Source organism: Ambystoma mexicanum, chromosome 2q, assembly GCF_040938575.1.
Source record: "Ambystoma mexicanum isolate Mex_15411 chromosome 2q, UKY_AmexF1_1, whole genome shotgun sequence".
NCBI classification, from domain to species: domain Eukaryota; kingdom Metazoa; phylum Chordata; class Amphibia; order Caudata; family Ambystomatidae; genus Ambystoma; species Ambystoma mexicanum.
Window position 1 is genome coordinate 1466960914 of NC_090924.1, and position 288358 is coordinate 1467249271.

A 288358-nucleotide genomic window follows, 5' to 3' on the forward strand; every position below is an offset into this window, starting at 1 on the left:
GTGAGGAGGGCGACCGGCGAGCTCCGTACATTAAACTTCTTACGTATTCTATTGGTGTGGCCTCCCTTCTTCAAGTGGTGACGAGGGGGCACACTGAGCTTGCCGCGGAGCCTGGCGACGGTTCCCTTTACGCGGAACGCGCCGTTCGTAGCACGGAGAGCAGGTCCGGAGGCCGGAAAAAGCCTGTGGAGAGGTGGGGGCTTGAAGAGGGACTATCTCCGCGGCGCCTCGGAGCGTGGCGCTGCAGGGGGACGTTCTCCCCACTTTCACTCGAGCGGCCACACAGGAAAAGGCTGTTTCTCCTGGTGGGTGCCGCCCACTCCCCCTCTCATTGGATAAGAAGGTGAGGAGCAGGGAGAGTGGGGGCTGGGGGCACAGCCAGGGAGGAGGTACAGCAGAGAGGAACTCAGAGCCTATAAGAGCCATCAGAAGAGGGGAGTGTGTCTAGGACATTAAAGCTGTAGCAGCTGTGAGCTCCTAGTGGACATTCAAGTCATTGCAGTGTTCACAGGAAGAGTTCCTCCCTGAGGACAGTAAAGTAACTGCATAGACTTTACACAAGACTGTGTGTTAAAAGAATACTGAAATACAGTGAACCTGTGCCCTTCATCCTAATAGTTGCTTATGAGAGTTTAAGCATATAAGACTGACAAATAGTAGGAGATAAGGAGAACAACAGTGAATAGGATTGAAGATAAGAGCACGGTAACGCAAGTGGTAATAATTGGTGTGAATAAGCCACTATTCACAAGAAAATGGCTGCAGCTAGTATGTCACCCCCGCCACCGTTCCTGTCAGAACCTGGTGCTCCACCTATAAGGTGGGATAGGTGGAAGAAGTTGTTTGACACGTACCTGATTGCAATTGGAGGGGATAAGTTTGCAGCAGCGAGAAAAGAGGTGATTCTGCTGCACAATCTGGGAACCGAAGGCAGAAGTGTCTATGATGGATTACCTGATCTTCCACAGCAAGGCCAGGGAGAGGTGGACCAATATTCCATGGCAGAAAAGAAGTTGGAAGTTCATTTCGAAGCCAAGAAAAATATAACATTTGAGAGACACAAGTTCTTCCAAAGAGTACAAGATCCACAAGAGCCGGTGGAGAACTTCATTGCAGCATTGAGGTCTCTTAGTCATACGTGTGAATTTGGGCTGCTCACTGACTCTCTTATAAGGGATCAATTAGTTAGTTGCACAAATAACATAAAGATACAAGAGAGGGTACTATCTAAAGATGCATCGGTGGAGTCGGCCATAGAGTGACGACGAGGGGGCACACAGAGCTTGCCGCGGAGCCTGGCGACGGTTCCCTTTACGCGGAACGCGCTGTTCGTAGCACGGAGAGCAGGTCCGGAGGCTGGAAGAAGCCTGTAGAGAGGTGGGGGCTTGAAGCGGGACTATCTCTGCGGCGCCTCGGAGCGTGGCGCTGCAGGGGGACGTTCTCCCCACTTTCACTCGAGCGGCCACACAGGAAAAGGCTGTTTCTCCTGGTGGGTGCCGCCCACTCCCCCTCTCATTGGATAAGAAGGTGAGGAGCAGGGAGAGGGGGGGCTGGGGGCACAGCCAGGAAGGAGGTACAGCAGAGAGGAACTCAGAGCCTATAAGAGCCATCAGAAGAGGGGAGTGTGTCTAGGACATTAAAGCTGTAGCAGCGGTGAGCTCCTAGTGGACATTCAAGTCATTGCAGTGTTCACAGGAAGAGTGCCTCCCTGAGGACAGTAAAGTAACAGCATAGACTTTACACAAGACTGTGTGTTAAAAGAATACTGAAATACAGTGAACCTGTGCCCTTCATCCTAATAGTTGCTTATGAGAGTTTAAGCATATAAGACTGACAAATAGTAGGAGATAAGGAGAACAACAGTGAATAGGATTGAAGATAAGAGCATGGTAACGCAAGTGGTAATAATTGGTGTGAATAAGCCACTATTTACAAGAAAATGGCTGCAGCTAGTATGTCACCCCCGCCACCGTTCCTGTCAGAACCTGGTGCTCCACCTATAAGGTGGGATAGGTGGAAGAAGTTGTTTGACACGTACCTGATTGCAATTGGAGGGGATAAGTTTGCAGCAGCGAGAAAAGAGGCGATCCTGCTGCACAATCTGGGAACCGAAGGCAGAAGTGTCTATGATGGATTACCTGATCTTCCACAGCAAGGCCAGGGAGAGGTGGACCAATATTCCATGGCAGAAAAGAAGTTGGAAGTTCATTTCGAAGCCAAGAAAAATATAACATTTGAGAGACACAAGTTCTTCCAAAAAGTACAAGATCCACAAGAGCCGGTGGAGAACTTCATTGCAGCATTGAGGTCTCTTAGTCATACGTGTGAATTTGGGCTGCTCACTGACTCTCTTATAAGGGATCAATTAGTTTGTTGCACAAATAACATAAAGATACAAGAGAGGTTACTATCTAAAGACGCATCGCTGGAGTCGGCCATAGACATGGCAAGGAGTATGGAACAGACCCATAAATATATGACCACTATGAAGGGAGACAAGTCGGAAGGAGAAGTGGCTGCTGTGAAGGGGTTTCGCAAGGGAGTCTCCAACAAGGAAATTAAGTGCTACAAGTGCGGTAGTAACAGTCACATTTCCACAAGCATGTTTTGTCCAGCCAGAACTATCTCGTGTCTAAAATGCAAAAAGAAAGGGCATTTCGCGAGAGTTTGACAGTGGTTACCCAATCCCCTCACTCCATTACCATATGCAGATATATTACCTATAGTAAAGTTACCTTTTCCTAACCAATAGAATTGCATGTCAACTTTTGAGTGTTACACGTCAATGATGACACATTTTTAGTATACATGCTACAATTTTTATGAAGTTCGTTGGAGTTGAAGCGAGAAGGAAGATTGCATCTTTGCTGATATCCATAACTCCCTATTTTTGTACTTGTCATTAAACGGACTCCCTTTGCCAAACCGTTTGAGTTGTCCTTATTGATTGGTGTTGAAGTATAAAATCTGCACCCCCATCCATCTCATGGGTGCTGCTATCTTCTCTTAAAGTGCTTCTGAGCAAACCATGACTCTATGGGCTGGCCGGGGATCTCAGAGTACACTTGGTAACAGAGATTGATGGTTTTCGATTATTGATTAGAATAAGACACCCATTGACCGTCGACATAAAGTAACTCTAGGTCCTCGGCAATATCATGAGTCCTTTGCCAATCGGCTGAGTAGACTGTGAAGCTCCCGGTAGACAGTGGTAGATTAAAGATAAAAAATCTGCAGAACGAGGTCTGAAGGGACCCGTGTTACCCACCTAACCCGTTCCCACTCCTACGGGCAGCTGAGCGGGAGAAAAGCCGTAGAAGGCGATGACAAAGGCGGTGATCCCGAGGGTCCAGAGAGGAAACATGCGAACGGTGAGTGAAAAAGACTAATGCTTTGGCAAAGGTGCATGCCTTAGAAACAAGTAAAGGAAAAGGTAACGGAGGGAAGCGGGCAAAAACAAAATATAGTTAGAAGTAGAGAAGAATGTATATATATAGGGGAAAGGGAATAATGACTCACTCAAGAAAAAATTAAGTAGATAGTAGGAAGATACCGGGGAGGACACCCGAGAAGAGAGAGGATCCACCTTATTCGTATGCTAATATAGCGGCTAGAAGAAACTTGTATCCAGAGTCCCAAATAAAGGGGAACGAATAGACTACCACAGCGCTGCAAAAGGGATAAGTTTAAACTCCATGTCGGGGTAATTTTAGAGGCACAGTCCCAAGGGACAAGGAGAGACATGATGATGAAAGAAGGGACCAGACACAGACAAGTGCATCTCTCGACAAGGAGAGAGAAGGTAAAAGATGGAAATGTAGCGAAGATGGAACTGATGAGATAGCATTCGGAAAAAACGATTGCATGTGAGGGCAGATTTTATTGAAACTCGATGGCAAAGGCATTGATGATGCAAAACAAAAGGAGAGGTTAGATGATATACAGAGAAAGGAGAAAGAGAAAGAACTGAGAGACGAAAGAATAAGGAAAAAAGATAGACAAAGACGAGAACAGTTATATCGTGAACAGCAAGAAAGACAGATCGATCACAAACAGAGAGCAGCCAATGATCAAGACAGAAAGAAGCAGCAAAGGTTAGAGGAAGAGCAAAAAATACAAGAGAAAAGAATAAAGAGACGAAGGGATGAGGAAATCCGAAGGGCAGATGAACGTAGAGACACAAAGAAAAAGGAAGAAGATAGGGTCAGAGAAGAGGCGAGGAAGCGCAGAGAATTCAATGATGATGTAGAATGTAAGCGAAGACAGAGAGCCCGCGATTGTGTATATCTGGAGAGAGAGATTAAAAAACCTGAGCCAGTAGTAGATTGGGAAGACATCGAAGAATTCTTTCCTGAGTATGATTCAGTACCAGGCATGTCTAGGCGAATATTGAAGATGACTTCGACACCAGAAGCACCGGAGAAATGATTGATAGAAAATATGACGAAATGGAGTTAGAACAAATACCCCAAGGGAGGGAGAAGACGAGCGCCTAGAGAGCACTCAGCTTCACGATATGAGGAAGTCTTCCGAAGTAGTGGGAATAGAGAACTATCGCTGAATAGACTAGAAATAAATAGGAACAAAGAAGACGCAAGAAGTTGCACGAGTTCCACAGAAAGGGAGGAGCGCGAGGAAAAGGAGGAAGAGAGAAGGTGCGAAAGACGATTCCCAAGGGGAAAAGGGATAAGATGGTCAGACACTAGTGAGTCTGCGCCAAGGGCATCAGAGTTAGCCACACAGTCAGATCGACATGAAGAAGTATCTCACGGTCCGAGGGGGGTGTCTCCAACACCCTATGTGAGCAGCCTTAGGACATTGCCAGGCAGGCGGCGATGCGGGAATATTAACCCTGCAATAGACAGGAGAACAATGAGAGTAGAGAGAGGGGGCTATGCATCACAATTTCCGTTTCTTGAGAAAGGGGGAGCAAGAATATATCCCATGGCCACACACGGATCGAGAACATTTGAAAAACAAGCTTCCAATGTTGACATCAGGAGCTAGAAAATGGATACACGAGTTAGAAAAAATGACAGGAAGGAACACGTTAGTTATTGGGGATACCAAGGGTCTCTTAATCGCCATACTTGGTGAGAGGGCAAACGATGTGTGGACACGGGCAGGTTAACCTGGTGTGACCACAATTAATACCGCACATGATGGAGCTCCATTTAACAATTACAGAGCTGCAGTTTGGAAAGCACTACAAGTGCTATACCCAGACACTTCCGATATGGAAGTTATAATGACACAAAAAATGAAGGAGTCAGAGGATCCATTGATTTACATACAGAAATTTCAAGACGCGTGGGTACTCGAGACTCATGAATCTTGGGGGAAATCTATACCTGTGTTCTACCATATATTGTGCCAAGAGCTGCCAGAGCCGGTACAGAAACAGCTCATGAAATTGGTATGAATCAAGGCTAAACCATTGTCAGAAATACAGCTTACCATCGCACACCATTGCAGGCTACTACAAGAAAAGAATTGCAAAAAGGCAGCTGCACAGAAGGGTGTAGAAGCAAAATTAGTACAGAAGAAATTATCAAAATATGCTCTCAAGGGACCAATGATAACTAGCACAGACAGGTCGAGCATGCAGCAGGTCAATACTCCACAACAGAGTAATCAGGGCAATAATGGGTTTTACCACAGAGGGAGAGGATTCAGAGGAAGAGGATGGCAGACGAATCAAGGAGGTTTTGAAAATATGCAAAATGGCAATCAAGATATGTAAAATGGGCAAGTGATCCGACGACTGCCAGTATGTTGGTTGTGTGGGATGATGGGGCATTTAGCGCGCACATGCAGAAATCAAGGCATGATGCAAAACGGCCAAGGAATGGGAGCAGGCATGGCAAATCCACAAGCTTTCGCACAACAGGGAGTTGCACAGAATCACATGGTGCAACAACAGGCGCCAGGAGCGCAACAAGGTTTGCAACCTCACACTCAGGGACAGCGGATGCCTCACTACAGTAGCCCTATCAGCCTCTCCACCTCTGCAGGGACAGAGGATGCCTCAAAACAGAGAGCCCAATTGATCCCTCCACCTCTGCAGGGACAGAGGATGGCTCATTACAGAGAGCCCAATCAGCCCCTCCACCTCTGCAGGGACAGAGGATGCCTCATTACAGAGAGCTCAATCAGCCCTTCCACCTCTGCAGGGACAGAGGATGCCTCATTACAGAGAGCCCAATCAGCCCTTCCACCTCTGCAGGGACAGATGATGTCTCATTACAGACAGCCCAATTGGTCCCTCCACCTCTGCAGGGACAGATGATGCCTCACTACAGGAGCCCTATCATCCCCTCCACCTCTGCAGGGACAGAGGATGCCTCATTACAGAGAGCCCAATCAGACCCTCCACCTCTGCAGGGACAGATGATGCCTCATTACAGAAGCCCAATCACTCCCTCCACCTCTGCAGGGACTGAGGATGCCTCATTACAGAGAGCCCAATAGGCCCCTAAACCTCTGCAGGGACAGAAGATGCCTCATTACAGGAGCCCAATCACTCCCTCCACATCTGCAGGGACAGAGGATGCCTCATTGCAAAGAGCCCAATCAGCCCCTCCACCTCTGCAGGGACAGAGGATGCCTCATTACAGAGACCCAATAGGCCCTCCACCTCTGTAGGGACAGGGGATGCCTCATTACAGGAGCCCAATCACTCCCTCCACCTCTGCAGGGACAGAGGATGCCTCATTACAGAGAGCCCAATAGGCCCCTAAACCTCTGCAGGGACAGAAGATGCCTCACTACAGGAGCCCTATCAGCCCCTTCACCTCTGCAGGGACAGAGGATGTCTCATTGCAGAGAGCCCAATCAGTCCCTCCACCTCTGCAGGGACAGAAGATGCCTCATTACAGAGAGCCCAATCACTCCCTCCACCTCCGCAGGGACAGAGGATGCCTCATTACAGAGAGCCCAATAGGCCCCTAAACCTCTGCAGGGACAGAAGATGCCTCGTTACAGGAGCCCAATCACTCCCTCCACCTCTGCAGGGATAGAGGATGCCTCATTACAGAGAGCCCAATCAGCCCCTCCACCTCTGCAGGGACAGATGATGCCTCATTACAGAGAGCCCAATTGGTCCCTCCACCTCTGCAGGGACAGAGGATGCCTCATTACAGGAGCCCAATCAGCCCCTCCACCTCTGCAGGGACAGAGGATGCCTCATTGTAGAGAGCCCAATCGGTCCCTCCACCTCTGTAGGGACAGAGGATGCCTCATTACAGGAGCCCTATCAGCCCCTCCACCTCTGCAGGGACAGAGGATGCCTCATTACAGAGAGCCCTATCAGCCCCTCCACCTCTGCAGGGACAGAGGATGCCTCATTACAGGAGCCCTATCAGCCCCTCCACCTCTGCAGGGACAGAGGATGCCTCATTACAGGAGCCCAATCAGCCCCTCCACCTCTGCAGGGACAGTGGATGCCTCATTACAGGAGCCCAATCAGCTTCTCCACCTCTGCAGGGACAGAGGATACCTCATTACAGAGACCCTATCAGCCCCTCCACCTCTGCAGGGACAGAGGATGCCTCATTGCAGAGAGCCCAATCTGCCCCTTTACCTCTGCAGGGACAGAGGATGCCTCATTGCAGAGAGCCCAATCTGCCCCTTTACCTCTGCAGGGACAGAGGATGCCTCATTACAGGAGCCCAATCAGCCCCTCCGCCTCTGCATGGACAGAGGATGTCTCATTGCAGAGAGCCCAATCAGCCCCTCCACCTCTGCAGGGACAGAGGATGCCTCATTACAGAGAGCCCAATCAGCCCCTCAGGATGCCTCATTACAGGAGCCCAATCAGCCCCTCCACCTCTGCAGGGACAGAGGATGCCTCATTGCAGAGAGCCCTATCAGCCCCTCCACCTCTGCAGGGACAGAGGATGCCTCATTACAGGAGCCCTATCAGCCACTTTACCTCTGCAGGGACAGAGGATGCCTCATTGCAGAGATCCCAATCTGCCCCTTTACCTCTGCAGAGACAGAGGACACCTCATTACAGAGAGCCCAATCAGCCCCTCCACCTCTGCAGGGACAGGGGATGCCTCATTACAGAGAGCCCAATCGGCCCCTTTACCTCTGCAGAGACAGAGGACACCTCATTACAGAGAGCCCAATCAGCCCCTCCACCTCTGCAGGGACAGAGGATGCCTCATTGCAGAGAGCCCAATCAGCCCTTCCACCTCTGCAGGGAGGTTGAATGGCATGGGTGCCAAAACACAAACCTGTTTTAATCCTGCCACGGTTGCGATCCTGGCTGCACAAGTGCCTGTGCTGCCCAGCCTCACCTGTACACTTGTTCCCTCACGAAGCTGTTGTATAATTACCAGCAGAGACTTGGGTATAGCCCAAGCCTCCATCTTGCCTCACAATTGCTCTCTGCTTATCTTGTGAAGCGCAGACTTGAAGTCCACTTAGATCATGTAGTGTGGAGGTTTCCAAGTCTTCTAGCTTCGGAAGTTAGTAGTCCCACTGTGAGGATGTTGTCTGAAGTCGAGCAACCCGCCCTGAATCCTATTTGAAATGGAGAAAGTTCTTGTTTTAGTTGTTCCCATCTTTCCAGATCTCTCAATATCAAGGATGTGTAGATCTTCCCATTTACATCAAGCATTGACAATAGACGATAGTTCCTTGGGTTTTAGCGATCGAACCTGTGTTGCTCCGTGTCGTCTTGCTTCCAAGACGAGCACGCTGCCGCTGAGCTATCCTCCCGAGACAAATGGTGGGGATGGGGTGGTGCCTTCCTTACATACCTGGGCAGTATCTCAATCTATATCTCTGTGTTCTCAGTAATCACCATGTTGGCCAGACCGTCCAGGCCAGGTGCACAGGTGTTTTTATTTTACACAACATTAAGGGTATGCCATCTCTGTCAAAAGTAAGATGAAAACTTATATCCGTCTGTGTAAGTGATTTTCCTGTTGCGCTCACCTTCCACCAGATGTTCTGCCAACATATTTAACCCATGAATCTTCGGAAATTGGGTTTACTATATCATGTGTTTGGGGTCGCCTCATGTCATTATGGAGTCTCCACAATTGTTTGGAATCTCCTTTTTAATGAGGGTCAGCATTCTTTATCGATAGCCGCCATCTTCTTACCCACTTCCAATAGTTGTTTTTCTCCCCTTTTAATGAACCTGCGCCTATCAGCTATGTTTATAGTGGTGCGTGTTGTTTCCTTTATTGTGCGCCTTAGTCTGCTTTTTTGGTTTCGTGTAGTTTGGTCATAAATGCCAGCATGCAGTTTATCAATGAATGGAGCACTTTGCCGACCACCAAAGGGAGATCCATCCAATCATGTCTGCCCCTGGAATGGGAGGGTTACTGTACACTCTATGTTCCCATTCCTGCCATTGCTACCCTCTCTCATGGCCTTCAGATTTTCAGGAGACCATCTAATACAATTCCCCCCATGTTTGCCTCTGCGTCTCCTATCTGGGTTTTGGGCTTCGCCGCTCTGTCCACACTTTGCATCAGTTCGACCAATGAGTGATCGCTATACTCGTCATCGGAGTCCTGTGCAGCATCACTTAGTCTAGAAAAATAATAACCTCACATGCCGAAGCCCTACTTTTTCCAGAATCTCATCCACTTGACAGCTGCCTGGTTTAGGGAGCTCAGTCTCATCATGTCTGTGGGTTGTGCTGTCTCAGTCCTTTGCTTATCGATGCAGTGGGCATTAAAATTGCCGCCAGTTATGACAACCCTGTCTCCTTTCATCTGGTGGCAAGAGGCACTTCTTGAGGACAGTTGCTCTTGCACTATTGCCTATCGTTGGATCATACACATTTGCCAGTATTATGTCTCAATAGCGAGTATTTCCCTTTCTACCCCCTGCACTATTTATTACAGCCCGTGTCATGAACTCAGATGACGCCCCTCTTATCAAGCCTCCCATTGGCCTCCCTTTGCCCCTCTGATGGCCGGCGGTTGTGTCCCCCGCCTTACCAATCCAAAGGCGGAAGTCATGGGTGTTCACGGGCCCTCCTGCCCCGTTCCCAGGAGGAGTTCTGTTAGATATCCCCAATCCATCGCGAAACGTGTGCTTGCCAGCTTACTCTACAGTAGTTGGTTTAGGTTTCTCGGTTTGGAGCTATTGCTACTTTGTGTGGCCTTTCTCTCAGTACTCCCCAGCCGGGCTTGCTCTGATGGGTGATTAGGGGTGCACGTAGGCGCATTGGGTGCGATGCCATAGTCCATACACAGGAAGCGCTGCCGATGTGCCAAGATTATGTAGACTATGGGGCTGGTGAAACAATGCCCCGCAGAAGGCATCACTTCCTCATCTCCGGCAAGGGCCACATAGCCATTATCGCCAGAAGTTGTAATTCTCCATTGCGCGATTGTAATATAATGTTGCGGGTCAGCCATTTTCCCTCCCCTCCAGAGAAGAGGCTTTTCCAGCTCCCCTCTGGCTTCTTATTCAGGATTTATTGGGCCCAACTGCATGTGGAGAACCGGATCTTATCCCTCCAGTATTCTCATAATTTCCCAACACAGTGGAGTGTTCTGTGTCCACGGTTTCATTTTCCTCACAGGACTGCTCTCTTATTTCCATCTCTGCATTTTTTGCTTGTCTGTCCTCGTTTACTCTCCTGTTTTTGCTCACATCCTGAGGAACTGTGACAAGCCAGCTGGTGAGGGTGCCAGCTGGTCAGGGTGTCAGCTGGTCAGGATGCCAGCTGCTCAGGGTGTCGGCTGGTCAGGGTGCCAGCTGGTCAGGGTGCCAGCTGCTCAGGATGTCTGCTGGTCAGGGTGCCAGCGGGTCAGAGTGTCAGCTAGTCAGGGTGCCAGCTGGTCAGGATGCCAGCTGCTCAGGGTGCCAGCGGGTCAGGGTGTCAGCTGGTCAGGGTGCCAGCTGCTCAGGGTGTCTGCTGGTCAGGGTGCCAGCTGGTTATGGTATCAGCTGATCAGGATGCCAGCTGGTCAGGGTGCCAGCTTGTCAGGGTGCCAGCTGGTTAGGGTGTCAGCGGATCAGGATGTCAGCTGGTCAGGGTGCCAGCTGGACAGGATGCCAGCTGGTCAGGGTGCCAGCTGGTCAGGATGCCAGCTGCTCAGGGTGCCAGCGGGTCAGGGGGCCAGCTGGTCATGGTGCCAGTTGGTCAGGGTGTCAGCTGATCAGGATGCCAGCTAGTCATGGTGCCAGCTGGTCAGGGTGTCAGCTGGTCAGGATGCCAGCGGGTCAGGGTCTCAGCTGGTCAGGGTGCCAGCTGCTCAGGGTGTCTGCTGGTCAGGGTGCCAGCTGCTCAGGGTGTCAAGCTGGTCAGGGTGCCAGCTGCTCAGGGTGTCAGCTGGTCAGGATGCCAGCTGCTCAGGGTGCCAGCTAGTCAGGGTGCCAGCTGGTTAGGATGCCAGCTGGTCAGGGTACCAGCTGGTTAGGGTGTCAGCTGATCAGGATGCCAGCTGATCAGGGTGCCAGCTGGTTAGGGTGTCAGCTGGTCAGGGTGCCAGCGGGTCAGGGTCTCAGCTGGTCAGGGTGCCAGCTGCTCAGGGTGTCTGCTGGTCAGGGTGCCAGCTGCTCAGGGTGTCAGCTGGTCAGGGTGCCAGCTGCTCAGGGTGTCAGCTGGTCAGGATGCCAGCTGGTCAGGGTGCCAGCTGGTCAGGGTGTCAGCTGATCGGGATGCCAGCTGGTCAGGGTGCCAGCTAGTCAGGGTGCCAGCTGGTTAGGATGCCAGCTGGTCAGGGTGCCAGCTGGTCAGGGTGCCAGCTGGTTAGGGTGTCAGCTGATCAGGATGCCAGCTGGTCAGGGTGCCAGCTGGTTAGGGTGTCAGCTGGTCAGGGTGCCAGCTGGTCAGGGTGCCAGCTGCTTAGGGTGTCAGCTGGTCAGGCTGCCAGCTGGTTAGGGTGTCAGCTGATCAAGGTGCCAGCTGGTCAGGATGCCAGCTCTTTTTTATGCTCTTTTTAGTTTCCTCTGCATTTTTTTTCTCTTTTCTCTTCTTCTGAGGTTAGTAGTCCCAATGAGCTCCCTCCTTTATAGAGGCTGGTCCTGTTATTTCAAGTGGGGTCGAGGCGACTGGACAAGGGTGTCTGTGCATTGGGCAGTTTCTGATGTTCCAATCTTTTTAGTCGACGCCTTTCTTTGTGTGACAACGAAAAGGTCTCAAATTCATCCTCCTTATGCTTAACACCTGAGTGTGAAATTCCTTTGTCTTTCCCTCTTCAGGGCCGCTGCCTCGATAACATTTCTGGCACGTAGGGGTTAATAGGCTTTAGTTTTTCTAGCAGCAGTTTCTGCATCCCCGACCCTATCATCCCCCGGCCTGGGAAAGCAGGATAGCTCAGGGGCAACGTGTTTGTCTTGGAAGCAAGACAAGGCAGCGCAACACAGGTTTGAATCCCGCGCTTAGAAACCACTGGTTGGTATGAAGCGTGTTATAGAAGCACAATTATAATGAAAGATCCTTCCGCCAAGCGAGCTGCCACACGGTCTTCACCCATATTGTTATATTCCCAACCGATTGTTTTATAATGATGAGTGGATTACTGTGAAATGATCCAAAATAAAAGACCTTCAGCAAAATGATCAACTTTTATTTTTTATATTGAGGGGGTCCCCCCACAACCCCTCTCTTCCCCTACCTTAATCTATACCCTTACCCCACCCCCCATCTATTTTTCACTAAAAATGTACAAAAATCCCTAAGAAATTCGACCAAAGAAATTCGGTCATTTTGCAGTCGTTCTTTTCTAATCCAATCCTTTCTGCAGATACCATGATGAGGTAGTCATCGACCACTGCCCCCTCTATCGCACTGTTGTCTCTGCAATAGTAAGGCCTTGGAGGGGTCAGTCTCGGCCCCTTGTGCATTGATGTTCATCAGGGCAGTCCCGTCACCCCCCCGTCTCAAGTACTACAGCGGGGCTATCACTTTTGGGATGCCATTGATCTCCTTCTTCCTGGTGGCCCATTGAGGGCACTTGCCTTCCCGCTCCTGCTTTGGTGGCGTAATGGCGAATGATTAGGCGCAGATCTCAGTCATTAACCACACTGGAGTAAGCAGGATTTGCTTGGCCTTTTCCCATCGCCAATGTGTCCCGGCCATTGTCATCCTGCATTTTGCCCGGCGTCTGCGCGGCCTACTAGGCAGCCATTTTACTTTCCTGATTTGTCCTAGCAGACTTCCTTAACAGCAATCCAGGGTCCATTTTCATAATCAGGAGTGGTTTTCTCTGGCCAGTGCTACACGGTCCCCGCGTTTGATATGGATCGGGGCCACCATACAGTTGCAGGCACAATAACGTTCACTTCTGCGGGCCACCAGATAATGAGTACATATCAGTCCCACATGCTGTTTTGAAGTTTAGGTATCAATGGAAAGCCGGCAATATAACCCTCCTAGCGTTAGGTTTCACTAGCTTGGGAACTCGGTATGTGAAATTCAGTGTAACGTTCTTACCAGTTCCAGAATCTCACAGCTGGTAACGCCGAGTGCGGCCCCGCCAAACAGCCAATCCACACTCAAAGGGTGCACTCAGCTTGGTGCACACCCGCTGGTGCACACGTGGCTCCCTCTTTATCCTTTGGGTCCGGTTAGTGAGACGGGGCCATACAGGCCAGCAGATATGGTCCGTGCTGGGATGGTCTCCTAGCATCCCCTGTGGAGTTGAGCCAGAGTCCAGTAAGACCTTGCTCTGCTGAATGTAGACCATGCTGGGGCTTGTATTGACCTTACAGTGTTCAGCCAGTGTCCTTCTGGCACATGTTCATCCAGTTCACAAGGCCAGCCAGATTGAGTCTTGTCTAGCAGGGACGCCTTAATCCCTAGGATGGTCCTGCTTGACTTTAACAGTTTAACTTGAACTTACCAGCAACATTCAGTAAATATTGCAGACGCTCAGCTGGTCTTGAAAAGCGTGAGCAGCCTGCCATCCACCTCTAGGAGCTGTGTGCTTGTTCCTTTCCAAATATCAAGTCCATGGACTCCTCCATTATCTACTGAGCTAGTGGTTCTGTAGTAATAGTGAACAGAGTGGTGGACACGGGCCATCCTTGTTTGGTAATCTTTCTCACCTCTAGTCTTCCTGATGGGCAGCCATTGGTGTACACCCATGTGTTGGTGTCTTCGTTCATCTTTTGCACTGGTTCACAGACTTCTCACCCAGATTGTAGTGTTACAGAGTTCTGAATATGCACTTGCAGTCAACATTGCTGAATGTTTCTTCAGCATCTAAACTAACCATAACACTGTGCTTAAGGCTTTTTTCTGGTGTGATGCATGACATTAGGTATCTATCAGATGCTTCTCTTGCCATTTCTACCATTCACAAATCCTTCTTGGTTGGGGTGGATTAACTTCTGCACACATTTTCCAAGCCTATCCACCCAAATTCCTCTCAGAACCTTTGTGTCCTAGCTTATCAAGGTGAGGGGTCTGTAGTTACTGCAGCTGAGAGCATCTCTACATGATTTTGGAAACACAGTCATGTGTTCTGCCATTGTGGCAGAGTAGACACATGTGTCTTGGTGGTGGGTTAGATATCTGTGCCATGGTGGTGAGATAGACCCACTTGTGTATATTGTGGCAGGGTAAACAGCTTGGTACTTGCGGCAGGATAGGCACCTGTGTCATTGTGGTGGGGTACACAGCTGTGAATATATTAGAGGGATAAATACAGCGGTTTCATTGTGGCGGTGCAGATGCCTGTGTCATTGTGGTGATGCAAACATCTATGTCTTTGTGGTGGGACAGACACCTGTGTGTGTTGTAGTGAATTAGACACCTATGTATGTTGTGGCAGTGTATACACCTGTGCCATTGTGGTGGGGAAGGGAGATGTGTGTCCCTTGTGGCGGATTAGACACCTGTGTTTATTTAATCATTATGGCGATACGCCAGCAGAGGCCATGAATGTCCAACCATTTACTGTGGAAGTAGAAGGTGAAACCATCCAGTCTTGGAGCTTTCCCCGGTTTCAGATTTGTGGCGGCACTATTTCCCTCCCCTGGCCGGATCACATGATTTAAGCATGCATTGCCTTCTCCCGGAGAGGGTTTATGTATATTGTGTGTGGGTGGATTATTGGGGGCGAATGGTGTGCCTGCAGCACAGCTTGGGATCCATCATGCACACACCTTCAGTTCTAAAGGTGTGTGCATGATGGATGGTGTTACTGCTTAATTATGGAAAAGGCCAAGTTGACAGAGTGTCATTAGATGGCGATAATTGTACATATTGGTGCAGCCAACACAGTGGCATTAGTGCGTTCTGTGTAAAGTCAACATGAGTGTATTCTTACATGGGACTTCTGTCATATAGTGGTGCAGCTACTATGGGCATGTTTTCTTAACAGCGGTATCTATTGCCAAATCCAACATAACTGTGTCCATAGGCGATAAATTCACTGAGGAAAGAACATTCTCCCGTCCTTCCAACCGCTGTCGAAACACACACCCTGAAGATCAAGATTGCCATTATCATGCAAGGCAACAGGCAGAATCTTGGACTGGGCGGTGTAAAGAAGGCGTGGTATCAAACAGTGAAGACAGACACAAGGGATCTCAGTTCAAGGGTGTTTATAAAACTTCAATGGATTGGTTGAAGGCCTATCTAACCTAAATCTAAGGATGGGAGCAAGCCACAACCATCAAATAATAATAGCATAGTCCTAGTTAAGTCTATGTCAAAATAAAAGGGCCTAAACCAATAAACCTATTGCCAATTCTTACTTCTAAATACAAAAGAGTGTGGGACAACAATGTATGCAAAAAGGAAACTGTTCAAGAAATAATATGTCAGGACAGTTGAGCAGTTGGCCTCCCTTCCCCATGATTTTAGCACGGGACAAGGCGGCACATTCGAGCTTCGCACACACTATGGCTTCTCTGCCACGAGGATACAGTTCAAAGCATAGATATCTGCACCTTCTGCCAAAGTCTCTTTTCCAATAACAGTCTCTTACTGAAATGGGCCTGTCGTAACAAACAAATATCAAAGTTCCATTCTTATTAGGATCTTCACATGCACAAGTTCCCGTTTCCAGTATTTATCATTGGTCTCCCTCCTTCAAGCTTGGACCCCCTTTTTACCACAATGTTTACACTTGGTCTCCCTCGTTCGGGCTCGGACCATGGTTCTCCCTTGTTCGGGCTCGGTTCCTCTTGATATCAAAATAAAAGACTTCAGAATGTGTGATGAGTTTTGCTTAAACCGTCTCAGGACCACTTTGATTCACTTCACACAATGTTCTTATCAAGCTTCTACTTGGTTTCACTTGGCGGGATACCTAACATAGACCTTTGATTAGGCACACTCACGGTGCCGGACCACTCTGTGAACGGTATTGTATCTTTCCTTCTCAAGTCCAAACATTCATCAGCAGTTTAGCTTTACTCACGTCTTTCACCACACGCTTCTTTCATCACACGCGTCTAACACTATTTGTTCCAGCGCTAGTTATACAATGTTACTGCTTGCAACCTGGACTTCAACACAGACCGGGACAAGGTTCATATGCTCTCAAAATCGGGTAGCTGTTTGTGAAAGGGGAATAGGTGCCTCTTCCCTTTCTTCACAGTTTCTTGGAGCATGTCTAAGACATCTCTTGCTTCTCTACTCTAAAGTAGTTCAAAATGAGAGATACCAGTGGATGCCTGAGGGGTCTTTCTTACTGCAAATAGGGCCCAAGGGACAGTGCTAACCCAGTCCTTTCCATTCTGCTCTACCATTTTTTTCAAAATCATCTTAATGGTTTTATTAAATCTCTTGACCAATCCGTCCGTTTGGGGCTGGTGAACTGAGGTTCTTAAGGTGGAGATGTGTAGTAATTCCTTGACTTCACTCATCAATTTGCTCATTCAACTGGATCCCTGATCCATTAGAATTTCCTTGGGGAAACCAACCCTAGAAAAGACTGGTACAAGATGTTTTAAGATCTGTTGGGTTGTATTGTTCTGCTTGGGGAACGCCTCTGCGTATCCGGTAGCATAATCAACGATTACGAGGACATATTTATTACTCAGTCTAGAGGTGGCCAGTGGCCCAATGATATCATCCCAATTCGGGAGAAAGGGACTTCTATGATTGGTAAGGGATTTAGAAGGGCAGGTAAGGGAATATGTGCGCTGGTTTTCTGGCACATTTCACATGTCTGCATGAAGTAGTTTATGTCCGCATGGATACCAGGCCAGTAGGATTTCCCACTGATGTGAGCTTGGGTCTTGGATTGTCCTAAATGTTGCCCTGTCAAATGAGAATGTGCAATCTCTAACACAATGGGTTTTGTGGAATACTAATTAAACTTTACTTGGGTCTTCTCTGGAGGTTTCCTTTCTATACAGTAATCTCTGTTTCATGAAGAAAAAAGGGATACTGTTTTCTTGTCCTCATGAATCACTTGTATGAAAGCCTCTGTGAGAGCTGGATCATTTCGCTGGGCGAAGGCTAAATCGTGAAGGATGGTAGCTTCTTCGTCCCTCCAAAGCCTAAGCTACCTCTTTCCGTTTCTTCTGGTTAACTCTCTCCCTTAAAACAGGGAAATGGAGCCTTCTCAAGAATTCCCTGTGCAATTTTGCCCCCACAATGTATTTCAAATGGAGTTTCGCCATGATCTGTAGGAGAACCTTTACATATCCCCGGAAGTCAGGATCTATGATGCCTTCTAGGGCATACAGATCAAACTTCGAGGCTAGGCCAGATTTTGGGGCCAGTCTTATATAAAAACCCTCAGGGGGTATTAGGAATAAGTCAGTGGGAACCATCCCTCTTTTCTCTGGAGGTATAGTAGTGCCTCTGCTTCTACAAATGTAAAAGCCTATGGATTCTTTCGTGGTGGTAGAGGGATCTGAGGCTCTCTGCCTATGTTTCTGGAATTGTAGGGTCCCCCAATGTGTCTCAATTATGTCACATCCCACTTCTGACACCACATGTAAAGAAGGCAAGGTATTAAACAGTGAAGACATAATCAAGTGATCTCAGTTCAATGGTGTTTATTGAGCTTCAATGGGTTGGTTGAACGCCTATCTAACCTAAATCTAAGGATGGGAGCAAGCTAAGACCATCAAATAATAATAACGCAGTCCTAGCCAAGTCTCTGTCAAAATAAAAGGGCCTAAACCAATAAACCTATTGGCAATCTTTACTTCTAAATACAAAAGAGTGTGGTACAATAATGTATTCAAAAAGGAAAATGTTCAAGAAATAACATGTCAGGACGGTTGAGCAGTTGGCTTCCCCTCCCCATGTTTTCAGAACGTGGCAAGGTGGCATGTTTGAGCTTCGCGCACACTCTGGCTTCTCTGCCACGAGAGTACCGTTAAAAGCATAGATATCATGGCCTTCTGCCAAAGTCACTTTTCCAATAACAGTCTCTTACTGCAGAGGGCCTGTCATAACAAACAAATATCAAGTTCCACTCCTATCAGGATCTTCCCATGCACATGTTCTCGTTTCCAGTGGTTATCATGGGTCTCCCTCCTTCAGGCTTGGACCCCTTTTTTACCACAATGTTTACACTTGGTCTCCCACGTTCAGGCTTGGACCATGGATCTCCCTCATTCGTGCTCGTATCCTCGTGATATCAAAATCAAAGACTTTCGAATGTGTGATGGGTTTTGCTTAAAGTTTAATATTTAGCAAAACGAGAAGAGACGGCTGAAACGAAACTCAGCAGAGGCAACTCGTGCCATGAGAGCCATGGTCATACCAATAGAAGTTACGAACAGTAGCTACATTTAATTGAAACTAAGAACAGAATGTCCTGCCTCTGAAAGGTCGAGATAAGAAAGTTAAGGCAGGTGGCGGGTGAAACGAAAATCAAATACACTAACTGATGGGAAAGAGGCAAATGCACAGTGTCTGAATCACGTGACCAGTTGAAAGAAGAGAGTTCACACCTACGCATGGCCCCAGGCCAGATGAAGATATCGGAACCTTTCCCAGACAGAAGATGAAGTCTCGAGGCCAACCACAGTAAAATAATTGACACATGGCTACTAAAGTTATGATTGATTGTAGCAAGGACTGGAGGACGGCCGGGTAACTGAGGGGCACCTCGCACCTGGCCGACCATTCTGCATGCTGCTAAGCAAAGTAGAAAAGTATGGATGGGGTTGGTGCCAACCCAATCACAATGGACCAAATAATCTATGGTCCTATAGTTAGTAGAACCAATGGGACGTCATACTTTTAAAGACATCTGGAGTAGTCATTTTTGAAGGAAGGGCTTAGATGCCCACCTGACAGTATTTACCCAATCCCCTCACGCCATTACCATATACAGATATAGTAACCATAGTAAAGTTACCTTTTCCTAACCAATAGAATTGCATGTTAACTTTTGAGTGTTACACGTCAATGATGAAGAGTTTTGAGTATAAATGTTGCAACTTGTATGACGTTTGTTGGAGTAGAAGCGAGAAGGAAGATCGCACCATTGCTGATATTCATAACTCCCTGTTTTCTGTACTTGTCATTAAACGGACTCCCTTTGCCAAACCGTTTGAGTTGTCCTTATTGATTGGTGTTGGAGTAATAAATCTGCACCCCCATCCATCTCACGGGTGCTGCTATCTTCTCTTAAAGTGCTTCTGAGCAAACTCCGACTCTATGGGCCGGTCGGGGCTCTCTATGGGCCGGTCAGGGCTCTCAGAGTACACTTGGTAGCAGAGATTGATGGTTATCGATTATCGATTAGAATAAGACACCCATTTTCCATCAACATAAAGTAACTCTAGGTCCTCAGCAATATCAAAAGTCCTTTGCCATTCGGCTGAGTAGACTGTGAAGCTCCCCGTAGACAGTGGAAGTGTAAAACACAAAATCTGCAGAAAGAGGTCTGAAGGGACCCATGTTCCCCATGTAACCCCTTCCCAATGCTATGGGCAGCTGAACGGGAGAAAAGCCAAAGAAGGCGGTGAGAAAGGCGGTGATCCCAAGGGTCCTGAGAGGAAACATGCGAACGGTGAGTGAAAAATGTCTAATGCTTTGGCAAAAGTGCATGCCTTAGAAACAAGTAAGGGAAAAGGTAACAGAGTGAGGCAGGAAAAAAAAATATAATTAGAAGTAGAGAAGAATGTATATATATATAAGGGGGAAGCGAATAATGACCCAAGAATAATTAAGTAGATAGAGGGAAGATACCGGGAAGGGCACCCGAGAAGAGAGAGGTTACCGGGGAGAACACCTGAGAAGAGAGAGGATTCGCCTTATTCCTACGCTTAATATAGCGGCTAGAAGAAACGTGTATCCAGAGTCCCAAATAAAGGGGAACAAATAGACTACAACGGCGATTAAAGGCGCTGTGAAAGGGATACGTTTAAACTCCATGTCGGGGTAATATTAGAGGCAGAGATACATGTGAGCAGCTGGAGTTCGTCTAGTCTGTTAACATCTGTCTTATGTGTTGATTGTTGTGACGTCATAGGACAAAATATTTTCCTTCAAGGAACTAGCATAAAAACTGTGCGATTGGATATTTGGCAGGTTGTAGAAGATAACCTGATGTATTTGGAGTAAAATAAAAGATATAAAATTTTGTGAAAAAATCAGGATTGGAACTTGCGGTGACTGGTGCTTGCTCATATTGTTGAAATTGTTTAAATCACGTGAAGCTTTGATAAAGTGTTATATAAAAGGAAAGAGAACACATGTAAGCTTGGAGGACATAACTCCATTAGTACACCTGTGCAAACAGGTGCCGAAACATGCACCTAAGCTGAAAAAATACAGTGCAGGTTGGGTTAAGGGAACCGCCCACAAGATGTTTATGCATTGGCCACAGGGTGGGTCCTTATCTAAAGCTGTTTTGCAACACATGATGACATACTTGCACGCCACATACACGGGCAAAAAGTTGGACAAACGCCTAGCTATTCTAGAGCTTTGGAAAATGTATGAACAGGGAAAGGAAGAGGAGCCGCCAATAGATTGCATACTTAATGTATGCACAGAGGGGGGTGAGATGCCTACCGCGCGTCACACCCTATCTGAAACGAAGATTGAAGATAGTAAAGACGAGGGGTTATACCCACTGAGAGCTCTTAAAGCAGCCATGGGGTATAGTAACCCAGCGTTTGAGTCACCTACGCAAAGTAGTGATGAAAATCAAAGTAAAGATAAAGATAAGGATATCACCTCCACAGTCCCAAGGGACAAGGAGAGACGCGATGATGAGAGAGGGGACCAGACACAGACAAGTGCATCTCTCGACAAGGAGAGAGAAGGCAAAAGATGGAAAGGAAGTGAACATAGAACTGATGAGATAGCATTCGCAAAGAACGAATGGATGGGAGGGCAGATTTTATTGAAACTCGGTGGCAAAGGCATTGATGATGCGAAACAAAAGGAGAGGTTAGACAATGTACAGAGAAGGGAGAAGGAGAAAGAAAAAGGATTGAGAGACGAAAGAATAAGGAAAAAAGATAGACCGAGACGAGAGCAGTTATTTCGTGAAGAGCTAGAAATACAGCACGATCGCAAACAGAAAGCAGCCAATGATCAAGACAGACAGAAGCAGCAAAGGTTAGAGGAAGAGCAAAGAATACGAGAGAAAAGAATAAAGAGACGAAGGGATGAGGAAATTCAAAGGGCAAATGAACGTAGAGACGCAAAGAAAGAGGAAGAAGAAAGGGTCGGAGAAGAGGCGAGGAAGCACAGAGAATTCGATGATGATGTCGAACGTAAGCAAAGACAGAGAGAACGCATTCTTGAATATCTGGAGAGAGAGGTTAAAAAACCTGAGCCAGTATTAGATTGGGAAGATATCAAAGAATTCTTTCCTGAGTATAATTCAGTACCAGGCGTGTCTAGGGCGAATATTGAAGATGACTTCGACACCAGAAGCATCAGAGAAACAATCGATAGAATATATGATGAAATGGGGTTAGAACAAATACCCCAAGGGGAGGGGGAAGATGAGCGCCTAGAGAGCACTCAGCTTTACGGCACTGAGGATGTCTTCCGAAGTAGTGGGAATAGAGAACTATCCCTGGATAGAGATAAGTAGAAACAAAGAAGATGCAAGAAGTTGCACGAGTTGGGGACAGACAATGGCCCTCATTCCGAGGTTGGTGCTAGTCATGGCGCTATTAGCGCCATGACTAGCACTAATACCGGTACCGCCACCGACGTGGTGGTATGGGGATTTACCGATCCATTCCGCCCTTTGCGGGACCGGTAAGTCCCCATTTGAAATGCCATTCCCCATTCCCATTTGAGCCCCCATAGGGCTCAATGGAAAGGGGAAAGGCGACAATAATGGTACCGCAAATTGCGGTACCGTCATTGACCCCGGTATCCCTTTGCGGGTCCCGTCCTTAACGCCTGTTAAAGCCCGCAAAGGCACTTCGGGATAAGGCGCAAAGGGATTACCGGCACCGGTGTCATTACCGGTGCCCGGTATCACTTTGCGCCCGGGTCGTAATGACCCCCAATGTCTGACACAGAAAGGGAGGAGCGCGAGGAAAAGGAGGAGGAGAGAGGGTGCGAAAGACGATTCACAAGGGAAAAAGGGATAAGATGGTCAGACACTAGTAAATCTGCACCCAGGGCATCAGAGTCAGCCACAGAGTCAGACCGACATGAAGAAGTATCTCACTGTCAGAGGGAGGTGTCTCCACCACCCTATGTGAGCAAGCTTAGGACATTGCCAGGCAGCAATGCAGGGAACATTGCCCCTGCAATAGACAGGAGTACAATGAGGGAAGAGAGAGAGGGCTACGCATCCCAATTTCCGTTGCTCGAGAAAGGAGGGTCGAGACCACAGTATATTCCATGGCCACACATGGATCGAGAAAATTTGAAAAACAAGCTTCCAATGTTGACATTGGGAGCCGGAAAATGGATACACAAGTTAGAAATAATGACAGGAGGGAACACATTAGCTATTAGGGATATCAAGGGTCTCTTAATCGCCATACTTGGTGGTAGGAAAATTAACAAGGGGGGTCCTGGGAGTCCCTCTGCCAGACATTAGTCCTGGTTGCGAGAGACTTACCCAGAGTCTTTAGCTCACTATCTTTCACAGAGAAGAAATATCAACCAGACCGAAACACGTGTCTGGGGTTGCTGTTGGTACTCTTGTTCAGAGGAGAATTGCCTAGCATTTCGGTGCTGGACTGCCCCAGGGCAGGACAAAGACTGATATGTTTGGGATATTTCTTCTCTGTGAAAGATAGTGAGCTAAAGACTCTGGGTAAGTCTCTTGTAACCAGGACTCATGTCTGGCAGAGAGTCTCCCAGGACCCCCCTTGTTATCTGCATATTTCAAGTAATTTTGGATTTCACCCTAAATTACCAGGGGAATCCAGACGTGGACCCCTTGCTCACTATTCTTAGAGAGGCACAGCTACACCCTACTGATGAGGTTCAACCAGACCGAAACACGTGTCTGGGGTTGCTGTTGGTACTCTTGTTCAGAGGAGAATTGCCTAGCATTTCGGTGCTGGACTGCCCCAGGGCAGGACAAAGACTGATATGTTTGGGATATTTCTTCTCTGTGAAAGATAGTGAGCTAAAGACTCTGGGTAAGGCTCTTGTAACCAGGACTCATGTCTGGCAGAGAGTCTCCCAGGACCCCCCTTGTTATCTGCATATTTCAAGTAATTTTGGATTTCACCCTAAATTACCAGGGGAATCCAGACGTGGACCCCTTGCTCACTATTCTTAGAGAGGCACAGCTACACCCTACTGATGAGGTTCAACCAGACCGAAACACGTGTCTGGGGTTGCTGTTGGTACTCTTGTTCAGAGGAGAATTGCCTAGCATTTCGGTGCTGGACTGCCCCAGGGCAGGACAAAGACTGATATGTTTGGGATATTTCTTCTCTGTGAAAGATAGTGAGCTAAAGACTCTGGGTAAGGCTCTTGTAACCAGGACTCATGTCTGGCAGAGAGTCTCTCAGGACCCCCCTTGTTATCTGCATATTTCAAGTAATTTTGGATTTCACCCTAAATTACCAGGGGAATCCAGACGTGGACCCCTTGCTCACTATTCTTAGAGAGGCACAGCTACACCCTACTGATGAGGTTCAACCAGACCGAAACACGTGTCTGGGGTTGCTGTTGGTACTCTTGTTCAGAGGAGAATTGCCTAGCATTTCGGTGCTGGACTGCCCCAGGGCAGGACAAAGACTGATATGTTTGGGATATTTCTTCTCTGTGAAAGATAGTGAGCTAAAGACTCTGGGTAAGGCTCTTGTAACCAGGACTCATGTCTGGCAGAGAGTCTCCCAGGACCCCCCTTGTTATCTGCATACTTGGTGATAGAGCAGACGATATGTGGACATGGGCAGGTTACCCTGGTGTGACCACAGTTAATACCGCGCATGTCGGTTCTCCATTTAACAATTGCAGAGCCACGGTATGGAAAGCATTATAATCACTATATCCAGATACTTCCGACATGGGAGCTATCATGTCACGTAAAATGAAGGAGTTGGAAGATCTGATTTACATAAAGAATTTTCAAGACGCGTGGGTACTCGAGACTCATGAATCTTGGGGGAAATCTATACCTGTATTCTAAATATATTGTGCCGATGGCTGCCAGAGCCAGTACAAAAACAGCTCAAGAAACTGGTAGGCTAAACTGTGCTCAGAAATACAGCTGACCATCGCACACTATTGCAGACTACTGCAGGAAAAGAATTGCAAAAAGGAAGCTGCACGAAAGGGTGAAGAGGCAATACTTGGGCAGAAGAAATTGTCAAAATATGCTCTTGAGGGAACCATGATAACTAGCACAGCTGAATCGAGCATGCAGCAGGTCAAAAATCAACAGCAGAATAATCAGGGCAATGCAGGGTTCTACCATAGGGGATGAGGATTTAGAGGAAGGGGATGGCAGAATAATCAAGGAGGGTTTCAAAATATGTGTTAGGGAGAATTCTCACTTATGGCTAATTTTACTTACCTATAGAATGCCCCAACAGCTTTGCTGGATTTGAAGGGTTTATTTCTTTTTACCACTCTTAGGCATCTTTGCTATGTGTGTTCTAGGCTTTTTTTGTGTTTAATGCCTATGGGATCTTTTCTCCCACCCATAGGAACCATCTTTATGCACATGTGTTACACAGCACCCTCCGTGCAGTGACACAGGGGTATCGTAGCGACCCCCAAATATAGACTCCATACCCTGGGGCTGACTACTGTCTCCCAGGGCATGTAAAGTTCCCATTGACTTTACTAGTCAATCTCTATGAACTAAACCAGTACACCCCATCTTAAAATGGAAGTACTAGAAGGGGTTAATAGTTTTTCCCCTATGTTCATTTTCGAGAGGGTACCTTAAGGTCCCTCTATACAAAGTTTCTGGCTGGTGGCAGTGGTTACTACCTTTTATATTCGACCGCAAATATTTTCCAATGGGATTTTCCCATTGTTCGAGGCTAATACTTTTACTGACAGACTCTAACATAGCACCAGTTTATTTTATTATTAACTTTACTCCGGTAGGTTTTATTTGACAGAACTTTGATATAACTTCTTTCTCGAGTCTTACTCCATATTCCTAACCCTGGTCGGGGATCCTTTGTTTGCTCTTTTGGCGGGCTTCTGCCAAGAAGCCCTCCTTTCGGCACCTCTGAGTCTGGGGTGGGTCTGTTGTTTGGGAGGGGGAGTACAAGCCCTGGACAGAGTTGCCACAGCAACTCAGGTCGCACTCTAACCTGATAGGCTGGAGGGTCTCCCGCCAAGAAGACCACTCCACTCTGTGAGTGACAGCTAGGCTGTATGAATGGGTCTCTTTCTGCATAAAAGCAGGGTCCTGAGGACTGGAAGAGCAAGACGTTGCCACTGGAACTACGGAACCGAAGGGGAGAGAAGCCACAGACATCTTCAGCATCTACACCACTGGTGAAGCCCTGCCGGATTGTCTCACCACTTTTCTTCCACACGATGAGAGGAGATCTTCAGCGAAAGAGCTTCCTTCCCTTGAGCAGGTGGGGCCAACCAGTTCACCTATCGCTTCCTCGGACCTGCCTTGGTCGAATCGACAGTGCCCAGCACTTGAAGACCGGATAACCAGGCAGCTATCGACCCAGACCGCGATTAAAAGGAGCGTACCTTTTAAACTTCGTTTGGCAGCACCGCGGCTGGCTTCATCCCTGGGAAGCGCAGCGACTTGAACCTTCCTCCACGACGAGAGCCTCTCTTCCTCTGTTAGATCCCTCGACCTGTAGGAACTACCAGGAACAACCGCAACTGCAGGAGCCACTTCTTCACGTTTAAGGTACATTGTTCCGCCAGGCCACCCTTTTTCCGTGGCAGCCCTAAAGGTGTTTTAAATCCTTTAACTACTTGTGGGGTCAGCCGTCCTCTCTCTTAACATTGTCTTTCACCTTGCATCTACCTCTTCAATATTTTTCTACTAAAGACTTGACTGCAGCTACAAGAACATTTTTGCTCCTAAGCTCTTGGTCCTGTACCACTGACTCTGGCTCCGGCCTATTGACTCTGGCTAATTTGTTAGATCTGCTCGCACTAGATTGGTTTTCAATGAGAAATGTGTTGATGCACCTAAATCTTCTAAACCCCTCTTCCTTCCTACTGTTTTAACTTGTGGAGTGCCATTTTGCTCAGTTTTCATTCACTTATCTTTTGGCTAAAGTGTTACTGTGCATTACTTGTTTACAAATCTTGAGGGAAGTGTTGCTAGGGGGTGTCTGAAGATATTTTGGTTTAACTTGTGCTTCCCCTCCGTTTCGTTGAATTGCTAGTGTGCCATTTGTAGTTGGTTTTCACTGTGCCGTTTTGCTCAGTTTTCACTCTACCGCAAACTTGTCTGCAATTGAATAGGGAGTTGTATTTACTTTTCCTTGACTGAATCTTAACTTACTTTACTGATTGTGATTATGTGTTGACTTAGAAGTGTCTAAAATAAATATATATTCTCTGTTTAATACAAAGCTTTGGTCAGTGTTTCCTTGCTCCATAGTACTGTACTACCTATTGTGTAAACCCTGAATACTGCTCATCTCCCTCTTGAGATAAGTCTGACTGCTCAGCCACAGCTACCAACTAAATCTTTGTGGTGGGGACTGATACCAAAGGGGATTTATTGCTCTCACCTGTAATCCTAATCTGGTGTAGTGCTCCCTAAGGGAACTGCACTGGATTCTGCCTAACATTATGCAAAATGACAATCAAGAGATGTCAAACGGGCCACTGATCAGACCACCGCCAGTATGTTGGTTGTGTGGAATGACGGGGCATTTAGCGCGCACATGCATAAACCAAGGCATGATGCAAAACAGCTAAGGAATGGGACCAGGCATGGTGAATCCACTTGCAGTTTTACAACAGAGAGTTGCACAGAATCACACGGTGCAACAGCAAACGCCAGGAGCACCACAAATCCCTCAACCCCAAAGTGTAGTAAGTTTTCTACAAGGGCAGCCCCAAGAGTCACCGATGCAATTGTCACAAATGATGAGCACAGGGCAGACCGTGAGCCCTGGAATGGGAAGTAACACTGGGAATAGGGGAAATCCATCAGCACAAGGTAATCCAAAACTATGGGGGTCATTCCGAGTTGGGCGGTAAGGGATACCGGGCACCGTTAAGGAGACCGGTGCCGATAATCCCTTACCACCCAATTCCGAGGTCCCTTAGCAGGAACCGTAAGGAACGTATGGTCTGACCACACGTCCCTTACGGGTCCCGCTAAGGGACCAGGGCGCTAATAATGGGCTTGCTAGTCGCAAGCCCGTTATTAGCACCCTCCCCATTCCCATTGAGCCCTATGGGGGCTCAAATGGGAATGGGGAATGGTTTATTCATTGGGGATTTACTGGTCACTCCAGGGTCAGAATGGACTGGTAAGTCCCCATTGAAAAAGACCGGACTCGGACACGGTATGGGAGGCAGCCATGGTGCTGTTAGCACCATGGCTACCACCCATCTCGTAATGACCCCCTATATATGGACTAGGAAAGCTCACTGGGAGCCCTGATGTGTTCTATCCTATCAGTGACACCAGACCCTCACCGGGAACCTAGGGTGGATGTTGTTATAGGCGATAAAGAATATTCCTTCTTAGTTGACACGGGCGCAACACGTTCGTGCATATGTGAAGGCAAGTTTTCCTTGTCTGGAGATGCCATAAATACTCAGAGTTTAACAGGAGCTACAAGTCGTGTTCTCTTCACAAATGCACTTCCAGTCTCTATAGGAGAATGTGAAATGAATGTGCCTTTATTATATTCACGGCAGAACCCAGTAAACATTTTGGGTCAAGATCTAATGACAAAGTTAAATATGACAATCTCATTCACAGAGGAGAGCATAATATGTTCAACTCCAGGAATGCACTATTCAAATGTATGCGAAATGATTAGAGCATACTCAGGACACACAGCCATGAGGGCTACACCATTAGAGCCCGAAATATTTGCATATGGAATACGTGTGCTAATGGCAGGGCTGCCAGGCCTTGCAGACAAGATCATGAGGACCCCAGATGAATTTCTATTCAGGGAAAGAATACCTATGCACGAGGAAAAGAGACAAGTATTTACCTTGATGATACACACAGCTGCAGTACAAGGGAAAATGGCTTTGATTGCTGGTTATAACGATGAAGGCCGGCAATGGTGTGCAGTAATCACCATTGAAGAAGGATACCGATTGACTGACTTCAATGATGATGATCTGTTTGAAGAGCAAGCAGATATGGGATAAACAATAGTGGAGGTGAGTCTCACCTTTTGGGTGAAAATGATCAAAAGAGAAGTGCCTCAGAGAATGATGTTAGCACGGAATTGTCCTTAATATGTTGATGACAACATGGACCAAGTGCCTGTCTCAGCATGGACTACAGGCCCCTATGACATAGGCTTACTGAAAGGAGTTGGAGAGGTGAGAAACAAACTGAAGCCAGGAGCAATTCTTCCAAAAGCACGACAGTACCCCATGTCCAAGTAGGCAGATGAAGGCATTATTAAGACAATATTGGCTATGATGAGACAGGGCATCTTAGTGATGTCAGAATCGTCATGCAATACTGCGGTTTATCCAATCAAGAAATCAAAGGGAGGGTCTTGGAGGCTAATCCAGGATTTACGCCCAATAAATGATATTGTTGAGGCCGAGTTCCCTTTAGTCCTGAACCCGGCTACAATTTTATGTAATTTACCTGTTGAGGCAAAATATTTCACGGTGATTGATTTGAAAAATGCATTTTTCTCAATCCCGTTGCACCGTGACTCACAAGATCTGACGTCATTCACATTCAGACAGAGGCGCCTGAAAAGCACGAGGCTACCCCAGGGGTACTGTGAGTCTCCTTCTATTTTTAACAGAGTCCTGCAGATGGACCTAAGCAATATTGCATTAGAAAGTGTGGTCCTGCAATATGTGGATGACATCTTAATTTGCAGCACGACAGAGGAGCAATGCAGACACGATTCTGTTCAGCTATTGACTATACTGGCTGAGAAAGGATATAAGGTTGACAAGGAAAAATTACAATATTGTCAACAAGAAGTGCTGTACATAGGCCAGCTGATCTCGCATAAAGGAAAAAGAATTACCCCAGAAAGAGCTGAAGCCATACTAAACACGGCCAAGCCATACACGGTAAAGCAGATGCAGAGTTTCCTAGGCCTTTGCAATTATGTCAGAGCATGGGTCTTCGACTACAGCTCTTACACCAAGCCTTTGCTTCAGGCCTTAAAGAAGGCCCAGGTGATGAAAGAAAAGATTGAATGGTCTGAGACCATGGAGAAAGGATTTGCTGAACTCAAAAGAGCAATTTGCACAGCACCAGTTTTAGGAATCTCCAATTATGCAGAGGAATTTTTCTTGTTCTCACACACGAATGGCAGCGTTATGACGGCAGTGATCACTCAGAGAACCACATTGGGGTACAAGCCCCTGGCATACTATAGTGGAAATGTTGACCCTGTGATGAGAGGCCATTTCCTGTGCGAACAAAGTTTGACTGCTTCAGCGTTCACCATTGAAAATGCTACTACCATTGTAATGGGATGCTCCATGATGTTGTACGTCGAGCACTCACTATTTGCTATCCTAGAAAAACCAAAGGACACGCTAACATCTCAGAGAGCTTCTGCTTATGAAGTGATCATATCGAATGCATCGATTAAAATAGTCCGATGCAAGATAGTGAACCCAGCTATGTTCATAGCTGAGCCAGTCACTGAAGGAGATCCAATCCATGACTGCCCAAACTATGAAGAATTCTATGATGAAATCCCCAGAGTAAAAGAATATGCTTTGGCAGAAGGAGAAAGTGTTTTTATTGACAATTCCACTAGAATCGATCAAAACGATGGGCAAAGATATACAGGCGTCGCTGTAATAAAAAACACTGCAAATGGAGAATTTTGAGTACTCCTTAGTGCATGAATACAATCTCATTACTCAGCACAGGCTGCAGAATTATTGGCTTTGATACTCGCCATCGAGAATCACGCAGACCAGGAAGTAACTGTGTACAGTGACTCCGCCTATGTGACGTCAACAGTGCACGCAGGCCTAGCACGCTGGAAAAGGAGGGGCTCCCTCCGAGCATACAGCATGCCAGTGCAGCACGCAGCCTTATTGGATAGGCTGATCAAGGCACTGCAGCTCCCAGTGGGCATAGCTGCTGTGAAATGTGCCACCCACACGAAAGGGACAGATTTTATCTCACATGGAAATCAAGCAGCAGGCACGGAAGCCAAACAAATGGCATACAAGGGTGAAATGATCATGGAAGTGGAAGTAACCCACACAAATGAGAGAATGATGGTTGCACTGATTGCACCTGAATGTTATAGTAATTTGGGGTAAACAGAGTTGATGGAACTCCAAGGGGAGGCACCACAGGAAGAGAAAAATATTTGGAAACGGCGAGGGTGTTCTTTAAACCCCTCTTACAGTTTGTAATGACAAGACAGCACTGGTAAATCAGTAATGCCTATAGCCCTGTTAAAATTGGCACTGGAGCAGCTACATTATCCGGCACACATGACAAAAGAGAATCTAGCAGCAACGCTCGCAGAAGACTGGTTCATACCGAACTTAACTGAGGACGTTGCATTTTCATAGTGAATTGTATAATCTGTCAGCAATTCACAGCTGGGCACACATTAAAAGTAATGAGAGGAGTCATCTCAAGGCCAAATGGGCCTTTTCAGCACTTTCATGTCGATTACATAGACATGATTCAAGTATGTAACGGGTACAGATTCCTAATTGTTGTGGTGTGTCCATTCTCTAGATGGATAGAAGCAGGTCCATGTACACACCCAGACTCTACCTGTGCGGATACATTTTTAGTGAGAGAAGTATTCCCCAGGTGGGGGGTATGTGAAGTCATGAGATCAGATAATGGGGCTCACTTTGTAAATGAGATTTTTGAACAGATTAGATTGCTGCTTGGTATAAAGCACAAGTGCTCGTCGGCATATCACCCGCAAGGTAACGGGAGTGTGAGAAGCTCAACGGGCTTATTAAAGGAAAGGATAGCCAAGTTGAAGCTTACTCTAAGGAAAGGATCATTGCACTGCCTTCCTTGGGCACTGTATGCAATCAGAAACCAACCTGGTTCTGACCATCCTCTCACGCTGCACGAAATAGCCACGGGAAGAAGAATGCGCACTCCTCTGACACCTCGAGACAGAGCTAGATGTGATGCCCAGTCAACAGGAGCAATCTTAGTGTCTGAAATGCAAAATTACCTGAATTACATGACATCATGCCTTACTGTAATTTCAGACCAGCTGCAGCGACGACGAAAAGGGTGCAGGGCAGCACAGAACACAGAAGGAGATACTACTACAGGCACAGCTCAAGGACTTTGTGTACCATCTGTTTTCCCTGGAGATACCGTCTGGTAAAGAACCATACGCGAAAAAGGTGGGATGAGCCAAGATTTAACGGTCCCTTTACAGTGGAAGACTGCACTCCTTCCGTAGTGAAACTACAAGGCAGAAGAGCTTGGATTCTTCTGGGCGATATCAAACCCTACATTGGAGAAGGCCCCCTGCCTGCACCCCAGCGCGAGGAGACTAGGAGCGACGGGGAAGAACCACATCACGTGCAGACGAGATCCATGACGAGGAAAAAGGACGCATGAGCAACAGCAAAGTAAAGACAAAGGAACTTTTGTGAGATAGTTGTGGTTTCCCTTTGGACATTACTCTGAGCAAAAAAGAGGATAAGGACAGATAAACTGGAAACTCTGTTCATCCTAGTTGCAGGGTGAAGAAGAAGATTGCATTTATAAACCACAACATAGTCTGTTGACTCTGAACTTTGAACTGAGACACACTAAAACCGTGACTAGAAAATAATATGGCAAATTTTGATCGAGGACATATAAATTGGAAGAAAATACAGAATCCAGGCTCTTTCCACACAGAGACCTTGTTCGGAATGACTTATGGTGTCCCACAGTTGCGACACCAAAGATGTGGTGACATACTTCGATCTAGTACTAAGATTGTACCCGTCATTGGTGGGGAGGCTCACCAGTGTCACTGACTTTCTTCAAGATCCTGAAAACAAAAAGACAATAAGAAGATTGCTTACTATAATTGTGGAACAATTCCACCTACTTCCTGAGTACAGTGAGGAAAAACCAAATGTCCCAAGCAAAGAGGGAAGTAAATGAGCTTGTCAACATATTGTTCTTTCGCCTAATTGAAGACTGTCCAAATATTGTCGGGAGAACGACAGACGTACTCACGTTTCTTCGAGATCCAGCAAATACAGAATGTCTGAGCAAACTCCTAAATAACATTGTGATCTTAGTTGCACTGAACGCAAATGGAACGTGCAGACATTGTTCATAGTGAAGTGAAACCATACAATCCTGAACCTCAGCAAGACAGGACAAATGTCCCTGTCACCAGAAGACAGCAGGTTGGCCAGCAATGTTTTCTTTCATTAGTCACTCATTTTCCAGACTTAGTGGGGAGACCTGGAGATGTTGACGTCCTCACAATCATCAGAGACCCAGCTAATGCTACACAGATGGGCATGCTCTTGCATGGAATAGTGATGCAAGTGGAACTCTCCAACCATCAGCAGAACTATTTGAGAAGATTTTAAACTTTCCGCCAGGACAGATCGAAGGAATAAGGCCAAAAAAAAAGAAAAAAAAAAAGAGAAGAAACTTTTTCTTCTGTTGATTTTGTTATACTGACCAGGACAAAGCATGTCTTCTGGAATGAAACAGATTGAAGCCGTAGACTGGGAGCTTATATATTTTGAACATGCACAGTAAAAAGACTTGCTGAATTTTTGCTTGATTTTGACACTTCCCATAGTTTAGTAAAGGAACTGTAGCCCGAGATAATAGACAATTCACCGTTCACAAGAGGGGGTACAATTGTGGAACACCTGCAACTCTTAACACAGAATCTGAAAGACAATATTGTTCAAAGGAGTATAGTAAAAGTTAACATTTGGCAAATGATCAAGATGGGAATCCAGAGCAGCAACCTCGTCCTCCTGCAGGAGGAAAGACGTCCATATTTTTCTGGAAGTAAATGCTGCCGCCTGACTTATAGAGGCATAATGTATCTGTGTATTATATTCATCATTGTCTTACTGTCATTAACGATTAGAACCACATTTTTTATTGTGTAAAATGTGACAATATCGTGACATGATAGTTGTACATTAGTCAAACATTGTGGTGTTGGGGTGACGTGAAAACATTGTGACAGTTTAAGAATCATAGCATTATAAACAGTTTGAATTACATTGGGAATTAGATTCCAGTTTGGAAGAACATGGAGGAAGAAACGGAAAAGAGTTAGCAAAAGATTGGGTTGATGTGCAAATAGTAATGGGGGAGGGACATGGTGTACCTCTTACCATGTGTGAATTTCTGTGAGCCCTCATTGGGATCCTGGTTCAGTTGTTGAAGGCTGTCCTTGTGGTAGTCTTGGCTCCTGTTGGACCCTAGAGAGGGGTTTAATGGAGAGTGATGGATTGGTAGGTGAGTTGCATCCAGTGGGGGTAAGGCTGGGCAGCGAGCATGGTTGAGGGAGCCCATGTTGGTTAAACTGCCAATTGGTGCTTGTGCCATGGGGGCGAGGTCACTTAAGGGTTGGTAATTCCAAGCCTATTTGGAGCATGGCTGTTAATTCGGACAATTTGATTATCTCAAAAGAAACCGTTTTGGTCTCAGTTGCCAAGAATAATGAGGTGAGAGAGAAGGAGGTTAATGGCTGGGAGCTATATAGCTGGTGCAGAGCCCATGTGTGGCGGGGCAGTGTCTCCCCCATGCCGGGGGAAGTGGGCGCTTACCTGGAGTCCGAGGTTGAGCGTCCTGGGTGCTCTGTCGCAGACAGAGGAGGACCCTTGCAGATAGTACCACTGGAAAACTCAAAATTGTGCTTCAGGAAAAAGGCACAAGAAAGATGGGAGAAAATCAGAATTGTGGACGAATCTTTGATCCCCCAGGCATGGAGCACAGAACTGCAGTAATTATGGATCACTATTGGGTATGTGGATTCAAAGCATACATCAGACTGCCGAGAAACTGGGGAGGCACAATAGTGAATGTCCATGTTCCAGCTTTGGTGATCCAGAAAGGCGACTTCAATATTGACAGTTTCCCGAAGGCAGATGCTCACCTGAGGAAAAAGAGATCTGTGGAACTGATGACTCGATTGAAGAGGGAAAATTACTTCTATGCCAAATCTGAAGAAGCCTTTCATGCAATCCCATATGAATACAAACTGTTTAGCCTCACCTCATCAGTGTTCGTGAGAATTCTCATGCCAAGATTCCAAGTTGGAGCAAATACTAAATTGTTACAGATAACCAGATGGGAGTTACTGCAGACCATCAACATGACAATAAAAGGATTCAATGCTATCAAGGAAGAGTTATGAGCCATCGACTGATGACTCTCCAGAACAGTTATGTGCTTGACATGATCACAGCCATGGATGGAGGAGTTTGTGCAAAAATCGGAAAATCATGTTGCACATTTATACCTTCTCACGATGAGGAAAATTGAACTCTAACAGAAGCCATAGCTATGCTGACAAAACTGCAGAACCAGATGATAGACGAGACAGACGAAGTTGATGATGACAGTTGGTTTGGATCACTATTCTCATGGGTTCCACAATGGATGGCAGATGCATTCAAATTCCTGGGAGCCCTGCTAGTGATGATATTGCTAGGATTTTGTGTTATTAAGATAATAATGTCCCAGTGCCATAAAACTGCGAAGGAAGCCATAGGGATGAAGATCATGACTGACGTCAAGTCAGGATGAGAGCCCAAAGACCTGACTGACGAGGAGATAAGGGATTTTGTGAAATCTAGCATTCATGCACCTGAGGGAACAAAGTTTCTCTATCCCAGGAAGCACAGAAATTATGAGGGAGGATGGGATTACCGCAGCCCAAATGGACAGTGTCAACTAATGACATGGAACAATGACGAACACGTAAGGACAGCAGGAAGTCTAAAAGAAGTCATAAAAATATGGACTCCAAAAAGACTTTTCTTCAGACCATCATGTATAGACCCTGAAGATGAAGAAGGAAGGAACACAGGTGATGAAATCAAAGTGAATACAGAGGAACAAAAGAAGACGGATCCAAAGAAGGAGGTGTAAGTGGTAGATGAATCGCCCAGAAGGGGGAGTGTAGAGGAGGTCCCAAATACAGGCTGCACTCCAACTGTCCATTTTGAAGTACCAGGAACGTTCACACCAAAATATGTGACATATAATGAACAAATAAACCAGCAGAGAGCTGTAGTAGGGCTCTGCCCAGTGCCTACTAGAAGAAGAGCACCTATTGAAGTACCATACACAGAAAACCACACATGGGGCCTCATTACGAGTACAGCGGTAACCGCATCAGTAAAACCGCCTGGTTACCGCCGGACTCGTATTACCATTCCGCCTCTGTGACTCCCGGAATTACCAGGGCATTACAGCCCCGGAGTCCTGGGAGTCACGGAGGCAGAATGGTGTTAATCCCCATTCCCATTGAGTCCTATAGGACTCAATGGGAATGGGGAAGTGGAAACACTGGCACCATCTTGTGATGGTGCTGGTGTTTCCACGTCCTCCTGCAGGTGGGAGGTGTTCAACCCGCCAGGTCAGGCAGGACTCGGTATCGGGCGGTCCGGAATTAACAGTGGCGGCGGGTTTACCGCCACTGTTAATTCCGGACCGCCTGACCCGTAATGAGGCCCATCGTTACTAATGTTATGATTGATTGTAGCAAGGACTGGAGGACGGCCGGGTCACTAAAAGGCACCTTGCACCTGGCCGACCATTCTGCGTGCTGCTAAGCAAAGTGGAAAAGTATGCATGGGGTTGGTGCCAACCTAATCACAATGGACCAAATAATCTAAGGTCCTATAGTTAGTAGAACCAATAGGACATTGTACTTTTAATGATGTCTGCAGTAGTCATTTTTGAATGAAGGGATTAGATTCCCACCTGACAGTGTTTACCCAATCCCCTCACTCCGTTACCTAACCAATAGAATTGCATGGTAACTTTTGAGTGTTACACATCAATGATGAAGAATTTTTAGTATAAATGTTACCATTTTTATGAAGTTCATTGGAGTTGAAGCGAGAAGGAAGATCGCATCTTTGCTGATATCCATAACTCTATGTTTTTGGTACTTGTCATTAAACGGACTACCTTTGCCAAACTGTTTGAGTTGTCCTTATTTATTGGTGTTGAAGTATAAAATCTGCACCCTCATCCATCTCATGGGTGCTGCTATCTTGTCTTAAAGTGCTTCTGAGCAAACGCTTACTCTATGGGCCGGCCGGGGTTCTCAGAGTACAGGACGTAATGGATAAAAGTAAAAACGAAAAACCTCAGAAATTCGCCAATTATGGTAAGCTAAGCAACCATACCTCGTGCCACCACCGTGCACTGCTAAGACTAACACCCAGGACATCAAAGATGACATCACACATGTCATTGATGATATGTTACTGCAAAGGCAAAAGGACAAATTGTTGTCTGGCGATCATCCCACACAATATTTATAAGTAATCTGTTGTTGATAATTATTGTCCAAACACTGGTAGACTGAACCCATGACACGCACAGAACGGGAGTATATAACTATGTAAAATTGATAACAGAAAAACATATTTCAGTAAGCACTTTACAATTCAATATGCAAATGCATTCATATTTTGGCTATGAATTAAAGTTTCTTGTAACATGTACAACGTCTACTCTTTGCGGCATATTCAACATTCATGCGTCACAGCGTTGATCATATGTCATATGGCAAACAGTACAATTTCCATACTTCAATAGCTTTCAATTAAATTGTTGCATACATTGCATTTTGCGAATCCATTTTTCCAATGTTGTGCAGGACGAACTGCTTCACAACAGTTTTCTGAAATAGAAACTTTACTTTCTGATGTCTGCTTTCAATACAGTGAATCTTATCATTAATTTGCGGATTGTCGACACAATTACTCCCACAAATTCTTAGTCCACTATTTTTAAGGACACAGCTAGCCCGAGTCAGTTTCGTTTCTGGAAACACATGCCACATCAATTAACACTATTCGCGCTGTTCATAATTTTGTCCGCAAATGGAGGAAGCCAGGCGCAATGTCAACATGGCTGTTCGCGCATTCCTGCGCAATGTTGGTATGTCTTCCTTCTACAATGAAAACATTACATTTCATAGCACCAACATTTTCCGCAGAAATTGCGTCCATCTTACTGATGCTGGCAATCACCTTTTTTTTGCGCACTATCCAGAATGCTTTGCAGCCGTTCTTGCAAGCATAGCAAGCATGTGTGCAGTAGGTGTTGGCCACTTCAAAACTTCCTAGAACAAAAAGAAATCTCAAAAAGGCTCTTTTCAGAGCCACCACTTTGTCCCAGAAAAGAATGCAATGGCATACATGCTGCCACCCCTGCATGCTCCGGATGTCTGGGGACTGACGGGCTGTCCACGGACATCGCGGACTGCGCGGGGGCCTGCTCCATTTAATTGGCACTTCTATTTTTAAACATGACACACAAGAGAGGGAAGGGTAGGGAGGGTATTGAAGGGGCACCAACCACAGGGATAAGAAAGGTCAGATGGAGAGAGGAAGATGTTAGGTGTGCCTCATGGTGGTACGGGTAACGTTATAGTTACTTTACACTAATAACAACCTATCCATATTATGGTTACTAGTAAAACCGAAAACCCCCAGAAATTCACCAGTTATGGTAAGCTAAGCAACCATAAAGTGCGCCACAACTGTGCACTGCTAAGACTAACCCATGACATCAAAGATGACATCACAAATGTCATTGATGGCATCACTGATGACATCACATGTCTGGCTCCCTCTTTTTTGTTCACTGACATATTTAGGCCAGGTGGTTTTCTTCACTGACAGTCAGGAACTAAAAATTCAAAAGGTACTATATTTGTTCTTACACTATTTTCCTTAGGGTTCAGTCACATCATATGATACATATACGTAGGGGAAGAAGCAAGCCTAAAACACAACAATCATTTCTGTGCATGAAGATAATCAGTTATGTTATGAACACTTTCTGGTAATACTACTGCTTATTTGCTTACTTTCCTTTCCCTGTATATGCTCATATTTCTATGCATTGTGGTCTCTTTATGTTTTGTGTGTAGTACTATAATTATGTAGTAAGTGAGACATTAATGGCTACTTATTACATGTTTCACAATACGCAAAACTCTGACATGAAAGCATTCATCATTTTACTGTCTAACATGGGAAGATTATGAATATTGCACCGCTATGGTGCATGCTGCAGCCAATGCCTATGTTTGTACATGACTAGGTTCCTTTACTGGAAAGAGCTCTGTAATACAATGGTGTTCATAGCAATGCAGTACTTAATGAACTATGTATCTCATGGTATTTCTCCCAATGACCTCTGATAGTTTTCCACCAACATTATAATGACAATCCCTTGTAGAAGCAATTCATGAACAATGAAAATGCACATGTGATATCATCATGTCACCAATGACATTTGTGATGTCATCTTTGATGTCATGGGTGTTAGTGTTAGCATTTCATGGCAAATTTCTGTGGTTTTTCGGTTTTACTTGTAACCATCATATGAATAGGAGAAGCCCGAACGCGGAGAAAAGGGCGGAGCATCTAATCTGCTGTGTTTGCTGTGCTACCGAGTTTACTGGGCTGCTCTGTACCGGAGTCCCGGAGTTTTGGGAACTCATTTCTGCGCAGAACAAATACATTTCATTTCACTCTTATTGCCTTCAGTGTCCTGCTCCTTCAAATCTTTACTGGTGGATGGACATGCCCACCAGGAAGTGACCCATAAATTCTCAGCGGCCAACCCTTGCAGCAAGAAGCCTGAATGCAGAGAAAAGGGCAGAGTATCTAATCTGCTGTTTTTACTGTTTATGCTGGAAGTGCAGGGGGTGGAGGTCGGAGCTGTACCTTGCTTCACCTGTCACTATACTGATGTCCTGCATATTTCTAACTGCTGGTCTGGTCCCGGTGTGGGCACTGCTGAACTAGAGGTAAGGGGATCTGTATTGACTTTTGTTATCCTTAGTGTGGGGAATTGTGTGACACTGCGGGAGTGCTTCTCCTTTGATCACGTCCCCCTGCACAGCTCTCGCAGCAGTGCTGTACCAGTGTTTCTGTGAGGCAAGCACCTGTGACACTCTTCACAATATTGATAACAGTGGACTTTTCTCTGGTATTGGCACCCATCTAAACTTCCTTTGGATCTCTTCAGGAATACCCCGCTGGCCACTGCCGATTTATATCTTTGAGCCAGTGGGTCTGTCTTCTAGTTGGGCATTTGGGTGCCGGTGTACTGAGGTACTATCTGGAGGCTGGTTTGTTCCCTCTACATTAGTAACCTCATCATGAAGCTTAGAAGTAAGCTAAAAAAACATAAAAACAATAAAAAGTCCTCATACTTGGAAAAAGCCAGTGGGGCAACTGAAAACAGCGCGCCTACCTCATTGGCTAAGGAAAAGAAAATCACTGATTTCTTTGGAGATCAAACTGCTGTGGTGCAAATACATACTGAACCCTTAGTTACTGTCACTACCCTGAGAAATGAGGCCGGTATTCCGGCTGAGTTTGACAATAATAATTTGTTACTCAATCTTTGTTACAGCTTGGAGGGGCAAATCCTTCACCTTGAAAGGTCGGGGAGGCCGGGCCTGGAAATACCTCAGGAGGCTGTAACTGCACCTGGTATATGTACTGCTAATATATCATCTAGTACTCTAACCAACGTGAATAAGGACAGACTCTCAGGCTTCCCTTGCCTTACTGGCCCGGTGGATGGATCTTATGTGGAAACTAGTACCTCACAAGACAATGTTTCACTGATGCCTAATCATGACTGTGGCAAATGTAATATTGAGTCTAAACATAAAGACCTTGATGCTCAAAACTCTGCAAGTAGCTTTGCTCTAAAAATTCTATTAAGGCTCTGATATACTATCTCTGCACAAACCAGAAACAATGCTGATCAACTAAAAGAAGAGTCTAAGGCCAACACTGTTACTAAGGTGGGGGTGACTAATACAATACCTGAAGATGTATTAAATACTGTACCTATTGTTGATATATGTAATGCTAACCTAGAATCTACTTTGGTTGATATTCTGGAAGGTAGTGAGTGTGAGAGTGTGGAGGGCTGTCATCTAAGAGAGAGAAACGTAGGCGGCTCAGAGACTCACAGAAACCTATAAAGGAAGGGGGGTTAGTGGTAGCTAAGGAAAAGGTGGCTAATGTAGAAAAGAAAAATGGCACTAAAAGAGCAAGAAAGAGGGCTGCTAGGAATGTGAAAAAGCGTGCCCTTAAAAGGGGAACGCTGACATGATGGGTAATTGATTCTGACAAAATTTAAGAAAGTGTCATGAACCATCTACCGCGCAAGTGGCCAAGGGCCTTTCCAATGGGTTCAGTGACAGTTCCACTGATGCTGCTGATACCTCATCGATGAGCATCAACAACAGTATGGCTGAATCTGCGGATATATCACTGCTCAGAATAAAACCTAAGGTTAAGTTTTCTAAGGTGGTGCAGGGTACTCCTGTGACTTCTGGGAAAATTGTGAAGAAGCCTAAAAGGCAGATGAATCCCTACATAGAAAGCAGTTTACTATCTCCTGTAGTAATAAGAGAAATGCCATTGCTATCTATAGAAGTAAGCTGCCTGAAGTCCTAAACATGCAACTTCACTTAAGAATACTGAAAAGTGGGGACTTCAAATTTGTTGAGCAATGTAAGGGCAATTTTAGTCGAATTCATTGTTACTCAGAAGCGGTGGCAAGTCTTGTGAGAGAACATAAAGATGTTCTGAAGCGCAATGGCTACCTGCTAGACCCTAATTTAGATGAGGGTGAAGGCCCTGGTACTTAAATGCCGGGTTTGTTAAAAATGCCCAGCAGGTAAAGGGTGCCATGTTGGTAATGATGTAAATAAATCCCATTGGGAATGGTTGTGCTCCTTTTTACCACCTGTATCTAATAGTGGATGATTGGATTCACCTATTATATCATGGAATACCAGAAACTATTCTCATCTTTTCTCTGAAAGTCGCTTTTTTCAACTGCTGAACGATGCCCTATTTGTTTTTCTGTCAGAGACGTGGCTGATGAAGAGTGCTGTCTTTGATGGTTTTACGGCATATCATAATGTGGCAAAAAAGGGGATACGGGAAGACCTTTTGGGGGCCTTACCGTCTGGTATCCAACAAAATAAAATCTCAGGAATGTACACTGTCTCCAACTAATTCCAATGTTCTGATGGTGGAGGCTGTCCTGAATAACACCTGCAAAATGTTGCTGGTTAATGTTTATGATCCCCCAGGTAATGATCATACCTTCATTATACAACAGACCATATATGAATAACTGGTTGCTAACTATATGGTGGAGAAATAATTGAATGTTGTATTTGGAGGGGATCTTAATACTAATCTGCTGTCTGATGATATAGGAGTACTACAAAAGCAGTATGCTGGAAAACCTTTATCTCTGTTATCGAATTATCTGTAGTGAATGGAAGTATGTATGATAAATCTCCCAACATTATAACTTGGGCTAACAATGCTTATACTACTACTGTTGACTTTATCAGTCTGAGTGATAATCAGTTCGGGCAGCTGAAACTATGCACAATACTTTTAGCGATCATCGTCTCTTACAATGTATGAACTTTCTGGATATCACATCTCCCGTTCAGGATGCTGTTGGTGAAGGGTATTAGGATTGGATGGTCTGATACCAACCTGGCTAAGGCAAGGAAATGGTGTGATGATATTGTAGTTGAACAAATTCTGCATACCTCAGCAGATAATATAGTTGATTGGATATCGAAACATCTTTCTGATCTTATGCCAATCGATGGGATGGTATGTCCCCTAAAGAATGATGCCACTAATAGCAGATTGTTTGATAAAAACATAAGGGATATGAAAAGGAAGATGCGCAAGAAAATGCGACACTGTGCTCTTTCTGGCCAGAGTCCAGAACTGGTGCAGAAGGATAGAATATTGATTCGGAATAAGTATCGCAATGCGAATACAAATATGAGCACATCCAGAGAAAGTACAGTAATAAAAAACAGCAGAACAATAAGAAAGTGTTGATAACCTCACTGATTGTCTTCATACACAGAAAACATTGGTATCTTTCAAGTATGTATTCCACTTATGTATATGTTTCATATGCTGTGAGTGAACCGCAAATGAATTACTGTAAGAACATATTTAAAGTATAAGTCTACAAATACAGTACTTTTTGATTTCTTTATTCCTAAATATTACTGGCTAAGATATGTCAGTAAAGGAAAAAAGAGGGAACCAGACATGTGATGTCATCAGTGATGTCATCAATGACATTTGTGATGTCCTCTTTGATGTCCTGGGTGTTAGTCTTAACAATGCACGTTGGTGGCGTGAGTTATGGTTGCTTACCTTACCATAACTAGCGAATTTCAGGGGGTTTTCGGCTTTACTTTGAACCATAACGTCCCTTTAACAAAGTGTTTTTACTGAATTTCATAGGTTTTTAGTAGCGCAACTTAACCATAACGTCCCTTTAACAAAGTTTTTTTACTCAATTTCATAGGTTTTTCTTAGTGCAACTTAACCATAATGTCTACGAACATCTGACTTCATTGCAGACCTTCCGGAGAGTCCCACATGACCATATGCTAGCGTGCAGCATGATAACATGTCCAAGAACCCGTAATGCACTTCACAATAAGATCTGTGGTTCGCGGACAGTTTGGAACTCCATTTTCTACTGATCTAGGAACTTTCAACTTCAAAATTTCCCTTGCACAGCTCCAACACCTATTCCTACTCATCCATTAACAATCTAGTTCACAGTACATACTTTTAACAAAACTGCTATTTATCTTAAAATGGCATCAGCTAAGGCCATCCCAAGAGACACCACCGCTGCTGTAATCTAGGAGCATGACAAACACTGCCCCCTACCTTAGAAATAACACACGCGCAACATTTTCCCCTGTCCACCTGCCCCTCCATATTAGTGTTTGGTGCCTCTTCCCTCATTTCCCTGCCCACCTTTCGTTCTAAACTCTCCTGCCAAAAAAAATCCATCCAAAAACAAAATAAATGTTCCTTTAGGAACCACCTTTTACAGTTAAAAAATAGAACTAAAAAAAACCACATAGACTCCATCTACTTTATATTTCTCAGTAAAGTACATAGACTCAATAAGATTTTCCAACATTTGCATTTGCATTTTGTGTTATGCTAATGGGAATATGGGGGCGTTCATCCTCCGTTCCAGGGACTGGAACCGTGGATACCGGCCCAACAGCCCAAGTTATCAGCCCAAGCGAAGCGAGGGTGGATAACTAAGTCTCTGGACCATTATCCCCCCATTCCAGCCCCTGAAATGGGGGATGAAGGCCATTAGCAGTCTAGGTTCCCAAAGCGGGAACCCGGGGTACTAAAAAAGAGGATTTTTCGTCCTACATTGGGACGCCTGTGGCGTCCTGGTTTAGGAAGGAAAATCCTTTCCAAGAGGGCCACAATGGAAAGGGAAGGCAGGGGTTCCAAACAGGGCCCCTCTCTGCTTTCCATGGCAGCCTTCAGAAGGCAAAAAGAGAACCCTATGACCATATTACCACGAGCACATTTTTCTTCCCTTTCAAATCTATTCTAATTTTGAATAACTTTACCACAAAGCCAGTCTCAGGTGCACATGCCTAGTTTACTCCTATGTTTTGTCCCTTATGTTCATGGCCAGTACCCAGATTGTCCGGATCATGACCTTATCCCATGACCTGGACAATCTGGCCACTGCCCATGGCCACAGGCTACCCCTCAGTCACTAAAGGTATACCGCTATTTTTCTTAACTACATTGTCAAATAATAAAACACTGGCACATTTGCAAAACCATGCTTGTAGATCCTTGCTAATGCGCCTTACGCAAGTTTGCTGGAAATTCACCCACGTTTTATTTTTTCAAAAGTGTCAAATGAATGCACATACAATCGTCATATAACCTACCCCTACTTCACAAAATCCATTCAGACTTTACAAAAACATTTATATCTAGATCTATAATCTTTTTACAAACCTTTGTGTAGATTTCTCAAAAGGCACCACATTTATAAGCCTTTACATTATTTTAGCACACCCCCTCTAATATTGCCCCCTCCGCAAAAAATCCCACCAAACTTTGTAAACTCATTCGAAATCAGGTCAGAAATATCCCATCCCATCCGCATCACCCCTACTTCCCCAGAGATTATTTGATAACTTTGACAAGTGCAATGCTCAGAAAATATTATTGTCCCGAGGGTTTCGGGCATGTATTTTTATACATACGTTGATCTGTCGCACAAACATTTCCAATGCACCTTACCTTAGTTTTCCTCTTTTATAAACATGCGAAATCTGGCAGCAGGGCGCGGCCATCTTGTGCTAATCTTATCCATTGCTGCATCGGCCTAAGGTAAACTGCACTGATGTCACTAAATCATATTCCCCGCCCCTGAGCCTCACATCACCAAACCTAGTGATATTCTCCACCTTTCTCAGTGACGTTCCTCATCAGTGTAGCCAAACGCGCCCATAATCACCTACGTGACGTGACGTGACGCAGAACCCGAAAATCAATACACATCGACTCACAACACAGCATGTCACAATTCGGAATATTAAACCGTACTTTAAAAGAAAACAACAACACTGTACAATTTGTAAAGTACTTTTATTTCAAAATAAACGCTCCGAGAACATCCGGCTATTGCCATATTCAATCAAATTGCAAATTTGTTCCTTTGCTCGTGATCCAAATTGTTTATTGTGGGTCTTGCGTTGTTCTTTTTGCGTACACAAGCTGTTTTTTTCGGTAAAAGAAGCGCTTGGGTCACACAGTGAATTCCAGGGCTTCTGCATCAACTTGGGGCTAGACCACCGTAAAGGATGTTATGTTGCTCCTCATCGCTAGTACAGCGTAAGGGCATATGGGCCCTTGGCGATTGTCCCAAAAAAGAGTCACTGTGACCCAGTTGTTCACAACTATCTGCAGCTGCCGGTAAAAAAAGCCGTCAGTTGGCATCTGGAATCTATGACAATCACAGAATGGAAGGACGTACCTGTTCCGAAAACATAACAAAAAATGTGTCTCACTAGCCGATCTTTATTACAATTTATCTATTGACTTATTAATTCGGCATACAGTTTAAACTAACGATTAGCACAGACATGAAACAATCTCAACAGAGAGAAAACAACGTTGAAAGTGGTACACAATTTGACATGGTCATACATGACATTTTAATGAAATATTAGCATTGAACCTGGGAGAATCGAGTGGTGGTCTACATGCACCTCGATGCTGGACTCCCCATTTGACATTAGAAAGACCAATATACACAAAGGTTGTACTTGTGTTTCATTGCAATATGCCACACAGAACAAACAAATAGAATGTAACCCAGAAATAATGAATACATTGATGGTCGTTCGAGTATAAAATCGTCAAAAATCAAACTTACATTATATTCACCATTTCCATTCTCTTGGCATAACTCACACCGTAACGCACACTCCGTTTGCACCAACGATTCTTCATAAACTGAATTTACATGTTCCTTAGCCCACTTTTGCAATGCATAACCTTATCATAACTTGCATTATTACAAACCTCCTTTCATTTATTTATAAACATCAAGCGTTTTAATTAAGAGTGTAAAATAACCAGACAACAAACATGGATCCAAGATGGCGGGTGCATCAAAACAATCCGACGCACCTCACGCTTCATCCCAGCCAATCAGCGAACACGTCGGGTGTCCTATCCGCGGAGTGAACAGGGAAGTGTATCCGCAGTGCGGACATAGATATCACTAATTTTTACAAAATTATAAATCTTTGGGCAGTTAGATAGCTTTTGGAATATTCTAACAGTTTATATTTTTTTCTATAAATTTACTTAAGGTTTAAGTACAGTTTAGTTATCAAATTTTGGTTTTAAGAACATTAAATAAGCGTTTGTAAGATTTGCTGGTAATCTCTGGTTTAGAGTAATGGTACTATCATTACATTCAAACCATCCACATTTCTATTTTATATACGCAGTTTAGTGCCCTGAATTGGTTGTGGCTCCTGCGTGGTAGATTATACCTATTGTTGTGAAGGTTTTCTTACCAAGTGATATTTGACCATGTGTGAATCCAGTCAGCTTGCAGTTGTTTTTGGTACCATCTGCATTGTAACGTAGAAGCATTAGTATTACGTATTTACTATGTGTTTGTATTACTAACGTGGAGCGATTATCCGAATTGCAGCTAGTACATAATGTACCATGGTTTGCATTTTGTACAAGTTGCTGAAATGGAATGGATTCACAATTAGGTATTGGTATATATATGAAGCGTTCATTGGGGATTTCTTCTTGTGTCACATTGTTGCAGAGAGTGCATGTATGTTTCCACATGTATGAAATCTGGAAGATTTCATTTATAGGTATGTTTTTATTTTCCAGTACTTGTAGTAAGTACATTAGAAATTCTTGTGGATCTTCCTGTGAGTTTATAGTGAATTTAACCATTCCAGCACAGTAGTCCAATTGTTGTCTTATTCCATAAACAGTATAAGTGTTATCAGGATTGTTTGTTGCATTTCTGTGAAGGACTAACATTTGCAAACACAATTGGTCTGTACTGTGTAAGTAAATGTTGTCAACAATTGGTGGCAATTGAAATAGAATATTTACTGCTACATTTGCGTAGCAACTTACTCCAACTATATTTGAGAGTTTAAATGGACCAGGTAGTGTGTATCTGATAGATTTTTTTTGTTTGTCTTCCTTCTTTGATGAAGTACCTGGTGTACTTTCTCTAAAGGGTTCTTTTATGTTTGTGGTACTTGATGAAGTTTTAGTTTCTTTTACTTTCTTTGAAGGATTTGCAGTGACATCCTGTTGCATTTCTGTTTGATTTAGTTTTCTTTTACAACATTTTACTTTTTGTGGTACAGAATATGTGTTTAGATGGGGGGTGTATAGTGAGCGAAGTCTATTGTATTCTAAAATGCAAGGAATATCAGCGTTTACTTTACTTGCATCAAAGTTGATTAGAAATAGACCGTCAAGTGTACGTAAGCGTGATAGTGCTACGTAGCTCATGCCTTCTTTAAAGACTGTGTTACCAATGTCTATCATTGCTTTGTCTAGGGTAAGACCTTGTGATTTATGAATGGTGACTGCGTATGCAAGAGTTAGAGAAAATTGTTCTCTGCGTACATACATGTCTTTGAAGAGAAGGAATCGAGCTGTTGAGCGTCCTATCCTTTTTACTTATGAAAGTTTGTCAAAGAGAATATTGACAAACTGAATTTTGTTGTCACGTGGGTATGTTTGAAAGCCAACAACTGTACCCAGTGCTCCATTAACTAATCCTTGGTCCACGTCAAGGTTACATTTAAGCACTACTCTACAATTTAAGGATAATTTTAATATCTTTTCCAAGCCTGCTGTGTTTGAGATTGATTTTTCTAAACTATTTAGTCTTGTTGTGGCTTGGTCACACATAGGTCGTTTCATACCATGTACATCTAGTTTGTCTGTGGCGCTAATTTCCATTATTGGCTGCATTTCCTTGCTTAACATTATTTCATTGAATTTGAAACAGCTTGCAAGAGTTGGCATTAAGGCCATACAATTGACATTTTTGTGGGCTAATTGTTCCATATCATCTGTAGCACATGCATTATCACCATAAAGTGCATGAATGTGCTGGGTTTTCAATATTGCTTTTGCTTCTTTAGAAAGTATACCAACTCTGATACTTTTTAAGATGTTGGCATAAGTGAGATCTGCAGATTGCCACATGTTTTCTGTTAATTCTCTGTCTTGGAAATGTTGCCAAAGGTTGACATTTCCAATGCTGCCAACAGTTTTACGGCGGAGTTTGTGTCCTAATGTTTTAAAAATAGGCTCACCATTCACTGGTGTCAATTGAAGAAGATCTCCAAAAACAATAATGTGTTTTCCTGCAAAGAGCTCTTCATAGTTTGTATTGAGTACTTCTTGTAATCTGAGGTGAATCAAAGCCAACACTAGGTTGGACACCATGCTCACTTCATCTATTAGAAGCATTTTCATTTGATTCAATACTCTGCATACTCTGCGTAGTTCCATTGCAGCTTCTGTAGAAAGTTTGTAATAGTCTAATTTGTTTTGGTGTTCTACTGGCAGGAGTAGTAATCGGTGTAAAGTGACAACATCCTATGTTGTAGGCAGCTAAACCTGTGGGGGCAGTGACAACAACTGACAGATTGTTGTTTGTCAGTTGTTGAAGGAACTTACTGATGATTTTGATTAGGAATGTTTTGCCAGAACCAGCTTCACCACTGACGTACAATAGTATAGGCTTGTTATTTTGGCAGGTGCATTCTTCGTTTTCATGTTGTACACCATGTGTAATTTCTTTTGTTACTTCTTGAAAAATGCTACATTGCTCATTGTTTAGTTTTAATTGTAGTATAGTTAAGTCTTCTTTATCTTCATACTGACACATGGTGTTTTCTACTTCTATCATAGCTAATTCTGCCTCATTTGTTATTAGTGGCTCTCCCAGTGGTTCTTGGCTTCCTGTTACAGAAGGTTGACTACTTTCAGGGGTGTCCTTATCTAGTTGGGCCTGGAGTTCTTCTTCGTGTTGCTGTTCATTGTGCAACATTATTTTGTACTGTGTAAAGTTTACATCAGTTACAGTGCTTTCGTTTGCTTTGAAAGCGTCTTCATATGAGTCATAGTTATCTAGTATTTCTTCTTCTTTTCTCCATGGTTTAAAGAGTTGTAGGAGGGACATGAAATATACTTCTTTATGTTGAGGAGTCTTTAATGACAATTTGATAATATTAATTAAACTTGGTTTGGTGAGTTTTACTAAGCTGCCTTCACAGTTTGTCACTCTGTATTTACCGTTTTTTTCATCAGGTTTTATATTATTTTTGTATGTGTAGTTTTGGGCTATGTGGTATAGACACATGGTTTCCAAAGTGGTACACCTGTTTGGGTAGTATGTGTCCAATAAATTGTTTTTTAAAATGTCTTGGCTGTTGGGATCATGTTTGGCTATTGTTTCTATATCTTCGTATGATTTTAGAACTCTTTTTCTAGATTTAGCTGGACCAAGACTTAGCCATACTATATTTTCAGATTTACCATACAGTGCGGTACCAGTTAAACGATCAGCTGCTTCATAGGATCCACATTCTCTATGGGACAGCATTTTTTTGCCCAAGCTGTATAATTTTTGAGACACTGTTTTATCTGATGACAGGTCATTGCAGAGGTCTTGCAGCTCTGTATTTTCTGCTTTGGTTAAGTATGCTGTGACATATTGTGCAACTGCAGTATAATTGTCTGCAATGTACTGCACATCTATGTTTGCATTCCATAAGTGGGCAATGATTTCATTATAATAATTGATATATTTTTCTTCTTCTTTTCTTTTTATGTAATATGTATTTAACACTATGTCTAACTGAAGACATGAGGTTCTTTACTTGACCTGTATTTGTAACTGGTCTAGGGAAACCAAATCGGCATTTGGTGTAGTATTTACCTTTGTTTTTGTATTTGCAATGACAATATTTGCCACATTTGTGTCTTTGAGATTGCAAAATTTGTGCATGAAGATCACTATTTTTGGATTCCGATGGAATTTCACAAGTGACATATTTTTCAATAAACTGTAAAACAGTGGCATCACTGTCTTGAGCAAATGTAGGAGCATCTTTAATCCACAAAAGCATGTGGATATGTGGTGCTCCTCTGGCTTGGTATTCTTTCCTCCAAAAGAAGTGTTGCACTTCTCCAAGGGGAGGAACAGTTTTATTACAAATAAAATGTAGCATAGCAATGAAGCGATGGTGAAAATATCTTGAAACATTAACAGGATCCAGAGAACAAAGTTCTCCAGATGTTAGTATATCTATGTTTGTTTTGTTTTTGTTTGATATGCGTAGTTAATCATGTAAATCTTCCCATGCATATTCTGCACAACTTTGGCGTCGAAACCAGTACTCTTTAGTACCACGCATATTTGCTAATAGATTTGTAATATTTGATTGTAAAACCTCATCTTTTTGTTGGACTTTTTGTAATAATTGTGTAGCAGTCATATTTTGAAAGTGTGATCCTGATTTTAATATGTGTGCAACTCCGTAACATAAAGTTGCTAGTTCACTTTCAAAGAGTAGGTGGAATATGCATTCCACATTTTGTCTAAATCTGGGATCTTCAGAATACATTCGTAATGAACGACATTTGAATAGGTCTATCATCGTATCTTCCTCCTTTGACAGTAGGAAAGAGTAGAGGAAAAGCACGTGCTTCTATACTTTTTTCCCATATGCTGATTGGTGATCCTTTTGTTTGATACATTTGGTACATTTTCAGTGCATCTTCTATGGTGTCATTAGAGTGCAATGGATGAATTGTATAATGGTCTAAAGTGTTTGACATTGCAGCAGGATCTAGGAGCTCACATTGACCAGCTTCTTGTGTCTCTTAAATTATTTCAGTTGTATCCTTCGAGTTTTCTTCAATATTAATTTCTTTGTAATATTCATTATTCTCTTTAAGATATTGCAGGGCTTCTCTAACTTTATGTACATTTACCAGCTGTTGCCAAATTGTTTTGTGTTTTGTAGGTACTCCATTTACCAAGATAATTAAAGATTGCTGCATTGGACGTTGCACTCCTAGAGTGTGCACATTTTCCAAATTATTTGTTATAGCACGTGAAGGAGTTTGGTTGTTGTCAAGTTTTGTAGTGCAGTAACTACAAAGTATTACGGGGTCAGTTATTTCGTATTTGTTTTCTGCTATAAGGTAGAGAGCTATTTCAAACCATTTAGAATCTTTATTGTCTTCTATTTTGTATGACACAGTTTTTGTGTTACTTTTATAAAAAGTTCTGCAGCAACATACACACACATGGTTTGGTACTTCAGCTGATGTACTTTTAAATTTTAGTATTTGTTTTTTTTATCTGTGTAATAAAAGATTGCCATGTGTAGAATTGTTACTAATTTGGTTTACAGCTATTTCATTCTGTAAGTGGGTTTCACTTCCAAAATATTTTTCTGGATATAGTCGATTTCTTCTAGTAGGTCTTTTGCTGTACCATGAAGAAGAATGTTATTTAAATTGCCTAGTGCTAAAGCAGGACTTTTATCATAGTACAGTTTATAAACTAGATTTCTTATAGTTGAATGATGTGTTGATATCCTTCTGATATCATGGAAGGTGGTTTTGCAAGTAGGTCCTGTAATGCAGGCCACTGAATGTCCTTGTAGTCATGTGTACTTGCGTACTGGACAGGTATCCATATTTTGCAGTAGTTTACTTTTGATTTTCAGGCCGATTCATGGAATGAATGTGCGCTGAAATTTTCGGCGCAAGCATGCGAAAGCGTGCGAATCGCAGTGCACAGCGATTCATGGAAGTCTGTGCGTGTGTAAATCCCTCGATGTGCGTTAAAATTCTGCGTGCGCACGCTGGTGCACACGTCTCCAAACAGCGTGCACTAAGCGCACAGCAAAAGCGCACATAGCGCAGCGCTCACAACAAAAGTAGGCGGAACGGGGGCGTAACACGCGGAATGGGGAACAACGCGTGAAAATGTGGGCGTCACAGGGGAAGTACAGGAGGCAAATGCGCGGAACGCCCACACGCGCGTCTACAACACGTATTCATGGAATCGAACAGGGCTAATGTGTATGCCAAAAAAGACGCGCTAATCCGAAAACACGTACGCCAGCAGGAAGCAGGCGTACGTGGACCCACGCAGCATAAAAGTGTGCGCAAACAACAAACAAGCTCAGACGCCAAGATCAATATACCGTTCCTAGCAGCAGTGGTCGTGGGATACCGCAGGAGAAGGAGGAGGATAGTCAGGCCCAGAATGTTTACACCCAGAACCAGCCTTTTTGGGATGCCTGATGACCAGGTGTATGGGAGGTACAGCTTTCCACCTCACAGCATACTCAACCTGGTGAGTGAGTGGGAGGATGACCTTACATCACTCACCCTGTGCTCCCAAGCACTCAGCACCCTGGAGAAGGTCCTCAATATACTGCACTTCTTGGCCACGGGATCATTTCAGCGGACAAGTGCTATAGTGGGGGGGGTGTCACAGGCCACGCAGTCACGCTGCCTACACCAGGTGTTGGCCATCATGACTGCACACCCATCTGTCCGCAGGCACATATACCTGCCCAGAACACCTGCAGAAAGACAGGCTGCCATCCAGGATTTCTGCGGGGTGGCACAATTCCCCAAAGTGCTAGGTGCCATTGATTGCACCCATGTGGCTCTACGTCCACCCAGGGCATCTGAGCACATCTAGAGAAACCGCAAGCACTGGCATTCCATCAACGTGCAGGTAGTATGTGATGCCAAGGGAATCATTACTCAGTATATGCCAACTATCCAGGGTCCACTCACAACAGTTTCATTTACAGAATGTCAACCCTAAACCGGGACCTAGAAGCTGGGCGGCATGGCGATACATGGCTGCTTGGTGAGTATAAATGCCATTGCACATGCATGCATGTCAGATACTGAGTAATGTCACAACCCCACTAATGATACCCATCACCACCTCCCCAGGGTACAGTGCCTACCCTCTGAGCACCCACATGATGACGCCAATTCGGAACCCCACCACGCTCCAGAGGTAAGATACAACACAGCCCATATTGCAACCCGGTGCATAGTGGAGCGCACATTCGGAGTGCTCAAGTCACGCTTTCGCTCCCTTGACAGTTCTGGTGGGCAGCTGTTATACGCTCCCCCAGTAGTGTGCAGGATCATAGTGGCAGCATGTTTCCTGCACAACGTTGCAACACGCCGGGGCCTGCCGGTGGACATGGTGGTGCCCCCACATCCCCAACCAGAACCACATGCACGCCCGCTGCGCATCGGAGGGGAAAGGGCACGTGGTGAGGCAGCCCGTACGCAGCTGGTGGCTAATTATTACACATAAAATCACACCACTGTGGAGTGCACACAGCCCTGGCACATACCAGATGACAATCAATGATGATGACATAAGGGACACTCAACTGTCACAACCATACCAGCCTGAGAATGGTCACCTGGAAGTTTACATTGTTTGCATCCCTACCTATCCAAACACCACCAATGCTGTGTCATCAAAAGACATACATCTATGATGCAAAATTCATTACCCCCTTGCTAAATACAACATGAGAACAGCGCCATGTCACCCAACCCCTCCCCAGCTCCACCACCAAACACACCATGGCATGTCATGCAATGTGAAAGCAAACAAAGCAATGCACAAGACCTGACACAAGTGTCACAAAGTACACTGTCCCTAATGGAAACTGCCCACACACAATATGCTCCCAGTAATGTATAACTAACAGCACACATTACCAAATACTTACCACCAACACAATGCTGCAACACACCATGGAAAAATGCAAAAACATGACAGCACTAAGTTCAAGTAGTGGTAGTCTTACAACCTGAATACGCCAGCACATCAACCCCTTCCAACTGTAGAGTGTTGCTGCCACGCAAATGTCTCAGTGCACTGCATACAACATGAACTGCATCTGCAAAGTAGACGGCCTTGTGAAGACATGAGGAAGGAACCTGCAAATTAGGAGGAAGACATGGATGCACAAGCACATATCAATACACCATGCAGTGTACAATACAACAACAATATCCACTAGGGTTGTCTACACAGTATTGACTACAGACTGCCCACACAGCTCATGGGAGCCCAACATCACTGTGTAATTCACTGTCATTTGGTCACACCCTTTGCAAGCCCATGGAAACGGGAAGCAGGAGGGGTGTGTGTCTCACGACCCCAAGCATCTAACCCAAACTCAGGGCAAGCCTGCATGTGCCCAACCGGAATACAGTGGATGCCCACGGGAGCCACACAAGGCAACACACTGTAAACAAAAATCAAAAATGGCCATGTGGGGGCCAGGGGGTGTGGGAGAGGCCACCCAGGAGGTTCGAGGACAGGGTACACACCAACACCCACCTGCGTGGATGATGCGAGGAAAAAAAATACCTCTTTGGGCTCATGGCCTGCACGGCTATGCCATTGTGGGAGAACTGCTGTCGCTCTGCTCATCCTCTGCTGCTGCATCAGAAGGTGGTGGCACTATGGGAGGCAGCCCACGCAAAGCCCTGGTATGGTCTTCCATGGCAGCAAGCATGCAAGTCTGGAAGGTCTGATTCTGGAGGATTAAAGTGCGGAGATCCCCATGCAGCACATCACTGGTTGCCTGCATTTCTGCACGTATGGCCTCGCGTGATGCCCGGATCTCCTCACGTGTTGCATGCAGCTCAGCTGAGAACGAACGTGTGAGCTGCTCCAGCTGTTGTTCTGCTCTTAAATTTCTGGAAGCCTCAAGTTCAACCAGAGTCTGCCTGAGGTTATGTAGTTCTACCCTCAGGGCTTCCCTGTGGACCTGGGACTCTATTGATATGGATTTGCGCTGAGTCTCCAGTGCTGCCTGTCGGTCCCTGTTGGACGCCAACATGTCTTCCCTGTGTGATTGGCAAATAGAGTGTGTTGCTTGCTGTTGTTGTTCCATCTGCCTTTCAGGGGGGATAATGGAAGTTGCCACCCTCTCCATTGCCTGAGCCATCATTTCTACTGATGCTGCCTGTTGGGTTGCCATACCGTACATGGAGTTTTCCCATACAGTATTGCCTGGTGGCGCACGGCCACTGCGTCAACGGGCACCACACCTGTTTGGGGCAAGGGGATCTGCACCCTGCTGTGCTGGCACTGCCTGAGGCTGCAGGACTGCATTCCCCCTCTGATCTGCAGGATCAGATGCTGTGTAGTGTGACCCTGCATCTGTAAACACCAAAGGTGGACCTACCAACACTGACATCCCCATAGAGGGTTCTAACCCTGGTGCAGGTGGGTTGGACAGAACCGAATCCTTGCCAGAAACACTCACCTGCGACGGCACATAAGTCTCATCATCCGATTCAGCACCTGAATAGAGGTCTAGGGAGGTGCACCCAGAGATACCCCTGGACAGTATGGTCTGCAGTAACATTGGGTTTTCACCCAACAACACACCACATCCCCCACTGGTGCCCGGTCGTGCCTGAGATTCCTCCTGGGTCTGCACCATCTCCTCAACCTCAACAGCATCAAGTGCATCATCACCTGCAAAAACATGAAAGCAACAAATGGAAACAGGCATGAGCACCATAGCACACACATAGGCTGTGACAAGCCAGAGATCCAGTACATGATTTACACATGTCCCACATGACTAAAACCCTGCCATGCATGCACTGTCAAAGAGTTGGAAGTGGAGTCAAAAAGGCAGACACTGGGGAGAGCAAGATGGAAAAGCAACACATTTGCAGCATGTTGGGTAGCACTGGCATCACACATCAGGCTGTGAGTGGCATGTCCAATACACATATATGACACATGCCAGAACACAGATGTCATGTAGCATAGCCACGGTAAATTACAAAACTACAGCAATATGTCAGTGAATGAGTACTGTCACACATCCATGTCACATCGACATGATGCGAAGATTAATGCTGAATAGTGTTGCTAAATATGCATGTGCCACACACTGAAACACATCCAGTGTCCAATAATACAGTCATTGTGGGCTGATCAATGGTTGGTCACTTTAACATTACAGGAAACATCTGTCACGTTCCACATGCAAACAGGCCCTAATAAAAAATGTCTGCAGCCCAATACTCCATCGGCCTGAATGGTGTAATCATTAACATAACCAGGTAAAAATAGTGGCCCAGTGTGGGCTGTAAACAATGACCGAAGCATATCACATATGTTGCAATAGGGCAGAATAATGTGTACTAAAAATGGGAGAGTGGAAACAATCAGCCTGAATGAACACTTACAAAATCTGACCAATGTAGTTGCAAGATGACAGTTCAAGGTAAAGTGCACTAATGTGGGCCTAATTGGCAACTGTGGGCAGAAGGGATACAGTCATACCCAAATCCAAGGCACGTGAATGTACGGGAAGAAGCAAATGGGTGACCCATAACACTCAGGAGTACACACCCTCACCTGGCACTCAATCAGAACCCGCCACCCAAACAACATACACATGGATTACACACACATGCATGGGCACTCACCGGACAATGCGCCGTAATCAGGTAGATCTCCCACACCTTGGATCTGTTCCTCTGTGACGAAGGTCCGAGCAACAGACTCATGTTCAGTGAGTTCGTTGTCCTCTTGTGGAGACCCACCGGCAGTCACCAGAGTAGCGGCATGATGTGAGGCCAACTTGTTCTTTGCTCTGCGTTTCAGGTCATTTCACCGCTTGTAGCAATCATCAGCTGTGCGCCTCACAAATCCAAGGGCACTTATGCGGTCCGCGATGGTCTGCCAGTGTGCCCTACGTTGACCAGGTGTGGTCTTGCACCCTGCAGTCACCAACATTTCGTGGCTATGTGCCGACACATAGGCCACAAGTGCATCAAGTTCGGGGTCATTAAAGCTAGGCTTCCTTGACATGCCGGACTGTGTAGCCGTGTCTGGGGTTTCAGCCTGTAGTGCAAGAGCACCCTTCTTCCTCTTCTTCAAAGGTGGAGCAGAGCCTGAGTGGCTTGCGCCGCTCTGGTCAGTAGGGGCAGAAGCGCAGGTGGACTGGGTACTGGGGGTGTGCGAATGCATAGGTGCAGGCATTGGCTGAAGTGTGATGTTGGCAGGGGCAACGTCAGTTTGATGGACCAGGACTGACACTGTCCTGGCTGGGAGACTCAGAGCTGGGGTGGATAGAGCTGCAGCTGCCCCTGCAGCCTCCCCACCCTGCCTACTTGGGGCAGCAGATGACATCGCTGCCCCAGATCCACGTGGCCTGGTGACACCAGCTTGCACTGACACACGTGGCTTAGACTTGCCTACCTGGAAGTCAGCCTGGGAGTCATCCTGTGCCGGGTCAGGTGTCACAATAGGCTGGTCCAACAAGGGCTGAGCTGGGATGGTGTCAGCCACGTTTCCCTCAACCAATGGGGGGGGTCATGGGTGTCCCTGATTGGTCCTCCACACATGGGGGTCTAGAGGCACCCTGCATATCATGGCCATGTCCCCTACCGCGCCCGCCACGCCCACCTTTTGGAGGTCGGCCACCGTTGCCTCTCTTACCACTTGGTCGCCTCCCAACCATGGCACTGATGTTGTTGTGCGTATGGGAGTTGCAGTAAACAATTGTCCTGGGCAATTGGGGGTGAAAGGGGTAGGGTACTAGATGGAATTCTTACCCTAGTGCTCTAGCAAGGCTGTCTGTGACCCCTGGGGGAAGATGATGGGTCACACAATGCACAGACACCCCAAAAACAAAAAGTAACGTGCACGCAACCCTCGTAGACCACGTGCATGGAAAAATGAACCCTCACTATGCTGTGGCACCCAGAAACACAAAAACAAGCGTATGTGTGTTACACGCAGCCTATAATGACCTCTGAAGGGGTACGCGACACATGGGGCAAGAATGCACCCGTGTTGATGGAAACGCCCGCGCGCGTCACGTCACTTACGCGCATAGGCCCTTTCCTCAGATTACACGCATTCACACGCGGACGTGCAGTTTTTTCATGCACGCTGAACCACTATGCCCACGTCACGAGGGAAACGCCCGCGCGAGTCACGTCACAGAAACGCTTACGGGCTAAGGGCCTTTGGTCCAATAAAACTGCGTACGTGTGCTGATGCGCTTACACGCAAAGGGACTTTCCTCGAATTATACGCTGACGTGCAAGATGTTCACATGCTAAATCACTCCATATCAAGCTGGCCACGCAACAACACACGGAAGACCAAGCTCCTGCCCAGAAGGCCGAATGACTGCCACCCAGAGCCCCGAGCATGCTCCCACCTGCCATCTTCTGCTGCCTGACTGCCTGCTGCCTACGTGCCCTGCTATTTGCTGCCTGCACGTCAGCCAGGGGTGCAGTTGCTGTGACCACCCCTGCTGGAACCAAAGACTCCCAACTGGGATACCATCGCTCCACAGCCCAGCCCCAGGACCCAGTTGCCCACCCACTCCTGCCTCTGGGGTGGCCATGTCGGGCACAACACCATCTGGCACCACTGGCAACCCCCAGCCAGAGAGGCAGAGGGCCACCAGCTTCAGTGCCAGGGAAGTTGGTGTCCTGCTGGAGCAAGTCCTGGGGCAGTATGATGCCCTCTTTGGAAGTTCACGCACCGACAATGAAGGACAGACCAGGATCTGGATGGACATCATGACTGCCATCAACATGGAGTGGGTGGCAGTCCGCGGCTTACAACTTGTCAAGAAGCGCTGAGAGGACTTCAGGTCCAGGACCCTCAACAAGGCTCAGCGCCTCTTGAAGGCAGCGGATGCCAAGGGGTGCCGGGGCCACCTGTCCGACCACCAAATGAGGGTCCTGGAACACATATGCCCAGCGCTCCACGTCCAGGTCCTTGAGAGGCAGACCCGTCTGGAGTCGAGCGGTAAGTGTACATGCATACTGATTGGATGGTGTGCCAGTAGTGTGCAGGTTGCCCATGTGTTTTCATTGGGCCATATAGGGATGTCTATGAACAGGGGCGTGAGGCTGCCACATGTGAGTCCTCTTAGGTGTGAGACACATCGATGGTGTATGTGTTGGTAAGCATGCTGTGCAAATGCAGGTGTGGGAGCACACATGTTTGAATTTCTGTGTATGTACCTTGGCATGGTTGTGGTGTCACACATGGATGGTGGTTCCTGCTGCATGTATCTGCACTGTGTACATGTGCATGTGTGTGTATTTGACAAGTGTGCAACTGTGATGCAAAATGGATGCACGTGACACTGATATGTAGAAGGCTGAATGCCAGATGTGACATGTATGGCGATTGCATCACTGCGACAGTTGGAGGAGATGTAGACATGCATGTAAGTGTGGTGGCATGTGTGCATGTCTAGTGCACTCCCTGTGTTTCATGTGATGTCAGTCTCACCTTCGGCTGTTCATGCTGTTGCATGTGTATGGATGTTGCTTCCTGGTGCAATATTGCTTTGGAAATGCTCATGTGTGTGAGTTGAAATGACATGTGTGTTGTGGAGTGTGATGCCATGTCTGAAGGTTGACACTGCCACTCATGTGCAACTGTCATGTGTGTATCAGTCCATTGTACAGTGCCCTGATGTCTGTGTTTTATCTCTCCCTGTCTGCAGCGTCAACTGATTAAGAGGGCGGAGAGGATGCTGTGGAGCACAGCGGCAGGGATCGCACCACCAGCCGGAGACGCAAGGCCCGGCTCCCCTCCCAGATTGTCATCTCGTCGGGGAGTGAGGAGTCTGTTGCCACGTCCCAGGCCGCAGCTACCAAGGGTAGTTCCAAGAGGCGGAGGTCGGAGGTGGACTCCTCAGCAGCAGAAGGGGCAGCTGAGACCCCACAGGGTCCAACGGAGGAAGATGGCACAGAGTCATCCAGGTTGGTGGGGGGTTTGGTGGAGGAGGAGGCCACGGAAGGAACACATACGGGGTCTGGAGGTGGGGATTCCACTGGTGCTAGTGGTGCAGTGCAGGGTAGGGACAGGAGGCAGCACAGGCCGCCGCCGAGGTGCATGTGTGCAATCCTGTCCCTGATCCTGTCACTGCATCATCTGGCACCAGCAGGGATGCCTATGTCCAGACCCGTTTTCAGGGAGCGGATGAGCACACAACAACTGGTCTTCCTCTCCCTGCGGACGTGGCTATCCGGGACCGTGTTGAGCCTGTCCTGGCCGGGATAGCGTTGCGTCAACAGAGCATGCAAGGTGACCTGCGGTCTTTTCGTGAAGAGACTGCACGTCATCTCGGATGTCTCTTTGACCACGTTGACCTGCTGGGACGGGTCACCGGTGGTGGATTCCTCCATGTGCTGGACCTTCGTGCAACCCCCTCCTCGCCAGTCTTCCTCCATGCCATCTTCCCACCCATGTATCACCTGGGTACCCTGTGGACCTGCCTCTGACCCAGCGGCCAGGCTGGTGGAGGACACATCCCTGCCACAGTCGGGAGTCGGACGTCCAGCAGGGGTGGCCACCACGACAACTGCACCCCAGCCGGAGGAGGACGTGCAGGCAACAAGAGCCAGGGCGAAGGCACAGGCACAGCAGCAGCAGCAACATGGTGGGAGCAATGATGGCTCGGGCCTTCAACATTGGAGGGGCAGGCATCGGCCAGAGGGCAGGAGGACCAAGGATTCCAAGTGTCTTCCGTGTGGCAGCGGTTGGGCCACACCATAGATGCGGAGCGGCAGCGGGCGGAAGAGGCACGGCTCACAATGGTCAGAGTGGAGTACTCCATGCCTCGAGGCAATTCGCAGGGAGTTGGAGGTGAACATGTTGTCGTCCCTGCGAACCCTCGGGGCCATGGAAGAGGACCGCCTCCAGGACATTGAGCGGGAGTTCGATGATGCCCTGGCCCGGGACATCAAAAAGTGAGCCGTCAGACTTGCCCGCTGCCATTGTAAATAGTTAGATAGTGCTAGGTTTCCATTCTATTTTGTTTATTTTGAGCCGCTTGGACAATGCACCACATTTTTGTATATAGTTCTTTATTAGGTAGTGTTTTTTGTAGGTTTCATTTCATTTGTTGGGCTCATGGACCCTGGATTGGTGATTTGCACATAGTTGAACAGTGGATTTTTTTTATTTGAATTTCACCATGGCGCATTGGATTTCAGATATTTTTTTTTCCCTTGGATTTGCTTTGTTGGACTGAGACTTTGGACACATTTTCATTTGGATTTCTTTGGATTCTGATTTCATATTTTTTATTCTTTTCCGGACATGCTGCATTTAATTTCTTATTCCAATTATTGAGTGTTTTTTTTTTCATTACATTCATGTTGTGTTCAATACATTTTTGTTTCATACTTCGATGTGTGGTATTCTCTCATTGGTTTCATGCATGTCATGATATGGGTTTTCACATTTACTTGCACCCATTGTGTGTGTGTGACGGACATGTGTTCATGTATATACTTGCCATTCGGGTTGTATCATGTAATGGCCATTTCTCTGTGGGTGGATGCAATACTTGGTTGGGTCTTTGGGCTTGGGTGGCGTGGGGTGTGTTGTGGGTGGCCATGGGGCCCATGATTGAGGATCGTCATGATGTGGGTGCTGGGGGACATGAGTGGGGGCCTGCTGGCAGGTGCCCCTGACTGCTGGGGGGTGGGGGTGCTGGGGACATGAGTGGGGGCCTGCTGGCAGGTGCCCCTGACTGCTGGTGCTGGGGGTGCTGGGGGACATGTGTGGGACATGAGTGGAGGCCTGCTGGCAGGTGCCCCTCACTGCTGGGGGGTGGGGGTGCTGGGGGACATGAGTGGGGGCCTGCTGGCAGGTGCCCCCCACTGCTGGGGGGTGAGGGTGCTGGGGGACATGTGTGGGACATGAGGGGGGCCTTCTGGCAGGTGCCCCTCACTGCTGGGGGGTGGGGGTGCTGGGGGACATGAGTGGGACATGAGAGGGGGCCTGCTGGCAGGTGCCCCTGACTGCTGGGGGGTGGGGGTGCTGGGGGACATGAGTGGGGGCCTGCTGGCAGGTGCCCCTCACTGCTGGGGGGTGGGGGTGCTGGGGGACATGAATGGGGGCCTGCTGGCAGGTGCCCCTGACTGCTGGGGGGTGGGGATGCTGGGGGACATGAGTGGGGACCTGCTAACAGGTGCCCCTCACTGCTGGGGCATGGGGGTGCTGGGGGACATGTGTGGAACATGAGTGGGAGCCTGCTGGCAGGTGCCCCTCACTGCTTGGGGGCGGGAGTGCTGGGGGACATGTGTGGGACATGATTGGGGGCCTGCTGGCAGGTGCCCCTCACTGCTGGGGGGTGGGGGTGCTGGGGGACATGAGTGGGACATGAGTGGGGGCCTGCTGGCAGGTGCCCCTGACTGCAGGGGAGTGGGGGTGCTGGGGGACATGAGTGGGGGTCTGCTGGCAGGTGCCCCTGACTGCTGGGGGGTGGGGGTGCTGAGGGACATGAGTGGGACATGAGTGGAGGCCTGCTGGCAGGTGCCCCTGACGGCTGGGGGGTGGGGGTGCTGGAGGACATGAGTGGGGGCCTGCTGGCAGGTGCCCCTGACGGATGGGGGGTGGGGGTGCTGGGGGACATGTTTGGGACATGAGTGGGGGCCTGCTGGCAGGTGCCCCTCACTGCTGGGGGGTGGGGGTGCTGGGGAACATGTGTGGGACATGAGTGGGGGCCTGCTGGCAGGTGCCGCTCACTGCTGGGGGGTGGGGGTGCTGGGGGACATGAGTTGGTGATCACTAGTGCAAGGTGACTTGGCTGGGGGGCATGCCCATGGTGGATGAGCTGCCTGCGGGACATGACCAGGGGTGCAGGGTAGTCCCCTGTGGTGTGGGCTCCCTGCAGGGGCCGTGGATGGTGTAGAGGGAACACCTGGGAGGACCCACACTGCCAATTTACATGTAGGACTTCCCACGCACCCCCGAAATTCACGTACCCCACTTGCAGAGGGCCAATCGCGTGTGCAACTTCCCGCGAACCCCAGTTATACAGGTACCCCACTCGCACAGGGCCAATCGCGTGTTAAACTTCCCACGCACCCCCGAAATACACGTTCCCCTCTCCAATCGCATGTGAAACTTCCCGCGCACCCCAGGAATACACTTAGCCCACTCGCACAGGGCCTATCGCGTGTGAAACTTCCCGTGCACCCCAGGAATACACGTACCCCACTCGCACAGGGCATTTCAGGTGTGAAACTTCCCGCGCACCCCTGAAATACACGTTCCCAGCTCCAATCGCGTGTGAAACTTCCCGCGCACCGCAGGAATACATGTACCCCACTCACACAGGGCCTATCGCGTGTGAAATTTACCACACACCCCAGGAATACATGTACCCCACTCGCACAGGGCATTTTGAGTGTGAAACTTCCTGCGAACCCCTGTTATACATGTACCCTGCTCCAATCGCGTGTGACACTCCCCGTGCAGCGGGGTACGTGTATTCGGAGGGGTGCGCGGGGAGTTTTACAGGCGTTTTCGTGGTTGGGGCTGTGCGCCATGTACAGGATTTGTGCGCTGTGCATGGCGCACGAGGAGGGTTTGGGGGCGTAACTGGTGCTGCTGCAGGGTCGCTGCGCCACTCTGCGCCACGGCTGGTTTTGAAAGCTAAAATCCATGAATACGCTGTGCGCGGAAATGGATTTTAGCGCACGCAGCTCGTGCAGAAAATCACATGCGCACACTGTGCGCCAGCCACGTGCGCCACTTGTACGCTGAATTCTATGCATTACCCCCTTTGTCTTTGCTTTTCACATATTGATTGAGGAATTGGCGTAAAGACTTGAAAAATTGCTTGGGAATGTTACACATTGACGTGCATGGCCATTTGTACACTAGAATTTCTGATTCAGTTGAATCGAGGGGTAATTCTAAGTTTTCAGGACATATTTTTGTAAGGAGTACTTCTTGTTCCATTATGGTATTATTAACTTTTTCATAACCTCGACCACTGCTATGTATGGCAATTGTATTTGTTTGTTTTTGTTTGTACGCTTCTTCATTAAAGTATGGTTCTGTGCTCGTAGTGTGACTCCATTCACCTCCGCAGATACTTAAGAAGTTCTTTCTGTTGACATTTCGTTTATTGAGAAGTCTTTTTTGTAATTTAGTTATAAGTTTTGTTAGTGGTTTCATTTTGTTTAACACTAAAATAAATAACTTTCTTTTCAGAAGAATTGCTCTGCCTATCATTGCTTCTAAGATTAATTTCCTACGATAGGTTTTAAGCGTTGAACCTGGTTTCTCTACTGTTTTTATAAGATTTTGAAGGACTTTGTAACAGAACATTTTGGCTAAAATACTTTTCTTGGTATGCTTACTTTAAACTATATCAAGATTTAAAGAAGCAGTTTTATCTGTAGTGATAGCTGATTTTCTGCTAATTGTTTTTTGGTTTGGTTTACATTTTGATAGAGGAGGCAAAGTTTTTGTACTTGAAACGTCTTTTGTTTCACTAAATGACTATATTAGCTGTTTTGTTTCAACTTTTTTTTACAAATTGTGCTAGAGATGGATGCTAATGTTGGACACTTTTATTTTCATTTGTTCTACTTCTGCATTGCTTTCTACGGACTTGATTTTTGGTAGGCATTCTTTAGGGTCTGTTGAAAAAAATAAAGAAGGTATGGGTTGGGGTGTTCTGCAATGTATGTGTGCTGTGTGCATGAGTGTTTGAGTAAGATGATAAAGATGTATGTAATGGTGTGTGATTGTGCATTGGGAACTAGAACTAGTAGGGATGGGTATGCTTGAATTAATGTGTTACTAAACTGGGGTTCAGATGACAGAAAAAAGTAAGCTAGTGGTGTGGAGAAGTATAAATAGTATATCTAATGCTATACAATTAAAACAGTTGTAGCATGTCACACCCATGGATACTCCTGTAGTATTGCGTATCGATTGCCTGGTTGTGGGGAGTGTGTAAGTTATAAGCACTGGACGTCCAAGCCACTGCACACCCATACCATGTAATATCTATGGACATACAGCTAGGAGTGCAGCCTCTGGCCAGAAGCACTGAAGGATACAACACCTATAGAAAAATCTGAACTACCACACATCACTGAGGTGGTTGTGGGGAGACCCTGCACTCTTGGGTGCATGGCCATGTACCCAACAACAAAGCTATAGCCTCTTCACTTACAAGCCAACATGGGTTTTATGTAGTGCGGTGGTTGTGGCCAAGATGTACACTTTTGGGTGCATGTATGCAGGCTGTATGCCATACACCCAAGCATGTACACACTGCCCACAACCACTGCAGCTTATCTCATTTATACTTCACACCCACAGAATCGATTATGTATCTGGCAGTTGTGGCCAGCTCCCAGAGTCTCGGCTACAAATTCAGTACATGCTACATTTACAATGTTTCCTTCTATGGGTGTGCTACTGATTTTTAAGAAACCCTGGGTGTAATATGCTGCAGTGATTGTGGCACAATGGGTGTGATATGGTGTGGTAGTGCATCACTCAGGCGGCTGTGGGGAGGGGCTGCAGTCATGGGTGCATGGCCAAAGGCCATGCCCCCAAAAGCACATTTGCACGTAGTGTAGTTATATGCCCCAATGGATATCATATGGTGTGGTAGTAGTGGCCAGGATGTAGAGTATTTGAACAAAGTAATAAGCACTGCAGTTGTAAGCAACTATGGATTTTATATACTGTATACCTATACGTTGATAAATCTATGGCCTCACACTCACGTCTGTAGCCTGTGGCTACAAACTACTGCAGCATATCACAGTTATAGGTACATTCATGCTATGCAACATCATTAAGATGGATGTGGGGAGTGTGTAGCATTTTGGGAGCATGGCCAAAGGCCATGCTCCCAAAACCAACTTTGTACATAGTGAAATTACAAGGCACAATGGTTCCGATATGTTGTGGTGTTTCTGCACAGGACCCAGAGTCTTAGCTGCATGGCCAAAGGCTATGCACTGAAGACTGAAGTCATAAGCAGTGGGGTTATAAGTGAACATGGGTGTGGTGTATTGCGATATTTGTGTGCACGTCCGAGCGTCTTGCCTGCATGGCTGCAGACGATGGTCCCAAAATGTAACTTATAAGTGGATAATGTACAAGGACCATGGTTTTGATATGCAGCGATGGTTGTGGGTAGGAACTATACTCTTTGTACCTTGGTCGTAAGGCATAGGTGGTAGGTTATACAACGAAGATGCATGGGCCAGCCTACAGCCACTGCAGCATATTAGTACCATATCTTAGACGTGTAGATTTGCATGTGTACAAAATGACTGCCAATATACTTACTCTTTACTTTTTTCAGAATCCATATATGTTTTAAATGCCTTTAGTACTTGGTGGAAGTATCCTTTTTTAATTTCTGTGAGAAAAGAAAAAGGTATGTTAGTCTTTGCATTTTATGAAAACTTACTACATTGCATAATAGACAGTTTAACTTTTTTTTTTACCCTCATATTTAGTTCACAAACCAGTGTACTGTGCATTCTGCTCAGTTTCTGTGTTTGCTTTTCTAATCCTTGGGTCTGGGGAAAAGAAATCCTTGTCGGATTAAAAAAAACCTTTATTTGCTATAGTACTAACTACTTCCTTGTTTCCTTTGAGTGTTTCCTTCTTCTTTCAGATTAATGTTATGTTTGTTGCCTTGCTGCCGATTTTTATCAGTTAGATACCTGTAGGCGTATTCTAACTGTGCATTTGTTCTTACAGCTCTGTGATATTCATTTATTTGTGTCGTTGTTATATCCTCTTGGGCAGTTAGATACCTGTTGGCGTATTCTAACTGTTTGTAGTCTGTCACATAATTTTTTGGTAATCTTGAAGTACACATTATTTATTAAATGTTGACTTTAGGAAGAAAATTCGCATTTGTAAGATTAGCTGGCAATCTCTGCTTCAGAGTAATGGTGCAGTCATTACATTCGAATCATCCACATTTCTTTTTAATGTATGCAGTGTAGTGACCTGCATTGGTTGTAGCTCCTGCATGGTAGATTATACCTATTGTTGTAAAGGTTTTCTTTCCAAGTGACACTTGACCGTGTGTGAATCCAGTCAGTTTGCAGTTGTTTTTGGTACCATCTGCAGTATAACGTAGAAGAATGAGTATTATGTAGGTACTATGTGATTGTATCAGTAAGGTGGAGCGATTGTCTGAATTGCAAATAGTACGCAATCTGCCATGGTGTGCATTCTGTACAAATTGATGAAATGGAATGGATTCACAATTAGATATGGAAACATACACAAATCGCTCATTTGGGATTTGTTCCTGTATCACATTGCTACAGAGAGTGCATGTATGTTTCCACATGTATGAAATCTGGAAGATTTCATTTACAGGTATGCTTCTGTTTTCCAGTACTTGTAGTAAGTACATTAGAAATTCTTGTGGATCTACTTGTGAGTTTATCGTGAATCTCACCATTCCAGCACAGTAGTCCAATTCTTGCCGTATTCCATGAACACTGTACGTGTTGTCAGGATTGTTTGTTGCGTTTCTATGAAGCACTAACATTTGCAAACACAATTGGTCTGTACTGTGTACGTAAATATTGTTAACAATTGGTGTCAATTAAAATAGAATATTCATTGCTAGATTTGCATAGCAACCTACCCCAGTTTCATTTGCAAATTTGAATGGACCAGCTAGTTCTGTATCTGAGTGCATTTTTTGGAGTTTCTGTTCCTTCTTTGAAGACGTACCTGGTTTACATTCCCTAATAGGTTCTTCTTTGTTTGTGGTAATTGATGTCGCTTTAGCTTCTTTTGTTTACTTTGAGGGATTTGCTGTTGGATTCTGTTGCATTTCTGTTTGATTTAGTTTTCTTTTACCACGTTTTACTTTATCTGGAAAAGGATATTGTTTCAAATTGGGGGGTGTACAGTGAACGCAGTCTATTGTATTCTAGAATGCAAGGAATATCAGCTTTGACTTTACTTGCATCAAAGTTCATTAGCAATAGACAGTCAAGTGTACGTACACGTGATAATGCTACGTAGCTCATGCCTTCTTTAAATAATGTGTTTCCTATCAATGCTTTGTCTAGGGTAAGACCTTGGGATTTATAAATGGTAACTGCATATGCAAGAGTTAGAGAAAATTGCTCTCTACGTACATACATGTCTTTGAAGAGAAGGAATCGAGCAATTGAGCGCCCTATCCTTTTCACTTCTGAACGTTTATCAAAGCGAATATTGACAAACTGAATGTTGCTGTCACGTGGGTATGATTGAAAGCCAACAACTGTTCCCAATGCTCCATTAACTAGCCCTTGCTCGACGTCAAGGTTACGTCTAAGCATTGCTCTACAATTTAGGGATAATTTTAATATTTTTTCCAATCCAGCTGTGTTGGAGATTGAATTTTCTAAACTATTTAGTCTTGTTGTGGCTTGCTCACACATGGGTACTGTTAAACCATGTACGTCTAGTTTGTCTGTGGTGCTAATTTCCATTATTGGTTGCATTTCTTTATTTATCATTGTTTCATTGAATTTGAAACAGCTTGCAAGAGTTGGCATTAAGGCCATACAATTGATATTTTTGTGCGCTAATTGTTCAATAACATCAGTCACACATGCATTATCGCCATAAAGTGCATGAATGTGCCGGTTTTTCAATACTGCTTGTGCTTCTTGCGATAGTACACCAACTCTAATACTTTTAAAGATGTTGGCATAAGTGAGATCTGTAGATTGTCGCATGTTCTCTGTTAATTCTCTGTATTGGAAATGTTGCCATAGGTTCACATTTCCTATGCTGCCAACCGTGTTACGGCAGAGTTTTCGGCCTAAGTTTTTAAAAATAGGTTCACCTTTCACTAGTGTCAATTGTAGAAGAGCTCCGAAAACGATAATGTGTTTCCCTGCAAAGAGTTCTTCGTTGTTACTTTTAAGTACTTCTTGCAATCTGAGGTGAATCAAAGCCAACATTAGGTTGGAGACCATGCTCACTTCATCTATTAGTAGCATTTTAATTTGTTTTAATACTCTGCGTACTTCCATTGCAGCTTCTGCAGAAAGTTTGTAATAGTCTAATTTATTTTGATGCTCTACTGGAAGCAGTAGTAATCGGTGTAATGTGTCACCGGCTATGTTTTAGGCAGCTAAACCTGTGGGGGCCGTTACAACAGTTGACAGTTTGTTGTTTGTCAATTGTTGAAGGAATTTGCTGATGATTTTGATTAAGAATGTTTTTCCTGATCCAGCTTCACCACTCACGTACAGCAGTATAGGTTTGTAATTTTGGCAGGTACTTTCGTGTTCTCCATTGTACAATTTGATTTGTTACGTCTTCAAAAATGGTGTGCTGATCTTTGTTAAGTTTTGCTTGTTGTACAGTTAAGTCTTCTGTATCTTCTTGCTACTGATGCTTGGTGTTTTCTACTTCTGCCATAGCTACTTCTGCCTCATTTGCTATTAGTGGTTATCCTAGTGGTTCTTGACTTCGTGTTACAGAAGGTTGACTACTGTCAAAAGAGTCCTTATCTAGTTGGGCCTGGAGTTCTTTTTCCTGTTGCTGTGCATTGTGTAACATTGTTTTGTACTGCGTAAAGTTCACATTGGTGATAGCACTTTCATTTGCTTTGAAAGCATCTTCATAGCAGTCATAGTTATCTATTATGTCTTCCTCTTTTCTCCATGGATTAAAAAGTTGTAACAGAGACATGTAATACAGTTCTTTCTGTTGAGGAGCTTTTAATGACAATTTCACATGATTAATTAAGCTTTGTTTGGTAAGTTTCACTAAGCTCCCTTCACAATCAGTCACTCTATATCTATGTTTGCTTTCATCGCGTTTTATATTATTTTTGTATGCAAAGTTTTGTGGTATAGACACATGCTTTCCAAAAGTGCTACTCCTGTTCGGATAGTATGTGACCAGTAAATTGTTTTTTAGAATGTCTTGGCTGTTGGGATCATTTCTGGCAATTGCTTCTATGTCCTCATATGATTTCAGCACTCTTTTTCTAGATTTAGCAGGACCAAGATTTAGCCATACTATGTTGTCTGATGTCCCATACAAAGCAGTAAAATGATCTGCTGCTTCATAGGCGCCAGATTCTCTATGAGAGAGCATTTTTATGCCTAGGCTGTACAATTTCTGTGATACTATTTTGTCTGATGCTAGGTCATCCGAAAGGTCTTGAAGCTCTGTTTTTTCTGCTTTTGTTAAGTAGGCTGTAACATATCGTGCAACAGCAGTAGCATTGTCTGCAATGTACTGCACATCTATGTTTGCATTCCATAAGAGGGCAATGATTGCATTGTAATCATTGATATATTTTGATTCTTCTGTTCTTTTCATGTAATACATGTTCTTAGGTTATTTACCTTTAACAATATGTCGAACCGAAGACGTGAAGTTTTTTACTTCACCTGTTTCTGTAACTGGTCCAGGGAAACCAAACCGGCATTTGGTGTAGTATTTACCTTTGTTTTTGTATTTGCGAAGACAATATTTGTCACATGTGTGTCTTTGAAATTGTAAAATCTGCTCATGCAGCTCACTATGTGTCTGTTGTGAAGGGATTTCACAAGTGACATATTTTTGGATAAACTGCAAAACCGTGCTATCACTGTCGTGACCAAATTTAGGTGCACCTTTGATCCATAACAGCATGTGAATATGTGGTGCTCCTCTCGCTTGATATTCTTTTCTCCAAAAGAAGTGCTGCACTTCTCCAAGGGGAGGAACAGTTTTATTGCAAATAAAGTGTAGCATGGCAATGAAACGATGATGGAAATATCTTGACACATTAACTGGATCTAGAGAGCAAAGTTCTCCATGTGTTAATATATCTATGTTGTTTTTGTTGCTGTTTGCTATGAGTAGGAACTCATGTAAATCTTCCAATGCATATTCTTCAGAACTTAGTGTAACAAACCAAGTTGGTGGTGCAAGGTTTCTGATCATACAACGCACGTCTCCGTGCCTTTGGAACCAGTATTCCTTTGTACCACGCATGTTTGCAAACAAATTTGTTATACTTGATTGTAAAACCTCATCTTTTTCCTGTACTTTTTGTATTAACTGCGTAGCTGACATATTTTGAAAGTGGGTTCCAGATTTCAAAATGTGTGCAACTCCGTAACGTAGCGTTGCTAATTCACTTTCATAGAGTAGGAAGAATATGTATTCCACATTTTGTCTAAATCTGGGATCTTGCGAATACATTCGTAATGAGCGGTATTCTGATGCCCCAATCTGAGTTGGTCTATCATCGTATCTTCCACCTTTGCCAGTAGGAAATAGCAGTGGAAAAGCACGTGCTTCTATACTTTTTCCCATATACTCATTGGTGAACCTTTGATTTGTCGCATTTGGTAAGTTTCTAGTGCATCATCTATGCTTTCATTGGAATGCAATGGATGAATTGTGTAATGGTCCAAAAGAGTGGATACTGCAGCAGGATCCAGAAGTTCGAATTGTCCAGTTTCTGATGGCTCTTGAATTATTTCAGTTGTGTCTTTTAAGCTTTCTTCAATATTTATTTCCTTGTAGTACTCTTTATTGTCTTTTAGATATTGCAATGCTTGTCTAACTTTATGTAAGTCTACCAGTTGTTGCCAATTATTTTTGTCTTTTGTTGGTACACCATTTACCAAGACTATTAAAGAATGCTTGATTGACCGTTGCACTCCTAGAGTGTGTACATTTTCGGTTAGATCTAATGGCAAATAAACTACTTTGCCACGAATGCCTTTCACCAATTCAGAGGCAGGTAATTTTGCTGTTTTTGGATGAAGGCGTATAATTGCTTGAAATGGGTGTACTGTTTGAATTATGATGCTCTCATACAAATTGAGTTGTTGCGGGATTTTTGGTAGTGGGAACAATTCCAAATTATTTGTGATAGCACGTGAAGTAGTGTGGTTGTTGTCTAGTTTTGTAGTGCAGTAACTGCAACATATTAGGCGTTCAGTTAGTTCATATTGGTTTTCTGCTAAAAGGTAGAGAGCTAATTCAAACCATTTAGAATCTTCATTGTCTTCTATTTTGTATGCTATGTCTATACTTTTTGTGTTCCTTTTGTAAAACGTTCTGCGGCAACACACACACACTTGGTTTGGTAATTCAGCTAATTTAGTATTTTTCTGTATGTGTGTAATAGAAGGTTGCTATGTGCAGAATTGTTGCTACTATGTTCTAAAACTTTTGCATTTTGTAAGTAGCTTTCACTTCCAAAATACTTTCTCTAAATAAAGTCAATTTCTTCTTGTAAGTATTTGGGTGTACCATGCAGAAGAGTGTTATTTAAATTTCCTAATTCTGAAGCTGGACATTTTGCATAGTATATTTTATACACTAGATTTCTTACATTTGAATGATGTATTGATATCCTTTTGATATCATGGAAGGTGCTTTTGCAAATAGGTCCAGAAATGCAGGCAAATGAATGTCCTTGTAGTCCTGTGTATTTGCGCACTGGACAGATATCCATATTTTGCAGCACTTTCATCTTACTTTTGTCTTTACCTTTTACATACTGATTGAGGAACTGACGTAAAGATTTGAAAGATTTGTTTGGAATGGCACACATTGATGTGCACAGCCATTTGTAGACTGGATGGTGTGGTTCTGTCGAATCGAGAGATCATTCTGAGTTTTCATGGATGCTTTTGTAAGCAGTGTTTCTTGTATCATGATGGTACCATTGATTTTTTTCATACCCTCGTCCACTGCTATGGATGGCAATTGTGTTTGTTTTATTTTGTTTGTATGCTTCTTCATTGAAATATGGTTCTGTGGTTGTCGTGTGACTCCATTCGCCTCCACAAATATTTAAGAAATTATTTTTGTTCACATTCTGTTTATTGATGAGTTTCTTTTGTAGTTTGGTACTTAGTTTTGTTAGTGGTTTCATCCTATTTAACACTAACATAGACAACTTCCTTTTGCGAAGGATTGCACTGTCCACGAGAGCTTGTAGGATTAATTTTCTACGGTAGGATTTAAGGGGTGAGGATAATTTCGGTCCTCTTCTTAGTAGATTCTGAAGGACTCTGTGACGAAAATTTTTTGCTAAAATACTTTTTTAACTATGGGTTCTTGTTACTATATCAGGATTATTAGGAGCATTGTTAGCTGTACAGGTAGCTGATTTTTTTGCTAAGAAATTTGTGTTTTTAACACATTTTGATGGAGGAGGTACAGTTTCGGTAATTGAAGCTTGCTTTGTTTTGCTAAACGACTGCATTAGCTGGTTTGTTCCAACGTTCTCTACAAACTCTACTACAGATGGATGCTTAGATTGAACACTTTTATTTCTATTTGCTCTACTTCTGCGTTCCTTTCTACAGAGTTGCTTTTTGGTAGGCATTCTTTGGTGTCTGTTGAAAAAAAGAAGGCATGCTTTGGTCTGTTGTACAATTTATATGTGCTGTGTGCATGCGTGCATGAGTTTGATGGGGTCTCTTTGTCATGGTGTGTGAATGTGCATTGGACTCTTACAATGATTTAGTAAGCCTATTTTTCTGTTTGTATACTACTACAATGTGCTTCAGATGAGAGTACAAAGTGGGCTAGTGGTGACGAGAAGCATTAATAGTAAAGTAAATACCATAAACTTGAAACAGCTATTTCTTTTCTAGTACTCACTTTCAAATGATTCTGTATGTTATTTGAGTTCCAAACACACAGGGATTTGTGAGCCATTTTGCCTGTTATTCTTTGTTTAATAAATGGGTATTTGTGGGTAGAATGGTTCAGAAATCAATGTTTCCTTTGGTGCCCAAATTAAACAAATAACCCACGCAGCCTCTTTGCGGAATAGTTACAATATAAAGGTAGTACTGTACTTACTTTTTTTTGTGAAATTACCAGGTTTCTTCGGATATGTTGTTTGCAGTGTAGATGCTGTTGATTCTCAGGAGAGTAGTCGTCACTGCGATTGAAAAAAAAACATTAATTACTTTGTGTGTTACAGCAGTGATTATACTTTACACGTTAATTGTGCATCTTTCGTCAGAGTACTCTCCTTTCATATTTCAACCAGATGCATGTGTGCATTTCTCTTCACTATGTGCTGCCTTTGTATGTTATTTGCAATATGCTACTTGCAAGTCCTTCAGAAATGAGAACAATTTTAAGGTTATGAAAATGCCTTGTTTTTAAAAGCTGTAGTATCTATAGGAGAGAGGTTTGTAAGCGATAGGGCATAATAGTAGATTGGAAATATTTTTCTACTTGCAAATTATAAGCACGATGCCGAAAAATCGGGAGGCCCTCAGCGAGAGATGTCACCACAGCAATCGGGAGCGCTCATTTTTCTCATACGATCACATTGCAAGTAGAATTACTGTAGGCCGTACACAGTACACAACTCAGACATTTTCTAATGCAAAATCGAGTTTCACCCTAAATAGGCATGCTTGTAACGTATGTATAGGTTATGCGGGAGACAGTAAGAAGTAGTGCGGTTTGTCAATGATAAATCAGACATCTTGCACTTAAAAGGAGGAGCGTTGGTATGTATAGCCTATGCACATTGCACATTTAGTGGCATTAATTTGTTTAAATGAAATCATATGGGTTGCACATGTTCTCTGATTAAAATATGCATACCTGTACTCTATACGCATGCATGTGCGCAGACATGGAGCTGTACGTAGAAATCCGCAACACTTGCACAGTAGTTTGTGAAGTAGGTGTTTTGCAATGATATGCGACTTCCATTCAGAGTCATCGACAGTACATTTGAAGTGCGCAATGTTGATGACGGAGTTAGATTTAGCGATGTTCAATGTGATTGGTGTATGGTTGTGAGACTGCTTAGTTGTGTCCAATCAGGGACTGGATTTGCTACTGATGTGGAAAGGGGAGAAGGACTGGGTAAGGGTTACGTGCCGCACGTAGACGGCACTTGTCCGCGGGTAGGGCGTGTCACATACGGGTTTCTACAGCAAATCCTGCATGGAAACGGGACTGTAGGCATCAGCCAATCAGATGTTCACATTGCTCTTTTTTGTCGAAAGACGGTGCGTATACTGAAGATGGCAGAGGTGGAGAGGGTCAGGGTTTTGGTGCTTGGAGATGTTTTTGTACATGGCCTACAACACTATGCCGAGAGTAGGCATGTGGCACATCATTTCGATGTGAGAGGAGTGGAGGTGGTGTGGAGGGCTGAGACTGATGGCAATGTTGCGGCAATTCTGCAAGTTTGCAGAGACATACGTAGGATGACCATTCCTCATGTGGTACTTTTGCTTGGTGCTTGCCATTTGGGCTACATGAGTTCACGTACTTTGTTGGCAGATTCGGGACAGTTGGTTCTAGCACTTATGAACATCTTTCCAACTGCGAAAGTAATTTTTTTCTGGTTTACTCCCTAGAGTAAAATGGGACAACAATTATGTTTTCTGTCCAGATCAAAGTATTGGGAGGTGTAACATCAATCGCGGCATGCGTGCTTTCATTTTACGAGCTGGTATGTTTTTCTGCAGCCACGATAACATTGTTCCAAGTAATGCAGATTATTTTGAAGCAGATGGTGCTGTGTTGTCCTCTTTGGGAAATGCCATGTTCTTTTGGAATGTAAGGCTTGCTTTAGAGAAGGTTCTGAACAAAAAATACAAAAAAATAAACAAAATAACAGATGTCTGTAAGGCATCTGCCCAAAAACAAAAAGAAATGGCTCTTTTCAGAGCCCACCTTAAAGGGGAAAAAGGGGAATAATAATTTAATGTACAGTCGTCATGCACTGATCCTATACATGTCCGCAGACATGGCGGTAGTTTGCATCCGCGCTTATCACCAACGGGGATTCTGGGGTGGAGACGCATGCAACTGAGAATGAGCGGAGCTAGGGATTGGTCAATAAAGTTCAGTAGGTGTGTTCTGAACGGAGAGATTTAGTAAGACTGCCTTCTCCCTGACAGGAGACCACACAGCCATGGCTCTGTGTGCTCGAAAACAGATTATCTGGATTTTGGGAGACTCATGGATACATTGGTTGAAGGTGCATGCAGAAAGTTGCCGTCTATCTGCAGATATCGGATTTCCTCATATGGAAGTGCACTGGCATGGCGTGCGTGGAATGAGGTGGCTGGACTTGGTACCTCTCTGTGTTACTTTACTGACAGAGCGTCCTCCTGATATACTTACCATTCAGTGCGGAGGAAACAGTTTGGGCCATGTCTCTGGAATTTCTTTGCAATTTGCAATGAAGGAAGGACTTGCGAAGGTCATGGACATGTTTCCAAATTGTCAAATACTTTTCCCCGTATTGCACAAAGACAAATATGGCTGCGTTCTTCTGCATTTGGTCCACAAATGGAGAAAGCGAGACGCAATGTGAATAAGGCTGTTTGTGCCTTTCTAAGAGATGTTGGCATGTCCTCATTCCACAATGAAAACATTTTGTTTCGCAGCTCTTTCATTTTCCGCAGAGATGGAGTCCATCTCACATATGCTGGCAATCAGATTTTTCTTCGCAATGTACAAAATGCATTGCAACCTCTTTTGGATTCACAATAACCTATGTGACAATCCGTTTTCTCCAATCCACAGTTTTTGACCCACACACAACACCACCGAAAGGCTCTTTTCAGAGCCACCACTTACTCCCAGCGTACCCTCCATTGGGTTTGCTCCGCTTGCACCCTCCTTTTTTGTGTGTTCTACGACTGTCCGCAGACTTTTCAAAAATGCACGGAGCCCTACAACTGTCACTTGATAGTTCTATTGTTAAACTGAGAAAGTCGGACTCTGAAAAGCACCATTTTTTTTTATTTTTGTTCTTTTCCACTTTCCTGCTTTTGGCCACAGGACACACTAGAAGAGGAGGACAAAGGAGGGTAAGGAAGGGACACCAACCGCGTGGATAAGAAAGGGCAAGTGGACAGAGAAAGATATAGGGTGAGCTGTACTTAGGTAAGAAGCAGTTCTTCTGGTGCTCTGTGACTGTAGCCTCAAAAGCACTTTGAAAACTCTCCCCTCTGCAGAGTAATGCGTCACAATGCATACACACTATTGTCACCTTTGAAAAAGGTAAGGGTCAAAAGCATTGCAAATGGCTTGTGAGGCAGCTGGAGGGATGCGCTCCCCCACAGGAGTGTCTCTTGTGGTGACAGGATCCGACACAGAGGATGCTGTGGAGGAACTCAATCTTCTACGTTCTTCACATGGCACCACCTTGCGGATGTCCGCACTGTGGAACAAAGTTAGTTGTTGCTTCATGGTTGTCGTACCAAAGCTGCACGCACCAAATCTCCCGCGACTCAGCACCAACTGGCACTGGTTGAACTTCACCAGGTTCACACGTGCTTTTGGTATGTTCCCATAAACGGAAAACAACCGCCACACCCACGACTCCCGGCGAGTGCTTGTAGTGCGGAGTTCCTCCACCTCATTCTCTTCCTCCTCTTCTTCATCGATCTCTACATCCTCACCCGTACATCTCTCTGCAGGCCCTTGGGGAGGTGGTGGTGCTGGCAGGTTTGGGGGTGGTGCAGAGGCTAATGAAGCAACAGCAGCCATGGATGCCATAAGGATTAGTCGGCTAATGGTCGCTACAGCAGTGAACGCAGCACAACTCAATCTGCTACAGTCAGAAGGACAATGAAGATGTGCTTGGGGGTGTTGCCATTTATAGGGGTGGAGGGATGTGCCTCGTGACCATCTTCATCACTGAAAAGTGTTCCGAAAATTTTACACAACATGTCCACAGGTATGCTATTGTCTGGGATATGTGAAATGAAATGTTTATACTGTAAAATATTTTGCCTTGTGTGTATAAGTTATTTTGTACTGTTGCAGAAGCACACAAACTGCGCAAATTAGTCCACACGCTCAGCGTGGGTGCGGTCACATGATGACGTCCTGAACACATCCTCAACAGAAATGGGTGTCCGCTGGACAGCAAATGCAGACTAACAAACGTGCGCATGAGTGCAAGTGTCCTACGGACAGTGTTCGGGTTCTCCAACTAATTAAAAGTGTGACACAAGTAAGACAGACAGTTAAGGACAGGTGCGATGTTCGCTGTACTTATGGTTGTACTGCGCATGTGCGTACATGATATTCTCACTGTACGGATAGGTCCAGTGTTCTTAGGACAACTCCATTTTGTTTGACTATGAACATGCCGGCCACCGCGTCTGTTCTACGGACGGTACCATCTTGGCTGCGGACGATACGGACAGGTATAGTGTCCTTAACACACTCCCATTTTGCTCATTTACAGACATCCCGGACACCTAGTGTGTTCTACGAACATGTTTTATCTCATTTGTAAGCGGTACAGCGAGGTATAATGTCCTTAGGATGCCCCTTTCTGTTTATTTACGCACAACTTGCACATATGGTGCGGTCAAACTTCAATTCCATCTTAGTTGACATTAGTACGGGCAGGTGTATTGTGATTACAACATCCAAATTCCATTCCTTACGGATAGGTCGAACAGGCGCACTGTTTGCGAACATTTTAAGTCTTTTAAAAAAAAAATGTCTTCCTCAAACTCTTTAACTACAACTACTATACAAAAACATTCCAAACACACACATACACTTCATTCCAAAGAAATACCGGGGGAAGCAGATACTGACACAAATATAGGGGAATTAGGATTCAACACAGGTTGGTTATGAGGGGAAGATTTGTGAGGGGAAGAAGGGATGGATGTTTCGTCAAAACATCTATTTTCTTCTTGAAGGTTTGGGGATGGTTCACTAGGGACTGGAGAAGGGGAGCAGGTACAGGTGGGACAGAGGTAACGTACTTTTCCTCTCACACAGTCCTCCACAAATTCCCTTAAACTTTAAAAATTCTCAATCAGTGTGTCCATTTTCAGTTCAATCCTTTTCAGCCTGTCTTCTTCTGTGTCGTTTGTTGCCCTTTCTTCTTTTCTTTCCTGGTCTGTAATAAATAAATATATATCTATTAAATGCCCATAAAATACTGCCCATTACTTTGCATACGCAGAGTGCTGTGTACCATTGTTATCGCTCTCTTCCGACATTTCCCCATGCGGAAAATACTCTTCCAACCACTCCAAAGTACTCGTCATTTCTGTATCAAAACAATAGGAAGACATTATTATTTCTACACCACATCCCCAAAAAAGTACACACACATACAAAAAAATGACCTTCACATACTATTTTGATGTTATTTCCCTTCGTCCTACTGTGTGCATCCACTGTCTGTCCAGGCTGCAGAGCTTCTGTGAAGTAATTACGATGGAGGCATCCTGTTTTTTTTTTTTTTTTTCTGGTACCATCCATTTTTTTCTACATGGTTCTTAAATGCGTTGTTTTCATTTCACACGTTCAGGTTTCCATATTTATTTATTAATACTTATAATGTCTTTGTGTCCTTTTTCTAAGTTGCACATTTTTTGTGTAAGAAAATAGTACATTTTCAGATACCCCCTGCCTGTTTGGGTACTGTTCACCTCGTCCGCGCTTGTCCGAAAACAGGCGCTCAATCCGTCCCTTTCAAATATCAATAGGGAGAGGGCTCTGTATGTTCTATGGTACATGTATATCAAGTGCGTACATTATACTACATATCTCCCAAAATCACATGATGACAGTGTATATTCAGCACAACAACTTAATTAACACAATGTTATGATTAAGTTCCCCTTCCAAAAACCTGTAAAATTCACTACAAAAAAACTTTGTTAAGGGGACGTTATGGTTAAGTTGCCCTACCAAAAACCTGTGCACTTCACAAAAAAAAAATGTTCAACCTCCCCATTATGGTTCAAAGTAAAACCAAAAAAACCCTGAAAATCGCCAGTTATGGTAGACTAAGCCACCATACCTGCCATCACCACTGTGCACTGCTACCACTAACACCCAGAACATGAAATATGGCATCACAAATGTCATCACTGACGACATCACATGTTTAGCCCCTTTGATTTCCTTCACTGCCACATACATATATGTACATTCAGTAAAAAAACTTCGATAAAGGGATGTTACACTTCACAGTGACACCAAAAAACACTGCACGTTCCCTAATTATGGTAAGCTAAGCAACCATAACTCAGACCACCTAGTGCATTGCTAAGACTAACACCCAGGATATCAAAGATGACATCACAAATGTCATTGATTGGCAAGGTTTGGTGCAGGGGGGGCAAAGTTATAGGGGGGATCCGAAAACTTCATTTTTTCCCATAGACTGAATGGGGGAAAAACTTTGCGCACACCTACAACTCAGACTGCTGGACCGATTTTCACCAAATTTGCGGCAGGAGCAGGGGCTTGGTCCTGAAAGCATGCTTTTGTAAATTTGGTGAAAATCCGTCCAGTAGTTTTCATTAAAACGATCAAAAAGTAGGTGACAAAAAATTAGTGATATCTATGTCAGCTTCGCAGAGGCACTTCCATGTTCGCTCTGCGGGCAGCACACCGATTGGCTAATTGGCGCGCGTCATGTCCGCGGACACGCAACTTGTTCACCGATTGGCTGGAGTGAGGCGTGATGTGCGTCAGATTGTTCCGATGCACCCGCCATCTTGGATGCGCCGACAGCGCAGCGGCGAAAAGAGGTGAAATGCAGTTTTGGGGAGTGTTTTGGTGTGCAAGAGTGTTTGGGGAGGTTTGGGGAGTAAGAGATGGGTGAAATATTGTATTTGTTTAGGTGGCAGGTGCTACTGATGTATTCCACTTGCCCGCGCTGTGCAGGATGTTTGTAATTAGGGAAAATGAGAGGTGTCCTAAGGATAGTATTCCCATCCGTGCTGTGCGCAGGCAAATTGAAACTGTTCTAAGGACACGCGTGGTGTCAGCGGAATTTAAAATTGAGCATATGCCGCAGTTAACTATGGGTGTGATACTGAGTTATAAGCACCATTGGTGTGATATGCTGCGGTGGTTGTGGCCAGGGCCTAGAGTCTTGGGTGTATGGCCGCAGGCCGTAGGCCATGCACCCAAGACTCTAGGCCCTGGCCACAACCACCGCAGGATATCACACCCATATATCACACCCATAGAATCGAATATCTATCAGGTGGTTGTGGGCAGGGCCTAGAGTCTTGGGTGCATGGCCAAAGGCTGTAAACCGCAGATTATACATTCAAGACTCTAAGCCCTGGCCATGACCACCGCAGCATGTCACACCCATACATCGCACCCATAGAATTGAATATCTATCAGGTGGTTGTGGGCAGGGCCTAGACCGAAGTTATAAGTACTGAAGTTATAAGGCAGCATGGGTGTTATATGATGTGGTGGTTGTGGATGTGATATGCTGCAGTGGTTGTGGCTAGGGCGTAGAGTCTTGGGTGCATGGGGAAAGGCCATGCACTGAAGACTGAAGTTATATGCAGTGAAGTAATAAGTCACCATGGGTGGTTAGAACTTCTGGGCAGGGCCTAGAGTCTTGGGTGCAAATTGAGTATATGTTGCAGTTAAAATGTTTGATTCTATGGATGTGATACTGAGTTATAAGCCACTATGGATGTGATGTGCTGCAGTGGTTGTGGCTAGGGCCTAGAGTCTTGGGTACATGGCCGCAGGCCGTAGGCCATACACCCAAGACTCTAGGCCCTGGCCACAACCACCGCAGCATATCACACCCATAGATCACACCCATAGAATCGAATATCTATCAGGTGGTTGTGGACAGGGCCTAGAGTCTTGGGTGCATGGCCAAAGGCCATGCACCCAAGACCGAAGTTATAAGTAGTGAAGTTAAAAGCCATCATGGGTGATGATATGCTCACACCCATATAATCGAATATCTATCAGGTGGTTGTAGGTAGGGCCTAGAGTATGCACCCAAGACCGAAGTTATAAGTAGTGAAGTTAAAAGCCACCATGGGTGATGATATGCTCACACCCATAGAATCGAATATCTATCAGGTGGTTGTAGGTAGGGCCTAGAGTATGCACCCAAGACCGAAGTTATAAGTAGTGAAGTTAAAAGCCACCATGGGTGATGATATGCTCACACCCATAGAATCGAATATCTATCAGGTGGTTGTAGGAAGGGCCTAGAGTATGCACCCAAGTCCGAAGTTATAAGTAGTGAAGTTAAAAGCCACCATGGGTGATGATATGCTCACACCCACAGAATCGAATATCTATCAGGTGGTTGTAGGTAGGGCCTAGAGTATGCACCCAAGACCGAAGTTATAAGTAGTGAAGTTAAAAGCCACCATGGGTGATGATATGCTCACACCCATAGAATCGAATATCTATCAGGTGGTTGTAGGTAGGGCCTAGAGTATGCACCCAAGACCGAAGTTATAAGTAGTGAAGTTAAAAGCCACCATGGGTGTGATATGCTCACACCCATAGAATCGAATAGCTATCAGGTGGTTGTAGGTAGGGCCTAGAGTCTTGCGTGCATGGCTGAAGGCCATGCACCCAAGACCGAAGTTATAAGTAGTGAAGTTATAAGTTACCATGAGTGTGATATGCTGCGGTGGTTGTGGCCAGGACCTAGACTCTTGGGTGCATGGGCGAAGGCCATGCACCTAAGACTGAAGTCATAAATAGTGAAGTTATAAGCCAGCATGGGTGTGATATGGTGCGGTGGTTGTGGCCAGGAGTTTGAGTCTACCGAAGTTATAAGCACTGAAGTTATAAGCCAGCATGGGTGTTTTATGATGTGGTGGTTGTGGGTGTGATATGCTGCAGTGGTTGTGGCTAGAGCGTAGAGTCTTGGGTGCATGGGGAAAGGCCATGCACTGAAGACTGAAGTTATATGCACTGAAGATATAAGTCACCATGGGTGGCTTAGAACTTCTGGGCAGGGTCTAGAGTCGTGGGTGCAAATTGAGTATATGCTGCAGTTAAAATGTTTGATTCTATGGGTGTGATACTGAGTTATAAGCACTATGGGTGTGATGTGCTGCGGTGGTTGTGGCCAGGGCCTAGAGTCTTGGGTGCATGGCCGCAGGCCGTAGGTCATGCTCCCAAGACCGAAGTTATGAGCACTGAAGTTATAAGCAAGCATGGGTGTGATATGGCGTGGTGGTTGTGGCCAGGACCTAGAGTCTTGGGAAGGCCATGCACCCAAGACCGAACTTATAAGCACTGAAGTTATAAGGCAGCATGGGTGTGATATGGGTGTGATATGGTGCAGTGGTTGGGGTTGGGGTATGCTGCGGTGCTTGTGTCAGGACCTAGAGTCTTGGGTGCATGGGCAAAGGCCGTAGGCCCTAGGCTATACATCCAAGACTCTAGGCCCTGGCCATGATCACTGCAGCATATCACACCCATATCACACCCATAGATCACACCCATAGAATTGAATATCTATCAAGTGGTTGTGGGCAGGGCCTAGAATCTTGGGTGCATGGTGGCAGGCCGTAGGCCATACACCAAAGACTCTAGGCCCTGGCCACAACCACTGCAGCATATCACACCCATAGATCACACCTATAAAATCGAATATCTATCAAATGTTTGAAATCTTCAGTTTCTGTACTGTTTGATTTGTATAGTTTGTATGTGAAGTTTTGGCTATGTTATGTCATTAAGATTGTAGAGTTTTGTAACAAGCACTGTAGTATAACAAATCCATGGAAGTGAACATTTTGTATTGTGGTGTATGGTTAGATGTTTGCTTCAATGGTTCAGTTATGCAGCAGTATTTATGCGTTCTATTAGAATATACTTACTGTTTGATTTGTTACGATTCGATATATTTTTTTCATGAGTTTGGTAACTGCAGTAAATATTATTTTTCAATTTCTGTGGTAAAAGAAAAGAGCATGTTATTGTATGTACTTTATAAAGACATTTCAGCTTTTTTTCGATCCTCATATTTAGTTTACAAACCAGTGTACTGTGCATTTTGCTCAGTTTCTGTGTTTGTTTTTCAAATCATTGTGTCTGTGGGAAAAAAATCCATGTCGGATTAAAAAAAAACTTTTTTGTTATGCTACAGTCTATTTGATTGTTTTCAGTATTCACTTGTTGTTTCTGGCCAATGTTCTATCTGTTGGTTTTTTGCAGATTATCGGAGAAGTTAGATACCTGTAAGCGTATTCTAACTGTGTATTTTTTGTTATAATTTAGTGGTATTCATTAATCATGTATTTGTATTTGTATTTTGTATTTTATTTATTTATATTGTGCAGCTAACCCGTGGGTAGCAAGGCGCAGAGACATCAAGAGGATTGCAAACCTTGTTACATACAGAAGGATGAAGTCTAGCTGAGATTACATTGCTGGAGCATCAAAGACAATGAAAGCCAGTGAGGCATAAGTTACAAAAAGAATATACAGATACAAAATGCAGGTTATATCATGAATTGTATCTACTCAGATCAGTTGAGCACCAATGTGTACAAGTTTACATTCATAGTAGTGTGGCACAGCAGGCAGGCGTTATATATCATGGTCCTTGAGCCACTGAATGGTCTTCGATCTGAATGGTTGCTATACAATCTTGGGCCAGTTAGATACCTGTTGGCGTATTCTAACAGTTTATAGTTTTTTAATTGAATCTTTGTTAATGTTTAAGTACAGATTAGTTATTAAATTTTGGTTTTAAGAAGATTAAATAAGCATTTGTAAGATTTGCTGGTAATCTCTGCTTTAGAGTAATGGTACTATAATTACATTCGAACCATCCACATTTCTTTTTTTATATATGCAGTGTAGTGACCTGCATTGGTTGTGGCTCCTGCGTGGTAGATTATACCTATTGTTGTGAAGGTTTTCTTACCAAGTGATACTTGACCGTGTGTGAATACAGTCTGCTTGCAGTTGTTTTTGGTACCATCTGCATTGTAACGTAGAAGCATTAGTATTACGTAGTTACAATGTGTCTGTATTAGTAAGGTGGAGCGATTATCTGAATTGCAGGTAGTACATAATCTACCATGGTTTGCATTTTGTAGAAGTTGCTGAAATGGAACGGATTCACAATTAGGTATGGATACATACACGAAGCGCTCATTAGGGATTTGTTCCTGTGCCACATTGTTGCAGAGAGTGCATGTATGTTTCCACATGTATGAAATCTGGAAAATTTCATTTATAAGTATGTTTTTGTTTTTCAGTACTTGTAGTAAGTACATTAGAAATTCTTGTGGATCTTCTTGTGAGTTTATAGTGAATTTGACCATTCCAGCACAGTAGTCCAATTCTTGTTTTATTCCGTGAATACTATCAGGCCGATTCATAGAATTAATGTGCGCCGAATAAACGGTGCACGCGTGCGAAAACGTGCGATTCGCAGTGAAATAGCGAAAATCGCAGTGCAAGTGCGATTATCGCACAGAAAACATTGCATATCAATTCATGGAAGTCTGTGCACGCGCACAATGTGGGATATGCGCTGAAAAAGTGCACGGCGCATGCTAGCGCACACTGGCGCACGGGTCATCGAGCGCCGTGCGATAAGGCCACAGCGAATTCGCACATAGCGTGGCACACATAACAAAAGTAGGCGTAACACGGGGCGTCACACGCAGAATGGGGAACAACTCGTGAAAATGTGGGCGTCACGGGGGAAGTACAGGAGGCAAGTGCGCAGAACGCCCACACGCTCGCCTGCAACACGTATTCATGGAATCGAATAGGAAAAAACAGCGCACGGCCAAAGACGCGCACAGGCCCATACATGTCCGCCACACGAAAGCAGGCGGTAGCGTCCCTGCGCAGGAAGAAAATGTGCGCCAGAGAAGGGCCACACGCGATCGGGCCTGGGGGAGCGTGTGCGTGTATTTCAGAGGTGCGCGAGAAGGTTCACACGCGATCGGGCCTGGGGGAGCGTGTGCGTGTATTCCAGAGGTGCGCGAGAAGTTTCTCACACGCGATTGGCCTGGGCACGTGTATTTCAGAGGTGCGCGAGAAGTTCCACATGCGATTGGCCTGGGCGCATATCTATCAGAGGTGCGCGAGAAGTTCCACACGCGATTTGCCTGGGCGCGTGTATTTCAGGGGTGCGCGAGAAGTTTCACACACGATTGGCCTGGGCGCGTGTATTTCAGAGGTGCGCGAGAAGTTCCACAAGCGATTTGCCTGGGCCCGTGTATTTCAGGGGTGTGCGAGAAGTTTCACACGCGATTGGCCTGGGCGCGTGTATTTCAGAGGTGCGCGAGAAGTTCCACACGCGATTGGCCTAGGCGCGTGTATTTCAGGGGTGCGCGAGAAGTTTCACACGCGATTGGCCTGGTTGCGTTTATTCCAGGGGTGCGCGAGAAGTTCCACACGCGATTGGCCTGGGCGCATGTATTTCAGAGGTGCGCGAGAAGTTTCACACGCGATTGGCCTGGGCACGTGTATTCCAGGGGTGCGCGAGAAGTTCCACACGCGATTGGCCTGGGCGCGTGTATTTCAGAGGTGCGCGAGAAGTTCCACACGCGATTTGCCTGGGCACGTGTATTTCAGGGGTTCGCGAGAAGTCTCACACGCGATTGGCCTGGGTGCGTGTATTTCAGGGGTGCGCGAGAAGTTTCACACGCGATTGGCCTGGGTCCGTGTATTTCAGAGGTGCGCGAGAAGTTCCACAAGCGATTTGCCTGGGCGCGTGTATTTCAGGGGTGCGTGAGAAGTTTCACACGCAATTGGCCTGGGCGCATGTATTTCAGGGGTGCGCGAGAAGTTCCACACGCGATTGGCCTGGGCGCGTGTATTCCAGGGGTGCGCAAGAAGTTCCACACGCGATTGGCCTGGGCGCGTGTATTTCAGGGGTGCGCGAGAAGTTTCACACGCGATTGGCCTGGGCGCGTGTATTTCAGAGGTGCGTGAGAAGTTCCACACGCGATTGGCCTGGGCGCGTGTATTTCAGGGGTGGGCGAGAAGTTTCACACGCGATTTGCCTGGGTGCGTGTATTTTAGGGGTGCGCGAGAAGTTTCACACGCGAATGGCCTGGGCGCGTGTATTCCAGAGGTGTGCGAGAAGTTTCACACGCAAATGGCCTGGGCGCGTGTATTTCAGGGGCTCGCGGGTGTTTACACACGCGAACGTGCCTGGGGGAGCGTGTGCGTGTATCTCAGAGGTGCGCGAGAAGTTTCACACGCGATCGGGCCTGGGGGAGTGTGTGCGTGTATTCCAGAGGTGCGCGAGAAGTTCCACACGCGATTGGCCTGTGTACGCGATTCCATTGGACCAAAGGCCCTGACAGCGCAGGCGCGTCTGTGAAGTGACACGCATGGGCGTGTCCCTGTACCCGGGGGAATGTTACAAGACCAAAAACTGCACGTCCCAGTGTCAGCCCGCGTAATTGGAGGATAGTGCCTCAGTGCGTATACGCGGAAGTGACGTTGGACGTGTGGTGCGGTTTAAAAGGTGCATGTAGTACGTCATTTCCTTGTACGTGCTTCCCGTGGAGAGCGAGTGGGTGAAATCTGTACTTCTTGTCTAGTTCGTACTCCCTGTTACCTCTGTCAGTATTTTTCTGATTTTCTCTTCGACCTGTTTCCTCAAACAGCGTTGACTTCTCCTTTTGTCCTGTCTCCTCAGACAGTGTGCAATTCTTCTTTTGGCGGGGGTGTTGCCAACGCGCACACGCGCGTATTTTTCACGCTCTTTTCCCAGGCAGACGGTGAGTCGCGCACGTATTTACCAACTGTGCTAGCCCCGTGTGTAGCGTACCCCTTCAGAGGTCATTGCAGGCTGCGTGTGACACGCATACGTTCATTTTTGTGTTTCTGGGTGCCACAGCGTAGTGCAGGTTCATTTTCCCATGCACGTGGTCTACGAGGGGTCGCGTGCACGTCGTTTTCTGTTTTAGGGGTGCCTGTGCGTTGCGTGACCCGTCATCTTTCCCCAGGGGTTCCATACAGCCTTGCTAGAGCACTTGGGTACGAATTCCATCTAGTACCCTACCCCTTTGACCCCCAATTGCCCAGGACAATTGTCCACTGCAACTCCCATACGCACAACTCCATCAGTGCCATGGCTGGGAGGCGAGCAAGTGGTAAGGGTGGCAAAGGTGGCCGAGCCTCAAGAGGTGGGCGTGGTGGGTGCGGTAGGGGACATGGCCAGGATTTTCAGACTCCCCGTAGCCCCCCACGTGTGGAGGACCAGTCAGGGACACACATCCCCCCCGCCCCCATGGTTGAGGGAAACGTGGCTGACACCATCTCTGCTCAGCCCTTGTTGGACCGGCCCGTTGTGGCACCTGACCTAGCACAGGGTGACTCCCAGGCTAACTTCCAGATCGCCAAGTCTAGGGTGGCGGCGCAAGCCAGTGTCACCAGGCCACGTGGTACAGGGGCAGCCATGTCATCTGCTGCCCCGAATAGGCGGGGTGGGGAGGCTGCAGGGGCAGCTGCAGCTCTGTCCACCCCAGCTCTGACTCTCCCAGCAAAGACAGTGTTGGTCCCGGTACATCAGACTGAGGTTTCCCCTGCCATCATCACACTTCAGCTAATGCCTGCAGAAAGTCATGTGGTCAGTGTGCCATTGCATACTACTACTACACAGTCCACCAGTGCTCCTGCCTCTAGTGTCCAGAGCGGCGTAGGGCACTCCGGATCCCCACCACCCACAAAAAGAAAGAGGAAGAGTGCTCGTCCAGTACAGGCTGATGACCCCGACACGGCTACACGGTCCGGCACGCCAAGGAAGCCTAGCTTCAATGATGCCGAACTGGATGCACTTGTGCAGTATGTGTCCGAACATGACGCCGAAATGTTGGTCACTTCAGGGTGTAGGATTACACCTGCTCGACGTCAGGCACACTGGCAGTCCATCGCAGACAGCATAAGTGCCCTTGGGTTTATGAGGCACACAGCTGTTGAGTGCTACAAGCGCTGGAACGACCTTAAGCGTAGGGCAAAGAAAAAGCTGGCCTCAAGTCATGCCGCAACTCTGGTGACTCGAGGTGGGTCTCCACAAGAGGACATAGAACTCACTCTACATGAGCATGTTGCTGGGACCTACGTCACAGAGGAGCAGATCCAAGGTGTGGGAGAACTGCCAGATTACGAGGCATTGTCCGGTGAGTGCACATGCATGTGTGTGTGATCCATGAGTATGTTGTTTGTGGGAGGGGTTCTGGTTGAGTGCCAGGTCAGGGTGTGTGTGCCTGAGTGTTTTGGCCCACCCATGTGCTTCATCCAATGCATTCGGCGCCCCGGGATTTGGGTATTACAGTATCCCTTCTGGCCACAGTAGGCGTTTTGCACTACATCGCGCCAGTTGCCCTTGAAGTGGCATCTTGCTACAACATTGTTCCGTATTTAGCTGTGTTCATTCAGGCTGATTGTAGGAATTCACCTGGTTCTACTGCGCATCACTCTGCCCTATTGTCACATATATGACATGCCTATGGTACATGCCATCTGTGTGATGGCATGTGTCATGTATGTGTATTGGACATGCCACTCACAGGCCAATGTGTGATGGCACTGCTAGCCAGCATGCAGCTGATGTGTTGCTCTCCCATCTTGGTGTCATCAGTGTCTGACATTTTCCTCCCCTTCCAACTCATGGACAGTGCATGCATGGGAGGGTTATAGTCATGTGGGACATGTGTAAATCAAGTACTGGTACTGTAGCTTGTCTGGCCTAATAGCGTGCCATGGTGCTAATGCCTGTTTCCATTTTTTGTCTTTCATGTTTTTGCAGAGGATGACGCACCTGATGCTGTTGAGGGAGAGGAGATGGTGCAGGCCCAGGAGGGATCTGAAGCACGACCAGGCACCAGTGGGGGACGTGGTTTGGTGGTGGGGGAGAACCCTCTCTTGCTGCAGGCCATACTGTCCAGGGGTGTCCCTGGCTGCACCTCCCCAGAACTCTTTTCAGGTGTTGATTCGGATGAGGCCTATGTGGATTCACAGGTATGTGTTCATGGAAGGGATACTGTTCTGTCCGACCCACCTGCACCAGGGGTAGAGCCCACTATGGGGATGTCAGTGTTGGTAGGTGCGCCTGTGGTGGTTTCGGATGCAGGGCCACACTCCGCAACATCTGATCCTGTTCCTGGGCCAGCAGTTCAGAGGGGAAATGCAGTCCTGCAGCCTCAGGCAGTGCCGACACAGCAAGGCGCAGTTCGCCTTGCCCCAGACAGGAGTGGTGCCCGCCAACGCGGTGGCCGTCCGCCACCAGGCAATACCGCATGGGAGCAATCCATTTACGGTATGGCCAACCAACAGGCAGCATCATCAGAAATGATTGCTCAAGCCATGGAGAGGGTGGCCACTTCCATTGTCCCCCCAGAAAGGCAGATGGAGCTACTACAGCAGGCAACAGACTCCATTTGCCAATCAGTCAGGGAGGACATGTTGGCGTCCAACAGGGACAGACAGGCGGCCCTGGAAAATCTGAGGGAATCAATTTCTATAGATGCCCAGGGACAGAGGGAAGCCCTGAGGGGAGAGGTCCGGCACCTCAGGCAGACTCTTGTGGACCTTGAGGCTTCCACTGTCACCAGGACGGAACAGCTGCTGGAGCGCATCACCCGTACGCTCTCAGCAGAGATGCAGGCAACTCGGGCGGAGGTCCGGGCAACACGTCGGGTGTTGCATGGGAATCTCCGCACCATATCCCTCCAGAACGAGGCCTTCCAGACCCGCATGCTTGCTGCCATGGAGGACCAAACAAGGGCTTTGCGTGGGCTGCCTCCCATAGCACCACCACCTCCTGTGGCAGCAGCAGCAGAGGTTGAGGAGAGCGAATCCAGCAGTGAATCTCCCACTATTTAGTAGCCGTGCAGGCCATGAGCCCATGGAGGTGTTTTTTTTTTCCGCAACATTCACGCAGGTGGCTGTTGGTGGTCACCCTGTCCTCGGACCTCCTTGGTGGCCTCCCCCACCCCCCCTGGCCCACACATGGCCATTTTTGATTTTTGATTTTTGATTTTTTGTTGCAGTGTGTTGCCTTGTGTGGCTCCCGTGGGCATCCACTGTATTCCGGCTGGGCACATGCAGGCTTGTCCTGAGTTTGGGTTAGATGCTTGGGTTCATGAGACACACACCCCTCCTGCTTCCCGTTTCCATGGGCTTGCAAAGGGTGTGCACAAGTGACAGTGAATTACACAGTGACGTTGGACTCCCATGAGCTGAGTGGGCAGTCTGTAGTCAATACTGTGTATACATTCCGAGTGCATATTGTTGTTGCATTGTGCACTGCATGGTGTATTGATGTGTGCTTGTGCATCCATGTCTTCCTCCTAATTTGCAGGTTCATTCGTCATGTCTTCACAAGGCCGTCCACTTTGGAGATGGAGCTCATGTTGTGAGCAGTGGACTTCCAGATGTGCGTGGCAACAACACTGTACAGTTGGAGGTGGTGGATGTGCTGGCATTCTCATGTTGTAAGACTACGTATCCTTTGCCTTAGTACTGTCATGTTTATGCTATGTCGATTGTATTGTGGTAAGTATTTGGTCATGTGTGTTGTTGTTTCTACATTTATGTGGGCATATTGTGTGTGGCCAGTTTCCATTAGGGACACTGTACTTTGTGACACGTGTCATGTTTGGGGGATGACTTTGTTTGCTCTCACATGGCATGTCATGCCATGGTGTGTTGGGTGGCGGTGCTGGGGAGGGGTTGGGTGACATGGCACTGTTGTCATGTTGTGTCTTGCAAGGGGGTAATGATTTTAGCAGCATAGAAGTGTGTCTTTTGAACACAGCATTGGTGGTGTTTGTGTAGGTAGGGAAGCACACAATGGAACACTTCCAGATGTACAATCTCAGGCTGGTATGGTTGTGACAGTTGACTGTCCATTGACACATCATAATTGTCAGTTACAATCATCATTGATTGTCAGCTGGTATGTGCTAGGGCTGTGTGCACTTCACAGGGGTGTGATTTTATGTGAAGTAATTAGCCACGAGCTGCGTACGGGCTGCTTCACCCCGTGCCCGTTCCCCTCCCATGCGCAGTGGGCATGCATGTGGTTGGGGATGTGGGGGCACCACCATGTCCACGGCCAGGCCCCGGCGTGTTGCAACGTTGTGCAGGACACATGCTGCCACCATGATCCTGCACACTACTGGGGGAGCGTATAACAGCTGCCCGCCAGAACGGTCAAGGGAGCGGAAGCGTGACTTGAGCACTCCGAATGTGCGCTCCACGATGCCCCGGGTTGCAATGTGGGCTGTGTTGTATCTTACCTGGGGTGGCGTGGTGGGGTTCCAAATTGGCGTCATCATGTGGGTGCTGAGAGGGTAGCCACTGTCCCCTGAGGAGGTGGTGATGGGTATCATCAGTGGGGTTGTGACATTACTCAGTATCTGACATGCATGCATGCGCAGTGGCATTTATACTCACCGAGCAGCCATGTATCGCCATGCCGCCCAGCTTCTATGTCCCGGTTTAGGGTAGACATTCTGTAGATGAAACTGTCGTGGGTGGAGCCTGGATAGTTGGCGTATACTGAGGTGATGATTCCCTTGGCATCACATACTACCTGGGCGTTGATGGAATGCCAGTGCTTGCGGTTTCTATAGATGTGCTCAGTTGCCCTGGGGGGACGTAGAGCCACATGGGTGCAATCAATGGCACCTAGCACTTTGGGGAATTGTGCCACCCTGTAGAAATCCTGGGCAACAGCCTGCCTTTCTGCAGGTGCTCTGGGCAGGTATATGTGCCTGCGGACTGATGGGCGTGCAGTGATGATGGCCAACACCTGGTGTAGGCAGCGTGACTGCGTGGCCTGTGACACCCCCCCCCACTATGGCACTTGTCCGCTGAAATGATCCAGTGGCCAAGAAGTGCAGTACATTGAGGACCTTCTCCAGGGGACTGAGTGCTTGGGGGCACAGGGTGGTTGATGTGAGGTCATCCTCCCACTCACTGACCAGGTCGAGTATTATGTGAGGTGGAAACCTGTACCTCCCATACACATGGTCATCAGGCATCCCAAAAAGACTGGTTCTGGGTGTAAAAAATCTGGCCCGGACTATCCTCCTCCTCCTCCTGCGGTATCCCACGGCCACTGCTGCTAGGAACGGTATGTTCATCCTGGCGTCTGAGCTTGTTTGTTGTTTGCGTGCACTTTTATGCTGTGCGGGTGGACGTACGCCTACTTCCTGCTGGCGTACGTGTTTCCGGATTGGCCACGTTTGTTTCCATGAATACGTGTTGTAGGCGAGCGTGTAAAACTTCCCGCGCAGCCCTGGAATACCCGCACCCAGGCCAATCGCGTGTGGAACTTCTCGCGCACCCCTGAAATACACGCACACGCTCCCCCAGGCCCGATCGCGTGTGGAACTTCTCACGCACCTCTGGACTACACGCACCCAGGCCAATCGCGTGTGGAAATTCTCGCGCACCCCTGAAATACACGCACACGCTCCCCCAGGCTCGATCGCGTGTGGAACTTCTCGCGCACCTCTGAACTGCACGCGCCCAGGCCAATCGTGTGTGGAACTTCTCGCGCACCTCTGAACTACACGCGCCCAGGCCAATTGCACGTGGAACTACTAGCGCACCCCTGAAATACACACACACGCTCCCCCAGGCCCGATCGCGTGTGGAACTTCTCGCTCACCTCTGAACTACATGCGCCCAGGCCAATCGCATGTGGAACTTCTCGCGCACCTCTGAACTACACGCGCCCAGGTCAATCGCGTGTGGAACTTCTCGCGCACCCCTGAAATACATGCACACGCTCCCCCAAGCCCGATCGCGTGTGGAACTTCTCGCGCACCCCTGAAATACATGTGCCCCGCTCCCCCAGGCCCGATCGCGTGTAAAACCACCCACGAGCCCCTGAAATACACGTACCCCGCTCCCCCAGGCCCGATCGCGTGTGGAACTTCTCACGCACCTCTGAAATACACGCACATGCTCCCCCAGGCCCGATCGCATGTGGAACTTCTTGCGCACCTCTGAAATACACACACACGCTTCCCCAGGCCCGGTCGCGTGTGGAACTTCGTGCGCACCCCTGAAATACACGCACATGCTCCCCCAGGCCAGATCGCGTGTGAAACTTCTAGCGCACGCATGTTCCCGAAACCCGTAATACGCGTTCCCCGCTTTGCGTTTGCTGTTTGCCAGTCCGGTAAACTGGTACAGGGTTGGCACGGCCCTTTGCGATGGTTTTGCGATCTTGATGGCTTTTCCTTGCGCAAGGGCATTCTTGGGGGCATAACTGGCGCTGCTGCAGGGTCGCTGCGCCACTCTGCGCCACGTCTGCTTTTGGAGGCGAGAATCCATGAATACGCTGTGCGCGGAAATTGATTTTATCGCACGCGGCTGGCGCAGACATTCGCACGGGCACGCTGTGCGCCAGCCACGTGCGACACTTTTGTGAGGAATTCCATGAATCGGCCTGTATATGTGTTGTCAGGATTGTTTGTTGCGTTTCTATAAAGGACTAACATTTGCAAACACAATTGGTCTGTACTGTGTAAGTAAATGTTTTCAATTGGTGGCAATTGAAATAGAATATTCATTGCTACATTTGCGTAGCAACTTACACCAGTTATATTTGAAAATTTGAATGGACTCGATAGTTCTGTGTCCAAGTCATTTTTTCGGAGTGTGTGTTGCTTCTTTGAAGAAGTACCTCAGTTACTTTGAGTAATAGGTTCTTCTTTGGTTCTTGTAATTGATGAAGTATTAGCTTCTTTTACTCTCTTTGGAGGATTTGTAGTCAGATCCTGTTTCATTTCTCTTTGAATTAGTTTTTATTTACAACGTTTTCCTTTTTGTGGAACAGGATATGTTTTTAGATGGGGGTGTATAGTGAACGTAGTCTATTGTATTCTAAAATGCAAAGAATATCAGCGTTTACTTTACTTACATCAAAGTTGATTAGAAATAGACCCTCAAGTCTACGTAAGCGTGATAGTTCTACGTAGCTCATGCCTTTTTTAAAGACTGTGTTACCAATATCTATCAATGCTTTGTCTAGGGTAAGACCTTGGGATTTATGAATGGTGACTGCATATGCTGGAGTTAGAGAAAATTGTTCTCTGCGTACATACATGTCTTTGAAGAGAAGTAATCGAGCTGTTGAGTGCCCTATCCTTTTTACTTCTGAAAGTTTGTCAAAGAGAATATTGACAAACTGAATGTTGTTGTTACGTGGGTATGTTTGAAAGCCAACAACTGTACCCAGTGCTCCATTAACTAGTCCCTGCTCCACGTCAAGGTTACGTTTAAGCATTACTCTACAGTTTAAGGATAATTTTAATATTTTCTCCAAACCAGCTGTGTTGGAGATAGAATTTTCTAAGGTATTTAGTCTTGTTGTGGCTTGTTGACACATGGGTAGTGTCATACCATGCACGTCCATTGTGTCTGTGGAGCAAATTTCAATTATTGGTTGCATTTCTTTACTTAACATTATTTCATTGAATTTGAAACAGCTTGCAAGAGTTGGCATTAAGGACATACAATTGACATTTTTGTGCGCTAATTCACCATAACATCAGTAGCACATGAGTTATCGCCATAAAGTGCATGGATGTGCCGGGTTTTTAATATTGCTTGTCCTTCTTGAGATAGTACACCAAATCTAATACTTTTTAAAATGTTGGTGTAAGTGAGGTCTGCAGATTGGCGCATGTTTTCTGTTAATTCTCTGTATTGTAAATGTTGCCAAAGGTTGACATTTCCTATGCTGCCAACAGTTTTACGGCACAGTTTGTGTCCTAAGGTTTTAAAAATAGGTTCACCTTTCACTGGTGTTAATTGAAGAATATCTCCGAAAACAATAATGTGTTTTCCTCCAAAGAGCTCTTCGTAGTTTGTTTTAAGTACTTCTTGCAATCTGCGGTGAATCAAAGCCAAAATTAGGTTGGAGACCATGCTCACTTCATCTATTAGTAGCATTTTCATTTGTTTTAACACTCTGCATAGTTCCATTGCAGCTTCTGTAGAAAGTTTGTAATATTCTAATTTGTTTTGGTGTTCTACTGGAAGGAGTAGTAATCAGTGTAAATAGACACCGCCTATGTTGTAGGCAGCTAAACCTGTGGGGGGAGTTATAACAGCTGACAGTTTGTTGTTTGTCAATTGTTGAAGGAACTTGCTGATGATTTTGATTAAGAATGTTTTGCCTGAACCAGCTTCACCACTGACGTATAGTAGTATAGGTTTGTAATTTTGGCAGGTACATTCTTTATTTTCGTGTTGTAAACCATGTGCAATTTCTTTTGTTGCTTCTTCAAAAATGGTGAGCTGGTCTTTGTTCAGTTTTGATTGTAGTACAGTTAAGTCTTCTGTATCTTTTTCAAGTGACACATGGTGTTTTCTACTTCTGTCATAGTTAATTCTGCCTCATATGCTATTAGTGGCTGTGCCAGTGGTTCTTGGCTTCCTGTTACAGAAGGTTGACTACTGTCAGGAGTGTCCTTATCTAGTTAGGCCTGGAGTTCTTCTTCGTGTTGCTGTTCATTGTGCAACATTGTTTTGTACTGTGTAAAGTTTACATCAATTATAGTGCTTTCATTTACTTTGAAAGCGTCTTCATATGAGTCATAGTTATCTAGTATTTCTTTTTCTTTTCTCCATGGTTTAAAAAGTTGTAGCAAGGATATGTAATCTAGTTCTTTCTGTTGTGGAGTTTTTAATGACAATTTGATATGATTAATTAAGCTTTGTTTGGTAAGTTTCACTAAACTGCCTTCATAATCTGTCTCTCTATATCTACCTTTTTTTCATCAGGTTTTATATTATTTTTGTATGCAAAGTTTTGGTCTATTTGGTATAGACACATGTTTTCCAAAGTGGTACTCCTGTTCGGATAGTATGTGTCCAGTAAATAGTTTTTCAAAATGTCTTGGCTGTTGGGATCATTTTTGGCTATTGTTTCTATGTCCTTATATGATTTGAGAACTCTTTTTCTAGATTTAGCAGGACCAAGACTTAGCCATTCTATATTTTCAGATTTTCCATACAAAGCAGTACCGGTTAAACAATCTGTAGCTTCATAGGAGCCACATTCTCTATGAGAGAGCATTTTTATGCCTAAGCTGTACAATTTCTGAGATAGTGTTTTGTCTGATGATAGGTCATTCCAGAGGTCTTGAAGCTCTGCTTTGTCTGCTTTTGTTAAGTAGGCTGTAACATTTTGTGCAACTGCAGTGGAATTGTCTGCAATGTACTGCACATCTATGTTTGCATTCCATAAGAGGGCAATGATTGCATTGTAATCATTGATATATTTTTATTATTCTGTTCTTTTTATGTAATATGTGTTCTTAGGTGATTTACCTTTAACACTATCTCTAACTGAAGACATGAAGTTGTTCATTCACCTGTTTCTGTAATTGGACTAGGGAAACCAAAGCGGCATTTGGTGTAGTATTTCACTTTGTTTTTGTATTTGCAACAGCAATATGTGCCACATTTGTGTCTTTGAAATTGTACAATTTGTGCATGAAGGTCACTATGTCTCGTTTGTGAAGGGATTTCACAAGTGACATATTTTTGGATGAACTGCAAAACAGTGGCATCACTGTCCTGACCAAATTTAGGAGCATCTTTAATCCATAAAAGCAGTGGATATGTGGTGCTCCTCTGGCTTGGTATTCTTTTCTCCAAAAGAAGTGTTGCACTTCTCTGAGGGGAGGAACAGTTTTATTACAAATAAAGTGTCGCATAGCAATGAAACAATGGTGGCAATATCTTGAAACATTAACAGGATCTAGAGAGCAAAGTTCTCCAGGTGTTAGTATATCTATGTTTGTTTTGTTTTTGTTTGATATGGGTAGGAAATCATGTAAATCTTCCCAAGCATATTCTGCACAACTTAATGTAACAAACCAAGTGGGTGGGCCAAGGTTTCTGATCATACAACGTACATCTCCGTGACGTCGGATCCAGTACTCTTTCGTACCACACATGTTTGTAAACAGATTTGTAATGCTTGATTGTAAAACCTCATCTTTTTCTTGCACTTTTTGTATTAATTGCGTAGCTGGCATATTTTGAAAGTGGGTTCCAGATTTCAATATGTGTGCCACTCCGTAACATAGGGTTGCTAGTTCACTTTCAAAGAGTAGGTGGAATATGTTTTCCACATTTTGTCAAAATCTGGGATCTTCAGAATACATTTGTAATGAGCGGTATTCTGATGCTGTTATTTGAGTGGGTCTATCATCGTACCTTCCTCTTTTGCCAGTAGGAAATAGTAGAGGAAAAGCACGTGCTTCTATACTTTTTTTCCCATATGCTCATTGGTGATCCTTTGGTTTTTCGCATTTGGTAAGTTTCTAGTGCATTATCTGTGGTGTCGTTAGAGTGTAATGGATGAATTGTATAATGATCTAAAATATTGGATACTGTAGCAGGATCTAGAAGTTCAAATTGACCAGTTTTCTGGTGACTTTTGAATTATTTCAGTTGTTTCCCTTAAGTTTTCTTCAATATTTGTTTGTAGTATTCATTATTGTCATTTAGATATTGCAAGGCCTGTCTACCTTTATGTAAGTCCACGAGTTGTTGCCAAATTTATTTGTCTTTTGTTGGTACACCATTTACTAAGAAAATTAAAGATTGCTCTATTGGACGTTGCACTCCTAGAGTGTGAACATTTTCTTTCAGATCTAATGGTAAATAAACTACTTTGCCACAAATGCCTTTCACCAATTCAGAGGGAGGTAATTTTTCTGTTTTTGGTTGAAGGTGTATTATTGCTTGAAATGGGTGCACTGTTTGAATGATGATGCTCTCATATAAATTGAGTTGTTGCAGGGGTTTTGGTAGTGGGAATAATCCCAAGTTATTTGTGATAGCACGTGAAAGAGGTTGGTTGTTGTCAAGTTTTGTAGTGCTGTAACTGCAAAGTATTAAGGGGTCAGTTATTTCATATTTGTTTTCTGCTAAAAGGTAGAGAGCTAATTTAAACCATTTGGAATCTACATTGTCTTCTATTTTGTATGTTACGTCTATAGTTTTTGTGTTACTATTGTAAAATGTTCTGCGGCAACACACACACACGTGGTTTGGTACTTCAGCGGATGTACTTTTAAATTTGAGTATTTCTTTTTTGTATGTGTGTAGTAGAAGTTTGCTATGTGCAGAATTGTTGCTAGTCTGTTGTACAGGTATTGCATTTTGGAAGTGGCTTTCACTTCCAAAATATTTTCTCTGGATAGGGTCGATTTCATCTTTTAGGTCTTTGGGTGTACCATGCAGAAGAGTGTTATTTAAATTGGCTAGTTCTAAAGCAGGACTTTTAGCATAGTACAGTTTATAGACTAGATTTCTTATAGTTGAATGATGTGTTGATATCATTTTAATATCATGGAAGGTGCTTTTGCAAATAGGTCCTGAAATGCAGGCTAATAAATGTCCTTGTAGTCCTATGTATTTGCACACTGGACAGGTATCCATATTTTGCAGCAATTTCATTTTGATTTTGTCTTTACTCTTCATATACTGATTGAGGAACTGGCGTAAAGACTTGAAAGATGTTTTGGGAATGTTACACATTGAAGTGCATGGCCATTTATATACTGGACGTTCTGGTTCAGTCTAATGGAGAGGTAATTCTGAGTTTTCTGGGGATATTTTTGTAAGCAGTGTTTCTTCTTCCATTTTGGTATTATACATTTTTTCATAACCTCGCCCACTGCTATGGATGGAAATTGTGTTTGTTTGGTTTTGTTTGTATGCTTCTTCATTAAAATATGGTTCTGTGGTCGTGGTGTGACTCCATTGATCTCCACAGAAATTTAAGAAGTTGTTTTTGTTGACATTCCGTTTATTCAGAAGTTTTATATGTAGTTTAGTAGTTAGTTTTGTTAGTGGTTTCATCCTGTTTAAAACTAAAATAAATAACTTCCTTTTGGGAAGGATTGCACTGTCTACTAGAGCTTCTAGGATTAATTTTCTACGGTAGGTTTTTAGGGTTGTACATGATTTCTTTCCTGTTTTCATAAGATTCTGAAGGACTCTGTGGCGGAACATTTTTGTTAAAATACTTTTTTTGGTATGGTTACTTGCTGGTATATCAAGATGTATAGGAGCAGTAGTGGTAGCCGAATTCTTGTTAAGCATTTTTTGTTTTGTTTTACATTTTGATAGAGGAGGCAAAGTTTCTGTACTAGATGCTTGTTTTGTTTCGCTAAATGACTGCATTAGCTGTTTTGGTTGAACGTTTTGTACAAACTCTGGTAGAGATGGATGCTTATTTTGGACACTTTCATTTTCATTTGCTCTAATTCTGCGTTGCTTTCTACGGATTTGCTTTTTGGTAGGCATTCTTTGGGGTCTGTTGGAAAAAAAAAGAAGGTATGGGTTGGTCCGTTTTGCAATGTATGTGTGCTGTGTGCATGAGTGTCTGAGTATGATGGGAAAGATGTATGTGGTGGTGTGTGATTGTGCATTGGGCAGTTACAATGAGTTGGGAAGGCTATTCTTCTATTTGTGTGTTACTAAACTGCGGTTCAGATGAGAGTAGAAAGTGAGCTAGTGGTGAGGAGAAGCATTAATAGTAAAGGTAATGGTATAAATTAAAACAGTTCTTTGTTTTGTAGTACTAACATTCTAAGGGTTGAGTATGTTATTTGTGTTCCAAAAAAACATGGATTTGTGTGCCATTTTGCCTGGTAATCTGTGTTTAATAAATGGGGATTTGTGGGCAGAATGGTTCAGAAATCGCAGGTTTTTTTGGTGCTCAAATTACATGAATCAACCACAAAGGGTCTTTGAGGAACAGTAAGAATTTTAAGGTAGTATTTTACTTACTTTTTTTGTGGAATGAGCAGGTTTCTTTGGATATCTTGTTTGTAGTTTAGGTGCTGCTGATTTTCAGGAGAGTGGTCCTCACTGCAATTGTAAAAGAAAGAAGTTAGTAATTTTGTGTGTTTATAGCACTGATGTTAATGTAGACGTTGATTTGTATGTTTTTGTGCTAGTATTCTTGTTTGATATCTGAACATAGTTTATGCATGCATTTCATTTGACTATGTGCAGCCTTTATATTTTATTTACAATATGTTAGTTCAACATACTTTGCAAATGAGTAGAATTTTAAGTGCATGCAATTCACTTGCTTTTTTAAAGTTGTATTGTAGGTAGAAGACAAGTTTGGAAGTGATAGTTGATGGGAAACATTTCAATAAGTTCATTTTATAGGTAGACATGCCAACAATCGGGAGCACCTGAGAGGGAGATTTCACCACAGCAATCGGGAACATTTATTTGTCTCATAGGATTGCATTGGGATGAGCATTAATTTAGGCGGGAGATTTTTGAGATTTTTTATTGAAAAATCAGGAGTCTCCCGCTTAAATCGGGAGCGTTGGCATGTATGTATAGGGAATGCAGATTTAGTGGCATTACACTGTTTATATGGATTCATAAGAGTTGTACATGTACTCTGAATAAAATATGCATATCTGTAGTTTGTAATCATGCATGTGGATATGCATGGAGCTGTAAGTATAAATCTTCGAGACTTGTACAGTAGTTTTTGTAGTAGGTGCTTTCCAATGATATGTGACTTGTACTCAGAGTGATCAACAGTACATTTTAAGTGTGGAACTCTGATGATGGAGTTAGATGTAGAGGTCTTAGATGTGATTGGTGGATGGTTGTGTGACTGCTTAGCTGTATCCAATGAGGGAATGGAACTGAGAATGCTGTGGAAAGCGTAGAAGGGCTGGCTAAGAGTTACGTGCCACACGGACACTGTGGCTGTCCACGGGTTGGGCGTACCACATCTGGGGTTTTTCAGCAAATCCAAAGGGACTGTAGGAATCAGCCAATCAGATGTTGACGTTGTGGATTTGTGTAGAAAGAGAGTGTGTGTAGTGAAGATGGCAGCAGTGGAGAAAGTCAGGGTGTTGGTGCTCGGAGATATGTTTGTCCATGGTTTACAGCAGTATTCTCAATGCAGGCATGTGGCAAACAATTCCGATGTTAAAGGAGTGGAGGTGGTGTGGAGCGCTGTGCCTGATTGCAATGTAGAGGCAATTCTTCAAGTTTGTGAAGATATGCGTAGGATGAATAGTCCCCATGTGGTAGTTTTGCACTATGGTGCTTTCCATTTGGGCTCCGCGAGTGCCCCTACTTTGTTGGCAGACTTGGAGCAGTTGGTTCAAGCAGTATTGAACATCCTTCCAAATGCGAAAGTAATTTTTTCGGGATTACTACCTAGGGCAATATGGGACAATAGTTCTGTTTTTGTCCTCAGCAAAACATTGCTAGGTGTGTAATCAATCGAGGCATGCATGCTTTCATGCTTAGATCTGGTATGTTTTTCAGTAACAATGAGAATATTGATTCGAGTAATGCTGCTTATTTTGAAGAAGATGGTGTTTCTTTATCTTTTTTGGGAAATGCCATGCTGTTTTGGAATGTAAGGGTTGCTTTGGAGAAGGTTATGTGAAGATTTTAGTTGTAAAGTAAGAAGATAAAAATCCCCAAAAAAAACAAAATAACAGGTGTCTGTCAGGCTCCTACAAAAAAAAACCAAAAAATAGCTCTTTTCAGAGCACACCTCAAAGGGGAAATGGGGCACACTATTCAAATTTACATTCACCACGCTCAGATTTTTGATATGTCTGCAGACATGGAGGTAGTCTGCGGACAGCGCGTATTACATACGGGGATTCTTGGGTGGAGAGGCATGCAAATGAGAATGAGCATAGCTAGGGATTGGTCAGTAAAGTTTAGTGGGTGTGTTGTGTATAGACATTTTGTGAGAACGTCTTTTTCCTGAGAGAAGAACAGATAGCTATGGCTGTGTGTTTTTGAAAACAGATTATCTGGATTTTGGGAGACTCATGGATACATTGGTTGGAGGTGCATGCAGAACGTTGTGGAGTGGCTGCAGATCTTGGATTTTCTCATTTGGAAGTGCACTGGCATGGAGTGCGTGCAATGAAGTGGCTGGACTTGGTACCTCTCTGTGCTACTTTAGAGACAGAGCATAATCCAGATATAATTATAATTCATTGTGGAGGGAACAGTTTAGGACATGTGTCTGGAATTTCTTTGCAATTTGCAATGAAAGAAGGACTTGAGAAGGTTATGGACATGTTTCCAAATTCCCAAGTAATTTTTTCTCGTATTGCGCAAAGACAAATGTGGCTGCGTTCTTCTTCATTTGGTCCACAAATGGAGAAAGTGAGGTGCAATGTCAAAAAGGCTGTTTGTGCCTTTCTAAGAGATGTTGGCATGTCCTCTTTTCACAATGAAAATATTATGTTTCGTAGCACATACATTTTTCGCAGAGATGGATCTTACATATGCTGGCAATCAGATTTTTCTGAGAAATGTACAAAATGCATTGCAACCTTTTTTTGTATTACAGTCATCTATTTTGCAGTAGATGTTGACGAATCAAAGTTTTTCAAACACACGAAAACACCACCAAAAGGCTCTTTTCAGAGCCACCACTTCCTCCCAGAGAAAAGTGCAATTGTTTTGCTAGGGCAGCACCCCACAATTTTATCTGTCCTAGGACTGTCCGCGTACTTTTAAAAAATGCACAGGGCCCTGCACTGTTTGTTTGACACTTCTATTTTTAAACTGTGAAAGGCGACTCCGAAAAAAGCCTTTTTTGGGGGGATTTTTGTTGCTATATATTTTTTTTGCTTTATTACACACGACACACTAGGAGAGGAGGGGAAAGGAGGGTAAGGAAGGGACACCAACCACGGGGATAAGAAAGGGCCGGTGGAGAGAGGAAGATGTAGGGTGGGCCTTACTTAGGTAGGTAGCAGGTCTTCTGATGGTCTAAGACTTCGAAGACTCTCACCCCTGCAGAGTACTGCATCGCAGTACATACACAATATTGTGACCCTCGAAAGGTAAGGGTCAACAGCATCGCGAATGGCCTGTGAAGCAGCTGGAGGGGTGTGCTCTCCCACAGGAGTGTCTCTTGTGGTGAGAGGAGCGGAAACAGAGGATGCTGTAGAGGAACTCAACCTACTACATTTATCACAAAGTACAACCTTGCGAATGTCTGCACTGTGGAACGACGTTAGGTGTCGCTTCATGGATGTCGTACCAAAGCTGTACGAACCACGTCTCCCACGACTCAGCACTATATTGCACTTTTTGCAGGTGACCTTGGTCGCACATGCTTTTGGTACTTTACCATGAACGGTAAACAACCGCCACACCCAAGACTCCCGGCGAGTGCTTCTAGTAGGGAGTTCCCCGACCTCATTCTCTTCATCCTCTTCATTCTCGTTCTCTACATCCTCACGCGTGTTCACCTCTGCAGGCCCTTGGGATGGTGGTGGTGGTGGAGGGTTTGGGGTGGTGCTGAGGCAGATATAGCAACAGCAGCCATGGATGCCATCAGGGTTGATGAGACAATCTCAGCAAGGGACGTAAAGGAAGCAAAAGTCAATGTGCAATAGCCAGAAGTACAATGAAGATCAGCTCTGGGGTGTTGCCTTTTTATATGGGTGGAGGGGTGCGCCATTCGCGAACATATTGAACACTCAAAAGCGCTCAAAAAGTTACAAAAAGTATGTGGAAAGCCAGGGCCATTTTCTGGGACATGTGAAATGGTGAATTTTTACTGTCAAATAATTTGGATTGTCTGAATAAGTTCTTTTAAAATGTTGGCGAACTGGACAGAATCCACAAATTAGGACACGCGCTCAGCGTGGGTGCGGTCCCATGATGATGTCGGGAACACGACTGCGAAGGGAATGGGTATCCGCAGGACACCAAACGTACAGGAACAGTCGTGAGCATGCGCGCGGGTGTTCTACGGACAGTGTTCGGGTCCTGAAGCTAATTAAAAGTGCGACACAAGTGAGACGGACAGTTAGGGACAGGCGCGATGTTCGCAGGACTTACGGGTGTGGTGCGCATGTGCGTAGGTGGTCTGCAGACTGTACGGCAGGTATACTGTCCTTAGGATACCTCCATTCTGTTTGACTTCGGACATCCCGGACACCGCGCGTGTTCTACGAACAGTTGCATCTTGGTTGCGGACTGTACGGAAAGGTATAGTGTCCTTAGGACGCCCTCATTTTGTTTATTTATGGATATCCCGGACACCTGGGGCCAGATTATAGAAACTTTGCACCAGTGCAAGCTCAAAGTTTGCACGGTATTAGTACTAGGGCAGAGTTTGCCCTATTTCTAAAAACACTTGAAAATATTTAAAAAACATTGTACTATGACAACAAGTGCAGTTTGGCATGGCATAAGCACCAAGGCAAACATTGCCCTAGTGCGAAAAATATATATTTTCGATGTATATTTGCAACCGGGGAAAGTTTGCCCTAGTGCTAATACCATTCCGTATTAGCACTAGGGCAAACTTTGCCCTGGTGAAAAAATACAGTGAAAATGTATCTTTTTGGCACTCGGGCAATTTTTGCTCTAATGCTTATAACATGCCAAAATGCACTTGTCATAGTACAATGTTTTTTCAATATTTTCAAGTGTTTTTAGAAATAGGGCAAACTTTGCCCTATTGGTAATACCGTGCAAAGTTTGAATTTGCACCGGTGCAAAACTTCTGTAATCTGGTCCCTGGTGTGTTCTAAGAACAGTTACATCTTGGTTGCGAACGTTACGGAGAGGTATAGTGTCCTTAGGACACCCCCATTTTGTCCATTTACGAACATTCCGGACAACTGGTGTGTTTTAAGAACAGTTCCATCTTGGTTGCGAATGGTACGGGAAGGTGTGCTGTCCTTAGGACATCCACATTGTGTTAATTTCAGACAGGCCGGGCAGGCGTGCTGTCCGCTGACATTTTAACTGTTTTAAAAAAAAATAAGACACAAAGGGCCTCATTACATGGTAGGGGGTAAGGGTTTACCGGTACCGGTATTTTACCGGTACCGGTAAACCCTTACCGCCTTACTACGAGGTCCCTTTGCGGGTTGGGGAATTTAACGCCTGCTTTTTGCAGGCGTTAAAAACCAACCCGCAAAGGGACCAGGGAGCTAATTACGGTACCGCAATTTGCGGTGCCGTAATTAGCACCTTCCCCATTCCCATTATGCCCTATGGGGCAAAAATGGGAATGGGGAAGGGCAATGGGGGTAGGGGGAATTACCACCCCACCAACCTTGGAATAGAGCAGTAATTCCCCTTTCCACCAAGGCGGTGCTGGTATTTTACCAGCGTGGACCAAGGTGCTAATAGCACCTTGGTCCACCGCCATCCGTGTAATGAGGCCCAAAGAATTTTATTAAAAGAAACAACATTTTTTTAATTATATACATATACACAATTTATGAGAGAGAGGGGGAAGCAAAAACTGATACAAATATAGGTGAATTAGGGGTTTGAAGAGGATGGATGAGAGGGGATGAAGGGATGGAAGTTTCATCAAAATGTTTATGTTGGTGTTGAGGGTTTGGGGATAGTTCACTGGGACATGGAGAGGGGGGAAAGGTACAGGTGGGACAATGGTATCTAATTTTCCCTTTGATGTGTTCCTCCACAAACTGTTTCAAACCATTGAAATTTTCTTTGAGCATGTCTATTTTCTGTTCAATGCGTTGCAGGGTGGTTTCCAATGTGTCCTTTGGTGGAATATTTTCAATGTTTGTATGGTCTGTTAAATATATATATATATATATATATATATATATATATATATATATATATATATATATATATATATATATATATATATATATGTTAAGTACTCATAAAGTAATGATTTTTAATTTGCTTATATAGAGAAGTGTCTACCATTATTATCACTGTCTTCAGACATTTCATCACATGGAAAATTTGTATTCATGGGGCCTCATTACGACCCTGGCGCTAAGTGTTTAGCGGTGCCGTAAAAGGCTGCGGCGCCGTTAAACACTTAGCGCCTTACTACGAGGTCCCTTTGCGGGACCCGACGTTAACGGCAGGTCTACACCAGCCGTTAAAGTAGGGACCCGCAAAGGGACCTTGGTGCTAAGTACGGTACCGCAATTTGCAGTACCGTACTTAGCGCCTTCCCCAGTCCCATTGAGCCCTATGGGGCAAAAATGGGAATGGGGAAGGGCCAATGTTCAATGGGGAATTACCGCCCCGCCAACATTGGAATGGGGTGGTAATTCCCCATCGAACCATGGCGGACCCGTTACAACACCGGCAACAACCATGGTGCTAATAGGGCCATGGTTTAGCGCCGGTGTTGTAATGAGGGCCATAGTGTTGTGTAGGTCTACTGTCGCTCCTAGCTCTGCAGTTTCTGTGAGGCAATTATGTTGGAGGCATACCTTTTTTGTTATGGTATAAGCCATTTTATTACATATGGTATTTAAATGGATGGTTGATGTGTTAGATATATAGGTTTCACTGCTTATTTATTATTACATATAATGGGCCTCACTACGACCCAGGTGGAGGACCATGGTGCTATTAGCACCAGGGTCCATGCTGGTGTCCGCCATGGCGGAATGGGGAATTACCACCCCATTCCGAGGTTGGCGGGGCGGTAATTCCCCATGCCGCCATGGCCCTTCCCCATTCCCATTTTTGTCTCATAGGGCTCAATGGGAATGGGGAAGGCGCTAAGTACGGTGCTGAAAATTGCGGCACCGTACTTAGCACCAAGGTCCCTTTGCGGGCCCTTCTTTAACGGCTGGTAAAACCAGCCGTTAAGGTCGGGTCCCGCTAAGGGACCTCGTAATTAGGCGCTAATAGGTTAACGGCGCTGCAGCCTTTTACCGCGCCGTTAACCCATTAGCACCTGGGTCGTAATGAGGCCCAATGTGTTTATGTGCTGTGTTTTGAACTTGTGCAGTGTTTATATGGTATTATAGAAGATTTTCAGATACCCCCTGAGTGTTTGGGTAGTGTTGATGTCGTCCGCGACCGTCTGCGGACATGCGCACTGTCCGCCGGCATCAAAATCATTAGCGGGGGTTCAGTATGTGCTATGTTACATGTTCATAAAGTAAGGGAATCCTTGTAAACATCTCTCAAATTCACATTATGAAAATGTATATTCAGTAAAAAAACTTTGTTAAAGGGATGTTATGGTTAAGTTGCACTGCTAAAAACCTATGAAATTCAATAAAAAAACGTTGTTAAAGGGACGTTATGGTTAAGTTGCGCTACTAAAAACCTATGAAATTCAGTAAAAAAGCAATAATAAAGGGACGTTATGGTTCCAAGTAAAACCGAAAAACCCCTGAAATTCGCCAGTTATGGTAAGCTAAGCAACCATAACTTGCGCCACCACCGTGCACTGCTAAGACTAACACCCAGGACATCAAAGATGACATCACAAATGTCATTGATGACATCACGGATGACATCACATGTGAATTTAGTTTTCATGCAGAGCCTCCACAAGGGATTGTCATTATAATATTGGCAGAAAAGTATCAGAGATCATTGAAGAACTATCATATGCCAAATAGTTCATTAAGCAATGCATTGCTAAAAAATGCCATTGCATTACTGAGTTCTTTCAGTACATGAACAAACTCATGAAGAAACGTAGGCATTGTCTGCAGCATGCGCTATAGAGGTGCAATATTCGAAATCTTGCCATGTTGGAAACTAAATTGATAAATGCTTCCATTACAGAATTTTGCATACTGTGAAACATAAGTATCTACAAATGCTTCCCTTACTGCATAATTGTACTATTACACACAAAACATAAAGAATCCACAATGCATACAAATAGAAGCATATACAGGGAACGTAAAGTAAGCAAAAATAAACTGCAGTATTACTAGAAAGTGTTCATAACCGAACTAATTAACTTCATGCACAGAAAAGATTCTTGTGTTTCAGGGTTCCTTCTTCTCCTATGTATATGTATCATATGATGTGACTGGACCCTAAGGAAAGTATTGTAAGAACATATGAGAAGGGTAAGGACTACAAATATAGCACTTTTTACTTTTTTACTTCCTGACTGACAGTGAAGAAAGCCACCTGGTTTAGATATGTCAGTGAACAAAAAAAGAGGGAGCTAGACATGTGATGTCATCACTGATGTCATCATAGTACTTTTTACTATAGTATAGTGAATTGTTAGTTCCTGACTGTTACTGGCCTAGATATATCAGTAAAGGAAAAAAGAGTGAGCCAGACATGTGATGTCATCAGTGATGTCATCAACAACATTTGTGATGTCATCTTTGATGTCCTGGGTGTTAGTCTTAGCAGTGCACGGTGGTGGCGCGAGTTAAAGTTGCTTAGCTTACCATAACTGGAGAATTTCAGGGGTTTTTTGGTTTTACTTGGAATCATAACGTCCCTTTAACCAAGTTTTTTTACTGAATTTCATAGGCGTTTAGTAGCTAGTAGCGCAACATAACCATGACATCCCTTTAACAAAGGTTTTTTACTGAATATATATATATATATATATATATATTACATGGCCACGGTAGTGGCCATGTAGTTATAGTTAAGTTGGTGTTTCCATAGGAAGAGCACTTTTTGGGCGGTTTATAACTTCGCTCTCCCTGGACGAATCCTCACCATACTTTGCAAAAAAAGTATTTGGGTCACTCTGAAATTTTTTGCAAAGTTTGGTGAGGATTCGTCCAGGGAGGGTAAATTATAGGGGGGGTCCCAAAACTTTTTTTTTCCCATAGACATAATGGGAAAAAACTTTGCGCACGGCCACAGGCCAAACCGCTGGATGGATTTACACCAAATTTGCGGCAGGAGCGGGGGCTTGGTCCCGAAAGCGTGCTTTTGCAAATTTGGTGTAAATCCGTCCAGTAATTTTTTATAAAATGACCAAAACGTAAGGCAAAAAAATTAGTGATATCTGTGTTCGCTTCGCGGACGGACTTCCCTGTTCGCTCCGCGGACAGCACCCCGATTGGCCTAAGGCCTTGCGTCATGTCCGCGGACATGCGACGTGTTCGCTGATTGGACGGCGAGGGGCGTGGAGCGCGTCAGTTTTTCTGTGGCGCCCGCCATCTTGATTTGCCGTCGACCGCGTACAGCGCGGTGAAACGTGGATAAAAAATTGTATTTAGTGCCGTGTGTTGGTGTGCTAGACGTTTTTGTCTACAAATATAGTACCTTTTCAATTTTTACTTCCTGACTGTTACTGAAGAAAACTATGTGGCTTCGATATGTCAGTAAAGGATAAAAAGGGAGAGCCAGCCATGTGATGTCATCAGTGATGTCATCAATGCACGGTGGCACGAGTTATGGTTGTTTATGTTACCATAACTGCTGAATTTCAGGGGTTTTTCGGTTTTAGTTTGAACCATAACGTCCCTTTAACAAAGTTTTTTTACTGAATATATATATATATATATATATATATATATATATATATATATATTACACAGCCAGCGGTAGTTATGGTTATTAGTTGCTAAACTCATAGGAAGACCATTTTTTGGGCGGCTTATAACTTTGCCTCCCCTGGACCAATTCTTACCAAACTTTGCAAAAACAGTATATGGCCACTCTGAATCTTTTTGGAAAGTGGAGAGGTTTCGTGTAGGGGGGGGCGAAGTTATAGGGGGGACCCCAAATATTTTTTTTTCCACAGACTAAATAGCCAAAATCTTTGCACATGCCTACAGGCAGAACGGCTGGATGGATTTTAACCAAATTTGCGACAGGAGCAGGGGCTTGGTTCCGAAAGCGTGCTTTTGTGTGTTTGGTGGAAATCCAACCAGTACTTTTGTTGCAAATAACTGAAATGTACATCTAAAAAAATAGTGATATCTGGCTCCACTCTGCTGACCCATTTCCTTGTTTGCTCCGCGGACAAAAGTCTCATTGGCTTGCAATATGCCATGATGTCGGCGAACATTGGACGTGGACGGTGGTTGGCTGCAGGGAAGCACGCTGTGCATTCACATTTTTGGGAAACGCTGCCATGGTGTATCGGAGGACACTGTGGTGCCGAAAAGGTCTGGCAAACACACTTTATGCCATGTGGTGATGGGAAGAAGGGATGGAAATGGGTGGGGGAGTGAAGAGTGGTTCATCTGAGATATGGTATTAGGTGGAAGAAGACGGTGGTGTGCCTGCATTATCCATGCGTACTGTGCCAATTCACAGGTCCCTCCACAGGAGACTACCATGTGTGGGGAATGCAGGCAGCCTTCATTACGGCACAGTAGCTCATGCCACAACCTCTTACCGTGGTGACTGGTGGCAGCTCAATTGCAGAAGGGGAGTGCATTGCACATGACATAAACATTGTAACATAGTAAGTGCTATGTTGTGTTGCGTGTGGTAAGCCCATAGCCCCTCCCATGCATGGCTGGAGGCCTTGCACTGACAACTATGGGCCCTGGTTGCAAGTAGGTATGACATTGTTGCCTTGTGTGTGTGGTATGTCAGCATTGCATACATTGTTGGTTCGTTGGGAGCACCATTATTGAACTGACATGTGTATATTGTTGGTTCCATTGGTGTGGTCATTGTTAGAACATCCTACAGTTTTCAGTGTATGGCTAGAGATGGTGTTGTGACAAGTACTGCAATGTGCCCACTGGGTGCTGTGTTGGAATACTGTCAGTATAGAATAGGGTAGGGTTCAAGTGCATCTTCTATGTGCTTGGATACTGCAGTGTGTCAACTGAGTGCAATGTTCTAATAGTGTGTGCATAGAAGTGGATAGGGTTGAACTTCATACTTTATGGGCTTGGGTAGTGCCCATTGCACGGAGTGCTGACTACTTTACTGCACTGTGAACTATTGGTTTTGTGCACTGAATAGAGTGTTGGGAGCAGGGCCACTGTTGTGAACAATGTTTTGGTTCGGTTGGTAGTAACAACATAGTATGTGAATGAAAGCGGGTAGGGTTGCCGGAGGCTGTGTTATTTTTGTAGATTTTGCTAACTGTTGCATGTTTCCATAGCTGTATCATGCCGTATCACGGTGCAGAGGTTGGGAAGGAGTGCCAATGGCTGTTGAACGTTTGTGGATTGTGGAACTTGGTCACATGTTGGCATGCATGGTTGCATTACGTTGTGGTGGGTGTGCCCAAGGCCTAGACTATTTGTGTGCATGGCAAAAGGCACAAGTATGCCCAGGAAAGACACTTTGATGGCGATTTAGGTTTGGAAGGAGTGGATGCATTGTGGTGCACTGTCCATGTTCGCAGTTTCGGTGCCTTTGCAGACAAGTGGCCACTTTCGCTACTGTCCATGTAGTCATCGTGCATTATGGTGGCATTCATTTGGGTTACATGGCTTGTTTACATTTGTTCCATCAACTGAAGAGGTTGCTGAATACAGTGAAGAGGCTTTTGCCACTGCCCAGGTGTGATTATTTTGTCCACTCGTGGGATGTTCTTCTGCAACAATGACATCATTCATTTTCAAAATGCTGAGTTTTTCCATGCAGATGACATTTCTTTGTCCTGCAATGGTTATGCTCTTTTATTTGCCCATCTACAGAAGGCGTTGAAAAGTTTACTGTAAAATGTGATAAGAAAACAGAAAAACCTATAAAAATTGAAAATAAAGGTGTTTCTGTAGTAGAAGCACCTAAAAAAAGGCTCTTTTAAGAGCGACCGCTACAGACAAAATCCCCTACCCTGGTTGCAATGTATTCCCCCACGCCCGCACACAGCACAAAAGCCACATCCGGGGCTTTTGCGGATGGTGGCATGGAAATGGGACTGTGGAGGCTAAGGGATTGTGCAAAAATGTTTCTGGGTGTGGTGTGTACGCAGAGGACTATTGTACAGACCTAATAGTGTAACATGGAGAGCTCTTCAATGTGATGGGCGGATGCGTGTGTGACTATTTAACAGAACCCAATGAGGGCGTGCTGGAAAGAAGATAGTGGAAAGGGAAGAAGCACTGTTTCTGCTTTACTGGGGCATGGGCCTTGCCGTACTTGGGGAACCGCACCCGCTTCAGCATGCTGGCCATGGGAATAGGACAGTGGGGACTATAGGTACTGAGGGTGTGGGTCACAAGAAGGGGCATTCATATTTGTCTCCATTACTGTGCGTAGTGAGCAGGGCTGACATGGCTGCCATTACTTGCAAAGGTAATGTAGCAGAGCAGATTTGGTCCAACATCACTTACAGCTCAAAGCTATGTGGCCCCCTACTATGTTCGGAAAAGTTAAAAACAGATTGCGGAGTAACTCTGGGGTATGGCCTTTTATAGGGCTGCAGTGGAGACCTTGCATCCAAAAACAGGCCTACATCGTTGAATCAAATACATACATGTGCAATGGCACATTGTGGGGTGTTTGTAAGCATGTACTTTCCCAATAACACTCCGAAGACTGCAGAACACTGCATTTCTCCGCTGTCCAAGGGTCCATATTGTGTCTGCGAAATAAGGGCCCACGTGCAGCATGGGTACGGTCGCATGGTGACCTCACAAATGTTCTCGATTGGGACATCTGTCGGTAGGACTCGTTTTGGGCAGAATACTTTGTGCGCATGTGCATAGGTGTCCTAGGCACACCGTTGGGATCTCTGGAATGATTAATAGTGTGACCATTTTGGGACACGCTGGTTGTTTATAGGGTATAGCAGGTGGGATGTTTATGTGTGCAGCTACCTGTAGGACGTGGGTGGGCAGCTTCACCTAATTAAAGTTCGTCACAAGTTTGTTCGCATATGCTGCATAGGGGCGGTGGCACCAGGAGACAGTGAAAGAGATACGCAAGCGTATACTTGTGCAACGGACAAACGTCCACTCCCACAACTAATTATAGGTGATTCACAAGATGCGCACATGCGGGTAGTACTGGTGTCGTACGGATGACTACATTGTGATTGTGGATAGGCCGGGCAGGTGCAGTTAGAAAATACTTTCTTCCCAATTGCATCAAGAAGCTTGTCCTCCTTGGAGAGGATTTGGGCCGCTGCAGTGGAGAATGTAGAGGCCGGCTGGGACTGGAGAGTGGCTGCTGCCATAACCGTCGACGAAGGGAGCGGGCAAGCAGACAAAGATATGTCTTCAGAAGCATGAAGCTTGTAGCTTGCGTCAGTCCTCTTGTTGAGATGCTGCCCAGAATGAGATTTTTCCCAGACCTTGCAGGCCTCAGCCAAAACGTCCTTCTGGAGGAACAGGCCGGTGCACTCCTGAGTCGACAGAGTGGTGGCTCTTCTTGTGGAGCTGAGGTCTCAGGTACTGAAATGTCAAGCAGTGCCATCATGTCCAGCACACAGTCGTGAAATTCTCTAATAGAGCGGCGCGGCTCATCGCTGTCCTGGTCTAGTGAAGCAGGAAAAGAGGACTGATCCGCTGCACCTACCGCCTCAGGTCCTAAAGGGTTGTTAGGCCGCGCTCCCAGTGTTTTCTCTATTGGGGAAGTGGAGGCAGAGGAGGAAGTGGTGGAGGAGGTCCGACAGCAAGAGGTGGAGGTGGAGGAGGCACTACCAGTACCTGCGTAGGATCTGCCAGAGCAGGATGCGGTACAGGAGGTGTAGGATACATTTCCCTAAAAAGATCCTTAAAGTACACCTTCCTGGTATCAGAATGCATCAGCGTCTGAAATTTCCCAAAAAACGCATCCTCAGATGAAGGTCTGGCCGCTGGAGTGGGCAGAGGCCGCTCAGAAGGGGCATACCACCATGAACGCAATGAGGATGGTTGCCAGGATGGACCTCCACCAATTGGGTCCACATAGATTAAGGGTGCGGATCCAGGAGGGAGCGAGACTGTATGAGGCAGTGGTGTCCGAGCACGACAATCCATTGGAGGGCAGTACGGGTTCTTATTATCCACAAAGCGAGGAAAAGGCTGCTCTGCCCCAAAAGGAGGCCCCCAGCACCAAAAGTAGTGAACATTGGTGTAAGATAGGTAGTCAAAATGGCCGCTGTGGTCCGCGGATGTTGGGCCTCAGGCAAACTGCGTCACAGGAGCAAGTGAGGCAATAGTCTCCTCAGGGGAAAAAGGGCCTTATGTACCATTTTAGCCTTGAAGCAAGGAGCCTTGGCAGAGGCGCTACTGGCAGATCTAGGGTGTTTACTCGAAATCCTTAAGGACTGCCCCAGAATTAGCCTCAAGTGGAGGATCCTCGGCAGCACCGGTACTGGAAGGCCTGTGGTGCGTGACTGCATTCTTTGTCCCCTCAACAGAACTGGTGTCACCACGGCCATGAGCGTGGGAATGCTGAGGAATGTACCTTACAGCCAGGACCTTTGATGTGGGTCCCTCAATTCTGCCGGTGCCAGATTTAGCCCCAAGAAGGGGAACCTCAGGTTTAACCCCAGTACGTTTAGTCACATTGAGAGGGGCCTTGAGCCGAGACTTGGTGCGGTTAGTTTCCGATGCGGAAACCTCAGGGCGGACCCTGGTACCCAGAGCCACAGTGGAACATGGCCCAAATTTAGCCCCCAAATTGGGAACCTCGGAAGAAGATCCGGTTTTAGCAGGCCCGCTGTGGGGGCCCTCGGAGGAAGCTCTTGTGCCTATTAGGTCCCTTGCGGGTCACCTCAGGGATATCCCTGGTAGTAGAGCTACCTAAAAAGGAAATAACTCACTGGACGTTTATTTTATTCATCGATGAAGAGCTGCAAATGCAGTGTAGGAATGCATTGAAACACCTCCCCCCACCTGACAAGACGACGCTGGAGTGCAGGGACGGGAAGGGAGTCATAATAGAAGCACGAGTCCCAACGGTGTTCCGGGCCTAGACACTCCAGGCAAAGAGAGTGAGGATACGCCCTCGTGACACGATGTTCGCAGGATGAACAGGACACGAATCCCAGATGCTTCAGCGTAGACGGAGGACAAGATGACCATGAAACCGGAGCAGGAAGGAAGGACTAAGGGAATACAAAGAAAACATTACCAATGATGCTAGTGCGTTCGACCCCGACCGAGCGGAGAAAAGGACTTAAGGGCGATGCGTGGGGTGGAGCTAAGAATGGTGGGGTTACATCCACGTGTGGTGGCCTCGCGTAAAAATAAAAGGACAAACATTTATTTTTTTATGCTTTTTAACAAAAAGTGTTCCGGTCCCATCCTGAAGGACGGAATATCCCACAAGTATGGAGGAAAGGGGACATGACGTAGGAGTAATAGGTTTCATACAACAAGAGAAATCTTTATTTTAATGTGCACGTGCTTAATATGGACTTACCTGAAAGTTCCAAGTTCCCCTCCATGGGGGACACATGAAACACTGGGGCACTACTCAATAGGCAGGACTAGGAGATTCCAAAGGGGAAAAGACAGTTTAAAGTGACATTTGGAAGAAGGAGGACAGAGGTTAAATCGGAAAATGAGGTATAGAGAAATAAAATTAGAAGAAAAGAAGAGAAAAACCTTCCCGCGTGTTAGAGAGCATTCTCACTTATGGCTGATTTCCCTTACCTATAGAGTCCCCCAGCAGCTATGCTGGATTTGAAGGGTTTATTTATTTTTTACCTGCTAAGAGTGAGACTCTTTTTCCCACTCTTAGGCATCTTTGCTATGTGTGTTCTTGGCTATTTTTGTGTTTAATGCCTATGGGATCTTTTCTCTCACCCATAGGAACCATCTTTATGCACATGTGTTACACAGCACCCTCCGTGCAGTGACACATGGGTGTCGTAGCGACACCCAAACATAGACTCCATACCCTGGGACTGACTACCGTCTCCCAGGGCATGTAAAGTCCCCATTGACTTTACTAGTCAAATCTTATGAACATAACCTGTACAACCCATCATAATATGGACGGACTGGAAGGGGTTAATAGGTTTTCCCCTATGTTCCTTTTCGAGAGGGTACCTTAAAGTCCCCCTCTGCAAAGTTTCTGGCTGGTGGCAGTAGTTACTACCTTTTATATTCGACCGCAAATATTTTCCTATGGGATTTTCCCATTGTTCGAGGCTACCAGTTTTTCTGACAGTCTCTAACATACCGCCGGTTTATTTTATTATTAACTTTACTCCGGTATGTTTTATTTGCAAGAACTTTGATATAAATTCTTTCTCGTGTCTTACTCTAAACTCCTAACCCAGGTCGGGGATCCTTTGTTCGCTCTTTTGGCGAGCTTCTGCCAAGAAGCCCTCCTTTCGGTGCCTCTGAGTCTGGGGTGGGTCTGTTGTTTGGGAGGGGGAGTAGAACCCCTGGACAGAGTTGCCGCAGCAACTCAGGTCGCACTCTAACCTGATAGGCTGGAGGGTCTCCTGCCAAGAAGACCACTCCACTGTGTGAGTGACAGCTAGGCTGTATGAATGGGTCTCTTTCTGCATGGTCCTGAGGACTGGAAGAGCAAGACGTCGCCACTGGAACTACGGAACCGAAGGGGAGAGAAGCCACAGACATCTACACCACCGGTGAAGCCCTGCCGGATCGTCCCACCACTTTTTTTCCACACGACGAGAGGAGATCTTCAGCGAAAGAGCCTCCTTCCCTTGAGCTGGTGGTCACAACCAGTTCACCCATCGCATACTCGGACCTGCCTTGGTTGAATCGACAGTGCTCAGCACTTGGAGACCGGATTGCCAGGCAGCTATCGACCCGGACCGCGATTAAAAGGAGCGTACCTTTTAAACTTTGTTTGGCAGCACTGCGGCTGGTTTCATCCCTGGGTAGTGCAGCGACTCGAACCTTCCTCCATGACAAGAGCCTCTCTTCCTCTGTTGGACCCCTCGACCTGCAGGAACTACCAGGAACAACCGCCACTGCAGGAGCCACTTCTTCACGTTTAAGGTTCATTGTTCCGCCAGGCTGCCCTTTCTCTGTAGTAGCCCTAAAGGTGTTTTAAATCCTTTATCTACTTGTTGGGTTGGCCGCCCTCTCTCTTAACATTGTCTTTCACCTCACATCTACCTCTTCAATTTTTTTATACTAAAGACTTGACTGCAGCTACACAAACATTTTTGCTCCTAAGCTCTTGGTCCTGTACCACTGACTCTGGCTCAGGCCTATTGACTCTGGCTGATTTGTTAGATCTGCTCTCACTAGATTGTTTTTCAATGAGAAATGTGTTGATGCACCTGAATCTTCTAAACCCCTCTTCCTTCCTACTGTTTTAACCTATGGAGTGCCATTTTGCTCAGTTTTCATTCACTTATCATTCTGCTAAAGTGTTACTGTGCATTACTTGTTCACAAACATCAGGGAAGTGTTGCTGGGTGTCTGAAGATATTTTGGTTTAACTTGTGCTTTCCCTCCCTTTCGTTAAATTGCTAGAGTGCCATTTGTACCGTTTTGCTCAGTTTTCACTCTACCGCAAACTTGTCTACAATTGAATAGGGATTTGTATTTACCTTTCCTTGACTGAATTTTTATTCCTTTACCAACTGTGATTCATGTGTTGACTTAGATGTGTATAAAATAAATATATATTCTCTTTTTAATACAAATCTTTGGTCAGTGTTTCCTTGTATCATAGTACTGTACTACCTAGTGTGTAAACCCTGAATACTGCTCATCTCCCTCTTGAGATAAATCTGACTGCTTAGCCACAGCTACCGACTAAATCTTTGTGGTACAGACTGATTCCAAAGGGGATTTATTGCTCTCACCTGTAGTCTTAATCTTGTGTAGTGGTCCCAGAGGGAACTGCACGGGATTCTGCCTAACACCGCTCCTTGGGCAGTTGCTGCTTCAAGCGTCCCCCTACGGCATTCTGAGAGTGACGAGCTGGGCTGCGTATGCCAGCTACAGACTGGCATGATCCGAAGCCCCAGGCCACATGTGAGGTGCGGCCTGGGTGAAGTAATGCCCCCACCTGGGGGCTGTGTGTGTGTGGGGTGACACCAAACCTGTGAGTCAATAGCCCGCCCATGAGCCAGTCCGGACGGGCCGGGAAAAATAGGAAGCCCAGGCCACATAATGGGTTTGGTCCAGTGAAGAATCGCCCCAGTCGCTGAACCAGGGCCGCCTAAGAGGGAACACTCACCCCGGGTGCCAGACCTGGTGGACCAGAGAAGATCAATGGCCTGGCCACGTCATGCAGGGTGGCCCAAGGGAAGATGATGGTACGGCCTGTGCGGGAAGTCCACCTGCCCTGTCTGGCCCCAGGGCAGATTCATAGGGCCATGGGCAATCTTCTGAGAGATGTAAAAGAGGCATAGGGCAAGTGCCTGGCTGGGAGGCAGTGTCACAGGGCAATGGGCAATCTTCTGAGAGATGTAAAAGAGGCATAGGGCAAGTGCCTGGCTGGGAGGCAGTGTCACAGGGCAATGGGCAATCTTCTGAGAGATGTAAAAGAGGCATAGGGCAAGTGCCTGGCTGGGAGGCAGTGTCACAGGGCAATGGGCAATCTCCTGGGCGATGTAGAAGAGGCATAGGGCAAGTGCCTGGCTGGGAGGCAGTGTCACAGGGCAACGGGCAATCTCTTGGGTGATGTAGAAGAGGCATAGGGCAAGTGCCTGGCTGGGGGGCAGTGTCACATGACAATGGCCAATCTTCTGGGAGATGTAAAAGAGGCAAAGTGCAACTGCCTGGCTGGGAGGCAGTGTCACAGGGCAATGGGCAATCTTCTGGGAGATGTAAAAGAGGCAAAGTGCAAGTGCCTGGCTGGGAGGCAGTGTCACAAGGCAATGGGCAATCTCTTGGGCGATGTAGAAGAGGCATAGGGCAAGTGCCTGGCTTGGGGGCAGTGTCACATGACAATGGCCAATCTTCTGGGAGATGTAAAAGAGGCAAAGTGCAACTGCCTGGCTGGGAGGCAGTGTCACAGGACAATGGGCAATCTTCTGGGAGATGTAAAAGAGGCAAAGTGCAAGTGCCTGGCTGGGAGGCAGTGTCACAAGGCAATGAGCAATCTCCAGGGAGATGGAAAAGAGGCATAATGCAAGTGCCTGCCTGGGAGGCAGTGTGAAATGACATGGATCAGTCTTTCAAAGCAATGTGTAATTGAACTGGGCACATGGTAGTTTTGCTTGGGGCAGCGTGTGTGGGTTTGTGTCTTCCAGGACCATTGTGTAATGGCCATGTGACAATCGTTTGGGGGTTATATTCTGATGGTAATTCCATAGCGACAATTACCAAATTGCAGTTTTAGGAGGCATGGGAAAAAGGCAAATAAGAAAATGGCATGTGGAAATGTTCTGCATACGTGTACCCGTATAGGATATAAGCATGTCGGAAAGATGAGGATAGTGGGAAGACATGTACACACATCTGGCAGTGAGTGAACAAACCCCTAAGCACTGGAGGGATTAAGCCTGTTGCCACCTGATGCAGTGGAACATTTCATTGCATGTTCTACTGCACTGATGCACATAATGTGGCAGAGTATGCAAGCATCTAATGCTGTGCTTTACTGCAGTGCTGTATAACATGTCTCAAATGTCATGTATGTGTCTTCATCAGGTCAGCTATGGTGCCATGGATCCACGCTTCAGTGACAGGGTTAAGTTCCCATCCTTTTACCGGACAGTCCCAAATATGGTCCACGAGCCCCGCGGCATCGCCCGGCTGCTAAAGCACTTTGGATGGAGCTGGGTTGGGATCCTCACATCAGACGATGACATCGGCACAAGAGCTGCTGAGGAGCTGGCAAGAGAGATCACCAGGAGTGGGGCCTGCTTGGCCTTCAATGAAAGACTGCGCAAGCCCCCTCACTACACTTGGGAACAGATGAAGCGGACTCTATTTGTTATTTCTTCATCGACTGCCAATGTGGTGATACTTTACGGCACAAAAGAAGACTGGACGAATTTTCATTTTCTTTACGGGAAAGAAAGTGTCACGGTTTGGCTTGTCTCAGCATCCACATCATATTTAAAAGAGCATGTGAATTTGCCACAGCAATATCTATTTAATGGCTCTCTGGTTTTCTCCATTCCCAGGGGAGAGATCCCAGGATTGGAGGGGTATATGTACAGTGTGACGCCCTTCAATTTAGAACACAGTCACCTACTTCTGGACACGTGGGCAGTTGATTTCCACTGTGCTTCACCTTATCCAGATGGCACCTTCCCGTATGAGCCCTGGTTACCACGTTGTAGAGAGAATCAGACACTGGGACAGATGTGGGATGTAGATCATGTACTGGATGTTTCCAGTTTCCATTTCACGTACAGTGTTTACACCGCCGTCTACGCTGTGGCACATGCTTTGCATCACATGATCACATCCAGCAGCGTAAATGCACGTTCTCCAGAGGGTCAGAATCTCAGAAAACCCTTCAATCCATGGCAGGTAATATAATCACTTTCTTACTTCTAAATATATACCTGCCTATAACCAAAATAAAGTATACAGTTGCCACCCACTCACTTGCTCATTTACTCACGTGCACACTCACTCACTCGTGCATTGCCATTGATAGCTCAATAGGTTAATGTCATTGCTGTTAAGATCCGTGTGTGACCACTAGGCGGGACTACATTCATCAATGGGTATTAATAATTGGTGCTAATAAGAGGCAAAGGGACTTCACATAATTAGCCCATTATAATCCGAGGGGGATCTTAATTCATGATCAACACACTCCCGGTTTCCAAGGAGATCACAGTGGTGGAGAGGCTTCCAGTCCTGCACACATGAACATTTGATATCAACTCAAACTAAATGGTGGCACAGGGCTGGCATGGCGGGGAAATAAAGCACAACAGTGCAGCTGCCTCCTATTCTGCAACACTGTCGCGATAGCGGCTCAGAATCCTGAACATAGGATGTGGAAGAGGTGGGTGGGGGGCCAACGTGTCATCAGTGAAGGAACATTCAGGTTTAGCGAATATGGGACTCAAGAAAACAACACAAGAATGCAGAATGGCAGCACCATTTGCTGACATGACTTTAACAGAACTGATCATATCACTAATGGGGATTGCACCTGTCAGGGAAAGCAAAGTCCATCCTTTGAGTGTGGAAGTGTAACAGGAGAGAGAGTCAGTGTACTGCAAAACCTGGCAGGATTTTCCCTTTTTTAAGCTTCTGCAATAATTCTTTACTACAATGTTTTATATTATCTCTAATTTGTTAATGTTTGGACTCATAATTGAATTCCTCATTCTGCTTTGAACGTCTGACACTGTCCTGGGAAGAACCACACTCTAGCTTCAGGGAGCTCACTCCTGCTTGTGCGTCATTAATTACCATGTGGCTTCCCTTGGTCACGTGATAAGTTCTTCTTCTAAAAGTTCATGTCGGCAGAGAACTTAAAGGTTATCTGCCACTTTCTCCATTCATGCTGTGCCCGCCCCCTCTGACCCATGTGCCATGGCCCACCACCCAAACACAGCACCTGAATCATCACGCCATCGACCATGGTGGCTGTGGCTTCATAATAACATTCAGAACTGTTTTCACTTTCTATGCTCAATGCACATTCTTCAAATGATGTATGGAGATGATATCATGCTTCCACAGGCCCCCTTTTACTGTGCTTGTGTGACCATCTTTATTACATACAAAGCTTATTCATGCATTATTCATGTCTTTATTTTTGGGACCCGGGTAAAGGTGGACCAGCCTTTATTAATCCCTTATTGCCATGCATGACTACAAATAGCTTATTCTCATCATAGCATCAATTTCCTTTTGAACATTGCCAGACCTCTCACCATGAAATAGAAACCTTTATTTGTTGGTGTGCCACATTGTTGGGCAGTGGTATTTAACTGAACAGATCCTCAATGCACTCTCTGCAACACCAGCAAAGCACAATCACTATGACCGCTATGAACCTGAGAACCCCTAGGGAGTGAATGTGGCAATGAACCCCATGCTGGAGGGGTAGAGGGGGGCAAAGCACCATCACTATGAGCGCTATTAACCTGAGAACCCTTAGGTAGTGAATGTGGCAATCACTATTAACCTGGGAACCCCTAGGGAGTGAATGTGGCAATCACTATTAACCTGAGAACCCTTAGGGAGTGAATGTGGCAATCACTATTAACCTGAGAACCCTTAGGGAGTGAATGTGGCAATCACTATTAACCTGAGAACCCTTAGGGAGTGAATGTGGCAATCACAATTAACCTGAGAACCCTTAGGGAGTGAAAATGGCAATCACTATTAACCTGAGAACCCTTAGGGAGTGAATGTGGCAATCACTATTAACCTGAGAACCCTTAGGGAGTGAATGTGGCAATCACTATTAATCTGATAACCATTAGGGGGTGAATATGGAAATCACTATTAACCTGATAACCCTTAGGGAGTGAATATGGCAATCACTATTAACCTGAGAACACTTAGGGAGTGAATATGCCAATCACCCCCATGACCGAGGGGCAGACAGACGGCAATGCCCCGCCAGCCCGAGAGTAGCCTATGAGAAGGCTGTGGGTCATTACAGGCCATGTCCACCTCCCCCCCCCCCGACAAGGGGTGATAGCCATTCACACCCTGGGGTTCACCCGGGGTTGAATGTTGTTGATTTTTCCAGTAGATTGGCTGCGCGTATTGAGCGACGGCAATCTCCAGAGAAAAAAGATGGCTGAAGTCCCTTTTGCCTTTCTATGGCGGTGCCGGCGAGCGGGAGGAGTGGCGGGAACTGGAGCACAAAGATCCTGTTGCCTCCCACATTAAAAAAGAAAATGATGTGCCACGCGGGGAAGGGCCTCGGGTGGCTGAAGAGTGGGCAGCATACATGTATTCCACTCTCCCATCCACCTGATTGGCTGATCGGCCGTCCCGGGTGCAGAATGGCCTATCCCTTATCCAAGAGAACACTTGAGATATGCCTGTCTTTGCAAGGGATTTGCTGTAATTACACCATAATGATGAGTAGATTCAGAAAGTGATGTTGCAAGACAGATGTCCAATTTAACAGTATCTCATACTCAAGACTTGCCAATCTTTTTCCATCAGCTAATCAATAACCAGTGTGTGTCCTTGTGTGTGTTTGTAGTGTATGTCTCTGGAGGGTATGTGTTTACAGTGTATGTCTCTGGGGGGTGTGTTTTTACAGTGTATGTCTCTGGAGGGTGTGCTACTTACAGAATTGTAACTGTCATTGATGCTGAATAACTGTCTCGTCCAAGGATAAAGCATGACGTACCCTCTCCCAACATATACTGTGCCTACTACTATTACTCGCTGAAACAGCTTCATTCTACGGACCCCTTCCGATATATCCTGCTGCCTACTACTATTACTCTCTGACATGGCTTCATTCTATGGACCCCCCTCAACATATCCTGCTGCCTACTACTACTCGCTGACACGGCTTCATTCTATGGACCGCTCCCGATATATCCTGCTGCCTACTACTATTACTCTCTGACATGGCTTCATTCTATGGACCCCCCCCAACATATCCTGCTGCCTACAACTATTACTCTCTGACACAGCTTCTGTCTATGGGCCCCACCAACATATCCTATGCCTACTACTATTACTCTCTGACACAGCTTCATTCTATGGACCCCCCCCAACATATCCTGTGCCTACTACTATTACTCTCTGACACAGCTTCATTCTATCGACCCCTCTCAACATATCCTGTCACCTACTACTATTACTCCCTGACACAGCCTAATTCTATGTGCCCCTCCCAACATATCCTGTGCCTACTACTATTAATCTCTGACACAGCTTCATTCTATGGACCCCCCCAAAATATTCTGTGTCTACCACTATTACTCGCTGACACAGCTTCATTCTATCGACCCCTCTCAACATATCCTGTGCCTACTACTATTACTCTCTGACATGGTTTCATTGTATGGACACCTCCCAATGCATCCTGTTGCATAGTACTATTACTCTTTGACACGGCTTCATTCAATGGACCACTCACAACACATCCTGCTGCCTATTACTGCTACTCTCTGACACAGCTTCATTCTCTGGACCCCTCCCAACATATCCTGTGCCTACTACTATTACTCTCTGACACAGCTTCATTCGATGGACCCCTCCCAACATATTCTGCTGCCTACTACTATTACTCTCTGACACAGCTTCATTCTATGGTCTCCAACCAACATATCCGCCGCCTACTACGATTACTCTCTGACATGGCTTCATTCTATTGACCCCACCCAACATATCCTGTGCCTACTACTATTACTCTCTGACAGGGCTTCATTCTATAGACCCCTCCCAACATATCCTGTGCCTACTACTATTACTCTCTGACATGGTTTCATTGTATGGACACCTCCCAATGCATCCTGTTGCATAGTACTATTACTCTCTGACACGGGTTCATTCAATGGACCACTCACAACATATCCTGCTGCCTATTACTACTACTCTCTGACACAGCTTATTCTATGGAACCCTCCCAACATAGCCTGTGTCTAATACTATTACTCTCTGACACAGCTTCATTCTATGGACCCCTCCCAACATATCCTGTGCCTACTACTATTACTCTCTGTCTGGGGAACAATTAGAGTACGGGAGATAAGTTACAGTGGTTCTCTGCTAGCGTTGTGTGATAACGCTACTTGCCAGTAGTCATTTTTCGATAGCGTGTTTTGGCCAATAAATGATCATTGTATTTTTATACATCCTGTCTAAGTGTTATCTGTGATTCCCATTGTGTGAACTCATTGTGAACCCTTTACATGCTCAGCACCTCAGAAGAACTTAGCCTAGACCGCATGCCACTGCTACCTGAACTGTCCCAGCTCCCCAGAGTTGTCCCTGTCAAAATATAGGTTGGCCTTCTATACATCTGTCCACCAGGAGTATAGAAAATCAGTCCTTACAGTAGATAACCAAGAGATGTCTGAGACATGCTCAGGGAAACCTGGGAAGAAAGAGAAGATGCACCAATACCCCTATCACAGACAGCTACCCGATTGCGAGAGCACATAAAACTTGTTTGAAGTCTAGTCCACATTCATATTGAGAAAGCTCAAGCCCAACAAAAACTTACCAATGACAAGAAGGTTAATATAAGATCTATTTCAGTAGTTTAGAAAGTGTTAGTCCTCCTACCTATGTCATAGCCATAGCCCCTGGCCCTGGTACTCGGGGTCTCTGGGCGCCAGGCTCATATGGCAGAAAGCAGAGCTGGAGCTCTCAATGGGAATGGAACAACATGGCTGCCCACACATGGTTCCGTTCAGAACTGAACCATGCGGTCTAGCATCTAGGGTGTGGTCAGGCCTGAAGGCACCTGGGATACCTGCAACAAAAAAACACCCGAGCGGCAGCACACGCTTCGCGTTGCTCTGCACTCGCAGTGTGTCGTTCACCGTGACCTGTCCTCAGAATTCCAGGCCTCCACCTGCAAACGAAGAAAAGAAGAACACCATTAAACATCCTTACCTGCTTGGCAACCCAGCTCCTGTCGATCGCTCCAGTGTCACCTCGGAAGTTCACCCTCGCTTGAAAGCAGAAACCTGGAGGAGGAAAGAGAAAGACAATATTAGTAAGCGTTCGCATTCCTCATTCAAGCATCATTCGGAAGCACGCTTACCTGAACGAATCTCGCTGTTGGTTTATTCCGGCCCGTACACCATCAACCTGCAAGAGAAAGGCAAGGCGGGTAGCTCTCATACTTACCGACAGAGGACCGGACAACATCCTTTCAATGCTCCGCATCCTCACGGCCGTTCATCGTCCAGGACATTACGGCAGCCTGCAAGAGAAGAACAATACAGGTTAGCAAACCGTAAAAGCGCACATAACGCGGCACTCTGCACATTCACTTACTATCTCGAGCACAGCCCTCTCCACCAGCTCAACATCTTCATCATCCCTTCTGCACCTATGAGAGAAGGAGGACATCAACAAGGGCAATTACAATTGCGGAATCGTTATCACGAACAATAGACTTACCTGAATAACGGAGTCACAGCAGGTCTGGACTCTCAGGGCTCACTCCAGTGAAGGAACTTGGCAGCAAGGCGCCCCATTCACGACGCACCACTGCACAGAATTACAGGACAGAGAGCGCATCGTATCAAAACCCAAGGTGAGGAAAACTATAAAGGGGTTGATGGGGTTCACACAGGAGGTGGGCACAAAGGGAAAGAGATTGTGGGCTAAAACCAAACTCCTGTATTCCCCACTAGACCCTAGAATGAGAACCCTGGGGAGGCGAAACCAGGTCGGAAGCAGTTCAACTAAGTCGGGATGGCGTCCCTGTGGATACCAGGTGAGCGTTACAACCTACCTCTGAAAATAAACTTGTTTCAAAGGGGCACAGGTCCTATGAGGTACTAGAGCAAACCGGAACCTGTACCTATAAACTAGCCCAACCTGATAGAAGACAAAAGACCCACCTCTACCAAGTAAATCTCCTGAAAGAGTGGAAAGAAAATCCTTCCGCTACTACCTCCTCTATATTATCCTGTTTGGTAGCTGAGGATATTGACAACTTAGAACGTATTCCCCAAGACGTTCCTAAAGACAAGCAAAGGGATTTGAACAACCTTATTACTGCATACTGTAGGGAAGTCATGGTATCACAAGTATGACACTGGCACAATGGATACAATGTGTTACCTTTATTGAAAATGTTGGGGTCGGAGAAACTCCTGTCTTTCCCTATAACTACGATGGGAGTAGTCTCGACCATCAAACGATAAATCAAAATGGCCTATGCTAACAAAAACCTAATGCCTGCCCTATCTTTTGTACAAAAAGTATAAACACGAGAAATGTATGCAAAGGAAAAATCAGTGTTCAAAAGAATGAAGGTAGTTGAACCAGCTCTCCTTCTCACGTTAAATCTTATAGAGTAAGACTGTCCTTGTAGGCAGGATGACACACGCTGGCCCGGGTTCTAACACTCTAAGCAGTTCCAAATCATGGATTGAGACCCACTTGGCCTTCAATGTTAAAGTCTCTTTCTTGACTTTCAAAATTGTATTCCAACGTAAAGTTCAAAAAGGTCCCCTCTGTCGGGCTCAAACCTTACAGCACACAGATCACGTAGGTCCCCCTCTGTCGGGCTTAGACCTCTCACATCACAGTTCAAGACAAACTTGCTGGGGGCTCCCTTCCCCAAGTGTATTGTACTTTGGGTCTCCCAAAATCGGGCTCGGACCCCTTTCGGATGTCGAAAACTTTCAAATGTGTTTGGCTCTCTTTACGGAAGACTGCAGGACCACTTTGACATCAACCTTCACATTTACGCTCGGTTAATTCACTCTTGCTGTTTGTTCGCTTTATAACTTCAAACAATGTACCTTTCACAGAGACTTTCGAATGGGCTACTTCCTTTCTTCGGACCACTCTGCTTCTTAGTATCGCTGATCTCAAAGCTGCCTTTTACTTCAAAGTTCATTCACAGGTCTGTCCTTCTTCGTGTCTCATATACACGCATGCAGCCTTCACTTGTGATATAATGTTGCTACTTCATTCACTTTAACACACTCCGGTCTCTCAGGTTGCTTGCCAACTAAGCAGCTGTGAGTGTTTCTTGTTTTGTTATTTCCAATTCATGAGTCAAGGTTAGTACCACAGGCTTGGCCTCGCCTCCCCAATTCTGCCGTTCACCTGGAATGGTCTCTGGCGTCCTTGAAACACAATGCAATCTTCACTTGTGGGATCTGGCCTTCTCCATGTGCCTTTCACAGTCTGTCGGCCTGCTGCTCTCATCCCTTGGTCTGTTGCTCTGCTATAGTAGGTGTGCCTTTGTCCCGGAAGTTCTGCTCGTACTCTTGTTCTGCTTGCTCAGAGTGTGTCTGTAGGTGTTGCTTTTTATTCGTGTGAGGAGAGGTAACTGGTATCAGGTGTATGCACTTAGTGTAAAGTGCCTGACTTTGCCTGACCCGATAAACATGACATGTCCAGTACGATGTGAGAGAGTTAGTCTGCTTACTCTCAGTCACCCTCTTCCTTGGCATAGTGTTTGTGTAAAAAAGGGTGGGTTGGGACTCGGAAAATCCTACAAAATAGGATGGGGTAGATGAACAAAAAAGGGGGGAATAATGCATCTCACCATCAGCTGTTTCACACCCACTCCCCGAAAACGCCACACCCAAGTGATCCTCCCGCACTGGTCCACCCCAAGGGTCTGGCTCCAAAGGTGATAGGCGTGCCCTGGCCACCTGAGAGAGAGATCCCCGGGGACTAGCGGGTGAGACACCCTCTGGTTTCTCAAAGATGCCCTAGACCAAGTGACAGGGGACCTTCTTCCAGTGGGGGGATGTCGTAGACCAAACAACAGGTGGCGTTCCTCCATTGGGGGAATGCCCCAGACCAATTGACTGAGGACTTTCCTCCAGTGGGGGGGTGCCCTACAATAAGGGACAGGGGACCTTCTTCCAGTGATGGGGTGCTCCAGACCAAGTGACAGGGTCCTTCTTCCATTGGGGCGATGCCCCAGACCAAGTGACAGGGGACCTTCTTTGAGTGATGGAATTCCCCAGACCAAGTGACAGGGGCCCTTCTTCCAGTGGTGGGATGCCCCAGACCAATTGAAAGGGGCATTCCTCCAGGGGGGTGATGTTCTAGACTATTATGTGTGAAGGGCCTTTTCCCAGTGGGGTCTGGGGGCCCCAGGCCAAGTGACAGTGGACCTTCTTCGAGTGATGGGATGCCCCAGACCAAGTGACAGGGGACCTTCTTCACGTGATGGGATGCACCAGACCAAGTGACAGGGACCTTCTTCAAGTGATGGGATGCCGCAGACCAAGTGACAGGGGATCTTCATCCAGTGAGGGGATGCTCCAGAGCAAGTGACGGGGACCTTCCTTCAGTGGGGGGATGCCCAAGACCAAGTGACAGGGTCCTTCTTCCATTGGGGGATGCCCCAGACCAAGTGACAGGGGACCTTCTTCCAGTGATTAGATTCCCCAGTCCAAGTGACAGGGGCCTTGCTCCAGTGGGGTGATGCCCCAGACCAAGTGACCGGGGACCTTCTTCCAGTGAGGAGGTGCACCATACCAAGTGGCAGGGGACCTTCTTCCAGTGAGGAGGTGCACCAGACCAAGTGACAGGGGACCTTCTTACAGTGATGGGATTCCCCAGTCCAAGTGACAGGGGACCATCTTCCAGTGATGGGACTCCCCAGTCCAAGTGACAGGGGACCTTCTTCCAATGGGTGGATGCCCCAGGTGAAGTGACAGGGGACCTTCTTCCAGTGGGGGGGATGCCCTAGAGCAAGTGACAGGGGCCTTCATCTGGTGGGGGGATGCAGCAGACCAATCGAAAGATAAAAATTCTCGATTGGGGGGATACTACTTCCCTCTAATTACTCCTTAACCCTTGCTCTACTTGAACAGGCATGTCTTAGGTGGGCTACTCTGAAAGTGTACTGTTTGCCTCCATCAGGCCCATGTGTAGCCCATGATTTGTCTGAGGGCAAGTGACTTTCAAGCCTTGGGTCGGGTGCTCTGTCCTTCCTCCATGGCATCTGCTTTCCTTTTCCCTGATCCTCCTGATCTCATACTCAGCATGATGCTGAGGAAAGGTTATGGAGGGCAGGAATTATGATTGTGACAAGGAAGAGCCGGTCTCAGAGTAATGAAGTTTAGAGGTAAGTAGTAATGACTATCGCCATGGCAGTCAATGATATACGCATGATGTCTACCTTGCATTCCTTATCATATTCAACCTAATCCTATGTTTCTTTTCTTCTTGGCAGTTACATCGTCACATGCGGAATGTCCATTTCAAAACTACCAGTGGAGAGATGTCCTTCAATGCTCAGGGGGACCCGCCCACACGTTTTGACATTGTGAACTGGCTCTACTTCTCTAAAGTGAACATTAAATTTAGCAAGGTGGGAAACTTCATTATCAACTCTTCAGGGCAAGTGCAGTTTAACCTCAGTGACCGCGACATTCTTTGGCACCCCGGCTTTACACAGGTAAGACCTCCCAGACGAGTGTCCGTATAGACAGATTAAAAACATGGTTTTCAATTGACAGTGAGTGGACTAATGCCGTAATCAATGCATGGGAATTTGAGGGATATTTTATTATTAAGAGGGAAGAGGAGTGCATCAGGTTTACACTCCAGGCACGCTCTGGGAACAATAAACCCTTTTATCTTAATCCAGGATAGCTGCAATCATTTTAACTATCCAGGTACAATCTGTGAACAATCAACACTTTTATCTTAATCCAGGATTTCTGTTATCAGCTGCACTATTCAGGATTTCAGTAATTAGCTACAATCTCCTGGCACAATCTTTGAACAATCAATACTTATTTTTAGTAGTAGGGTCTCGGTCATCAGCTTCACTATCCAGGCTTCCCTTATATTTAGTAGTAGGGTCTCGGTCATCAGCTTCTCTATCCAGGCAACACTTATATTTAGTAATAGCATCTCGGTCATCAGCTTCTCTATCCAGGCAACCCTTATATTTAGTAGCAGGGTCTCGGTCATCAGCTTCTCTATCCAGGCAACCCTTATATTTAGTAGCAGGGTCTCGGTCATCAGCTTCACTATCCAGGCAACCCTTATATTTAGTAGCAGGGTCTCGGTCATCAGCTTCATTATCCAGGCAACCCTTATATTTAGTAGGAGGGTCTCGGTCATCAGCTTCACTATCCAGGCAACCCTTATATTTAGTAGCAGGGTCTCGGTCATCGGTTTCACTATCCAGGCAACCCTTATATTTAGTAATAGGGTCTCCGTCATCAGCTTCACTATCCAGGCATCCCGTATATTTAGTAGCAGGATCTCGGTCATTAGCTTCACTATCCAGGCAACCCTTATATTTAGTAGTAGGTTCTCGGTCATCAGCTTCTCTATACAGACAACCCTTATATTTAGTAATAGGGTCTCTGTCATCAGCCTCACTATCCAGGCATCCCTTATATTTAGTAATAGGGTCTCAGTCATCAGCTTCACTATCCAGGCAACCCTTATATTTAGTAATAGGGTCTCGGTCATCAGCTTCACTATCCAGTCAACTCTTACTTTAACCCAGGATCTCTGCCATCAGTTTCCTCTTTAAGCACAATCTGGGAAATGTCAACCCTTTCATTTTTATCTAGGATCTCTTCCATCAGCTGTACTCTCCAGGAACACTGTGGGAATTATTAACCGTTTTATGTCAACCCAGGATCTCTAACATCAGCTTTACTTTCCGGACACAATCTGGAAATAATGAAGACTTGTTTTTTACCCCAGATTTATATCATCATGTTTGTATTTGGCACATATGGTGGTGTTTGCACCACATCTGCCAAAGCATTGGTAAGAGAAAAGAGACAGGGAAGAAGGGGTGTTTAGAATCAAAATACAGTTGGCATGGCAACTGGTAATGGCATGAAACCCCAAACATAGCAAACAGTGATGGGTTGTTAAGCAAGGCCCTGGCCAATGAAGTGATTAGCTCATGGAGGTGCCTCTTAGCAGCAGCCAGCTGCCCTCTAGTGGATGTTTCCTCCTGCTTACCACCTGCTTTCTGTTTACTGTATAGACAACCCCATGTGCAACGTGACGGGCTGCTGGGCCGCTGTACTTCAGTCCTTTTTCAGTTTCTTGGACCCTACTCCCAGGGTGGGCAGAGCACAGTGATGGGTGGCACAGGATGCATCCTCCTGACCCATGTAGTCTAGCTCAGGCATTCTCTGAAATTTACCCTGGAAATTGCCTGAGGCAATTAGGAGCCATTTATACATCTCGGTGCTGCTACAGCAATGTAGTAAAGGCGCCAAAGGATTTGGCAGTATGGATGCGTTTCACAGTGCGCACACCGAAGACCCCTGCATTATGCTAACAGGCACCCGACTCTGCCATGTGTAGCGCCCCCTAGGAAGCAATAGACAGTGATTTCAAAAGATTCAAGCCACTCTGTGGATCACAGCCCTGCAGTGTATCGGTCACTTCCAGAGGTGTGCCAGAATCTATAAGCTACCCCCCTCTAGGGTCTATCTAGAATGGGCCAGTGCTGTGATATGATATTATATAAGTCATTCATAACGCACCAGTACACAAGTATTTCTAGGCACGACAAGACAAGGGAGGGAAGACAGAGGACAAGACAAACAATCTTACTAGTTCTTGTGTCATTCAGATCATGCGAGAACGAGAAGTGCAAGGGGAAAGGAAGGGGGGAAGTGCAAAGGAGAGGGGAGGGGAAAACAAGGCAGCAATGCTCTGAGTAAGTGCAGTCAGGGCAGCCCGGCTGTAGGTAGTGCAAGGAGAACAAGGGACTGTAGGGTTACAGTTACAACCCCCAAGTGCGTGGAAGGGCCGGAGGCAGTGCAAGGGTGACTGATCAAGAAAGAGCCTGGTACCCAGTGAGACTCTGAAGGTAGCCAAACAACCAGTCGGTACAGCAGACAGGTAGGTCAGGTAGGTCAGCAGGGGAGGGAGAGAGCAAAAGTAGAGGAGAAGAGGAAAGTTTTGAGCTGCTTTTGTGGTGTTTTCAAGGATCCTGGGCCGGGGACAGTGGCAATTAGTGTCCAATTTTTGCTTTAAGCATTGATTATTATGTAGGTTAAAGTACGAGACTGCATTCTCTTCTATGAAGCAGAGAGTGTTGCCTAGCACCTCTGGAATCAGGGGCGTACACAGCTCCTTGGGCCTTGTTTCTTTCCTCACCCACATCTTCATAGGTAGCCTAGTGAGTCAGTGCTGTTGTGTTTGCAAGTCGCATGGGCTCAGTGGAGGGCTGTCCTTTCTTATCACTGCTCCTAAACATTGTTTCACTTTTCTTGCTCTATGCACCCATTGCTCTCTACATTAGGAGGTGGCTTTCTCTTCTACACGGTTCACCCAGTGTGGAAGGGGATTTCAAATATGCGGAGTTCGACGTGCACATTTGTCACACACATGATGCTTGCAACAGATGCATGATCGTTAAGGCATGTGTGTGACAAAGTGGATTCTGCCGTGCAGATGCATAATGACGGGTAGAGCCAACACAATCATAAGGGTAAAACAGGCACAGTCAAGAGATATACCTCCTTTGCCTTTTGTGATTAGGTGGGCCGAGGGAAGTCTATGCCCTCGAGCGGTGTGAATGTGATTCAGTAGCGACCCAAACAGCAAGGTATATCACTTTACAATTAAAGGGGATGTCCAATCAAGGTTCTATATAAAAATAGTTTAATAAAACACCAACTGCAAAATCTAAATGGAAAAACACTACCCAAAACCCACCAACAGAAAATAAGCAAAGATAGCACAATGCAGGAATTTGAGTAATGGATCAGGGATGGAAGGCAAGTAAACCACAATGTTCTTTAAAAAGAATATGTTTTTGAAAATAAGGATTTAGTGACCAACCGAGTGTCTAGGACCCAGACTGGACCGAGGGGGCCGTTAAGAGTCAATGGCACCTTCTTAGTTTATATGTTTCATGCTGTTGTGCAAGCAGGTTGCACAAGCCGGGTCAAATGCAGGAGCTCAGGAGGTTGAAAGGTGGCACTCAAGCAATACAGGGCAAAATGCGTACTACAGGCGGTTCAAAGTCGAATGGGTTTGAGAAGGGTATACCTGCTGGTTTGGACCGATTTGTGACACTCCAGCAGTTTGGTCCAAAGATGAGCGGGGTCAAGTCATTTGGTAATAACCAGGAGGGTGTCGGTGAGTGACGTCCCGGTGGTTTGAATCGAAAAGCCAGCAATGAGCTGTTGATTCGAGCAGGGCAGGTGACAGACTCAGTGATGTACGAAACAGCATTGGGGTAGTTTGATCCTTGCAGACATGTCTGATTGAACAGTTTGTGTGCAGCAGCTGCATGGTTCCTGGCGCCGAACAGATATCGAGGCGAGGCAGAAGTACATTGCGGTTCAAAACGGTGCTTGATTTGGTGTCGACTGTGACAGCCACCAGTGTCGGCTCGACCGTCCAGGCGACAGCGAGGATGCTGGTGACTGGTTGCACAGATAGGTTTGAACATTTTGAGGTGGAATTTGAAGATGCTGTTCGAAGGAGTGCCCCAGTTTCTGGTCGCCTGTCAATTTGGATCGGCAACGAATGTGCTGGTGGTTCAACAGCAGTACAAAGGCTGATGATGCAACAAAGGTGTTCTGGTTTGAGCTGAGGCCATAGCACGCCCAGCTGGCGTGGTGCAGCGATGAACATGTTCGAACATGGGGCAAAGCGGTTTGAGCTGGTAGAGAGCCAAAGGCAGCTCCGTAGGGTCCTGTAAGTTCTAAGGCTTTGAATCAGGCTAGAATCATGGTTCAAACTATTTTGACTGATGAACCACGCATGCTAGCTTGGTCCTCTGGTTTCAGTGAGTACCAAACCAGGGTCTCAAGAATATGTGTTGGTCCTTGTTCTCATTCTCCGAAGCACTAGGGAGCATGGTCCACAACTGCAGGTGTCCTACAAGACAGTGAGGTCCTGGTTATTGTTATGGCTGGCAGAGGAACAGGCCTTGTCCCAGCAGCAGGTCATCCCCAATGGTCCCTGGGGATGGTTAGGGGACAGAGCTTTCATCTGCCTTGGAGGCTTATTCTTCACCTCACTGTTGTGTGTCTTTGGAGAGATCAACTCTCAAAACAGAGGTCCAATGAATTATTCTTTAGGTTTATATTCCATAGTGAATTTAAGGGGAAATTCAACAGGTAATTGGACAAAAACTAGCCTGCCTTATTTGTCCAATCACTGTTCTAGAAAGAAGTGGACTTTGTTCTGCTGACCTCACACCCAAAGTGCTTTGCTCTAGAGGAGGTGGATGGGACATAAATGAGAAAGAGAGGCAGAAAAAAACAATCTGGTGGAAGTCATTTTGCAATGTACAGAGCCCACCTGTCTAATCTAACCCAGCCCCCTTCGCTTCTCACTAGGATCAAAGGTCTTTGAGAATGCAACACTCTGGTACGAGGCTACTCCCTTTGAATATGTATGATGCTTTGATGCCCGGGCCCAGGACAGCTTACTGTTGTTCAGCTGTCTCTGAGGAAAGAGTGTTACCTACCCTCATAAAGGGATTGAAGAAGAGGCCCTGCAATTCAGGTTGCTGCCCTGTCATTGGGCTGGTCCAGCCTCTCTAGCCAGAATACACATCACCTTCCACAGCTGAGATGGCTAATAGGAGTTGACACATTAGTGATATTACATTGGATGTGGCTGCAATGATTATAAGGTGTTGCCATGCCTTAACTCAGACATAGATGTATCTTTAGAGCTTTCCCTGCCACCTTGCCGGCTACTTATGATCATCATAGTTTTGGTACAGGGGTGCATATCTTAAATGCAGCCCTTGCACTGCAGAGACTCGGCAGCCACTACAGCTGTAAATGGCCATCTGCGATCTCTGACCCTGCTCTATGCCACTGGTAGAGCAGGAACTGCATTCAAGATACTGATGCAGCAGCCCATAGATACACCCTATGCTTTTGGCACAGAGCTCATGAAAGAGTAATCTGATCAGCAGATTACCCATTCAGAGATAGAATTACCCACATCCTTTTATTAACTTATAAAAACAAAAAAGCGAGGGCTTTCACACCCTTGCCAAATGACAGTCCGACACAATGTGCAACATGCAAGTCCCAGGCTTGAATTCCAGCTCAGATAACTTAGTCTTTGTCCTTCTGATGTCTACTGAGTTGGTTAATAGCAACACCTCTTCTTTACAGCAAGACATGGGGCTTCATTCCGAGCATGGCGGTCTGGAAATAAGGGAGCCAGTCGTACCGTACCAGCACCATTTCCGGACCGCCACACTCCAGCTCTGCCTTCCTGGGCTGCTGTGACTGGCAGATCTGACCTGCTGGGTGCAATGGCCCTGGTAGTCAGAATTGTCACGGAACACTAGCACCGTTAGAAATGGTGCCGGTGCTTCTGTGTCCCCATTCCCATGGGAATGTGGACTTATACTTTCCACCCCCTAATATACCGGCCTCCGGGACTTGTCCCGGTGGTACCGGGATATCAGGTGTTGGAAACGTTGTTACGATTTCGGCGGCAAACTGCCGGTAGCATCAGCGGGTTACCACCAAACTCATAATGTGGCACATGGTGGTGGAATGGTGAAGGCAAGCATTTTATCAAACATATGTTATTACGAGTGTAAAAAGGTGCCATAAGATTTCATAGAATGCGTTGCAATTGTTCCTTAACAGGGATCTGTTTTGATGGAGTCTAGTTGCTTACCAGTGTTTAAATTTTGTAGTCAACAGCAGGACACCATTAAAAAGAGAAATTAACAGTATGGCGAAGTAACACCCTACTTGGTATTGTCTGTTTATCCATGTCCTTGCTGTGGCGGTATTATGCCTGTGTGTTCCACCCTCGCAACATCATGCCCTGTGATATCAAATTGGTCCTCCCCCTCTTCAGACTGCTTGGCATGTTATCATCAACCTTCGCCTCCATCTTCTCCTTGTAAGACCCCACACTCTGTGGTATTATAAGCTTCATCCTCCATGCCCCCACCCCATATCACTTGCTCTTTGTTATCATTACTTGGGTCCCCTATGTTCTGATCCTCAGATACGTCCCTGTGCGTTATCCATATCTGTGTCTTCCTCATACCGCTCACTCTTTTGTATTACCACCTTTGTTCTCCATCTTCTCATCCTCAGTCCCTTCACTGTATGATTTTTGTCATCTGTGCTCTCAATCTTCTCTGCAGATGCCTCACTCAATGTTATCACCCGAGTCCTCCATCCTTTCTTATGTTAAAGAAACTTCTAGAGCGCACGGTCACCCTAAGGTATCTTGGTACTGGAGGGAAAGGTGAGCCCAAGGCAAGGACCTCCAGTTAGAACAGATGTTTCTTGACCGCTTTCCTAAAGGCCAGACAGTTAGAAATCTTTTTGGTAGCTATCAGCAGTTAATTCCAAAGCATGGCCGCTGCTATAGAAAAAGCCTGGCCTCCAATCCCACACGGCGGAAGGAGGGCACACAGAGTCGGTCGGCAGAGGCGGGGCGTAAGCTGCATGGAGGGCAGTAGCAAGTGAATTTTACTCTAAGAAACTCTACCCCCTGATCAAACATGGCCCGGTGTACAATGCACAACGCCTTGAATCTGATACATTGAGCGACCGGGAGCCAGTGAAGGGAGCAGAGTACCCAGGCAGCAAGATTTTGAAGGCGCTGAAGCCGCTGTATCAGCCCCTTAGACTGTGCCAGGTATAAGGAATTACAGTAGTCCAGCCGGGATAGCACTATAGCTGCCACCATCGGCGGACGAAGAGAGGCAGGGATCATATGAAACACTTTCTTTAGCACTTTCAGTTGATAGTGTCCTGATTGGCAGACAGCTGTCACTTGCAGATCCATAGACAGGGATGCAGAAAAAAACCACACCCAGATTTTTCGCTTTCATCGCCGGTCTCAGAAGAGGGCCTAGGGTCGAAGGCCAAAAGGGGGACACCCAGAGTGAGGGATCGGGAGGATAGCCAACCACCAGAACCTCAGTCTTGTCTGTTCAATTTTAGCCAGTTATGGATCATCCAATCTCCCGTGGCCGCCAGGAACCCCTGTAAGCATGACGACACCTCAGTACGATCAAGTTCTAAACGGATCAGGATCTGGGTGTCGTCTGCGTAGGAGTAGCACCTGACGCCGAAGGAGCAGATGAGACACACAAGTGCCCAGATGTAAATATTAAATAGAATCGGAGACAAGGAAGAGCCCTGTAGCACCCCACAACTGAGATGACACGGAGCAGAAGGAAAAAGAGACATGGCGAGTGTTTGAGTGCGGTCCGCCAGGAAAGAAGTGAACCAGGCCAAGACGGGACAACAGAATGGGGTGGTTGAATGTGTCGAATGCCGCTGATAAGTCTAATAAAATGAGGGGCCCCCACGCCACCCGAGTCCTCCATCCTTTTCTCACATATTTTCTACTGTTACAATCAATTGACTATCTTGATTATCTTGTTGCTCGCTCATCAGACCACAGCTATATTTTATTACCAGCTTTTGCCTCCATCTTTCCCTCCTCATATTCCTCTCTATGTTATTATCACCCGTCCACTTACCCCTTGCTCTGTTTTATTGTCACCTCGATAGCCCCCTCGTCAGATTCCTTGCTCTATGTCTATATCAGATGTATCCCCATCTCCCCCTCATCAGATTCCTTGCTCTATGTCTATATCAGATGTATCCCCATCTGCACCTCATCAGATTCCTTGCTCTATGTCTATATCAGATGTATCCCCATTTCCCCTTCCACAGATTCCTTGCTCTATGTCTTTATCAGTTGTATCCCCATCTCCCCTTCCACAGATTCCTTGCTCTATGTCTATATCAGATGTATCCCCATTTCCCCTTCCACAGATTCCTTGCTCTATGTCTTTATCAGATGTATCCCCATCTCCCCCTCATCAGATTCCATGCTCTATGTCTTTATCAGATGTATCCCCATCTCCCCCTCATCAGATTCCTTGCTCTATGTCTATATCAGATGTATCCCCATCTCCCCTTCCACAAATCCCTTGCTCTATATCTATATCAGATGTATTCCCATCTCCCCTTTCACAGATTCCTTGCTCTATGCCTTTATCAGATGTATCCCCATCTCCCCTTCGACAGATTCCTTGCTCTATGTCTATTTCAGATGTATCCCCATCTCCCCTTCCACAGATTCCTTGCTATATGTATATATCAGATGTATCCCCATCTCCCCCTCTTCAGAGTCCTTGCTCTATGTCTATATCAGATGTATCCCCAACTCTCCTTCCACAGATTCCTTGCTATGTGTTATTATCAGATGTATCCAATCTCCTCTTCTATAGATTCCTTGCTCTATGTCTTTATCAGATGTATCCCCATCTCCCCTTCCACAGATTCCTTTCTATGTGTTATTATCAGATGTATGCCCATCTCCTCCTACATAGATTCCTTGCTCTATGTCTTTTTCAGATGTATCCCCATCTCCTCTTCCACAGATTCCTTGCTCTATGTCTTTATCAGATGAATCCCCATCTCCTCTTCTATAGATTCCTTGCTCTATGTCTTTATCAGATGTATCCCTGTCTCCCCTTCCACAGATTCCTTGCTCTATGTCTATATCAGATGTATCCCCATCTCCCCTTCCACAGATTCCTTGCTTTATGTCTATATCAGATGTATTCCCATCTCCCCTTCCACAGATTCCTTGGTCTATGTCTTTATCAGATGTATCCCCATCTCCCCTTCCACAGATTCCTTGCTCTATGTCTATATCAGATGTATCCCCATCTCCCCTTGTTAGGCGGAAACCTGTGCAGTTCCCTCTGGGACCACTGCAAAAGATTTAGGACTACAGATGTTTGGCAGTAAACCCACTTGGTAGCAGTCTGCACCACACAGATTCACTGTTGGTAGCTGTGGCTGAGCAGTCAGACTTCTCTCAAGAAGAGTTAAGCAGTATGTGGAGTATACAAAATAGGGCAATTCTTCACAGTAAGACAAGCAAACACGCAACGAGGCTCAGTGTAAAGATATTAAGGTATTTATTTATAACGAAACATCTATCAAAAACACTATGGCACTATCACGGCAAACAAATCAAACACAATTACTCTACGAAGAAGAAACGATCAATCCCCCTAGCAATATTTCGACAAGTCTAGGTTTTACCGGCACCACTTATTTACAGACAGAGGTGTATGCCTCAACCTAGATGGCACTCTAATATTAGTTAGGACGGGAGAGAAGAATAGGCAGGTTATGAAAGCAACACAGTTCAATACTTCACGGGAAAAATGCAAGGCAAGAAGGCAAGAATCACAATAGATCATAAAGTTCAGAGGCCAGGCCCACTCGGAGAGAGGCAAGGTGATATGTCCCAAAAGTCTCTAGTGGAAATGCGTTCGAGTCTTTGTGGCAAATTGTTATCGGCAGATTGAACCAGTTCAGAACAATACGTGAGAAAGCTTGGAGGCGACCCAACGGAAAGGAGAGGATTAAGACACCTCACTCGAACCGATCGAAAGGGAAGCCAGGCGGACACGGTACCTTGTTATGGAGGGCAGCTCCGGCGGGGGCAGTTGTTCCTGGTGGTGGATGCACGTCAGGTCTTTGCCAAGAGTAGAGATGTTCTCGTCGTCGAAGAAAAGTGAAGTCCGGTGCACCACCAGGGAAGAGACCAGCCGCGGAGTGCTCCGTCACAAGGCACCACCTTTCGGTCGCGGTACAGGGGTAGTGGCTATCCGGTTGCCAAGGTGCTCTGCACGGGCAATTCGACCACTGCGTCCTGAGGCGAATAAAAAGCAAAGGAGACTGGTTGTTCCCACCAGTCAGGGGAAGAGACTCTCTGGCAGGGAGATCTCCTCTGTCATCGGGAAGTGGTGAGTCGGTTCTGCAGGGCTCCACCGGCGGTGTCGTCGTGCAGGTCGGCTCAGCGTTACCCTCGTCGGATTGTTAGGTCCTGTGGCAACTTCTGAAGATCCAGTCCCAAAAGCCCTGCTTTTATGCAGAAAACCCCCATTCATTCAGACTAGCTGTCAATCAACACATGCTAAGTGGTGAGCGGGGAGGCTCACCACTTGGACCAATCACTCCAGAGTGCGACCGGAGTTGGCAAGGCAACTCGGTCCAGGGTGCCTAAACCCCCTCCCACACCCCTGTGGTAACCCAGACAGAATGGCACCACTTTGGAGGGTCTCTGTACAGAGCCCGCCAAAAGTGGAACAAAGGGCTCAACCTTTGGTTTAGGAGTCACAGAGACGAACACAGACGCCATTTTTAAAAACCGAGTTCTGGCAGAAAATACCATCCGATAAACTTATTTACGATAAGTAGACCGGTGGTACGTTAGAGATTAACGAGGAAAAGTATCAATCTCCAACAATGGGACGAATCCCATAGGGTTATGTTCGGGGTCGAACATAACAAGTAGTTCCCACTGCCACCAGCCAAAACTCGACGAGGGGGGACGGGACAGTGCCCCCTCGAGTAACAGATCCAGGAGTAATCGAATAACCCCTACTAGTACATCCACAATAAGATGGTTTGTACTAGTTCTGTTAGTAAATTTAGGTCTAGTAAAGCGAATGGTGACTTTACATGCCCGGGGAGACAGTAGTCAGTCCCCGAGTACGGAGTCTATGGTGGGTGTCCGCTAGGACGCCCCAGTGCTACGGCACGTAGGGTGCGGTGTAACACACATAGAAAAACATATGAGACCCTATGGAGTAAAAGACCCCATCGCCCATAGAACACATTGACATTCAAAGCTGCTGGGGGACTCACTAGGTTAGGAAATTCAGCCTAAACAGAGAATTCTCCCTAACAGCCCTCCACAGATTCCTTGCTCTATGTATATATCAGATGTATCCCCATCTCCCCCTCTTCAGATTCCTTGCTCTATATCTATATCAGATGTATCCCCTGTTAGGGGGAAACCTGTGCAGTTCCCTCTGGGACCACTGCAAAAGATTTAGGACTACAGGTGTTGCGATGAACCCACTTGATAGCAGTCTGTACCACACAGATTCAATTGGTAGCTGTGGCTGAGCAGTCAGACTTCTCTCAAGAAAAGTTGGTCAGTATAGGGAGTATACAAGATAGGGCAATTCTTCGCAGCAAAACAAGTAAGCACGCAACCAGGCTTAGTATAAAGATAGTAAGTTATTTATTGATAACAGAACGTCTATGAAAAATACTAAAGCGAATCACGGCAAACAAATCAAAATACAATTACTCTGCAGAATGGAATAAAGCTCAATCCCCCGAAACACAATATCGACAACTCTAGGTTCTACGGCACCACTTATTTTCAGACAGAGGTGTATACCTCAACCCAGATGACACTCGAATATTTAGTGAGGAAGGGAGAGAAGAGATAGGCAGGTAATGAAGTCAACACGGTTCGTTCTGAAGCGGGTAAAAATGCAAGGCAGGAATGCATTAATCACACTAGATCACAAAGTTCGGCGGCCAGGCCCACTCGGTGAGAGGCAAGGCACGATGTCCTAGAAAGTCTCTACTGATGATGCATTCAAGTCTTGGTTAGCAAATTGGTTAGCGACAGGTTGAACCAGTTCAGAACAAAGAGTGAATAAAGCTTGGAGGCAACCCAACGGAACGGAGAGGAATCAGATACCTCACACGAACCGATCGAAAAGGGAGGCCAGGCGGTTACGGTACCTTGTTGTGGAGGGCAGCTCCGGCGGGGGCAGTTGTTCCTGGTGGTGGATGCACGATGGGTCTTGGCCAAGAGAAGAGATGCTCTTGTCGTCGAAGAGAAGATGTCCGGTGCACCACCAGGGAAGAAACCAGCCGCGGAGTGCTCCGTCACAAGGCACCACCTTTCGATCACGGTGCAGGAGTAGTGGCTATCCGGTTGCCGGGTGCTCTGCACGGGCAATTCGACCACTGCGTCCTGGGCGAACAAAAAGCACGAAGAAGAAGACTGGTTGTTCCCACCAGCCAGGGAAAGAGACTCTCCGGCAGGGAGATCTCTTCTGTCGTCGGGAGATTGTGAGACGATTCCGCAGGGCTCCACCGGAGGTGTCGTCGTGCAGGTCGGCTCAGCGTTACCCTCGTCGGATTCTTTAGGTCCAGTGGCGACTTCCGAAGATCCAGTCCCAAAAGCCCTGCTTTTATGCAGACGTCCCCCATTCATTCAGCCTAGCTTGTCAATCAACACATGCTAAGTGGTGAGCGGGAAGGCTCACCACCTGGGCCAATCACTCCAGAGTGCGACCTGAGTTGGCAAGGCAACTCGGTCCAGGGTGCCTAAACCCCCTCCCACACCCCTGAGTTAACCCAGACAGAATGGCGCCACTTTGGAGGGTCTCTGTCCAGAGGCCCGCCAAAAGTGGAACAAAGGGCTCAACCTTTGGTTTAGGAGTCACAGAGAAAAACACAGACGCCATTTTACAACCCGAGTTCTGGCAGAAAATACCACTCGATAAACCTATTTAAGATAAGTAGATTGGTGGTACGTTGGAGATTAACGAAAAACAGTATCAATCTTCAACAATGGGACGGATCCCATAGGGTTATGCTCGGGGTCGAACATAACAAGTAGTTTCCACTGCCACCAGCCAAAACTCGACGAGGAGGGACGGGACAGTGCCCCCTCGAGTAACAGATCCAGGAGTAATCAAATTACCCCTACTAGCACGTCCACAATAAGATGGTTGGTACTAGTTCTGTTAGCAAATTTAGGTCTAGTAAAGCCAATGGTGACTTTACATGCCCGGGGAGACAGTAGTCAGTCACCGGGTATGGAGTCTATGGTGGGGGGACCTGCTAGGGCGCCCCCCTGTCACGACACGTAGGGTGCAGAGTGACACACATAGAAAAACTTATGAGACCCTATGGAGTAAAAGACCCCATAGCCCATCGAACACATTGACATCTCAAAGGAATTACACACATACATGTCCAAGAGTGAGAGGAAAAGGGTCACACTCTTGGCAGGATGGAAAAAACAAACTCCAGAAATCCAGCAAAGCTGCTGGGGGACTCACTAGGTTAGGAAATTCAGCCTAAACAGAGAATTCTCCCTAATATCCCCATTTCCCCTTCCACAGATTCCTTGCTATGTGTTATTACCAGATGTATCCCCATCTCCTCTTCTATAGATTCCTTGCTCTATATCTTTATCAGATGTATCCCCATCTCCCCTTCCACAGATTCCTTGCTCTATGTCTTTATCAGATGTATCCCCATCTCCCCTTCCACAGATTCCTTGCTATGTGTTATTATCAGATGTATCCCCATCTCCTCTTCTATAGATTCCTTGCTCTATGTCTTTATCAGATCTATCCCCATCTCCCCTTCCACAGATTCCTTGCTCTATGTCTTTATCAGATGTATCCCCATCTCCCCTTCGACAGATTCCTTGCTCTATGTCTATATCAGATGTATCCCCATCTCCCCTTCCACAGATTCCTTGCTCTATGTATATATCAGATGTATCCCCATCTCCCCCTCTTCAGATTCCTTGCTCTATGTCTATATCAGATGTATCCCCAACTCTCCTTCCACAGATTCCTTGCTATGTGTTATTATCAGATGTATCCCAATCTCCTCTTCTATAGATTCCTTTCTATGTGTTATTATCAGATGTATGCCCATCTCCTCCTACATAGATTCCTTGCTCTATGTCTTTTTCAGATGTATCCCCATCTCCTCTTCCACAGATTCCTTGCTCTATGTCTTTATCAGATGTATCCCCATCTCCCTTTCCACAGATTCCTTGCTCTATGTCTTTATCAGATGAATCCCCATCTCCTCTTCTATAGATTCCTTGCTCTATGTCTTTATCAGATTTATCCCCATCTCCCCTTCCACATATTCCTTGCTCTATGTCTATATCAGATGTATCCCCATCTCCCCTTCCACAGATTCCTTGCTCTATGTCTATATCAGATGTATTCCCATCTCCCCTTCCACAGATTCCTTGGTCTATGTCTTTATCAGATGTATCCCCATCTCCCCTTCCACAGATTCCTTGCTCTATGTCTATATCAGATGTATCCCCATCTCCCCTTGTTAGGCGGAAACCTGTGCAGTTCCCTCTGGGACCACTGCAAAAGATTTAGGACTACAGGTGTTTGGCAGTGAACCCACTTGGTAGCAGTCTGCACCACACAGATTCACTGTTGGTAGCTGTGGCTGAGCAGTCAGACTTCTCTCAAGAAGAGTTAAGCAGTATGTGGAGTATACAAAATAGGGCAATTCTTCACAGTAAGACAAGCAAACATGCAACGAGGCTCAGTGTAAAGATATTAAGGTATTTATTTATAACGAAACATCTATCAAAAACACTATGGCACTATCACGGCAAACAAATCAAACACAATTACTCTACGAAGAAGAAACGATCAATCCCCCTAGCAATATTTCGACAAGTCTAGGTTTTACCGGCACCACTTATTTACAGACAGAGGTGTATGCCTCAACCTAGATGGCACTCTAATATTAGTTAGGACGGGAGAGAAGAATAAGCAGGTTATGAAAGCAACACAGTTCAATACTTCACGGGAAAAATGCAAGGCAAGAAGGCAAGAATCACAATAGATCATAAAGTTCAGAGGCCAGGCCCACTCGGAGAGAGGCAAGGCGATATGTCCCAAAAGTCTCTAGTGGAAATGCGTTCGAGTCTTTGTGGCAAATTGTTATCGGCAGATTGAACCAGTTCAGAACAATACGTGAGAAAGCTTGGAGGCGACCCAACGGAAAGGAGAGGATTAAGACACCTCACTCGAACCGATCGAAAGGGAAGCCAGGCGGACACGGTACCTTGTTGTGGAGGGCAGCTCCGGCGGGGGCAGTTGTTCCTGGTGGTGGATGCACGTCAGGTCTTTGCCAAGAGTAGAGATGTTCTCGTCGTCGAAGAAAAGTGAAGTCCGGTGCACCACCAGGGAAGAGACCAGCCGCGGAGTGCTCCGTCACAAGGCACCACCTTTCGGTCGCGGTACAGGGGTAGTGGCTATCCGGTTGCCAAGGTGCTCTGCACGGGCAATTCGACCACTGCGTCCTGAGGCGAATAAAAAGCAAAGGAGACTGTTTGTTCCCACCAGTCAGGGGAAGAGACTCTCTGGCAGGGAGATCTCCTCTGTCGTCGGGAAGTGGTGAGTCGGTTCTGCAGGGCTCCACCGGCGGTGTCGTCGTGCAGGTCGGCTCAGCGTTACCCTCGTCAGATTGTTAGGTCCTGTGGCGACTTCTGAAGATCCAGTCCCAAAAGCCCTGCTTTTATGCAGAAAACCCCCATTCATTCAGCCTAGCTGTCAATCAACACATGCTAAGTGGTGAGCGGGGAGGCTCACCACTTGGGCCAATCACTCCAGAGTGCGACCGGAGTTGGCAAGGCAACTCGGTCCAGGGTGCCTAAACCCCCTGCAACACCCCTGTGGTAACCCAGACAGAATGGCACCACTTTGGAGGGTCTCTGTACAGAGCCCGCCAAAAGTGGAACAAAGGGCTCAACCTTTGGTTTAGGAGTCACAGAGACGAACACAGACGCCATTTTTAAAAACCGAGTTCTGGCAGAAAATACCATCCGATAAACTTATTTACGATAAGTAGACCGGTGGTACGTTAGAGATTAACGAGGAAAAGTATCAATCTCCAACAATGGGACGAATCCCATAGGGTTATGTTCGGGGTCGAACATAACGAGTAGTTTCCACTGCCACCAGCCAAAACTCGACGAGGGGGGACGGGACAGTGCCCCCTCGAGTAACAGATCCAGGAGTAATCGAATTACCCCTACTAGTACGTCCACAATAAGATGGTTTGCACTAGTTCTGTTAGTAAATTTAGGTCTAGTAAAGCCAATGGTGACTTTACATGCCAAGGAGACAGTAGTCAGTCCCCGAGTACGGAGTCTATGGTGGGTGTCCGCTAGGACGCCCCAGTGCTACGGCACGTAGGGTGCAGTGTAACACACATAGAAAAACATATGAGACCCTATGGAGTAAAAGACCCCATCGCCCATAGAACACATTGACATTCAAAGGAATTACACACATACATGTCCAAGAGTGGGAGAAAAGAGTCCCACTCTTGGCAGGATGGAAAAAAACAAACTCCAGAAATCCAGCAAAGCTGCTGGGGGACTCACTAGGTTAGGAAATTCAGCCTAAACAGAGAATTCTCCCTAACACCCCTCCACAGATTCCTTGCTCTATGTATATATCAGATGTATCCCCATTTCCCCTTCCACAGATTCCTTGCTATGTGTTATTACCAGATGTATCCCCATCTCCTCTTCTATAGATTCCTTGCTCTATATCTTTATCAGATGTATCCCCATCTCCCCTTCCATAGATTCCTTGCTCTATGTCTTTATCAGATGTATCCCCATCTCCCCTTCCACTGATTCCTTACTCTGTGTTATTATCAGATGTATCCCCATCTCCTCTTCTATAGATTCCTTGCTCTATGTCTTTATCAGATCTATCCCCATCTCCCCTTCCACAGATTCCTTGCTCTATGTCTATATCAGATGTATCCCCATCTCCCCTTCCACAGAGTCCTTGCTATGTGTTATTATTAGATGTATCCCCAGCTCCTCTTCTATAGATTCCTTGCTCTATGTCTTTATCAGATGAATCCCCATCTCCCCCTTCTCAGATTCCTTGCTCTATGTCTTTTTCAGATGTATCCCCACCTCCCCTTCCACAGATGTGTTGCTCTGTGTTATTATCACATGTTCTCCATCTTCTCCTCAGACCCTCATGTTATTATTATCACCTGAGACCTCCATCCTTTCCTCACATATGTTTTGCTTTCTGTTACCATCTCCTGATGATCTCATTGCTTGCTCCTCAGACCACGGCTCTGTGTTATTATCAGCTGTGTCCTCCATCCACCCACACAGACCACTCGCTCTGTGTTTATCATCACTTTTGTCTTTCATCTTCTCTTCTCAGATACCCCGCTCTGTGTGCAGTGAGAGCTGTACTCCTGGATTCCGGAAGGTCCTTCAGAAGGATCGGCCAATCTGCTGCTACGACTGCACCCCATGCCCCGATGGAGAAATTACCCACTTAAGTGGTAGGTGATAACATTTGATACACATTCCTTCGAGCCAAAATGTATATATTTAAACCTCCAATGGGAATATCAGTGAGTACAGTGCTGGATCCATTGGGCATTTCTACTTCGATGAACAAACTGTACTTTATCCAAAGACTTCAACGTGCAGCGGCTGTATTTTGAGCAAGGCTTCCATTCCTCACATGGCCCATTGTTACACTTGGTGAACTTGCGGACAGGTTTTCTCTGCAGCCTCATCTGGGACCTTTAATGCAAGTTCCCAGGTTGCAGTGGTGGTGTTCCAAAAACAACCAGCACCACAATTCAGCTGCTGGGTTTATTCATCAGATGACCCTCTGTTACTTTGGATGGGGTATTCGATGCAGTTTCATGCTGATTCTTTGATGCAAGCTGAAATGTAGCTGCAATGGTGTGGTAATGTATTCCTGGCACTACAATTCAGCAGGTGGTCTGATTCCCATGTAATAAACCAATGCTAAGCTTTGGGACCTCCCAGTCGGGAGTATTAATGATGCTCTGTCCAGGGTAAGGCATCTGGCCAGTTACTGAAATGCTGAAGATTTACTTGTAAAGCCTTTGACCTGGTCTCTGTGCTGTCTGCAAAGTCTCTGGATGTTGGATGGAAACAGGCAGGCCACAGGGATGCATCATGAGCTGAGAAATGCCCCCTTCCAGGGTGCACACTTACCCACCAGCTTCTAGGAATGTACGTTCACAGCAACAAGTCACAGACACCACTAGCTGTTATTGCCCTCAGTTACCCAATGTACACACATGGGTCACAGACAGGGGTCTCAGGGCAGAAGGTCAGGGCCTCGAGGCCAGCAACTCGTCTGGTATCGAAGATGGAAATGAAGAAAGCTGGCATGAGCACACACTGGCAGAGCTTTGCCACCAGAAAGGAGTCAGTCTGTCATACAAACTTGATTTGGCATAAGCCTTAAAAGTGCATCGCATTTGAAATAAAAACTTGTTTAACAAGTAAATGGATAAAACACATTACAAAATTAGCACATTACAGTACAACACATAATATTTAAAAGTAGTTCCACATACTTATGTTCAAGCCAGTGACATGTCTATATATCAATTTCTCAGACTTATTTCAATACAAATATAGATTTGTAAAGCTGCTAAAACTGTCGACTCTCAGGCAGCTAAGAAGTATTTCAAAGCCAACCTAATGGTTCTAATACCCATATGCCTAAACAAGGGGAACAGGATCATCTGCCTAATCTTTGTGCATAACAGGGTCAATTGTTGCCGGACCCACAGCCCAGACCGCTGGACGGAATTAGACCAGGTCCGAAAAAACTTGGGCACAAAGCGTTGATTTGAGGCCTTTTTGTGGTTTGGGTTTACTCCATCCAGTAGATTAATTTGACATTTGATGGAGAAGTGGGTGCTCCATACTCCAAAACAGCTAGCTATATCTCAGATAAATTGCGGAGAAGCCTGTTGTTCATAAATGAAACAGCCGCCATCTTTGTTTTTACTCGATGCAATAGATAGCCGTGGCTATAGCCGAGGGTATTGCAAAATGAAAAGCAGGAAAAAATCCATTTGCATATCAACAGACATGCAAATGCCATCAATTTGGAAGTGGGGGGTGGCTGAAGGACACCAAGTAAAATATGGGAATTGGAGGGGATCTAGGAACTGAGTTTGCAAAATTGAGCTTTTCTGTAGCTCGGTTATGGACAGAATATCCCCGAATAGTCGACATTTGAATGAAAACTGCGTCACGGAAACAACATGTGTTGTGGCGGGAATGGGAAAGGGCAAGGGAGGTCAGGAAGCCATCATGGGGGTGTGGGGAGCAGGCACAGTGGAGGGGGACACTTGGTGAGGGCCTGGAAGAGGCAGGAAAGCATTTTTTCCTGCTGTTTTTTCCAATATTTGCAACTTTAATATGATTACAGATAGGCAAGGATATCTATAGTTCTGTACCCGCGGTTATAGAACAAAGCTTCTTAAAAAAATAGATATTGCTACAGCTACAGTGACATCGCAGGTGAAAAATCACCCATTAGGCATCCAGGTCTCCCATCCATGCAGTAACCAGACCGACCCTGCTTAGCTTCAAATCAAGGAAGGGGCGAGCCCTCTCAGGCCATGTTGCCTGATAAATGAGGCCAAGTTACTATTACGCTCACTTGGTCTCTGCGGGGACATTGGGGCACGGTTGCAGCCCTCCCGTAACTGGCTCCCCTGGGTCAGGCTTCTTCCCCTGCTCCTGTGTTGTGGACGGCGCTGTTTGTTGGTACTGTCCCTGCGAGAATACGAGAGGCCGTGAGAATGCTGTGATATGACTGTGGTCTCCCTCGAGCCCTACTTCCCAGAATGTGGTGAGCATGCGCCTACCCATATAGTCTCACCTGTTTAATTATGATGGCGAGCTCTCCATCCTGCTTCTCACTGCAGGGGCGCTTTGTGATAGACCGAGTTCCTTCACTGGTCCATGTGCGTGGCAGCCCAGACCAGCTGTGCCTGAACCACTTCAAAGGTAAGTATCCTTCGATAATGATTATTGTCTATATCCTTTTGAAATGTCTTTTCCTTGATTATTGTCCGTACCTCTGGCAATGTCTTTCCTTTTCCCCAATAGGTGATATGAGGCCCAGCGGTAGTTGCGGTGCAAGAGGCGAGCCCCAAATGGAGGAAAAGGGAGTTCACCATGTCCAAATAGGTGGTAAGTTTGGTTTTTAGGTCAAGCGCGTGGATTGGTTTGAGCGCCATCTGAGCGTAATGTCTTCATAGTTTTTCTAACCTTATTTTGTCCTTTTCTCTTGCAGGGATGGCCTGGCGAAGTCCGACTGGGATGCTGTTATCCGAAGATCTGCCGGCGGATGAGGGATGCCTGGATCCGCGATGAAGCTGGCTGAAAGTGGACTCCCGAGTAAGTATTGTGGCTGGGAGCCGGAGTCAGGTAAGGATGCGCTCCAACTGCGGTTGCTGCTGGAATCAGGTAAGGATGCGCTCCGACTGCAGTTGCTGCTGGAATCAGGTAAGGATGCGCTCTAACTGCGGTTGCTGCTAGAATCAGGTAAGCTGCTGGGATCAGGTAAGCTGCTGGAATCAGGTAAGCTGCTTCTCTTCTCAGATACCCCGCTCTGTGTGCAGTGAGAGCTGTACTCCTGGATTCCGGAAGGTCCTTCAGAAGGATCGGCCAATCTGCTGCTACGACTGCACCCCATGCCCCGATGGAGAAATTACCCACTTAAGTGGTAGGTGATAACATTTGATACACATTCCTTCGAGCCAAAATGTATATATTTAAACCTCCAATGGGAATATCAGTGAGTACAGTGCTGGATCCATTGGGCATTTCTACTTCGATGAACAAACTGTACTTTATCCAAAGACTTCAACGTGCAGCGGCTGTATTTTGAGCAAGGCTTCCATTCCTCACATGGCCCATTGTTACACTTGGTGAACTTGCGGACAGGTTTTCTCTGCAGCCTCATCTGGGACCTTTAATGCAAGTTCCCAGGTTGCAGTGGTGGTGTTCCAAAAACAACCAGCACCACAATTCAGCTGCTGGGTTTATTCATCAGATGACCCTCTGTTACTTTGGATGGGGTATTCGATGCAGTTTCATGCTGATTCTTTGATGCAAGCTGAAATGTAGCTGCAATGGTGTGGTAATGTATTCCTGGCACTACAATTCAGCAGGTGGTCTGATTCCCATGTAATAAACCAATGCTAAGCTTTGGGACCTCCCAGTCGGGAGTATTAATGATGCTCTGTCCAGGGTAAGGCATCTGGCCAGTTACTGAAATGCTGAAGATTTACTTGTAAAGCCTTTGACCTGGTCTCTGTGCTGTCTGCAAAGTCTCTGGATGTTGGATGGAAACAGGCAGGCCACAGGGATGCATCATGAGCTGAGAAATGCCCCCTTCCAGGGTGCACACTTACCCACCAGCTTCTAGGAATGTACGTTCACAGCAACAAGTCACAGACACCACTAGCTGTTATTGCCCTCAGTTACCCAATGTACACACATGGGTCACAGACAGGGGTCTCAGGGCAGAAGGTCAGGGCCTCGAGGCCAGCAACTCGTCTGGTATCGAAGATGGAAATGAAGAAAGCTGGCATGAGCACACACTGGCAGAGCTTTGCCACCAGAAAGGAGTCAGTCTGTCATACAAACTTGATTTGGCATAAGCCTTAAAAGTGCATCGCATTTGAAATAAAAACTTGTTTAACAAGTAAATGGATAAAACACATTACAAAATTAGCACATTACAGTACAACACATAATATTTAAAAGTAGTTCCATATACTTATGTTCAAGCCAGTGACATGTCTATATATCAATTTCTCAGACTTATTTCAATACAAATATAGATTTGTAAAGCTGCTAAAACTGTCGACTCTCAGGCAGCTAAGAAGTATTTCAAAGCCAACCTAATGGTTCTAATACCCATATGCCTAAACAAGGGGAACAGGATCATCTGCCTAATCTTTGTGCATAACAGGGTCAATTGTTGCCGGACCCACAGCCCAGACCGCTGGACGGAATTAGACCTGGTCCGAAAAAACTTGGGCACAAAGCGTTGATTTGAGGCCTTTTTGTGGTTTGGGTTTACTCCATCCAGTAGATTAATTTGACATTTGATGGAGAAGTGGGTGCTCCATACTCCAAAGCAGCTAGCTATATCTCAGATAAATTGCGGAGAAGCCTGGTGTTCATAAATGAAACAGCCGCCATCTTTGTTTTTACTCGATGCAATAGATAGCCGTGGCTATAGCCGAGGGTATTGCAAAATGAAAAGCAGGAAAAAATCCATTTGCATATCAACAGACATGCAAATGCCATCAATTTGGAAGTGGGGGGTGGCTGAAGGACACCAAGTAAAATATGGGAATTGGAGGGGATCTAGGAACTGAGTTTGCAAAATTGAGCTTTTCTGTAGCTCGGTTATGGACAGAATATCCCCGAATAGTCGACATTTGAATGAAAACTGCGTCACGGAAACAACATGTGTTGTGGCGGGAATGGGAAAGGGCAAGGGAGGTCAGGAAGCCATCATGGGGGTGTGGGGAGCAGGCACAGTGGAGGAGGACACTTGGTGAGGGCCTGGAAGAGGCAGGAAAGCATTTTTTCCTGCTGTTTTTTCCAATATTTGCAACTTTAATATGATTACAGATAGGCAAGGATATCTATAGTTCTGTACCCGCGGTTATAGAACAAAGCTTCTTAAAAAAATAGATATTGCTACAGCTACAGTGACATCGCAGGTGAAAAATCACCCATTAGGCATCCAGGTCTCCCATCCATGCAGTAACCAGACCGACCCTGCTTAGCTTCAAATCAAGGAAGGGGCGAGCCCTCTCAGGCTATGTTGCCTGATAAATGAGGCCAAGTTACTATTACGCTCACTTGGTCTCTGCGGGGACATTGGGGCACGGTTGCAGCCCTCCCGTAACTGGCTCCCCTGGGTCAGGCTTCTTCCCCTGCTCCTGTGTTGTGGACGGCGCTGTTTGTTGGTACTGTCCCTGCGAGAATACGAGAGGCCGTGAGAATGCTGTGATATGACTGTGGTCTCCCTCGAGCCCTACTTCCCAGAATGTGGTGAGCATGCGCCTACCCATATAGTCTCACCTGTTTAATTATGATGGCGAGCTCTCCATCCTGCTTCTCACTGCAGGGGCGCTTTGTGATAGACCGAGTTCCTTCACTGGTCCATGTGCGTGGCAGCCCAGACCAGCTGTGCCTGAACCACTTCAAAGGTAAGTATCCTTCGATAATGATTATTGTCTATATCCTTTTGAAATGTCTTTTCCTTGATTATTGTCCGTACCTCTGGCAATGTCTTTCCTTTTCCCCAATAGGTGATATGAGGCCCAGCGGTAGTTGCGGTGCAAGAGGCGAGCCCCAAATGGAGGAAAAGGGAGTTCACCATATCCAAATAGGTGGTAAGTTTGGTTTTTAGGTCAAGCGCGTGGATTGGTTTGAGCGCCATCTGAGCGTAATGTCTTCATAGTTTTTCTAACCTTATTTTGTCCTTTTCTCTTGCAGGGATGGCCTGGCGAAGTCCGACTGGGATGCTGTTATCCGAAGATCTGCCGGCGGATGAGGGATGCCTGGATCCGCGATGAAGCTGGCTGAAAGTGGACTCCCGAGTAAGTATTGTGGCTGGGAGCCGGAGTCAGGTAAGGATGCGCTCCAACTGCGGTTGCTGCTGGAATCAGGTAAGGATGCGCTCCGACTGCAGTTGCTGCTGGAATCAGGTAAGGATGCGCTCTAACTGCGGTTGCTGCTAGAATCAGGTAAGCTGCTGGGATCAGGTAAGCTGCTGGAATCAGGTAAGCTGCTGGAATCAGGTAAGAATGTGCTTCGGGCGGCGGTGAGCGTTACGCTGCAGTAAGCAGACTAACGCGAAGCGTCTGCATGCGGGTGGGGCAGGCCATGGCCATTTGTTCCAACCAATGGCCCCACCCTGCCACTCCTAGATGATGTTGCACATGCAGCCCAATTAACTTCTATGGCCACGCCCGACTTGGAAGCCCTGTAGGGGAAAAAAGGCACATGCACCAGAATAAAGTGTGCAGAGCACACTTGCTCATGAGTAGGTGCTAAAGGCACCTGGACTGGGTCCAATTGGACCTTTTAAGTAGTGGAGCTTGCGGGTCTTTCCCAGTGGCCATGACAGTTACAAGACCACTTAGAGCAACATAGCCTGAGGGTGCCACCCCTTCCTCGTTTTAGAGCTAAGCAGGGTTGCTCCCGGTTACTGCATGGATGGGAGACAGTTCACAGTCATGGATACTGTGTGTTTTCTTAGTTTTAAATATCTCATAACACACTAAGACAACGCACTTCATGCGCATTACTTTTTTTTAAACCGTGCTACTGGCAGTGCTTAAAAGTATAGCACTCAGTGTCAATTTGTGTTGCTTTTTGCTGAAATTCATTCTGGTATTTGTAGTCTCCCAGTCAACACGGGGGGAATAATTCCACAATTGTACACTTTTTGCCTAACATAGTTCTATAAGGAATTATATATTTGAGTGACACTGTGGTATGTGTATTTTTCAATGTATCTTTATAAAGCAGAGTATTGTGAAAGCCAAACACAAGGGTGAGTAGGGGAAATGATGAGAGAGCAAGAAGTCTTGAGTACTTGCCCATGATGTGGCAAGAGAGTTTGCAATACTGTAGACTGGTGCAGTTATTGCCTCTGATTGTGGCTGCTTTTCAGGGCATACATATATGTACATATATTTATTTATTTATTGGTCATTTGTTAGGTGCTTATACAATTAGCAAAACTGTATCAAAGCACCCACAGAGCAATATGGTGGTCAGGGGAAGGCAGACAATGAATTACAACAAAAATAAATAATTGAATTAATAGTACAAACAAATAATGAAAATAACAGGGAGGGGAGACAAACCTACTATGCCTTGTGAGTGTTCAGAACGTGCAAGTGCAGAGGGGAGGGAGTAAGGGATAGGTGCTGTGGTGCTTATGGAGACGTGCTCGGGGTGAAGTGCTAAGAAGAGAAGAACGTAAGTGCAACCTCCCTTGGGGAGAGTGAGCATAGTAAGTGCAGTGCTTAGACAGCGGCTGGGATGAGCGATATGGGGTGTCAGGGCCCCGAGGATACATCGGTCACGCTACAGTATGAAAAGCAGCCGTTAAAAATGGAATCAGGCATTAACCCTTAACGCCTGAGTTGTAATGAGGCCCATGGTCTTGTCTGCCTGTTTAGGAGGAGTAGAGTGTTTTACAGGTGTGGAAGAGTGCAGAGGCTGCTTCTTCTGCTGTTTTCCCCCCTCCCCGTGAGTGGAAAAGTGTTTTCCATGTCCCTTTGTAGCTCCGGAGGTTATCGACGCCTGGTGTCAAGGATCGTGGGTAGAGTCCCTGTCCTTCGAACGTGGGGCCGTGCTGATCTTGTCTGCGGGCTCCGACTCCTGGAGTGCGGCCTGGGGTGCACCGAGACGAAACGTGAGTTTCGATATGGTCTGAGGACCTGGAAAATGAATTGCCAAACTAACTGCTTGACTAAAAATGTAGTATAAATCATCAGTTGCCCTTGCCAATTGTTATACGTGGCTAAAACCACATGTGAAATTAGACAGCGCATTTCCGAACACAGAAGTTGTATACGAAATAGAGTGACAGACAAACCACTGGTTGAACATTTTGTTAAGATGCAACACAAGGATACAGACATGAGGTGGTTTGTATTGCAACATATTAAAATCAACATGAGAGGAGGTGACATTGGTGGAACCCTGCATCGTATTGAACAAAAATGGATCCACACTCTGAATACAGTTCACAATGGTTTAAATGTTTCAGTAGAGTGGAACAACCTGATTACAAAAAATTGACAGCCAATCGAGGGACCAATATGAATAACTGGTATGGCCCCAGACAGTTGAACAACACTTTGGGGAATCCAGATAAACAACGTATTAACAAAAAAGTGGACTTATATGAATAATTGATGCTGGGTCCTTACAATTGAACAGATTAAGGATGCATTAACTAAAATGTGGGCCATGGTATTGCTAGCCCATTCAATTATGTACATGAAAAAATTTGGAATGTATACGACTTTTGTGGGAAAAAGATATGGCACTATTAACACAATGAGTCCATTGTTGGACATCGAAAGTCTCATGGGGCTGAAGTGTCATTTGTGATATCTAATGGGAGCCATAGATGATATGTAATAGATCTTTCCCTTGTATGAAGAAATGGTAGGCTGTCATTACTCATATGTCTACATTGCACAATGTTTCCATATTATGGAAATGTAAACATAATGAATCAACAATGAAAAAGTTCTTCAAAAAATGTTTTCAAAATATGGCAATTTAAAGACAAGAGACTGTTTCTGTGGTATCCCAATATTTATGCTGAATAAGTGTCACATTGAAAATATGAAATAATTTGTAAGGTGGAATTATTTACATGTTCATATGGAGGAATGGACCCAGTTCCTTTAATTAGGGAGTAAGGTTAAATTAGCTTTAGTGCTATGGTCTTTCACACACGGTCTGATTATGCATGAAATTGGCCCATTGGTTGGTTAGGGCGTGCTCCTTGACACTCACATTGTGGCGTCCTGTCTGTGGTCTGATGAAGACGGTTGTTGGGTCCTTTTTTGAGTGTTGGTCCTTTTTCAGTGTTAATGATTGTTTTTATAAGTAGGTAGGTCCTTCTCTTATGTTTAGTTCACTTGGTTCGAGTGACCAGAGCTGAATGAATGGTGGCGGCCGGGCTTGGAAAATTTCCTGGCGTACTAAAGGTAAACGCTCTGTTTGTTTGAGTCAGTTTACGCTCGCGAGCACACACGGGTACGGTGGCCGGTCTTGGCATTTCCCGACGTACTGAAGGGTAACGTTCTGTGTGTTCGGGTTGGTTTGCGCTCGTGAGCACATACGGGTTTCTGGCGATTTGCTGGGGTTTAGCTTGTGCTGCAAATAGGCATGGGCTAGACTGTGTCTATAGTTTCTGTTAAGTGTTGCTACCGATTGACAGCATGCTTTAGCACCACGGAACTGCCCCACTTGGGCGGGGTGTGTTTAACAAATCACACGTGTAAAATCGCGTGTGTAACACGGGAAGAACGAAACTAGCACCACAGTGTGGTATTCTTGGTTGTGTAGGTACGGAATAAGGGTCCTGTTAGGAAAGGACCGGCATGCCATATAGTGATGGTATTTAGCACTGGTGGGTAGGTACCACAAGTGGTGAAATTACTTGATACATCTCTTTAAGAGATCTCACCCCGTATTGGTTTGAGTTGTGCACACATGGAGATGCACGCATGGTGATCTGTACTATGTAATTGGATGTAAGGGTTTCCGTTGTGTGGAAACATGTGTATAAGATTTTTCTAGGTGCTAACAAGGGTCTCACTATGTGTTTCCCCTGCAGCATATTGTATGGCCTATCGAGTTGGCACTTCATACGCTGACCCACGAGTGACCACGGATCATGAAATCTTGGTGAAGATTCTCGAGCCGCACTATGGGTGCCTGTAAGTGTTTTTCATAGATTTTTCTGAATCTGTATAATTTGCAGTGATACTAATATCATCCTGGACACTAAAACGTGTGTCTGTGTTGGTTCCACAGGTACAGTATTTGCACTGTTTCCAGTGGAGCATTAAAGTCCATTTACCCGTTCACCTACCCTCGATTTGGAACTTGTAGGGACTGGTGTGTGAAGAGATCTGAGACACATTGTGAGATTAACAGTCACTTTCTAGAAGTAATAGGGATGACACTTTGTTTTTATTATTGTTTTTAGATTGGTTACGGGCCCATATCTGTTGAGAACAGGGCGAAGCACTTTCCTTTGCCCTACGTCCTAAAGAAGGTCTCTGACTGAAACACGTGTCGACGTTTTTTTCTGTGAAAGATATCTGACCTTAATTCGGCATCAGATATACCATGACACCTAATATTAGGGACTGGGTCTTTGTTTAATGTGTTAAATGAAAGGAAATACTATTTTTCCAATGCCCTTTGATGCATAAAACACCTTGGGTGTTGTTATTGTGTGAATGTCTGAATGAACTTTTGTATGTGGCCATGATTGTTGGTATGAAATTGTGTTTTTTTATCAGGTTTTATAATATCTAGATGATTTTTCTTGTGTAATAAAAGTTGAATATGTATTAAAAGAGTGGCATCCCATTCTACTGATCCAACCAATGTATCCATGAGTCTCCCAAAATCCAGATAATCTGTTTTCGAGCACACAGAGTCATGGCTGTGTGGTCTCCTGTCAGGGAGAAGACGGTCTCACTAAATCTCTCCGTTCAGAACACACCTACTGAACTTTATTGACCAATCCCTAGCTCTGCTCATTCTCATTTGCATGCATCTCCCTCCCAGAATCCCCGTTGGTGATATGCGCTGCCTGCAAACTACCGCCATGTCCGCGGACATGTATAGGATCAGAGCGTGACGACTGTACATTAAAGTATTATTGCCCTTTTTCCGCTTTAAGGTGGGCTCTGAAAAGAGCAGTTTTTTTTTTGTTTTTGGGCAGATGCCTTACAGACATCTGTTATTTTGTTTATTTTTTTATTTTTTGTTCTTACTTTACTCCTACAACAATTACAGAACCTTCCCTAAAGCAAGCCTTACATTCCAAACGAACATGGCATTTCCCAAAGAAGATAGCGCAACACCATCTGCTTCAAAATAATCCGCATTACTTGGAACAATGTTATTGTGGCAGCAGAAAAACATACCAGCTCTTAACATGAAAGCACGCATGCCACCACGTAGTTGGAAAGATGTCCATGAGTGCTTGAACCAACTGTCCCAAATCTTCCAACAAAGTACGTGAACTCACGTAGCCCAAATGGCAAGCACCGTAGTGCAAAAGTACCACATGAGGAGTGGTCATTGTACATATGTCTCTACAAACTTGCAGAATTGCCGCAACATTGCCATCAGTCTCAGCCCTCCACACCACCTCCACTCCTCTCACATCGAAATGATGTGCCACATGCCTACTCTCGGCATAGTGTTGTAGGCCATGTACAAAAACATCTCCAAGCACCAAAACCCTGACCCTCTCCACCTCTGCCATCTTCAGTATACGCACCGTCTTTCGACAAAAAAGAGCAATGTGAACATCTGATTGGCTGATTCCTACAGTCCTGTTTCCATGCAGGATTTGCTGTAGAAACCCGTATGTGACACGCCCTACCCGCGGACAAGTGCCGTCTACGTGCGGCACGTAACCCTTACCCAGTCCTTCTCCCCTTTCCACATCAGTAGCAAATCCAGTCCCTGATTGGACACAACTAAGCAGTCTCACAACCATCCACCAATCACATTGAACATCGCTAAATCTAACTCCGTCATCAACATTGCGCACTTCAAATGTACTGTCGATGAATCTGAATGGAAGTCGCATATCATTGCTAAACAACTACTTCACAAACTACTGTGCAAGTGTTGCGGATTTCTACGTACAGCTCCATGTCTGCGCACATGCATGCGTATAGAGTACAGGTATGCATATTTTAATCAGAGAACATGTGCAACCCTTATGATTTCATTTAAACAAATTAATGCCACTAAATGTGCAATGTGCATAGGCTATACATACCAACGCTCCCCCTTTTAAGTGCAAGATGTCTGATTTATCATTGACAAACCGCACTACTTCTTACTGTCTCCTGCATAACCTATACATACGTTACAAGCATGCCTATTTAGGGTGAAACTCGATTTTGCATTAGAAAATGTCTGAGTTGTGTACTGTGTACGGCCTACAGTAATTCTACTTGCAATGTGATCGTATGAGAAAAATGAGCGCTCCCGATTGCTGTGGTGACATCTCTCGCTGAGGGCCTCCCAATTTTTCGGCATCGTGCTTATAATTTGCAAGTAGAAAAATATTTCCAATCTACTATTATGCCCTATCGCTTACAAACCTCTCTCCTATAGATACTACAGCTTTTAAAAACAAGGCATTTTCATAACCTTAAAATTGTTCTCATTTCTGAAGGACTTGCAAGTAGCATATTGCAAATAACATACAAAGGCAGCACATAGTGAAGAGAAATGCACACATGCACCTGGTTGAAATATGAAAGGAGAGTACTCTGACGAAAGATGCACAATTAACGTGTAAAGTATAATCACTGCTGTAACACACAAAGTAATTAATGTTTTTTTTTCAATCGCAGTGAAGACTACTCTCCTGAGAATCAACAGCATCTACACTGCAAACAACATATCCGAAGAAACCTGGTAATTTCACAAAAAAAAGTAAGTACAGTACTACCTTTATATTGTAACTATTCCGCAAAGAGGCTGCGTGGGTTATTTGTTTAATTTGGGCACCAAAGGAAACATTGATTTCTGAACCATTCTACCCACAAATACCCATTTATTAAACAAAGAATAACAGGCAAAATGGCTCACAAATCCCTGTGTGTTTGGAACTCAAATAACATACAGAATCATTTGAAAGTGAGTACTAGAAAAGAAATAGCTGTTTCAAGTTTATGGTATTTACTTTACTATTAATGCTTCTCGTCACCACTAGCCCACTTTGTACTCTCATCTGAAGCACATTGTAGTAGTATACAAACAGAAAAATAGGCTTACTAAATCATTGTAAGAGTCCAATGCACATTCACACACCATGACAAAGAGACCCCATCAAACTCATGCACGCATGCACACAGCACACATAAATTGTACAACAGACCAAAGCATGCCTTCTTTTTTTCAACAGACACCAAAGAATGCCTACCAAAAAGCAACTCTGTAGAAAGGAACGCAGAAGTAGAGCAAATAGAAATAAAAGTGTTCAATCTAAGCATCCATCTGTAGTAGAGTTTGTAGAGAACGTTGGAACAAACCAGCTAATGCAGTCATTTAGCAAAACAAAGCAAGCTTCAATTACCGAAACTGTACCTCCTCCATCAAAATGTGTTAAAAAACACAAATTTCTTAGCAAAAAAATCAGCTACCTGTACAGCTAACAATGCTCCTAATAATCCTGATATAGTAACAAGAACCCATAGTTAAAAAAGTATTTTAGCAAAAAATTTTCGTCACAGAGTCCTTCAGAATCTACTAAGAAGAGGACCGAAATTATCCTCACCCCTTAAATCCTACCGTAGAAAATTAATCCTACAAGCTCTCGTGGACAGTGCAATCCTTCGCAAAAGGAAGTTGTCTATGTTAGTGTTAAATAGGATGAAACCACTAACAAAACTAAGTACCAAACTACAAAAGAAACTCATCAATAAACAGAATGTGAACAAAAATAATTTCTTAAATATTTGTGGAGGCGAATGGAGTCACACGACAACCACAGAACCATATTTCAATGAAGAAGCATACAAACAAAATAAAACAAACACAATTGCCATCCATAGCAGTGGACGAGGGTATGAAAAAAATCAATGGTACCATCATGGAACAAGAAACACTGCTTACAAAAGCATCCATGAAAACTCAGAATGATCTCTCGATTCGACAGAACCACACCATCCAGTCTACAAATGGCTGTGCACATCAATGTGTGTCATTCCAAACAAATCTTTATGTCAGTTCCTCAATCAGTATGTAAAAGGTAAAGACAAAAGTAAAATGAAAGTGCTGCAAAATATGGATATCTGTCCAGTGCGCAAATACACAGGACTACAAGGACATTCATTTGCCTGCATTTCTGGACCTATTTGCAAAAGCACCTTCCATGATATCAAAAGGATATCAATACATCATTCAAATGTAAGAAATCTAGTGTATAAAATATACTATGCAAAATGTCCAGCTTCAGAATTAGGAAATTTAAATAACACTCTTCTGCATGGTACACCCAAATACTTACAAGAAGAAATTGGCTTTATTTAGAGAAAGTATTTTGGAAGTGAAAGCTACTTACAAAATGCAAAAGTTTTAGAACATAGTAGCAACAATTCTGCACATAGCAACCTTCTATTACACACATACAGAAAAATACTAAATTAGCTGAATTACCAAACCAAGTGTGTGTGTGTTGCCGCAGAACGTTTTACAAAAGGAACACAAAAAGTATAGACATAGCATACAAAATAAAAGACAATGAAGATTCTAAATGGTTTGAATTAGCTCTCTACCTTTTAGCAGAAAACCAATATGAACTAACTGAACGCCTAATATGTTGCAGTTACTGCACTACAAAACTAGACAACAACCACACTACTTCACGTGCTATCACAAATAATTTGGAATTGTTCCCACTACCAAAAATCCTGCAACAACTCAATTTGTATGAGAACATCATAATTCAAACAGTTCACCCATTTCAAGCAATTATACGCCTTCACCCAAAAACAGCAAAATTACCTCCCTCTGAATTGGTGAAAGGCATTCGTGGCAAAGTAGTTTATTTGCCATTAGATCTAACCGAAAATGTACACACTCTAGGAGTGCAACGGTCAATCAAGCATTCTTTAATAGTCTTGGTAAATGGTGTACCAACAAAAGACAAAAATAATTGGCAACAACTGGTAGACTTACATAAAGTTAGACAAGCATTGCAATATCTAAAAGACAATAAAGAGTACTACAAGGAAATAAATATTGGAGAAAGCTTAAAAGACACAACTGAAATAATTCAAGAGCCATCAGAAACTGGACAATTCGAACTTCTGGATCCTGCTGCAGTATCCACTCTTTTGGACCAGTACACAATTCATCCATTGCATTCCAATGAAAGCATAGATGATGCACTAGAAACTTACCAAATGCAACAAACCAAAGGTTCACCAATGAGTGTATGGGAAAAAATTATAGAAGCTCGTGCTTTTCCACTGCTATTTCCTACTGGCCAAGGTGGAAGGTACGATGATAGACCCACTCAGATTGGGGCATCAGAATACCGCTCATTACATATGTATTCGCAAGATCCCAGATTTAGACAAAATGTGGAATACATATTCCACCTACTCTATGCAAGTGAATTAGCAACGCTATGTTACAGAGTTGCACACATTTTGAAATTTGGAACCCACTTTCAAAATATGTCAGCTACGCAGTTAATACAAAAAGTACAGGAAAAAGTTGAGGTTTTACAATCAAGTATAACAAATTTGTTTGCAAACATGCATGGTACAAAGGAATACTGGTTCTGACAGCAAGGAGACGTGCGTTGCATGCCCAGAAACCTTGGACCACCGACTTGGTTTGTTACACTAAGTTGTGCAGAATATGCATCCGAAGATTTACACGAGTTCCTACGCATAGCAAACAGCAACAAAAATGACATAGATATATTAACACCTGGAGAACTTTGCTCTCTAGATCCAGTTAATGTGTCAAGATATTTCCATCATCGTTTCATTGTCATGCTACACTTTATTTGCAATAAAACTGTTCCTCCCCTTGGGGAAGTGCAACACTTATTTTGGAGAAAAGAATATCAAGCAAGAGGAGCACCACATATTCACATTCTGTTATGGATCAAAGGTGCACCTAAATTTGGTCATGACATTGATAGCACTGTTTTGCAGTTTATTCAAAAATATGTCACTTGTGAAATCCCTTCACAACAGACACATAGTGAGCTGCATGGGCAGATTTTACATTTTCAAAGACACAAATGTGGCAAATATTGTCGTCGCAAATACAAAAACAAAGGTAAATACTACACCAAAATGCCGCTTTGGTTTCCCTTGACCAGTTACAGAAACAGGTGAAGTGAACAACTTCATGTCTTCAGTTCGACATAGTGTTAAAGGTAAATCACCCAAAAACACGTATTACATAAAAAGAAGGGAAGAATCAAAATATATCAATGATTACAATGAAATCATTGCCCTCTTATGGAATGCAAACATAGATGTGCAATACATTGCAGACAATTCTACTGCTGTTGCACGATATGTTACAGCCTACTTACTACTTAACAAAAACAGAAACAATAGAGCTTCAAGACCTCTGGGATGACCTAGCATCAGACAAAACACTATCACAGAAATTGTACAGCCTAGGCATAAAAATGCTCTCTCATAGAGAATGTGGCACCTATGAAGCAGCAGATCGTTTAACCGGTACTGCATTGTATGGAAAATCTGAGAACATAGTATGGCTAAGTCTTGGTCCTGCTAAATCTAGAAAAAGAGTGCTTAAATCATATGAGATCATAGAAACAATTGCCAGAAATGATCCCAACAGCCAAGACATTCTAAAAAACAATTTACTAGACACATGCTATCCGAACAGGAGTAGCACTTTGGAAAGCATACCACATAGCTCAAAACTTACATAAATAAAACTTTGCATACAAAAATAATATAAAACCCGATGAAAGCAAATGTAGATACAGGGTGACCGATTGTGAAGGGAGCTTAGTGTAACTTACCAAACAAAGCTTAATTAATCATTTAAAATTGTCATTAAAAACTCCTCAACAGAAAGAACTACATTACATGTCTCTGTTACAACTTTTTAAACCATGGAAAAAAGAGGAAGACATACTAGATAATTATGACTGCTATAAAGATGCTTTCAAAGCAAATGAAAGCGCTATCACCGATGTGAACTTCACGCAGTACGAAACAATTTTACACAATGAGCAGCAACAGGAAGAAGAACTTCAGGCCCAACTAGATAAGGACTCTTCCGACAGTAGTCAACCTTTTGTAACGGGAAGTCAAGAACCACTAGGATAACCACTAATAGCAAATGAGGCAGAAGTAGCTATGGCAGAAGTAGAAAACACCAAGCATCAGTATCAAGAAGATACAGAAGACTTAACTGTACAACAAGCAAAACTTAACAAAGATCAGCGCACCATTTTTGAAGACGTAACAAAACAAATTGTACATGGTGTTCAACACGAAAATAAAGAATGTGCCTGCCAAAATTTCAAACCTATACTGCTGTACGTGAGTGGGGAAGCTGGATCAGGAAAAAACATTATTAATCAAAATCATCAGCAAGTTCCTTCAACAATTGACAAACAACAAACTGTCAGCTGTTTTAATGGCCCCCACAGGTTTAGCTGCCTACAACATAGACAGTGTCACTTTACACCGATTACTACTGCTTCCAGTAGAGTATCAAATTAAATTAGATTATTACAAACTTTCTGTAGAAGCTGCAATGGAAGTATGCAGAGTATTAAAACAAATGAAAATGCTACTAAAAGATGAAGTGAGCATGATGTCCAACCTAATGTTGGCTTTGATTCACCTCAGATTGCAAGAAGTACTGAAAAGTAACTACGAAGAACTCTTTGCAGGGAAACACATTATCGTTTTGGAAGATCTTCTACAATTGACACCAGTGAAAGGTGAGCCTATTTTTAAAACCTTAGGCCACAAACTCTGCCGTAAAACTGTTGGCAGCATAGGAAATGTTAACCCTTGGCAACATTTCCAATACAGAGAATTAACAGAGAACATGCGACAATCTACAGATCTCACTTATGCCAACATCTTTAAAAGTATTAGAGTTGGTGTACTATCGCAAGAAGCACAAGCAGTATTGAAAGACCGGCACATTCATGCACTTTATAGCGATAAAGCATGTGTGGCTGATGTTATGGAACAATTAGCGCACACAAATATCAATTGTATGGCCTTAATGCCAGCTCTTGCAAGCTGTATCAAATTCAATTAAACAATGTTAAATAAAGAAATGCAACCAATAATGGAAATTAGCGCCACAGACAAACTAGACGTACATGGTATGAGAGTATCCATGTGTGGGCAAGCCACAACAAGACTCAATAGTTTAGAAAATTCAATCTTCAATACAGCTGGGTGGAAAAAATATTAAAATGATCAAATGATCCTTAAATTGTAGAGTAATGCTTAAATGTAACCTTGACATCGAGCAAGGGCTAGTTAATGGAGCACTGGGTACAGTTGTTGGCTTTAAATCATACCCACGTGACAGCAACATTCAGTTTGTCAATATTCGCTTTGATAAACTTTCAGAAGTGAAAAGGATAGGGCGCTCAATTGCTCGATTCCTTCTCTTCAAAGACATGTATGTACGTAGAGAGCAATTTTCTCTAACTCTTGCATATGCCGTTACCATTCATAAATCCCAAGCTCTTACCCTAGACAAAGCATTGATAGATATAGGAAACACAGTCTTTAAAGAAGGCATGAGCTACGTAGCATTATCACGCTTACATACACTTGACGGTCTATTGCTAATGAACTTTGATGCACGTAGACAAAGCTGATATTCCTTGCATTTTAGAATACAATAGACTACGTTCACTGTACACCCCCATCTGAAACAATATCCTGTTCCAGATAAAGTGAAACGTGGTAAAAGAAAACTAAATCAAACAGAAATGCAACAGAACCCAACAGCAAATCCCTCAAAGAAAACAAAAGAAGCTAAAGCTTCATCAATTACCACAAACAAAGAAGAACCTATTAGGGAATGTAAACCAGGTACATCTTCAAAGAAGGAACAGAAACTCAGAAAAATGCAGTCAGATACAGAACTAGCTGGTCCATTCAAATTTGCAAATGAAACTGGGGTAAGTTGCTATGCAAATGTAGCAATGAATATTCTATTTCAATTGCCACCAATTGTTAACAACATGTACTTACACAGTACAGACCAATTGTGTTTGCAAATGTTTGTGCTTCATAGAAACACAACAAAGAATCCTGACACGTACAGTTTTCAGGGAATAAAGCAAGAATTGGACTACTGCACTGGAATGGTGAGATTCACTATAAACTCACAAGCAGATCCACAAAAATGTCTATTGTACTTACTGCAAGTACTGGAAAACAGAAGCATACCTGTAAATGAAATCTTCCAGATATCGTACATGTGGAAACATACATGCACTCTCTGTAGCAATGTGATACAGGAACAAATCCCAAATTAGTGATTTGTGTATGTTTCCATACCTAATTGTGAATCCATTCCATTTCAGCAACTTGTACAGAATGCAAACCATGGCAGATTATGTGGTATGTGCAATTCAGATAATCGCTCCACCTTACTGATACATACACATAGTAACTACATAATACTTATGCTTCTACGTTACAATGCAGATGGTACCAAAAACAACTGCAAACTGACTGGATTCACACACGGTCAAGTGTCACTTGGAAAGAAAACCTTTACAACAATAGGTATATTCTACCATGCAGGACCTACAACCAATGCAGGTCACTACACTGCATACATTAAAAAGAAATGTGGATGGTTCGACTATAATGATAGCACCATTACTCTAAAGTAGAGATTGCCAGCTAATCTTAAACATGCTTATTTAATCTTCTTAAAGGCAAAATATAATAAATAATGTGTACTTCAAGATTACCAAAAAATTATGTGAAACACTACAAACAGTTAGAATACGCCAACAGGTATCTAACTGCCCGAGAGGATATAACAACGACACAAATAAATGAATATCACAGATCTGTAAGAACAAATGCACAGTTAGAACACGACTACAGGTATCTAACTTGGTAAAAATCGGCAGCAAGTCAACAAACATAACATTAATCAGAAAGAAGAAGGAATCACTCAAAGGAAACAAGGAAGTAGTTAGTACCATAGCAAATGAAGGTTTTTTTAATCCAAAAAGGTTTTTTTTTTCCCAGACCCAAAGATTACAAAAGCAAACACAGAACCTGAGCAGAATGCACAGTACACTGGTTTGTAAACTAAATATGAGGGTAAAAAAAAGGTAAACTATCTAGTATGCAATGTAGTAAGTTTTCATAAGATGCAAAGACTAAGATACCTTTTTCTTTTATCACAGAAATTAAAAAAGGATACTTCCACCAAGTACTAAAGGCATGTTAAACATATATAGATTCTGAGCAAAGTAAGCAGTAAGTATATTAGCAGTCATTTTGTACACATGTGAATCTGCATGTCTAATGTATGGTACTAATATGCTGCAGTGGCTGTAGGCTGGCCCTTGCATCTTCGTTGTATAACCTACCAGCTACGCCTTACGACCAAGGTACAAAGAGTATAGTTCCTACCCACAACCATCGCTGCATATCAAAACCGTGGTCCTTGTAAATTAACTGGTTATAACTTAACTTTTGGGACCATCATCTGCAGCCATGCAGCCAAGACGCTAGGACTTGCACACAACTAACGCATTACACCACACCCATGTTCACTTATAACCCCACTGCTTATGACTTCAGTCTTGAGTGCATGGCCTTTGGCCATGCACCCAAGACTGTGGGTCCTGGGCAGAAACAACGCATCATATCGGAACCATTGTGCCTTTTAATTTCACTACGTACAAAGTTGGTTTTGAGAGCATGGCCTTTGGCCATGCTCCCAAAACGCTACGCCCTCCCCACAAGCATCTTAATGATGTTGCATAGTATGAGTGTACCTATAGCTGTGATATGCTGCAGTAGTTCATAGCCACAGGCTACAGACGTGAGTGCGAGGCCATAGATTTTTGAATGTATGGGTATACAGTATATGAAATCCATAGTTGCTTACAACTGCAGTGCTTATTACTTTGTTCAAATACTCTACATCCTGCCCACTACTACCACACCATATGACATCCATTGGGGCATATAACTACACTACGTACAAATGTGCTTTTGGGAGCATGGGCTTCGGCCATGCACCCATGACTGCAGCACCTTCCCACAGCCGCCTGAGTGATGCACTACCACACCATATCACACTTATTGTGGCATGTAAGTACACTACATATAACTGTGCTGTTGGGTGCATAGCCTGCGGCCATGCACTCATGACTGCAGACCCTCCCCACAGCCACCTGAGTGATGTTCAATACTAGGGGTGTCTCTGTAACTGTGAAATGCTGCAGTGGTTGTGGGCAGGGCATAAAGTCTTAGGTGTATGTCTGTACATTTCAATATATGGATATGTAGTGGCTTATATCTCCAGTGCTTAGAAGTTTCTTATTGGGTGCATGGCCTTTGGCCATGCAGCCAAGACTGTACATGCTTGGGTGTATGGCATACAGCCTACAACCGTGCACCCAAAAGTGTACATCTTGGCCACAACCACCGCACTACATAAAACCCATGTTGGCTTGTAAGTGAAGAGATTATAACTTTGTTAATGGGTGCAGGGTCTCCCCACAACCACCTCAGTGATGTGTGGTAGTTGGGGTTTTCCTATAGGTGTGGTATCCTTCAGTGCTTCTGGCCAGAGGCTGCACTCCTAGTTGTATGTCCATAGATATTACATGGTAAGGGTGTGCACTGGCTTGGACGTACAGTGCTTATAACTTTGTCCATGCACCGAAGACTGTGCACACTCCCCACAACCATGCAATCGATACGCAGTACTACGGGTGTATACATGGGTGTGACATGCTAAGGTGGTTGTGGCCAGGGCCTACAGTCTTGGAAGTATGGCCTTCAGCCTTCGGCCGACGCCATGCATCCAAGACTCCTGGCCCTGCCCACAACCACCGTAGCATGTCACATCCATGGCGGCGGACTAATGAATACAATAACCACAGGAAAAAGTAATGCAATTACAGCATGTTGTCAATTTCACTGTTTGCTAACAGCACGCGTGTCCTTACAACAGTTTCAAGTTCCCTGTGCACTGCATGGACTGAAATGCTACCCTTATTAGACCCCTCATTTTCTGTGCATACAAGGTGGCCATAGAAAACACATCATGAAGACCGACCACCAGAACAAATGCATTGATCACACATGTCTTACTGTCTGAACCTTTCCCAACGCACTACGACACAGCAAAAGAATTTTAGAATTGGCATGTTGCCACTGGTTGTCGCTCCGCTGTCGGCAGATCCAAGATGTCAGGCGCATCCAAACAATCTGACGCAGAACACGTCTCACTGCAGCCAATCGGCAGAGAAGCCGCGTGTCCGCGGTCATGACGCCAGCCCCTTAGCCAATCGGTATCTTGTCCGTGGAGCGAACAGGGAAGTGTGACCGCAAAGCGGACATAGATATCACTCATTTTTTCAGACCTACTTTTTGGTCATTTTAAAGAAAAGTAATGCACGGAAGGTTACAAAATTTACAAAAGCACGCTTTCTGGACCAAGCCCCTGTACCTGCCGCAAATTTGGTGAAAATCCGTCCAGCGGTTTGACCTGGAGCCGTGCGCAAAGTTTTTCCCCCATTCAGTCTATTTGAAAAAAAGACGTTTTGGGACCCCCCCTATGACTTTTTCCCCCCCCGGACCAAACCTCACCAAAAATTCTGAGTGGCCCATATACTTTTTTTTGCAAAGTTTGGTGAGGATTCGTCCAGGGGGAGCAGAGTTATAGGCCGCCCAAAAAGTGCTCTTCCTATAGAAACAGCAACTTAACCATAACTATATGGCCACTACTGTGGGCCGTGTAATTATTCAGTGAAAAAATGTTGTTAAAGGGACGTTATGGTTACAAGTGAAATCAAAAAACCCAAGAAATGTGCTAGTCATGGTAAGCTATACAACCATAACCTGCGCCACCACCATGCACTCCTAAGACTAACACCCAGGATATCAAAGATGACATCACAAATTGCTTCAAATTGATCCAAGTATGATTTGAAACCATCAATGTGTCTCTGAGCTAGATAGAAAGTCCACGAGCTTAGCTTTGAAGCCTCAAGATGGAGTAATTCTCTAGCTATATTAGGGGCTTCATTTGATTTCAGCTCAAAACACAAAGCCTGCCAGGCTCTCTCCAAAACTCACACATGTTCAGGTAGAATAATACATTCTTTATGTGGGAAAGCCATGAAAATCCACTGGCACCTTCCATTAACATAATCTACACCAGTACCTCTTTACACGGTTCAAGGGCTGGTCTAGTCCACAATCTTACCCAAAGAGAGACAGGCTGATACATACTCTATAGCAGTTCCTCCCTACACGGTTCAAGGGCTGGACTAGTCCACAATCTAACCCAAAGGGAAACAGGCTGATACATAATCTATACCAGTTCCTCCCTACACGGTTCAAGGACTGGTCTAGTCCACAATCTAACCCAAAGGGAGACAGGCTGATACATAATCTATATCAGTACCTCCCTACACGGTTCAAGGGCTGGTCTAGTCCACAATCTAACCCAAAGGGAGACAGGCTGATACTTAATCTATACCAGTACCTCCCTACACGGTTCAAGGGCTGGTCTAGTCCACAATCTAACCCAAAGGGAGAAAAGCCGATATATAATCTATACCAGTACCTCCCTACACGGTTCAAGGGCTGGTCTAGTCCACAATCTAACCCAAAGGGAGACAGGCTGATACATAATAGTTAGACTCAGGGGGAGCGCGCCACATTCCAAATGCACTAGTGCAGTCGGTGCACTTGCTGGTAATTGCAACAATTTCTTTAAAAAGTTATTTTCTCTTGTTAAAAGAGTCTCTGAATTCTCATATCCCCATAGCTCTGCACCGTAGAGCACAGCTGAGGCAGCCTGCCTCTGCTATACCTCTAATACAGGTTAAATTGCACGACTCCAATGATGATTGAAAAATGCCAAAATTGCGCCACTATATTTATTCAGCGTGGTTGCCACGCTGTCTAGCTGGTGAGCCCATCCAGGACAAGCATGAATTCTCACACCCAGGTAGTCAAAACTTTGGACTTGTTCTATTGACTTATTGGAGACGCAACGGAAAAGGCTGCAACTGCAACTGCGAGAGACAGAGAGACGCAGACGCAGTGCAGTTTGATGTCGTTTGTGTTGGGTGCTTTCCTCTAACCGTGTTACGCAGGGGAAACTAGCGAGGCAGTGAAGGAGTGGTGAAGCGGTGGCTGTGGAGCTGTTGTGTGTTTTTCTGACCTAAGGCACGGAGCGGAATGGACCGCCTCCCCCCAGTATGCCATGTGGTGTAACCTTCCAGTTTTGAGGTAAGACCTGGGATCCGGGACCCGCAAAGCACCGCAGTGAATGCAGACTGCAGCCCGCAGTGTTTCAAGACCTCATGGATTTGCTGATCTGAGGCTCTGAGTGGAGATTCCAACCCCCGAATCCCGTGTGGTGTGGTGTGGCACAACCTACACCCATTCGGGACCTCCTGGGTTTACTGAGCTGAGTGTTTTGACAAGTGTGGTTGCTTGTCGTGTGCAGACGGGCAGCCTTTCTTGTGGACGCCACATGTGTGCATATTGTAATGCAGGGAATTCTCCTGCCACACTCTAGGTAAGCCATTCTTTGGCACACCTTTGGATTGACTGCAGTGCCATTCCTTTTACAAACATTGTAAAAAACAATGCCACGTAGTAATATGCACAGCATTTATGTCCAGGCTTCTTTTATATTGAAAGCAGCACCTGTCGGAGAGACCTCGGGGTGCGCCCCAGTCCTGAAAAGGCTGCCGGCTCTATTATAAAAACAAAACCGATACACAGAGTTGTACATACCTTCTGGTATCAGACTGTGTACACTGTAGAAACTAAAACAAGCAGTGACGGTGTGCCGGAATAGCCTTTGAGCAGCTTGTCGCGTCTTCCTGCACAGACACAGTATTGCCTCAGTAATGCATTAAAAATCTATACGGAGGATAGTATGTGCAACCAGCATGTTAACAAACCGCAACAAAGTGCCTGCTAACTTTGATCACTACCAGTAGCACTATAATACCCCACAGCTGAGAAACCATCTCCACTAAGGAGAATAAACCAGCAAGTAGTGACTGTGGGCCTGGGCGGCCTTCAAACTGTCTGCTGTGCCTTACTCCCGAGACAAAGAGAGCCGCGTGAACTGTGCATTGTGTCTCTGTGTGTCCTGGCCATCTACAAATACATTTTGAGGACATTTTCTCACATCACCCTTGGCATTAAAATCCATACAAACAAAAGCCCCAAATTGGAAATCCACACTACGCAGTGCTACTACAAAAAACCTACAAAAGGGCAAAAAACAAAGTATAACCATGTGATCAAAGAAAAAAGAAGCCAAACTTGAAGCCTTGGCATTACAAAACCACCTACAACCAGAAATTACAGGCTTCTTCTGAAAATAATCCAGACAGAAGAGCAACTGTTCTTCGATATCTTCTATTGAAACAATAGACCTATCCTATAGACAACAACAACTCCCTATTAAATATGGTGGTAAACCTGAAGCGGGCCTCACTTGGTGGGGAGAAAGACAAACCCAGCCATTTGTGTGAGGAGGACCTTATAGATATGAACCTATCACATACACCTGACTTGGCTGTATTCCCATCATCCTCAGATTCCTCTGAACTCTTTCAAATCAACTGTGAGAGTGCGGCCTCGAATTCAAATGATAAAGAAGTAAATTGGGCCAACTTGAGATCTGTCCTAAACACCATAAATACTATCATATCTAAAGTGGACGCCTTAACATCTTTTTTGGCCACTATAGCAAAAAAGCAGCAAGAAGTTGAATTAACGCTGATCAAAGTAATGGAAAAAATAACCAGCCTGACACAAGTAAATACCATCAATTCCTTATTGCCTAACAACACAACCGTCTCCCATGAACTTCTATACCACTATTTAATTTTTTTATTCTTCCATACCCCCCCTGTCCACTCCAAGTCCTCAATTCCAACCCAACAATGTTCACACTCATTGCATTCCAAATTACTAACACACATTACCACCCATACACAATCTTCCTTAAGCCTTTTCAATTACACTCACACAACCCCCATACCTGCACCCTAAATCACACCATAACAGCAATCACTGTTTTCAACACATCATAATATTCCTACTGATTGAATCAGTCCACCACTGCCTTACTCACTAACACCAGTACTGCTCCAACCATTCTATCAATTGCCCATACCCCATCACATGAATATACTTATTAATAAAACACCACAATTTCAATGTCATATTTACTCACACCCATCACACCTATACAGCCTCTTAAGCTTAAGCTTACAACCTTCCCAACCACTCTTACCATCCTACTACATGATTGCACAGCAATCTTTTCCTCTCTACAATGAAACTCACACACCCATCATTTTTATAGAATAATACATGCATAAACATTCCATAACTTTGAAACACACACTTTCTTTTTTCCTAACATCCACTTAGGGTGGGGGTAGAGGGTCACCACCCTTTCAAAAATCCCTGGTGGCTAGTGATGACCGATCTGCCCCCATGGTATTGCCGCCATGCTTTGGGGGCCGGGGGTATACATTACATAGTAAGCAGCCCCCCCCCACTTCAAAAACACATCCCTGGTGTCTAGTGGGCATTGCTGGGCGTGGATCGAGCCCTCTGCGCCTGATCCGCGCCATGCAATGCTTCAAAGAAAGGTGTTATTGGAAAGGGGAGAGTCTCCCCTTTCCAAGGACCCCTCCTTCAATCTGAATGGCACAATAGCTGTTCAGATCGAGGGAGAAAAAAGTGGAAAAGCACCTTTTATTTTCACCGCGGCAGCCATTTTGGCAGCCATTTCGGCAGCCACGGTGAAAATTACTCACTTTCATGTCAGCGTGCTTTACGCATGCCAACGTGAAACTGAAGGTAATCCAACCCCCGAGCCGTGAGGGGGGACTCCCCCTCACATAGCCCGGGTGTTTGGATTACAGTTTTGGGCGATCCTGCTTTGCAGGGATCGCACAAAACAACATGCCTAAAAGGACGAGCTATCTCGTCCTTGGCACTGGGGAGGTAATGTCAAGGATGAGATAGCTCGTCCTTGGCATTCAAGAGGTTAAACATATATGGACTGGGCTTGTCGATACACTTTATTTACAGTTTGCCCAGGTGGGGGGATCCTCACACAGAACTGTGTCTTGGTAGCTGGACAAAGTATTCTGCCATTGTTTAACCTAACCTGTCTTCCTTCCTATGTCTGATGTTCATTCACATTGCTATTTGATTTGTATGCCATTGAAACTGTCAGCAGTTGGTGCATTTTAAAGGAGGCAAGAGTTAACTGTGGTACCTTATATACATTGTACATATTTACCATATGAGATTTGCCAAAGCACAAAGTGTTATTAATTGTGTATATATATTGAACCTTATTTATATAAAATCGGTGTCATCACCTAACATAGCGTGTGGACATTCCTTTGTGGGGTCTTGGGGACTACACTGTACTTAAGAACTAACCCACATGACCTCCTGAGATCTTAAGCCTTGGTTTCTTGTCCATAGCTACCCTAAGAGCCTTGGCTGGGGTGCTCTGTGCTTCAACTCTGCCATTTAGAGGGCAGGAGTACTGGTATCCCCTCCAGTCTTTACAGTGACCATGATGGGCAAAGTGCTAGTGTGGAGGCAGAGGATGTGAGGGACAGAGGCAGGTTAGAGGCGAGGGAAAATGGCAGATGAGAGGTAGGTTAAGAGGGTACTAGAGGTGAGGAGGTAGGCTTTTAGTGTGGTTTTGTACAAATCTGTTTGGACTGTTGCTTGGATTTCTGCGCAAAGAGTATTCCATGCAAGTGGAACAAGAAGCGAGAAAGAGCAGAAGCAAGAGAAGGCACAGGAGGGGCCGGGAGCTACAAGAGTAGTCGAGGAGGCAGAGCAGAGATTACGAGAAGGCTTGCAGAGTTGGATAGAGGAGCATATATACAGTGGTGCCTTACTGTGGATAGAAATGTGAACCGAGAGAAGACATTTATATCTGGCCAGGTTTTGCATCATCGTCCATCCAGCCTGGTAACATTATGAGGGAGTAGGTATGAAGTAAGGGTGTTCAAAGAGAGTCCTGCTAGTGAAGTTAATGATCTTGTTGCGAGGGCAGACCACATAGTTGGGGGAACCAAAGAGGATGCGAGCACAGTAGTCCAGTTTAGAGAAGACAAGAGTCGTTAAGCGATGTCTGACGTTATTGAAAGGAAGGAGGTGCCTGATTTTCCTAATATTTAGTAGATTGAGGTGAGCTTCTGTTCTAGTTTTGGAGATGAAAGTAGAGAAGGTGTGAGAAGAGTCAGAGATGATGCTGAGGTTTCAAGCTAAAGAAGAGTAGGGGAGAGAAATACATTGAGACCTTGTAACTACCCCTCAACACTGCATGCCAGGACGTGAGAGCAAAGTTTCTGAATACATTGAGACCCTGTGACTACCCATCAACACTGAACGTCGGGACTTGAGAGCAAAGTATCTAAATACATTGAGACCCTGTGATTACCCCTCAACACTGCATGCTGGGACTTTTTTTTATCTGTCTTGATGACAAAGGACTTAAATACATTAGGACCACACAAGTGCCCATCAATACTGCAGGCTGGGCATTGAGGGGAAAGTTCCTAAGTACATTGGGATCATGAGAGTAAACATCAGCCCTGCATAACAGGACTTGGAGGCAAAGCCTTTAAATACATTGTGACCCTGAGAGTACACATTAACCCTGCATGACAGGACTTGATGATAAAGGACCTAAATACATGAAGACCCCAAGAGTGCCCATCAATAATGCAGGTTTGGAGTAGAGGGAAAAGCCCCTAAGTACATTGGGATCATGAGAGTGGCCATCAACCCTGCATGACGGGACTAGGAGGCAAAGTACACAAGTATATTGAGACCCTGAGAGTACATATCAAACCAGCATGCCAGGACCTGAGGGCAAAGACTCTAGAAACATTGGGACATTGGGAATATACCAGACAAGGATTACAGTGCCTTGCCACGTGACAAATCATTTGCATTTAAATAAACAACCGAAATCTATTCTGGTGTCTAAGTCCCCATTCCCAGAAATCGCCACCTACCATATGGGAAAGTTTAACGCCTCATGTGCAGCTGCTGCCATCATATGCCATGTGCAGTACCACATCTCTAATAATCTCATCATATCTCTGGCACAGTCACCATATGCTAGGGGCTGCCATCCTATGCCAATTGCAGTATCACATCTCTAATAATCTCATCATGTCTCTGGCACAGTCACCATATGCTAGGGGCTGCCATCCTATGCCAATTGCAGTATCACATCTCTAATAATCTCATCATGTCTCTGGCACAGTCACCATATGCTAGGGGCTGCCATCCTATGCCAAGTGCAGTATAACATCTCTAATAATCTCATCATATCTCTGGTACAGTCACCAAATGCTAGGTGCTGCCATCCTATGCCAAGTTCAGTATCACATCTCTAATAATCTCATCATATTTCTAGCACAATCGCCATATGCTAGGTGCTGCCATCCTATGCCAAGTGCATTATCCCATCTCTAATAATTTCATCATGTCTCTGGCACAGTCATCATACGCTATGGGCTGCCTTACTATGCCAAGTGCAGTATCCCATCTCTAATACTCTCCTCATATCTCTGGCACAGTCACCATATGCTAGGTGCTGCCATCATATGCCAAGTGCAGTATCCCATCTCTAATAATCTCCTCATATCTCTGGCACAGTCACCATATGCTAGGTGCTGCCATCATATGCCAAGTGCAGTATCCCATCTCTAATAATTTCATCATATATCTGGCACAGTCACCATATGCTAGGTGCTGCCATCCTATGCCAAGTGCAGTATCCCATCTCTAATAATCTCATATATCTGGCACAGTCACCATATGCTAGGTGCTGCCATCATATGCCAAGTGCAGTATCCCATCTCTAATAATCTCCTCATATCTCTGGCACAGTCACCATATGCTAGGCGCTGCCATCCTATGCCAAGTGTAGTATCCCATCTCTAATAATCTCATCATATCTCTGGCACAGTCACCATATGCTAGGTGCTGCCATCATATGCCAAGTGCAGTATCCCATCTCTAATAATCTCATATATCTGGCACAGTCACCATATGCTAGGGGCTGCCATGCTGTGCTAAGTGAACATTACATTTCTCAGTAATGGCACTGAATGACTGGTGTAGTCACCATTGTATGCAGTACCCTCACACGTGCAGGTGAACCTATGCAATGTTACGTGCAGCCTGGACCCGCCAACAATGTCATCATATCGCTTGTCAATCACTGTATTTAAAGGTGTAGTTTAGTTTAGTTTATTATTTTTATAGCGCGTCCTGGCCCTAGGGCGTCTGGGCGCTTGGCATGGTTACAGACATTTTGAAAAATGTACATACTTTTAGTTGTGCTTGGCAAGATTACAAGTATTTACATAGTTATAGTTGTGCTTGGCATGGTTGCAAATATTTACATAGTTATCGTTGTGCTTGCCATGGTTACAGATAATTTACATGGTTATCGTTGTGCTTGGCATGGTTGCAGGCATTATGCAGACATTTTATAATATTTACATAGTTATCGATACATGATATGAAGTATAATAATTCAAGCTGATGGGGCCAGTTTAGAGTTCTTTGGCGAGAAGCCAAGTTTTAGCATTAAGTCTAAATCTGTGGAAAGAAGGTTCGGTTCTAAGATCTGGCAGTAAGGAGTTCCAGAGTTCGTGGCAAGCACTGGGAAGCTAGTACCGCCTGCTCTTTGGAGCTTAAATCTGGGTACGTTTAAGCAATTGGTTTGAGCTGAACTAGTGGTCCGTGATGAGATGTTGTGAATGAAATTGTCTGCGAGGTATCTGGGTGCTTGGTTGGTCAGACATTTGTGGGTGAGGGAAAGTGTTTTTGTATTCAATTCTTTGAGGTACATATAGCCATTTGGTGGCTCGTCTTCGGTCTGAGATGTGTTCGGATTTAGGGAGGTTCAGGGCTGCTTTCAGAGCATTATTTTGAACAACTTATAACTTGTTCATGTTCTTTTGGCTGGTGCCCAGGTAAAGAACATTGCAATAGTCGATTTTAGAAAGTACTAATGCTCTGGCTAAAGTTGTGCAGTTGGAAGGAGATAGGTAAGGTCTGCAGGCGTTGATAAGCTTACAGGTGTAGGCGGTAGAGGAAGAGATAGCGTTGATTTCTCTAGTCAAGATGAGAGAGGAGTTGAGATAGATCCCAAGAGTTTTAACATGGTTAGATACTGGGATGGTGTTGCCGTCAATGGTGAATGTTTGGTAGAGATTGTCAAGGTTGTTGAGTCCGGATTGGGAGCCTAAAAGAAGGAGCTCCGTCTTGTTGTCGTTGAGGCAAAGTGCGTGTTTGGCCATCCATTCTTGAATGATGGAGTAAATGTCGTTGAGCACTTTGTTGTCGGTTGAATAGTCGCCTGTTAGTGTGATGAGTATTTGAGTGTCATCTGCATAATTCGTGTAGATGACACCCAATTGATCCAGTATGTCGAATAGGGTTTTGGTAAACACATTGTAAAGTGTTGGCGAAACGCATGATCCCTGTGGGATGCCGCAAGTAACGGGGGCTGGATCTGCGGCGGCAGTGGGCGCGAAGACCCTCATGGATCTGTTATTCAAGAATGACTGAATCCAGGCGTTAGCTTTGTCAGAAAAGTTGGCTGATGATGTTAAGTGTTTGCATAGAATATCATGGTTTACCAAGTCGAAAGCGGCAGAGAGGTCAAGGAGGAGTAGTAGGGCAAGTTTGCCATTGTCTTTTAGGTTGTCCATTTTTGTCTTGAGGTCGAGCAAGGCGGTCTCAGTGCCATGTTTGGGGCGGAAGCCTGATTTTCTTAGTCCTAGTAGGTTATTTTTCTCAAAGTGGTTCTGGACCTGCAGATAGGCTGCTCTATCCAGGATTTTTAGCAGGAATGGCACTGTATGGGTCTGTAGTTGGTGGGGATGTTGTCAAACGGGAAATTATATCGTGCCTCCTATTGTGATGAATATATATGTATATTGGCCTACGCCAAGCTGCTTGTAAGCCACTTGCGAAGAAATCCGTGTTGCAAGGTCCCGACCTTAGAATCAATGTAAACCGCCATTTTAGGTCAATCTGCCATTTTAGGTTCTCTCTGCAAAGTCAACCTGTGAGCTAAAATGGTGGACAGTGTCATTCCGAAAATGCAACATGGCCGTCTTGACCTCTGTGTATAAACTAATGTATAACTTGCCTGCAGGCTACATGTTGGGGTCTTGAACTGAGACCTTGTCCTTCGCTGACCTGTGTGTAGAGGATTACTTGCGCTAACAAAGCTAAAACGTAAGCACATGTTAAACACAATGTATTCAAATACTCAAATGTGAACACTTGTTTGACTACATTGTATAGATGTTTGAGAAGGTCTCTATAAGAAATCCTAAAGTACACTGTTGCCATTGAGGCTTGTTGGCGAATGTATTAAAGGCAAACCGTAAGTGTACAGATGTGTGAACTCGGCACAAACCCTAGATCCGTAATGTATTAACAAATATTAACTGTGAAATGGGTTGGACATCATGTTTTCAATGGTATATAAAGTGCGACTATTCTAATGTACAGTCCCACTCACTGAGCACACCAAACCACACTGGAGTTTGCTGTGTTGTACTGAGGGCTGATAGCTATCTGTTGCTTTGTCCTTTGAAACTGTTCAGTATAAACTAAAGATCTTTGTATGTTCCTTTGTAACCCGTGTTCGTTGTATTTCCTTTTGGGGTACTCAGCCTCGATATCTTCTTTTTTGTTTTCACAGTTGGCGCCCGAATAGGGACCCTCAAGATTGATGCCGGATCATCAAAGGTTGACACACGCTATCGGACCGGGATCGGACAGTGTGACAAAATAAAGGGGCCCCTTTCTGAAAGAGATGCAACAACTCAGCAGCGCTGCACGACCCGATCCCTGGACTATTAGCTTGTGGTCTGAGACGGCATCTTGACGAGGGTCCACTTATCGAGGCGGGCAGATTTGCCGAAATCACCAAACACGAGGTAAGATTAGTTAGGTAAGAATCTTTGTAATCCGATCGGACCTCCTTAGGATTGATCAGGTGAGTCGTGACCCGATTCTTAAATATCCTGATAATTTGTTTTGGCGCATTGTATCTGCAAATACAATTATTGACCAGGTAACACCAATAATTTGATATGCCTATGAAATTGTCTACCTGCTTCAGGGCGTTATTTCGCAGTGATAGGCAATGTTTGGAATTTAGCCATCCGGCACCACAGGAGGGGTTGTCGGCTTGTACTATGTACTGTAAACATGGCATTGGAAGTATAGTGTTTAATGATATTTGGCACAGACAAACCAGACATTCCTCCGAACTTCAGTGGCCAATCAATGGTAGTTTTGAAATCCCTTGTATTGAGTATTTAGAGTCAATTTTGTTAAAGAAAAAGGCTAGACCTGCAGCATTTGATGTTTAGCAGAATTGGAAAAAAGAAGCGTTACAGCAGCTTAAGAGTAGAGAAAAACATGCGCGCCGTCATAAAACGAACGCCGAAAAAGCATTGTTATATGACCAAGATAAACAGTCTGAATCAACTAGGAATATGGATAGGGCTTTCTAGCTTGGCATTCAGAAAATCTATTCTTCTAGGGACCTTCATGTTTCTGATGAATTTATTGACAAATTGTTAAATGAACGAACGTCTGGTGCCTCTGCGCCACCTCTGTATTTTCCTCTCCCTGCCGCTTTGCCTCTTCCAGCCATTATTCCTGCTCTTCCTGCTATTGTTCCTGTTGTTCCTGCTCCTCTTGTTGTTCCTCCACCTGTTCCCCCACCTCTTCCTATTGCACCAGTAATAGTACCTCCATTGAATTTGCCTGCTCTCCCTCTTCCAAGTGGTCCTGCACCGCTTGTAGTCAATCAGGGTGCGGGGTCGAGGGTTGTCACTCGCAATGCTGTACCTCCAGAGAAGAAACGTGAGTTGATTGCATGGGATAAGCATTGTATGGAGAGAGATGATTGAGCTAATGTCTTTGCCACACTTTCTAATATGGACAATTTTCCTGAATAAAATGTTTTTATTAAGGGATTAGGAATACACTTATGTGTAATGTGGGGCAAATTAAATAATACAGATCTTCCACAAGGGTTGAGAGATCTGAACACTTTAGCGTTTTCAAGATACACTGTGGAGAAAGTACATGAGCATGTCAAGAGGATATTTGAGTATAGGAAGGAGTTGGAAAGGTTACAGAATGAGGATGATGATGAGGATAGTACGTATGTACAGAAACGGTTTCTTCCTTGTCGCAAATCGATATCCGAAGAAACACGAATTTGTACGAAAGATGCGATTAGATGGATTTCAGACATATCGATAACTCCAGTTGAGGTATATGACACATATAGCCAGTATACGCCAGAAGTGCAGAGGAAAGTGATACAGCTAATGGTAAAGTACCTGCAGGATGAATGTGTAAAGAGAAAGATTTGTTGTCCCACAGAATTATTGAGTATTTATAAGAGAGCCTTTTCACTTGACACTTCTTCAGTTGCTTTAGTGCTCGATTTGGCTCTGCTGCTTAGTAAGCATTCAGAGTTGCCCACTTCTCAGTTGCCTATGAGAGAGGTTCCTCCGACATTTGTCCCGAAGGTTGAGATTGTGGCTAATCCTGCAGCAAATGCAGTTGCTGTGAACATCCCTGCACATTATGTATCACAGTTTGTTCATGTCCCGTTCTCGAGACAGGAAGTGAATACCATTAGACAATCTATTCCTGACATTAGGAAAAATCAGACAGGATTCTATAAAGAGATACAGTCTGTCTTGCAGTCCTCAGTATTCACCTTGGGTGATATTGATCTGTTATTTCCTGTACTCCGGCCCATAGATTTGTGGAAACAGGTTAGGACTATAGATGACGTACCAGGGTTGGGAGATACATGGGCTAACATAATTAGACTCGATGGAGAACGGCCAGCCGGTGAGAGACCACCCCAGGTGATACTAACCTTGCCTGATAGAATCATTGCAAAATTGAAAACCATAATTCCCGAAAAGAGGATTATCTGGGACAAGCTTACGGCCTGTGTCCAAGGGAAGTCTGAGGGTGCTACCGAGTTCTTTAATCGGTTCGAACAGGTATACTCAGATTTCAGTGGACAAGACTTAGGCACAGAGTCTGGGAAAAGATTATTTGTGGACAAATTTGTGCGTGGATTGCTGCCTGACATCCAGTCACAAATTTTGTCTTCTGAGAGTGCTTGGCAGGCGAAGTCCCAATCCGAAGTATTGCACATGGCTCAGTACTATGAGAATCGTGTCAATAAGGAAAAGGAAAGAGTTGAGAAGAGTAAAGGTGATTTGAAGACTAAAGTATTATTACAGCAAATTGTTAGAAGCCCTAGCGGCGGTAGTTCGCAGATTAGAGGTCAGTATGTTCCACAAGGGAATAAGCCCTTGGGTCCTGTGAACATTAACCAGTGTGCCTATTGTAGGCAAGAAGGTCATTGGCGTGCACAATGCCCGATCCTTCGACAAAGGTCAAATAATGCATTCGGAAATATGGGTAGACGATCCAGAGGTCATCCGGGTGCAGGGGGCCCTGATAGAGGTCAGTTTGCACAGGATCCACAGCAACCTTTTTCGCAGGATAATCAGGTACCAAGTGTGGATACTAGAAACATATTTGATCATCCTTCTGCTGCATATCTCTCTGAAGATCTTACTTTTGACGATATTCTGTTTCGTTAGGATTGCCCGAAGCACGGTTTGGAACCTACGCCTATTCCCGTTAATCAGAGAGGTCCCTACGTTGAAATGTTAGTGGTAAATAGGAAACATCTATTCTTGATAGATACAGGGGCACAGAAGTGTTCCATTGATCATTCTCGGGTTCCAAACATTCCACTGTCAGGGCAAACCAATGTTTCTATAGGGTTTTCTGTCACACCAGTGATTTGTCCAGTTTCTTCGCCGGTACCTATTGCTTTGGGTCCCTTTACGGACCATTGTCCATTCCCTTTGACGTCGAATTGTGGAGAGAATTTGCTGGGGTTGAATCTGTTAAAAGAATTACATGCGGTAATTCATTGTTCTTCTGATGGAGTGCGTTTGACGATTTCACCACAGCAACTTTCTGTCTCTCAATTCTTAACCAGACCTTTGCCGCCAGAATTCAGTGATGTACCAGAGTGTTTATGGGCAATTGACGACAATGACGTTGCCGTTTTACAGATTGAGCCTGTTAAAATAGTCATTAAACATGGAATAAAGCTGCCACGTATTCCACAATATAAGATTTCAGTTGAGGGTGAGCATGCTTTGAAATGCACCGTTTAAGATTTTGTACATCGAGGGGTGATTGAGGAAATTGCAGGTAGTTTGTGCAATAGTCCAATTTTGCCCGTGTACAAAAAAGGCGATATGCAATTCCATTTCGTTTCATAATTGATTTGCGTGCCATTAATAAGGTCGTCGCTCCGCAATTTCCAATTGTGCCTGATGTGACGACAATATTAACTATGATTCCGGCTTCAGCTACTTACATTAGTGTTGTGGATCTGAAGAATGCTTTCTTTAGTATTCCTATACACAAGGACAGTAGATACTTGTTCGCGTTCACCTTCGGGGGACGCTCGTTCACCTTTACCCGTGCACCGCAAGGTTACACGTAAAGTCCTAGCATTTATAGTAGGGCTTTGAAAGAACAGCTTGATACCCTTGAATTGCCCTCTTCTTGTACATTGCTTCAGTATGTTGATGACTTGCTTTTAGCTGCAGACTCTGAGAGTGCTTGTAAGGAGGGCACTGTGTTATTGCTTATTAATCTGGCTAAACATGGTCACAAAGCTTTGGTTAAAAAGTTTCAATATTGTTGTCAGGAGGTCACCTATTTAGGCTATCTCCTGTCAAAGGAGGGAAGAAGATTGACACCTGAACGTATAAAACACATTTCCGGCATGTCTGTCCCAAATACGCAGAAAGAAGTTAGAGCCTTGATAGGTATGGCTTCTTACTGTAGGTTGTGAATCCCAAACTTCTCACTAGTGATTATGTCGATGTTGGCTTTGACGAAGAAGGGCATTTCTCCGCCATTGCCATGGAACACGGAACACCAGCAATCATTTGATCTGCTCAAGACTGCTTTGTCCTCAGCACCGGTTTTGGGCACACCAAACTATGAAAAGGCCTTTGTGTTGTTTGTGCATGAATGTGATGGATGTGCTTTGGCTGTAATAACGCAGGAACATGGAGGGAAGAATAGGCCGTGCGGTTACTTTTCTTCCGCCCTTGATCCTGTAGCATGCGCTTTGCCAAGATGTTTGCGAGTTGTTGCTGCTGCTGCTGCGTCTGTAAAACAGAGTGAGGGAATGGTCCTAGGCCATGATCTAACCCTGATGGTGCCTCACTCTGTAGATGTTCTACTGAATAGAACTCAAAGGCAACACCTCACTTCCACACGGTTGACGAGATATGAATTGATCTTGTTCGCTCCCCACATACAAATTAAGAGGTGTTGTGTTCTTAATCTGGCTGAACTCTTACCTTTCCTGCAAGGTACTGCTTGCAGTGACGAAGAGTCACATGACTGTCTGTATACTACCGAGCAAGAGACAAAGGGTAGAATTGATCTAAAAGACACTCCTTTGAAAAATCTACAAGGGGAGCTGTTTTGCGATGGCTCCTGCTTCAAACTCCCGGATGGTACATCCACAGCTGCTTATGCAATCGCTACATTGAGCACGGTTGTGGAAACCAAGAGAATCACGCATAACTCTGCGCAGGCTCCAGAGATTATAGCATTGACCCGAGCTTGTGAACTTTCCGAAGGGCTTACAGTAAACATATATACTGATAGTCAGTATGCCTTTGCGGTGGTTCACAACTTTGGTAGACTTTGGTCAGAAAGAGGGTTCTTAACCTCCCATGGTACAAAGATTCAGCATGGCTCCCTAATAGAACAACTGCTCTCAGCGCTTGTGCTCCCTACTCAGTTAGCTGTCATGAAATGTGCAGCACATCGAAAGATTATAGATGATATAGGAAAAGGGAATGCTTTCGCTGATCAGATAGCTAAACAGACTGCCACCAATCTCTTTACGGATATGTATGCTTCAAGGGAGACTGTAAATGCCTATGCAATGGACGAGGGTGTTGGGTCCGTAAGGGATATCCAGGCCGATGCCCCTTTAGAAGAATCCAAGAGGTGGGCTGAGGGCTTGGGGAAACTCGATGATGATGGGTGTTGGGTGGACATAGCTGAAGGGAAATGGCTACTTCCTGATGCATACATGATAATGATGGTCGTTATGACCCATGGCCCTACACATATATGTGCCCAGAAGGTTACGAAAATATTACAAAATGTTTGTGCGAATGACAAGATTTCGAAAATAGCTCAGCGCTATGTTCAGGGTTGCATTATCTGTTTACAGCACAAGGTGGGAAAGGGAACATCAACTCTGAGGGGAAGTTTTGGTCCACCTTCTGTCCCCTTTGAGGTCATCCACTTTGATTTTATTGAAATGGAACGGTGTAATAATTTGAAATATGTGTTAGTTGTCATCTGTGCTTTCAGCAAATGGGTCGAGGCTTTCCCTGTCAAAGACGCTACAGCCATGACTACTGCAAAAACTACGTTAAAAGAATATTTTCCTAGGTTTGGGCTACCAAGAGTCATCTGGTCGGACAATGGACCACATTTTGTCGCTGCTGGAATTTTGCAGATATGGGCGGCATTACAAATCGACAAACGGTTCCATTCGGCCAGACATGCTGAGTGCCGGATTAGTAGAAAGACACAACGGCACCATCAAGAACAAGCTCGCTAAGACGTGTGCCGGCACCAAACTAAAATGGCCGGACGCCTTACTGATCGTGTTACTATCCATGCGTACAACCCCTAAAACTAAGACTGGGCTCTCTCCATTTGAGGTGGTAATGGGGAGACCTGCCAATATCTGGAACCTTCCTAAATGTCGATCTTTAAGGGACGTTGAAAATGTACTTCTTTCAGATTACTGTAGCCAGTTGACTATAAACCTGTGTTTGATTTATCACCAGGTGCGAGAGGCTTTACCTGTACGATACGAGGACCCAGGTCATAGCATCCGGCCCGGAGATTGGGTATTAACCAAGGCCTTTGAGCGTTCTTCTTGCCTTGCACCTCAGTGGCGGGCCCGTTCCAGGTCCTGCTGGTCACACAGACTGCGGTGCGTGTCGCAGGCAGGAAACATTGATTCGACACGACGCATCTCAAGAGACTTCCACACCCGGTGCCACACGATACAGAAGAAACAGAACCCATCGCTAACGCTGCAACCAACGATCCCAAAGCAGTAAATAGCATTGAGAGTGCATCGGAGATTCTCTCTGAGCTTGTGGGGCCCGGGGAACCTGCCATTTTGTCTCCACACTCTCCAAAAGTTTTGTTTCCGGAAACTGTTTTTCCGGATCTTACATCTTCACTTGCTTTTGATACGTTGCTTCCAACGGGAAGTGACAACACATTGTTCTCGGATCAGTCAGTACCGGGGACAACAAGGTATAATTTGCATCCAAGGAAATAGACTTACGGCACGGTTCGGCTGTGCATTCGAAGAAGAAAGGAAACTCATCAAGGGCTTGCTTTTTGCCCAAGTAATTGTTTGAGAAAAGGGGATTCTGTTGGCTAGGGTTGTGGAAGGACTAAGAAGTCGCACGGCCGGAGGTCGCCAGCGAATAACATTGGGGTTTTTCGTTTGAAGATGGCAATGCCTGCAACCGATACCGCTCGTACAGGACTGATAAATGGTTGTGTGACCGGCAGTGAGAATGGACACATTGTTTGGGCCCCAAAAACGTACTGCTGTCTTTTTATAATGTTGATTGGTTTTATAATAGTAACTGTGCTAGGTCTTTGGTACCTGGAAGAAGTGCATCCATTAGAGACCTTGTTACCGACTGAAAATGTACCCACTATTTCTACTCCCTTTGTGCATTTGCATACTTTGTCTCCTAGAGACTCTCATCATCGACAAAGATATTACAACAATACCTTGTTACTTATCATGAATGCTACACATGCCATTTTTAATAGGTCCAACTGTTGGGTCTGCTCTCATTTACCGCAACATGGGGATAAGGGGCTAGGTTGGTATATTCATCCTTTACCTTTGACAACTGCTTGTTATGCTTCTCTTAGAGAACTGTTCTTTGGCCGATGGAACGATAGCATCTCGGGGAACTTTGATGGTACTAATTTGAATAGTTTTGAGAAACGTGTTCTGACTCCCATGGGATGCTCGCTTTTCGCAAATAGAAGTAAGCCAAACGTTGCTTCTATTAGGCCTTCTGATAGACTGTCTCATCCTTTTCAAACTTTCATTTCCTTCAAGATGGCTCCGATAGGCAATAAGGATGCCATGCCTCCTTTGTACACTAGTACCATAGCCCCGATTCAGTTTCTTTCTGCATACAGAGGAATGGTACTCAGTCAATGGGAGATTTTAAAGGTTGTGCCAATGTTGTAAATTTGACTGGGGAAGATAGACCTTTGTATGTAGGCGAATCTGTCTACTTTGTTTGCAGTAATGTAGCATTTCCATGGTTACCCAGGGATTGGAAGGGAACTTGTTATTTAGGGATCCTGTTACCCGGGGTGTTCATAGCTAGTACTGTAGAGGTTTCAAAGGCTCGTCCTCGGCGGGACGAGGATGGTGACACTCCAGCACAGGTCTTGGGAGATGTAGCAAAATCATTTGTGCCATTTTGGGGGCAGATTGCGAATTCCGAGGACATCAGAAGACTAGTGAGAGTACTGGAGAGAAACATCAACCGAACCACGGACATACTCTACAATATGACATTAGAATAAAAAGCAATAAGGTTAGTAGCACTCCAGAACCGGATGGCATTAGATGTCATTCTGGCTGAACGTGGTGGAGTGTATAAATTAGTGGGGTCCGCTTGCTGTGTTTTCGTGCCAGATTCCTCCCCAACTATCTTCAAGGCAATACAGAATATGCACGTCCTTAGTTCAGAAGTGCATGGTCCCAAGGGAAACTGGGATCTTAGAACTTGGTTCTGGGACTTCTTGCGATCTTGGGGTTGGAAGGTGCTGTCGGTCTTACTGATCATTTTTGGAATTCTGTTGTTTCTTTGCTGTTGTATCCAGTGTTTACCTAGTATATGTTCGATGCTAGGGGGATGTTGCGCACAGGCAATGGGTACAATAGGACATAAGGTACATGCCCCAGATAAAAACTCCAAAGAATATGTGTTAAAAGAAATCTTAGCAACTGATCTAATGGCAATAGATATTTCCGACAGTGATTCAGGGTGCATGGACGATGATACATGGAGTTGTTTACAAGAAGATCAGAAGTAGTTTAGCACTTGGCATAGGCCAAAAGGAGGGTTTGTCAAACGGGAAATTATATTGTGCCTCCTATTGTGATGAATATATATGTATATTGGCCTACGCCAAGCTGCTTGTAAGCCACTTGCGAAGAAATCCGTGTTGCAAGGTCCCGACCTTAGAATCAATGTAAACCGCCATTTTAGGTCAATCCGCCATTTTAGGTTCTCTCTGCAAAGTCACCCTGTGAGCTAAAATGGTGGACAGTGTCATTCCGAAAATGCAACATGGCCATCTTGACCTCTGTGTATAAACTAATGTATAACATGCCTGCAGGCTACATGTTGGGGTCATGAACTGAGACCTTGTCCTTCGCTGACCTGTGTGCAGAGGATTACTTGCGCTAACAAAGCTAAACCTAAAGTTAAGTTGAGCATATTCCTGTCTTGTGCGCCCTGATGCCCCAGGGTCTGGCGCGCTCTATAAATAATAAACTAAACTAAACTAAACTAAACAGTAAGCACATGTTAAGCACAATGTATTCAAATACTCAAATGTGAACACTTGTTTGACTACATTGTATAGATGTTTGAGAAGGTCTCTATAAGAAATCCTAAAGTACACTGTTGCCATTGAGTCTTGTTGGCGAATGTATTAAAGGCAAACCCTAAGTGTACAGATGTGTGAACTCGGCACAAACCCTAGATCCGTAATGTATTAATAAATATTAACTGTGAAATGGGTTGGACATCATGTTTTCAAAGGAACATAAAGTGCGAATATTCTAATGTACAGTCCCACTCACTGATCTCACTGAACCACACTGGAGTTCACTGTGTTGTACTGAGGGCCGATAGATATCTGTTGCTTTGTCGTTTGAAACTGTTTAGTATAAAATAAAGATCTTTGTATGTTCCTTTGTAACCCGTGTTCGGTGTATTTCCTTTTGGGGTACTCAGCCTCGATATCTTCTTTTTTGTTTCCACAATGTTAGGGTCTAGTGTGAGTTTCTTGAGCAGGGGTAAGACCCAACAGTCTTTAAGGTTGTTGGGTACTGTGCTTGATGTGAATGACGTGTTTATGAATGTGGTGATAAAAGGCGCTAAGTGTTTAGCTGCGTCTTTGCTTACTGTGGCTGGGCAGATGTCGCCTTGGCATTTGGAAGGTTTCAGGGTGGATATGAACTCTTCCACCTCTTTGATGGTGATGGTTGAGAATTCAAATTGGGAATTGTTGTCCGGTTGTTTGGTGGGTGAAGGCGAGGTTGGGTTGTCAGTAATGATTAAGTTTGCTTTTTTAGACTCGATTTTTTCTTGAAGCATTGCGATTTTGCCGAGTAGTGCTTCTTGGATGTTCATACACCAAGTGGTATCTTTAGTGCACGTGTCGGGTATGGGCGATGGGGATTCGAGCTCGCTCAGGATATTAAAAAGCTCTTTTGTATTGGATTTGGCTTTGCTAATTCTCTCATTGTACATGTTTTTGTTTGGTTAGGAGGATGGCAGACTTGTAGTTGTTGGAGGCTGATGTGTATGACACCTTGTTGATGATTGAGGGGGAGTGTTTCCATACTGATTCAGCATGTCTCTTGTTTTTGCAGGGGTGAACCAAGAATTGAGGTGTGCACGTGGTTGGACTTTGCGTAACTTAAGTGGGGCGACAGTGTTAATTGTTTTGAGAATGGTTGAGTTGTAAAGGTAGACTAGGTCTGTGGGATTCGTGCTGGTGGGTGTGAAGCCAATGATGGGTTGGAGCAGTGGGATACGTTTCTCCACTGTGATATTTATGTTATTTCTTGTGAGTGAGGGTGGAGCCTTAGATGAAGGTTGAGGGGCTTGTTTGTCTTTGTTGATGGTGAAAGTGATGAGGTGGTGGTCAGTCCAGGCACAAGACGTGTTGGATAGAATCGTAGTATTGCAGTTTAGGTCTGCTAACCAATCAAGGGTTCTCCCTTTGTTGTGTGTAGGTTGTGAGATGTGTGTGTGAATCCTAGATCTGAGATGGTGTTGGCAACCATGTTAGCTTTCTTGTCTTTCGTGTCATTATAGCTGAGATCGAAGTCGCCTAGAATAAGTATTTGTGAATTTGAATTGTGTTTGGTATTGTTGGAGAGTAGGAGAGCGATATCGTCGTTGAAGGAAGAGATGGGGCCCGGCGGTCTGTATATGAGATGGATGGTGATTGTTTTAGTACTGGTTGTGAATAATTTGATGGATAGCAATTCGCCTGATAGGAGAGTTTGGTTAAGTATGTGTCTGATATTGAGGGAGATCTTCGCTATGAGAGCAACCTCTCCTCCTTTAGCTGTGTGTCTGTCGAGGCGGTATATGGCATACCCATCTGGGATGGCTAGAGCACTGGCAGGACCAGAGGCTGCGTGGAGCCAGGTCTCAGTGATAGTGAGGAAATCAAGTTCCGCGGTTAGAGATCTTGCGTTGATGAGCACACCTTTGAGCGTTTGGGTGATAGTCTGTGACTTTTTGCTGTGGGGAGGTGGAGGACTGTCATTGGAAGGGGGAGTGTGGGAGGTGAGGGGAAATACAGTGGTTCGTCTGGCAGGCAGCATAGTAGGCTTAGGTTTGTAGCCTCCCACATTCCCAATAATGCCATCATCTCCTTGAGATAGTCACCATATGCTAAGGTATACTATCCCAGGTGCTGCCATGCTATGCTTAGTGCGGTGTCACATGTGCCAGTATTGCCATTGACCGCCCTGTGATTTCACTATATAGAAGATAAACTCTCACACGTACAAGAGATGGTATCACATGACACTAATCTTATAACGAGTCTCATTCCCAGCACCTGCATACAGATGAGCCTTGCAACACTAGGCAATCTCTATTAGGCATTCTAAAACACTTGCTGGAGTGAAGCAGAAATAAACCTAATTAACTGAACTGAACAGAAGCTCACCAAATGCAGCCCATGTCTCTAAATAACAAAAGCAACAACTTTTAACAGAGTTTACTCCTAAAATGGTGAGGCTTTTGCTAACATGACCAACAGCCCTAATGCTACTATAAGCCAACATTTACCCTAATTCATGTTTGCACTGTGGACTTTAGCTACCCTTCCACCTACAAAACTTTTTCCTAAATGCAAACAAAACACAACATACTTCTCTAATGCTGGCCACACAGCTGGTATAATAGTATAATCTTGGGCCTAACCCCTAAATATAATAGCAACTCCTCCTTTCACTAAGTGATGCTTTCTGAAGTGTGTTATATCGAACTACAAATAGCATGTGTGCAGAAATGCTAAATCAACTGGCTTAAAATACTGACATACGGTGACCTGCCCCATATGCTAATAGAACTGATGCAGTTTCAACCTTCTACCGCGTTTTGGGGGGTTGGATTTGCATCCAAACAAGCATCACACAATTTTTACGAATTTCAAATGCGTGGGGTTTCATCCTAAATTAGTAACGGTAATCCAGACATGGACCCAAAGCAACACCTGTGACGAATCAACTTTGGGGGCACCAGTGGTCCAGAGATGAATATCGGTTTCTAAATCATCAATCACGCCCACACCTCTAGTACACCAGAAGGCATTCAAACAGATTTAGAAAAACAAGCCAATTATAAACCCACTTGTCCAATTTTGGAAACGCGGATGGAACGGCAGGCTTATCTCTGCACGGTCATGGATCGTTGGTTAGTTGTAACACATGGAAAATACAATTATTACCCAATGATAAAATGGTCTGTCCACTCAAGGTTGTATAAAAATATCTAGTTTATTATCATTACAACAGACAGTTCTAGCACACTACAAAATACAACCCACCCTGTAAAGGAACACAGAGGACAGACAGTTTCACGAAGGAAAGGGATGCACTCTGGATACTGACAGGAGGGTAGTCGGTAAAGCGATCAGTCTTAACTGTTCAAGGTCATTTGGTTTCAGCACCAAGGGAGCAAGGGGTTGTAAATGTCACTAGGGGCCTTCGGAGTAGGACCAGGGCGACAGAACCACAATGTACCTGGTGTTTGAGATGATCTTGGCATCTCAGACGGCTTTAGTGACTGCAGCGTGACAACAGTCAGTGGTGCAGCCAGTAGCAGTTTGAGGGCTCGACTGTCTCAAACATTTTCTTAAAAGATGGTTGATGCTTGTTGTGGCACTCCTCCAAGCTTCTTCACAGGGCTTGTGTCGTTCTTTAAGGCGGACGGGCCAAAGCTGAGGAGAGTGTTTACACTTCATCAGGGCACAGTTGAAATACTTAATAAGAAATTAAAGAAGGATTTGGAAAGAAATGAAAAGTAAACAGCAAGAATGTTAAAATAATGATAAGTCAACCTAACATCAAAACATGAATTTGTTTTTATATTTGTACATTTAAACAAATTGCAAAATACTAGAAAAATATTGTTGTTTAGACACGGTCAAATGGAATTTTCAGAACAGTATGAGAAGATGAAGCATTCATTCCTTTATTTTCTTAATTCTTTACAGCGGAAAAGCTCAGAATATCGTCAATGAATATAATGTGCGTAAGCCGAGCAAAGAAACATAACTTAGATTATAAAATGTGTGCTTTAATAAAAAATAATCAAACAGATACTGGGCACTTTAAAAAATGAATTTGGAAAAAGATTAAAAAAGATAGGACAATAATACACATTAAAATTAATAATTCATTGTATTAGGGATGGACAATCTTCCCATTTTAAATTAATGCTAATTGTATTTCAGATTGTTTGACGTGCGTTTGTCAAGGAAAAGGACCTGCCAGAAATACAATATCTCCAAAAATGATCTGTGATTCTTTGATCGAGATTTTATGCAAATATGTTCAGCTATTTCAGATGAACTCACATGACCATGGGGCATTGAGTGCGTAAGTGCTGTACAGTTTCTATGGTGACCTCTCCACAGCCACCTCTACAAATTCTCTCACTTGTGCGGATGCCAATCGAGGCTCCCTTTATCTTGATTGAGGGAAGAAGATTGCATCTCAAATACATTAGGAACCTATATAGTTTGTCATGTGGAAACTATTGTGGGTATGCGACTGGAGTTAGAAATTGAGTTGTAGTATTCGCATCTCCAGATGTTGAACATTCATATGCCAATCCCACCGATGAGACTTCCTTTGAAGCTCTAGCTTAAGAATATAGTAATCAAGGGACCAATCAGGAGTCCAATCTATTTTACATACATTACAAATAAGATTAACTTGTCTTTCCCAAATCCGGTCTCCAAAAAGGCCTGTTAATGTATCAGTTGGGTTCAGCCTCATTCTAATATAAACCAGAAACTGTCTGATTTCTGCTTCACTTTCCAGCAAGGTTAAACCTAACTCCAAACAAATCGTCTTTATGGGAGTTGAATTCTTGTTCAGCTCTATTATTGGTGACCAAAACACCAAGGTATTTGATTTAATTAACTTTATGAATTGTGGAGTTACCTAGCATTAATGCTCTGGGGGCTGATCTTGTAGATGTTCTACTTCCAAACACCATAACTTTGCATTTGTCAAAATTGATAATATGCATGTTGTAGTTGGCATAATTAATAAGTGTTACTATGGATCCTCTGAAACCAACCTGTGTTTGATCTGCAAGTGTTAAATCATTGGCGAAACCAGATGACATAATTCCCTACTTCCAATCTTAGCCAGGTAATTATGGGCTGCTTGGGTAATTTCAGCCAGACCCACTAAATAAAGATTAATAGTAACGGGGCCAGAATTCAGCTTTGCTTTAGCCCATGACTGGGGTGGATCATATCCGAATATTTCCCCAGATGATTAAGGCGTATCCTAAGCGCGGTCTCAGACTATAATTGCAGTATTAGATACAGAAGATGTAAGGGTATGCCCAAGCTTAATTATTTGCTTAAAAAAAGACAATCTGTAAAAGTGGGGCATCCCTGTAGGTAGCCGGTTGTATTAAGTAAGTATTGTAGTGTAATAAGATCATCAAGAGTTTGAATATCCAGCTCGTAATCCTTCCTGGAATCTAGTATATTGTTTGTGTTCCCCCATAATGTCAGCTCAGAGAGCATAAAGGAGGCCAATATCCTGCTGCTGGCATCCAGCATCGCTACTGCACACATAACAGGAAAGATTTTAGGGGAGCAAAGGGCAGCAAGCATTGCACTCTTCATTCTACAAGACAATATTATTGCATTATTCAAATTTCAAGTGCGCTGAGTCATTTTTCATCTTGATGAACAATTCATCACCTGGGAAACCTTGAACACTTAGATATAGGATAAGTGCAATACACTCTCAAGAGGGAGACATTCCTTCTGCCAAAACATATGTGGGTATTTGCTGTGAAACGACTTATTTTCTTTGAAGTATTTTGGTCAAGTGGGATGAAGCATGAGATTAACAAATATTAGCACCCAGGGTGGGGTAGCCAACCAATGAGGTTGCTTAGATTGCAGGCTGAATCGCACTATCCAAGCCTGCATTCCAAGCAACCTGGTGGCTGCTTCCCCACCCTGCCTTCTCCCCACACCCTCTCCTCCCTTCCAATCGGGTCTCCTGTCCCTTCTCACCTCCTATCCCATTTACCTGATTCCCCGCCGCCACCGCTGCTGCTGTTGCTCTGTATTCTCGTTGACCTCCATGGAAATGGAAGAGGGACTCGGCATTGAGCCACGGCTTCCAGCTTCACAGCTGCCATATATTTTTTTTAATGAACGGTACCGTGACGCCTATGACGCCTATGACTTTTTTTTTCTTTTTTGTGTTTTTAGCTATTTAGCAAGCCTTAAATAATGTACAATAAATTACATGATATACATCACATTTACAAAATTCCAAAATGTACACGAATAAAACAAAAAATGTTCTGTAGAGGGACACCGTTAAAATCTCTAATTCCTAGACAGAACTAACATTATAATCCATCTATGGACCAACATAAAAAGTGATTGAATACATAAAGTTAAACATTGGTCAATCAAGTCTCAAACAGCATTAAAACTTCTTTACAAATGTTATGGGCTGTGGACGTTATGACAACAGATTCAGCCCTGTATAACATACTCCATAATTGGTCAGATCTAATCTGATCGAGATACTTGACAAAGTAGCTGTATCCCCTGACATAGTAGGGTTGTAACAACAATATGTGTCGACTTGTCGCAATGTTTCTCCCGCAAAAATATCACAATCAATCCTCTAAAGGAATCCGTGCTGCAGTATATTTCCCTGTTGGAAGTATATTTAAGTGCAGATGTAAAACACTTGAGTTTAATTGAACAGAAGTTGTTTAAGTATGTTCGGGAGAGAGTTTAACAAAAAGCTCTAAGTTGAATACTCATATCTCCTCTTGGTTGACAGTTTTCCGATGTTACTAACTTCATCCCAGTTCCTTGCCTTGATATTTAAAATTGCTTCCATATTCAGAGCATTCAATGCAATTTCAGTTGGTATATCTAATATAGACAGATAGTGCCAGGCAGTCGACTGTATGTCGGAAGCAAATGCATTAGTAGTGCCTCCGATCAATCTCTGTAGTTTGTTCAGATATGCATCTGATGACATTGTCCTAAGGTAAAGTAGGGTTCTTTGAGTCAGGCATATCGAGGTAAGCGATGACAGACCAAACTCCATTCTTACAACTTCCATAGGGACTGAGGGAGGCAGGTTTATTAGTGATAGTAAAATGTTGCCCTATATTTGTTTTGAGCCAACTAATGTGTCTTTGTGGGAGTACGGATCGGCCGTAGAGCAGGCTCGGAATAATGCTGACACAGTAGATTTCCAACAATGCTTCGATATTATATACCCCTTTCTTTGCCATATAATATTTTACTACATTCCATTTTCTCCAAATCTTTGGAATGATTAAATCGCCATAAAAACATTTAGGAGGATTTAATTATACTGGGAAACCCAAATAAATGTAGTCTTCCACATCTGCAAGTTTAATATATTTTAACTTCCAAACGAATTGGAATTTTTTGGGTATACTAAAATCATGGAATTCTTTGTGGCATAGAGAGCTAAAGCATCTATGGAACATTGTAACCTAACAGGGGTCATATTGAACAAGATAGTATCATCAGTGTAAGCCAGCCTAGAGACTGGCCTATCATTGATTTTCGGGGGGAAGTTACGTACATCATTGATGAAATCAGCCATGCCAGCTATATACAAGTTCTATAGCATAGGCGCTAAAACACAGCCCTGTTAGAGGCCTTGGTTAGCTTTACTGTACTCTGTGAATTCACCAGCTAGACTTAAGGGGACAGTAACTGACGTGTTTGTGTATAGGGACTTGATGAAATATACTGTCGATCTAACCCTCAAAGCGCTAGCTTTTTCCACAGCAAAGGTCTCAAGACTAAATCAAAGGGCTTGCTCTCCTCTCTATAGCAACAAGACTAGTTATGTTTAAGGCTCAAATAGCTTCTGCCATCAGATATTAAATGGCGCAAATGTTATTTATCCTGCTGTGCGCCTTTCTGAAACCTGTCTGAAAAGGCGTCACCAATTCCCTGTCTTCTGCCCTTCAAGTGAGCTTTTTAAATAAAAGTGACTAACATATTTTCTTGGTCTAATCTAGCATTGCCAGCAAAGTAGAAGTACATCAAATGAACGCAAGTGGGTGCTCCCAGGTTTCCCAAAACGGATTGATTTTGCCTAAATTAATGCAATTTGTGATATTTTTTGACAATACCTCTATGTCCCATCCTTCCCGAGTCATCCGTATCTCAAACTGAGTTTGGGTAGCAGCTAGGATATTATTGACCTCTTGTAGCTTAGATCCAGACCATTTTATTCGATTGCCTGCTTACAAACCCTTATATTTACATTCCTAGAAAAGCTTCGACACACAGGAACATTTTTAACTGTCCAGCTCAAAGAGGCGTTATCGCTCACCTCGTTAGGTTCATAATTAACTGGGCCACAGCGAGTCCTCATTGCTGAGTCAGTTACGACGCAATCGATATGCAAATAAGAGTGACCATTGGATCAAGTATAAGTGGCACCCTTTTCTTTCTGAAAGGTAATGGGGCAAGAGTCTAGTTCGTACATAGTTGTAAACTGTTTCCATTTGCAATCCGAACGTCCAAAGTCTTTTGATCTAAATGAAGATCTTTCACATTTAGGTCTCCAGCTATGAGTATATGTCTCGCCAGTTACCTGTTGGCGAGTCATAGATATTAAGGGGGTAATTCATAGAATTCAGCACACAAGTGGCGCACGGGGCTGGCGCACAGTGTGCTCGTGCCACAATCTGCGCAAGCGCGTGCGCCAAAATCCATTTCCGCGCACAGCGTATTCATGGATTTTAACATCCATTACCAGCCGTGGCGCAGCGACCCTGCTGCAGTGCCAGTTACGCCCTCAACCCCTCCCCGTGCGCCATGTACAGCGCACAAATCCCGTACATGGCGCACAGGCCAGTGGACCAGCATACAGGCCCCCAACCACGAAAACGCCTGTAAAACTCCCCGCGCACCCCTCTGGATACACGTACCCCGCTGCGCGGGGAGAATCACACGCGATTGGCCCTGTACGTGCGGGGTACGTGTATTTCGGGGGGTGCGCGGGAGGTTTCGCATGCGATTGGCCCTGTTCGAGTGGGGTACGTGTATTTTGGGGGTTCGCGGGAAGTTTCACACGCGATTGGCCCTGTGCGAGCGGGGTACGTGTATTTCGGGGGTGCGCTGGAAGTTTCACACGTGATTGGCCCTGTGCTAGTGGGGTACGTCTATTTCGGGGGTTCACGGGAAGTTTTGCACGCAATTGGCCCTGTGCGAGCGGGGTACGTGTATTACTGGGGTTCGCGGGGAGTTTCACACGCGATTGGCCCTGTGCGAGTGGGGTACGTGTATTACTGGGGTTCGCTGGGAGTTTCAAACGCGATTGGCCCTGTGCGAGCGGGGTACGTGTATTTCGGGGGTTTGCGGGAAGTGTCACACGCGAATGGCCCTGTGCGAGCGGGGTACGTGTATTACTGGGGTTCGCGGGGAGTTTCACACGCGATTGGCCCTGTGCGAGTGGGGTACGTGTATTTCGGGGGTTCGCGGGAAGTTTCACACGCGAATGACCCTGTGCGAGCGGGGTACGTGTATTTCGGGGGTTTGCGGGAAGTGTCACACGCGAATGGCCCTGTGCGAGCAGGGTACGTGTATTTCGGGGGTTCGCGGGAAGTTTCACACACGATTGGCACTGTGCGAGCGGGGTATGTGTATTTCGGGGGTTCGCGGGAAGTTTCACACACGATTGGCCCTGTGTGAGCGGGGTACGTGTATTACTGGGGTGCGCGGGAAGTTTCACACGCGATTTCGCTGTCAGAGCGGGGTACGTGTATCCAGTGGGGTGCGTGGGGAGTCCCACACGTGAATTGGCAGTGTGTGCCCTCTACCCCCTCCACGGCCCCTGCAGGCAGCCCACACCACAGGGGACTACCCCGCACCCCATGTCATGTCCCACACGCAGCCCATCCACCATGGGCATGCCCCCCAGCCAGCCCACATGTCACCTTGCACTAGTGATCACCAACTCATGTCCCCCAGCACCCCCACGTCCCAGTAGTGAGGGGCAGCTGCCAGCAGGCCCCGACTTATGTCCCCCAGCACCCCCACCCACCCAGCAGTGACGTGCATCTGCCAGCAGGCCCCGACTCATGTCCCCCAGCACCCCCACCCACCCAGCATTGACGGGCACCTACCAGCAGGCCCCGACTCATGTCCCCCAGCACCCCCACCCCCCAACAGTGAGGCTCAGGCCCCAACTCATCTCCCCCAGCACCCCCACCCACCCAGCATTGATGGACACCTGCCAGCAGGCCTCGACTCATGTCCCCCAGCAACCCCCACCCACCCAGCATTTATGGGCAGCAGCCAGCAGGCCCCGACTCATGTCCCCCAGCACCCCCACCCCCAACAGTGAGGCTCAGGCCCCGACTCATGTCCCCCAGCACCCCCACCCACCCAGCAGTGACGGGCACCTGCCAGCAGGCCTCGACTCATGTCCCCCAGCACCCCACACACCCAGCATTGATGGGCACCTGCCAGCAGGCCCCGACTCATGTCCCCCAGCACTCCCACCCCCCAGCAGTGAGGCTCAGGCCCCAACTCATGTCCCCCAGCAGCCCCACCCACCCAGAATTGACGGGCACCTGCCAGCAGGCCCCGACTCATGCCCCCCAGCACCCCCACCCACCCAGCATTGACGGGCACCTGCCAGCAGGCCCCGACTCATGTGCCCCAGCACCCCAACCCACCAGCAGTGAGGCACAGGCCCTGAGTCATGTCCCCCAGCACCCCCACCCACCCAGCATTGACGGGCACCTGCCAGCAGGCCCTGACTCATGTCCCCCAGCGCCCCCAACCACCCAGCATTGACGGGCACCTGCCAGCAGGCCCCGACTCATGTCCCCCAGCACCCCCACCCACCCAGCATTGACGGGCACCTGCCAGCAGGCCCCGACTCATGTGCCCCAGCACCCCAACCCCCCAGCAGTGAGGCACAGGCCCTGAGTCATGTCCCCCAGCACCCCCACCCACCCAGCATTGACGGGCACCTGCCAGCAGGCCCTGACTCATGTCCCCCAGCGCCCCCAACCACCCAGCATTGACGGGCACCTGCCAGCAGGCCCCGACACATGTCCCCCCAACATGTCATCATAATCCACAATCATGGGCCTCATGGCCTCCCAAATCCCACCGCATGCCACCCCTGTGCAAAGACCCAACCAAGTATTCCATCCACCCCACATTGAAATGCCCATTACATGATACAACCCAAATGGCAAGAATGTACATCAACACATGTCTGTCACCCACACACAATGGGTGCTGGTGATTGTGAAAACCTACACCGTGACATGCATGAAACCAATGAGAGAATACCACACATCAAAGTAATAAACCAAAATGTATTGAACACAAAAAGAATGTAATCAAATGAAAACATGAAAAAAATATTTGAAAATAAGATGAAATGCAGCATGTCCAAAACACAAAAGGAAAACATGAAGTCTGAGTCCAAATAAATCGAAATGAAAATGTGTCCAAAGTGTCCGGCCACCAAATCAAATCCACAGGAAACGGAAACAGTAAAATTCATTGCTCCATGGTGAGAAAAATAATAATAGATAAATCCACTGTTCAACTATGTACAAAGAAGTAATCCAGGGTCCATGAGCGCAACGAATTAAATGAAACTTAGCAAAAAAACTACCTAATAAAGAACTATATACAAAAAGGCGGGGCATAGTCCAAGTGTCCCAAATGAATGAAAAAGATAAAGGAAACCTAAAACTACAAACTATATACAATGGCGGCGGGCTAGTCCGACGGCTCACTTCCTGATTTCCCGGGCCAGGGCATCATCGAACTCCTGCTCGATGTCCTGGAGGCCCCGAGGGTTTGCAGGGACGAGGCCATGTTGGACTCCAACTCCCTGCGAATGGCCTCGAGGCACTCAGCCCGCCTCAGTGCCCTCCGCATGGAGTTCTTCGCCCTGACCATTGTGAGCCATGCCTCTTCTGCCCGCCGCCACTCCGCATCTATACGCCGGCCCAACAGCAGCCACACGGAAGACACACCCATTCCAGGGTTCTCCTGCCCTCTGGCCGATGCCTGCCCCTCTGATGTTGATGGCCCCGAGCCATCATTGCTCCCACCTACAGCCTGCTCCTGCTGCTGCTGCTGCTGTCCATGTGCCGTGTCTGATGGTGCCTGCACATCCTCCATCAGCTGGTCTCCAGTTGTGGTGTCCACCCCTGCTAGGCCGCCGACTCCCAACTGTGGCAGGGATGGGATCTCCACCAAGCTGGCTGTGTTGGTCAGGCCAGGTCCACAGGGGGCCCTGGTGGAATCTGGGCCGGAAGACGGCAGGGAGAATGACTGGCGCGTAGTCTTCACAGAGGAGGAGAGGTCCTCCAGAGTGCGCGACACATGTAGGAACCCACCAACCAGGGCCCCTCCCAACAGTGCCACGTCGCAACGCTGCTGTTCGTGATGGTGTGCGTGCTCCGCCCAGGAAGCACGCATGTCATCACGAATGTCACGCGTGCGCAATGTGGCATCGACCAGGACGGAGCCCATACGGTCGTGGGATCCCTCGTCCGCAGGTAGTGGAGAGGCAGATGACGTGGCACCCCCCCCTACCTGCGGACGGGCCTGGGACAGGGCATCCCTGCTGGTGCATGGTGGTGCAGTCACAGGGTCAAGGACAGCGACATGCACAGGCCCCTCCGTGGTGACCTGTGCTGCCTCCTTACCCTGGCCCTGGACTGCACCACTTGCACCAGTGGTACTACCCCCACCAGGCCCCATGTGCGGCTCAGTAGCGGCCTCCTCCTCCTCTGTGGAGACCACCAACCTGGATGTCTCCACACCGTCTTCCGCCATTGCAAGCCCCTGTGGGGGCTCACCCGGCCCTTCTGCTACAGCCATAGTGGCAGGCGCGGCACCAGTCCCCTCGCTCCCGGATGATGGCAATTCCTGGGAGGGTGGCTGGGCCTTGCGTCGCCACCCGTTGGAGGCATCCCCGCTGCCTGGCTCCACAGCGCCGTCTCCGCCCTCTTCTTCACTTGACGCTGCGTAGACGGAGACATAGAAAACAAGCATCAGGGTACAGTACAATATTCCCCTAGACAGGAAGCAATAACACATGAGTGGCTCTGTCAAATGTCACTTCCATCCTGTCCTCCACAATACATGGGTGAATACATGCAACACACATGCAAAAATAGCCACGGCGCCTGCAATCAACATCAGCATCCATGTACAAGGGCCTCTTTTAACCAAAATGCTGCTTTCAAATTCACATGCATCATGGCTCACACTGATCCCATGCACACACATCACCGGAGGGTCATGCATCATGGCTTGTACACCACAGACATAGTGGATAGACACAGTGGATACAACGGTGACCGCACTACAAGAGTGAATCTACACATCATCGCGGATATGTGTCATGCATCCATGGCGTTTCAAAGTCACACACACACTTCTCAGACACACACACATGTGCACCATACATGTACATGAGAGCAGCACCCATCCCTCACCCCCCTCCATGTCCAAGAACAGAGAATGGCATGCATTCATGTGTGCTTTCTGCATACAGCTCCCCATGTTGCATTGGAACACATGCACCATGCATGTGGTTCACACATTACTGGTCTCACATGCATGACCATGATGTCCCTGCACACAGACACACCCATACAGGGCCTATGTCACACATACAGGCAAGTATCAGACTACCAGCACACTGCAACATGCCCTGTCTCACACAGCAATGCTTGGCTACTTACCGCTCAACTCCAGACGGGTCTGCCTCCGAAGGATCTGGGCATGGAGCGGTGGGACTAGGCGTTCCAGGGCCCTCATCTGGATCTTGCTTATGCTGACCCGGCCACCCTCCACGAGGCGCCGGGCCTTGTAGAGGGTCCTGGACCTGAAGTCCTCCCAGCGCTTCCGGACGTGCTTGATGTCACGGGTTGCCACCCCCTCCGCGTTGATGGCAACTACTGCGTCCTCCCATATCCTCTCCCATCCTTCCTTGTTGGCGTGTGATGTTCCGAAGAGGGCATCATAATGCCTCAGGACATGCTCCACCAGGACATCAACTTCCTTCTCACTGAAGCTGGTGGCCCTCTGCCTCTCTGGCTGGGGGTCGCCAGTGGTCTCAGATGGTGTTTGCCCCGACATGGTGACCCCCGAGGCAGGCATGGGTGGGCAACTGGGTCCTGGGGCTTGGCTGTGGAGCAATGGTATCCCAGTCGGGAGTCTTCTGTTCCAGCAGGGGTGGACACCACAACTGGGCCCCTGCAGATGGCTGACGTGCAGGCACCAAATCGCAGGGTACGTGGGCAGCCGGCAGGCAGCAGCAGATGGCTGGTGGGAGCGTGCTTGGGGCTCTTGGGGGCAGGAAAATGGCCTTTTGGGCAGGAGCGTGTGTTTTCACGTGGCCAGCTTGATACGGAGTGATTTGGCACGTGAAAAAAGTGCACGTCAGCGTGAATTCCGAGGAAAGGCCCTTAGCGCATAAGCGTGTAAGTGGCGTTTCGCACGTGGGCATTCCCCACAACACGGGTGCATTGTGAATCAGCACATGAGAAAACTGCACATCACAGTGCTATTGGAGGAAAGGGCCTTAGCGTGTAAGCTATAAGTGACGTTGCACGTTTGGTCTGGCTTAAAAGGTATCACGCTATTTTCTTGTACGTGCTTTTTGTGGAGAGCGAGCGGGTGTTTCTTGTACTTCTTGTCGGTTCACACGCGATTACTTCACAACGTTTCCAATTCATACTCCCTGTTTCCTCAGACTGCGTTCTTTTCTTCTTTTGGCGGGGGTGTTGCCAATGCACACACGTGTGTCTTTTTCACATTCTTTTTCAAGGCAGACGGTGAGTCGTGCACGTATTTTCCAACTGTGGTTGCCCCCGTGTGTCGCGTACCCCAGGCTGCGTGTAACACGCGTACACTTATTTTTGTGTTTCTGGGAGCCACTGCGTTGTGCGGGTTCATTTTTCCACGCACGTGGTCTACCAGGGGTTGCTTGCACGTGTACTTTTGCTTTTTGGGGTGCCTGTGCATTGCGTTGCGCGGCCCGTCATCTTCCCCCAGGAGTCACATACAGCCTTGCTAGAGCACTAGGGTACGAATTCCATCTAGTACCCTACCCCTTTCACCCCAATTGCCCAGGACAATTGTTTAATGCAACTCCCATACGCACAACAACATCAGTGCCATGGTTGGGAGGCGACCAAGCAGTAAGGGAGGCAAAGGTGGCTGACCTCCAAAAAGTGGCCGTGGGTGGCGCGGTAGGGGAGGTGGCCAGGATTTGCAAGGTGCCCCTAGAGCCCCGTGTGTGGAGGACCAATCGGGGACACTTATGCCCCCCTCAATGGTTGTGGGAAACGTAGCTGACACCATCCCAGCTCAGCCCTTGTTGGACCGGCCCATTTTGTCACCTGAACCGGCACAGGATGACTCCCTGGCTGACTTCCAGGTCAGCAAGTCTAATCCACGTGTGCCAGTGAAAGATGCTGTCACCAGGCCACGTGGATCTGGGGCAGCAATGTCATCTGCTGCCCCAAGTAGCCAGGGTGGGGAGGCTGCAGGGGCTGCTGCAGCTCAATCCACCCCAGCTCTGAGTCTCCCAGCCAGGACAGTGTTGGTCCAGGTCCATCACACCGATGTTGGCCCTGCCGACATCACCCTACAGCCAATTCCTGCACCAAGACCTATGATCATTGTGCCTTTACAGGCTTCTAGGACCCAATCCACCTGTGCTTCTGCCCCTACTGAACAGAGTGGCGTAAGCCACTCAGGATCCGCACCACCTTACAAGAAGAAGAAGAAGGGTGCTCTTGCACTACAGGCTGAGACCCCAGACACGGCTATACACTCCGGCACATCAAGGAAGCCTAGCTTCAATGACGCGGAACTTGATGCACTTGTGGCCTATGTGTCGGCACATAGCCGCAAAATGTTGGTGACTGCAGGCTGTAAGACTACGACTGCTCAACGTAGGGCCCACTGGCAGACCATCGTGGACCACATTAGTGCCCTTGGATTTGTGAGGCGCACAGCAGATGATTGCTACAACCGGTGGATTGACCTGAAACGCAGAGCAAAGAACAAGCTGGCTTCCAATCATGCCTCTACTCTGGTGACTGCCGGTGGGTCTCCACCAGAGGACAACCAACTCACTGAACATGAGTCTGTTGCTGGTACCTTCGTCACAGAGGAACAGATCCAAGGCGTGGGAGACCTACCAGATTATGAGGCATTGTCCGGTGAGTGCCCATGCATGTGTGTGTAATCCATGTGTATGTTGTTTGGGTGACGGGTTCTGATTGAGTGCCAGGTGAGGGTGTGTACTCCTGAGTGGTATGGGTCACCCATGTGCTTCCTCCAAACCATTCACCGGCCTTGGGTTTGGGTATGACAGTATCCCTTCTGATCAACCTATCGAATTTTTGGACACCATGCACTCCAAATGTGTGATGTTATTTTGGTAAAAATGAATTTAGATCAATGTAAAACTGGTTTGAGGTGCAGAGGAGAAAAGAAACAGCCCTGGCATCCCTTCTGACCACAGTAGCTAATTAGTGCCACATTACTGCAGTTGCCCTTGAACTGTTATCTTGCAACAACATTGTTCTGATTTTTCAGTGTTCATTCAGCCTGATTGTTTCAATCCTCCCATTTTTGCAACACATTTTTATGCCCTAATGCCACATATGTGACATGCTTCTGTCATAGATTACAACCCACATTGGCCCACATTTATTACCTTGTTATGGGAATGATTTGACCATTCAGGCTGATTGAGTAAGGGCCTGCTCACATTAATTTTTGGGGCCTGTTTGAATGTGGAACATGATTGTTGTTTCCTGTCATGTTGAAGTGACCAACCATTGATGTATCCATCTGCCTGCCATCACTGTATTATTGTACACTGGATGTGTTGCAGTGTGTGGCACATGCGTATTTTGTCACACTATTTTGCATTTTTCATCTCATCATGTCCATCTCACATGGATGGGTGACAGTACTCATTCACTGACATATGGCTGTACTTGTCAAATGTACCATGGCTATGTTACATGCCATCTGTGTGATGGCATGTGTCATGTATGAGTATTGGACATGCCACTCACAGGCTAATGTGTGATGCCAGTGCTATCCAGCATGCAGCAAATGTGTTGCCTTTCCATCTTGGTGTCCTCAGTGTCTGCTTTTTGCCTCCCCTTCCAACTCATTGACAGTGCATGCATGCCAGGGTTATAGTCATGTGGGACATGTGTAATTCATGTACTGGATCTCTGGCTTGTCAGGTCTATGTGTGTGCTATGGTGCTCATGCCTGTTTCCATTTTTTGTCTTTCATGTTTTTGCAGGTGATGACGCACTTGATGCTTTTGAGGTGGAGGAGATAGTGCAGACCCAGGAGGAATCTCAGCACGACCGGGCGTGGTGTGGTGGTGGGTGAAAACCCAATCTTACTGCAGACCATACTGTCCAGGGGTGTCTCTGGGTGCACCTCCCCAGACCTCTATTCAGGTGCTGAATCGGATGATGAGACATATGTGCTGTCGCAGGTGAGTGTTCTGGGATGCTGTTCTGTCCAGCCAACCTGCACCAGGGGGTAGACCCCTCTATGGGGATGTCAGTGTTGGTAACTCCACCTTTGGCGGTTACGGATGCAGGGTCACACTCCACAACATCTGATCCTGTTCCTGGGCCAGCAGATCAGAGGGGGAATGCAGTCCTGCAGCCTCAGGCAGTGCCAGCACAGCAAGGTGCAGATCGCCTTGCCCCAAACAGGTGTGGTGCCCGCCGACGTGGTGGCTGTGTGCCACCAGGCAATACTGTATGGGAAAACTCCATGTACGGTATAGCAGCACAACAGGGAGCATTGGTTGAAATTATGGCTCAGGCAATGGAGAGGGTGGCCACTTCCATTCTCCCCCCTGAAAGGCAGATGGAGCTCCAACAGCAGGCAACAGAGTCCATTTGCCAATCACACAGGGAGGACATGTTGGCGTCCAACAGGGACCGACGGGCGGCACTGGAGACTCTGCACGAAGCCTTATCTGTAGAGTCCCAGGGCCACAGGGAAGCCCTGAGGTTAGAACTCCATTTCCTCAGGGAGAATCTGGTTGAACTTGAGGCTTCCTGAAATTTTAGGGCAGAACAGCAGCTGGAGCAGCTCACACGTTCGCTCTCAGCTGAGCTGCAGGCAACTCGTGAGGAGATCCGGGCATCACGCGAGGCCATGCGTGCAGAAATGCAGGCAACCCGTGAGGTGCTGCATTGGGATCTCCGTACTATCATCCTCCAGAACCAGACCTTCCACACCCGCATTCTTGTTGCCATGGAGGACCATAACAGGGCTTTGCGTGGGATGCCTCCCATAGCACCGCCACCTCCTGATGTAGCAGCAGAGGGTGAAGAGAGCGACAGCAGTTCTCCCACATTGGCGTAGCCGTGCAGGCCATGAGCCCATGGAGGTATTTTCTTTTTCACAACTTCCATGCATGTGGGTGTTGGTGTGCACCCTGTCCTCGAACCTCCTGGGTGGCCTCCCCCCTGACCCACACATGGCCATTTTTGATTATTTTTTTGGATTTATTTTTTTACAGTGTGTTGCCTTGTGTGGCTCCCGTGGGCATCCACTGTGTATTCCAGCTGGGCACATGCAGGCTTGTCCTGTGTTTGGGTTAGATGCTTGGGTTCCTGACACATACACCCCTCCTGCTTCCCCTTTCCATGGGCTTGCAAAGGGTGTGACCAAGTGACAGTGACTTACACAGTGACATTGGGCTCCCATGAGCTGTGTGGGCAGTCTGTGGTCAAAAATGTGTGGACATCCCTAGTGGGGATTGTTGTTGTATTGAACACTGCATGGTGTATTGATATGTGCTTGTGCATCCATGTCTTCCTCCTTATTCACAGGTACCTTCTTCATGTCTTCACAAGGCTGTCTCCTTTGCAGATGCAGTTCATGTTGTAAGCAGTACACTGACACATTTGCCTGACAGCAACCCTCTGCAGTTGGAAGGGGTCGATGTGCTGGCTTATTCAGGTTGTAAGACTTGCACTACTTTGATTTTGTATTGTCATATTTTGCCACTGTTTCATCCTGTGTTGCTGTATTGTGTTGCTGGTAAGTATTTGTTCATGTGTGCTGTTTGTTATTGATTACTGGGAGCATATTGTCTGTGGCCTGTTTCCATTTGGGACAGTGAACTTTGTGACACTTGTGTCATGTGTTGTGCATTAATTTGTTTGCTTTCACATTGCATGACATGCCATGGTGTGTTGGGTAGCTGAGATGGGGAGGGGTTGGGTGACATGGCACTATTTTCATGTTGTATTTTGCAAGGGGGTAGTCATTCATGAAGCATAAATGTGTGCCTTTTTGTGACACAGCATTGGTTGTCTTTCAGTAGGTAGGGATGTACACAATGTAACACTTCCAGGTGACCAATCTCAGGCTGGTATGGTTGTGACAGTTGACTGTCCCTTATGTCTTCATCATTGATTGTCAGCTGGTATGTGCCAGGGCTGTGTGCACTCCACAGGGGTGTGATTTTAGGTGAAGTAATTAGCCACCAACTGCGTACGGGCTGCCTCACCACGTGCCCTTTCCCCTCTCATGTGCAGTGGCCGTGCATGTGGTTGGGGATGTGGGGGCACAACCATGTCCACCCGCAGGCCCCGGCGGGTTGCAACGCTGCGCAGGACACATTCTGCCACTATGATCCTGCACACTACTGGGGGCGCATATAGCAGCTGCCCACCAGAGCAGTCAAGGGAGCGAAAGCGTGACTTGAGCACTCCGAATGTGCGCTCCACTATGCCCTGGGTTGCAATATGGGCTGTGTTGTATCTTACCTCGGGTGGTGTGGTTCTGAATTGGCGTCATCATGTGGGTGCTCAGAGGGTAGGCACTGTCCCCTGGGGAGGTGATGATGGCTATCATTAGTGGGGTTTTCACATTTCTCAGTATCTGACATGCATGCATGTGCAGAGGCATTTATACTCACCAAGCAGCCATGTATCACCATGCCGCCGAGCTTCTAGGTCCCGGTTTAGGGGTGACATTCTGAAAATGAAACTGTCATGGGTGGACCCTGGATAGTTGGCATATACTGAGGTGATGATTCCCTTGGCATCACATACTACCTGCACGTTGATGGAATGCCAGTGCTTGCGGATTCCATAGATGTGCTCTGATGCCCTGGGGGGACGTAGAGCCACATGGGTGCAATCAATGGCACCTAGCACTTTGTGGAAGTGTGCCACCCTGTAAAAGTCCTGGATGGCAGCCTGCCTTTCTGCAGTAGTTCTGGGCATGTATATGTGCCTGCGGACTGAAGAGCGTGCAGTCATGATGGCCAACACCTGGTGTAGGCAGCGTGACTGCGTGGCCTGTGACACCCCCCCACTATGGCACTTGTCCGCTGAAATGAACCAGTGGCCAAGAAGTGCAGTGCATTGAACACCTTTTCCAAGGGGCTCAGTGCTTGGGAGCAGAGGGTGGGTGATGTGAGGTCATCCTCCCACTCACTCACCAGGTCGAGTATTATGTGTGGTGGGAACCTGTACCTCCCATACACCTGGTCATCAGGCATCCCAAAAAGGCTGGTCCTGGGTGTAATAATTCTGGGCTTGGCTATCCTCCTCCTCCTGCGGTGTCCCACGACCACTGCTGCGAGGAATGGTATATTCATCGTAGCGTCTGAGCTTGTTTGTTGTTTGCGCGCACTTTTATCCTGCGCGGGGCCGCGTACGCCTGCTTCCTGCTGGTGTACATGTTTCCGGATTAGCGCGTCTTTTTTGCCGCACGCGTTTCCCCTGTTCGATTCCATGAATACGTGTTGTAGGCGCGCATGTGGGCGTTCCGCGCATTTACCTCCTGTACTTCCCCCGTAACGCCCACATTTTCACGCGTTGTTCCCCATTCCGCGTGTTACGCCCCGTGTTACGCCTACTTTTGTTGTGTGCGCCGCGCTATGTGCGCTTTCGCTGTGTGCGTAGCGCATGCCGTTTGATGACGTTTGCGCCCGCGTGCGCCACGCAGGATTTTAGCGCATATCCCAGGATTTACACGGACTTCCATGAATCGATGTGCGCGCCTTTCGCATGCTTGCGCTGCGATTTTCGCGCTTGCGCTGCGAATCGCACGCTTGCACGGCGCACATTAATTCCATGAATCGGCCTGTAAAAATCAATGTTCTGACTATAGGACTTCCTGGTATGTAGAACATAGCTGAAAGTACATAAAGACAACACATGTACCGTACAAAAGGCTCCAAATGGTATCTAGACCTTATCCCAATCCCCAAGCCACCACTCGCCAGCGTGTCCTCGCATGGAAGGTAGTGCTGGCTTATGTAATATGAAATAGCCATCAATGCTAAATGAACTAGTCAGCCACGTTTCCTGCAGGATATACAAATCTATGGCCGAAATCACGGCAAAGCTAAAAGGATGTGTAAGGAAAGACCTCTAGCCCCTCGTATTCCAAGTTAGCCAGGTCATGGGACAATCTATAAAAGTCTGCAATTTACCCCCTTATTTACCCTTTCTGGAACCCAATGGGCAATTTCTTGATCATTTTCACCCTTTTTTCCAGCGCAAAATTGGGAAGCCAGCAATATGGCACGCTCAGAGGCATGTGAGTCTAAGCCCTGTGCCTTTGCTGTTATTTCTTGGGAACTATCCAACATGTGTACCTGCTTCTTTACTTTACCACAGATGGACAAAGAAAAGCCTATTTGCTCCAATATATGAACATTTATTTTTAACAAAGCCACCGTCGGAGGGAGGTAAATTCAATGATGGCCCAATTTGAGGCGCTACCCATACCTGGAAGTTAAATTTGAAACATGTCAACAGAGAAAATAACTCTGAACAAGCTAACTCTCCTAAATAGGTCCAATAAATAAGTAGGATTGTATTCCTCTAAAAGTACCCACTTTCCCAATTCCTGCTTGTTTCCTCTGCCATGTAGGTTTTGCCGGCCTGGGCAGATGCAGATCAGATATCAGCTATATTAGCTGTAATAGGCAGGTTTTTGGGATATTGGTCGGTTGTGAAAGATTGTATCCTTGAAGACAGATTCCTATTTCCTTGCAAGGACACAACTATCTGGGGGTGAGTTTGTAGATCAGTATTAGCAAGGAGATGCCCTTGTGTTTGCAAACAACATGGGACAGTCGTAGCGGCAGGTGTCGAAGGTTGTAGCCATTGATCTAATGGGTCCAGAAGTGTATTTGTAGCCAATGTTTCGGGATGGGTGTTTCGTGTTTTAGAAATAAATTTAGATGAGACAGGATTTTTTGTTGGTTTAAGTCCTGCGTCATTTGTGTTGATGTTTTGCTTCTCCTTGTGCTTGTTCTTCTTTGAATTTGTTGTAAATTTAGCGATTGCTGGCTTTGGACTCTTAGTTGTCCTTTTTATCTCAGTAGGAGGAATAGATATCTCCTCGTGGTCCCAGTCAGAGTAAGAAGAAGATGATTGTTGCCTTCTCGCAGTGACTTTCGCTGATGTCTGTTGAGATCCTTCCCTCACGTCTGCCCTGGGAGGACTTATTTTATAAGCCAACGACTTCGGATTAAATTGCCTAAAATGGGAACATTTAACATTAACAAGCGTTGATGAGTTGGTCAAAACCAAATCAACATTTTTTGCCAGAATTAATTTAATGGCCACTTGTTCTTTTGCAGTGGTTGCATTTAAGGCAAAAAGAGCATCAACCTTGGTAATAAACGCAGTTAGAGTATTGGTTGGCATAGAGATACATTTGTCAGCCAAATGTCCAGAAGCCGCATGGAACACCGGGGCAATTTCACTCTCAGATCAGAATAATCAGAGGAGTCCGAGGAAGAAGCAAAGGCTGTCAAATGCGGAGTGACTGAAAGATTTGTTCCAATAATGTTTTCATGCCCACTATTTAGGAGGAAGGAGTTTCTCCCTCTTAATGGTGCTCTTTGCAAGCCTATAACCATATGTAATAAGAATAATTATTGCCAATTGTGGGCGTGAGAGTTTGTGCCCTACTTTCAACACTGGGCTGGACTGCCAGCAAGTTAGGTTGTGCCTCAGGATTAGATAGAGATTGGATAGTAATTACGGGCTGCGCGCCTGCACTCTTCTCAAGCCTGTCCTCCTTGTTACGAGAGTCCTGGTGTCTAGTTATGTGGTCCGTAGCTGGGTTACTTGGTCTCTCAACACTGGGCTGGACTGCCAGCAAGTTAGGTTGTGCCTATGTAGGGTTATATAGAGATTGGATAGTAATTACGGGCTGCGTGCCTGCACTATTCTGAAGCTTGTCCTTCTTGTTACGAGAGTCCTGGTCTCTAGTTATGTGATCCGCAGATGGGATCCTAGGTCTTTCAACACTGGGCTGGACTGTCAGCAAGTTAGGTTGTGCCTCAGGATTAGATAGAGATTGGATAGTAATTACGGGCTGCGCAACTGCACTCTTCTCAAGCCTGTCCTTCTTGTTACGAGAGTCCTGGTGTCTAGTTATGTGGTCCGTAGCTGGGCTCCTTGGTCTTTCAACACTGGGTTGGACTGCCAGCAAGTTAGGTTGTGCCTCAGGATTAGATAGAGATTGGATAGTAATTACGGGATGCGTGCCTGCACTCTTCTCAAGCCTGTCCTTCTTGTTACGAGAGTCATGGTCTCTAGTTATGTGGTCCGTAGCTGGGCTCCTTGGTCTTTCAACACTGGGCTGGACTGCCAGCAAGTTAGGTTGTGCCTCAGGATTAGATAGAGATTGGATAGTAATTACGGGATGCGCGCCTGCACTCTTCTCAAGCCTGTCCTTCTTGTTACGAGAGTCATGGTCTCTAGTTATGTGGTCCGTAGCTTGGCTCCTAGGTCTTTCAACACTGGGCTGGACTGCCAGCAAGTTAGGTTGTGCCTCAGGATTAGATAGAGATTGGATAGTAATTACGGGATGCGCGCCTGCACTCTCCTCAAGCCTGTCCTTCTTGTTACGAGAGTCATGGTCTCTAGTTATGTGGTCCGTAGCTTGGCTCCTAGGTCTTTCAACACTGGGCTGGACTGCCAGCAAGTTAGGTTGTGCCTCAGGATTAGATAGAGATTGGATAGTAATTACGGGATGCGCGCCTGCACTCTTCTCAAACCTGTCCTTCTTGTTACGAGAGTCAGGGTCTCTAGTTATGTGGTCCGTAGCTGGGCTCCTAGGTCTTTCCCCAGCATTTGCAGATGCACTGCAGAGCCTATATTTTCTTGTAGAAGAGCACTTCATATCAATACGATTAGGCACTATGAGTCCTTACCTGACCGCTGTTGACCTGCTGGCCACTCGCCCTCATGTCTCGATCAACGAGACACCAGACACTCTGCCACACTCTGCCTACTCGATGTGCACACTGACGCACTGGCCACCAGTTTTTCCTAAGATTTCTCCAGGGGGGAGGCAGAGCACTGTTTCACCGATCAGGTAAGGCCCAGGAAGTCAATCCCAGAAGGGTGCAGCAGAGCAATACGAAACAGGGAATAATGCCTGCGCCTATGTCCACACCAGACACTGCCACACTCTGCCTACTTGACGTGCATGATAAATGTAATCTTTATATATATTCTAATTTATAAACACATTTGGGATGAAGTCATCTGCCCCCCCCAAAAAAACCTGCTATATATAAAGAAACTCTGTGACCTGGGAATCCTCAGGGTTGCATAATATGGAGATTTCTTATACAGTAAAGTCTGGGCGAGCAGATCTCACAGTGTGTAAGACAAGTTTGACCTGAGGAGGGGAAATATACTGGAAAAAACCAATACAAACATTTTTCCAGGTTTTTCTGGGCTCTCACATCATTACCAGTAACTTAGGGTCGGAAAATGAAACACAGACACATTACATCCAGCAATGGGGACTGGAAGGTGCTGCTTTAGTTTATTGCACCTAGAACAGAATGTTGCAATTTAAAATAAAATAAAAATAATAAACAGATGCAGGTGGAAATATTCACAGTTGAAAACTGTGCAATTGTTACATTGACCCAGGAAATACGCTCTTGCATTTCTCCCGTGAATCGTGTTACAGAAGCTTTGCTCTGGTACTACTGCAATTTTGCACAGTGTAAGCACTGGGGCACAAGTGCAGGATCTCTATTCTTTAATATATGTTTGCACAAGACCAAAGGGGCATTTCTTTTTCTAGAACTAATGCAGAGCAAAATTGCTTTTGCTCCGGTGCAAAGTATCTATGCCATGAAATAACCGGATTCCTGCAGTCAAACGTGCTGTCTCACATTCAATTTCTGTTTCATAAATCAATGTTATGCATCTTAAGTAGCCTTTGTTCCAAAAAACAAATACACCAAATATGTGATTTGAGAGAAAGTGTACATTCGTTACTCGTCATACTATTATATAAAATTCATGAAAAATAGACTCTACGCTTTCTCTAAAGGCTACGTAGGATACATAACATTGATTTATAAAACACAAGTTGAATGTAAGAGAATGTTTTTGAGTGTTGGAAACGTGTTATTTCTATATACATGTGTGATTGAGAGCATACTCACTCTACCTTACTCACGCCGCAGTCCAATATAGAGCACCCGGGCGCTAATCATATGTCCAGAATGCCCAGTTGTATTTACATATCTAAGATAAGAGCCCTGGGCCTGCAGCGTCCGAGCAGAACTGGATTTGCCCACCATTAGGACACACAAATATCTACCAAGGCGTCAAATAAATGGCAACTAGTGCCATAAATAGGAGAAACCACATTTTTATGGAGGACTCAGAAGTTCTCTAAGTCACAAAGGTCCGGGTCAGAGTACTGCAAAAATTAAAAGTCAGAGCACACTTTAAAACTCCTCATCAAGGTTTTTCCATGAACACCTAAGGGACGTGGTTCTCTCTCATGGCTCTGAGCATGCTGGAACCAGGCACTTTCTATAGAGACATGTATAATCAGTGAGAAGATGCCAAGGCTAAACTTTTCAGAGAGGTCAGGATTTCCTTGCCAGACTGTCACAGAACATCTTAATGGTTTTCTATTTCAGCACTTGTTCTCTTCCTGTTTACCTTACTCTTAATTGTAATAAGCTTTGTGTGACACTGAATTGTATTATTTTCTATGTAGATATGGCAAACTGCATACCATGCCCACGAGACCAGTGGTCCAATGAGAGACGAGATGCCTGCATTCCACGGATCACAGAGTTTCTGGCCTATGAAGATCCACTGGGTTTGGTCTTATCTTCCATTGCAAGTTTCTTCTTCATCCTCACTGCTGGTGTGCTGGGAATATTTATGAAATATCGCAAGACCCCCCTCATTAAAGCCAATAACCGGGATCTCAGCTACACTCTCCTCCTCTCCCTCATGCTGTGCTTCCTCTGCTCTCTTCTGTTTATGGGTCGGCCTTCAAGGACATCCTGCCACCTCCGACAAACATCCTTCGGCATCATCTTCACAATTGCTGTATCTTCTGTTCTTGGAAAAACCATCACCCTCATCATCGCCTTTAAAGCCACAAAGCCCGGCAGCATGTTCAGGAAGTGGGTGGGCACCCGAGTGTCGAGCTGTCTGCTGCTCCTCTGCACGCTGGTGCAGGTGTTGATCTGCACCATGTGGCTTGCTCATTCTGCCCCGTTCCCAGACATTGACACCACATCAGAGACTGGGAAGATGATCTTACAGTGCAACGAAGGCTCCGTCATTTGGTTCTATTCTGTGGTTGGTTATATGGGGTTTTTGGCTCTTCTGAGCTTTGTTGCTGCCTTCATTGCGAGAAAGTTACCAGATAGTTTTAATGAGGCCCAGCTTATCACCTTCAGCATGCTGGTGTTCTGCAGTGTCTGGATCTCTTTCATCCCAGCGTACATGAACACCAAGGGTAGGTACATGGTTGCCATGGAGATCTTTGCCATCCTGAGTTCCAGTGCTGGGCTCCTGGGCTGTATCTTCATCCCCAAGTGCTACGTCATTATCCTGAGGCCTGAGCGGAACACTAAAGAGTACGTAATGGGGAAACATACAAAGAACTGATGTTTGTGGGAACCCATTCTGATGTGGCCCAGCTAGTCCATGCTCGAGCACAATATATAGAACAGAGCATCATTTGGCACGGCCACTTATTTCAGTGCAGATTTCTTTTCTTTCGTTATTTTTAAACAGTCAGTGCTGCAACAGGCAAACAGGGTCATTGTACATTACAGCTTCATTAGACGGATCAGACAGCGGCGAGCAACACTGACATGAACTTGGGCCTCTAGATTTAATTATGATTGTTTTGTGTACACTTTGAAAACCAGACACAGGAATCTGGGCGGTACCGAGTTCCAGTAGTGTTTTACACTCCTAATGCTAAAGAAGAGATAATGGTGGATGCCTTGTACATGCACGGTATTCAGCAATACGCCTGATAAATATACTCTGTAGACAGGTCTTCCATTAGAAATCAATGTCACTGGAAAGAGAGGGGTCTTTCTATATCTCCAGCTCTGGAAAACCTTGTGATAAATCAAGTTTTGATCAACTAAAGTCAGTGGCTCAAGTACGTCACAGATGATGTCATGAGGATGCACCTGGTGGGATGGGCCACAGAACCGGCACTCAGAGGGTGGAGCAGACTACTTGCATCTGTTGAAATGGAACCTCTCACTTGGGGCTACCAATGATAAGATCATCAAGGAATGTGCTTGTATATTCTTCTCAGAGGGTGGAGTAAACTAGCGGCAATTGTAAACTTTAGAGTATACTCCTAAATACTGCAGAAATGTATAAATATAGCAGTATGCTAGATTAACCCATAGAAGGATGCCTGCTAACTTTAGAGTATGCTCCTATATACTGCAGAAATGTATCAATATAGCAGTATGGTAGATTACCCCAAAGAGGGATGCATGTTAACTTTACAGTATGCTCCTATATACTGCAGAAATGTATCAATATAGCAGTATGGTAGATTACCCCATAGAAGGATGCATGTTAACTTTAGAGTATATTTCAATATACTGCAGAAATGTATTACTGCAATGTTACCAGAAACCAGTCTATTGCTGCTATGAATAGGATAGGCCCAGCCATTGTACCTGTACTCTAGTCTATGAGGAAATGCGACTACATGCATTATGCAAGATGCTCACATCGCACGTATGTCCGTGTGGCAAACACAAGTGAGGATTTATTAATCATATGATTTCTGCACTGCTCAGCAACATGACTAGAATGAATTGGCAACATTGTAACAGCTGATATATAACGGAAAATCTTTGCTGTCACAGTCTAGACTAAGTAAGGTTGCCTGGCTCTAGAAATAATGATTGCATTTCACAGTTGGCACCTTATTAATGTAAGATACATGAATAAAAGAAAGCATTCAATTATATGTTGAACTTCGGTTCCAGTGTGCGTTTCTTTTTTTTAACAATGTATTTTTATACTAACAACTGTAAGTACAAATCATATTAATAATACACATAGTGACAGGCTACAGAACAAAGATGTGAAAAAGTCACAAATAAACAGTGCACATTGAAGAAAGAAAAAAGGAGGATGGGTGAACCAAAGAGCACAAACGCAGAAGGTAGAAACATAATCACTCAAGGTCATGCCTGGGTCCAGCTTTATCAGCATATAAACAGGATCATAAGTGATGATATCCATGTTAGTTAAAGATGTGTACACGCTACATACATACAAAAGCACCCAGGTCAACATTCAACATGGACAGGCCATAGAATCCGATATATACATGGACTCTGGTTCACATGTTCTATAGCAATACAAACTAAAGGAACCCCATGATCTAGAGATCATGGTCGCCGTGGATTACAGCAACCAAGTCCTAAAGCAGGAAGGTTCATCATGTCCATGACCCAATCTGTACAGGCGAATGGCACTTCCTCATCCTGATACCGTAGATTTCACCGAATCCAATTTCACGTACTCAGAAATCTTCTAATTTTATTTTTCTTTGAATTGGTTAGGTAAGTAGGTACATTTTAAAAAATAGATGGGGGTGGGGTAAGGGTATAGGATAAGGTAGGGGGAAGTGTTCTTGGCTGAGCTCTCAGGAAGGGCTACATTTTCCTTAATAGGTGATTGCATTTACGATATCAGTCCAATGGTGATGTGTGACCCCAGCACCGCACCCACCATCTTGTTGGTTGCGAGGGTTCTGGGAAACTCAGGTCAATGTACCTTTCTTCCACACCGACTGTGTGTACTGGAGAGGCTTTACATCCAAATGTAGGCGCTTAATTCCCCAGTGATTGAGGCAGCTGGATTATTTGGCAACAAGAAGTTTCTAAATCACCAGGTTTGACAGTGAATCAGTGCAGTTCATCAAATACATAGAAATAGAGTCACGTACCACACAGAAACAGAGCAGAACAGGCAGGATCCCCAGGGATATGGCCTTTTCAGTAGATCCCATCTCAGCCTAGGCTGTTTGCTTGCACTAGTTTAATAAAAATGCCTTTTAACTGAGCAAAACATTAAGTGGACACATTAATAGGAATTGCTTGGAAGAGATACGAAGGTTTTAAGAGCACTATCATTTTAATAATGGCAATTTATAATATAATATAATTGGTTATTTATAACACGCTTAATACCAAGAGGTTTCTAAGAGCGGACCCGAGGATCGAACATGTGTTGCTCCACGTCGTCTTGCTGCCAAGACAAGCACGTTGCCCCTGAGCTATCCTCCCGAGACCTTCAGATCACAAGCAGATGTGCAGCCCAAAAGCTCCCTTTGCGTTCCAGCCATTGTACGGTCATGAGAAATGAGCTTGATATACATCAAGTGCACTGGAAAGAGTGTGAGCCCTGAAATGTGTAACCCTTTAGGGCACCATGTAAAGTCAGACAGCAATGGAAGTGGCAAGACCCTAGCTGTTAAAGGGTATAGTTCAGACTTATTCCAGTTGAAGGATGATTCAGAAACCTGCTTGTATCTTTGGATATTGACAGTCAGTAGAGATAAGCATGAGGATACGGGATACACAGGACCATGTGGTCAGGCAAACAATGACATTAAAAACAAACAATTTGATATCTGGATTCCCCATTTATAATGCTTTAGCCGCAATAACTGTGCAATCGGATCAATGGTTAAATCAAACAAAAAGGGGAGAGTGGGCAGCCCCTGCGAGTGCCTCTGGGCAGCCATGGGGAGGGCCTCTGTGCAGCCCTGGCAAGTGCCTCTGGGCAGCCCTGGCAAGTGCCTCTGGGCAGCCCTGGTGAGGGCCTCTGGGCAACCATGGCGAGGGCCTCTGTGCAGCCCTGGCAAGTGCCTCTGGGCAGCCCTGGCGAGGGCCTCTGGGCAGTGCACATCCGAGGGAAATATCTAACTGTGTTACCTTGCCAGCCTTTGGGGCACTACACAACAATTTAATCCATCTAATCAAGTTTTACCCAATTCCAAATTACCTACCAGGTTTTGGTAATATTTTCCAAATGAATAACCATTCCACAGAGTCAAACGCTTTTTCAGCATCTAAACACTGCATGCTGTGAGGGGCTCCAATAACACCAACATGTTAAAAAGATGATTCATTTCCGGGGACGACCTAACACAAGACTGGATGAGTCAGAGTGGATTCGACGTGGGAAATGCTGGCAGCAATAACTTTGGCATGAGACTAAGAGGGCTTACCGGGTACTAATAGTAATTGAATGTTGACCTCTGACCTAGAGCTAGGATGGGACCTGGCATCAAAGGCTTTTGAATACACACTGGAGTAGATCACTGTATGCCATCCAGACCAGGAGCCTTATCATTCAGGAGATTAATTATAGCTTAATTTATCTCTTTGATTGTGATTAGAGAACCCAGCATCCCCGGGACCATCTCTTCCAAACATGGGAACTCCATTCCATTAAAAGAATCCCAACTCTGCACCTGAACATGTGGCCCTCCAGGTCTACAGGTTTCACAATAGTACGGAAACATTGGTCTCCTATCAGAATGGTCTGTGTCGCCATGCATTGGATTTACTCAGGATGGCATGGATGGCCCTAGCAGCTCTTTCCCTGGTCGATTCCATGCATTTGAATTACTCAGGATGGCATGGATGGCCGTAGCAGCTCCTTCCCTGGTCGATAGCCATGCATTGGAATTACTCAGGATGTGATGGATGGCCGTAGCAGCTCTTTCCCTGGTCGATTCCATGCATTTGAATTACTCAGGGTGGCATGGATGGCCGTAGCAGCTCCTTCCCTGGTCGATAGCCATGCATTGGAATTACTCAGGATGGCATGGATAGCCGTAGCAGCTCTTTCCCTGGTCGATAGCCATGCATTGGATTTACTCAGGAGGGCATGGATGGCCGTAGCAGCTCTTTCCCTAGTCGATTGCCCTGCATTGGAATTACTCTGGATGGCATGGATGGCCATAGCAGCATTTCCCCTCGTTGATAGCCATGTATGGGAACATCCCAGGATGGCATGGATGGCCGTAGCAGCTCTTTCCCTGGTCGATAGCCATGCATTGGAATTACTCAGGTGGGCATGGATGGCCATAGCAGCTCTTTCCCTGGTGGATAGCCATGCATTGGATTACTCAGGAGGGCATGGATGGCCGTAGCAGCTCTTTCCCTAGTCGATAGCCATGCATTGGAATTACTCTGGATGGCATGGATGGCCATAGCAGCATTTCCCCTCGTTGATAGCCATGTATGGGAACATCCCAGGATGGCATGGATGGCCGTAGCAGCTCTTTCCCTGGTCGATAGCCATGCATTGGAATTACTCAGGTGGGCATGGATGGCCATAGCAGCTCTTTCCCTGGTGGATAGCCATGCATTGGATTACTCAGGAGGGCATGGATGGCCGTAGCAGCTCTTTCCCTAGTTGATAGCCATGCATTGGAATTACTCAGGAGGGCATGGATGGCCATAGCAGCTTTTATACTGGTCGATAGCCATGCATTGGAATTACTCAGGATGGCATGGATGGCCGTAACAGCTCTTTCCCTAGTGGATAGCCATACATTGGAAATACTCGGGATGGCATGGATGCCCGTAGCAGCTCTTTCCCTGGTGGATAGCCATGCATTGGAATTACTCAGGATGGCATGGATGGCCATAACAGCTCTTTCCCTGGTTGATAGCCATGCATTGGAATTACTCAGGATGGCATGGATGGCCGGACCAGCTCTTTCCCTAGTCGATAGTCATGCATTGGAATTACTCAGGATGGCATGGATGGCCGTAGCAGCTCTTTCCCTGGTCGATAGCCATGCATTGCAATTACTAGGGAGGGCATGGATGGCCATAGCAGCTCTTTCCCTAGTGGATAGCCATACATTGGAATTACTTGGGATGGCATGGATGCCCGTAGCAGCTCTTTCCCTGGTAGATAGCCATGCATTGGAATTACTCAGGATGGCATGGACGGCAGTAGCAGCTCTTTCCCTAGTCAATAGCCATGCATTGGAATTACTCAGGATGGCATGGGTGGCCGTAGCAGCTCTTTCGCTGGTCGATAGCCATGCATTGGAATTACTCGGGATGGCATGGATGCCCGTAGCAGCTCTTTCCCTGGTTGATAGCCATGCATTGCAATTACTAGGGAGGGCATGGATGGCCGTAGCAGCTCTTTCCCTGGTCGATAGCCATGCATTGGAATTACTCAGGTGGGCATGGATGGCTGTCGCAGCTCTTTCCCTGGTGGATAGCCATGCATTGAAATTACTTAGGATGGCATAGATGCCCGTAGCAGCTCTTTCCCTGGTCGATATCCATACATTGGAATTACTCAGGATGGCATGTATGGCCATAACAGCTCTTTCCCTGGTCGATAGCCATGCATTGGAATTACTCAGGATGGCATGGATGGCCGTAGCAGCTCTTTCCCTGGTCGATAGCCATGCATTGGAATTACTCAGGGTGGCATGGATGGCCGTAGCAGCTCTTTCCCTGGTCGATAGCCATGCATTGTAATTACTCAGGATGGCATGGATGGCCGTAGCAGCTCTTTCCCTGGTCGATAGCCATGCATTGGAATTACTCAGGTGGGCATGGATGGCCGTAGCAGCTCTTTCCCTGGTGGATAGCCATGCATTGGAATTACTCAGGATGGCATGGATGGCCGTAGCAGCTCTTTCCCTGGTCGATAGCTATGCATTGGAATTTCTCAGGTGGGCATGGATGGCCGTAGCAGCTCTTTCCCTGGTCGATAGCCATGCATTGGAATTACTCAGGATGGCATGGATGGCCGTAGCAGCTCTTTCCCTGGTGGATAGCCATGCATTGGAATTACTCAGGATGGCATGGATGGCCGTAGCAGCTCTTTCCCTGGTGGATAGCCATGCATTGGAATTACTCAGAATGGCATGGATGCCCATAACAGCTCTTTCCCTGGTAGATAGCCATGCATTGGAATTACTCAGGATGGCATGGATGGCCATAGCAGCTCCTTCCCTGGTCGATATCCATACATTGGAATTACTCAGGATGGCATGGATGGCCATAACAGCTCTTTCCCTGGTCGATATCCATACATTGGAATTACTCAGGATGGCATGGATGGCCGTAGCAGCTCTTTCCCTGGTTGATAGCCATGCATTGGAATTTTTCAGGATGGCATGGGTGGCCGTAGCAGCTCTTTCCCTGGTCGATAGCCATGCATTGGAATTACTCAGGATGGCATGGATGGCCGTAGCAGCTCTTTCCCTGGTGGATATCCATACATTGGAATTACTCAGGATGGCATGGATGGCCGTAGCAGCTCTTTCCCTGGTTGATAGCCATGCATTGGAATTTTTCAGGATGGCATGGGTGGCCGTAGCAGCTCTTTCCCTGGTAGATAGCCATGCATTGGAATTACTCAGGATGGCATGGATGGCCATAGCAGCTCCTTCCCTGGTCGATAGCCATGCATTGGAATTACTCAGGATGGCATGGATGGCCATAACAGCTCTTTCCCTGGTTGATAGCCATGCATTGTAATTACTCAGGAGGGCATGGATGGCCATAGCAGCTTTTGCCCTCGTTGATAGCCATGTATTGGAACATCTCAGGATGGCATGGATGGCCATAGCAGATCTTTCCCTAGTAGATAGCCATGCATTGGAATTACTCAGGATGGCATGGATGGCCGTAGCAGCTCTTTCCCTAGTCGATAGCCATGCATTGGAATTACTCAGGATGGCATGGATGGCCGTAGCAGCTCTTTCCCTAGTGGATAGCCATGCATTGGAATTACTCAGGATGGCATGGATGGCCATTGCAGCTCTTTCCCTGATGGATAGCCATACAATGGAATTACTCAGGATGGCATGGATGGCCATAACAGCTCTTTCCCTGGATGATAGCCATGCATTGGAATTACTCAGGATGGCATGGATGGCCGTAGCAGCTCCTTCCCTGGTCGATAGCCATGCATTGGAATTACTCAGGAGGGCATGGATGGCCATAACAGCTCTTTCCCTGGTTGATAGCCATGCATTGGAATTACTCAGGATGGCATGGGTGGCCGTAGCAGCTCTTTCCCTGGTCGATAGCCATGCATTGGAATTACTCAGGATGGCATGAATGGCTGTAGCAGCTCTTTCCCTGGTGGATAGCCATGCTTTGGAATTACTTAGGATGGCATGGATGCCCGTAGCAGCTCTTTCCCTGGTAGATATCCATACATTGGAATTACTCAGGATGGCATGGATGGCCATAACAGCTCTTTCCCTGGTTGATAGCCATGCATTGTAATTACTCAGGAGGGCATGGTTGGCCATAGCAGCTTTTCCCCTCCTTGAAAGCCATGTATTGGAACATCTCAGGATGGCATGGATGGCCATAGCAGATCTTTCCCTAGTGGATAGCCATGCATTGGAATTACTCAGGATGGCATGGATGGCCGTAGCAGCTCTTTCCCTAGTCGATAGCCATGCATTGGAATTACTCAGGATGGCATGGATGGCCATTGCAGCTCTTTCTCTGGTAGATAGCCATGCATTGGAATTACTCAGGATGGCATGGATGGCCGTAGCAGCTCTTTCCCTAGTGGATAGCCATGCATTGGAATTACTCAGGATGGCATGGATGGCCATTGCAGCTCTGTCCCTGGTGGATAGCCATGCATTGGAATTACTCAGGATGGCATGGATGGCCGTAGCAGCTCCTTCCCTAGTCGATAGCCATGCATTGGAATTACTCAGGAGGGCATGGATGCCCGTAGCAGCTCTTTCCCTGGTCGATAGCCATGCATTGTAATTACTCAGGATGGCATGGATGGCCATAGCAGCTCTTTCCCTAGTCGATAGCCGTGCATTGGAATTACTTAGGATGGCATGGATGGACGTAGCAGCTCTTTCCCTAGTCGATAGCCATTTTAAGGGTGCAATGGTGGCATGTTTTAGGATATAAACTTGTATTTAATGATAAAAGGTTGGAAACATGCCTCTCAATCCCTAAAGCTAAGAAACCTAGTGAAATTGTCAGAAAGTCTGAAACTAAAAAGTCGTTCACCGTCGTGTCTCACACCTACCTCTGTTCCTAACGCTAACAATCTAAGGTAACTGCAAGGATGAGCTCTTCTCAACGTAAAAAGTGTTTGAGGGGATTGGGTCCTCCAACATATTCCATATCTATAACAGTAATCACCACAGATGTGCTGATTCGGAAAATCTTTCGGCGTCTGCGTCCTGCGTCAATGACGTCGATACGCCGTCCTCGAGGACCTCCTCCGACAGCCGACATCACCAGATGTTATAAGTAGGACGCACGACACCCATAGCCTCAGTTCCGTTTTTTCCACAAACGCGTTCACTTCGGAGATCTCAGCGCACCTCGACTCTTTGGAGTTGCTGTTCTTTCGGTTCTTCAAACCTGTTCATTTTGTGTAAAGTATTATCGGGATGTCTTCCTCTTCTTCCACCCCGCGTCCGGGCTTCAAGAAGTGTGGGGACAGCGGGTCCAAGATGTCGGTGATGGACTTGCACGGCGCCTGCCTCTGGTGCTTCGGGGTGGCCCACGACACGGATGATTGTGTCGACTGCCAGTCACTTACATCCAAGGCCTTGCAGGAACGCAAGAAGAAGCTGTCGGTCGGTAAGGTGTCTAAGCCCCGGAAGACGAGGGTTACTGGGCTTTCGACGGACGATTCGAGGGGCGACTCTCTGCATTGTAGTCGTAAGTCTAGGGGGTCTCGGTCCCGGAGTGGGTCCTGCCACTCCTCTGCCTCTTCGAGGCACTCCCGGAAGCGCTGACATCGGTCGCCTTCCCCGTCCTCTTCCGAGGAATCCGCCCGTCGGCGGGTTTCTTACCCCACCAAGCGTTCCTCTCCGGAGGAGTGGGCTTCCTTCGGGAAGAAAATGTTGGCGATTCTTGAATCGCAGGGCTCCGGTCCGTCCGTGCCTCCGAGAGGGGTCGGTCATGACCGTACTGGAGACACCGCTCGTACACCTTCGGGCTCGGTTGGTCGGCACGATTCGCGGGAGAGGTCCCGCTCGGACAAGGTGAATAGTTCCAGTCATGCCCGTTCCAGGTCCCGGTCCTCGACGCGCTCAAGCCTGGGTGCACCTGTAAAGTCTTCGAAGAAGACGTCGACGCCGGTGGCGCCAAGGTCGTTGACAGACTCTCTCGAGGCTCCGCCTCCGAGGAAGTCGTCGATGCCATCCGCACCCAGGATGTCGAAGGACACGCTCGGGGCTCTGCCCTCGAGGCCTGTGTCGAAGCTGTCGATGTTGTCGGCGCCGCGCTCGACGTCTATGCCGATTCACTCAATGTCGACGCCATTTCGCTCGAAGCCCTCGACGCCTTTTGAGGCTGTGGTGTCGGAGGTACCCCGTGGCATGGGGGAACCCCCTAGAAAGGCTCTGGCAAAGGCAAAACATGTCTTTCTCCCATATTCAATGTCCACTTTCCAGCCTATGGATTATATTTCCGAGGTGGAAGAGGGTCCTGAAGATGGGTTGGTTCCGGAAACGGTACCAGATGAGATTCTTTCTGGTCATAGCCAGATTGAGGACTTGCGTCAGTATTTGTATTTGTATTTGTTTATTTGTATTGCGCACCCTGCCCGCGGGCATCAGGGCGCATGTTTGGAAAAGGTAGTTACAGAGAAGTGTTACAGACATAGGTACAAATTACATTGTATAGACATATTTACATCAAAAATAAGAGCATGAGTAAATCACGGACTGATGAAAAGGTCAAATATACAGTATATACAGCGAGTAACAAGTTTGTGGGAGAACGCAGCATGATTACAAAGTGGAGGCCAGTGCATCCTGTTCGAATAGCCACCGTTTAGTTCTGTTTTTGAAGGAATCGATGGCTGGCACATTCCTAAGATCATGAGGTAGGGAGTTCCATAGCTTAGCAGCCAGGACAGGGAAGCTCGAGCCTCTAGCTGTCTGAAGCTTGAAGCTAGCAATGGTTAGTGTGTGCGCCTGTGCAGATCTCAGGGGTCTGGATGCTGTATATGTTGTGTGAAGCGCATGGACAGGTAAGCAGGTGCAGCATTATTTTGTGCCTTGTGGGTTAGCACAAGTGCTTTGAGAGAGATGCGAAATGAGATGGGGAGCCAGTGTAAGTTGCGCCGGGTGGATGAGATGTGGGAGCGCCTAGGGATGTTGAGAGCAGCCCTAATGGCATTGTTCTGGGTGACCTGGAGCTTATCCAGATTTCTTTGACTAGTCCCTAGATAGAGGGCACTACAATAATCAATTTTGGACATGATGAGGGTTCTGGCTAAAATCAGCCAATTAGCCGTTGTCAGGAAGGGGCGACACGCTGTGATGAGTTTACACGTGTATGATGATGCTGAGACAACTGAGTTGGTTTGTCTATTGAGAGAGAGAGTGGAGTCTAGGTAAATTCCCAGCGTTTTTGTGACGTTAGTGACTTTAATAACATTTCCATCAATAATGAAGGAGTTGTATTTGGGATCCAGTTTCGTGAGTTTGTACTGTGAGCCTAGGATGAGTAACTCAGTTTTCTCATCATTGAGGCAAAGGCCATGGTGTGCCATCCAGGCCTGATGACCGAGTAAACTGAGTTGAGTGCGTTGACATCGGTTACATAGTTGCCAGTGATAGGGATGAGTATCTGGGTGTCGTCTGCATAATTCGTGTAGGAGACACCCAGATAGTCGACAATATCAAAGAGCGGTTTAGTAAATACGTTGTACAACGTGGGCGATAAACAAGAGCCTTGTGGAACTCTGCAGGGAACATGTGCTGGGTCAGCTGCAGCTAAAGGTGAGAAGACCCTCATGGATCTATTTGCCAGGAAGGAGCTGATCCAGGAGGTAGCTGCGTCAGAGAAGAGAGCTGCTATTTTAGGATGATGGCAGAGGATTTGGTGATCGACCAAGTCAAAAGCCGCAGAGGGGTCGAGGAGGAGCAGGAGAGCTTGTTTGCCCTTATCTTTCAGGTCCTCAATTTGGGTTTTCAGGTCAATCAGGGCTGTCTCCGTACCGTGTCTAGGACGGAAGCCCGATTGTCTAAGCCCTAGTAGGCTGTTAGTGTCAAGGTAATCCTAGATTTGGAGGTAGGCTGCACGATCCAGGATTTTGAGTAGGTAACGCACCGTGGTGATGGGCCTGTAGATGGAGGGATTGCTAGGGTCAAGGTTAGGTTTTTTGATTAGGGGGATGACCCATGCATCCTTGAGGTTGTTGGGTACTGTATCCGATTTGAAAGAGGAATTGATAAATGAGGTAATGAATGGGGTGAGGTCATGAGCCGCTTCCTTTACGACCGGAGCTGGGCAGGCGTCACCTTGGCAATTGGAAGGCTTAAGTTTCAGGATGATGTTCTCAACTTCCTTTATGGTGAGGGGTGAGAAGCTGAAAGGTTTGAATGAGTGCTTCGGGACCGGGGTATTGTAGGACTGGGGGTTGCCCGCTGAGTCCAGGAGGTGGCTTTTTTTTAATTGATTTTGTCTTGGAGCATGGCAATTTTGGTTAGTAGTGCTTTTTGTATATTGGCGCACCATTCAGCGCCCGGGGTGCACGTATCCAATGGAGCGACTGGGGATTCTAGTTCCTTAAGGATCTTAAAGAGTTCCTTTGTGTTGGATTGAGCTTGTGTAATCCTGATGTTGTACACTTCTTTTTTGGCAGCAAGGATAGCTTCCTTGTACGTGAGGGAGGTGGTAGTAAGGTTGTTTCTATTGAATAGAGTGGGTGAGCTTTTCCATTGTGACTCGGCTTTTCTTTTAGCTAAGCGCAGTTCACGTAAGTGAGGGGAGAACCAAGAGTTAAGAGGTTTGCAAGGTTTCTGTTTGCGCAGTTTGAGTGGGGCGATAGTGTTGAGAGCTTTTGACATGGCACGGTTATAGGTATCAAATAGGACAGTCGGGTCGGAGCAGGTGGAGGAGGCCGTGTTCAGTAACGGGAGGATAAGGGGGAGTAGTTTCTCAACCGTAATATCCTTCTTGTTTCGTGTATAAGTGGGCTGGGCCAGGTTGGGTTTGTCAACGGGTGGACTAGAGTTAATTGAGAATATTATTTTATGGTGATCAGACCACGCACAGGGTGTAACAGAAGTAACCTTTAGTGCACAGTTCATGTCAGAGACCCAGTCAAGGGTGCGACCCTTAATATGGGTGGGTTCATTAACATGTTGGGTGAGGCCGAAGTCAGCCAGCACACTAGCTACGGCATTGGCTTTGGTATCATTTGTGTCCTGATATCCCAGGTCGCCAAGTATGATGATTTGAGATTTGGGCTTGGTGCAGGAGGCTAGGATGGATGAAATGTCCTCTAGGAATGTGGAGAAGGGGCCGGGTGGCCTGTATATGAGATACACTGAGGCGGTGTGATTGGGTAAAATTGGCAGTTTAATGGAGAGTAGTTCAGCTGATGGCAACTCAAGGGTGTTGGCGGCTCTGAGGTTGAGCGAACTCTTGAATATAAATGCTAATCTGCCCCCCATAGTTTGCTTGGTATCCCTATCGCATCTGATAATGGAGTAATTATCGGGGATGGCTAGAGTGAGGGCAGGGCCAGAGGCTGCATGCAGCCAGGTTTCTGTGATGGCCAGAAAGTCAAGGTTTTCTGTCACAATGAAATCTGCAATGTTTAAGGCGTGAGCAGGGACGGAGCGTGCGTTAAGTGCACCTTTGAGTTTGGTCACGGTGTTGGGAAGATTGGCTGTAGAGGTTACGGCAGTTGTCGGGGCCATAGGGGCAGTGGTGTTTTTAGTTTTTTCTATACTAGGGATGTTCATGTGATAGGACCAGTGGTGACATCTGGATGCTAATCTTTGGTTTCTAGCTGGTGTGTCACAGGGTTGACTTGGGAGGTTGGGCGATATCAATCTGGTCAGGAGAGACAGTCAAGGTTTATGCGTCACTGCATGACGCCAGTGGTCTGGACAGCTCTCCGGAGGTGGAGTTCTGTAGGCCTGAGCCTGGCACCCATGCCGAGTCATCGTACCGGCGCCTTATGTCGAGGGTCACAGACCACTTGGGATGGTCGGCGCCCCCAGTTGATTTTGTGCAGGATGACCTTACGGATATCCTCGATCAAGGTCCACCCACTGACCCGGTACTGCCATTCCATATGGCTCTGCAAAGAAGGGTGGCAGCGGCTTGGACTGCTCCGGAGAGTCTCCCGGCAGTGGGCAAGTCTTTGCCGTGAAAATACCGCCCAGCCAGTAGTGACCCCTGCTACTTGATCACGCAACCCACTCCGGAGAGTTTGGTGGTGCAGGCGGCTATGGCCCCAGCTAAGCAGTCGTCGTATCCTACCATCCCTCCTGATAGGGACGACAAGTGTTTCGATGGCTGGGCAAAGAAAGTGTTTTCTTCAGGGGGTATGGCGCTTCATGCAGCCAACTCCGTATGTGCCTTGTCTCGTTTCACGCACACTCTGTGGAACTGTATTGCCTTAGCGGCTGAACATATTCCCGAGGGGGACGAACGGATGGTTTTCTTGCTATTATTCAGGATGGTAAGGATGCCATGTGTGAGTCCGTTCAGTCGGGTTTGGACATGGCAGACTGTGTCAGCCGGTCCATGGCGGCAAGCACCGTGATACGCAGGTTTGCGTGGTTGAGGAAGTCGGGGTTTGCTCCTGATGTGCAAGCCAGGCTCCTTAACATGCCCTTTGATGGTGAACATCTTTTTGGCAGCAAGGCTTGCGAGAGCCTTGAGAGGTTGCAGACCTCCAAAGCTGCAGCAAAGTCGTTGGGCGCTGCAGTCCGCCAAACTCCGCCTTTTCGTCCTAGGGGACAGCAATGGAGGGGAGGTTCCTTTCGTTATTACTCATCCTTTAGTAAAGCAAGAGGAGCTGCAAGTCAAAGGGGCCACCGTAAGAGTGCCAGAGGTGGAAAACAAGGTACTCGAGGTGCCAAGGCCGCTTGGGCAGTTGCCTCTTTACCCTCAGGCAACGCCGCTGCCACTTCCGCTCAGTCATGAGGCCCATGCTTCACTGGTTGGGGGAAGGCTGGTGCAGCATCTTGTAGAATGGCGTGCCATTACTTCAGATGCGTGGGTTCTGGAGATCATAGCCCACGGATACTGTCTTCCTTTCCGGCAGCGGCCTCACGACAATCCACCAGGGAATCTCTCTTTGAAGAGTCCGGATCCGTTCCTTGCGCAGGAAATTCAATCCCTCCTGGAGGAAGGCGCCATAGAACTGGTGCCTGTAGCGGAGAGGAACAAGGGATGGTATTCCCCTTATTTTTTGATTTCGAAGAAAGACGGGGGTTTAAGACCCATCATGGACTTGCGCGGTTTGAACAAACTCCTCAGGAAGGACAAGTTCAAGATGGTTACTCTCTCTCAAGTCCTCCAGGCCCTTCAACTTCAGGACTGGTTGGTGTCTCTCGACCTCAAGGACGCTTATTTTCATGTGCCGATACATCCAAAGCACAAGAAGTACCTGAGGTTCGCGGTTGGCGACTCGCACTTTCAGTTTCGGGTCCTGCCGTTCGGATTGACCTCCGCCCCGAGGGTTTTCACCAAGCTCATGGTGGTGGTGGCAGCGCACCTCAGGAAATGGGGGATTCACGTCTACCCCTACCTGGATGATTGGTTGATCAGGGCGCGCTCTCCCGAGCAAGTCCTGGATCATCTGTCGGTCACCTGCCACTCCCTCCACAAGCTGGGCTTCTCTCTCAACTTCAAGAAGTCCCATTTGACACCAGCTCAGAGGCTCCAGTAGATCGGAGCTGTGCTAGACACGTCCCTGGGGCAGTGTTTTCCTCCCCAGGTGAGGGCTCATCACATTCAGCAGATGGTGCACAAGTTTCAGCTTGCCCAGAGTCTCCCAGCGTTCGAGTTCTTGAGATTGCTCGGCCTCATGGCATCCTGCATTCTTCTGGTGCCAGAGGCCAGGTTGCGGATGAGATCTTTGCAATGGGCACTCAAGCACCAGTGGTTTCAGTCCTCAGGCAGGTTGTCGGACCCTGTTCAGGTGCCGTCCTCGGTCGCCCAGGACCTTCTGTGGTGGGCCGTCGAAGACAATCTGATGAAGGGGGCTCCATTTTGGCTACCCTGGCCGGAGGTGACGATCGTGACGGACGCATCCCTCACGGGATGGGGAGCTCATGCCAACGACTTGACAGTCAGCGGTCATTGGTCTCCGTCGGAGTCCAGACTCCATATCAATCTGTTGGAGCTGAGGGCCGTCAGGCTAGCCCTGAAGGCTTTTCTGCCGTCTGTGCAAGGAAAGAATGTCCTGATTCTGACGGACAACACAGTGGCCATGCACTACCTCAACAAAAAGGGGGGGCAGGGTCACTTCCTCTGTGCAGGGAGGCGATGCAGCTCGAGTTCTGGGCCATCCAGCAGGAAGTTTCGATCTCGGCAGTTCATCTGGCCAGAGACAACGAGATGGCGGACGCTTTGAGCAGGCACAGTGCAATCTCTCACGAGTGGGAGTTGGCTCAGGAGATTCTCCTGGAGATCTTCGCCCTTTCAGGGACCCCTCAAGTGGATCTCTTTGCCTCCAGTGTCAACCGGAAGTGCGAGAGGTTCTGCTCGCGGGAATTTCCTCTAAAAGGAGCCTTAGGAGACGCGTTCGTGGTGGAGTGGTCATTCCCACTGCTGTACGTGTTTCCTCCAGTCCCAGTCATCCCGCAAGTACTGCGGAGGTTACGGAGGTTCGGTTCCCGGATGATCCTCATTGCTCTGGCATGGGCCCGGAGGACGTGGTACCCAGACCTTCTGGACTTGTCCATCTGCCCTCCACGTCGTCTTCCCTGCCAAGACGATCTGCTCTCACGGGAGGGGGGTCAGGTTCTCCATCCAGAGGTCAGATCCCTCAACCTTCACGCTTGGTTTCTGAAAGGTTGATGTATAAGAATTGGGACCTCACTGAAGACGTGAAGGAGGTGTTGCTTTCGGCCAGACGGCCCGCAACAAAGTCACTGTACAGTTGCCTTTGGCGTAAGTTCTGCGACTGGTGCAGGGTTAAGAATGTGGATCCTTTTGCATGTGACGTTCCCATGGTTCTGTCTTTTTTGCTTTCTTTGGCCCACAGGGGCTTGCAAGTGGGTGCCGTTAAAGGTTACCTGGCGGCGCTGTCCATATTTAAGCGCTCGTCTGATGAGGGTTCTAATTTCAAGATTCCTTTAATTTCTCAGTTTCTAAAAGGGCTCACTAATGTGTTCCCTCCATCACCTTTCCAGGTGCCCGGTTGGGATTTGAATCTTGTTCTCAAGTATCTGATGGGTGCTCCGTTTGAGCCTTTGCATTCTTGCCCTTTGAGACTGTTAACTCTTAAAACTGTATTTTTGGTTATGGTCACTTCCGCTCGCAGAGTGAGTGAGTTACAGGCACTTTCAGTTAAGCCACCCTTCACTGTATTTCATAAGGACAGGGTTGTCCTTAGAGTTCGTCCTTCCTTTCTTCCAAAGGTGGTGTCGGAATTTAATTTAGGCCAGAAGGTTGTTCTTCCGGCGTTTCATCCTCCTCCACATCCTGGTAAGGAAGAGGAGAGGCTCCATAGGCTCGATCCTAGGAGAGCTTTAAGCTTTTATATTTCACGCATGTCCCGGGTCAGAGTGGACGATCAACTCTTCATTGGTTACGCTGGTAAGTGTTTGGGACAAGCTGTGACTAAGCAGACTTTGTCTCGCTGGAATATTCTGGCTATTTCTGAGTGTTACCGCTTGGCGGGTAAGGACCCACTGGTCGGCTTGCAGGCCCATTCTACCAGGGGTATGGCTGCCTCTACTGCCCTACAGAGGGGTGTTCCTATTTGTAACATCTGTGACGCAGCCACCTGGGCTTCGGTCCATACTTTTGTACGTCACTACTCCCTCGATTCCATCCGTGGGCAGGATCTGGCCTTTGGCAAGGCGGTCCTTTGCTCGCAATTTGATTGGGCATTCTAAATTTGTTTTGCTAAATTCTTTTCCGACCTCCTCACGTTGGTACTGCTTTGGGAGTCTGTCATAGATATGGAATACGTCGGAGGACCCAATCCCCTCGAAGAACAAGCTACTCTGTTACCTGATAACATTCTTTTGATGGGATGGTCCGACGACGTATTCCATATCGCTCCCTCCCTGCCTTCCCCACTACATCATTTCTTATGTGATTGCAGCTTACGTTTCCGCAAGGCTTTCTGTGGTCATACTGGCAGACGATTGGTGCCACACGTTCTGGGAAAAAACTACAACTGAGGCTACGGGCGTCGTGCATCCTACTTATAACATCTGGTGATGTCGGCCGTCGGAGGAAGTCCTCGAGGACGGCATATCAACGTCATCGACGCAGACGCCGAAAGATTTTCCAAAGCAGAACAGCTGTGGTGATTACTGTCATAGATATGGAATACGTCGTCGGACCATCCCATCGAAAGAACGCTACCAGGTAAGAGAGTAACTTGTTCTTCTATTTGTTTTCAACCAACAGAGGTGTTGTGCTTCATTCCCCTAGACGTCTCCTTATCTTATGTCCATTCCTATAGGGCTCCTGAACCACTTTTATCTTATTTAGAAAGTCACTGTGCTGTTCACATAGCAAGGCTTCTTGTGTCCGTGTTTATTTATCCTAGCAACTTGGCACAGTTCGCTATCAAGCATAGGATTCCTTTTGTTGGTTCCACGGTTCTTTACCATCTCGCTTTCAATCTCTCATGTGGGTGCGAGTCCCAGACTCACAATACTTTACATGGCTTGGTTCACTCTCCTGCCAAGCCAGCATTTTCTCGTGCACATTCTCTCTTTCTTCTCATAGGATCCTAGACCCTCTTTATCTCATATGGGTGCAGGTTCCAGACTCGCACTGCTGTGTTGCATCCACCTGGTTCACTCTACTGCCAAGTCCACAACTCATTCAGGGTCCCCAATCCAATTATTTTCATTCTCCTACTTGGGTTCAGGCCCCAGACTCACACTGCTGTGTTGTATGCGCTTGGTTCACCCTCCTGCCAAGTATGAAACTCAATCAGGGGCCCAGACCCTCTTCTTCCAACTTTTTGTTTCTCTTCTTGCTTCCTTGGATCTCCTGCACCACCTGGACACCCTGAGTATTTGTTTCTTTCCTTCTTACAGGTATTAGTGGTTCCTGGCAGCTGAGTTCCTGTGCGAGGCTCCGGTAGCGTTGGGGCTTCCAACTGGGTCGTTAGTGGTTCTGCAATCTTCCTACGCATTCTCCTTCTCCTGTACTTCGCCGAAGCCTGGGATGCCTAGAGGATTCCCTCAGTGGCAAACCGACTAGTCCTCTCCTGGTGGACCAACTTCGGGTGCTTCCTTACGTCTCTGTTCAGCTTCCCTTGCGGGTCGAATGGGCTGCTTTCCTGCACGGGTCCTGCTGTTCCTCCTCAGAGGTCTACTATCTCTCATTGGTATCTCAGCTGATCTTCTTTGAAACTCCTGCTTGGGATATTTTTACTTCTTTGGACCAATCACTTGTGGTCAGAAGCCAGAGGGCTCACTCTGCTTCTCCGGAGTAATCCTCAGACTCCCAGTCATCTTCTTCTTCACAGTACCAGTATTCAAAGAATATATAAAACACTTTGTACTTTTTGGTTTCTCAGTTTTCTCATGTGTGTTGGTTTGACTGACTTGACAGCAAAAAGCACTCATTTTATCTAGAGCGGGGGAACAAGGATTTATGGTTTAAGAAGGGTGTAAAGGTATTGAAGCAGGGTGTTAGGCAGAAACCTGTGCCGTTCTCTTAGGGACCACTGCAAACAGTTTAAGACCAAAGGTGTTAGCAGTAAACCCAATTGGTAGCAGTCTGTACCACCCAGATTTACCTGGTAGCTGTGGCTGAGCAGTCAGACTTCTCTCAAGAAGAGTTAGGCAGTATATAGAGTATACACAATAGGGCTAAAAATACAGTAGTACAAGAAGACTGACCAGAGCTTTGGTATAAAACTATATTATTATTTATTTAAAAACACACTTGTAAAAATACACTGGCACTAATATGTCAAGCAAGTTCAAACACAGTCACTAGAAATATATACACCTCCCTAATTAATTATTTGACAAGTCTAGGTTAATACACCACTTATTTAGCAAAACAGAGGTGAGCGCGTAACCATAGATGGCACTCCAATAATTATTTAAAAAGGGAGAGAAACGGCAGAAATAGGAAAAACACACAATACCAACACTTTTAAAGAACCAAAGCAAGTCAAGAAAGGCAGGGTCTCCTGTAGAGCAAGAAGTTCATAGGCCAGGCCCACCCTTGGAGAGAGCAAGGCGGAATGTGCCCAAGATCACACAGTGGAAATTTACTAAACGTCTTTGCAGGAAAGTCAAAAAGAGGTTGGATCAAGTTAGACAGGTAATGTTAACAGGTCCGATGTCACCCCAGGATAGAAAGTTAAGGATTTACGGGACACCTTGGACGGTCTGTTGCAAGGGAGGCCAGGCGGGACACAGTACCTGAAATGGTGAGAAAGCTCCAGCTGGGGCAGTTGTTCCTGGCAGCGGGTGCAAGTTGGTGCTTCGTCCAGGGGAAGAGAAGATCTCGACGTGGAGGAAAGCTGGAGATCGTTGTACTGCCAGGGAAGAAACCAGCCGTGGAGTTTCCCGGTTAAAAGGTACTACCCTTTTATTCGCGGAAGTGGTGAAGCGTGGCTCTCCGGCCGCCGGGGTACTTGACACGGGCGATTCGACCAAGAGGCGATCCAGGAAGGCGAAAAAGGCGAACTGGTTGGTCCCACCAGCTCAAAGGGAAGAAGACTCTCCTGGAAGAAGATCTTCTCTGTCGTCGGGAAAGTGGTGAGTTTCGTACAGCAGGGCTCCACCGGTGGTGTCATCATTGTAGATGGCTCAGCTTTTCCCCTTTTCAGATTCTTTAGGTCCTGTGGCGACTTCTGAAGTTCCAGTCTCCAAAGCCCTGCTTTTATGCAGCAAACCCGCCATTCATCAAACATGACAGAGTTTTGAGGAGGATTTTATCGGTGTTTGAAAGCCAGTTATTCTGTCGGCTAATCTCGGAGATGTGGTTTCTTCTGGACATGCCCAGTGGCGCTCTAAGCGCATTATTTTTCAGATTTTGGATTTTTCTAGTAGTAGCTTTAGTTGACCCCAGATAAAGCGCATTGCAGTTATCCAGGCGAAACAAGATGCTCTGGCTAGGGTGATGCAACTAGTGTCAGAGAGGAAAGGCTTAGCTGTGCGGATAAGTTTACACGTGTAGGCCGTGGAGGATGCTAACGAGTTAACTTGTTTGACAAATGTGAGGTCTGAATTGAGATAAAAGCCTAGAGTTTTTACCTCATGTCCAACTTTGACAGTGTTGCCATCAATTATAAAAGAGGAGTAGTCAGGTCCTAGTTTTTTAGGCTCACTGTGGTGCCCAGGATGATGAGTTCCATTGTATCATCATTCAGGCATAGACCATGTGTGGCCATCCATGCCTGGATGATGATGTACACTCTATTCACCAAGGCCAAATCTGTTTCGTAATCCCCAGAAAGCGGGAGGAGGATCTGGGTATCATCTGCTTAGTTGGTGTAAGTGATACCGACATGATCCAGATCATCAAAAAGGGGCTTGGTAAAAAAGTTGTGCAATGTAGGTGAGACGCAAGAGCCCTGAGGCACGCCACAGGTAATTGGTATGGGGTTGGCCGCTGCTGTGGGAGAAAAACCCCTCATGGTTCTACGTTTAGGAAGGATCTAATGCAGGTAATTGCATTGTCAGAGAAGTGTGCCGCTGTGTTGAGGTGGTTGCAGAGAATAGTATGATCAACCAAGTCAAATGTGGCCGAGAGGGCTAGGAGGAGGAGAAGGGCAGCTTTGTCATTGTCTCTAAGCTCGTCAACTTGGTTCTTAAGGTCGATAAGAGCTGTCTCCGTTCCATGCTAAGGACGGAATCCTGATTGTCTGGCTCCAAGAAGGTGATGCACTTCCAGGTGTTTTTAAATTTGTACATAGGCAACCTTATTCAAGATTTTTAGGAGAAATGGAACTGTTCTAATTGGCCTGTAGTTGGTTGGTATGGATTGGCAAGCGTAGGTTTTTTTAAGAGTGGGAGTACCCAGGATTGCTTAAGGTTGGTGGGGATAGTTCCAGTGGCAAATGCCGCGTTGATAAGTTTTTTAATGAAAGGAGAGAGGTCTCGGGCAGCATCCTTAATGAATTGTGCAGGGCAGAGATTACCCTGACAGACGGTTTCAGGGGCAGGATCATTCTTTGCACTTCGGGAATAGTGACTTTGGGGAAGTTGAATCGGGTGGATTCGTTAGCGGTGCTGCTCTCAGTTGGTTTAGGTTGGGTAGAGCCATTTAAGGAGGCTTTTTTGCAAGAGATTTTATTTTGTAAGGTGGATATTTTGCTGGCTAGTGTGTTTTGGATCACTGAGCACCATTTTTTATCTTTCGTGCATGTGTCAGGAAGTGCTATAGGGGTCTCTAATTCTTTAAGAATGGAGAAACGTTCCTTCATATTAGATTTGGCTTGGGATATGCGCATATCAAAGGATATACATTTGCTAGGCATATTTCTTTTTTGTAGAGGGATGAAAGTTTAGTGAGTTTGAGTTTGTTGGCTGCTGAGGGTAGTTTTTTCCAGGCGGTCTCACAGCTTCTTTTTTGTTGTCTTTTGTTTTTTAAGAATGGCGTGAACCATTTATTCAGGTGAGTTTTAGGCTTGCTTGGTCTGAGTTTGAGGGGACGATCGAGTCCAAGGAGGTGGTCATAATTTTTTTGTATTCTTTGACCAAGATCTCGGGTTCTGCATTCTCTGAGAGCATGTTGTAGGTAGGGAGTAGAGCCGGGATAAGTCTCTCCACAGCAATGCTCTTTTTGTTTCTGGTTAGCGTGGGGGTCTGTTGGTAGAGAGCATGAAAGACACAAGGTGATGGTCAGTCCAGGCTAGAGGTGACATAGAGAGGATGTTGGCTTGACAATTGTAGTCTGCCACCCAATCAAGTATTCTACCTTTATTATGAGTGGGTGTGTTAGTTCTTTGGGTAAAGCCTATTTCTGAGAGGGTATTGAGTGTGGTAAGGGCGAGTTGGTCTAATGGGTCATGAAAACCCTTGTTAAGGTCCCCAAGTACAAGTACTTGAGTAAAACTTTTAAGGTTACTGGACAGAATGGGGTTAATATCGTCCTCGAAAGTTCCGGGAGGGCCTGGGGGGCGGTAGATTAGGTGGCTATTGAGGGTCTGAGCATTGGTGAGAGGGGCTTTAACAGATAGTAATTCACATGAGTGGACATCAATAGGGGTGGTTAATCTCATAGGGAGGCTGCATTTGTGGATGATGGCGATACAACCTCCTCTAGATTTTAATCTGTCTTGTCTCAGTATGGAGTAGCCGCCTGGGACTGCTAGCATGAGCATAGGGCCTGCTGCAAGTTGTAGCCAGGTCTCCGTGATGGCGAGGAAGTCTAAATCCTCGTTTATGATCAGGTCAGCAATTTCTGTAACATGTGCTACTAGGGATCTTGCGTTAGTTAAGGCTCCCTCGATCTGAGGATTCAGGGGGGTAGTCGTTGTTGGATGGCTAGCTTGTGTCGCTTTAAGTTTGCTATGCTTGGCTGATCTGTTTGTAGGCATAAGGCCAGAATTGGGACCAGGGTTTGAGTTTATATTTGTGCGGCAAGGCCGGGTTGATGTAGTCCTTAATCCTATGGTAGTTGGGATGGAACTGATGGGAGGCTCGTAAATTTTGGCTAATCTAGCTCTGAGGCGTATGTTCCTATCTGTATTTGGCCAGGGATTACTTGGTCGAGAGAGTTTAGGGTCATTCATGTCTACGAGTAGTCTAGTGGCTATAGTGTTATGTGGGTTAGAGGTAGGTGCCTGGGTGGGTAAGTATGGTGTCATAGTGGAGCATAATGTTTTTTAGGATGGCTATGAAGTATACAGTTTGTTCCTCAGCTTCATTCATGGGGACAAGGAGGAGGATGTTGGGAGGTTCCTGCACTGCCCAGGAAAGAGGCCAAAAGCTGTAGCAATTTAAGGCGTGAGTGCCTTAAAGTCCACAAGCTGGTTTCCTTCCCTCTGGCTATCCGGTTTTCAACAATTCGACCAGATGGGGACGGTGTCCAGGTGTCTTGCGAGTTGTTTGTTCCCACCAAACTCAAGGGAAGAAGTTAACCTTGAAGGGCTTCTCTGTCGTCAGAGTTTCAGGCAATTCAGACCTGCAGCAGGTCTTCACCGGTCGTCCAGGAGTTGCAGCAATCCTCTTCCTTCCTCTCCTCTTCAGTTCTTCCGTTCCAGTGGTCGACTCTGCTTTCCAAGTCCCAGAGAACTGCTTTTAAACAGTTTTCCCCCATTCATTCCAGCCTGGCTGTCACTCACACAGCAGGGTGGCTGTCCTTGCCGGACAGCCAGCCGGCCAATCACGCCAGACTGCATTCAGGTCTCCTAGGAGACTAAGCACAGGGAGTTTCGGGCACCACCCTCACATCCTGTCCACCCGAGACACCCTGGCGCCAGAGGAGGGCTTCAGCACCGAAGCCCACCAAAGGCCAACGAACAAAGGGACAAAACCTGGTTTGGCATGCAGAGACAAACACAAGAAGGACCTTTCCTAAAAGAAATGGTGAAAAAAGATGACCGGAGTCTGTTTTTACAGATAGGTCTGGGGCGCTATATTGAAAAACATGGCTGACCTGATTTTTAGCTACCATTGTTAACGGTCGGGAAAAATCGTTGTAGTTTGATCTAAACCATTGCCACCAGCCATTTCAAGTAGGAAAGGGTAACATTTTACTGTTACATGAGTGTTTTGACTCAGGGGAAGCTAGGCAACCCCTCCAGCACTCTATAGGAAGATAGTGTGTGCTGGATCAGTAAATTTAAAGAGACTAGTAAAGTCAATTTAACTTTACATGCTCTGGGAGACGGTAGTCAGTCCCAGAGAAGGTATTTAAACCTTGGGAAGTCTGAAAAGACAACCCTGTGCCACTGCACTGAAGGTGCTGTGTGACACACAGAAAAAGATGATGCCAATGGAGTTGTGTTAAAACTCCATAAACAAAGAACAAAAAAGTAAAACCCACACAAAATGAAAAGTTCAAAGCCCCAAAATATAGCAAAGGAGCTGGAGGGCTCTAAGGTAGAGGGAATTAAGCACTTGTGTGAGAAATCTCCCTAACAGTCTGGAACTCTGAAGAAGAAAAAAAAATGTTTCATTTATTGAAGTAGAGACAAATGAAATCAACAGGATTCTGTTGGACAGGAGTCTAAACAACACACATTTGGAAGAGAAGGTGTTCCAGAGATCAATTTATCATGATTGAAGACATCTATTTAGGGATGATCTTTGACTTCTTCAAAGAGAAAATGAAACAGAATCCTATGGCTTAAGATTAACATTAATATGTTCATACATGGACCAACAAGTATTTTTGGTGACCCTCTTTGTGTATAAACCTTTACAGTCTAAGCAAAGCAGAGAGAGCAGGACTTTGTACAGTCTAAAGAAAGCAAAGAACATGGCCTCACTTCTAGCTGGGCCCTAGAGCTAAGACCCCAAATGACCTTTTCCCGAGGGTCTCTAAGAAAGACACAAAACATAACAAATATAATAATAGACCGGAAGAGGCGTGTGCACAGATTTAGAATAATGTATTACATTGCCTGTTGTGAAAATCACTCGTGTCAATGACCTTACGCAAAGATGGCTGTTTTGGGTGTTAATGATAGAGCCCAGTGTTAACATTGCGTTAGTGGTGTGTGTTGCTTTCTTGAGTCTATCAGGTTCATAGTTTTTCTCTCTGCTTTGAATAGACTGTATAGGTTTAGAAACCTATATGTTTTTAAAACTACTTTTCTGTCTATGTATCAACATATTTCTAATGATATGCCTATACCATAGGGATATGGTTAATTATCATGAATTATTTATGTTTGTACATTTCATCCAAAGAACATTCTATTATAAATACATCTTTTAAATCATAAAGAACTTGAACTGTGGAGCGCTTGTTCTTCCAAACGGAAGTTGTTTTGCTCCATTAATGGCACCATATGCATAACTGAACCTGTAGCACCACATTCCATTGACAACTTTATTAGATTGGAATGACACTAGAAAACAACCGCATAACTAAGAGGGGATACGCCAGATCTAAAATGAATGCTAGAGTCAAGAGGAATGCCAAGAGGTTTGAGTGAGGACACCAGGATAAGAGTGATACAGAGAGGAAGTGGACCAGCTCACTTGTGAAAAGGTGCGGAGTCGGTGCAGAGTCTCGTGAGTCTGCCTTGTCTGCTGTACTCTGCTGGACTGTTACTGGAGTTTCACAGTCCTCTTTCTATCACCATCAATTGTGATGGGTGTGCTCATAATCCCCCTGTACTCCGCGGAGCGGCGCGGAGTCGGTGCAGAGTCTCGTGAGTCTCTGGAGGCTCTCAAGGCTCAAAGAGCACAAACCTCATGGATCGAGGAAAAACTTCCAAGGTGTCGTCAAGAATTATACATCACCCCCTCACCCGCCTGCAGCTGAAACGTGCTGAAGAAGGATCTGAAGTAACCCTACCTGTGTGTTGGAACCGCTTTGCCGCGACTACCACAACAGCCGAGATCAATCAAGTAAGGAAATTCAAACTTCACTCCTCCCCAGCCGCACGCATAATATCACTGCCGCGGGTGTCAATGGAAGATTTGAGCGCTAGCGCCAGTGACACGCGAACCGCTCATGCTGCCGTTTCCGGTGTTTCCTGTGCAAATCGTTCCCACATTGAGCCAGACAGCATCCTTTCTCCCGATAGCTTATTGAACTTGAAAAAAACAAGAAATGCTATCATTAGCTCCGGCTTCAGGGAAAATGAAGGGGGGCATTGTGTTAGCGAGGCAGGGAGCGAGGGCAATGGAGTACCGCTAAGAATTATGAACAAGAGTGCAAGTTATTACCCTGGGAGTGGTGCACAAGCAGTGGACGTGTCGTCTCCTGCAGGCGATTTTGTTAGTTATGAGGGAGATCAACCCTCATGCGCACAGCCGACTGACATGGCAGCCCCTGTGTGCATCCCGGGAGCAGCATTGTTAGCTGCTGATATGCGGGTCCCAACTAACCGCAAATCTCAAAGGCTAACTTCGGAAGCTACTGGCTCCTGGCTTGAATGCACCATTGATTCTACTTCGCTGCTGCCTATGTCCCCGTGCATGGGAAGTCCTTCACTGTCCCCCCAGTCTAAAGTTTCCCACCCTTTGCTGTCTGCCCCCAGCTCCTTGCCTTCCCATAAAACTTCCTCCAAGGCGGATGAAAGAGCCCTGGCCAACGAAGTTTTGAAGAGTAACTTGTCTACAGTTATGACAGAAGAAGAAGAGGAACGAAGCGTGAGAGAAGCTAAAGGCAGTCATCCTCCTGTCAATCACACAGACCTTAATCACCCGAAAACACCTTATGATGATAAACGCAATTCCTTGGCCATAGTGAATAAACTCCTATTGGACTTAACAAAAATGAACAGCTCAATGAACGCCAAATCATCATCAAACGACACTGATCCTAATAGCGAATCCACCACCATTGAGATCTGTTTTATGGCAAAAGAGCTTGAGGCTAACGTACGATCAAGAAGCACCTGGCCGAGTGGCCTTAGAAAAAGAAGACAAATTACCTCCAGTGAATCTCCTCCTATACCATGCTCTCAAAACAGGAAACAACGGAGCAGAACATCTTCACTCAAACCTCGCCAGCATCATCTACATGTCATAGGAAAATCAACACAAGACTCTCCATATCTTCAAGCAATGAGGAGTTGTCAGACTTCTCATCTTTGAACGAATCGATGAATGTCTCCCCTATTAGACATCAGCCTCCCAAAGGGAAACCTTCCAATTACAGAAAATCTGCCTCTCAAACATTGAAAGACCTCCAGCTGCAGAATATTGTGAAAGAAGCCTTAAATGATCTTAGACCGTTTGTTTTGTCGTCGCTGACCATAGCCATGGCTCCAATGCTTAAACTTTACGAGCAATTAAATGACAACGTCAAAGATCTAACTACACTTGCAGCATTGTCAAACTCTAAGCTTGTAGCAGCAGAATCGTCGCACAATGGAGGAAATACCAAAATGCTGGATTATATCCAAAGATTTGAAGCCCTAACCAAGGATCTAGCGGATCAAAAATGCTCAAACTTTGAAGAGAAACTTCTAATGTCTGAAATAACATTAGAAGCATTAAGTCTGCTGAAACAAGCACAAATATCAGAGAGACAGCTTTATGAATCCCATCCAGCTTCTTGGGGCTCTGAGCCCACATTACAAATGGTGTTCTTCGTAATGATGATCCTGGAAAGTCGTCAAGGTCAATCGACCCACTTTCGACAACGAATGGACAAGAGGGGGTAAACACTCCCAGTGCCGTGTTGCCCCTGAACTGACAATTGTGCTTGATGAAAGTGATGAAATTGATGAGCAAGAGCTCCTAAAATTATCAGTCTATGAAGATGTGACAAATGCTGAAATAGACGAAGAGGAGTCGGCTCACAAAAATACAAGTTCTGAGGCTTTGGCAAAATCTGTTCGGCCAATCTCTCCGAATGCAGCTCCCCTTGCTATTAGCGGGCGAGTTTGCGAATTAATACTCCCACCAACAGAAGCGATTCCTTTGGCCCCCGCTGAAAACTCCAACAAATTTGAAACCATGGCAGAAAAAAGAAGTCGTCTGGGTGCTCGGATGAAGCTCAAAAAATTGCATCTGAAATCAGCTCAGTTTGCTGGAAAGAGCACAGCAAATCTCAGACTGAAGAAACTGCTAAATCAAAACTTAACATGACTGATAAGGCTAGTATAAACCAGCCTATCCCGAATGATACTAAAACATCTGCTACATCAAATTTGGCCAACAAAAATCGAGGAAGTTCGCAACAGAACCTCTTCGTAAATAAAGACAAATGGGGAAAATCAGCGAAGTACATGCTAATCTTGGAAAGAATACTGGATACAAAAGATGGTCTAACCTTGAACCGAAACAATGTCCTTGGGCTTCCACATCATGTCCCAGGACTGCGGTCAATAGAGTCCAATGATATTCAAACAGTGGACTTCATCAATGATCATCAGAATGACAAAGTCTGACTGCATATAAATTCCAGACTTGTCTGTGATTTACTTCTAAATGCAGTTCCCTTTCTGCTATCCTTGGGATTTGACATCCATGAGGTCTCTCAAAATAATGTTGCAGACCCCTGTCCCACAAAGGCAATGGAAACATTGGATAACAACTCGCCCTTAACCTATAAGGTTACCTTTGGAAATAATGATAGCTCAAAACCTCCCAATAAAGTTGTTATCGCGACACCTACCAACAAGCCGGAAACCAACAAGGAACTAAATAGTCCCCCACAAGAAAAATTAAATTTGGGAGAAAACATCAACATTACAATCTTGGGATCAGCCTCCTCAGCTGCAAATGAGCAAAACATCAACTCACAAACCTTGGATGATAACAACACCACGAAAAACTGGAATTGGCTTGCTGGTGTTCTGGGAGGGCAATCTAGCTAATGCCATCAGGGACGCTCTAGTCCCTACATGAATTTCCTCTCATGGAACACCCGAGGATTCACACACTTGTTCAATGAATCTAAAAAAAGTCCCTTGAATCAAACAGTGATTTGTCTCCAGGAAACATGGCTGACTCTGTGCCCATTGTCGGATGATTATGAAATAGTCATGAACCCGGCCATAACTAGAAAAAAAGGCCGACCATCCGCTGGTCTAATAACAATGGTGTAAAAAAACTCGGGATGGAAAGTGAAAAGTGCCTTTAATTATACTTCATATATTCAACAGACAATTGCAGAAGCTACTTCGACGAATCCCGGGAAAAAAACCCAGCTCAACATAATCAACATATATTGGTATCATAAAGAAGCTGGCACATACACATTTATGAACACATTACTGGATCTAATTGATGCTATCAACAGCGAGCAACAAGTATCCAACATAATTTGCTGTGGTGATTTGAATCTGTCGTGCATAAGGGATGTGCAAGATTCGGTAGCATTGATCATAGCGCAGAAATTGGCAGCAAAATGGTGTTCGGCCATGCAAGAAAGAAACATAACAATGGCAAATGGGAACACCAGTGGAGATATTCCTGCACAAAAAAGTTGGAAAAGCGGAAAGTCAACTTCCATCATAGACTATTTCTTTATCTCTGAAAATCTGAGCCAACGAGCTGTGGAACTAACGGTATTAGAAGATCCAAACAGTGATCATAGTAAGTTAATACTTACCCTGCTTTCTCCAACTGTAGTGAAACCAAATACCTGGAGAAGCCAGGTTGAAGTAGAGTCCAATAGAGTTCGCCTGAAAATAAAGCCATATGAGGTAAAGCGGATCACAGATTCATACTATAACCTCATAACCAACTCAACAGACTCCAGCCTTGAATACACTGTTGTTCTAAAACAGTTTATGACCATCCAAAATGGTTCAAAAAGACCAGACTTTGCACCCAAACACTGTTACAATCACGAAATTGCAGTAAGAAAGAGGCAATTAAGGAAAGAACTAAGACAACATGCACAACTTGAATTCAATCAGCGACAGCATGCAAAAAAAGCCTCAAAGCAGCAATATAAAAACTGGCTAATCTCGCATAAATCCATCCAACACCAACAGGACAGCGAAGCCATGTTAGCGGTGCTAAGTAATAAGAACTCAGCCGACCTTTGGAATCTGATTAACAACATGAACTGTCAACAAAGTGCAATTCAAACAAACATGGTCCCGCAAGCAGATTGGCTTACCCACTTTGATTCGGTTTACAGAAAAAGCAGCTCAACAATTGAACCTAAATTACCGAAGCTCACTGAGTGGGATTTAAAGTTTGACAAGGGGAGCATAGTACAGAGCATCCTACGAGCATCTACTTCAAGAGCACCGGGTCCCGATGGACTTACTAACCATCTAATAAAACAAAATCCAGAGGATTGGTCTCATGCTATTGTTCACAAAGATCGTGGAAGAAGCCAGCATACCATCTAGCTGGAAATCAGCAATTGTAATTCCCATTTTCAAGAATGGAAATAGAGCAGATCCCAAAAACTATAGGCCCATAGCATTATTAGATGTTCTTGGGAAAATCGACAAACTGGTTTTGTCCGAGGCGTTGGGTGTGGCCTAAATCTGCTACTGTTGAATATTTTGAAAATGGATGCTATAAGAGTAAATAAGAAAATCTACCTAGCATTTGTGGACTCATCCCAGGCATTTGATAGCATTGACAGGGAACTATTATGGAAGAAAATGGCGACCAGGAATTGCCCTCTCAGTCTACTTTTGGCCATCAAAGCACTTCACACTGATACAGTGATAAGGGTGAGACTGAATCAACAGGGTCTCCTCTCCGAGCCAATAAAAACCTATAGAGGAGTTAAACAGGGTTGCCCACTTGCTGCCATAATATTTAATTTGTTCATCTCAGACTTGGGGGAAGCATTTGAGAATAACAATGCCTTCGCTCCTAAAATAAACGGAAATGAAGTGAATTGGCACTTGTATGCGTCGATCTAGTTCTACTAGATTTAACACCTATGGGACTGCAACGGAAACTGCATATCCTTGATCAATATGTCAAGCAAAATGGACTAATTGTGAATTCCAAAAAATCCGTCATCTTAACTCTGTAAGATCTTCAAAAAAACAAAAAGAGAGCGGGCTCGAAAAAGTTTGAATGGAGAATTGGGAAGGAGTCTTTAAAAAGCGTTGACCAAACCATGTACCTTGGCATGTGCATTAGCTCAAATATCAATGAGTTTCCTTGGGTTGCAAAAACAAAGGAGAAATGTAAACAACTAACAGCACAGGCCTGTATACTCAACAGGAAATTTGGCAAACATTCGTTAAAACCTGTCATGGATTTCTATAAAATGGAATTCATTCCGGCAATCACATATGGAGCCATTAGTGCCCTGGGATGTCCAGACACCTTATGGTCATCGCTTGAACATCACTTCTGGTCCAAAATCTTGCGTTTTCCAATGGGTGGTCCAACTGCTTGTATAAGATACGAGCTAAGTCTGCTGTCCATCAACGCAATAGTAATGTGGACCACTCTGAATGAGTTTAGAAAGATAACCACTGATCCAACTGCTCCACAATATCACATCTTAACCAATGCAGACACAGGCCCAACAGAATGCATTCTGTCTCAATGGATAAGACGCTGTGATGACATTCTAAGCAACCTAAGCACCAATAGAGAGTTACTCCATATGAATCCTGTCAAAGTAAAATCACTACTATGGCAACAAGACTGGATCGCTACAGTTGACATACGAGGGACTCACAGAATTATGAGAACAAGTCCAGCTGAAGCAAGAAAAATAAATGATCCTCAACCCTACTTGCTCAAGTTCCCAGATACTGCGCGTAGACTCCTTTTCATGAAATTTTGCTTGAATCAATTCCCAACAAGAGAAATGCTGGCAATCCGACAAAAAGATGGAGCTCCATTGCTGACCTGTCGCCTATGTGGGGAGGAAAAGGAAACACTGACACATCTCAAATTGTTCTGCACACAATTGCGACAGGAACGCTCTATGCACTTGGGAAAATACATTGTGGCAAGACCAACTCTGTCCACTGAGGATTGGTGGGACATGATGCACCAAGACGTGGATCGCAGCCTAACACTCGAATTGACTTTCCTTCTAGAAAAGATGACCGAAAAACTGGAAAAACACGAAAATGACACCAAAGTCGTCTTAAGCATAGCTTGAATTTTGGAAATTCAAGAGTGATTGGGCCGCTAAGGTCTTAAACTTTGTCTTAAGTCCCTCCTTCTCGCTTTCCTTTTGTCTTGCTGCCTACATTTCTTTTTATTCTTTCATTGGAGCTCCTTCTGTGGATCTTTTTTTTCAAGAATGAATTTTCTAACGCTGTTTTGAGATTCTTTGTAGAACCTTATGTACATAATTTTCCTTTTTCTTTTTTTTTAAAGGTTTGTAACAAACCAATAAAAATAATTAAAAAAAAAAAAAAAGGTGAAAGTGAAGAAGAAGAAGAAGAAGCCAACAGAAATTCTGTCTGAGAGGTTGTTGTTTTTTTAAGACTCACTAAAGACATCCAATCCTCAATGCCACAGAGGCAGTGCCTGAGTTATACTCGATTCCCTTTGTGTTTCAGATTGAGTTGGTCTATTTACCTGGGAACTAACACTGAATGTGCTGAGGTGATGCAGAGGGCAGCGGGACTGGAAGTTGTGAAGGACCTGTGGATTGAATGCTTATGCCCGGCTTCTGCCTGACTGGAGTGGCGTTTGTGCTCTTGTCACTCTGCACAGTCCTGCACTGATAGTGCCTCTAAACAGCACTACCATGAAGATTGCATTGGGGGAAGAAATTGCAAAACAAAATGAGAAACAAAAGTCAATAAGAAAAAAGGGCCAATATTTATTTTTGGGGAGAAAACACAGAAAACTTGGCCTCTATCCCTGATGAAAATCGACTGTTCCCCAAGGCTGCAACATGTTTACAACACTACTGCTCCCAGGTGTCCAGGTCGCCAGTAATGCAAAGTGGCTGAAACTCACATGTTATGAGCTGCTGCAGTTGGCAACCTCAACAGCAAAAGGTTTGAATGCAATTAAAGAGGAGATGAGGGTGCTACACTTGGTGACCCTCCAGAACTGCTACATGTTTGATCTTTTAACAGCTATTGAAGGTCGAGTGTGCGCCAATTTCAGAAGCAGCGGTTGCACTATCATACCCCATGGAGAGGCTTCCTATGGAACATTGAAAGCAGCCATACGAGAGATACAGACACTCCATAAAAAAATGACAAGCAAGTTTAATGGAATGCAATCAAGTGACTGGTTGGACAGCTTTTTCGCATGGGTACTGTAAGTGATCACAGTCCAAGGGTGTTTATTAAACAGTATAGATAGGTTGGAAAAATGCCTAATCTAAACCTAAATCTAAGATGGGAGAAAGTTAAGACCATAACATAATAACAAGGCATTCCTAGTGGCGTTGTGTCACATAAAATGGCCTAAACTCAGAAAAAGATATTGCCAATCCCTACAATAAATATGCAAAAGAGTGTGGAATAGGGTACACAAGAAGGAAAGAAGTGTTCACAAGTGATAAGTCAGGATGTGTTAGCAGGGTCTCCCTTCGCCACATTTTGAGAACAGGACAAGGCAGGACTCCTGAGCACAGCACACTCTGGAGCTTTCACAGCACAGGACATCAGTTCCACTTCACGTATCAGGACCTTCGGTGGTTAAGTCTCTTTTTACAAAAAAAATCACTTGCCCCCAAGGACCTGATGGGTTTAAAAAAAATAACAAACAAAATAGGTTATTTTCCAAATATACGTTGGGTGATGGCTTCACCCCTGGGTCCCCCTCTTCTGAAGGCAGACCCCTCAAACAGTTCTTATCTATATCAGGATCTTCGGAGGTTGTCTCTCCTTCTTCCGAGGATCTGATAATTCAAATAATAAAAAAAAAGTTCTTTCGGATTGCACTTGAGGTGACGTTTCTTCACCATTGGGTGCCCCTCTTCCGGGTGCAGACCCCTCTCGAATATCATCCTTCCTCCCATCAGGTTCACACTGGCTTTCTATTTCACGTGTCACTGGGTGATGGCTCTCAGCCCTGAATCCTTCTCTGCCAGGCTCAGATCATTCTCGACTGTTTGCTCCCTCTATCAGGTTCACTATGGCAATCATCTTTAAAAATCGAATCGCTGCCTCAGAATATTGGGCATGCGACTGCAATCCTTGTAAAATACTTTTTGCGCCTAGAAACTGCCCTAAGCGCCTGCATTGTGCACAGCTTTTCGTGCCTCCATTGCCTCACACGAGGCTGCCCCCATCCCAAGATGGCCACCGGGCTCTGCTGCCTGACTCTCCAATCTCCCTCTGATGCCTGCCTGGTACCGATTGGCTCACATCTCTGCCTTCCCAGCCAATCGCTCGCCGGAAGGAGCACACACAAAGGAGCAGGTCCTGTCGCGAGCCTGTCCAGAGAATGGCTAGAGGCTAGGCTGGGACCATTGCCCCTCGAATCTCCCGCTGTTTGAGCATTGAACTGCAAACCTGACATTAACATAGGTAAGCGTCATCAACACGCTCCATAGTTGGCAAATGCCACCACTGTCTAGCTAAGACTGCAGTACAGCTGCACTGTAACACTTACTGCTTTAAATTGTGCATGAGCAACTTTGCATACATTTATACACATGTACATGTTGCTAACTTCAATTTTGGGTGACCTACTGCACCCATCTACCAAACTTAAAACTTAGTCCTTCCACCCGCTATTGTGCACCACGTATGTTGCCTTGTTCCACATGTATTGCATTCTCTCTGGCTGCTAGCCTTAGCATTTCTGCCTCCTTCCAAATGCCTACGCTGATTGACCACATGGTTGACCACACGTGCCCAAAGCACCAAGTCACCCCTATCAGCACATTTTTCCATTCATTCCTAAATACTCAGACCACTGTATTTAGCCTCATCTTCACCTAGTATTTGTCTACTGCATTCAGGCCAGTATCTGACTGTTGCATTTAGCCCAGTATTTTATTGCTGCATTTAGCCCAGTATTTGATTGCTGCATTCAGGCCAGTATTTGTCTGTTGAATTTAGCCCAGTATTTGATTGCTGCATTCAGGCCAGTATTTGTCTGTTGCATTTAGCCCAGTATTTGATTGCTGCATTTAGCCCAGTATTTGATTGCTGCATTTAGCCCAGTATTTGACTGTTGCATTTAGCCCATTATTTGACTGTTGCATTTAGCCCATTATTTGATTGCTGCATTTAGCCCAGTATTTGACTCTTGCATTTAGCCCAGTATTTGATTGCTGCATTCAGGCCAGTATTTGTCTGTTGCATTTAGCCCAGTATTTGATTGCTGCATTTAGCCCAGTATTTGATTGCTGCATTTAGCCCAGTATTTGATTGCTGCATTTAGCCCAGTATTTGACTGTTGCATTTAGCCCATTATTTGATTGCTGCATTTAGCCCAGTATTTGACTCTTGCATTTAGCCCAGTATTTGATTGCTGCATTCAGGCCAGTATTTGTCTGTTGCATTTAGCCCAATATTTGATTGCTGCATTCAGGCCAGTATTTGTCTGTTGCATTTAGCCCAGTATTTGATTGCTGCATTCAGGCCATTATTTGTCTGTTGCATTTAGTCCAGTATTTGATTGCTGCATTTAGCCCAGTATTTGACTCTTGCATTTAGCCCAGTATTTGATTTCTGCATTCAGGCCAGTATTTGTCTGTTGCATTTAGCCCAGTATTTGATTGCTGCATTTAGCCCAGTATTCGATTGCGGCATTTAGCCCAGTATTTGACTGTTGCATTTAGCCCATTATTTGATTGCTGCATTTAGCCCAGCACTTGACTGTTGCTTTTAACCCAATGTTTGATTACTGCATTCATCCTGCCTAGTATTTGATGACCGTACTTAGCCTACTCTGCCCAGTATCCAACCACAACATTTAAGTCTAGTCCCCTTAGCTTAACTAGAAGTAACACTATGTACTCTTACCTGCCTAACCTAGTCCACCAAGCATTACTCACCAATCTGATAGCTATACTTACTATCGTCTATATGACCATGCCTACATTTCTGCCCATAGAGGGCACAGGAGCCCACATACAACCTACCTCCAAACCTTGTAACCTAGCACAGAGGAACCTTAGACTCCGGGCTCGACTACCCAAAATATTCGAACCCATCATCAAATACAACATCAACCTGGAACACCTCCGACCCAAATTACTCCCACCATTGGAAACCACCGTCCCTCTCAGGTGCAAACTCCACCATAAAATTAATAAACATATAGCCAACCTCCCTCTCACAGTGCAGCCAGAACCAGAATTAAAAGCTGCATTGATCAATGCCAGATCTTTAGTCGCTCATGCTACTGACATAGCAGATGTCATACGCGAAAACGACCTTGATTTCATCGCCATTACTGAATCATGGCTCCATGAGGCAGCAGGTCCTGCACTCACTCTAGCAGTCCCAGAAAAGTATACCATCCTTAGAGCTGACAAACCAGACGCACGAGGTGGAGGAATAGCAATTATCGCCAAATCCAACCTCTATGAGAATCACCTCCACACCCTACCTTAAATCCTGTGAGCTTCTTTCTATCAACCTACCCACCGCCAATTCCCAAACACTTAATATTTACCTCCTCTATAGACCCCCGGGCCCCACCAATACCTTCAATGAAGATATCACATCTGTTATCTCTGAGAAGCTAAAAAATTCCTCTCAAACCTTAGTGTTAGGAGACTTCAACCTAGGGTACAACGATATCAATGACCTCCAGGCTACTGCCACAGCTAATACCTTGTCAGAACTAGGTTTCACGCAGATCGTGAATATTCCCACACATACCAAAGGGAGAACTCTAGACTGGATTGCCAGTCAAAGCTGTAACCCCTCTATAACAGCCATTACCCCCAAATATGGTTAGACCATCACCTTATCTCCTTTACCCTCAACACTAAAAGAACCACAGTTCTAACACTCACTCCCGCCATACCCACTTTAACCAGAAATAAGAAAAATATCACAGCTGATAATATTCTGCCCCACATCCTACCCAAACTTAATTCTCTACCTGACCATACCAACCCAGGCATCCTAGTGGAGGAATTCAATAACGCTATGTCCACTGCCCTTGACAGAGTTGCTCCGCTTAAACTTAGAAACAGTGAACCAAAAAAGCATCTAAACTCCTGGTTTACACCCCATTTACAAAACTTGACTACAGAAGAGAAAATGTGAAACAGCATGGAACCAGCATCCTACCGCTGAAAATAAAACCAACCTAATAAACATCTCCTCGCAATATGATATGATATGATATGGTATTTGTAACGCGCCTATACACAAGTGTTTCAAGGCAAAAAAGATATCATCCTGACCAAACAAGAAACCTATAATAATAAGATCACCCAAGCCAACTCCACTATGAAGGAGCTATTCTCCATCCTAAAAGAACTGGAAACTCCTATCGCAGCACAGGATGATTCCATCAAAGATAAAACCTGGTGTACTGACATACAACTGGCACTAACCAACAAAGTGGCCAACCTCCAAACTAAAATTGCCCTAAAGAAAGCCTCATTACCAACCCAACATCCTGTGGACAGAACCCCCACACCCAAACCCAAAGAATCTACCCAATTCCGCTTCTCCAAGGTCTCAGTAATTGAGGTAGAAAAGACCATTCTGACTCTTAAACCGTCTAATTGCAAAGGTGACCAATGCCCCGCACAACTGATAAAGGACGCGGCTAGAGATCTAGCCCCCTTCATCACAAAATTTATTAATGCCTCCTTCACTACGGGCACCATCCCTCGCAACCTAAAAGAATCTTGGGTACTCCCCCTCCTGAAAAAACAAACTTTGGGCCCCAACATTCCCACAAATTATAGACCCATCACCACAGTGCCTTTCTTACAAAAATTTTTAGACGAGGTAGCGTACACCCAAATCCAGAACTTCCTTGAGATAAACCATCTCCTTGGAACACGCCAATCTGGTTTCTGTCCGCAACACGGCAGAAAAACAGCCCTTATTGACCTAAAGGCCCAAATAAACTCACTCAGAGACAAAGGCAAACTAGCTCTCCTCCTTCTGGACCTCTCAGCCGCCTTTGATTTGGTGGACCACAGAGTCCTATGCAATCACTTGGACTCGGCGGCCCACTTCTCAGGGGAGGCTATAGTCTGGATACAGTCATTCCTTAGTGACAGGACCATGAGGGTGTACTCCCCCGCAGCGGCAGCAGACCCGATTATCACCTGCGGAGTGCCACAGGGATCCTGTGTCTCGCCAACACTCTATAACATCTTCACCAAGCCACTCTTCGACGATCTTGATAATCTGGGTATCACCTATACCAACTACGCAGACGATACCCAGATTCTCCTACCACTCACTGGGGATTATGTTGAAGACGTGGCTCTGGTGAACAGAGTCTATAGCATCGTTCAAGCATGGATGGCCAACCATGGCCTATGCTTGAACGATGACAAATCAGACCTTACCATCCTGGGCACTGCAGCCCGCATCTCCAAACTCAACCAAAACTACTCAGCCTTCATCATCGATGGCAACACTATCAAGGTCGCCAGAGAAGTAAAAACCTTAGGTTTCTACCTTGATGCAACACTATCTTTAACCAAACAGGTGAACTCACTGGCCTCATCCACGGCCTATACATGTAAATTAATAAGAGCTGGGAAACATTTCTTATCAGATGACAGTTGTCTTATCCTAGCCAGAGCCCTCATCTTATTAAAATTAGATTATTGTAACGCCCTTTACATAGGGACAACCAAACAAATCATCAATAGAATTCAAGTGCTCCAAAATAATGCACTTAGAGCGGCCTTAAGCATCCCTAGAAGAGCACATATCTCAGAAATAAGACGTAAACACAAATGGCTTTCTACTCAAGAAAAAATTAACCTTAAATCTGCCTCCATCATCCACAAATGTTTAAATAACAAAGCCCCCAGCTACCTTTCAGAACGCTTCAATAGGAAAGATCCCTCCAGACCTACAAGGACAGTCAGCCCTAACTGCCTCCTAGTGCCCAGATTTAAACTTACCACTATTGGAGGATCCAGCTTCCCAGTCAAGGCTGCTCAGTTATGGAACGCCCTACCTCTTGCACTTAGATCCGACCAAACGTTCAACAACTTCAGAAAGAACACCATAAAATGGCTCACCGAGAATGCAACATAAATGGCACTCTACCTCTCGCACCTCCACTTGTACTCTACCTGACTTGCTATTTTGTTCGCCATTGATTGACTGTTTGGTGCACTTGTACTTGTCTCACCTGTAGAGCCAAAAAACTGTCTACTCTGTAACTTGCTTGTTCTGTAACTTGTAACTTCTGTAACCAAGCTGTAAACTTCCTTGTCTCTTGCGCCCTGCTACCTCAGGGTCCGGTGCGCATAACAAATAAACAAACAAAACAATCATCCACTGAATATTATTTTCTCAAGTGACGGGGGGATAATCCTCTTCCCCTGGTCTTTCTTGATCTCCTATTTGCTGAGTTCCAAGGGGGACGGACAATCCACTTCCCTTGGTCTTTCTGGCCTCCCTGAATCGGGCTCAGGGCTTTCTCAAACATTGCTTCCCTCCGTCATATTCACTCTGGCTTTTGCAAAGATATTTTCTCCTTGGCGTTCACAAATCTTAATGCCCTTTTTAAACAGTTCTCTGTGGACGTCCCTCTGCCGGGTTCACTTTTGTCAACACACTGTTTCATAGGACTTTAGACTTTGCCCCTCTTTATTGGCATCCTTTCGTCAGGTTCACTCTTGGCATTTCACAATTCCCTTTACTTTCTTCTGATATGGGATTCACTTCCCTTGCGTTCTCTATTGTCGGTCACAGACTTTTGACTGTACAGGGATTTTGCAAGACTCCTGTATGACCACTTTGACCTTTCTTAGCGGTTCTCCTATGTCCTTGTGGTATCAGTAGTACCGATTAACATGGGATTAACCAGAGTCTCTCAAGTGGGAACCCACGTGGTGCCAGTTCCCTCTGCAGTTGGTCTTCCCTTAAAAATGTACTGCTGTTATGCATCTTAAAAGCAAAGGTACTGGAGGGAAGCCCTAAAATACATCTGGCATTCATTGACCTCTCCAAGCATTCGATACCGTCAACAGGGAGAACCTATGATCCAAATTGAAGAGCTGGAATTGCCCTCCCGCTATTCTCAACCCGATAATTGAATTACACTCCGGAACATCTATGAGAGTACGGTTGAAAGGGGCTGGGCAACTTTCTGAAGGCATTGAAACGCACAGAGGCGTAAAACAAGGATGTCCTTTGGTGCCGGCAATGTACAATGCATACATTGGTGACTACCAGATATGGGAAAATACCATCAGAGCCTTCCCTCCCTCTGTAGGGACGGAACGGATAAGCAGAATGCTGTACGCTGACGAGATTCTCCTGCTTGATCCCTGCTAGCATATCCGCAGACAAATGATTTGAAACTCAACTCTACAAAAACTAAGGCGATGACACTTGAAAAAACTTCCACCAAAATGGCATATAGCAGGTGACCGACTGGAAAAAATCAAGGCGTTCAGATATTTGGGAGTTAAAATCAATTTCACTCATACGGAACTCCCAATGCAAGAAACAATGCTATCCAAAACTAAAAGCATGTCAATCCAAACGCGAATCTTGGACAAATAATGTGGCAGATTATCATTAAAACCAGCACAAACTTCTATAAGGCGAAGGCTGTTCCAGCAATCACTTACGGAGTGGTTGCTATGCCTCTGATACCCCAAAACATCTGGGTTAAATTAGAAGGGCTCTTTTGGAGGAAAGTGCTAACACTCTCGCAGTCAACTCATATGGCCTCCATACGAAGAGAACTCAGCCAGACATCCCTAAAAGGAACAGTGAAACTGAACGGTCTGATGCTGCACAGAAAAATAAGACTCTAAACCCAATAAATCTTTGAGGTGATTCAAGAAGAACTAAATGCAGGTTCCAATAAAATTCTGACCATGTGGGAACATAGAAATTTGCTACTTTTGGAGGAAGCAGAACGTTCCTGGGTGGAACTGGAATCCAACCCAAATAAAATGGCAAAAAAACTTAAACAATCTGATTGGATCATAACCTTAGAAATTGCCTCAAAAGACAAGCTAACTATTGACCTGACAATCATTAACTCTCAAAAAGCAAACAAACCCATGGGTTACCTGCTAAAATGCCCCAACAAAAAAAACAGACATGTATCTGAGGGCAAGGTTGAACCACTTGAAAACTAAAGAAATACGATCAGAGGTTTAACAGAAAAAGAAATTGCAGATTCTGTGCCAAGTCTGACATCATTGAGACTCTCAGACATCTTCTACTGTCTTGTCCAGGTCTGAGTTCGAAAAAATTGACGCACATGGGACACTTGTTTAAGAACACACGATGCTGGGATGAAGAACACTGGTGCAACATAAACTTAACCACTGGAGAAAGTTCGCCCTCAAGGATTAACTGAACTGAAACTGAAAGCGAAACAAAGGGAACCCTGATAACACAGATCTAAAGGAATGATGAATGACTCCTTGTAAAAACAGTTTAAAAAAAAACAGTTAAATCAAGTCATAAAAATAAATAAATAAATAAAACAGCACATTGAAGCCTAAAGCCTGCTTACCTATTTATTACAGTTACGTGATTTACTGTTTCTAGATGGAGCTGCTTGAAATCAAGACCAAAGACAGTTGGAAATATGACTGTTCCGGAACGACCTAATGTATGCTGTAAATGGCTAAGAGTGATTCTCAGTTACATGTGGTCCTGTATCGCATTTGTGAGACGTGCTACTTGAAGTAGAAATGCAAGAACTGCTTACCAGTTTAATACTGTAAAGGGATTCCTGTTTTGCAAGATAATCGCTATTTATAGTTATTTCCTTGAGCCATGCATATATAGGGTTTTCATCTTGTTCGGGTTCCACTCGTTGTTACCGAAGTATTGCCTGCTGCAGGGGTGTTGGTGGGGGGAATATAAAGTAGTCTCAATACTATGGTTTTGCAATTGTGTAATCGCTGCCAATGTTGGCGTCGTATAATGTAGAGAAACTTTTCGAGCTGAGTTTACCTGATTCTATTAATAGCCCAATGCTCGGTCGGAGTCTTTGCATAAATGCTGGGGGCTACCTGACCATGTGAGAGGAGATCCCAGATGTAAGGGTAAACCTTCAGGGGTCAACGCTGTCTCCTTAGCCTTCTCCCAGGTGGATGAAGTATCTATGACCAGTGGAAACCTTCAGTTACTAGCTGATGAGCCCATGAGAGTCTCAGTCAGTGTTTCTTTAGTGTCCTTGGGTCTTTGAGAACAACAGAACTTAGACGTCTATAACTCAATCCCAGATAATACTAACAAGTATTACAAAGATAGTGTTCTTGTGAATGGTCAGGAAACCCCAGCCATCAGAGACACTGGAGCCAGCATCAATGTGGTTGATGAATGTTTTTTCAAGGTGGAGGATGTTGCTAAGGCACCCAAACACCTAACCAAGTTAGCTGGAAGCCCTGTGCAAATGGTTCCCCAGTTACCAGCTCTCATCCAGTGTAATGACATGACTGTCAGAATACCCTTAAGTGTGCTGAATTACGTACCTAGAAGGGTCCTGCTGGGTAATGACCTTAAAACTCTTGGAGTTGTGTCCAGTACCCCCAGGCCCTCCAGCAGAAGGAAACAGGAGCTCACAAGGTCTGCAAGGGAGAGAACCTTGAGAGGCTCTCCTGGGGACATGATAGAAGAAACTATCACCCCAAGTCCACAGGACTTACTTACTGCTATTGCAGGTCAGAAAGAGACAAAGGGGAAACCCAAGTCTGCCAGCAAGAAACCAGCAAGCACTCTTGTGCCCAGAAGGACATCTCCAAGACTGTCCAAGGTCACATCTGTGACCCCTCCACCAGCTGAGGCTAAGTGTGAGGTTCAACCTTGTATGGTTCAGCTAGATACTGAGGAATCAGATCTAGAAGAAGATCTTACTCTGGTGGGAGATCTTGACCCTGTTGACCATCCTGATCTGCAGTATTTACTGGCAGAAGGTGGGCCCAACAGGGAGGATTTCAGCAAGGGACAAAGAGAGTGTTCTTCCTTGGAAGGTCTTCGCCTACAGGCAGCTTCTCAGCTCAATGGGACTGAGCATAGGTTACACAGGGAAGATGGCCTCTTCTACAGTGAACCGACTGAGTCAAGCCCTGGGGACTGCAAAAAACGTGTAGTACCTCTAGTGAACCAACTCCAGTTTCTGCAGTTAGCCCACGAGATACCTTTGGCTGGTCACTTAAGCTTCAAAAAGACCAAGGAAAGGATCTCTCTTTACTTCTACTGGCCTAAAATGGGCTCAGAAGTAGACAAATTCTGCAGAAGCTGCCACACTTGCCAAACCTCTAGCAAGAGTGGAGCCAAGAATGTGGCACCCTTGGTGCCTCTCCCAGTGATGGGAGTTCCTTTTGAGAGGGTGGGGATTGACATTGTTGGTAATCTTGACCCTCCCACATCTTCAGACAACAGGTTTATCCTGTTTGTAGTGGATCATGCCACTAGATTTCCTGAAGCCATACCTATGAGGACTGTTACGGCTCCGACTGTGAAGAGCATGATATGTGCTTTAGAGGAACCCCTTAGAAGAAAGTGGGACCTTCTACTGCCATGACTTCTCTTTGCATATAGAGAAGTCCCTCAGGAAGGAGTAGGATTCAGTCCCTTCGAACTTCTCTATGGCCATCCAGTGAGAGGTCCATTGGCCCTGATTAAGGAGGGGTTGGAGAGTGCTCCTTCCCCCAAGCCAGTCAGAGTGACTGACTAAGTGATAGGTCTCCGGAGGAGAATGTCACACATGATGGCAGAGGCAGGTGATAACTTGAAGGCTGGTCAAGCTCTGGTCAAACATTGGCATGACCAGAAGGCTAACATGGTTGAGTTCTCTCAAGACCAGCTTGTTCTTGTTATGGTCCCCACAAGGCAGAGGGCCTTGCAGGACAAATGGATAGGACCCTTCAAAGTTGTGGGTAAACTTGGAGATGTGAACTATCTGGTGGACTTAGGCAACCCTAAGGAGGCTCCCAGAGTCTTTCACACCATCCGTTTAAAGGCTTATGTCTCCAGACCTGACATAGGAGCTCTGCTTCTAGCTTCAGCTCAGGAGGAGGAGAGTGAACCTCTGCCTGACCTCCTCAGAGGCTTACCTTTAGATGAGCAAGTGGAAGGAGCTAATCTCTCTTCCAGTCTCACATCTGACCAGCAGGATGAGTGCAAGTTACTGTTGAATCAGTTTGCCTCCCTGTTCTCACTTTCACCAGGCTTGACCCCTTGGGGACAGCATGATATCCTGGCTGGTGAATGTTTGCCTGTCAAAAGCAGGGGGTACAGAATGTCAGACAATGTAAGAACCCATATAAGGAATGAGGTCAACAAGATACTTGATCTCGGGGTTATAGAGCCCTCTACTAGCCCATGGTCTAGCCCAGTTGTGCTTGTACCAAAGGCAGGATCCAAGGAGTTGAGATTCTGCGTGGACTATAGAGCTCTAAATGCAGTCACCACAAATGATGCCCATCCTTTGCCTAGGACAGATGAGCTGGTGGACAAACTTGGTGCAGCCAAGTACCTCAGCACATTTGACCTAATGTCAGGCTATTGGCAAATAGCCATGACAGACCATGCCGAGGAGAAAACTGCATTCTCCACCCCAGCTGGCCTCTACCAATTTAAGGTCATGCCTTTTGGACTAAAGAATGCACCTGCTACATTTCAGAGGATGGTCAATCAAGTTCTGATTGGGATGGAGGACTTCTGCATGGCATACTTGGATGACATTGCAGTGTTCAGCCCTACATGGAAAGAACATATTGAACACCTAGGCTATGTATTGCAGGCTCTGGAACAGGCCCATCTGACCATAAAGGCAAGCAAATGTCAAATTGGTCAGAGTACAGTGGTCTACCTTGGACATGAGGTAGGAGGAGGTGAAATAAGGCCACTGCCTAGCAAAGTACAAGCTGTACAAAACTGGGCCACCCCTACTACTCAAACCCAAGTGAGAGCCTTCTTAGGTCTCACTGTGTATTACATGAACTTCATAGAGAACTATGGGACCATAGCTTCTCCTTTGATTCTCATCTCCTCTCCCAAATTCTCTAAAAAGGTTAGGTGGAATGAGGAGTGCAATCAAGCCTTTGAAGGTCTAAAGAAAGCCCTTTGTCAAGCTCTATTCCTAAGAGCTCCTAACTATCACCAACCCTTCATTGTACAAACTGATGCTTCTAATATAGGTATAGGTGCAGTCCTTTGTCAACCGGATGAGAAAGGTAGGGAACACCGCATTTGTTTCATCAGCAGGAAGTTAAATGATCCTGAGACAAGGTGGGCAACAATAGAATGTGAATGTTTTGCTATTGTGTGGTCACTGAAGAGGTTTAGACCATATTTGTATGGGTCTACTTTCATCATACGGACTGACCACCAACCCTTGAGATGGCTGTTGTAAATGAAAGGGGAAATCCCAAAGTTATTTAGATGGTCACTCTGCCTCCACGGATTTGATTTTTCCATTGAGCACAGAGCAGAATGTCACCACCAAAATGCTGATGGTCACTCTAGGATGTTTGTAACCGACTAGAGGTATGAGAACCATCCAGGAGTGGATTGAATCCTCCTGTCCCTAAGTCTAGAGGGGATAGAGCACCTCACTTGCTCTGGTATCGGGCCCCTGACTCGCTTCAGCAAACCTGAGGGGATAGAGGACCACTTACTCTGATATCAAGTGTCTGGCTCGCTTCAGGAAACCTGAGGGGATGGAACACCTCCCTTGCTCTGCTATCAAGCTCCTGGCTTGCTTCGGCAAACCTGAGGGGATGGAGCACCTCACTTGCTCTGATATCAAGCCTGTGACTCGCTTCAGCAAACCTGAGAGGATGGAGCACCTCACTTGCTCTTGTATCGAACCCCTGACTCGCTTTAGCAAACCTGAGGGGATAGAGCACTGCACTTGCTCTCGTATCTCACCCCTAACTCGCTTCAGCAAACCTGAGGGGGTAGAGAACCTCACTTGCTCGGATATCAAGCCCCTGACCCTTTTCCGCAAACCCTGAGGGGATAGAGCACTGTGTCCTCTGAAATAAAGCCCCTGGCTCGCTTCAGCAAACCAGAGGGGATGGAGCACCTCACTTGCTCTGATATCAAGCCCCTGACTCGCTTCAGCAAACCTGAGGGGATAGAGCACCTCACTTGCTCTGGTATCGGTCCCCTGACTGGCTTCAGCAAACCTGAGGGGATGTGAAAAATTTGTTTTCATGTTTTTATGGAGTTTTATGTAATGTGATCATTTTATGAGTACTATTATCTATGTGTTTAATAAAAAGACATTTTAAGGTTTATAAGAGAAGTTTGGGGTAATAGATATACCTTTTTCATAGGAAATTGTGGTTTTTAGACGCATATCAGCATACCTTCTTTTTTGGATAATATATAGTTTAACCATGTGGTAAGAAGCGTATGATCCCCCTCTACACGTTCCCGGCCGATTGAGAACAGTGTATTTAGAGACCTTTTGGTCTCGGTGGTCTATAGTCTAATAATTATTCCCTTGTCTTCTCTATTGTTTTGGGTACTACAACAGGATACGTTTGTAACGGTTGGGGGCATTATAGAGTGATGGCCTCCCAATCTGAAAAATGCTTAGCATATAATGACGAATATGTGCGCAAACTGATGGAATCATTACCAATAATGGGCCTTGATAAAGATCTAGACATTCTGAATAAAGACGATCAATGGGATGAACTTGCCCAATTAAGGAAGAGATTAATAAGAACCGAACTTCATGCCATCATCATGTTAGAATATGTCAAAAATCAGGCACTACCACAAGGACTGATTGTGAAAAATGAACCAAGATTATTCTTGGACAACAATGACTTCAAACTTAAATGGAGTTATATCTCCAATAAATGCGGTCGAGATTGGCTAATCTTAATACTAGAGACAGCACAGGAAACTGCAAAGAAAATTGAAATCGATCTGAAGTCAGTAGAAGAAGAAATCAAAAAGAAATTTGAGGTGGAAGCGTTCAAGAGTAGTTTAGAAAAACATTTGAAAGAAATGCAAGACTTCAAGACAGAGACAATCACAGAGAGAGTGAAACGAATGAAAAAGGATATACAGACCTTCACACATGAAAAGGCTTTCGTATATACTGATAAAGACCACAGATTTGGAGATCCTAAACCAGGGCAATATCCCAACCAAAAACAAAACCGTAGAGTCCGTTTCAGAAATACCTCCTATAGTTCAAGTGGTGGCTCGGAGGATAATGAAGAATACAACAGAAGGGGTGGTACTAATGGTGAAGGAGACAATAGATCTAATCGAGCACGTGGCACAAGAGGTAATAACCGTGGAAGAAATGGACAAAGACAGCCTTTTTTAGAAAGAGGCGATGCTCAAAGACAGTGGGCTCCAGACCGAATGCAGACCAGGAGCCACAGGGGTTGGTAGTTAACCTTTCCTCCATATCTCTCACAGATAAAGAAATATCGGTTCTAAACAAGGGTTTAAATTTTGTAATATCGAAATATCATAATCCTTTTGAATTTAGAATTGAGTTCCAACAGTTTATGAGAAAAGTCCATCTCAAAGAGTTTTTCATGGAGAATTCATTCGGTGAAAATAGCAACCATAGTGGTCTTAGAAACCCTTCCACTTTTTGCGCTCCATCCTCCTCGTACTCTCCGGAGTCCATTGTTTTTGAAAAAAAAGTGCTAGAAGAGGTTAGAGCTTTGGAATCCAAAGGGGTTCCAAAACACTCAAATTTGAGTAGAAATGAACAAGTCATTCTTAAATCTCTCGGCACCCATCAAAACATTGTCATCCGTCAGGCGGATAAGGGAGGAGCCATAATAGTGTTAAACAGAACTGATTATGTAGCAGAATGTCTTAAACTCCTTTCAGATACCAACCACTATCTGAAAATTGATAGGGATCCTAGCGAGGAACTATCGGTTATTATCAAAGACAAAGTCATCAAAGCTATAGATATGAAATTTATCAGTAAACAAGAAGGGGAATTCCTTATGAGGAACAATGGCAGAGTACCTATTTTTTACATATTGCCGAAGATTCATAAAAGCTTGGGAAACCCTCCGGGTAGACCCATTGTCTCGGGTATTAACTCCCTTTTAGAACCTCTATCCAAATACGTTGACTTTTATCTTAGACCTTTCATACCCATTATGAGGAGCTATGTCAAAGATACGACGGATGCCATTAACAGGATAGAGGGAAATGTGTTTGATCCCGACGTCAATCTATTAATATGTTTGGATATACAAGCCCTTTATACCAACACACCACAACGTGCCACGCTAGAAGTGGTTGAGGAAACACTTCTACAAAGGGAGGACGACCACCCTGTTCCCAATTCTTTCATCAAATGGTGCACAGAGATGGCACTTACTAAGAATTTTTTTCAGTTTATGGGCCAATTCTACATGCAAGTGGAAGGTACTGCTATGGGAGCCGCTATGGCTCCCAATTTAGCAAACCTTTATGTCAACATGTTCGAGGAGACTGTCATCTATCGTAGCTTAAACCCATACCAAAATAACATTCTGTGCTGGTTGAGATACATAGATGATATCTTTATTATCTGGAAGGGAAGCAGGGATGAAGCCAAGCAATTTCTTACTTGGTTGAATGAACAAAACAGATATCTAAAATTCACTATGAATATGAGTAACATTCTAGTCAATTTTTTAGACATTTCCATATACCATCATCAAGGTCTCCTGCTGATCAAACCCTACACCAAAGATACAGATAAAAATGCTCTCCTCCATTTCAATAGTCACCATGCTCAACATGTAAAGACTAATTTACCGTTTGGACAATTTGTACGTATTAAAAAAAACAGCAGTACAAATGAATCCTATGAAGATGGGGCTAACAAACTGATTGAGAAATTAACCAAGCGAGGCTATCCTAAACGAATAGTGAAGGACGCAGCAAGAAGGGCATTCAACAACAACAGGGAGGCCCTCTTAGACCAACAACTTCACAGAAATCGAGAGAATAAGGAAACCCATCTGGTATTTGTGAACACCTTTAGTAACCTATCTTATAAGATTAAGGGCATTATAAACAGGAATTGGAAGAAAGTGATGACTAAAGAATGTGCAAAACCCCTCATAGCGTTCAAAAAAAGTACCACGATACGCAATCTAGTGATGAGAAACGAGATAGGTAGCACCAGAATAAGGGAACCCCAACAGACAAGATTATGGGACCTCCCACCAGTAATAGGGCACCATCCGTGTGGCAATTGCACTATGTGCGCACAGACCAGAAAAACAACAACAGTAGACTTAGGTCTTGAAAGGGAATGGAAGATTATTGAACATACCAATTGTAACACAGAAAATGTGGTATATGTTATCAAATGCCCATGTCAATTGATTTACATTGGCCAAACAATGAGAAAATGTAAAACGAGAATGATAGAGCACAAAAGCTGCATCGGAAACAGGGTGGCTCAAGCACCACTAGTAAAACACTTTGTGGAAAACAATCACAAATATAGTGATTTCAATTGGACCATCTTAAAACACATAAGAGGCAAAACACAAGAACAAGTAAACAAAAAATTACTAAGCCTTGAACAGAAACTTATTTTTTTGACCCAGAGCCATATCCATGGACTCAATGATAATATTGAATGGCATAATGCCTAGATGGGATGCATGTTTTTGTCGCTCAGTCTACCCGTTCATGACACTTTATGTAATAGGCATTTTGTTTTACCCGTACCTTTTCCTTCTGTTGGAAAGTGATGTGGGTGTACTTGCTGGAGCTGTTTACTCTTTTTCGCCCCCATTAGTAGGGGTGTATGCATGTATTTTCCTTTTTCTTTGTTCGCACCTATGGCAGAATCATTACATGGTTCACAGGCACTCTATGGCTCGCATACAAGCAGTTAGGTCATGATGGCATGCGTCGCGGCGTGATGGCGTCGTCGCGCACATAACGTGATGGCGTCGTCGCGCACATAACGTGATGACGTCATCGCGCATTAAACGTGATGACGTCGTCGCGTACACAGCGTGATGACGTCATGGCGTCCGCACATATGGCCATATTTAAAAGAGAACGGCCATCCTGCTATCGCGGTTGGCGAGCAGGGAACTTATGATCGATGGAGGGATGTCAAATTGAGGTAAGCTGGAGAAATGAAACCCAATACTACTTTAGGGTGTTTTAAAGGCGAATTCTGTTGGGGCCTAGTGTAATTATGGAATGATGTAGCCCAAAATACTAAAATGGAATACATTTTTTGATGTATTTAGATCTACTCTGGGACAGATTCATGCCTTTTGATGCAAGCTCTGTAGAACCTGCAGAAGACCAGCTACAAAATACAGACTAAATAAGCAGCCTAATAGTAAGTGAAGGGGCGCTTATTACATTTTATTATATATTTTTCAAGAGTAGGACATGTAATATAGAGTGGCTTTGGGATTTGACACTGACTGAAGCCATTGTTTGGGTTTTTTTCATTTATCTCTCGTAGTTTGTCCTCTGATGCATCGTTGAGCCACGTGTCCCATCTGAAGGGTACAGTGGAAATATTGAAGGAATCTTATAGATTTTTTCACCTCTATCCAACGCAGGTAAGAGGACCTTGTTGGTGGTGGTAAAAGAATTATTTATACACAATATACATTCTCCCTCGCTGAAACAGTATCCTTGATGTTTATCCAATCTTTTCTAGAATAGAAGACATTTTGGAGAGATATTCCCAAAGAAAAGGAAATCTCGTTTTTGGTTACCATTTGGTGGTAATTCGCCGTCTGTGGGACGTGGTCACCACAGATTGGAAGGTATGTAAGAGTGAAGCATACATATCCCCCTTGGTGGATCGGGGGTGTTACTATCGGAGTCTATTTATAAGATTTCTATGATAGTAGATATGTGCATATAAAAATAAAAACCCTAATAGGTTGTCTTTAACCCACAGGATTTACAAATCACTGAACGCATCTGACAAAGAAAATAAGTGATAGGAAAGAAGACTATCACGGTTATAGGAACACAAGTAACGAAATACCCCTGATGAATGTCCTACATTTATATGTGGTTTTAGGGACAGAAACTTGTGCAAGTAGGGTCTAGGAAACAATCAGAAAATCAGTGTGTGATATAAAAAAAAAAAAAAAAAAAGAAATACAACGCCAATGTGAAGTTTCACATGATGTTGATCTAGTGATCAAGAGAAGTAACCTACAGTATGTGTTTATTCTTGTTCTTGTTTTGTGAAAAATTTGTTTTCATGTTTTTATGGAGTTTTATGTAATGTGATCATTTTATGAGTACTATTATCTATGTGTTTAATAAAAAGACATTTTAAGGTTTATAAGAGAAGTTTGGGGTAATAGATATACCTTTTTCATAGGAAATTGTGGTTTTTAGACGCATATCAGCATACCTTCTTTTTTGGATAATATATAGTTTAACCGTGTGGTAAGAAGCGTATGATCCCCCTCTACACGTTCCAGGCCGATTGAGAACAGGGATGGAACACCTCCCTTGCTCTGATATCAAGCTCTTGGCTCGCTTCAGCAAACCTGAGGAGATAGAGGACCCCACTTGATCTGGTATCGGGCCCCTGACTCGCTTCAGCAAACCTGAGGGGATAGAGCACCTCACTTGCTCTGGTATCGGGCCCCTGACTCACTTCAGCAAACCTGAGGGGATTGAGCACCCAACTTGATCTGGTTTGAAGCCCCTGATCTGTTTCAGCAAACCTGAGGGGATGGAGCACCTCCATTGCTCTGATATCAAACCCCCGACTCGGTTCAGCAAACATGAAGCGATGGATCACCTCACTTGCTCTGATATCAAGCTCCTGACTTGCTTCAGCAAACCTGAGGGGATATTGTAAAGACTGGTAGGGGGTGTCTGTACTTCTGCTCTCTATATGGTAGAAGAGAGGCACAGAAGACCCCAGCCAAGATTCTCTATTACGGTAGCAATGGACGAGCAATCAAGGCCTAGCTTCTCAGGAGGTGATGCAGGCTGGTTCTTAAGTACAGTGTAGTCCCCAAGCCCCCACAAAGGAATGTCCACACACTGTATTGGTTAGAACACAGTCTTTATATAATCAATATTCAAGGTTATGTACACTTATCATAATAACTCACTTTGTACTTAGGGAAATCAACAATGACAAATATATACAATTCTAAAGTGGTACCACCCTTTGTATTAGATCTCATTAAAGTGCATCAACAATAGTGTAACAATGTCACACAGATCAATAGAGGGAAACCAACAATAGAGAGAGGAGAGAAAATAAGATGGTTGAGCAATAGGCAGAATACTGGCCCCTACCACTAGACACAGTTCTGTGTGGAGATCCCCCCACCTGGGCAACCTGTAAAATAAAGATATAGCACAAGCCCAGTCCATATAATGTTCTCTAAGTCTTATTCCCTCCTATAATGTTTTTACCCCCCCAATGTACCTGGCGGAGTCGAGTTCTTCGAAGAGGCGTCGACAGATCCTTCTTGAGCGACCCCCTTTCAAGCGGAAGTCACGGATCGTCGAGGAACGTCGAGGAACTCGGCGTTCGGCGGCGGGGAATCGACGGCCCTTCTTGCATGCCTTCCTTTTCAAGCAGGAGGCACGGGGCGTTGAACGTCCGTCGACAAACAGGGTAGAACGGCGTCGATGAGGCGGCAGCTTCGTCCGAGCGGTGCTCGTCGGCGTCAGAGCGTCGGCGTCCTGCCAGGCAGAGGCGTGCGGGGCACCTCGGTGACAATAGTTCTGGACCGCAAAGATTGTGGAGACGGAGGCCCAGCAAGGGCGTCGAGTCGTTCGAGTCTTTGTGGTCTTCGGGTGGCGGGAAACCCACCGGCAGGTTTCTCCTTGGCGCGTTGGTCGTTCTCGACTTTCTCCGGCAGGATAAAGCGGTCGACGGTGCGGACGAGGGAGTCCTTCGATTGAAATGTTCTTAGGCAAAGGAGCGGACGGCTCCGGTCGTCGGCGGCACGGCGTCAAGTGGTTCCCACGGCTGGGCAACACAACTTCGACGGGCCTCCAGCGGTTACACAAACCTGCGAACCCTGGTCGACGGCAATGGACTTCGACGGCGGCGATGTCCGGGTGCTTCACTTCGATCTCCTCGGCGGTCCCATCTCGGGTCGGCAGCCTTTTGAGGGTCTGTCTTCCAGGGCGCTTCGGCGAAGATGGAGCGGTGCTCGATGGTCCCTCGGAGCACGGGAAGAGGGCGCCTTACCAGGTCCTCTCTCGGGTCAGTCTTCGACGATTTCGGCAGCCTTCGGATTGGTCGAAGCAAATGCAGCAGCAAGTCTTCTTCTTCCAGCTGGACGTCGAGGATCAGCAGTTCCAGTTACTCTTAGAGTGGAGACTCAGCTCCAGAACGCTTCTGAACGTTCCTGAACAATTACCAGTGGTGAGAGGTCCCCAGATATACTATTCTGTCTCTCATCCACACTGCTGGCCCACACTCAGCAGCCAATCATACAGAAGGGCATTCATGCAGTCAGTCAGCCAATCAGGCACACAGTGCATTCAGGCCACACTCCTCCCTTTCAGACACTCACAACAAGGAATGTGGATTGGGACAAGTACCCAGCCATTCAACACTACACACTGCATTCAGGCCAGTTTCGGGCAGGGCTGTCTCAGTCTTTGTCTCTCATGCCAGAAACCAGACAACCACAACAAGGAGTGTATATTGGTCACACACTCCATTCACCCAGGTCCTTCCCACAGGAGGTACCCACAACATACAGTCACTGGGAAGGCTCCAGTCAGTCTAGCTGGGCCTTCACAACAACACCATATATGGAACTTCCACCCAACAGCCAGTCAGGGGGAAGGGACAGAGTCAGGGTTTCCCAGGACTTTGGGAAACAAGGTAACAGACAATAGAAAGCAAGAGGCCACAGGGGCCATCTTGTTTCCTATCAGGAATCAACTGACCCCAATGGCAGGGCCTGGGTATCCCAAAATGGAGGACATCCAGAGCACCTGTCAAATTCAGCATGGAGCTGCCACCAGCCCATATCCTGCTCTGTGGGCCACCCACAGGTGCCCAAAACATACACTAGGGGCACAGGGTTGTACCCCTACCCATGGGTGCCATAAGGGTATCCCATGGGTCTGTTCACCAAACCAAAAGAGAGAGCTGCACTGCCAGGAGTCCCACATGGACTCCTGGGCAGAAAACATGACAGAACACACGATAAAAAGCAGTAAAGGACAAGGATTCAGAGGCCCTGTCCCTCTGATGCATTTCCAGCATCACAGATATAGAACCTCACTTGCTCAGATATCAAGCCGCTGACTCGCTTCAGCAAACCTGAGGGGATGGAGCACCCCACTTGCTCTGATATCAAGCCCCTGAATTGCTTCATCAAAGCTGAGGGGATATAGAACCTCACTTGCTCAGATATCAAGCCCCTGACTCGCTTTAGCAAACCTGAGGGGATAGAGCCCCTCACTTGCTCTGGTATCGGGCCCCTGACTCGCTTCAGCAAACCTGAGAGGATAGAGCACCCCACTTGATCTGGTATCAGGCCCCTGACTCGCTTCAGCAAACCTAAGGGGATAGAGGACCCACTTGCTCTGATATCAAGCCCCTGACTCACTTCAGCAAACCTGAGGGGATGGAGCAAGTCACTTGCTCTGATATCAAGCGTCTGGCTCGCTTCAGGAAACCTGAGGGGATGGAGCACCTCACTTGCTCTGATATCAAGCGTCTGGCTTGCTTCATGAAAACCAGAGGAGATGGAACACCTCTCCTGCTCTGATATCAAGCCCTTGACTCGCTTCAGTAAACCTGACAGGATGGAGCACCTCACTTGCTCTTGTATCTCACCCCTAACTCGCTTCAGCAAACATGAGGGGGTAGAGAACCTCACTTGCTCGGATATCAAGCCCCTGGCCCGCTTCCGCAAACCCTGAGGGGATAGAGCACTGTGTCCTCTGAAATAAAGCCCCTGGCTCGCTTCAGCAAACCAGAGGGGATGGAGCACCTCACTTGCTCTGATATCAAGCCCCTGACTCGCTTCAGCAAACCTGAGGGGATAGAGCACCTCACTTGCTCTGGTATCGGTCCCCTGACTCGCTTAGGAAACCTGAGGGGATGGAACTCCTCCCTTGCTCTGATATCAAGCTCCTGGCTCGCATCAGCAAACCAGAGGGGATAGAGGACCCCACTTGCTCTGGTATGAAGCCCCTGACTCGCTTCTGCAAACCTGAGAGGATAGAGCACCCCACTTGATCTGGTATCGGGCCCCTGACTGGCTTCAGCATTCCTGAGGGGATAGAGCACCTCACTTGCTCTGACATCAAGCATCTGGCTCGGTTCAGGAAACCTGAGGGGATGGAACACCTCCCTTGCTCTGCTATCAAGCTCCTGGCTCGCTTCAGCAAACCTGAGGGGATGGAACACCTCACTTGCTCTGATATCAAGCCCCTGGCTTGCTTCAGCAAACCTGAGGGGATGGAGCACCTCACTTGCTCTGATATCAAGCCCCTGACTCACGCCAGCAAACCTGAGAGGATGGAGCACCTCACTTGCTCTTGTATAAAACCCCTGACTCGCTTTAGCAAACCTGAGTGGATAGAGCACCGCACTTGCTCTCGTATCTCACCCCTAACTCGCTTCAGCAAACCTGAGGGGATAGAGCACATCACGTGCTCTGATATCAAGCCCCTAACTCGCTTCAGTAAACCTGAGGGGATAGAGCACCTCACTTGCTCTGATACCAAGCCCCTGACTCGCTTCAGCAAACCTGAGGAGATAGTGCAGCTGACTTGCTCTGGTATCAAGCCCCTGACTCGCTTCAGCAAACCTGAGGGGATAGAGCACTCCACTTGCTCTGATATCAAGCCCCTAACTCGCTTCAGTAAACCTGAGGGGGTAGAGCACCTCACTTGCTCTGATATCAAGCCCCTGACTCGATTCAGCAAACCTGAGGGGATAGAGCACCCCACTTGATCTGGTATCAGGCCCCTGACTCGCTTCAGCGAACCTAAGGGGATAGAGGACCCACTTGCTCTGATATCAAGCCCCTGACTCACTTCAGCAAACCTGAGGGGATGGAGCACCTCACTTGCTCTGATATCAAGCGTCTGGCTCGCTTCAGGAAACCTGAGGGGATGGAGCACCTCACTTGCTCTGATATCAAGCGTCTGGCTTGCTTCATGAAAACCTGAGGAGATGGAACACCTCTCCTGCTCTGATATCAAGCCCTTGACTTTCTTCAGTAAACCTGACAGGATGGAGCACCTCACTTGCTCTTGTATCTCACCCCTAACTCGCTTCAGCAAACATGAGGGGGTAGAGAACCTCACTTGCTCGGATATCAAGCCCCTGGCCCGCTTCCGCAAACCCTGAGGGGATAGAGCACTGTGTCCTCTGAAATCAAGCCCCTGGCTCGCTTCAGCAAACCAGAGGGGATGGAGCACCTCACTTGCTCTGATATCAAGCCTCTGACTCGCTTCAGAAAACCTGAGGGGATAGAGAACCTCACTTGCTCTGGTATCGGTCCCCTGACTCGCTTAGGAAACCTGAGGGGATGGAACTCCTCCCTTGCTCTGATATCAAGCTCCTGGCTCACATCAGCAAACCAGAGGGGATAGAGGACCCCCTTGCTCTGGTATGAAGCCCCTGACTCGCTTCAGCAAACCTGAGAGGATATAGCACCCCACTTGATCTGGTATCGGGCCCCTGACTGGCTTCAGCATTCCTGAGGGGATAGAGCACCTCACTTGCTTTGACATCAAGCATCTGGCTCGCTTCAGGAAACCTGAGGGGATGGAACACCTCCCTTGCTCTGCTATCAAGCTCCTGGCTCGCTTCAGCAAACCTGAGGGGATGGAACACCTCACTTGCTCTGATATCAAGCCCCTGGCTTGCTTCAGCAAACCTGAGGGGATGGAGCACCTCACTTGCTCTGATATCAAGCCCCTGACTCACTCCAGCAAACCTGAGAGGATGGAGCACCTCACTTGCTCTTGTATCAAACCCCTGACTCGCTTTAGCAAACCTGAGTGGATAGAGCACCGCACTTGCTCTCGTATCTCACCCCTAACTCGCTTCAGCAAACCTGAGGGGATAGAGCACCTCACGTGCTCTGATATCAAGCCCCTAACTCGCTTCAGTAAACCTGAGGGGATAGAGCACCTCACTTGCTCTGATATCAAGCCCCTGACTCGCTTCAGCAAACCTGAGGAGATAGTGTAGCTGACTTGCTCTGGTATCAAGCCCCTGACTCGCTTCAGCAATCCTGAGGGGATAGAGCACTCCACTTGCTCTGATATCAAGCCCCTAACTCGCTTCAGTAAACCTGAGGGGGTAGAGCACCTCACTTGCTCTGATATCAAGCCCCTGACTCGCTTCAGCAAACCTGAGGGGATAGAGCACCCCATTTGATCTGGTATCAGGCCCCTGACTCGCTTCAGCAAACCTAAGGGGATAGAGGACCCACTTGCTCTGATATCAAGCCCCTGACTCACTTCAGCATACCTGAGGGGATAGAGCACTCCACTTGCTCTGATATCAAGCCCCTAACTCGCTTCAGTAAACCTGAGGGGGTAGAGCACCTCACTTGCTCTGATATCAAGCCCCTGACTCGCTTCAGCAAACCTGAGGGGATAGAGCACCCCACTTGATCTGGTATCAGGCCCCTGGCTCGCTTCAGCAAACCTAAGGGGATAGAGGACCCACTTGCTCTGATATCAAGCCCCTGACTCACTTCAGCAAACCTGAGGGGATGGAGCACGTCACTTGCTCTGATATCAAGCGTCTGGCTCGCTTCAGGAAACCTGAGGGGATGGAGCACCTCACTTGCTCTGATATCAAGCGTCTGGCTTGCTTCATGAAAACCCGAGGAGATGGAACTCCTCTCCTGCACTAATATCAAGCCGTTGACTCGCTTCATTAAACCTGACAGGATGGAGCACCTCACTTGCTCTTGTATCTCACCCCTAACTCGCTTCAGCAAACATGAGGGGGTAGAGAACCTCACTTGCTCGGATATCAAGCCCCTGGCCCGCTTCCGCAAACCCTGAGGGGATAGAGCACTGTGTCCTCTGAAATCAAGCCCCTGACTCGCTTAGGAAACCTGAGGGGATGGAACTCCTCCCTTGCTCTGATATCAAGCTCCTAGCTCGCATCAGCAAACCAGAGGGGATAGAGGACCCCACTTGCTCTGGTATGAAGCCCCTGACTCGCTTCAGCAAACCTGAGAGGATAGAGCACCCCACTTGATCTGGTATCGGGCCCCTGACTGGCTTCAGCATTCCTGAGGGGATAGAGCACCTCACTTGCTCTGACATCAAGCATCTGGCTCGCTTCAGGAAACCTGAGGGGATGGAACACCTCCCTTGCTCTGCTATCAAGCTCCAGGCTTGGTTCAGCAAACCTGAGGGGATGGAACACCTCACTTGCTCTGATATCAAGCCCCTGGCTTGCTTCAGCAAACCTGAGGGGATGGAGCACCTCACTTGCTCTGATATCAAGCCCCTGACTCACTCCAGCAAACCTGAGAGGATGGAGCACCTCACTTGCTCTTGTATCAAACCCCTGACTTGCTTTAGCAAACCTGAGTGGATAGAGCACCGCACTTGCTCTGATATCAAGCCCCTAACTCGCTTCAGTAAACCTGAGGGGATAGAGCACCTCACTTGCTCTGATATCAAGCCCCTGACTCGCTTCAGCAAACCTGAGGAGATAGTGCAGCTGACTTGCTCTGGTATCAAGCCCCTGACTCGCTTCAGCAAACCTGAGGGGATAGAGCACTCCACTTGCTCTGATATCAAGCCCCTAACTCGCTTCAGTAAACCTGAGGGGGTAGAGCACCTCACTTGCTCTGATATCAAGCCCCTGACTCGCTTCAGCAAACCTGAGGGGATAGAGCACCCCACTTGATCTGGTATTGGGCCCCTGACCCAATTCAGAAAACCTGAGGGGATAGAGGACCCACTTGCTCTGGTATGAAGCCCCTGATCTGCTTCAGCAAAGCTGAGGGGTTGGAGCATCTCCATTGCTCTGATATCAAGCCTCTGACTCACTTCAGCAAACCTGAGGGGATGGAGCACCTCACTTGATCTGATATCAAGCCCCTGACCTGCTTCAGCAAATCTGAGGGGAAAGAGTATCCCGTGCTCCGATATCAAGACCCTGGCTTCCTTCAGCAAACCTGAGGGAATGGAGCACCTCACTTGCTCTGATATCAAGCCCCTGACCCGCTTCAGAAAATCTGAGGTGAAAGAGTACCCTGTGCTCCTGGCTTCCTGCTCCTGGCTTCCTTCAGCAAACCTCAGGGGATAAAGCACCTCACTTGCTCTGATATCAAGCCCCTGACTCGCTTCTGCAAACCTGAGGGGATAGAGCACCCCACTTGCTCTGATATGAAGCCCCTGACTTGCTTCAGCAAACCTAAGGGGATGGAGCACCTCACTTGTTCTAGTATCGGGCCCCTGACTCGCTTCAGCAAACCTGAGGGGATTGAGCACCCAACTTGATCTGGTTTGAAACCCCTGATCTGCTTCAGCAAACCTGAGGGGATAGAGGACCCACTTGCTCTGGTATGAAGCCCCTGATCTGCTTCAGCAAAGCTGAGGGGTTGGAGCATCTCCATTGCTCTGATATCAAGCCTCTGACTCACTTCAGCAAACCTGAGGGGATGGAGCACCTCACTTGATCTGATATCAAGCCCCTGACCTGCTTCAGCAAATCTGAGGGGAAAGAGCACCCCGTGCTCCGATATCAAGACCCTGGCTTCCTTCAGCAAACCAGAGGGAATGGAGCACCTCACTTGCTCTGATATCAAGCCCCTGACCCACTTCAGAAAATCTGAGGTGAAAGAGTACCCTGTGCTCCTGGCTTCCTGCTCCTGGCTTCCTTCAGCAAACCTCAGGGGATAAAGCACCTCACTTGCTCTGATATCAAGCCCCTGACTCGCTTCTGCAAACCTGAGGGGATAGAGCACCCCACTTGCTCTGATATAAAGCCCCTGACTTGCTTCAGCAAACCTAAGGGGATGGAGCACCTCACTTGTTCTAGTATCGGGCCCCTGACTCGCTTCAGCAAACCTGAGGGGATTGAGCACCCAACTTGATCTGGTTTGAAACCCCTGATCTGCTTCAGCAAACCTGAGGGGATAGAGCATCTCCATTGCTCTGATATCAAGCCCCTCGCTTGCTTTAGCAAATCTGAGGGGATGGAGCACCTCCCTTTCTCTGATATCAAGCCCCTGAGCCACTTCAGCAAACCGGAGGAGATGGAGCACCTCACTTGCTCTATTATAGGGCCCCTGACGCGATTCAGCATTCCTGAGGGGATAGAGCACCTCAATTGCTCTGATATCAAGCGTCTGGCTTGCTTCAGCAAACCTGAGGGGATGGAAAACCTCCCTTGCTCTGATATCAAGCTCCTGGCTCGCTTCAGCAAACCTGAGGGGATTGAGCAAACAACTTGATCTGGTTTGAAGCCCCTGATCTGTTTCAGCAAACCTGAGGGGATGGAGTACCTCCACTGCTCTGATATCAAGCCCCTGACTCGGTTCAGCAAACATGAAGGGATGGAGCACCTCACTTGCTCTGATATCAAGCTCCTGACTTGCTTCAGCAAACCTGAGGGGATATAGAACCTCACTTGCTCAGATATCAAGCCGCTGACTCGCTTCAGCAATCCTGAGGGGATGGAGCACCCCACTTGCTCTGATATCAAGCCCCTGACTTGCTTCATCAAACCTGAGGGGATATAGAATCTCACTTGCTCAGATATCAAGCCCCTGACTCGCTTTAGCAAAACTGAGGGGATAGAGCACCTCACTTGATCTGGTATCGGGCCCCTGACTCGCTTCAGCAAACCTAAGGGGATAGAGGACCCACTTGCTCTGATATCAAGCCCCTGACTCACTTCAGCAAACCTGAGGGGATGGAGCACCTCACTTGCTCTGATATCAAGCGTCTGGCTCGCTTCAGGAAACCTGACGGGATGGAGCACCTCACTTGCTCTGATATCAAGCATCTGGCTCGCTTCAATCTGAGGGGATGGAACTTCAGCAAACCTGACAGGATGGAGCACCTCACTTGCTCTTGTATCGAACCCCTGACTCGCTTTAACAAACCTGAGGGGATAGAGCACTGCACTTGCTCTCGTATCTCACCCCAAACTCTCTTCAGCAAACCTGAGGGGGTAGAGAACCTCACTTGCTCGGATATCAAGCTCCTGGCCTGCTTCCGCAAACCCTGAGGGGATAGAGCACTGTGTGCTCTGAAATCAAGCCCCTGGCTCGCATCAGCAAACCAGAGGGGATGGAGCACCTCACTTTCTCCAATATGAAGCCCCTGACTCGCTTCAGCAAACCTGAGGGGATAGAGCACCTCACTTGCTCTGATATCAAGCCCCTGACTTGCTTCAGCAATCCTGAGGGGATGGAGCACCTCCATTGGTCTGATATCAAGCCTCTGACTCACTTCAGCAACCCTGAGAGGATGGAGCACCTCACTTGCTCTGATATCAAGCCCCTGATCTGCTTCAGCAAATCTGAGGGGAAAGAGCACCCCATGCTCTGATATCAAGCCCATGGCTTCCTTCAGCAAACCTGAGGGGATGGAGCAACTCACTTGCTCTGATATCAAGCCCCTGTCCCGCTTCAGAAAATCTGAGGTGAAAAAGCACCCCGTGCTCCTGGCTTCCTGCTCCTGGCTTCCTTCAGCAAACCTGAGGGGATAGAGCACCCCACTTGCTGTGATATCAAGCCCCTGACTCGCTTCTGCAAACCTGAGGGGATAGAGCACCCCACTTGCTCTGATATCAAGCCCCTGACTTGCTTCAGCAAACCTAAGGGGATGGAGCACGTCACTTGTTCTAGTATCGGGCCCCTGACTCGCTTCAGCAAACCTGAGGAGATTGAGCACCCAACTTGATCTGGTTTGAAGCCCCTGATCTGCTTCAGCAAACCTGAGGGCATGGAGCACCTCCATTGCTCTGATATCAAGCCCCTGGCTTGCTTTAGCAAATCTGAGGGGATGGAGCACCTCCCTTTCTCTGATATCAAGCCCCTGATCCGCTTCAGCAAACCGGAGGGGATGGAGCACCTCACTTGCTCTATTATAGGGACCCTGACGCGATTCAGCATTCCTGAGGGGATGGAGCACCTCACTTGCTCTGATATCAAGTGTTTGGCTTGCTTCAGAAAACCTGAGGGGATGGAACACCTCCCTTGCTCTGATATCAAGCTCCTGGCTCGCTTCAGCAAACCTGAGGGGATTGAGCACCCAACTTGATCTGGTTTGAAGCCCCTGATCTGTATCAGCAAACCTGAGGGGATGGAGCACCTCCATTGCTCTGATATCAAGCCCCTGACTCGGTTCCACAAACATGAAGGGATGGAGCACCTCACTTGCTCTGATAACAAGCTCCTGACTTGCTTCAGCAAACCTGAGGGGATATAGAACCTCACTTGCTCAGATATCAAGCCGCTGACTCGCTTCAGCAAACCTGAGGGGATGGAGCACCCCACTTGCTCTGATATCAAGCCCCTGACTTGCTTCATCAAACCTGAGGGGATATAGAACCTCACTTGCTCAGATATCAAGCCCCTGACTCGCTTTAACAAACCTGAGGGGATAGAGCACCTCACTTGCTCTGGTATCGGGCCCCTGACTCGCTTCAGCAAACCTAAGGGGATAGAGGACCCACTTGCTCTGATATCAAGCCCCTGACTCACTTCAGCAAACCTGAGGGGATGGAGCACCTCACTTGCTCTGATATCAAGTGTCTGGCTCGCTTCAGGAAACCTGAGGGGATGGAGCACCTCACTTGCTCTGATATGAAGCGTCTGGCTCGCTTCAGGAAACCTGAGGGGATCGAACACCTCCCTTGCTCTGATATGAAGCCCCTGACTCGCTTCAGCAAACCTGACAGGATGGAGCACCTCACTTGCTCTTGTATCAAACCCCTGACTCGCTTTAACAAACCTGAGGGGATAGAGCACTGCACTTGCTCTCGTATCTCACCCCTAACTCGCTTCAGCAAACCTGAGGGGGTAGAGAACCTCACTTGCTCTGGTATCGATCCCTGACTCGCTTCAGCAAACCTGAGGGGATGGAACACCTCCCTTGCTCTGATATCAAGCTCCTGGCTCGCTTCAGCAAACCTGAGGGGATATAGAACCTCACTTGCTCCGATATGAAGCCCCTGACTCCCTTCAGCAAACCTGAGGGGATGGAGCACCCCACTTGCTCTGATATTAAGCCCTTGACTCGCTTTAGCAAACCTGAGGGGATAGAGCACCTCACTTTCTCTGGTATCGGGCCCCTGACTCGCTTCAGGAAACCTGAGGGGATTGAGCACCCAACTTGATCTGGTTTGAAGCCCCTGATCTGCTTCGGCAAACCTGAGGGGATGGAGCACCTCCACTGCTCTGATATCAAGCCCCTGACTCGGTTCAGCAAACCTGAAGGGATGGAGCACCTCACTTGCTCTGGTATCAAGCCCCTGACTCGCTTCAGCAATCCTGAGGGGATGGAGCACACCACTTGCTCTGATATCAAGCCCCTGACTTGCTTCAGCAAACCTGAGGGGATATAGAACCTCACTTGCTCAGATATCAAGCCCCTGACTCGCTTTAGCAAACCTGAGTGGATGAGCACCTCACTTGCTCTTGTATCGAACTCCTGACTCGCTTCAGCAAACCTGAGGGGATAGAGTACCCCACTTGATCTGGTATTAGGCCCCTGACTCGCTTCAGCAAACCTGAGGGGATAGAGGACCCACTTGCTCTGATATCAAGCCCCTGACTCACTTCAGCAAACCTGAGGGGATGGAGCACCTCACTTGCTTTGACATCAAGCATCTGGCTCGCTTCAGGAAACCTGAGGGGATGGAACACCTCCCTTGCTCTGCTATCAAGCTCCTGGCTCGCTTCAGCAAACCAGAGGGGATGGAACACCTCACTTGCTCTGATATCAAGCCCCTGGCTTGCTTCATCAAACCTGAGGGGATGGAGCACCTCACTTGCTCTGATATCAAGCCCCTGACTCACTCCAGCAAACCTGAGAGGATGGAGCACCTCACTTGCTCTTGTATCAAACCCCTGACTCGCTTTAGCAAACCTGAGTGGATAGAGCACCGCACTTGCTCTCGTATCTCACCCCTAACTCGCTTCAGCAAACCTGAGGGGATAGAGCACATCACGTGCTCTGATATCAAGCCCCTAACTCGCTTCAGTAAACCTGAGGGGATAGAGCACCTCACTTGCTCTGATATCAAGCCCCTGACTCGCTTCAGCAAACCTGAGGAGATAGTGTAGCTGACTTGCTCTGGTATCAAGCCCCTGACTCGCTTCAGCAAACCTGAGGGGATAGAGCACTCCACTTGCTCTGATATCAAGCCCCTAACTCGCTTCAGTAAACCTTAGGGGGTAGAGCACCTCACTTGCTCTGATATCAAGCCCCTGACTCGCTTCAGCAAACCTGAGGGGATAGAGCACCCCACTTGATCTGGTATCAGGCCCCTGACTCGCTTGAGCAAACCTAAGGGGATAGAGGACCCACTTGCTCTGATATCAAGCCCCTGACTCACTTCAGCAAACCTGAGGGGATAGAGCACTCCACTTGCTCTGATATCAAGCCCCTAACTCGCTTCAGTAAACCTGAGGGGGTAGAGCACCTCACTTGCTCTGATATCAAGCCCCTGACTCGCTTCAGCAAACCTGAGGGGATAGAGCACCCCACTTGATCTGGTATCAGGCCCCTGACTCGCTTCAGCAAACCTAAGGGGATAGAGGACCCACTTGCTCTGATATCAAGCACCTGACTCACTTCAGCAAACCTGAGGGGATGGAGCACGTCACTTGCTCTGATATCAAGCGTCTGGCTCGCTTCAGGAAACCTGAGGGGATGGAGCACCTCACTTGCTCTGATATCAAGCGTCTGGCTTGCTTCAGCAATCCTGAGGGGATAGAGCACCTCACTTGCTCTGGTATCGGTCCCCTGACTCGCTTAGGAAACCTGAGGGGATGGAACTCCTCCCTTGCTCTGATATCAAGCTCCTGGCTCGCATCAGCAAACCAGAGGGGATAGAGGACCCCACTTGCTCTGGTATGAAGCCCCTGACTCGCTTCAGCAAACCTGAGAGGATAGAGCACCCCACTTGATCTGGTATCGGGCCCCTGACTGGCTTCAGCATTCCTGAGGGGATAGAGCACCTCACTTGCTCTGACATCAAGCTCCTGGCTTGGTTCAGCAAACCTGAGGGGATGGAACACCTCACTTGCTCTGATATCAAGCCCCTGGCTTGCTTCAGCAAACCTGAGGGGACGGAGCACCTCACTTGCTCTGATATCAAGCCCCTGACTCACTCCAGCAAACCTGAGAGGATGGAGCACCTCACTTGCTCTTGTATCAAACCCCTGACTCGCTTTAGCAAACCTGAGTGGATAGAGCACCGCACTTGCTCTGATATCAAGCCCCTAACTCGCTTCAGTAAACCTGAGGGGATAGAGCACCTCACTTGCTCTGATATCAAGCCCCTGACTCGCTTCAGCAAACCTGAGGAGATAGAGCACCCCACTTGATCTGGTATTGGGCCCCTAACTCGCTTCAGTAAACCTGAGGGGGTAGAGCACCTCACTTGCTCTGATATCAAGCCCCTGACTCGCTTCAGAAAACCTGAGGGGATAGAGCACCCCACTTGATCTGGTATTGGGCCCCTGACCCAATTCAGAAAACCTGAGGGGATAGAGGACCCACTTGCTCTGGTATGAAGCCCCTGATCTGCTTCAGCAAAGCTGAGGGGTTGGAGCATCTCCATTGCTCTGATATCAAGCCTCTGACTCACTTCAGCAAACCTGAGGGGATGGAGCACCTCACTTGATCTGATATCAAGCCCCTGACCTGCTTCAGCAAATCTGAGGGGAAAGAGCACCCCGTGCTCCGATATCAAGACCCTGGCTTCCTTCAGCAAACCTGAGGGAATGGAGCACCTCACTTGCTCTGATATCAAGCCCCTGACCCGCTTCAGAAAATCTGAGGTGAAAGAGTACCCTGTGCTCCTGGCTTCCTGCTCCTGGCTTCCTTCAGCAAACCTCAGGGGATAAAGCACCTCACTTGCTTTGATATGAAGCCCCTGGCTTGCTTCAGCAAACCTAAGGGGATGGAGCACCTCAATTGTTCTAGTATCGGGCCCCTGACTCGCTTCAGCAAACCTAAGGGGATTGAGCACCCAACTTGATCTGGTTTGAAACCCCTGATCTGCTTCAGCAAACCTGAGGGGATAGAGCATCTCCATTGCTCTGATATCAAGCCCCTGGCTTGCTTTAGCAAATCTGAGGGGATGGAGCACCTCCCTTTCTCTGATATCAAGCCCCTGAGCCACTTCAGCAAACCGGAGGGGATGGAGCACCTCACTTGCTCTATTATAGGGCCCCTGACGCGATTCAGCATTCCTGAGGGGATAGAGCACCTCACTTGCTCTGATATCAAGCATCTGGCTTGCTTCAGCAAACCTGAGGGGATGGAACACCTCACTTGCTCTGATATCAAGCTCCTGGCTCGCTTCAGCAAACCTGAGGGGATTGAGCAAACAACTTGATCTGGTTTGAAGCCCCTGATCTGTTTCAGCAAACCTGAGGGGATGGAGTACCTCCACTGCTCTGATATCAAGCCCCTGACTCGGTTCAGCAAACATGAAGGGATGGAGCACCTCACTTGCTCTGATATCAAGCTCCTGACTTGCTTCAGCAAACCTGAGGGGATATAGAACCTCACTTGCTCAGATATCAAGCTGCTGACTCGCTTCAGCAATCCTGAGGGGATGGAGCACCCCACTTGCTCTGATATCAAGCCCCTGACTTGCTTCATCAAACCTGAGGGGATATAGAATCTCACTTGCTCAGATATCAAGCCCCTGACTCGCTTTAGCAAACCTAAGGGGATAGAGGACCCACTTGCTCTGATATCAAGCCCCTGACTCACTTCAGCAAACCTGAGGGGATGGAGCACCTCACTTGCTCTGATATCAAGCGTCTGGCTCGCTTCAGGAAACCTGAGGGGATGGAGCACCTCACTTGCTCTGATATCAAGCGTCTGGCTCGCTTCAGGAAATCTAAGGGGATGGAACTTCAGCAAACCTGACAGGATGGAGCACCTCACTTGCTCTTGTATCGAACCCCTGACTCGCTTTAACAAACCTGAGGGGATAGACCACTGCACTTGCTCTCGTATCTCACCCCAAACTCTCTTCAGCAAACCTGAGGGGGTAGAGAACCTCACTTGCTCGGATATCAAGCTCCTGGCCTGCTTCCGCAAACCCTGAGGGGATAGAGCACTGTGTGCTCTGAAATCAAGCCCCTGGCTCGCTTCAGCAAACCAGAGGGGATGGAGCACCTCACTTGCTCCAATATGAAGCCCCTGACTCGCTTCAGCAAACCTGAGGGGATAGAGCACCTCACTTGCTCTGATATCAAGCCCCTGACTTGCTTCAGCAATCCTGAGGGGATGGAGCACCTCCATTGCTCTGATATCAAGCCTCTGACTCACTTCAGCAACCCTGAGGGGATGGAGCACCTCACTTGCTCTGATATCAAGCCCCTGATCTGCTTCAGCAAATCTGAGGGGAAAGAGCACCCCATGCTCTGATATCAAGCCCCTGGCTTCCTTCAGCAAACCTGAGGGGATGGAGCAACTCACTTGCTCTGATATCAAGCCCCTGACCCGCTTCAGAAAATCTGAGGTGAAAAAGCACCCCGTGCTCCTGGCTTCCTGCTCCTGGCTTCCTTCAGCAAACCTCAGGGGATAGAGCACCTCACTTGCTCTGATAGCAAGCCCCTCACTCTCTTCAGCAAACCTGAGGGGATAGAGCACCCCACTTGCTGTGATATCAAGCCCCTAACTCGCTTCTGCAAACCTGAGGGGTTAGAGCACCCCACTTGCTCTGATATCAAGCCCCTGACTTGCTTCAGCAAACCTAAGGGGATGGAGCACCTCACTTGTTCTAGTATCGGGCCCCTGACTCGCTTCAGCAAACCTGAGGGGATTGAGCACCCAACTTGATCTGGTTTGAAGCCCCTGATCTGCTTCAGCAAACCTGAGGACATGGAGAACCTCCATTGCTCTGATATCAAGCCCTTGGCTTGCTTTAGCAAATCTGAGGGGATGGAGCACCTCCCTTTCTCTGATATCAAGCCCCTGATCCGCTTCAGCAAACCGGAGGGGATGGAGCACCTCACTTGCTCTATTATAGGGACCCTGACGCGATTCAGCATTCCTGAGGGGATGGAGCACCTCACTTGCTCTGATATCAAGCGTCTGGCTTGCTTCAGCAAACCTGAGGGGATGGAACACCTCCCTTGCTCTGATATCAAGCTCCTGGCTCGCTTCAGCAAACCTGAGGGGATTGAGCAAACAACTTGATCTGGTTTGAAGCCCCTGATCTGTTTCAGCAAACCTGAGGGGATGGAGCACCTCCATTGCTCTGATATCAAGCCCCTGACTCGGTTCCACAAACATGAAGGGATGGAGCACCTCACTTGCTCTGATAACAAGCTCCTGACTTGCTTCAGCAAACCTGAGGGGATATAGAACCTCACTTGCTCAGATATCAAGCCGCTGACTCGCTTCAGCAAACCTGAGGGGATGGAGCACCCCACTTGCTCTGATATCAAGCCCCTGACTTGCTTCATCAAACCTGAGGGGATATAGAACCTTACTTGCTCAGATATCAAGCCCCTGACTCGCTTTATCAAACCTGAGGGGATAGAGCACCTCACTTGCTCTGGTATCGGGCCCCTGACTCACTTCAGCAAACCTAAAGGGATAGAGGACCCACTTGCTCTGATATCAAGCCCCTGACTCACTTCAGCAAACCTGAGGGGATGGAGCACCTCACTTGCTCTGATATCAAGCGCCTGGCTCGCTTCAGGAAACCTGAGGGGATCGAACACCTCCCTTGCTCTGATATGAAGCCCCTGACTCGCTTCAGCAAACCTGACAGGATGGAGCACCTCACTTGCTCTTGTATCAAACCCCTGACTCGCTTTAACAAACCTGAGGGGATAGAGCACTGCACTTGCTCTCGTATCTTACCCCTAACTCGCTTCAGCAAACCTGAGGGGGTAGAGAACCTCACTTGCTCTGGTATCGGACCCTGACTCGCTTCAGCAAACCTGAGGGGATGGAACACCTCCCTTGCTCTGATATCAAGCTCCTGGCTCGCTTCAGCAAACCTGAGGGGATATAGAACCTCACTTGCTCCGATATGAAGCCCCTGACTCGCTTCAGCAAACCTGAGGGGATGGAGCACCCCACTTGCTCTGATATTAAGCCCTTGACTCACTTTAGCAAACCTGAGGGGATAGAGCACCTCACTTTCTCTGGTATCGGGCCCCTGACTCGCTTCAGGAAACCTGAGGGGATTGAGCACCCAACTTGATCTGGTTTGAAGCCCCTGATCTGCTTCAGCAAACCTGAGGGGATGGAGCACCTCCATTGCTCTGATATCAAGCCCCTGACTCGGTTCAGCAAACCTGAAGGGATGGAGCACCTCACTTGCTCTGGTATCAAGCCCCTGACTCGCTTCAGCAATCCTGAGGGGATGGAGCACACCACTTGCTCTGATATCAAGCCCCTGACTTGCTTCAGCAAACCTGAGGGGATATAGAACCTCACTTGCTCAGATATCAAGCCCCTGACTCGCTTTAGCAAACCTGAGTGGATGAGCACCTCACTTGCTCTTGTATCGAACCCCTGACTCACTTCAGCAAACCTGAGGGGATAGAGCACCCCACTTGATCTGGTATTAGGCCCCTGACTCGCTTCAGCAAACCTGAGGGGATAGAGGACCCACTTGCTCTGATATCAAGCCCCTGACTCACTTCAGCAAACCTGAGGGGATGGAGCACCTCACTTGCTTTATTATCGGGCCCCTGACTCGATTCAGCATTCCTGAGGAGAGAGAGCACCTCACTTGCTCTGATATCAAGCGTCTGGCTCGCTTCAGGAAACCTGAGGGGATGGAACACCTCCCTTGCTCTGCTATCAAGCTCCTGGCTTGCTTCAGTAAACCTGAGGGGATGGAACACCTCACTTGTTCTGATATCAAGCCCCTGGCTTACTTCAGCAAACCTTAGGGGATGGAGCACCTCACTTGCTCTGATATCAAGTCCCTGGCTTGCTTCAGCAAACCTGAGAGGATGGAGCACCTCACGTGCTCTTGTATCGAACCCCTGACTCACTTTAGCAAACCTGAGTGGATAGAGCACCGCACTTGCTCTCGTATCTCACCCCTAACTCGCCTCAGCAAACCTGAGGGGATGGAGCACCTCACGTGCTCTGATATCGAGCCCCCAACTCACTTCAGTAAACCTGAGGGGATAGAGCACCTCACTTGCTCTGATATCAATCCCCTGACTCGCTTCAGCAAACCTGATGGGATAGAGCACCCCACTTGATCTGGTATTGGGCCCCTGACTCGCTTCAGAAAACATGAAGGGATAGAGCACCTCACTTGCTCTGGTATCAGTCCCCTGAATCGCGTCAGCAAACCTGAGGGGATGGAACACCTCCCTTGCTCTGATATCAAGCCCCTGACTTGCTTCAGCAAACCTGAGGGGATATAGAACCTCACTTGCTCAGATATCAAGCCCCTGACTCGCTTTAGCAAACCTGAGTGGATGAGCACCTCACTTGCTCTTGTATCGAACCCCTGACTCACTTCAGCAAACCTGAGGGGATAGAGCACCCCACTTGATCTGGTATCAGGCCCCTGACTCGCTTCAGCAAACCTGAGGGGATAGAGGACCCACTTGCTCTGATATCAAGCCCCTGACTCACTTCAGCAAACCTGAGGGGATGGAGCACCTCACTTGCTTTATTATCGGGCCCCTGACTCACTTCAGCAAACCTGAGGGGATAGAGCACCCCACTTGATCTGGTATTAGGCCCCTGACTCGCTTCAGCAAACCTGAGGGGATAGAGGACCCACTTGCTCTGATATCAAGCCCCTGACTCACTTCAGCAAACCTGAGGGGATGGAGCACCTCACTTGCTTTATTATCGGGCCCCTGACTCGATTCAGCATTCCTGAGGAGAGAGAGCACCTCACTTGCTCTGATATCAAGCGTCTGGCTCGCTTCAGGAAACCTGAGGGGATGGAACACCTCCCTTGCTCTGCTATCAAGCTCCTGGCTTGCTTCAGTAAACCTGAGGGGATGGAACACCTCACTTGTTCTGATATCAAGCCCCTGGCTTACTTCAGCAAACCTTAGGGGATGGAGCACCTCACTTGCTCTGATATCAAGTCCCTGGCTTGCTTCAGCAAACCTGAGAGGATGGAGCACCTCACGTGCTCTTGTATCGAACCCCTGACTCACTTTAGCAAACCTGAGTGGATAGAGCACCGCACTTGCTCTCGTATCTCACCCCTAACTCGCCTCAGCAAACCTGAGGGGATGGAGCACCTCACGTGCTCTGATATCAAGCCCCTGACTCGCTTCAGCAAACCTGAGGAGATTGTGCAGCTGATTTGCTCTGGTATCAAGCCCCTGACTCGTTTCAGCAAACCTGAGGGGATAGAGCACCCCACCTGCTCTGATATCAAGCCCCCAACTCACTTCAGTAAACCTGAGGGGATAGAGCACCTCACTTGCTCTGATATCAATCCTCTGACTCGCTTCAGCAAACCTGATGGGATAGAGCACCCCACTTGATCTGGTATTGGGCCCCTGACTCGCTTCAGAAAACATGAAGGGATAGAGCACCTCACTTGCTCTGGTATCGGTCCC

At 46.1% G+C, this 288358-nt stretch overlaps 1 protein-coding gene across 1 annotated transcript; it reads left to right on the forward strand.

Moving 5' to 3' along the window:
* Positions 1-28738: 28738 nt before the first annotated feature.
* Positions 28739-216689, forward strand: LOC138568894 (vomeronasal type-2 receptor 26-like). The gene is made up of 6 exons (XM_069646675.1): positions 28739-28810; positions 31676-31816; positions 119945-120325; positions 130080-130304; positions 147675-147798; positions 215782-216689. Exons 1-6 carry the CDS (start codon positions 28739-28741, stop codon positions 216687-216689), a joined length of 1851 nt encoding a protein of 616 aa, XP_069502776.1.
* The last annotated feature ends 71669 nt before the right edge of the window (positions 216690-288358 follow it).

Bases quoted from the DNA above. Each gene is read 5' to 3' on its own strand.
- LOC138568894 (XM_069646675.1), top strand. From the start codon at position 28,739: ATGGACCAAGTGCCTGTCTCAGCATGGACTACAGGCCCCTATGACATA. The intron at 130,305-147,674 runs GTAAGACCTCCC...TTCTCTTCTCAG, and splicing joins GGCACCCCGGCTTTACACAG to ATACCCCGCTCTGTGTGCAG. The intron at 147,799-215,781 runs GTAGGTGATAAC...TTTTCTATGTAG, and splicing joins AGAAATTACCCACTTAAGTG to ATATGGCAAACTGCATACCA.